Here is a 288,358-nt window from a genome sequence, read left to right as displayed (position 1 = left end):
GGAAGTGGTACAGGGACTGAGCACAGGGTCATGCAGTGCAGACTACCTGATACGGTCTCTTCTCATCACTCTTCTTGTAGTCAGTCACTTAACAGTTAGGGAAGGCCTGCTGTGGACCGAGGGTTGGCTGTATTCCAAGAATTCACAATACTAGCCAGGGCTGTGTTTTCAGAAGGGGGAGGATGACAGATAGACAAGCTAGGGCATCCAGATAAAGGCCTAGGAAAACGAGGCTCAGTGATGGTAGAGTTCTCAGCGGCTGCCCGCTCCCAGCTTAACAATACTTCCTAGTCTCCTGTGGTCTGACTTCGGTTTTCCAAGGAGGCTTTGCTTCTAGAAAGATTACTACGGTAAATAATTAAACCAGTATGTTGTGTATTTCCAGGGAGCCTTGCCTCAGCAGGGATAGTTAAACCTAGTTTTCCCCAGGACCCAATCAATCTTGATAATTGGTACTTGAGGGCCACAGACTCAAGACGTCACAAATCTAATGTTTTAAGAAAGTCTCAGACCTTTTCCTGACCATCGTGTCCATGTAACTAGACCTTCCCCTTCCTTCATTTCCCCTCTTCCCAATGCATATGCACGCTCTTTATAAAGATAGCGCTGTACAATATGTACACTTTAAAACAGGCCCGCCCCTTCTGGTGGGTTCTAAACTGAAACTCTCTTTGCATGCACCTTTTCAGGCAGCTGGGAAGTACATCCCGGCAGCTGCCAAGCATAGCAGAGCCTGTGTGGATGGGGGGTGGGGGTGGGGACTGGAGACTGGCACATCACTTTCAGGGGTGCTGGTATGTAAGCCTTTGGTGTTCTTTGGTGCCAAAGGGATGCCAGCCAAGAAGAAGAAGCGAACATTGTATTAAAAGCAGCTGCAGAAGCCAGTGGCTTGAAAAGGCAGATTTCCCAGTGTGCCCTGTGGTCTTCCCGAATTTGACACATTTACTCACTGTGGTTTTGTTTTAGTTTTCTGTGATAACTTTCAAAGACACAGGAAAATGGAAAATCCAGTTTTAGGGTTATTAGTGAAAGCCCCTCTGCCCGGTTCCTTTGGATTGCCTGTTAGAATTTGTCCTCTGAGGGACAACTGTCATCAGAGGTGACTAATTAGGGCTTCAGCTCTAAGAGTTTTTTTTAACTCTGACTGAGAGAAGCGCTAATAAAAATTGTAACATTGTTTCTTTAGCATTTTACAGATTACAAGGTACTTTTCACATTCCTTTGAAAATTGTAAATTGAGAACTGAATGCTAATTTAGTTATCACTTTCCGAGATTCATGATATCTACTCCAGGTTGATTGAGCCCAGGGATCTTGCAGACCCATCCTTTCCTCAATCATCCAGGGAAACTTAGGTATTGGACACCATCCAGGTTCTACAGATTTTGTTAGAAATAAAGCAGGAAACCAGACAGACTTGTTTGCTACCCTTATAGACCTCCAAGGGGAAGACAGACATTAAACAAATAATTACATACAAGAAGCATGTTTTTAAAAGGCACGGTAGGGGCAGTCAAGGGCATGACACCCTGGGAGGTAACCTGGGGCTCGGGCAGGGGCAGGAAAGGCCTCTGGTTGGAGGTAGGAAGTGATGTTTAAACTGAGGTCTAGGGGATTAGAATTAATTTCTCAGAGGTTGAGAAGAACATGCATTAAATACTAGTATCTGAAAGACAGCATGGGAAAGGCTGTGGATGCTGAATGAGGGTGAGTGTCCAGAAAGACACAGAGAACACTGCTTGAGCCAGACTTTTCAGATAAATAGGTGGAGGAGACTGCATAGGGGTCAGATATTGTTTATTCTTCTCTCTCTTCCCAAGGAAGCAGCCTTCACCTGCTGTTTTTTTTTTTTTTTTTTTTTTTTTTTTTTTTTTTTTTTTTTTTTGAGACAGGGTTTCTCTGTGTAGCTTTGTGCCTTTCCTGGAACTCGCTTTGGAGACCAGGCTGGCCTCGAACTCACAGAGATCCGCCTGCCTCTGCCTCCCGAGTGCTGGGATTAAAGGCGTGAGCCACCACCGCCCGGCCTCACCTGCTGTTTAAAAAAAGAAGAAAAACAAACTTTATCTGTTAATTACTACAGGTTGGAATTTGCACAGATAAGTATTGTTTTTTTCAGTGGGTAGGAGAGGAAAAGGACTTGAGGGAACTAGCTCAGGTTTACCGTCAAGTAGCCAGCGGAGCTAACCTCTGAATACACACTAGGCAGCCCACAACTCCTCATTGTCAAGGCCAGTCCAAGCCTTGTTTTTAACAGCAATATTATACAGCTTGGGGAATTGGCAAAGGAGCTTTGAGGAATTCGAAATACTACCTTGGGCAGAAAGTGCTCTAGGTGAATGGACACCACCAGGCAGAAGGCTGCTGGGTGGCTTCAGAGGGTCCTAGAGGCATGTGCTTTGGGGAGGTTCCCTGAGCTAACTAACCACCATCCGGCCCAGCCGGTTAATCATTTCCTGACCTTTGTTTTTCCTGCCTGAAGGATTGCCACATCGTCTTCCCTCTCCCTTGCTTGCCTTCCGCCACGAGGCTCCTTTCACCAGGTAAAACAAAACAAAACAAACAAAAAACAACCCCAACTTTAGAGGCTAGGTTTGTGAGAGCCCCAGACATTCTCAAGGCCCAGACAGGGAGGTCACAGGCTTTCTCCCTCTAGAAATTTGTCCTCTCCTCTCTACCTCTTTCTAAAGACAGATCTGGAGCTGGGGTCCAATCTTCGCAAAGCAGATTATGCTCTGTTTCACTGGCAGTAAAAAGAGGTACCGTGGCAGCAGCGTAGGAGGGTGTTTTAAGGCTTAAACAAGGTATGGTATGCAAAATGCCTGGCTGGGAGACAGTGGTGGGGGTCTAACACACGCTGCCTCCTTTTATATCACCTGGTAACCCGGACCTTGTACAGCAAACTAGATTGTTATTTCATTCAACTTGGAGAGGTATAGATATGAAATAGGTACGAGATAATAGTGAGTCATAATGGCAGGGCTTACACCCAGGTACCCCGGCTGTCCTGCGGGCCCAGCCATGCAGCATCCAGGTGACGCGCTCAGGCCAGAGTTCAGAACTCAGAATGGTTCCGGACCGCACCTGCTACAGGGAGAACTTGAAAAGTCAGGACTGTTCTGGGGCCCCTGCAGCCGGCTGGGCCACCGAAGGCCACTCCCACAAAGTCCCCTAGCCTGTTTCTTCCTGTGTAAAATGCGGCTTCAACGCTTGTCCGTCCGTACGACTGTTTTTCATTTTCCGCACACTTTGCAATGTGGCCACATACTCTCTTTCCAAGCCTCGCTGCAGTAGTCAGATTCACTGCAGTAGACACAGCAGTCCCGACCGGTCTGCCCAGACTGAGTACCCACGTTTGCTGGGGTCCCAAGAAGCTGCCGCCGCTGCTCAGGGCAGTCTGAGTTGAGAAAGTCACTTCACAACAGCCGGGTGGGACTCTACTCCAGCAGAACGTAAGAACCAAGGCCCCGCCCAACGCGGGGCGGGGCCATATCTGGGGGGCGTAACCAGTAGGGTGGGCGGGGCCAGCTAGAGAAGGCGGAAGCTTACTGTCCCCGGGCGGCGGCAGAACCAGGAGTCCAGATTTCCTCGTTCTCCGGAGCGGGGCGCCGGGAGACGGCGTGTGGCAAAACCCGGCGCCCGGAAGCCCTTGCTTTCTTTGACGCAAAGGCTCGGGACGAAGCAGCCGCCGTCTGCCCAGCGCCGGGCTAGGAGCGACCCCAGACGGAGCCTCCGAAGTCCCTCCGCCCCACAGCCTCGGCCGTCCCCGCCGCCGTCCTCGTGGCCATGGAGTGTCCGCACCTCAGCTCCAGCGTCTGCATCGCCCCGGACTCAGCCAAGTTCCCCAACGGCTCCCCGTCGTCCTGGTGCTGCAGCGGTGAGTGCGGCCCCGGGGCTGGCCGGCCGCGCACCCGAGGTCCCGGCTCTGGCCCGGGCCTTGCCGTCGAAGGGCCGCGGGCGGGTGGCGCGCGGCCCCGGGGGAGGCTGCGGGGAGCGGGCCGGTCGCGCGGGGCGAAGGGACGCGGGGCGGCGGGCGCGGCGGCGGCTCCTTTGTTTCGTGCGGCCCGACGGCCGGGCCGGCTGAGGAGAGGCCCGCGGGGGCCTGAGGCGAGCGCGCAGCGGTGGGATGACGCGGCGGCCCGCACCCCACGGCTCCGCGAACAGAAGGGCTGGCCCCGCGTGTGGCGGGTCCGAGCTCGCTGTCCCCCGTGGGCCGGACAGGAAAAGCGCCGCTCTGCGGTCGCAGCTTTGTCTGGACTGCCGGGCGCGCGGGCCCCTTCGGGCTGCGCTTCCTCCCCGTTCCCACAGGCTCCTGCTCCCCCCACCCCCCGCCCCCGTGGTCCCCGAGCCGACTGCGCTGGGGGCGGTTGATCTCGGAGTCTTGCCTCAGCCTGGGAGGGTGAAGTTTGAACACAGGCTGCGGGCTCCGAAAGCTCGGGAGAAGGCAGCCAACAGCTGCTTTGGAGGGGCGGCTCGAGTTTTTTTTTTTTGCCTTTCGAAGATTGTTCCGAGACGGTCTTTCGGTTTGGTTCAGGATTGCTTTGGGAACAAGCACACGCGAGTGCGTGTGTGTAAGACACTTCTTAGATTTATGTTATGCTTATGGTTTGCTTAAGCGTTAACTCCTTCTGCCCCCTCGGAAGCCCGGTGCCCTCTCATTGTCTGCCGGGACTTAAGGTCGGACCGGCCACCCCGCTTTGATTACTTCCTGGTAGGGCCCTGGTGCCGACGCTGGTCTTTGTTTATGAGCTTTAAGATCACTGGCAGCTTGGGCTGTAGTGTAAAATGTGACTAGTGTACAAGAAATCAAGTTCATTTGCAATGCTGGAAGACGGTGGTACGGTCCAGCAGAGTGGTTTCTTCTCCTGGGTTGGCTTGGAGCTGGGAAGGTAGTTTAGAGAGTGCTTTGATACTTTTGACAGGTTACTTCTTCAAAGGTGATTATGTTCTTGAAGCAAAACATACGGAGTGGCACAAAGAAAGCCCGTCCTCCAGGATAAGAAATAGAAGTAACTGCAGTTTTCCGGAGCTCCAAGACTGGTACCTTGCTTACCTTTGTAAAGTCAGGTGTCTTTTTCTGCATGAAGACTTTAAAAATTAACCAGTTAATTGGTTTCACCGAGCAGTATTGCAATTCCTTTGGTTTGCGAGACTGGGTCTCTGTTATTGCCCAGGGTGACCTAGAATACGTAATTTTTCTGCCACAGCCCTTGGAGTGCTGGGATTATAAACATGTGCTGCCATGCTTGGTTAGTATTGCAGTTCTTTGTGGGAATGCAGGAACTTGTGTAAATGGGCCCTTACCTGTAAGTATGTCTTTAACAGAGAGTCTTGAGCATGGAACATCACAAAGGTGTATCACACATGGACTGGTGGTCTGTTAGCTAATTAGCTATAGCTGTGGGGCTGTAGCAGAATTTTTCTCAAGAGAGATTTCACACACACGCACACGCACACATGACCACTAAGAAAAGCATACACTTCACAAGGAGTGGGGCACTTCCTCTTGTTCATCTGTGGTCAGTACAGGGAATCAGAGGTGGGTGCATCAGCACAACCTGTATCTTTCTTTTCTTTTCTTTTTTTCTGTGTAAAATCACATCAAACTTAGAAATGGCTTCATTGTGCACATACATCTAAAAAAAGACAAGAATTATGCAAGTTGCAGATATCCTGTTGTGAGTCAGTCTTGCCTCGTCAGTCAGGGAGTCCACTTGACTCGGGGAAAGAGATACAGCAAATGAAGCTTCTCCCGAGGAATTCAGCGCATTAAAATAGAGCATAACCGAGAGGTTTGTGCTGACAACCGGAACGAATTAGTAATGGTGATTTCTGTCCCGGGCAGAGGGTAGCATCTTTACAACGAGCAGCAAATGGTTGCCTCTGACCCTGCTTTGGAAGGGTGGGTCTAATCACCTGCATTTGTAGGACCAATAAAGCTAGTTTCACAACTCTGTGGGTGTTTTCTTCTGTCCAACCCCGTTTCATGTGGGCCTCCCATTTTAACCTTTTGGCATCCCGTCATTGGTATAGTCGAGTGTTACTGTATTAAGCTTGATCTTGTTCTTGCCTGCCTGTAGTTTCAATAATTAAATGATTGGTAAATCTGTAATCCCTTAACTAACTCTTCATCTTGGAGTGCTATGTATTCTGAATTTTTTTTCTTCAACACTCCAGAATTTGTTTGTTTTTGATAGGAGATTAGAAGGATAGCCAGTGTGTTGAAGTAATGCTCGGGCTGGTACTGAGTCTGATTATACTCTTCCTGGGGAGGGAGAAAATGCCTGTTTTGGCACTTGGACAGTAAAAGTAATGCCCCTGTCTTATTTTCATTGGGAACTTGCAGTTATACCCCAGTGATAAAGCCAAGCAGATTGCAAAAGACCAAGGGCCCAGACTCTAGCGAGCAGCACCTGCTTGGACCAGCACTTCCATTTCCTTATGTCTTCTGGAAAAAGAGCAGTGCTTTGCATTTGCTTCACAAGTCTCTGTTAGGAGGAGCGCGCTCGCGCACCCTCATGTATGTGGAAAGTTTGAGAAACTGATGTTTTATGGTGTCTAATTTATGGTATCACTGACTCTAACATTTTTATAAATAGGACTCTGAAAATGAAATGTCTAAAGCCCACTAAATGGAGCCCAGACAGATTGGCTTTATGATGAATTGTTTTACAAGGAGATACAGAACTCAGCAAGATTAGGGGGTAAGGAGTAATGATACTTCAGAACTAACCTGAGCTTCTTAGCCATGGAAGGCACTGTGTTATGTAATTGTATGTTACAATACTTCATACAACTTTTTGTTTGCAAGACCCCGTTATAGTCTCAACATTTTTTAGAACCCAGATTATTTGTGTGGCTTTTGTCTATTAATATCACCATATTAGAAATTAAAATTAAAACTGTAAATATTTATTTACTTATTTAACAATAAGAGGCCTAATACTTTTTATCAGAAATGACAGTCTTTTAAAATTTTTATTTATTTATTTATTTGTTTTTTTTGAGACAGGGTTTCTCTGTGTAGCTTTGCGCCTTTCCTGGAACTCGCTTTGTAGACCAGGCTAGCCTCGAACTCACAGAGATTCGCCTGCCTCTGCTTCCGGGAGTGCTGGGATTAAAGGCGTGCGCCACCACTGCCAGGCCTCAGAAATGACAGTTTATGCAAAAAAATCATAACAAAATTGAACGGGAAGAGTATTTTTCTTTTTCTCTTTTTTTGGTTTTTTGAGACAGCGGTTCTCTGTATAGCTTTGGAGCCTGTCCTGGATCTCACTCTGTAGACCAGGCTGGCCTCGAATTCATAGAGATCCACCTGCCTCTGCCTCCGGGAGTGCTGGGATTAAAGGCATGCGCCACTACTGCCCGGCCAAAGAGTAGTTTCTTAAGTTTTTATGTTTTTGTGATTTTATCTTACTGGAAGACAGCCGGATTCTCACATCTGCTTCTGCATGCAGTCTCTTGAGATATCACACTTCCCGTACTATCTAGAAAACTTCACGTTGTGCTCTTGAGAGATCGAAAGGAAACATTCAAAGTGATAGAGTAATATTTCTTCCTTCCCTTTTATCTATCATCTATCTATCTATCTATCTATCTATCTATCTATCTATCTATCTTAATGTCATCCATGAAAATACTTTTGACCTTTTGGATCCATTGAAAAGGAATCCCTGAAGTCTTAAGGTTCAAGATCCTACTTTGAGATCTCATAGGTAAAATGGTTAGGGACACCTGCTCTTATCAAACTCAACATTACAAAATTAGAGAATTTCATGAGGCTGGCAAATAGGTATCTATTTGTACAGACTTGGAGTTTAAAATACATGGAGTCTAGTGGTCCCCTGCATTCAAAGAGGTTAGTCTAATCTAGTTGGAAAGTCAGGAAGCTCTTTGATTAAAAGATAAATCCATGTAGTGGTTTAAGTTAAATGTTGAAAATAGCAATCTCCTAATAAGGTAAAAACTGACTTATGCCTAATTGTGGCTAAGAGCATTCTAGTTGTAAATTACGAAAGTTTAAATGAAAACTGGGCCAGTCTCTTAAGCCTTGTGTTATGTGCCCATACCAGATGTTATTTTCAGAAGCTAGAGGCTTGCAAATTCCTTATTTTTGTAGGTGGAAAGTTTAACCAGTGACAAAAGACAGGGAAAAAACATGAAGTACTTGCCATGCGGTGGTGGTAGATCTCTATGAGTTTGAGGCCAGCTTGATCTACAGAGCAAGTTCCAGGATAGCCAGGACTACACAGAGAAATTCTGTCTCAAAAAACCAAAACCAAACCAACCAACCAACCCCAACAACAAAAACATGAAGTGCTTTAAAAAAAATTAAAAAGAAAAGAAAAGAAAGAAAGGTACTCTAAACACAACTGTTTTAATATGAGGAAAGTCAAGTACCTGGGTTTTAGGTTTTTAAAGTACTGTTGATTTGGAGCTGTTCTTGTAAAAGTCATGAGAATTCTCCCTGATTAATTCTTCAAAGAGTTGAGAGAGCTCTAAATTTCCAGCACACCCCACCCCTATATCACACTATTAAAAAAAAAAAGGAGTGATTGGTTTGATCTGCAGTTTGTGTTTGGAGGGGTTATTGGAGATAACCTTTCTATTTTAGTTTTCTAAAGGTCCTTTTAGTAGGCTCAGGTGCTGACTGGTCCTTTGTCCATAGTAATACATTTGTAGTGGATTGATCAGTTTGTGATAAAGGTATGAAGTCACCCTGATGGATTGATGGGTTATTTTGTATCCTATTTCTCTCAGCCTACTTTAAAGAAGACTAGATCGTACCTTGAACCGAATTTTCTAAAAAAGATCAGTAATTTAGTTCATGAGGTTGAATACATTCACTACTTTTAAGTAGCATTCTGTGTTGTGTTTACTAAATATCTACTGCCGTGGTCTACTCAGTAAATACTTGCTTGATGAAGTTTTCTCATGTAGATTATGAAGTGATCTCTAGCTTCATGTTGAGAATAAATGTAGATGAAGTGAGTTTATTCCCCGGAAGGCTTTCCATAGCCTTCTCCTCCCAGTATGTTAGCCGGTAAGCTGAGCTAGATTGTAACCAATTGGCCGTTTATGACCTTGTTAACACAAGAATTTGTAGTCTTCTGACAACATGGACATATAGATGGGTAGATGGAAATGCTAGTTGTAATGAATAGGGTCATTTAAATTAGTGGGTAGGTGATAGATATTCTTTATACTGATTTTGAAGATTAGTATTTGAACTTTGTGTACTTTTGTGTTTTCTGAAGAATTAAACTATCTTTTAGTACTATTTGTAAAGCCCAAGTTAAATGGAGTTGTCTTAGTTGTAGATGTAACCAACAGGAAAACTTAAGCTACACTTAGTAGTCATGTTGGCAGTGTTCTTCCCCACTCCAACCCCAGAACCTTAAGCAGCCCCAGCCTGTTCCCACAACCTCTAAGTGATTGATGTAGATGTCAAAGCCCTGGACCTGACCATGTGCTCCGTGTGTTTGACCAGGCTGAAGCTAAAGGGTATGAGCCAGGCCTGTTTCTGTTGTGATCAGAGGGTATCTAAGCACTATACTGAGTGTATAAAGAACATTCTGCATGGCCTAAGCAGAGGGAAAGGATGGGCTGAGGGGGGAATTAGAACTTTTTGTTTTTCTGGAATTCATTTACCCTCAAGATAATTATAATTCTTTACATTGATACCATTAACAGTAAGATTTTATAACATTCTACTTTTTCCTCATTGAAATTTATTTATGTGCGTGTACGTGTGTGTGTGTGTGTGTGTGTGTGTGTGTGTGTGTGTGTGTTTGAAGCACTGGAGATTAGAAGATAACTTTCAAGAGTTGTTCCTCTCCGCAACGATCTAAGGTCATCAGGCTCAGTAGCATGTGCCTTTACCGGCTGAACCGATTGCAGGCCTTCTCATTGGAATTTATGCAGTTTTCTGCTGTACTGGAATATGAAGATTTGTTTGTGCTCTTTCAAACTAGATTTAGAGATGCTAACAACTTTATAGTATTTGGAGCAAAAAATGAGTAGTTAATAGCTAAGTGAGGAATTTAAATTCCTGTTTTAAAATTTGAGTCCTCTTCTATCAGGGAATCATTTACATGTGGATTTTTCCTTAATGTATTTTTTTTTTCCTTTTTGAGGTCTACCTTCTTGTTCAATATATATTTCCGTTGGAAAAAAACAGTCTTTGATTAAACTGTAGTTTCAAACTTCTATAAATGTTTTTGTTCAGCCTGGGCTTGAGAAGGGATTTAGTAGGCAGCTTTGCAGCAGAGAATATGTGCTGTACAGTCAGTCTGTCAGTGTTTGGTTTATTCATATCCTTTTCAGATAGGAGAGCAAATGCTGGAGGTGTTTTCATAGCACTTTCCTGGACAGATGGCTGAGGAGGAAGTGCTTTGACAGAGTCTCAGTGGGGGCTGGTACTGGGAGGGTATGCTTGGGATGGATCTTACTGTGATTGACAGTTGAGAATGCTGAGAATAGTATCAACCACGGTAACAGCTTGCTCATCTTACCTGGATTTGTCTTGTGCCAAGACCTCTCAAGATGCTCTGAGATTTTTATATAACAGTCTGTTTTGGGAATGTAGGTAAGAATAGATACCATTGGGGCTCAAAAGGTATTGACCAAAAAGCTGTTCATTGCAGTCTTCTCTTGAAATCTATGGCAATTGTTGAATGTACTTTGGCTTAGAAACTTGTAAATATAAACCATCTTTTTAACTACTATGAGTCTGTAGATGTTATTATCTATAGTAATTCCACATGTTTTCTCATCTATTAGTTTTACTAAGTAGGAGGAGAACTGAGAATAACATAAAGTAACTTCAAAGCAGCTTGCTAGCATTTAATCCTGACTAATTTAATTAGCTACTCATCCTTGTAGTTTTTCCTGATTTATAGATTGTGAAACTGAGACAAAGGTTAGGAGTTGCTTAAGATGCTCTGGGGTATTAAAGATAGCTCAAAACTTAAACTCAACCACTCAGACTTTTAACTTGTCCTTGTGAGAGTGAAGTCTTTATTTTGTCATTTAGAAACTTAATGCTTAGTAATTTAAGGGACTTAAAAGGCTTGGAAACATGCTTGGAAGGTTTTTGATATGAGAATGTTTTAAATTCCACATCTTAAAAATCACTCATTTTAAAATTTGGCTATTTGACTTCCATGATCCAATTAATTGATTAAAGTGCTAGCAAATAGGCACGAAGAATTGGCGAGAAAATGACCTCAAAAATCAGCCTCATTATGCCCAGCTCTTTTTTTGGGGGGGGGGCTGAAATTCACTACGCAGACATAACAGCCCCCTCAATATAGGTGCATAAAAAATTGTAGTAAGCTTCTGGGTGTTTAAAAAAATGTGTTTCAGTTCAATCCCCTTCCTCTCGCTGGTTTCATTTTATTTCTAGTACAGGAGGTTTGGGGGAGGGGGAAGGGGTTGTGCCCTTTAGAACAGGGAGAGATTTCTGAAGCTATGGAATTTTGCTTTTGCCTCTGGGAATTCAGAGGTTTTCACAAATCTGATAATAGGCAACCTGTTGATTATATATTTAGTTATAGTTTAAGATTTTCCAGGTGTATTTCCTATAAAAGTTAATTACAGTCTTTAGATTGCAGGTCTTAAGACACATTTCCCTCATGTGAGATACACTGAGAACTAACTCACTCCCCTCTCTCTCTCTCTCTCTCTCTTTTTCTTTCTCTGTGTGTGTGTGTGTGTGTGTGTGTGTGTGTGTGTGTGTGTGTTTAGAAATGCATAAAACCCAGGTAAGCTCAGGAGAGCAGTTTCAGATTTTGAAAACTACTGTTGAAATTTAACGTGGACATTACAAAATTGAATTTGCTCTTGTCCTAAGTGGTTGTGTTAGCTGGATACTTCACAATAAATAAGTAGCTAACTTATTTTGTAAGGTTCATTGAGAAGGGACTTGGGTGTTTGTTTTTAAGATAAACCAGTGCATATCTTGTAAAAGGATAGTATGGCCAACTGCATTTTATCTACTTTAGGACTGAGTAGCTTGGTCAGTGATGTGGTTTCCATTCTTGAGTAGATACTGTATCTTGTTTTTTCTTTGTTGCAGCTGGGTTGAAGATAGCCTTCCCAGTAGAAATCTGCTTCCCTGTTTATCTTTGACCTGCCCTCCAGACTGACTTGGGAATGTTCTTACTGTCTAATCCTCAAGAGGAGGCTGCTGTATTCCTGTAGACTTCATAGAGCTAGTTGTAAGATAGTACACCGGTGAGCTTCTTTTAAGTCTTTGTTCTTGATGACTAACCTGAAGATTCCTTTGTGACTTCTTTGCTGATTTTTGAGATAATATCTCAGTCTGGCCTTGATCTGTGACGGTTCTCCTACCTCAGCCTCCCTAGTAGCTAGAATTATATGTGTGAGCCATCACGCCTGGCTGGAATTTTAATACTTTGGTAAGTTTTGAAGAGCAAAGTAAATTTTCTAGGAAACAAATTTCTATGATGAAATGTTTCATGTAGTCATAGACATGTTACAAAAATGTTTTAATATACTAGGTGTTTATAAAAGAACTATATGGGGGGGGGGTTGGGGATTTAGCTCAGTGGTAGAGCGCTTGCTAGAAGCGCAAGGCCCTGGGTTTGGTCCTCAGCTCCGGCCAAAAAAAAAAAAAAAAGAACTATATAGGAAGCTGGAGAAATGGCTCTGTGGTTGAGAGTATTGGCTGCTCTTCCAGGGGATCTGGGTTTGATTCCAGCACCCACATGGCAGCTCACAACTGTCTGTTAACTCCTTCCAGGGAATGTGACCCCCTTTTCTGACCTCTCCAGGCACCAGGCATGCACATGATGCACAGACATACATACAGGCAAAACACCTATACACATGAAATGAAAATAGATTAAAAAAAAAAACTATTATGTGGAGACCATAGATCAACATTATTGTTGATAAAAGAATTTTAAATTTTACTTTGAGGTAGTAAAATTTCAATTTAGTTGAAATTTGATTTAATTCAAATTAAGTCTTCATGTGGGTTATTCTGGCTGCTAACAGTGAGCTATATTAATATTTTCTTATTTTACTTTATTTTATTTTTTTCAGAGCTGAGGACTGAACCCAGGGCCTTGTGCCTGCTAGGCAAGCAAGCGCTCTAACACTGAGCTAAATCCCCAACCCCTCAATATTTTTTTAAAAAGGAAATTGTAATATAACTAACAGATCAAGCCTCACCTGATGTGTGTACAGTAGCTACCCAAGTTTGATATTTGTTATGAGAAATTAGTCCTAAGGGCTTAAATTCATGATTTTCATTTATTGATTTTTAGTATTTTTGTTTGGTTGTTTTAGAGCCTCATTTAAAAATAGTTTTTCGGTCTTAAAAGTATTTAATAGGTATATATATTTGGGAGATGGTCAGATTTGAAATTGTATCTTTCATTATAAAAAAAAAAATCCAACTTTTGGCTGGGCTGTGGTTAATCCCAGCATGTTGGGGGACTGGAGAGGTGGCTCAAAGGACCAATCTGTTCTCAGACCACACTACAGGACTCAAACAGCCTGCAACTCCAGCTCCAGGGATCTGATGCCCTCTTCTGGACTCTGAGGACATCTGACTTCCCAAGGGCACATAATTAAAAACACAAATCTTTACATAAATTGGAATATTGTGAATTTCATTCAGGATCATTTAAATAAGTATATGCCCAATTGGTATTTTTTCTATTTCTTTATAGATGGTCCCATTAGTTCTAAAAGAATAAAATTTCCCAGCTTAGCAGTAAATGTAAGTATGGGAAATTTTCCCACTTTGTGCTTTAGCAATAACCTTTATTACAAAACCAAAAGAAACTAGTAAGAAATGTAAAATGCAAGTGTTAAACATGTTCTCTGAAGAAAGTCTGATACTAAGAGGTCTGTAAATCTCGGGGGCTAGATAGATGGACCAGAGGCTGAGAGCACTCGCTGTTCTTCCAGAGGACTGAGTTCCATTCCTAAAACCCATATGTGGCTCACAACCATCATACAGTTCCAAGGGATCCAATACTTTTTGGCCTTTGAGCACACTTCATGCATGCGGTACACAGACATACATGCAGGCAAAACACCTACACATAAAAAGTAATATTTTTAAAATGAGGTCTGTAAATACCATAATTATTTTGTATACTTTTAGGAGGGAGTGCTTCCTTAATATATAAGAATTTTTTCTTACAATCTGTGTATTTTCTGTTGTTTTGAAATAATAATTGTACAGTGCTTAACACTGACTTGATTCATTTCTTTTAAAGTGTTGTTACTATTTAACTGTGTATTTTCTTGCTTAGATTTTTGTTAGAGGCATAGAATTTTTACATCAGATCTTGCTATATTAAATCCATGGAAATATATATTTATGTTAGATTTTTCTTAAGTGATTCATGGCTTTTGTTTTCTTTCTATATAATCTCTATATAAACTTCTAATGGGAAGTTATTTTTGAAACAGTATTAAACTCTTAGTAATTTTTATGTAGCTATTTGTGTCTGGTTTTCCAGACTCTGATTTAGTAATCTGCTGTGGCTTTAATGGTTTCAATCCCCACTCTCCCATTACTGGTTCCTACTTAGGTAGAGACATAGTGCAGGATTTAAGCTGAAGCCTAGCAGAATAGACACAACCTTATAGATGTTCTTTTCCAGAATAGGTCTGAACAGGTCTGAATTTATTATAGAAGGAATGATAACAGGTTTGTTTAACATGTTACAGTTTTGAGAATGTGGTTTCATACATATTGTTTTATTCTGTATGATGTTGAAAACTGAATTTAGAAGTCCTTTTAAAAAAGATAGAGTAAAATACTTGAGCCATTTGGCAATGGGCCTTCTGGATCAGTTTGCCTCGATGTAGAAGTCAGCAGGACCAGATGCCCTCTCTTTCCTAGCTCTGTAGGTATCTGGGTTTGTTAGCATATAGATGACGAATATTGGCCAGTTTTGAAATTATATTTGCTATAGTAGAGAAGGACAAATTAGCACAAAAGTAATAGGAACTGAGTAGGTGGCTTGGTCCCAAATGGTAAACTGCTATTTGAAATTTTATGCTTTGTAATAGATTTAAGCCTTCTCCCCCATCCCCTCCTTACAGTGCTTGGGATCTGACCCAGGCTCTTGTACACACTGGCCAAGCATTCTACCCTGTCCTGACAATTTTTTTAAATTAAAATGTGATTTGGGCAAGTTCATGAATTGATATGACTCTTATACCCTTTAAAAATTAATTCATTTTTCAGAAAAATAATGCACATACACGTATGTAGTTGTTGATTAATAAAACCGAAGGGCTTTGAATAGGAAAGGCCTGCTGTCTCCAGCTGTCTTCCAGCTCTGCTTAGTGTGCGTGTTCTCTCCGAGTTACCCAAGTCCTGTGGGAACACACAGTTAGTTATCAGTTTGATGCTTTATTCCTGGCCCACTGTCTATAGTAAATGAGGACGTTAGTGTTCACCCTGCTGTTGTTGCCTAACTTCACGTCTTTTTTTTTTTTGTTTTTTGTTTTTTGTTTTTCGAGACAGGGTTTCTCTGTGTAGCTTTGCGCCTTTCCTGGAACTCACTTGGTAGCCCAGGCTGGCCTCGAACTCACAGAGATCCGCCTGGCTCTGCCTCCCGAGTGCTGGGATTAAAGGCGTGCGCCACCACCGCCCAGCTTCACTTCTTAACATGATAACAAATTTTGGTTAATGTAGTGACTAATTTTTCTTTCTCTTTCAACACTTTATTTTTCTTTAGTTATTGTCTGTTTTAAAATTGTTTAACTTTAGACATAATTTCTCTCAAATGTTCTTATAACTCAGCCAAGCGTGGTGGATGATACTGTGTTCCCGCCTCTGTAGCAGGCTAGATAATCTCCCTTTTCCTGAGACCTATCCAGAACCCTGTCCTGTGCTCCCATTGGGGATAATTGGATTCTAGGCTCACTGGGCAGCTTTGTTGTGGTTCCCTTTGTTCTCTTATGTTAGGTCTCCCATTGCCAAGATGCCACAGCGTTTTCCTTTCATGATTTATTCCATTTTTTTTTTTGGTGCAGTATATTACTTAGGTTCCTTGCCATGGAAGGGTAATTTTTGACCATTTGCAAGTCTGGCATTTTCGTACTATCTTTAAAGTGAAAGCTTTGCTGAATGTGGATTATTAGAGAAGAATTCTCCCAGCTGAAAGGCATTGTTTCTATAAGTTCACTGTGTTGCTGTTAGACATCAGATACCTTTCTAGTTACCTCTTTCATATACATCCTTTTATTTTTTTGCCTAGGTGTTCTTAAAGTTCAAAATGTTACGTCTTCAGATGCATACTTTTCTTTGATTTCTGATAAATGCTGAAGAGACTTTAAAATTTTTTGTTATTACTGTGTGTGCATGTGATATGTGGGAGGTACCTGTGTGTGTGGAGGTGAGAGGACACCTTTGTGGAGTCTGTGTCCTCTTCCATCTTTATGTAGGTTTCAGGGGTGGAACTCAGGTTGCCAGGCTTGTGCAGCAAGTGCCTTCACCCTTTGAACCACCTTAAATCTCACACCCTTCAGTTAAAAGTGTGTGTGTGTGTGTGTGTGTGTGTGTGTGTGTGTGTGTGTGTGTTAAATGTGATCCATTTCTTTACTGAAACTTAGTCCTGTTCTTTTTTTCTTTCTGGAACCCTGTTAACTGAATGTTACGTAAATTAGATAGAATTTCTAATTTCCTCTTGTCTTTTTTTTTTTTGGAGTATGGTTTGGTTGTTTTTTGCTTTTTGGGTCTAATATCTATTTTTTTTCTACTGTTTCTGTTGAGTTTTGATTATATTTTTTAATTTTCAAGAGCCCTTTCTTAATCTCTGACCATTCCTTTTACAGAATCCTGTTTCCATTTTATAGTGTCTGTATCCTTCTAGGGCTTAGTTTGTTTTGATGTTTTTCTGTGTTCCCTAAATCATTTTATTTTGGGGGGTTCCCTTTTTCTTTTTCACCTGGTGTTGGAGATCAAACTTGTGCATACTAGGCACCCTGCTCTCGGCTTGTACTTAGTGTGCAGTGTGCCTGGTGCCCTTGGGTGTCAGAAAGGGCATCAGATAACCTAGATATACCTGGAGTTCTAGACAGTTAAGAGCTGCTCTGTGGGTGCTGGGAAATGAACACAGGCCTCTGTAAGAACAACAGCTGTTCTTACCCGCTGAGCCATCTCTCCAGCTCCATCCTTCTTTTTCTTTTTGAAAATGATGGCCAGTGAGATGGCTCAGTAGTTAAAAGCAGCTGGCTGTGCAAGCCTGATGACCTGAGTATGATCCCTGGAACCTACGGAACAACCTCTAAGAGTTTTCCTTTGACCCTCACACCTGAACTGTGACACATGCCTTTTACATACATGTCACACTCCATTAATCATAACATGATTCTCTTGGACTGGAGTTTTTCTTTAAAGATGTGTTTTACTCTTGTCTTTTTGTGTAAGAGTAGCACTGCACAGCTCCGACAATGGATGGGGCCATCGACATGAGCTTCCCTGAGAGGCAAGAAGCAAGCCACCTTCTTTACTGCCAGCAGACACTTGGAATTCTGTATGGAGGACCATTCTTCTAGTGTTTCGACCTTGGCATACAGGATGTCGCTGCTGACTCAGCTGTTCTCACCATTCATGGACTCCTTGTTTTTAGCCCTAACCTTGTCCTCTCTGTCCATGCAATCCCAGTGTGCTGAGCCTGTTCCCATCTGCACTCTCTTGGCACAAAACTTTAGCAGCCTCCTTGGGATTTGCTGTGGGATGTTCTGTATGGCAAATGTGTTGCTCTGATTGGTCAATAAATAAAACACTGATTGGCCATTGGCTAGGCAGGAAGTATAGGTGGGACAAGGAGGAGACTAAAGCTGGGAAGTGGAAGGCTGAGAGAGACACTGCCAGCCTCCACGATGACAAACAGCATGTGAAGATGCCGGTAAGCCACGAGCCACGTGGCAAGGTATAGATTTATAGAAATGGATTAATTTAAGCTGTAAGAACAGTTAGCAAGAAGCCTGCCACGGCCATACAGTTTGTAACCAATGTAAGTCTCTGTGTTTACTTGGTCGGGTCTGAGTGGCTGTGGGACTGGCAGGTGAGAGAGATTTGCCCTGACTGTGGGCCAGGCAGAAAAACTCTAGCTACAGGGATTAGTAGGATCTTTCTGCTCTTCAGATTTCTTCTTGACTTACAGACTCTTTTGTCTATTTTGGTGGCTTCATGAATTCTCTTTATCCTGAAGGTTGTGTTTGTTTTCAGTTGAGGAGGGTTTTAGGGGAGAAGGCAAGAGGTTGGTCTGCTACTTTTAGTTTGGCACCCTTTTAGTCATTTGTTTTTTTGGGTTTTTGAGACAGGGTTTCTCTGTGTGTCCCTGGCTGTCCTGGAACTCACTCTGTAGCCCAGGCTGGCCTCAACTCACAGAGATTCTCCTGTCTCTGTCTCCCAAGTGCTGGGATTAAAGGTGTGCACCACTACTGCCCAGCTCTCTCTCTCTTTTTTAATCTGTCCTTTGGGCCTTTGGGGGCTTTTCTTTCTGACATTACAAGGTGCTCCTCGCACAACTTGTATCCAGCCTACCTCCCCCTTGGGATCAGTCATTTCTCCAAGTAGCCCTCATTTGTTTTGGTTGGGAATAATGTTGTAAACTAAGAGATCCCAGCAGAAAGATCTAATACCTATGAGTGAATAGGTACATCTGCCACTGTTGGTGTGCATGTTTTTGTTTGTCTGACCATGAGTTCCCATTGACAGCCGTGATTCTTTTCAACACCATGAGCTGACTGACCCCTGTCTCTTCCATATTTGCTGGATATGCTCAATGTGCAGAGGCTGGTTCCTATCACCTGTAGCATGTCTACTCACTTGCTTAATTTTATAATCAGAGAAAGTAAGTTCCAGAATTGCTAGCCCATACTATTGCAAAAGGTACTCAGGTAATTAGAGTTCAACAGTTGCACACTTGGTTTTGTCTGTACATGAACAATATATAAAGCAGTGTGTTCAAAGTTAGAACTAGTCATCCCTCCCCTTCCATACACTTATTGAAATACAGCTTCACTCATTCCTGTGTATTTGATTTTCATTTTAGATTTTTCCACTTGATTCTTGCTGCTTTTAGGCCAAACTTAAAGTAAATAGACCATTATCATTGTTTCAAAGGTTAAAATTTCATAAAAAGCTATTCTAAGAATTGTCACTACATACCCACTCTCCCTTACCTTCTGGGTATCAGTTTAATTTCTAATTTATCCTTTCTGTTGTTTTTTAAAATCAAATATGCAGGTACATAGGAATTCTTACCTTCTCCCACAAGAGCCAGCACACTATGTATGCTTTCTGTTCTTTGCTTTTTGTAATTTAACATTGTATCTTGTTTGTAGGAGTAGTTTTTTTTCTTTGGTTTTCTTTGTGTGATATGCATGTGTGTATGTGGAGGCCAGAAGTCAATGTCAGGTGTTTTCTTCTAACATTTCCTACCTTAGTTTTTAAGTAATTAATTTATATTATTGTTTGTATAGGCCACAGAATAACTTTTGGGGGTCAGTTTTCTCCTTCCACTGTGGGTTCCAGGGATTGAACTTAGTTCACAGATTTGCCAAGCAAGTGCTTTTACCTGCTCAACAACTTATTTTTTGAGACATGATCCTTCACTGAACGTGGAGCTCAGTGATTTGATTGGACTGGCTGGCCGGTGAGCTCCAGGGACCAGGGACCCTCCTGTTCCTGCCTCCACCTCCCCAGTGCTGAGATTACAGGCAAAATCCTCTTCCCTCTCCCCCCCCTCCACCTCCTCTTCCTTCTTTTTTTGGAGACAGGATTTCTCTGTGTAGCCCTGGCTGTCCTGGAACTCGCTCTGTAGACCAGGCTGGTCTTGAACTCACAGAGATCCACCTGTCTCTGCCTTCCCAGTGCTGGGATTAAAGGCATGTGCCACCACCACCTGGCCATGCTCAGCTTTTTAAAATGTGGGTTCTGGAACTAAGACTCAAATCCTCATGCTTTCAAAGAAAGCACTTTATGGACTGAGCCATTTCCTGGGCTTCATTCCCTACCTTTTTCTCTTCACTCCATTCTTCTCTCATTTATCCATCCATCTATCCATCCACCTGTCTATTGATTTATTGTTTTCTAGTGTATTCATTTGTGGGTGTGTCACCATGAAATGCAGTTCGTCTTCCATGTGTGAGAATGTAGGTTGTTTAGAGTATTTTGCAGTTAACAATGATGCTTCAACTAAGAGCTTTGTACACATAGGTTAATAATAATAATAGTAATAATAATAATAATAATTACTATTATTGGGCTCCTTGGAGGATGAATAAACATTTAACATTTTGATTATGTGAACAGTAATGTGTAAGTGATTTTATAATAATATATGAATGTTTGCCTGCATTGTTATTCCCAGATCCTGTGGTTTTACTAAAATAGTGAAGGCTGTTGAAGTGAAATACTTCATTGAAATTATTTTTCTGACTGGAAAACCTTGAAATCAGTTGGAAGTTGCCTTGGGAACTTTCTTAGTCAGGAAATAGCTACTCATATAGTTTGGGTCCAGGTTCATATTGAGCAGTGGGCTGTTGTTAATGCATGTTCTTATCAGTGCTGTTGCCCCCAGACCACTGAGAGCCAGCTCTTTCTGAGACTTTTTGCTTTTAATTTACTTTAGGTTGCTCTGTATTGACTGTTAACCTGGTGCTTCTTCAGGATTACAGAGTGACTGGAGGACAAGACAGTTCTGCGTAGGCTAGAAAAAAAGATTTCACCCAGTCCTCTGAGGTGATTGATGACTTCTAATTTTGTTCTGACTCATACACAGTGAAATACAAGGGAAGCCTGCTGCTTTGCTAGTACCCATGTGAAAGATTGGTAGCATAGCTCCCCACCAAAGCTGACTTGAGTGGGTTACGTATATGCTGAGGTGAATGATCTCAGCATTGGGCTGACTGGAGCTCCCACACCAGATCACCTCTGCCTCTAAGAAATCTCCAGTTTCTGTGTAGAAACTTACAGTCTTAACAGTTTTCTGTGTATGCCCTGACATGGAAAAGGCTGGAAGGAGACTCAGATGATAAGGTGGCTAAGGAAGAAGTGAACTATCTAGGGTAGAAGTTAAAGCCTGTCAGCCCAGAAAAGTTAACCATATCTTAACTCTGTGTGACTTGAAATCACTCTCTCTCACTTCTTTGCTAAAATAAAAGTTAGAAATTAAAAACATTTGGAAATGACTTGACCTGTAGCCATTAATAGTGTTGAAATACAGGACAGATCATATTAAGAAGTTAAGAAGTATGGTAACACATGCTTCCAGTTTCAGCACTTATGGAGGCTGATGCAAGAGGACTGAGTTAAGAGGCTCACTGGGAGACTGTCTCAAACAAGAAGAAAAAACACACTTTATCATTTTTTTGTCTGAACTTTGACATTTTCATTTGTTGCTATACGGACAATGTGTACTGACAGTGAATTAAGAAGAGATACCAGGGTGGAGAAATGGCCCAGTAGGTAAGGTGCCTGTCACACAATCATGAGGCTGAGTTCAGCACCCACATAAAAGTCAGGTGTGGAAATGCTAATCTGTAGTCTCAGTATTGGGGGCCTTGGGGGCCTGAGACAAAACAAGTCCATGGTGCTCACTGGCCAACCACCTTAACCAGATTGGTGAGCTCCAGATTCAGTGGAGATTCTCTATAAAAACAAGCTGGAGGGACTAGTAAAGTGGCTCCGTGCTGAGGAGTGCTTGCTGCTTCCGAAGAACTGGAATTGGTTCTTGGCACTAATGTTAGGGAGTACACAACCGCCTGTAACTTCAGTTACTTCAGCTCTAGGCTATATGGAACCTCTTCTGGCCACTGTGGGCTCCTTCACATATGTGAGTGCACACCCACATCCATACCCCCACAAATAGTTTTTTTTTTTGGTTTTTCGAGACAGGGTTTCTCTGTGTAGCTTTGCGCCTTTCCTGGAATTTGCTTTGGAGACCAGGCTGGCCTCGAACTCACAGAGATCCGCCTGGCTCTGCCTCCCGAGTGCTGGGATTAAAGGCGTGCGCCACCACCGCCCGGCAGCACAAATAGATCTTTAAAAACAATCAGACACCCACATACTGCACACACACAACCCCCCTCCCACACACCATACCATACACAAAACAGAATAGGTAGCAAGGTACATTTCAGTGGATTAGATTGGAGAACCAAGATCTAGTGTTGGTTCCAATGCCTCTGAGTTTGCTGTGTTTCAGTGGTTTTGGTATTTTATTTACTCCAATCCTTTAAATGTTCTTACAGTTTTTTCTTTTAAGTTTATTTATATGTATGAATGTTTTGCCTGTATGTATGTGCACCACATGCATGTCTGGTGCCCATGAAGGTCAGAAGAGGGTATTGGATCCCTTGGAACTGGAGAATATGAATGGTTATGAACATGGTGATGTGGGTGTGGGAACCAAACCTGGTCCTCTGCAAGAGCAGCAAGTGCTTTTACCAGCAGAGCCATCTCTCCAGCCCAGTACTGAAATGTTTGAGCTGACTAGCATCTAAGGTGTTTGAACTTCTTTATGTTGTCTCTCAGGATGTGCTTCTAGATGTATTTGATTCCTAAATATTACACTCGGCATGTCTGATTTTAATTATTCTAACACTAAGGTAGTTGTAATAATTTTGAAATAAACTTATTAAAGTCAGATTTTATTTCGTTTAATGTAGCTTTGAATATAATTTAATTTAAGTCAGGCATAGAGATATCTGAGAGACTTTTGCTGGCTAATGCTATCTATGTATTAAGAGATTTCCTCTGTGAAAATATGTCAGATGCATTTTCTTTTTTTTTTTTTTTCTTTTTTCTTTTTGAGACAGGGTTTCTCTGTGTAGCTCTAGCTGTCCTGGTGGAACTTACTTTGTAGACCAGACTGGCCTTGAACTCACAGAGATCTGCCTACCTCTGCCTCCCGAGTGCTGGGATTTTCTTCATATTTTTATGAAGTCCTTACCATAGCCATGTGGAGGTAGCCATGTCCCATCTGGTGGTGAAGAAGCAGGTTCCGGGACCAACTGTTGTTAGGTTAAAGCAACAGGATTAAAAAATGGTGGATTGTGGGCTTTAAAATCCATGCTTGGGTCATTAAACACAGGACTCTAGCATGTTTGTTTGCAGTCTACAGAGAAATAGTTAATTTCCTGTAAAGGCAACCAGTTCTGTTCCATATACTTTTGTATGAAGATGGAAGGGTTCTTTTGTTAGGGTTGGGGGGTCACTCACTGATCAAGGCTTTTGCCTAATTCAAACAATGCAACAGAAGTTCTGATTGTTGTGTTTCCTGGTAAGAACTTTAAGAGAAAATCCAATACTTCCTCAGAAATCTTGGGGTTCTGATTACACAGATGTGGGCTCCTAATACTGGGGAGACCTGGTGTCAGGCTTTGTTGAGTGTGGTGGGAATCAAGTGACAGTATCAGAGCTCTTGGGGTGAAGTCAGAATTAGAAATAGATGGTGTAGGTATCTTCAACTCTTAAAACTATTCAGTTTTCCAAGTTTAACTGTTAGTACAATCTGAGGTTTCTCAGAATGGTTATTAAATAATATAATCCAGAGAGGCAAAAGGATTGAAGGATAGGCTTTGTAACTTTTCATGAGGAGGAAAAGGAGTCCTGTAATTGCCTAGAGTGCTTTTTAAGAATCTTCACCTAGAACAGAGGTATTTTAGAGGAAGGGTGCTTTGGAACTTTTGAAGATTTTGATCTATTTGTTAACTGAGTTGTAGGTGGAGTTTTCCTGTCCTGGCACCCACAGCCACCTTGAAACTTAATATTAACTGTATGCTTGGCCTATAGCTCAGACTTGTTACTACTTAACTCTTACATTGAAATTAACCCATATTTCTTATCTGCCCTCTGCCACCTGGCTTGGTACCTTTTTTCTCAGCATGGCATGTCCACATTGCTTCTCCCTGCTTCTTCTGCTAGCTACTCCTCGGGCCCTGCCCTTCTGCCAGCATTCTCAGTTTGGCTCTCCTGCTTAACCTTATCCTGTTCAGCTGTTGTCCAGGCAGCTTCTTCATTAACCAATGAGAGTAATACATACTCACATTGTACAGAAAGATTATTCCATAGCGCTGAACTTTTTTTTAAAAATGTAATATAGGGAAACATTAGGAGTGATGTTTATACTTACTGAAGAATTAATCAGTCTTAGGGCTGGGAACACACATGACTTTGAGCTTTGGAGTCTCTGTTATAATGTTCAGTACCGGAAGGTTCCCAGTGTAAAGCAGGTTAGTTCAAGATAGACTTCAATGCCTTAACCTTCACTGCCTTATTGTGCCTATGGACAGCTTCAATTCCTGTTGGTGGAATTCCTTAAAGCTCCCTTGCTCACTTAACTAATAGTGCTGGGAATGCTGATGAGCCGTTTGGCAGATGGGAAGTATGTTCTATGCTGGGTGGTTATCTATCACCGCATCCTAGTAATTCTAAATAACTGTGTGCTTTGCTTACAATTTTGTGGGTCAGAAAAAAACTTGTCTAGGATTTCATCAGGCAGAGTATCTGTAATTAGGACATCTTAACTCACATGTCTCCATGTAAATGATTACTTCTCTGTGCCCCCATGATGTCATTTCCTCTGATCACTTCAGTTTAGGTTACAGTACTTCGGTTTCAGTAGTCAGACCACCAGGTCAACCTCCCTTTGAGCAAGCATTCCAAACAACAGCAAGGGGAAGAAGCATGGATTTGCATGGGATCACTTTGTCATATCCAGCTGTCCCGGGCGGTCACAGAATCAGGAAATGAGAAGGGAGAACTCTTAGTGGGAACAACCACAGAGCAATTAACAGAAAGGGAAAACTGTTATGACAAATGCTTAACTGACTTTACTAATGGATGATTTACTCGTCTAATGGTTTAAGAGAGACTAGAAGAAGGAAAGGACAAGGATAAAAAGAGAAGAGTGGAAACGGTTTTCAAGGAAAGGACTGCGCTGTGCTTCCTAACTGTCTTCCTGGCCTGGGCCCTGAACTCTTGGTTCTGCAATCTGCCCTTGAGTCTTTGCCTGGCACGAGCTTGGGCTTTGGCGTTCATGTTTGCTCTTCTCCGTTTCCATCTCCACTTAGCCCCTACAGTCCTCCCGGGCTCACCCTCTGGCCCCGGCTGCCTCTTGTTGTTCTGTTCCATGTTGTCTTGTTACTTGGAAACATGATAGCTATAGAACATTACATGCCTTGCTCTTAATTTCAGGGAAAATGGGCTAGTCTGCATCATATTTCTACTTACATTTATGGATCTTTTATGATGAATGATGCCACCTTATCCTTAAATTTTAAGAGGACAGTGCTTTTACTGTTGGATCTTATGTGGAATGTGTGCATATACTTCAATATTAAATTAAAACACTTTGATTATATTTTTACAAATCCATAGTTATAATATTCAGGTTTTTATTTAATTTATCACTAATGTTTAAAAATTATAAATCTGCTAGTGTAAATTTATAGTAGCAATAGCTTTAAATTTGGAACATTAAATTTGTTATTACAAGAAAAGTAATGTAGTTTTGTAACACTTCAGACAGTGTAATTGAAAGTGAGAGCAGGTTCCTATGTCTCTATTCCCTACACTGTTCTGTTTTGGGGAACAGAGGCTTGTTTTTTGAGACAGGGTTTCTATGTATAGCTTTGGCTGTCCTGGGATGTGCTCTGTAGACCAGGCTGGCCTCAAGCTCAGAGATCCATCTGCCTCTGCTTCCCCAGTGCTGGGATTAAAGGCATGCCACCACCGCCCAGCTTACATAACTGTTTTCAACAGTTACTGTGTATCTGTCCAGACTTTGAAAACAATTTTTTTTGCAGGTGTAGACACAGAAGCATATAGTTAAGGTGTCTTTTAAAGACAGAAGTGAAGCCAAATGATGTGGTGCATTGGCACATGTTATACATGCCTGTAGTCCCGGCTACTCGGGAGGCTGAGGCAGGAGAATAAAGCCCAGGGAGAGGTTCCAGACTAATTTGGACAGCACCATGAGACTCTCTACAAACACAAAACAAGGGCCAGCAAACAAAAAATGGCCTTCCTACTATGGTGACTGAAGCCTTTTAAGTCAGGTACTTTGGAGGATGAGTCAAGAGGATTGAGAATTTGTGGCCAGCATGGGCTAACTAAGTAGCAAGACCTGGAAAAGTAGCATGTTTTAGACCTACTGCTTGGTACCAGTCTGTTCCTTTAGACACTGTATGAACAAGTTCCAGCTGTCTCTCAGCAGATTAGCAAAATACATAACTTCCTCATCCCTCTTTTCTGAATATAGTTCATGCCTCCTGGGATTGTAAAGTATTAAATGAGGTGATAGTCACAAAAGTTATAATAGTTCCTGGCATCATAATAACACTGGGTGCTATAGAAATATTAGCTCACTATAAATGAACTTTATGTTAAAGGAGGGTAGTGTTTGTGTTGCTAAAATATTTAGAATGTTGCAGGTTTAAGATTGTGTGTTTGGGTAAGGCTCTGTGTTTCCCTGTTGCATCAGTGTTTGTCTGTGGTAGTTTGAATAGTGATTTTAAGTACTTCTCACCTCCCTCCACAGCCCTCCTGTAGTGAGATGCTGTTACTGACAGGCAGTGTGGTAGAATGCTTGCCTGTGGGGTGATGGAAGTTGTGTTATTTATTTGTTGGTGTTATTTACATGTTGAGAAAACATGAGAGACAACGAACCCACTATAAGAATTTTTATTAGGAAGGGAAAGGGTGGAGATGGATAGGCCTACCGAAAAGAAAGGTACGAGCTACCTCTGGTGATGGTGAGAGGGACAGCAGGGAGCGGGAAGAGCCTGCGTTTATAGGTCACCTTATGCATGTGTATATGGGCTTGAGTGTGCATAAATTATGTGACCACACTTGGCACGGATTACAGATTACGTATGACGATGTAAGGCCCTGGAGTGACTTAAGCATTTTGCCTGACTGCTGACAGCACTTGCGCGGTCATGTGACTGCAGAAGTGGCTAGGAATAACAACAAGATGGGAAAAACAAAACATCTGAAAACCATCAGGCTTAGAAATTGATACTATATTACATATACATATACATATATATTTATTCTTTGGTTAAGCCTCTTGTTTGTTTTAGATTAACAATAATCTCTCTTTTAAAAAAAAGGTTGGCAAACCCATGAAACAAATACAGCTATTGCTTTATGAAATTTTGTGTTTTCAAGCTGTATAAAATACATGTGAATTGTTTTAATAAATAATAAAATCATCGGAAAAATGGATTATTTATGTTTATTTAATGTGTTTGCCTGCATGCTACGCACCGTGTGTGCCTGTTGCTCTTGGAAGCCAGAAGAGTATTGGATCCCCTAGAACTGGAGTTGCCATGTGGGTGGGTGGGTGGGAGAACCGGGTCGTCTTCAAGAGCAGCAGGTACACTTACTGCTGGGCCATCTCTCTAGTACTTGTTTAAGCCTTTTAAGAAAATTAGGTAGAAAGTAGAATTGGAAGAACTATATATATGAGGAGGAGTTGTGAGTGCCTTTCCTCCTTAGTTCTAGCCTGCTTTTAAAATGTTAAGATTTTAGAGGGTATGTTAGTCACTACCTGCTCTCCATTTTACAGTGACGACACAGAAAGGGGTCATGACATTCTCACTCTTGTCTCTAGTAACGATGGTAGAGCCAATACTAGAATCTGGGCTTCCAGTTCTCACCTTTCTGAATTCTTGTTGTTTGTTTTTGGGTTTTCCTAGACAGGGTTTCTCTGTGTAGCCCTGGCTGTCCTGGAACTTGCTCTGTAGACCAGGCTGGCTTTGAACTCAGAGATTCTCCTGCCTCTGCCTCCAAGTGCTGGGATTAAAGGCGTGCGCCACCACTGCCCAGCTCATAAGATCTTAACATGAAGTAAACTTTCATGTTATGACCTGTTCTATTCTTAAAATGACTGAGTTAAATTAATATGATTACATATTGGACTTGAGTGAGGTAATTGAATGAGGAAATGAAAAACATTTCTTTGAAATGAGTTGCTGGGAATCAAACACAGGGACTCCAACATGTTAGGCAAATGTCCATCACTGAGTCACAACAGCCCAACAAAAATTGTAATCCACACTTTAAAAGTTTCTATACCCTCTCCTGCCTGGCTCTGCTGTAACACTTAAATGAAAATAATTGTCTCACACCATCATCAAGAATTATGTGCATTTCATTTTTCATGTTTTCAGTAAAATACTTTTAGAAAACTAGGATTAGTCTTAACTGTGACTTAAGGTTATACCTCTAACTAAATCAAGGAAGAGTTGCTATTTATAGTTGTATATGACCTAAATGGAAAAGATGTGATTAAAAGAGACTTAAAAAGAAGAAGAAAAAAAATCCATCAAATGCTTTTAATGGGAAACCAGCCTATTAACCTATTGGGAGACTGCAAAAGACACTAAGTAATAAAGGGAACATGTGCATGTGCGTGTTGAATTTGTGGGGAGGCTGTTTGACTTGAGGCAGGTCCAAGGCACAACATGGTGGGCTTGCGTTTTCTTTTTGATCTGGCTTTCGGTAGACATCGTCTGTGTAAACTCTCTCCTAAAGTGTGATTCCTCAGGACACCTGCAAGTTCGAGGGATTTATAATCACAGGATACCATTAGAGATTGGGGAACAACGGGAAATAACACAATCCAAATGCTATGTTGTATTTTTCTTTTATTAGTGTGCAGGTCCAACAAAAGCCCCTGGGTCTGTTTGACTTGTTCAAGTGTCCACTGTGGAAGGTACGTGATATATTTATTATTCATTACCCTACTTGCTTAAAAAATTTGCCTGAAAGCTTTGTATTAAAGTGTATTTAATACTTTCGTTAATCAGAGCATGTAGTGCTCTCAGGTTGAATACTTTGTTGTCTGATACTGCAAGGGAAAATCTAGGGGGGAATCCCTTTATGCTGCTATGCAGAATTAAAATTTGGTGATTAAGATAACCTACTAGTAATATTTGCTTGGGAAAATGAAACAAGGAAACTTTTAAATCTTGAAACAAAAGTTTAGCAAATGATTGTTTTTTTAAAAATTTTTTGAGTAGGGTAAGATTTAAACCCACTTCAAAGTAGTGTACTTGATCCCATGTTTTCATTACTTCACCATAATCAGCGTGGAGCTGGTCTTGTTTCACTTGTTAATCTGCCCTGTCTACTTCCTTTACTGACGTGAATCAAATCCCAGATAGATTTTTCTGGGGGAAGAAAATCCTGAAAAGAATGAAATATTACAGATAATGGAATTAACTTTGAAAGTGACCTCTCTGTGTAGTTACTTATTCCTGCCAGAGATTTCAGTTAAAATATTTTGCCTTCTGAGTCTCGAGATGTGGCTCAGTTGGTAGAGCACTTTGCTGGCATGCATGAAGCCTTGGGTTCTGTTCTCAGCACTGCACAGGACTTAGTGTGGTAGTTATTCCTGTGTTCCCAACTCTCACGAGGTAGAGGCAGGAGGATCAGAAGTTTAAGATTATCCTTGGTTATGATCAGCCTGGGTTATATAGGCCGTCCTTGGTTACGTGAGACCTTGTCTCAAAACCAAACCAAACTGAAACAACAAACATTTTGCTTTCATTTAGATTTAGTAGCTCCCATTTCAGTCTTGAGCATTTCTTTCCAATTGTTGGCTTTAAAATGCCATTATTTAGATACTTCAATAACTGCTTCTAACTGTAGAATAAGGATATTTCTACTTCTTCCATTTCACTTTAGAAATCATCTCGTCTGAAAGCTGAGTATGGTAGTTCATGCCTGTAATTCTAACATGTGGGAGGAGGATTGCTGTGAGTTTGAGGCCAGCCTGTGGGAGTTCTAGGACAGTCTAACTTAAAGAATGAGATCTTGGAGCCAGGTGGTGGTGGCGCACGCCTTTAATCCAGCACTTGGGAGGCAAAGGCAGGCAGATCTCTTGTGAGTTCTAGGGCAGCCTGGTCTACAGAGCTAGTTCCAGGACAACCAGGGCTACACAGAGAAACGCTGTCTTGAAAAACAAAAACAAAACAAAAAGAAGACAAATAAACAAAACAAAACAAAAGAATGAAATCTTCTTTCAAAAAAATAAAGCAAACAAAACCCAACCTACCATCCCCCTCCCCCAAAAAAGAAAGGAAAAGGTATGTTGGGGCGGGGGGAGATGATCTACTTTGAATCTCTTCTAGCAGTCACATAACAGCTAAATCACAAGGATTTGAGTCTATGCTGTATTTACTGGGAATATTTTTTCATTGTTACTTTAAATCCTCATTGCACGAAGAATGCATTTTTTTTTTTTTTTTCGAGATAGGGTTTCTCTGTGTAGCTTTGCGCCTCTCCTGGAACTCACTTGGTAGCCCAGGCTGGCCTCGAACTCACAGAGATCCGCCTGGCTCTGCCTCCCGAGTGCTGGGATTAAAGGCGTGCGCCACCACCGCCCGGCTTAAGAATGCATTTTTTTGTTGTTCAAATATCTTGATATTTCACATTGAGTGCTGGAATTGAGTATCCTTCCCATGAACACTTAAGAGTACCTTTGGGAAATGTTGTGTATCTTCATTGTGGTTGCTGTGGTTTCAAAATCTCCAGGATCTGGGGAGCCTGAAAATACTTTGTTCAGATAATTTTTTAAAAAGACAAGTAGAAGCACTTAAATTCTCCACTGAAGAGTTACCTCCTCTGGTAGCTCTGAGAGGTGAGGCTGACAGTGCAGTAAGGGTCATGTGGCTCCTTCAGAGTGTGCCGTATCTAAATGCTGAAGGTCATACGCCAGTGGAAAGACTAGGACATTTCTGAGGAAAAAAAAAAAAAAACGGGAAAGATTAATGTTCTTGACAAATAGGAAGCAACAAACAGTTCTCTGGGCTTTGGAAAAGTAAGTTGAAGTTTTCTAGACTCTTCAGGTGGATTCTTTGTAATCAAAGGCAAATTCAAGTTTAGATTTTTTTTTTTTTTTTTAAAGACAAGGTTTCTCTGTGTAGCCCTGGCTGTTCTGGAACACTCTCTGTAGACCAGGCTGACCTCAAACTCATAGAGATCCACTTGCCTCTGCCTCCCCAGTGCTAGTCTCAAAGGCATGCACCACCACCACCTGTCAAGTTTAGAAATTGAACTTATTTTCAGAGAAGTATGATTAGTTGATTAAGTAGATAATGGAGAGCAGCCTGCTTTTGATCTTGGCATCTCTTATGTAATTTTAGTTGTTGTTGCCAGATATACCGATTTTTAAGTAACTTCAGACTATCTGCCTACAGGGAAGTCTTAAATGAATATCCTTTCAGTTTAATGTTTCAGAAAATATGGTGTCTCAGCAGATCTGAGGTAAACATTCTACTGTTCTTTACAACACCATCCTGCTTAGTTTCGAAATTCTGGACATTGTTATTGGGATCTGTGACATCCATGGTAAACTTTGCTTCTTGGGCAATAGACCATGCGTCTTAAAGAAGTTAAAATCTCAAACTGTGAGGGAAATACTTACTTTTATATAAGCCAGCTTTATACTGTTAACTTCTGACTAGTGTATTTGGGTATTGGCCAAAGCATTGCTAATTTTAATGTCATCCATCAATAATTACACTTTTATCACTGGCCTTTAGAGGGACATTTAATACTACTTCTTTTATCAAAATTTCTAGTTAGTGTAGTGGGTTTCACCATGCCATCCTCATACACAGATGTCAGTATCCTTTGTTCTTAATCACACTGGAACAATTTAAATATAGAGGACATTTGGAAACTGCAGCATTGTAGGTAAAGATCTTCTCTGTGTGTACTATGTAAAGACGATCAGTTTCCAAAGCCCTCAAGTGCTTATGCCATTCATTATTGCTGTTGTGAAGGCATTCTTCATTCCCATTCTCCATGGTTATGTGCTAAAAAGACAGACCATGAAGGAGGTTACTGAGCTTATACAGATAGAGTTTAGCTTTTCAGTTAAACAGCAAGCACTTCTAGTGTGCAGCAACACATTGTATCAGTAGTGCTTCATGGGCCCACTCTCCAAACAATTAGTTTGTTATTTACAGTAGTTAAATATATATGGGGAAATGCTAATGAAGTGAGCACACACACACTCATTTTGAGTCATGGATTATTTAATTTAATTGCCCAATGATCCATGTGATACACGTTCTGTAACCTCCATTCACAGGTGAGAAAACAAGTACAGAAAGGTTAGTAACTCATTGTGCTCCTATGGCCAACGTGTGAAAGGCCTGACTTTGAAAGGCCAGACTTTGAAAGGCCAGCTTCTAAGCATGTACCCTTAATTGTTATTTTATTTTAAAACTCGGTTTACTTTGGGAGGCCGAGGATCTATGGTTTTAAAGTCCAGGGTTAAAAAGTATTAAAAAAAAAGATTGAATTCTGAGTTGAGGGTAAGTGTATAAGTTTTCTTGGAATGTAGAGGCTGGACTTGAGCCGAGTACACACTACCACTCTCCTTCCCCAACTTATGTGCAGCTCCTGATTAACTATACTAGTGCTGAAACTGCTAAGTCTGTGTATTTTGGTGCCAGTGAACCAGCATTTGTTTTCACCACTTGAGGTTTTAAGTAATTCCTGCCTTCTGCAGACTGGCTGTTTTCAAGGAACTGGGATGTTGGTGTCCTAAGGGTTTTCTAGTGGAGGTCAGGGACAGCGTTCCACAGCCCTTTAGGAAAAGTGTAGATGGATTTGGGTGCAGACTGTGTGCTTATGGATGCTTACTTTGGTTTCAGTTTCCTTGCTGTAATAAAATGATTTATTAGGGTTGGTGAGATGGCTTAGTTGGTAAAGGCACTTGCCACCAAGACTGATCCCCCTGGATGGACCTACTTGGTAGCAAGGGAACCTACTCCCATGGATCATCTTCTAGCTTCTGCTTGTGCACCATGACATGGACCCCCTCCCCAAATAAATAGATGGAATAAAACATGGTTTATTAAACTTGAGTTGGTCAGGTGATAGTGGCACACACCTTTAATCCCAGCACTCGGGAGGCAGAGACATATGGATCTCTGTGAGTTTGAGGCCAGCCTGGTCTACAGAGGGAATTTTAGGACAGCCAGGGCTACAGAAACAACAACAAAACCCCCACAAAAACAGAAACAAACAAAAACTTGAGTTGGGAAGCTACAAAACTGGTAGGAATATAACCAACTGTTGGCTGTGTTTGTCCACATGGAGAAACTGCAGTTTTCCTAAACTTAAGATGATTGTGTTTTGTTTGGGTTGTTGTAAACAAATGCATTTCCATGAGGGTTGCTGAGGAGGCATTCAGAGAAAAGGTCTGAAGCCATATCCAGGAGGATACAGATTGCCCTACTTACTGTCTGACCTTCACATTGTAGGTGCAACTCCAACATATGCCCTGTGAAAAGAGGTCGATTAAGTTTGTGTGCAGAGTTTATTTACTTACTTATTTTTTTTAAATAATAACTCAAGCTGGGTGTTAGCAATTTTGAGAAAACTTTAACAAGGAAAAAAAAACTATAGGGAAAGTCTGAACATAGAAGTTAATAGTGATACTGTAAATAGCACTGAAATATATCACCAGATGATTCATTTTTTCAAGAGTTCTCATTCTAATTTGTTTAACAATTTCATTACTTTTACTACTTTCCAAAGCAATATTTAAATTAAAATAAAAATTTCCCTTGGCTTTGTAAGGTATGTGAACGGCCATGCAAAAAAACATTATGAAGATGCACAGATCCCCTTACCCAACCATAAGAGATCCGAAAAGCAAGAGAAAGCGCAGCATACAGTGTGTATGGATTGCAGTAGCTACAGCACATACTGGTAAGTTAATATCTTCTGGAAATGGTATCGGTTTAACAAATGTGTTCTTACAAGTTAAGCTTCTTTGTTTGAAAGATTGTTTTGATAATCTTCCTTATCTCATTGTGGTTCTATTTTCCTCTACTTCCTGAGAGGTAAATGTCAAGAATTCAGTGTTACCAACTCAGCATTTCAGGCTTTCTTCCCTGTAAAGTATCTTACACTTTAAGGGGAGGTTGTAGCTAGCCATGCCAGGTGGTGTATGCCCATATTCCTAGCATTCTGCAGGCTGAGCAAGATTCTGAGTTAGAGGTCATCCTGGGCTACAAAGCTAGATCCTGTGTCCAAAAAAGTGTAGGTTGGAAGCTTTGCTGTCTCCTCGTAATAATAATGTACATGTCCACTTCCTGTAAATGGTAGTAGTCATGTCTGTTTTTGTGACTACTTAGGAGTGAGTTATTCAGGCTGCAGGTGATGTTTAACAATTTGTTACCCATGTGGTATATGCAGAGAAGTTGGAATTTGCAGTTTCAACTTCTATGTGAAGCAATTTTTTTTGCCCTGATCATAAATTATGATGAACAATTTTTTAGTTGTTTTACTTTCAATTTTAAGGGTTGCTGACATTGGGGGAGCATTTAGAAGACCCTTTTAGAGTTATTTATTATGTATTTGCTAAATAGTCCTTGAATGTTACATGAAGGCAGTACTGAGCAGAAATGGGTATTTAAAGTCCAAATATCCATGTTTGTTGACTTGCTTTTGGTGAGGGGTTTGAGACAGGATTTTGCTATGTGGCCCAGGCTGGCTCGTACCTCAGCCTCCTGAGTGCTCGGCTTCTATCACCACACCCTTTTCCAGGTGTCCCCCAGACCCACACTTTGTGTTGAAGATTTTCCACACTGTCTGTAGCTAACTGTAGGAGATGTCCAGGAAAGAAAATGAGACCGGTGCTTTTTCAGGTCTCTTAATATTTTACAGGGTTAGCATAGTTAAAATTTGACTATTGAACACATCTGTTAAAAGTTTAAGTCATTCAGACAAGTATTCTTTGGTACTTGGAAGAGTGAGAGGTGCGAGAGAAGCTTAGAGATGGGTGAAGATCTCAGTAGAAGTTAGTGTTTTCTGAGATTTTCACACTAGGGCAGTGCTCACTCACTGTTGCTGCTGTTGTTGAACACTCCTCTCTACCACAGCTAAGCATCAGCCAGGTTGCTGCTGCTACTTGAGCCGGGGCCTTACAGAAGACTCCACCCCCAGCCTCGTCCTAGCCCTCCACAAAATCCCTGCCCCTTTTATATACCAGAATGGCACAGCTTCTTGGTCTGTAGAATCATGTGTTCGTGTTTATAACCATTTCTGCTTTAGAGAGAGCAGAAATTCAGGTCATCCTTGAATGTCTTTATTTCCCCACCATAGTCATAGGTCATATCAACCTGTGTGGTGCAGGTGCTGACAGCATTCATTCCTGATTTCAGTTAGCAGTGTGCATGGGATATTCGAAGGGAGCTTTGTAAACACAGTTGAATCTGTATGCTGTAAAAAGCTTGCTGGTGCTTTTCTTGCTATTGGTAAAATTCTGAGGAAATGGAAAATCTTTGAGGAAATTTAAGGATCAGCTTAATGGATTGAAATTATTTTCATAGATCTCTATAAGAACATCTATTATATATTTTAGTGGCTTTGCATTTTTGTTAACTTGACATTGGAATTTGATTTTTTTTACATTGCTGTAGTATACAAAGGTAGTAGGCATCATTTCATGGCTGAATTGAATTAGAAAATCTTGAACCTTGGTGGAGAATGCACTCGGGAGTGGCAGAAGCTTCCTGGCCAATTGCCAGTCTTTTGTGTGCGGTTGAACAGAGCTGTAAGTGTGTGGATACCCAGAGCTTCTGAATGCAGGAAGGAAGCTGCAGCTGGAGGGGTCACATTAGTGCTGCATTTGTGGGCTGGAGAACAGAATGCCAGGGAACCACACTGCAAAATTAGACTGACATAGAAATGCCCCAAAGGAACTGGTGATTGTTGTGAGCTCATGAGGCTTTGGGTGAAATTAGTGTTTCCCCATACCTTAATTGTTACAGAGAAACAGAGTTCTCTAAGTAGGAGTATTGTATCATTTCTCAATGCAGTTTAGGAAGTTCCTTGTACATCAGTTTCCGATGGCTAGACTGAATGGTAAGGTTCAAAGGTAAAAATAATTGAATATTTGATTATTAAGCATTTTGACTTCAGCTCTTTCTCCACTTCCTCTAGTAGTAATGATTGAACCCAGCTCCTTGGACATGCTCAGCAAACACTACTGAATTGTATCCAAGTTTCTTATTATTTTTTTAATTTGAGACTAGATTTTGCTAAAATATTCAGACTAGCCTTGAGTTTGCTCTATTGGAGCCCAGGGGTTACCCATTCAAATGCTGGGATTACAGGTGTGAGCCACCACACCCAACTACGAAACCCTCCTGAGGGAGACCTGCTCCCTCTTTTCCCCCAGGGTACTCTTGTGGAGGGAGAAGTGAGAAATATGTAAATAGAAATATAGAGGAGAGAGACAGTTAGAAACACAGGATAGCCTCGGGAGGGCCTGGGTCAAAACCCACCAGCCCCTTCTGTCCCTGCTAAAGGGCTGTTAAAGGAATGTCAAGGGGTGGAGCAAAGAGCTCCCCCAGCACAGCCAAGTGTAGACCATCCCAGACACCTGGTGATCATGCACGTGGTCCAGCCATCCCCTAATGCAGCCCTGCTGTGTCAAGCAAGCTCAGATCTCACTAGGAAACGTTTGTGGGCTCCCACACCCTCCCCACCCCTTTATGGTTGGTGTTACAAGATATTCTGAGGCTAACAGTTGTTACTGCCAGTGTGTGTCTGTGTGTGCACATGCGTGTAGAGATCATAGTTGTTCGGATGTCATTGCTTGGGTGACATCACCTTGTTGTTTGGAGACAGGATCTCTGGGATTTAGTTTAGACAAGGCTGTCTGCCCAGAGAGTTCAAGGGATCCCCAGGGCTGGGGTTACAGATACAACAGCTTTTTACATGGGTATTGGAGATCACACAGGTCCTTAGGGTATGTACTCCACCAAATGCACCATTTCTCCAGCCCCTGCTTACAGTTTTTGTCTTTATTTTCTTTTTCCAAGAGTCTTGCTCTGCCCTTTCCTTGTACATGAAGATATCACTGAAAATTTCTTTTCTCTGTCTAACTCTAGTTACAGAGGATAATCTCTATTGAGCTTGTACCCCCTGGACACTAGTCATTTCCTGCTACATGTCAGTAGTTTATAAACCTCCTTGGAGACTGCAGGAACCTTCTCTAGATGGTTCTGTTTTCCTCCTTGTCTTATGCAGACTAAGCAGTATATGTTTGAATGATGAAGGGCTGGGGCAGGAGCTCAGTCCTAAAGTGCTTGCCAAGTATGTGGAAGGCCTTGTTCAACCTCTAGTACCGGGTGGAAAAGCTTCTGTTAGCTAGCTTTAAAAGAGGGGAAAGGTGTACCAAATCTGTAATAGTCTGTCCTTTGGTCATCAGAGAGGACTGAAGCCACATGACAGAAGGCTACATTCCCTTCCCTCTGCAGATGGGCATCTCTGCAGGGAGCTCCTTTTAATTCTGATAGACACAGAGCCTCCAAAGAGAAAGCATAATTTTCAGTTTATTCTTTGTTAAGTAATGTTTCTCCCTTCCCATCCTGTTCCCTTCCCTACCTAATATAAATGGAATTACATGTGGTATATATTACTGTAGTTGAAAAGAAGCACAAATTAAAATCAGTTTTATGTAAATAGACATATGAAGGCAATAGATTAAAAATACCAAATAATTAATTGATATCTGACTTAGTCAACTTTAATCCTTATGAACAGTAGCTGAATGAGAATGAAGAATTATGAAAAGAATATTAAAATTACTAGAATGTCTTTTTCCCAAAAGTATCTTTTCAAACTGTTGTGAAATATGAACTAATTCATGCCTAAAAACTGCTTGTATTTCAGATTGTTTTTTTATTTTTTATTATACCTGGTCTGCTTTATCATTTTAACAGGATTAAAAAAATTAAAAAATTATTGTCACATAAACTCTTTAAATATAGATTTGATTCACACTCCCCCTTGTCTTTTGTTTCTTTGTGGGGGCGGATTTCTCTGTGTAGCCTTGGCTGTTCTCGATCTCACTCTGTAGGCTGGCCTCACAGAGATCCACCTGCCTCTGCCTCCCTCCCAAGTGCTGGCATTAAAGTCTTGTGTCATTACTGCCCAGGTTTCTTTCTCCCATTCCCTCTTTTATGTTCTCCCCCTCTTTAAGGTGGGGTCTATCTCTGTGGTCAAGGCTGGCCCCAAACTCATGCTTCGCTTCTGAGTGTTGGGATTGCTTCTCCCCTCCTTCAGATTTCTCTCCTTTCCTTTGTGAGGGATGGGGGGAAGGGTGGCAGGAGGAATCCTCACTGTGTTGCCAAAGCTGGCCTGGACTCCTGGGCTTAGGCAGTCCTGAGTGAAGGGGACCACAGGCTTAGACACAAACTGTCAGTATTTTCAAGAATGGAAAGCAGGAGAGATTTACTTAAAAAATTGTGTTTTGAAGTTTAAAAAGAAACTTCGTAATAGAAGCGACCTCAAATCCTGAAAGACTTCTGCTTATCTGATTTTAACGGGGGGGAGGGGGGGGATATTTTATCTGAGTGTACTCTTTCATTTCCATAATTGGGTATTGGAGGCCAAGACATTAGAATTTAATAAAAGAATTTAAATATACACTTGATTTCTAAAGACTTTCTTTTGGATTTTAACTTGAATAAGTTTGAAACATGAAATCATCAGAATGTCAGTTTGTTTTTTCTTCAGTATCTGTCATTTATAATAAGGTGGTTGGTTATATTTGTAAACATCAAAATGCTATGCATTTGAATGAAAATTAATTAAAAACTTAAATCTACTGTCCCCATTGTGAAGGAACTTTCTGCATTCTAGATGCTTTCTTTTGTGGTATTAAACATGCTTATTATATGAAGTGTTCGCTCCTTCACTCTTGCTCAACAAAGTTGCTTCATTTGCATAATGATTCTTTGTGTTTCAGATGAATGGAGAATAATTTTATTAGGTATATTTTCTTAGTTCATCAAGAATTTGATGTGAAACCTTATGTAATTAGTAACTTCCATAATACCATTAACAGCAGTAAAAAAAAAAAAAAACAATGTTTGGTACATAGAATGTTAAAGTTAAGAAAGAGGTGGAGATTTTTCTCTCTTTTTGGGCATGATATATGTTATTAAGTATAGTAGCAATTGAGAAGTTCAGTGTCAAGAGTGTAATTGAGAAATTCAATATTTTGTTTTAATTTATTTCATTAAGAAGAATTTAAGTAGCCCCATGTAGCTAGTATTGGATAATTTAGCCTCAGCATATCAGAACATAACACTGTGACTAAATTAATTCTATGAAACTCCAAAAACTTTAAGAAATCTCATAGAAACTCCAGAAAGAAGTCAATTTCAAAATAATTTTTGTTAATTAAAATAATTGCAAATAACTGTACCTTAAAAATGAACTCATTAAGATGTTTTAACAGTTAGATATTTAGTAAGTAGAGTTAATTTCATTTCTAGTCAGCCAACATTCATTATCAAAAGAAGTCCCAGATTATTTTATCCTAAAAGCAAAAAATGCATTTTATAAGTATTGTAAACCAATCCTCATTTTTAATAAAAGTACTGTTACCAAATATGCTAATTTTTAAAAGTTTTATTTTTAATTCATATACATATGTAGTGTGTCTGAGTGTATGCCACATGTGTGTGCAGATGCCTGTGGAGGCCAGAAGAGGGCATTGGATTCCCCTGGCGCTGGAGTTAGAGGTGCTTTGTGAGCCCATCCATCGTGGGTACTGGGAACTGAACTTTCGTCCTCAGGAAAAGCTGTCTTTCCAACTCCCCAAATATGCTTTGTAAATGTTATTTTTTTATTTTGATGTTCAATTTACCTCATTTTTCTTGTTTTGCTTTTGTTGTTGTTTCTTTTCCTCCTTTCTACTAAATAAATGAGCCTTTCTCCTTCCCTAAAACGTAGTCTGTTATAAGTAGAGCTCATATTTACCTGAAGATGTGTTGAAATCAAGAAGTAGGAGGCTGGAGAGGAGAAGGGAAAGAAAACCAACGTCGCCAGGCGGTGGTGGTGCACGCCTTTAATCCCAGTGCTCAGGAGGCAGAGGCAGGTGATCTCTGAGTTTGAGGCCAGCCTGGTCTACAGAATGAGTTCTAGGATAGCCAGGGCTACACAGAAAAACCCTGTCTTAAAAAACTGAAAGGAAAAAAAAAGTAAAGAAAACCAACATTTATTGATGCTCTATTCCCCTTCAGTGTAGTGTGGTAAAATCAAATATTATAAAAATTACATTTTAATAAGTAAGTGTTCTTATTAGTGACATAAGAGTGCTTAGACACAGGGCAGTTGTGAATACTTAAAAAAATTGTGTGTGTGTGTGTGTGTGTTTTGCCCACATGTATGTCTGTGCACTGCATGTGTGTCTGGTGCCCTTGAAGGCCAGAAGAGGGCACTGGATTCCCTGGGACTGGAGTTAAAGACTATTGTGCACTGCCATGTAGGTGATGGGATTTGAACCTGGGTCCCCTGGAAGAGCAGCCATCTTTCCAGCCCAGTGTGGAGACTTTAAAAAAAAAAAAAGGTTTTATCATGGAAAGAAGTAAAAAGTAGTTCTTTTTAAAAAAATTAAGCCTTTTACAAACATTTATTTATGCTGGGTTTGGTGGCATACACCCTTAAGCCCAGCACTAGGGAGGCAGAGGCAGGCAGAGCTCTGAGTTGGAGGCCAGCCTGGTCTATAGAGAGAGTTCCAGGACGACCAGGCCTACACAGAGAAACCCTGTCTCAGAAAAAAAAAAATACTTACTTACGATTGTGTGTAAGTATAAGTGGGTGTTTCCAAGCCATGGCACATGTGGAGGTCAGGAGACAACTTGCAGGAATTAGTTCTTTGCTTTCATAATGGAAGTTTCAGGGATCAAATTCAGGTCATCAGGCTTGATGGCAAACACCCTAACCACTGATTCCTCTTGCCTGTCCAAATTTATTCTTTATAGTTGAGTAAAATTGTATTAGTTAATGGTATAATATTAAATAATTTTAGAACAGGTAGTATCTTAGATGCCCTAAATTTTCAATGCTCATAACAGAGAAATCATGAAGCCCTCCTATATACAAAAGGCAAATGGCCTGGAGGAAGAAATCAGGGAAACAATACCTTTCATAATAGCCTCAAATAATATAAAAATGTCTTGGGGTAACTAACCAAGCAAGTAAAAGTCTTGTATGATAAAAACCTTAAGACACTGAAGAAAGAAATTGGAGAAGATATCAGATGGAAAGATCTCCCATGCTAATGGATCAGTAATATTAATATAGTAAAAATTGTCATCCCACCAAAACCAATATACAGATTCAGTACAATCCCCATTAAAATTCCAACACAGTTCTTCACAGATCTTGAAAGGACAATCTTCAGGTTTATATGGAAACACAAAGAACCAGGATAGCTAAAATAATCCTGAATAATAGAAGAAGTGCTGGAGGTATCACCATTTCTGATTTCAAGTTGTACTGTTGATCTATAGCAATAAAAATAGCATGGTATTGGCACAAAAAAAGACATGTTGATCAGTGGAATCCAATTGATGACCCAGACATAAATGCACATACCTATGGACACCTGATTTTTTTTTTTTTAATTTATTTTAATTTATTTTGCAATACAATTCAGTTCTACATATCAGTCACGGATTCCCTTGTTCTCCCCCCTCCCGTCCCCCTCACCTTCCCCCCAACGCCCCCCCCCCCCATTCCCATCTCCTCCAGGGTAAAGCCTTCCCCACAGACTGAGGTCAACCTGGTAGACTCAGTCCAGGTAGGTCTAGTACCCTCCTCCCAGGCCAAGCCAAACAATCCTGCATAGGCCCCAGGTTTCAAACAGCCAACTCATGCAATGAGCACAAGATCTGGTCCCACTGCCTGGATGCCTCCCAAACAGATCAAGCCAATCAACTGTCTCACCCATTCGGAGGGCCTGATCCAGGGACACCTGATTTTTATAAAGAAGTCAGAAGTCCATACTGGGGAAAAAAAAGACAGCATCTTCAACAAATGATGCTGCACAAACTGGATGGCTGCATGTAGAATAATGCAAATAAATACGTATTTATTACCTTGCACAAAACTCAAGTCCAATGGATCAAAGACCTCAACATAAAACTGCCCCGCCTGCAGGGCTTCAACGGGTTCTCGACCACCCTAAGGACGGAATGATAGAGATAGGAGATACAAGGAAACACACCAAGTCTAGATTCTGATCAAGGTGCAACTTTATTTTTCTCCAAGAGGGTTTATATAGTTTCTGCAGGGTGGGGGGAGCAAGAAGCTGTCATCTGCATAAGGTGGGGCAAGCTATCAGGATGTTTGTATAGGATGTTTACAGGGTGAAAGGGTCAAGGGCTCTGCCTCAATGTCCTGTTGCTAGGCAACCTGACTGTAAGATGATCTAGTTCCCTGTCTTATGGGGGTCTGTACTTTTCCACTAACTAGAGATTCTATCCTTGTCCCTGACATAAAACTAGATACACTGAGCCTGATAGAGGAGAAAGAAGGGAATAGTCTTGAACACATTGGAAGACTTTCTGAATAGAACACCATTAGCACAGGCACTAAGATCAACAAGATCAACCATTAACAGAAGGGACCTCATGACACTGAGATGCTTCTCCATGGCAAAGGACACCATCGTTCAGACAAAGCAGCAGGCTACAGAATAGGAAAAGAATTTTTCCCAACTACACATCTGATAGGGGGCTAATATAAAAAATATATTAACTCAAAAACTAGATATCAAGAAAACATAACCCAATTTAAAAATGGGGTATAGATCTAAACAGAGAATTCTCAAAAGAGGAAACTCAAGACAGCTGAGAAATACTTAAAGAAATGTTCAACACCCTTAGTCATCAGGGAAATGCAAATCAAAAGTACTTGGAGATCATACTTTACACCTGTCAGAATGGCTAAGATCACTAACAAAAGTGACAGCTCATGCTGGTGAATATAAGGAGCATAGGGAACACTCCTCCATTGCTGGTAGGAGTGCAAACTTACACAGTTACTGTGGAAATCAGTGTGGCAGTTCCTCAAGAAGATGAGAATCTATCTACCTCAAGATCCAGCTGTATCCATTTTGGGGCATATATATTCAAAAGTCATTTCCTCTGGTAATACAGAGACACTTGTTCAGCCTTGTTCATTGCAGCTCCATTTATAATAGTCAGAAATTGGAAACACCTTAGATGCCCCTCAACAGAAGAATGGATAAAGAAAATGTGATACACCTACACAACGAAGTATTACTCAGCTGTTAAACAAATCATGAAATTCACAGGCATATAGATGGAACTAGAAAAAAATGATCCTCAATGAGGTAATACAGCCCCAGAGAGACAAATGTGGTATGAATTTGCTTGTATGTGGATATTAGCTGTTAAGTCAATGATAACCTCTGTCCATAGAACCACAGAGGTGAGGTACAGAGTAAGGGACTAGGAAGGACAGATAGCTCTCCTGTTGTGGAATACTAGCTTAAGACATGTTACATTCATTATGCTGTGGAGTATTTGTTTAATGATGCAAAGATGTGTTGCATTCTTTTATGTTGCATTTGTTTAACTCTGTGAAGCTGTGTTACTTTGCCTGTCTAAAACACCTGATTGGTCTAATAAAGAGCTGAATGGCCAATAGCAAGGCAGGAGAAGGATAGGCGGGGCTGGCAGGCAGAGAGAATATATAGAGGCAAAATCTAGGCAAGAGAGGTAGGAGTGAGAAAAGGAGAAAGAGGAGGACACCAGGGGCCAGCCACACAACCAGTCACAGAGTAAAAAGGAAAGAAAGATATGTAGAATAGAGAAAGGTTAAAAAACCCAGAGGCAAAATGTAGTTGAAGAGATACAGGATAATTTAAATTAGAAAAGCTGGCAAGAAACAAGCCAAGCTAAGGCTGGACATTTATAAGTGAGAATAAGTCTCTGTGTATAAATTTGGGAGCTGGGTGGTGGGTGGGCCCCCAAAGAGTTTAAAAACAAAACCAACTACACTCTTCCTAAGAAAGGGAAATAGAATAGATAGTTATGGATGGAGGGGGTGGGGTGGCTTGTAAATGAAAATTTAGTTTCCTCCAGTGGAGTCCCACTGGAGAAACGAATTACTCTTAACGGTAGGCTGCATGCCCAGCAGTAGATGCCAACAGAAAAAAAATTCAGCAGCATCTTTGGAGGTTCCTTTTCTCAGTGTTGTGTCGGAGGTTTTTGTTTTCTTTTAATAAAAAAATTATCTTTTTATTGTATTTACACGTATATATCTCTTTTTTACCCTACAGGTGCCTTTGTGTATAAATTAATGGGTTCCACTTTAGTGTTTTTTTTATTTTTTATTTTTTATTTTTTTCGGTTTTTTGAGACAGGGTTTCTCTGTGTAGCTTTGCGCCTTTCCTGGAACTCACTTGGTAGTCCAGGCTGGCCTCGAACTCACAGAGATCCGCCTGGCTCTGCCTCCCAAGTGCTGGGATTAAAGGCGTGCGCCACCACCGCCCGGCCCACTTTAGTGTTTTTAATGTGATTCCTGAGTGTGCAAACGAGGGTCTCTGATTTTTGTGCATTCTCTTGGGCTCTTTTCCTTCTATTTGTTCTGTTCAGTTCCAATGTGTTAGTTTTTGCATTAATACATTTTATTTTATTATTACCCTTCAGAAATCTGTTTGTTTTTTAGTGAGAGACAGAAAGGGAGTGGATCTGATGGGAGGGGTGGTGGGCAGGAACTGGGAGGAGTAGAGGGAGGGGAAGCCTAATCAGAATATATTTTGTGAGATGAAAATCTATTTTCAATAAAGGGGGGAAGCAGATTCAGAGCCAGCAGGACGGCTCAGTGGGTAAGGGTGCTTACCACCAAGCCTGACACCCGAGTTCAATCCCTAGGACTCACATGGTGGGAAGACAGAGCCTACGTTTGCCAGTTTTTCTTCTCCTACAAGGGTGTGGCACACATGCATACAGACAGAAACACAAGAAATGAAAAAGTGAGAGTCAAATCAAAGAATTAAACTTGTCAAGTGATGCTATTTCATATATTATTAAAAGTCCTCCAATAAATGGGGTACCAAGTTTTTTTTCTCTTAATTGCATTTCTATTGATAAGAAAAGTGACTCATCAGAGCAGTTGATTTGATTTTTTATGAATTACAAATACATCTGTTCAAGTAATCCATGAACTCTTGTAATAACCCATATTATCTCATGAAATTCAAATGGGTGCTATGCAAACTAAAACTCTCTGAGTTTGTCTGCATGAACATAAAAGCATTCTTCACATTTTACTCAAGTTCTGCAAATTCACATAATGCTGATACAGTTAAAGTCTATACTTTATTATTATTATTTGAGACTGGGTCTTGATGTGTAGCTTGGGCTGGCCTCCAACTCGGGTTCTTCCTGCTTCAGCCTCTTGACTGCTGGCATTAGGTGTGGGTGCCTTGCCTAATCAGGGTAAACCTTGGTATACTCTTCCACAACTCAAGCAGCCAATGTTGGCAGAAAATATGTGGTCATTAAACTCATTATCTTCTATTTATTTCAATAATTGTGTAAATTGTGATGAGTTACATTTGTGACTTTATCCGAAACACTTTTAATCACTGCTACCATAATATATAGGTGATTTCAGATCACATATATTTGCAATAAATACATCATGGTGGAACAAATTAAAAAGGGAAAAACAATTGTAAGAAATTCAGATCTCTGATGGAGCATTATCTTAATAGAAAATTTTCATATCTATCTGAAAGTGACACATATAAAAACCAATCTTAAAATGTTTGTAGCATGACTTTGATTTCACTTTGCAGTGCTGGGGTCACATAAAGAAGCACTGCACTGGTAAGCTAGAGCTGTCACCTAGGGTCAGGTTTTTGTTAAGGTTGCAAATAAATGAAGGCATTTCTTTATAAAATTATGCATTGTTTGAGACACAGCACCCAAAGTATCAGTTGGGTAGAACCTCTTACCTTATCTACTTATCTACCTACCTATCTCCCTGTCTCTCTCTGTAACCCTGGCTGGGCTGACCTGGAACTCACACTCTAGATTAGACTGGTCTCAAACTCACAGAGATCCAATCTGCCTGCTTCTGCCTCCTGAGTGCTGGGATTAAAACAACTATGCCCAGCCTCAGTACCTCTTACTGGTTTTTAAATAATAACTTTATTTTTTGAAATTACACTCCTGTCATTTCTCCCATTTCTCTTTCCTCCCTCCAGCCCTTCCCATGCTGACCCTTTGTTCCCTCTCAAATTCATGGCCTCTTTTTCTTTAATTGTTACATATATACATATGTGCATATGTGTGTGTATTCCTAAATACATGGATACAACTTGCTCAGTATGTATGTGACCTCAGGCTAATCACTTGGTGTTGGAGGACCAATTGGTGCTCTAAGCCCTCTGAAAATCACCTATTTTTCTGATGTTATTGGTTGTGACTAATTTCTTCAGTTATTTATTATTTTTACCAAAAGGCAGATTTTTATGTTAAAATGCATTTCATTTCCTGAAAAATTCTTTTTTGTGTGATTTATTATCTCAAAAATATTTTTACACAGCATTTTAATTTTTTTGCCATAGCAAGTTGTAATTACTGTTCTTTAGTTTGTGATATAACTCTTTTAAGGTATTTATTTTTTTCTTCTACTCTCTACTTGATTTCTGTCTCAAAAGTATATCTTTATCTGAATATTAAGATTTCTCCCCATTCTGAAAAAAAAATTAAGTAGGCCTGGCATGATGGCACACACCTTTAATCCAGCACTTGGGAGGCAGAGGCAGGCAGATCTCTTAGTTCAAGACCAGCCTGGTCTACAAAGCCAGTACCAGGACAGACACAGAGAACCCTGTTTTGAAAAAAACATTTTCTCCCCCTTCTTTTTGTGTGTATAGTGTGTGCATGTATGCACACAGCTGTGGTTGAACTCGCCTGTGTGTGCATCTAGAGGCCAGTGGTCAGTGTTAGGATCTTCCTCTGTTGCTCTTCATCTTAGTTTTTTGAACCTGGAGCTTGCTTATACCTAGGCTGGCAACTAGAAACCCCTCAGTATTCTCTCATCATCTCCGTGCCCACCCCTCACACTCCTCAGTACTGGCTGGGATCATAGTCTCATGCATCCATGCCATTTTTATGTGGATGCTGGGTATAAACTTAGAGTCTCATAGTTGTACAGCAAGTCTCCACAGCCCCTCCATTCTTAATTTTCATTTTGAAAATGATTATAATTGATACTTCAGTTTGCTTATCGATCATAATTAACTTGGGTGTTCCTGTCACTGGTGCTATTTGCACAATATGCTGATGTAAACATACTACATTTCTCCATTGTTTCCTAGGAATGCCATTAGACTCTGTTAACATGATTGGTGATGTTCTGTGTAACACTAGAATTGATGCAAACACCTGGCCTGTACACTGCCACATCTCACATTCTAAGGATGAAAGCAAAATACAGTCCAATAGACTGAAGCTGTGGCTAATAGGGAAAGGTTTGACTTGCATCAGTTGTTGATTAAACACATTAATGAAACTTTGTAAAAGTCAGTTCAGTTCTGTTGGTGTTTAGCCACATTAGCACAGCTCTACAATTTAGTAATGAAAGCAGAGTGGTTCATTTAGAGAAAGGAGGCAACTTGACCTACTTGAGCCAGACTGGCTAAGAACAGGGCAAGGTTATAAATAATTCTATATATTTCAATGTATAAAAACGTTATTTTAACCAATGTAATTTTATATCCTAGTCTGAGCCCATGTCATACCAAAGATCGTACTTTGAGAAGCAAACCAGTTACTTATTTGAAACTGTTTGTTTCTTTAAATAAAGCAACCACCTTCAGGAAGCAGTTAGAGGTTTACTTCTCAATTACATATGGTGTCATCTTGTGAGCTGAAGTTGCTCTTAGACCGAATCTCCTTGTGAATGTTGGCAGTTGGAGTGGTTTTATCTAACTGTTTTATCTAAATGATAGGCACTAATTTATGGAAAATAAAAACACAATTCATTCTTCAGGGAATGCTTAACATTCACCGAGGTACCAAGTGCCTGAAGCCAAGATTTCCAAAGATAAGGTCACCTTACTCCTTAATACATACGCTGAGCAGCAGGATAATTAATCCTTCTCTTCTTTTTTTTTTTTTTTTTAAAGATTCATTTATTTATTATGTATACAGTATTCTGCCTACATGTGTCCTTGCAGGCCAGAAGAGGGCACCAGATCTCATTATAGGTGGTTGTGAGCCACCATGTGGTTGCTGGGAATTGAACTCAGGACCTTTGGAAGAGCAGTCAGTGCTCTTAACCTCTGAGCCATCTCTCCAGCCCCCTTCTCTTCTTTTAGGCACCTGATTCTAGAAAGAATGATAGTCCCTGGGGTGTTAAAGTTTGTTCTGGATGTTTGTGGGAATGCTAGGAGTTGACCCTGAGAACTTGAAGACTGTCTTAGAGAAATCCTGATTGACAAGTGTGAGGGTGTGTGTTTAGTAATCTTAGATATTCTCAAGTCTTTAAACACATTCACTTAAGTTCTTACTGCTTTGAATAAATGTCATGCCATATGTTTGTGTGTAACTGTTTTCTTAAATCATTTCCCCCTGTCCCTTCCATTTTTTATCAACTAATTTCATACATAAGAGACACATTTTTGGATTCTGTTACAGATAACCTACGTTTTACTAATTGCTGTGCTTTCAAAATTTTGTTTGCTCAGAATGCTATTTTCATTATTTTTTGGTGCTTAATAAACAAGTGGTTTTATATAAAGCTGCATATTGAAAACAAAACAAAAAATAAAAAAACCCTTAGTCCTAATCTATAAGTAGTTTTTGTTAAAACTGACCTATTCCAGGAAAAAACTAAATGCTAATGTACAAATCCATGTTTATTTTGTGTAATTCCTTGTACTGTTTACTTACTGACTTGCTACCATATAAACTATCAATTTTTAAAAATACTGTAAACATTTTTTTTTCTCAAAGCCTTATCACTGTACTAAAAGGTGCAGCCTCGGACTGGAAGATCTTTCCAACTCACCAGAATTCTCCTTCTATTAATTAAATGTTGAATATGAATTTTCAGCTTTTCTCTGCAGGTAGTGCCACAGGTTAATTAGCTTTTCTCCACTTTCCACTTTAGTTTCTCCTTCCTGAACCCCCAGTAACTTGGGTAGAGAATTATCACTAGAAGGTGTGAGGCTTAATGCCTCCAGGAAAAAAATGGGCACTTTTGTTTCCCTTTCTGTATGGCTCCACTAACAAAAATGGAGCCATGAAGCAGCTTATTTCAGAAGAAGTGCTGAAGAGGTTTTTAAAGAAAACCGTGAAAAGATGCTAGTGTTCATCGCCTCCGTGCCTTTAAGAAAAGGCTTTTAAAAACGTTCCAGTGTTGGAGTCCAAATCCTCTGTCAGCTTAGCTCTGCACAGTGGCCTGCAGAGCCTGTGACTGCTGGCAGCAGCCAGGCATCTCAGTGCCCACTGGTGTGCTTTTCTCAAGCTCTTTACACACATTGATGAGTACTTTCTTTGCAGTTATCGTTGTGACGATTTTGTGGTCAATGACACCAAGCTGGGCCTGGTGCAGAAAGTGCGAGAACACTTACAGAACTTGGAAAAGTGAGTAGTGGGTCCTGGAACGAACGGGGAGGGAGGGCCACTCAGTCACAGAGGAGGGTTTGGAGAGCATTGTAACCAGCACGATACAAATGCAGTGGAAATGTTGATAAACAAAGCCTTGGGTTTAGATATCTGAAACTCTGCCCATACTTCATTCAATACTTTCCATAAACCATATCCAAGGTCCAAGAGCCTGTATTTAAATTACTACCCACAAAGTTACAAGCTATTCAGTTCACACTCATAAGGAAGAATTTGGTGGTTGCAAGGAAGCATCATAAAAGGACATTAAGATAATTGTAGAAGTATTTGGCATTAAAAAGTTTATGCTGAATGTATTGAAGATCTGCTTTGAAAGACAGATTTCTGTATTATTAAGAGAAGTTAGGTTCAAGCGTCTGACTTTGGCACTTTGCCAATAAACCACAGCATAGGACCTCAGTTTCTTCTTCTTTTTCTTGGTAGAAAAGTACATAGAACTTGAAATTACAAAGAGCTTTGTGACCCTAAAAAACTAAAGAATTTATGTGAAGACTTGTCTTGCTGTAGCCAAATTGCTTATTCAGATAAAACTCCAGATAAATAGAAACCCACAGAGCAATGCCTTTGAAGCTGCATGTCATGTAATGACAGCTGCCTCAAGTGAAATCTGTGTAGCTCATCACAGATCACCCACATTGTCAGGTCCATCTGATTTGTTTTGGCAATTGGTGTATTGAAAGTATTGTGAAAATACGCCATCTAGAATGTCTCTTGATGTTATAATTGTAAACTAGTAGAATATTTCAAAATAAACGGAGAGGAAAAAATACATTCTGTTCCAACACTATATGATGTCTTTGTTGACTAAAGTTTTTTATGTATGTCTCACTGCCTGAATAGATTATAAAGCTGAAAGGGAAGAATCAAAATAGTTAACATGTTGGGTCCAGGTACTTTGTGTCATTTTTTGACTACTTCCTTTTTCAAAGTGCTTTTAGTTCTCACTGGAGGTGAGCAGCATGGGGCTATATGTATGACTAGAGACAGAGGCCCTGAAAATCCTCCAAGTCACTGAGAAACTGATTTGTCAATTTTAATTAAGTTTAAATAGCTACATATAGTAAGGAGTGATCATTGTGTTGGATAGTGTAGGTCTAGAGTAGTGGTTCTTAACCTTCCTAATGCTGTGACCCTTTAATATACTTCCCCATGCTGCGGTGACCCCGAACCATATTTTCATTGCTACTTCATAACTGTAATTTTGCTACTGTTATGAGTTATAATGTAAATATCTAATATATGACCCTGTTAAAGAGTCATTTAGCCCCCAAAGGGATTGTGACCCACAGGTTGAGAACCACTTATCTAGAGGCGTCTACTATTTTGAGAATTACAGTATAAAATATAACTTGTATTTTAAAAAGCCAGATGCTTTATTTAGGTAGTTTAAACCCAAAAGGTATTGGTCATGTTTACTAAATAGCATGGACATTTGTTCGTGTGACTTTATTTCCAGAACTGGTAAAAAGAATAGTTTAATGCTGGAATTAGTCAGTGCAATTTGCCACCAGAGGTCACAAGTGGCTTGAAGGAAATGATATTAGACCTATGTTCCAAAGACTGTAGTTCATACGGAAGTTATGGAAAGAGAAAAAAGTATGTCTTTGTTCATTTCAAATTGTAGAAGAGTTGGCAGACTGAAAGCCTGTACTGTTGTTAATGGTAATTTTTATTTTCTTCAGGTTAGTTCTCCTGATAGTAACTTTAAGGAGATATTTTTAGGATGGGAATAACTCTGATGAATTTTAAGCAAAGATTTTTCTAATATAGTAAGGGTTTATTTTCAAATGTCCTTTGCAGTATAACTAAATCAGATGAGTGAGTTTATACATGTCTATGCCCTTGTACTAGCTCATTCCTCACAGACTGAAGTGAGTCCACTAAGGCAAGCAAGTGAAATTTGACACCTTTTCTAGATTAAGAAAGAAACAGCATATTATTTGAGACTAGCCGTTAAGTTTCCTGTCAATCATGTAAGGCCAGGGTTTTCCTGTGGCCATGAGGAACAGGTCTTCGGAATTTTGAAGCTTCACAATCTATTGGTTAGATAGAGTGGTGGTGGGGCAGGCATATCTCACAGACCACAACTCCTGACCAGCTTTGTTGGGAGTAGCGTCCACTCTCCCCTGCGGTGGAAGAGCAGTGGGGACTTCCAGGGAAGTGAAAAGTGTCAGCTCCCCTCGGATACTGTGGGCCTAACAGGTCACTTGATGGCCTCACAAAGCAGCCAGACAGGATTCTTTCTGCCTTAGACACTGAGGGCAGCTTGGGGTTGTCCTTTGGCCTGCTGTGTAGCATGTATTCATTAATGTCTTTTAAACTGTTTATATTTTAATAGCTCAGCTTTTACAGCTGACAGGCATAGAAAAAGAAAATTATTGGAAAACTCATCACTGAACAGCAAGTTATTAAAAGTAAATGTAAGTAATTAAATTTTATTCCTATGTAAGAGTTAAGATCTAATCACTGTTACAGCTCTAACAAGGGCTCTTACCTGATATAAACTTACTAATGTGTCTTGATTTGAAGTGTTTTGCAGAAATGTTTGCCACTTATAAATACCCCTCTGCCCCCTCTGGAGGTGGTCTATGTAGCCCTGGTTATCCTAGAATTCTCTGTGTAGACAAGGCTGGCCTCAAACTGAGAGCTCTGCCTGCCTCTGCCTCCCCAGTGTTAGGATTAATACCACCCTGCAAGCAATTCACTGTTTGTGGTTTTTTGTTTGTTTGTTTTATTGTTGTTTGAGACAGGGTCTCACTGTGTAGTCCTGGCTAGCCTGAAACTTTCCATGTAGACCAGGCTGGCCTTGAACTAAAGAATCAGCTTGCCTCTGCCTCTTGAGTACTGGGATTAAAGGTGTGGCTCTGCACACCCTGCACACCCTGTGCAAGCAGTTCACTCCTAGTGCTTACTTAGGCACCTTCTGTGGTGCTCTCCGAGAGCCTGCTTCCTTCTGGTAAAGTTCCTGTCTGAGGCTTTCTGTTCCTGTGATGAAACATTAGGACCAAAGCAACTCCAGGAGGAAAGCGTTTATGTGGTTTACACTTCTACATCACTGTTCATCATTGAAGGAAGTCAGGACAGGAACTCAAACAGGGCAGGAACCTGGAGGCAGGAGCTGATGCAGAGGCCATGGAGGGGAGCTGCTTACTGGATTGCTTCCCATGGCTTGCTCAGCCTGCTTTCTTATAGGACTCGGGACCACCAGCCCTCGGCCTTCCCCATCAATTACCAATTAAGAAGATGCCCTACAGGCTTGCCTACAGCCTGGTCTTAGGAGGGCTAAGTTTCTTGAGGTTCCCTCCTCTCTGATGACTCCAGTTTGTGTCACATTGACAAACTATCAAGTGCAATTCCCTAGATTCTGTTGGTGTGAGCTTTTGGTAGGGTGTGTTTTGTTTTGTTTTGTGTTTGCTTCAGGGCTTTTCATTAATATAACACCATGGAAGTATTCATATTCATTTTGGAAACCACTTATAAATTAATAGTTTTAAAGTTACTACATATATTTAAATGACCCAAGCAGCATTTTTGCCTTGCATTTAATCCTTTGCTGTCACCGGACCACCTTTGCCTAAAGTTTTAAAGAAATAGCTAAGGTGCTGTTTGAGCCATCTGAATTACAGGCAGAGATAGATGGGTTGGACTGGAGGATTTACCTCATGGTGTAGTATTCAGATACTTTGGGGGCATTTGTAGAATTTCAGAAAACCAATCCTCCATCTTTAAGAGTTCAGGTAGTGTTTTATGGTTCATGCCCATTGCTGGGAAAACGTCTGTCACTTGAGTATGCTTTTCAGTTAAAAGTTGGGGTTTACATGTTTGTGATTTTCAATTTATATTTTTAGTAGAGTCTTGTAAATATATTAACTTAAAATGTATTTCCCTGTTTTGCATCTGGGGTACTTGTTGATACTTATTTTCTCAGAAACAGATGCTAAAATAGTGTAGAGAGTTTGTATGAAATATTCACTGGGCAGAAAAGGGAAAGGAATACTTGCAGATAGGCATGGTGTTGGAGTTTGAAACAGAGCTTGGCTTAGCATTGGTGTTTGAAACAGACATCTTGGCAATGCTGATGGTCTCTTCTTCCATGTCACAGGGAAGTACGACTGCCATCTGTGCCACAGGCCTTCGGAATTTGGGCAACACGTGTTTCATGAATGCTATCCTTCAGTCGCTCAGGTAAGGAATGCTCCAGTCAGAGGTTTACATATTGGACACTACAGACCAAGAGCAAGGCTCAGTGTTTTCCGAGACTGTTTCTGACTCTGCTCTAGTTCCTGTACTTTTTCCTCATCAGTAAAGTTCAGGGAATGGTTCCTACTTCATACAGTGGGAGGAAAGATTAAATAATGTAACTGTCTAAACTCCTTCAAGCACTTTTGTTAGAAAATCACGGTTAGCTCTTAGTCCTCTTTGTTTCTTGAATGGCTACAGGAGGGATCGGGAAACCTCTGTTTGAAAGGTGGGTGGGATAGTAACTATTTTAGGCCGTGTACATGTTTCTCTCCCATTTTATCCCTTTCAACTATTTCTTAGCTTTTTTTTAAAAAAATAGCTTTTATGTAAAACTCAAGGCAGATAGATGCATATCATCTCAGCTACTCAGGAAGCTTAGGCAGGGAGATTGCCAGCTCACGCCTGGACAACATAGCCAAACCCCAGTTAGAGAAGGAAAAGACAAGTTAAAAACAAACAAACAAAAAACTTCGTTGAAAACATAAAAGTTCCCTGGCTGAGGGCTATATCTGGCTTTTAGGCTTTAGTCTGTAGACTCCTAGGCTACAGGGAACCTGGTTCAGAGCTTATTTCAGCCACTGGTTAAGTCTCCATCATGGTCATGAGACTATCACAGAGAGAGTGATAAAAAGAAAGCGGCCGATACAGCTGACCGCTTTCAGTAGAAGAAACTACTCTGAAAGTTGTATACTTTTCGACTTTAATGAGGTGTCAAAGGCTGGAGTCAGTTATTTTCCCAGTCACACTCCAGTCAAAGAGTAGAGCCACACTGACTCTGCCTTAGAGGCTTTGTCTTCCCACTCACCCATTCTTCCCCAGAGAGATCTAGTTACCTCTAATTGGTCCTTGTGAGTCTCTGTAGCACATGTAAATAATGTGATTGGTTTCATGGTTTGTTTTATTTGAGGGGATTATTTTATTCAATACCTGGAAACAAGCACCCTAAAAGAGAAGTGGAAGATAAGGTGTAGCTCAGGCCGTGGCGGGATCCCCAGCACACATGCCGGGTGTGCTGGTGTAAGGCAGGGCGATTAGAAGTCTGAGGTCATTGTTGGCCACCACATAGGAAGTTCAAGGCAAGAGAAGGGGAGATGTGGAGGGAAGGAGGAAGGGACAGAATAACCTGTGATGAAGGGAAATGGAATTTTTGAAGAGAGGTTTACTGTTAGTCACTTGTTGATCCCCACAAAGTTGAGGGAATAGCAGTGAACTCGAGGAAACAGGACTGCATTGAGTACTGCCTGATGAGAAAGGAAACGATGACATCTTGAAAATTCTTGTCTAGATTGTGTAGAATCTTTAAAACTGTCCTTTAAATTCTTTTCTTTAAAAAATAATTTTCTTCACTTCCTTTTCAAATAGTAACATTGAGCAGTTTTGCTGTTACTTCAAAGAACTGCCTGCAGTGGAGTTGAGGAACGGAAAAACAGCAGGAAGGCGGACATACCACACCAGGAGCCAAGGGGACAGCAACGTGTGAGTTGTTGGAAATGGCCTTTCTGGCTCTGAATGCACACAAAGGAGTTCCTCGGTGACTTTTAGATTATTTGAGCTAATAAGTAGATTTTATAAAGCTCTTCTAACACTGGGTTAATCTAGCTCATGATCTTAATAATTGTGTTTTTATTTCTGTTTATTATAATGGGAAGGATAGCTAGTGCTGCACTTGAGTCTTTGCAGACATCTGTGTATGCACAGACTTCAGGTATGGACGTCACTAAGTGCTGCTAGTTCATCTTAATCTGTTGATCTGTTATTGATAGTGTTAGGTAAGCCAGTTTGGGATAATAAAATTAATAGCCAATTTGAGTTAATATGGAGGGGTGAAAAACAGAAGTGGTCATCAAGGATCATTTTACATTCAGATTCACTGCAGCTTCGCCCATCTGGAGCTCAGAAGATCTGCTCTGTTAGACTAATAGAAAATAGCGCATCTTTTCCATACCTTTATTGAAGCAGAGATACGGATTACCTGTATGCATGGAATGTTTTTCCTACCTGCCTGCCTATTTCACTCCCACACATACCCCTTTCCCACTAATTTTGAAAGGCCATTTTCCTTGCGTCAATGAGAGGGGGGGGGGGGGGAGGGGGGAGAGAAGAGAGAGAGAGAGAGGGGAGAGAGAGAGAGGAGAGAAAATATGTTAGAATATTGGGTAATGTAGATAGAGCCCCAACATGGAGAAGGGATCATGTGTTGTGTGAAGGGAATTTCCTTTGGTGGCAGCTTATAGGATGAATAGGAAAGTGCCTAATTTAAGGGGCTTCCATTGTGTCAAAGTAAACAGCAGGGAAATAAAGGGGAGAACACATGTGTGCAGAAGTTAAGAGAGGCACCATCAGTCTTCAGTGTAGTGGTATTATTTAGAGTTTGGTTCAGACTACAGAAATTGTAGAGAGAGTTTACTGAAGAACTGTTGGTGAGTCTGCATCACTGGATAGGTTGAAAATCAGGTCCAGAGCTAGCACCACAGCCACAGTCATGCACAGAACTGCTGGAGACAATGCAGCCGCTGCTCATGCCCATGGCCTTGGGGTGGTACTTGTTACCTCTGCCACCTCCAAAGAGGATCTGGTGCTGTCTCTGCTTTTTGTCACCTAACCCTGCTTCAAGTGTGCAGAACCCAGACCATGTACTTTGCTCCATCTGCAAGGAAGGCTAAAAGAGGGCACCTTACGGCTGTTCGTTTCAGTGTCTGTTGGGAGGTTGGCCAGTGTACACGGTTTGCTGTCAGAGAGAACCTTCCATCAGGTATCCAAGAGTGCTTAGTTATATTGCTAGATCCAGTAACTGAATTCCAAGTGTATCAGTTTAGCTACATGCACAGAAGAATCAAAACTAACTGTAACTTCAATGAAATATCCATGGTTTTATTTCTCATATGAATTTAAGAGATTATCTGTTGAGAACTATTTTGCAAAGTCATAAGGCTCCTTCTTGCTCAGGGGAGCAGCTTTTGTCCACATAGTCCCAGATAGTGGGGAGCTCCCTTACTAACATGTCCTAGCAATGGGAAAAAGAAGGGGTTGCTAAGGACTACCTTTGTTCTGAGGAAATTCCCCAGGAAGTGGCACACTCCCAAGTTTTTATTCTAGGAGTTCATCTGCTTGATTAAAAAAAAAAATGGGGGTCTGTCCCTGTGAAAGAAGTGAAGACTAGCTGTTGGGGGAAGAGCTGGAGAGCACAGAGCAGTGCACATAGTGACTGTGAAGTGACCAAGGAGATGCCCAGTAGGAAGTTCCTGTCAAGAATGGGAAAAACCTAAATAAAAGCAGTCATGAAGGCAGACATGGTGGGCACACCTTTAATCCCAGCAGAAGCAGAGGAGTGGAGTCTGAGGCCAGCCTTGACTACATAGCAAGTCTAAGATAGCCAGAGAACATAGTGAGATCCTGACACAAACACCAAACACCACTCAACGAAAGTTCCTTCTAGATTTGGGTTTATGGGTCCATGTGTGGAGTTAAGCCCCGAAGCCTTGTGACCATGTGCACTGTCTGAGGCAGAGATGAATAGGGACAACCTGGAAGGGCCCTGCTAGGGAAGAAGGAGACAGGCGGGAGATGGGGACATTCATTGCTTATTGACATTTTTTTAAGTGAGCATGTTTAAGTAATTTGCTTGTAAATTATCCACTGCTTTATTGTTTTGTATGTTTCCTTTAAATTTAGTTAACAAAATGATAGTACTGTGACACATTCAAAGATAACTATATAGTTAAAATTAGTTTTGTCAACGATACTGCTATTCATATGGTTGTTTTTTTTTTTTTTTTTTTTTGGTTTTTCGAGACAGGGTTTCTCTGTGTAGCTTTGCGCCTCTCCTGGGACTCACTTGGTAGCCCAGGCTGGCCTTGAACTCACAGAGATCCACCTGGCTCTGCCTCCCGAGTGCTGGGATTAAAGGCGTGCGCCACCACTGCCCGGCTCATATGGGGTTTTTAATGCTCTTACATAGCTATCAGGCTGAGTTCAGAAGACTAAGCCCTTGACATTTTTTCATTTTTTACTGTCTTTTAGACAGTTGAGCCACATGTGTTGAAATGAAATAATGGTCTTTCGTGGATGCTGAAGCTATCATCTTCCCTCTGTTCCAGGTCTCTGGTAGAAGAGTTTAGGAAGACACTGTGTGCTTTATGGCAAGGCAGCCAGACTGCATTCAGTCCCGAGTCGTTGTTTTACGTTGTCTGGAAGATCATGCCTAACTTCAGGTAAGTATTGAAGGGTGCTTAGGACATCTGTGCTCTTCCTGCTGTTTCTTAGCTTCCTACAAGACTGATGTTACTACAGACGCTCTAAGCAGCGCTTTCTTAGATGAGCAGCCGGCACTGAGTAAACACTGGTTTATTTAAAGACCCCTATAAGTAGTCCATGTGTGCTAGGAAAATGTAATGGACGACGAATGTTCCTGGATTGTTCTAAGGCTTTTTTTTTTTAAAGTTTTATTTTTATGTTCATTGTTTTGCCTGCATGTATGTCTGTGTGAAGGTGTCAGAAGCCCTGGAAATGGAGTTACAGACAGTTGTGAGCTGCCATGTGGGTGCTGGGAATTGAACCTGGGTCCTGTGGAAGAGCAGCCAGTGCTCTCACTGCGCCTTATCTCCAGCCCTGGTTCTTTCAAGTTTTACAGAGAAATAATTGTCATCATGTACTATCTTATTATTCCAACTGAAAGAATGAAGTGAGGGCTGGGGCTCAGTCAGTCGGACCACTAGCCTGGTGATGTGGGAGGGAGGGAGGCAGGGAGGCAGGGAGGCCAGCCACAGGTTCAGTCTGTAATACTGCCACACACAAAGAAAGAAAAGGAAACCAGTGGAAACCCAGTGTCAGGCACTGTGCTGGCCAGCTTCTAAAGCTCTGAAACAGTTAATCCAGGTTGACCGGGAGTCACACTTGGGGAGATAGTAGGGCCAGTCCTGCTTAGACCTGTCCTTTCTCTCTGGTAGCTTGTCCTGCCTCTCTTGGTTACCTATCCCTGTGATAATTTGGGTCATTATAGATGTATGGTATGCCAGTGTTTGCTACATTTGGCTGACTTTATTCTTTTATTGAAGCAAGTTATAGCTCTTAGAAGTCATGATTTGGCACCTTGCATATATCCTTTGTTTAAAAATCATATGTTGTGCCGGGCGGTGGTGGCGCACGCCTTTAATCCCAGCACTCGGGAGGCAGAGCCAGGCGGATCTCTATGAGTTCGAGGCCAGCCTGGACTACCAAGTGAGTTCCAGGAAAGGCGCAAAGCTACACAGAGAAACCCTGTCTCGAAAAACCAAAAAAAAAAAAAAAAAAAAAAAAAAATCATATGTTGTAGTGAAACTTAACAGTATATCTTGTACCTTTTAGTACAGAGAAATGTTTAAAAGGTAAAAAATCAAAATCTTGTAGTTTACTGCTTACCAAGTGAGTTGAGCCTCTGAGTGTCTGACTGAACTGCCGTTAACCCTGGGTTTGTAAGTTTCATCTCAGAGACTCCTAAGAAATTTACAATCACCTGAATCTAAGCAGGAAAAGTAGAAATGACAGTTAAGATGCCACTCATCAGTCTTTAAATTAAAAACCAAGCAACATCTGGGTGGTGGTGGCACATGCCTTTAATCCCAGCACTTGGGAGGCAGAGCCAGGTGGATGTGAGTTCGAGGCCAACCTGGTCTACAGAGCAAGATCCAGGACAGGCACCAAGACTATACAGAGAAACCCTGTCTCGAAAAACAAACAAACAAACAAACGAAAGAACCAAGCAACAAAGCATTTTGGCCAAGGCAGGACATGTTACCGCTAAGTTTAGAGAAGTCAAAACAGAGAAGCAGCTTGCTCAGTCTTACACATCTACTTGGTGGTCTGACCAAAGTTAGAACCCAAAGTCTTTAGGAGTTGGTTCATAGCAGATGTGGCTTGGGTTTCCTTGGTCCTTCCATCCCAAATGTATTTGACACACCCCATATTTTGACACAGTGCAGTCTGCTTTTCTCCAAACATCACCTCATCACTGTCCTTTCTGGTTTCTATAGTCCAACTGTGAGCATGGTTTAGTTTAACTGCTGAGTTTACTGATTTTAGTATTTCTACTAATAAATGAAAGAACTTCAGAAGAGATAACCAGGTTGAGAAATTTACCCAGTCTCTCAGGTGATTTCTGACACACATGAATTCTGATGTCTCCTTACTTACTGTTGAGCATCAGCTGGTCTTTCTTCTGGTCCTGCAGTGATTGTTCTCCATTTTTTGTGTACTCAAAGAATTTCCCTTTGTTGAAAGACGCAGGTCTTGAGATTGTCACCACACAGCACCGAGTTACAAGCCCAGAGGTGGGCTTTCTTTGCTGTGAGTTCTGTGAGGACGCTGATGGCAGGTTCACTGAGCTCTGTGGGTAGGACTTTCTTCTCAAGGCTCTTACAGATAGGTGTGGTTCTTAAACCATGGTCATGCAGAAGCACAGTGAGTCTTGAATTATGCTTCCATTGTATTTATTTATAACCCTGACCATTTTCCTATTTGTAAATCCTGTTTTCCTTGATTAAGACAGGGCAAGGTCTGGGGAAACTGACTCCTGGAATGAACTTAGAGGGTTCTGAAAAACATGCATGTAGATAGATGTAGGAGCATCTTTTATCTACAAAGTGAGCATGGCAAAAACCATGAATGCAGCCAGCAGCTTTTGTGTACACGTCAAGGCTACTTTCCCCCACTGGAACCAAAAGCCAGTTACCTAGCAGGGAAAGTTAGTTCTTCACATTCTAGTGTGCATATCCACTTACTATACCTATGGCTTCCTAGTATGCCCAGCCTTGTCCATCTTTTTTTTTTTTTTTTTTTTTTTTAGAAAAATATATTCAGCCTTATTTTAGTAGGCCAAATATGCATGGTTCAAAATTTAAAAGATTAAGATTAGAATAGGCACTGAGTGTTTTTTTTCTCTCAGTCCCTCATTATCCTCCTGTTCTCTGAAGCACCCAGTTACCTGATCTCCATGTGTGCTTTCAGTGGTAATCTTTGTACATGTTCAAGTGTATTTAATTTAAAAATACGTGATTCTATGAATAGCCTCTTTACTGTAGCTTTGTAGATTTGCTTGTAGGTATGTGCATGTGTGTTGCTTAGATGGACAGCCTGTGCACATATGTATGGTTATGTGAATGCAGACTTGCTGGGTCGAAGTGTTTGTGCTCTGGTAACAGATGGTCTTTTATGGTAGCCTCTGGTACTACTGCTTCCATCAGCATGCGTTTGCCCTGTGGTCTGGCTGTCTATTTGCCCTGTGGTCCCATACTCTTTCTTTAGGATCCAGCATATTCACTCCATGGAAGCCTCTTCAGAAATTCAATCAGCTCATGTGGTACTCACTTGCATTTCACATTTACTTGCCATTTCTGCTTCCATGTACAACCTGATTGCCTCAACTTCCTAAAACATAACTTCTTTTAAAAAATTCAGTTCTTGTTATAATTCACGTAAGGCATGGGAGAATGATTTCACCTTACGTTAGTGATTCTTGGCTTTCTAGACAACATAAAAGATCTTTTGAGATTTTCAATCTTTTGAGATATTTGTGAAAGAGGACTTTAAGATACTGTGCGCTTCTTTATTTAAACAGCATTTGTTCTGGTAGGAGGTGTGCTGTTGCATGCTTATGCATTGTTGGTAAACACATTCATTTCTGTCATTTTCAGGTTTTATATGACAGTGCCAAACACTGGGCAAAAAATAGCTCAATATATTTTAGTTTTGTAAGTGTTCTGGCCAAAAGAGTAACTTACAATGCTTTTATGAATGTTGAAATATTTTAAATATGAATAGAACTTAAAATTCTACCAGGTATGCAAACAGCATAATAATAAATCATTTAGTCAAGAGCCATTAATGAGATAGGTGTGATGACACACATTTGCAATCCTTGCTCTCCGGACTGAGTCAGGTGGATTGCAGGGTTGAAGTGGGCTACACACACTGTAAGACTTTGTTCCATCTTCCATTCCCAAAGAAAAAGAAAACTCTAATATGTTTTAGATATTTTAGAGGCTGTTTATCCTAGACTGATAGGCTTTATGGACGCACGTCTTACTCTTTTTTTCTTTGTTGTTTTTTTGGGACAGGGTTTCTCTGTATAGCCCTGGTTGTCCTGGAACTCACTCTGTAGGCCAGGCTGGCCTCAAACTCAGATCTCCCTGCTTCTGCCTCCTCTGAGTGCTGGGATTAAAGGCGTGCATCACCACAACTGTTTTGGGGGTTTTTACTCTTTTTCTCTTTGAGGGGCCCGCCACTCAGCTCCCAAATAAATCACACACAGAGGCTTATCCTTAATTATGAATGTCTGGCCTTAGCTTGCCATGTTTCTTGCCAGCTTTCCTTAAGTTATCCCATCTACCTTTTGCCTCTGGGCTTTTCCCATTCTCTTACTTCCGTAAATCTTACTCCTACTCTGTGGCTGGCTGTGTAGCCGAGTGGCTGGTCCCTGGAGTCCTCCTCCTTCCTCTTTCGTTCTTTGATCTTTCTTGCCCAGATTTTTCCTTCTATTAATTCTTTCTGCCTGCCAGTCCCACCCATCCTTTCTCCTGCCTTGCCATTGGCCATTCACTTCTTTATTAGACCAATCAAGTGTTTTAGACAAACACAGTAACACAGCTTCACAGAGTTAAACAAAAGAAACATAAAAGAATGCAACACAGCTTTACATGATTAAACAAATGTTCCACAGCATAAACAAATGTAACACATCTTAAAATAATACTCTACAACATCTGTTTCCTCATCTAATATGGCAGCTCTACTTCAGTGTAGTCTCCCGAGTAGCAGGGGAGAATACAGACCCCACTTGTGTATAATGATTTTAGACCATCAGGTGTTTTAGACAGGCACAGTAACACAGCTTCACAGAATTAAACAAATGCAACATAAACAAAAGTAACACACCTTAAAATAATATTCCCCAGCACACCTGCTATTTTACTCCTGTTTTTATGTGTGGTATTAGAAATTGGACTTAGAGCCTTGCACATAGTAGGTAAGTGCTCTACAACTGAGCTATCCTCAGCTTTTTTTTGTTTGAGACAAAGTCTCATTAGGTTGTCCAGGCTGACCTAAACTTAGGATCCTCCTGCCTCATTCTCCTGAGTAGCTGGGGAGAATACAGACCCCACTTGTGTAAAATTATTTTGGTTTTTTTTTCTGTTGAGATGAGGTCATTACTCGGTTGTCTAGGCGGGGTCTGGACTTGGTGATCCTCCTGACTCAGGATTACAGGCGTCCTCTGCCACATCAAACCTAGCTGCTCTTGGCTCTGACCCCCCATTGGTCTTAGCCATCTTGTAGATTATTCTGTTTAGGCAGGACCAATACATAATAACATACATTATTCAGTGTGTTGCTTTCCAACCTGACCAGGCGCCTCACTGATGACAGTTAGTCTGGTTATTCTTTATCAAAATAGTCATTTGTCTTCAAAATGTGTGTCTTAATATGCCACAAGTTGTTGTGAAGAGACCCTTACCCCTTGTCCCTCTACTGTGCTTCATCAGTGTGTCCTTTCTTGGCCTTCTTCCATTTAGAAAGGACACTTCAGGTCTGTTAGGCATCCTGTATGTGCAGTGTGATTTCTCACATCACTTTGAGAGATTTTCTGATAGTCTTTTTGTAGGCATCAAAGAAGAGGATAATCTTAGGTCTAACAATTTGACTGTAAAGAACCTTCGTTATTTCCTTTAGTCTTTTCTCTTCATTCTGGTCTGTCATGGAGACTGCATTTGGGTCTTCATAACCCATTTCTTCATTAGTTCACAAGCAGTTACTGGTGACACCTGACACGTACAATGTGCATGCCATTTATCTCAATTACAAAGCAAGAGAAATCTAAGGTAGCTTAAGAGGATTCTGAACCTGGATTATGTAACTGGGAGACAACTGAAAAAATAAGATACTAAATAATACTTAAACAGACTCATTGACTAATCTGAAAGTCTTTAAAATAAAATCAATTAATTATAGAGTGCTGGAAAGATGGCTCATTGGTTAAGAACACCTGTTCTTGCAGAGGATATGGCTTTGATTCCCAACACCTACGTGATGCTCATATGGCTGGTAAATTCCGTTCCAGGGGATCCATCAACTACTTCTGGCTTCCGTGGGCACCAGACTTGCATGTGACTGTTCATATACACAAAATAAAATAAGTCACTTACTTTTACTTCTCTGAGACAGGGTCCTGGAACTCACTCTGTAGACCAGGCTGGCCTCAAACTCAGGGATCTGCCTGCCTCTGCCTCCTGAGTGATGGGATTAAAGGTGTGCACAACCACTCCCCAGTCATATTTCTTTTTTTATTTTTCCTTTCTTTTTTTGGTTTATTTGAGACAGGGTATCACTATATGGCCATTGGCTGTCCTGGAGCTCACTATATAGAACAGGCTGCCTTTGAGCTTGAGGTCTCCCTGCCTTGGCCTCCCAGGTGCTCGGATTTATCTATGTATTTCTTAAAGGATATAGTGTAAATGCATTTTTAAATTCAGAATCAGAAAAAAAAGACATTAGTTTTGCTAAATTTCAGGGGTTTTTTTTGAGCTGAGGATCGAACCCAGGGCCTTGTGCTTGCTAGGCAAGTGCTCTACCACTGAGCTAAATCCCCAACCCCAAATTTCAAATTTTTAAACAGAAACTTGTGAGCTCATGAAAGTTGAGAATGTTTATGGTATTAGAGAATCATAGGGTAATTGGGAAATTCTTTAACATACATTAAGCAGCTTGTTTTTTAAAGGGATAAGTATGATGAAATTGTTGCAAGGTGTTGACTTGCATGGTATATTTTAGAAAAAATATGGCTTAGATTATTTGGGGTAGAGTGAAATTTTTGTAGACTTGCAGATAATCCTGCTCTTACCTTGAGTCATGAAAACAGGTGGATGCTGTGCTGAACTGGTGTAAAGCCTTCCTTTGTATGTAGATATCCAACTGTAAGCTTTGGGTATCTTTGGACTATACATTTGAGAGTTGTTTTGTGTTTTGATTTTTGTTTTCGAAACAGGGTTTCTGTATAGCTCTGACTGTCCTGGAACTGTAGACCAGGCTAGCCTCTAACTTACAGAGACCCTCCTGCTTATGCCTCCTGAGTGCTGGGATCAAAAGCGTGCACTGCTACTGCCTAGCTGAACTTTTGACAGTTTTATTTATAGTAACTTGAGAAGTATTTGAACATATATTGATAGTTGCTAATTTTATACTTTAAGGCAAGCTATAGTGAATAAAGTAACTTCTGATTTTTAAGTTCCATTAATTAGGAGACTGCCCATAATTTGTAAGTTGTAGGAAAGGGAAAATATATATGTATTAAGGGAAACTATATGACTGAAAGAGAATTTGTCTGAAAGAGTGAATCTTAAAGGTCCCCAGAACAATTTACCATTTAAGGAGATCCTTAATTGTGAAAGGTGTATAGGACACTTTTCTGTCATAGTTTTAGAATACATTTGATATATCATCGTTTCTTTTATTTGGATCTCTTTATTGTTGTTCACTAGTCATTGATCTGGGTTAGTGTAAGAATCCTATGAAGTCTCCTCTCCCAAATATAATGTAATAAGTAATATGAGAGTATGTTGTTATGTGCATTTAAATTTAGGGTGATGCATAATTGTGTATGAGTCAATGCATTTTTAAAAGAACATGCTCTCGCCGGGCGGTGGTGGCGCACGCCTTTAATCCCAGCACTCGGGAGGCAGAGGCAGGCGGATCTCTGTGAGTTCGAGGCCAGCCTGGTCTCCAAAGCGAGTTCCAGGAAAGGTGCAAAGCTACACAGAGAAACCCTGTCTCGAAAAACAAAAAAAAAAACAAAAAAAAACAAAACAAAAAAAAAAAAAAAACAAAAGAACATGCTCTCTAGCTCAAAAGACGGAAGTACAGAATATTAGATATCTCTAACTCATTGTGTGTGTGTGTACACACTTACGGAGATCAAGGGTTGACATCTGGTCTTTTTGGTTTGAGATAGGGTTTCTCTGTAGCTCTGGAAGTCCTGGAACTCGCTCTGTAGACCAGGCTGGCCTTGAACTCAGAGATCTGCCTTAACCTCTGCTTCCTGAGTGCTGGGTTTAAAGGCATGTGCCACCATCACCCAGCTTGGTATTTCTTTTTTTTTTTTTTTTTTTTGGTTTTTCGAGACAGGGTTTCTCTGTGTAGCTTTGCGCCTTTCCTGGAACTCACTTGGTAGCCCAGGCTGGCCTCGAACTCACAGAGATCCGCCTGGCTCTGCCTCCCGAGTGCTGGGATTAAAGGCGTGCGCCACCACTGCCCGGCGGTATTTCTTTTTTAAATCAATTTTTTTTTTATTTTTTTTTATTTTTTTTTTTTTTGGTTTTTCGAGACAGGGTTTCTCTGTGTAGCTTTGCGCCTCTCCTGGAACTCACTTGGTAGCCCAGACTGGCCTCGAACTCACAGAGATCCGCCTGGCTCTGCCTCCCGAGTGCTGGGATTAAAGGCGTGCGCCACCACCGCCCGGCTCTTAAATCAATTTTTTAAATTAGTTAAAAAATTTAAACTGTTTTTTAAAATTAACTTCTCTCCTTTCTTTACTTTTCTGTTTGAGATGAGGTGGCTCCCTGAATTAGGAGCTTGCTGATTGAGCTAGGCTGGTTGACCTGGCCGGGGAGCCCTAGGGGGTTCTTGTGGGGCTTCTTGCCTCACCAGTGCTGGAATGACGGGCACTTGTGTGATGCTGTTTCACTTGGGTTCTGGGGACTGCATTCAGGTCCTCATGCTTGCAAAGACTGACTGACCTATCTCCCTACCAGGCCCAGTAACTAATTCTTAGGTCGAAGAATGAGTTCTTAAACATATATGTGTTCTAAATTTCTTACTTCTTTTAGTGAAACTTAGACATGGTTTTCAGGTTAGGTTAAGTTAAAGATTTGTGTCCTTTTAGAGAGGACCCATGGGAGGGTGGGAAATTTCAGGGTCCATTTAAGAGGTACAGATTTGTGTGCTGTCTCTAGGACTCTCTTGTAGGACTTTAGATAAGTCATATGCCACCCCTCCCCTAATTTGTCCCTTAATTTATTTCTGAAGTGGAGAGGTCAGTGAAAATCACTGCAAATCCAATTAGCTTTAATATTCCATAGTTTTTGAAATGAAGAGAAATATGTGTCACGTGTAGAACTGGTGAGACAGAGGGTGGGAATCGGAGGCATGCTTGTGAGCATGGGGCTGCAGTCCTTCGTGATGTTTGATGGGCAGGGAGAGCCTTCCCACATACTGTTTTTGTTTACTTCAAGGGGTTATCAGCAGCAAGATGCCCACGAATTCATGCGCTACCTTTTGGATCACCTACACTTGGAACTTCAGGGTGGCTTCAATGGTGTTTCCAGATCAGCAATTCTACAGGAGAATTCTACTCTGTCTGCAAATAACAAATGCTGCATGTAAGACTTAGCTTACTTTTGCTCTACTCAGAAATGTCTGCTGGTGTGTGTGTGTTGTGTATGTGTGTGCGCGCGCGCACGCTTGCCATGTGCTTTTGCATTTACATTTACATCTTGATGTTGTTCTCATTATTTTTGGTGAGATTTAATTAGCATTTAAAAGGTTTTCTACCAGATATACTGAATAATGTAATACTACTGAGAGCAGGGACCCGATCTGTAATCTCAGAACATTGGATTGTGAGTCCAATTCCAGACTGAGCTAGTAGTGTCTCTTGCACACACAGTAGTAATGTTTGCTAAAAGCATTTCTTTCTTTTTGAGTAAAACTGAGAAATTAGTAAGTTTTCTGAATTTTTTCTTGTCCCTTACTGTGAACAAAACCTTTTGTCTTGTTTCCTTTATATTAACAGCCTGAGACATACTCTGATATCAGAACAGCTATTTTGCTGAGAAGGAAAGTCTTTTTTATTTCAGTATGGATTCTAGTCATTTACAATTTTTAAAGACAGAGCTTTACTCTGTAGCCCTGGCTAGCCTGGGACTTCCAGAGTGTGCCTGCTTCCTGAGTCTGCACCGTGCTCGGCCCTTTTTTTTTCAGTTGTCAGTATTCTTTATAGAGGATTCTTTATGTAGGAGAGGGACTTAGAAGACACTGGTACTTTCTGGTCGTTGGCACTCACCCTCCAATCCTGCAGTGTCACTGAAGAGCGACTGGTGTGAATTACCAGCTTCCTCCAGGACCCTGAAGTTCCAGTCAGAGCACAGGGTAGAAAAGGAAGTCCTAAAATCCAGTCAAGCTGTTTGTTGTCCTAGCACCAACTTAAAAATAGTGTTAAATAAGAATTTGTATATTATAGCATATTCATATATAAAAATACTGATCTGTGCTCTGTCAAAGATAACCTGTATGAAATGAGAGCGTATGTGTCCTTAGTATCTTATGAGCCCGGGGCATTCCAGTGGAATTGCACTGTATAATCTTCATGGGATATAATTTTAGTATTAGTCTATTTAAAGACTAGCAATTGCAAGTTAGAAGAAAAAATATATCAAATACTAAAGCTTTCCCTTTATTTGCTTCATTTCATGGGAGGATGTTTCAAGATCTAGAGATATTTGTTAAAAGCACTTCTGGAAGCTAGGAGTGGGGTGGTAATGAGATGGAAATGCCCAGACAGTTGTTAGTACTAATACAACAGAACAGTAAGCACTTTGGAAATTATTAATCTTTTTTTTTTTTTTTTTTTTTTTTGGTTTTTCGAGACAGGGTTTCTCTGTGCAGCTTTGCGCCTTTCCTGGGACTCACTTGGTAGCCCAGGCTGGCCTCGAACTCACAGAGATCCGCCTGGCTCTGCCTCCCGAGTGCTGGGATTAAAGGCGTGCGCCACCACCGCCCGGCTATTTTTTTTTTTTTTTTTTTTTGGGAAATTATTAATCTTAATGCCATGCCCACCAGATGGCTGAAACTTGATTTCTCCCAGGAAATGATTATGAGGAATGAGTTTTAATGCACAGCTTTTTAATGAAGCAGTTTCCATTTCAATTAAAGGCAACTTTGCATATGTACATTAGCATGCAAGGGTCAATTGTAGCTCCTCATTTTCATAGAACTTGTATGTTCTTTGGTTATGACACAGGTATAAATGGAAAACCTGAAATGGTTGTTATGTCTTGTAGTTCCTAATGTCCCTTCAGCCTTTTAAAATCCATTTCTTTTGCATGTAGTGAAGTTGCTTGGATAGTTTTTTGTCTACCATCATGGCAGTAGGTTTAACGTGGTGTGGTGCAGAAATCTCTGCTCAGTGTAAGAGAAACTGGTTGCTGCAGGCAAAATGGTATTTTCTGGTTCAAGTAATTGTACAAGGCTCACAAACAAGTATTTGTTGTAATATTATTACAGACAGGATCTCTGTACAGCTATGTAGATCAGGTTGGTTTTGAACTCTTGGAGATCTGCCTGCCTCTGCCTCCTGAGTGCTGGGTTAAAAGTGTACACACTGACCCTTGGCCATTATAGTACTATTACTGAGAGCAGACACTGAACCACCTCAATATCCATTGGTAGTGTCTTGGTTAAATAAAGGGCTTAATGTGGAGAGCAGCTGCATGACCTAAGCTGGGTCCTAACCCTCTGTCTCAGCGTCGTGGTCTGCAAAGCAGAAACAGCAGTATATATACACAGCTCTGAGCGCTCACTTCACAAACAGGGGTGCTCAGAATGGAACCCACATACAGGACACTTGCTACTCCAGGTACCCTTTCTTCTTCCTGAGCCTGTGGTAGGTCTGGAACCTAGACACAAACTTATGGGGAAAAAATACCAGCAAGCGAAGGTGTTGCCTGACTTTTTGCTGATAAAATAATGGTGAACACCCGAAGTGCTGTTTGGAGTGAGGATTTCATGTCTAGCAAGTCTTGGAGTCAGGTGCTCTTCCTGTCGCTCTCCGTGCTCATGCAGCTGGAGCAGAGGAATAACCATGTTAGAGCATTCAGGTGCTGAATTTCTCGTTGCTTGGTAAGGTGGTGTCTTTTTATTTACACTGTTTTTATGAAATTTTAGTGCTTCTGACAAGGGCGCACTAGTACATAGCACCTTTTCTTACCTGTAGTGGTTGTTAACTCAAGCTGTAGTAAATGTCTTTATTTCCTCAGGTTGAGGATATGACATCAAGTAGTTTGGAACATTCTGTATACTCAGCAAGGCCTTACAGTGAAAGAGTAAGACGCAAGGCCACACTTACGTTCTGATGGGTGTGTTCTGATGGTGAAGCTGACACCTATCACATGTGCAGTCACTCACGAGATCTGTTTTCCCAGGGTTAATGTTTTAAGAACTAAAAGAGCGATTTTTATGAGCTGTTTCCCATGTGGTGTTTCTTTAGAAATGGAGCATCAACTGTTGTCACAGCAATATTTGGAGGAATTCTCCAGAATGAGGTCAACTGCCTCATCTGTGGGACAGAGTCAAGGAAGTTTGATCCATTCCTAGGTAAGGGGATGTGCTGCTGGGTTTTGTTGTTGTTTTGTTTTTTGGTAAATCTGTAGTGAAGTCAAGTGCCTTTAATAACTCTGGTTCTTTCCTTTTAAGATCTCTCTTTAGATATTCCAAGTCAGTTCAGAAGCAAGCGCTCTAAGAACCAGGAAAGCGGGCCAGTTTGCTCATTACGAGGTATGGGAATTTTAATGTTGCTTTCCTGTTAGAGCTCATAGTCTGGGCAGCTTTTTATCTGTGTGTGGTTCACACTGTGTTGTACTTACTACTCCCAGATCCTGTAGGAAGAACACCTCCACATGGTATGTCAACGAAGGGTAAATACTTAGGTTTCTTCTCTTTTTACCTTTTTGTTGTTGTTTTTCAAGTCAGAGACCCTGACTGTTCTGGAACTCACTCTGTAGACCAGGTTGGCCTCAAACTCACAGCGATCTGCCTGGCTCTGCCCTCCTGAGTCCTGGGATTAAAGGCATGTGCCACCACTGCCTGGTGAAAAAGTATATTTTGAGGACTGGTGTTTTTTTTTTTTTTTGGTTTTTCGAGACAGGGTTTCTCTGTGTAGCTTTGTGCCTTTCCTGGATCTCACGCTGTAGACCAGGCTGGCCTCGAACTCACAGAGATCCGCCTGCCTCTGCCTCCCGAGTGCTGGGATTAAAGGCGTGCGCCACCACCGCCCGGCGAGGACTGGTGTTTTAAGGGAGCAGGAGAACTCTAGAAATCATACTAAGGAATGGATAGGCTCAGAAGCTATACCTCACATGGACCCACCCAATATTATTATTTTTAAAGGGAGAATATACTCCAATATAATAATACCTGGGAATTTCAATACTTCACCTTCCTTAGTGGACAGACAGACAGAAAATCTGAGTTGAGCCATACTACGAAGCAAATGAACATTTACAGAATATTTATTGCAGCTGCAGAGTACACGTTCTTTTCAGTACATGCAGTATTCTTTAGGAAAGATCAGATGCTAGGTCAAACATGGAAGTCTCAGTGTGGTGGTCCATGCCTGTAATCCCAGCACTAGGGAAGCCAGGAAAATTTCACATTTGAGGCCAGCCTGGGCTATGTGGTGAGATCCTGTCTCAAAACAAAGAAGTCACAACAGAGTAAAACTGTAAATCAAGGAGGATATACAAGGGAAACAACTTGCTCTTAAATGACCTTGAAGACAGAAGGAAATAAAACATCTAGAAACATGATAATGACAACATATTAGAAGTAATATTGATAGAGGCGATGCAACAAATATATACATAAAGATGGACAGAATAAAGGTCAAATTGGAAATACAATTGAAACTACTAGGAAAATGGAAAAGCTTTTTGAAAAGATAAAAAACCCGAGAGGATGGATACCATAAAAATACAAAGAAATTATGAACAACTATACAAGACATGGGTAAATACCTGAACACATACAACCTACCAAAATTTAGCCAAGAAACACAAAGTATAAACAGATGAGTAATGGGCTTGAAACAGTAATTGAAGGCCCACACCTTCCTTGATGTTCCTGTCTCTGGACACCATTACACTGGCCTGGTAGATCTGTCTTTTACAGGGAAATGGGTGGAACCAGAGGATGTCATGGTAAGTGAATAAGCTAGACACAGATATGGATCACATGTTCCTACTCACACTTGAAAATGAAGACACACCAACAACTTAAAAGTAGAAATGATGGGCATGATGGGCATCACCACAGTGAACCATTGATCTGTACAATTAGTATGTGTTAGCTACAACAAATGGAGATGGAAGGAATTCTGCCCAGCTGTCTTCATAAAGCATCACTCAGTATCTTCCTGTGGTGATATAAAGGAGCTGGCATACCAATGTTTCTGTAAAATAGAAAATGTAGTACACAAATAAAATGTAAAAAAGCCACAACATAACCAAGTGGGAGTCATCCTAGGGATGCAAGGATGGTTCAACATACTCAAACCAATAAACATGATACAGAATAGCAACAAAATGAAGGACAGAATCCTTGCAGTTATTGTAATATATGTGATAGAAAAAAGGTTTGATGAATTCTAAACACATTAGAAATAGTCATAATACCAAAGGCTGTATAGTAATAAAGTATGTGACTGACATTGAAAGAACCTAGAAATTAGTCCATGTTGATACAGCCAACTACTTTTTGATGAAGATGCAAAAAACATACAGAAGATAAAGGAAAGCCTTTTGATAACAAAATTGTATCCACATATACAGAAGAATGGAACTAAAGTCTCCTCACTGAATAAAAATATGAACTCAAAATGATCATCTCCCCCTTTTAAACCACTTTCAGGGGCATGTTGAATTTATTATGTAGAGATGGAAATGTGTGATCACCTGTAAGTCTTGTACATGTGTCAAGTCTCCTGCAGAGCTGGACCTGGACATTTCCCTAGGTTGTCCTATTTGTGTGTTACTAGAGACTCTAACCTTGTACTATTCAAGCCCTCTCCTTTCCAATGAATTTGTATGTTATGCCCTGGAGGCTTCTGTCAGTGACGTCTTCCCTCAAGGACCCTACTGTCGTATTACAAATCCTATTGTCCCAACATAAAGTGCAAACATTTAAATTGTATTACATTTGTGTGTATGTGGAGGTCAGAGGACAACTTGGAGAAATCTGTTCCCTCCTTTACCGGGTGGGTCCTAGCAATCATACTCAGGTTGTCCGACTTGGCAGCAAGTGCCTTTACTCACTCGCCGAGCCAGCTCACTGGCTCATTACTATGAGATTTGTCTTAATGGCATTAATCTTTTTAACAACAGTCTCTTTGTTCAGGCCACTTCATTCAGAGTTTCAAATCTGCTCACATACCCCCTTCATCAACTGCATATGTTCTTAATGTTTGCTCTTCCTTTCTGTAAATCTGGCCAAAAGCAGTGAGCCACAGCTATACTACAACCTGTATACTACACTGTTTTAAAATTTCCTCCACCAAATAAATCAGCTAGTCCACAGCATAGTTCAGCTTTACTCAGGGTAGCAGGACACAGGCAGATGTTACAGATTGTAGCCTGAATGCCCAATCCAATAAAGTCCTTGAACCTTCATTAGCCTGTTTTACTGTCTGCATTTCTGTTGGTGTTCTGATCTTCCACACTCCTGCCAGAGTGGCCATTATGCTGCTGACAGAATTCTAGGGCTTCTCTACCTAGCTGCTCCAAACTTGTATATTCTTTCTACAAACCAGTTCTAAAGGCCCACAAATCAAAAAAGGTCAGACTTACCACAACAAAGACAACATTTCTTGGTAACACTTTTCTCTGTGTTACTTTTCTCATTGCTGTGGTAGCAGCACAGAGGAGAAGGGGTTTATTTTGACTCATGGTGTAAGAGGTTACAGTCCATCCTGGTGGGAAGGGCACAGAAGCAGCTTGTGGTATAACTTAATATCTCATGGGCTAGGAAGCACAGAGCTCACGGCAAATCCTACAAGGCCATCCAGTGCCCTCTTCTGGCTTCTTGGGGGTACTGCAAACACATGGTACACATTACATGAAGAGAAAAACCTATACACACAAAATAAAAAAGATAGAGGAAAAAATCATTTTGAATACAGCAAAAGACTCCCTATCATAGTAGCAGCAAAAACTCAAGAAGTATTCAACAATAAACAAAAATAAGCAGGACCACTGGGTATGGCAGAGAATCCTGATAATCTCATTACTTGTAGCCAGAGTGATAGGATTTTGAGTTTGAGGGTAGCCTGGGCTACATAAAAGTAACAAATGACCTAGAGGAAGAAGAAAAAAAGAGCCTCAACCATGCTACGCATGTGAAGACCCAGCATGGTAACAGCAGTTTTTTCAGAATTACTCCCTAAATTTGTTCAAAAGTTTCTCTGTAGGCAGACATTCCTTACGAGAAGCTAAAGAAATCAAGTAGAGGCAAGATAGAAATTGGGTAGGAATGTCCTAAAAGTACTAAACAGCAGCTGTTGATACAAAAATGTGAGCAGGACCAGATCAGACAGACAATGGGCAGTTCTCAAAGCGGCATCATTCCAAAGCACAGCCCTGGCTCTGGCCTGGGAATCGCCTGGCTCTGGAACTTGCTAGAGCAGTTCCTTCACATCCATGGTGTGATTCCCACAGGACCCATCAGGTAACAGTGCCAACCTCAAGCAGCAGGTGGGAAGCAGCTCTTGAGAACATCTGCCCAGTCTGTCTTGGTGGGTGTTCGGCCAGAGCTCTTTGGTTAAAGCACTGCTGGTTGTCAGCTCGGTGGTGTCATGTGGTGAATACCAAGCTAACATTAATAGTTGGACCGAAGGAACAGGCACAGAATGTTGTAAAAATGGCTTATGAGATTATATGTGAATGTAGAATGATGAAATTTATGTGATAAAAAAAAATGTGTGAGACTAGAGGTTATACCCAGGTACTTACACATAGTTAGGGAAGCATACCACCGAGCTCTGTGCAGACCTTTTAGTATGTTTTATATTGGAACATAAAGTTAGCCACTTACTCACAGTGAGTGAGCCCAAGCAGGCCTTCAATTTCTAATCCTCTTGCCTTGGTCTCCTAAGCAGTCCCATCACAGCCTGCACCATTAGGTATGGTTCATGTGCATTGAAATTCTTTAGTGTTTCCAATAGGAAGTTTGATCCAAGAAGAAATGGAACTGCAATTTTCCTCCCTAATTCTCCCACCCCTACCCCCCCTTCCGAGACAGGGTTTCTCTGTGTAGTTTTGGTGCCTGTCCTGGATCTCGCTCTGTAGACCGGGCTGGTCTCGAACTCACAGAGATCCACCTGCCTCTGCCTCCCAAGTGCTAAGATTAAAGGCTTGTGTCACCACCGCCTGGCTATAATTACATAATTTTTAAAGGCAGTAAAATGTGTACCCTATATACTTTTCATTTACTGGTTTGCTAAATTAGCTTTGCAGAGTACATAAAAGATAATCTAATGACTAAAACAAACCAGTTTTACTTCCTTCTCTCCATGGAGATGCTATTTGAACAATTTCATATGGAAAACTGCCAGTTGAGAAACAGGCCCTCAAACATGAGAATCCTGAGATTCAAAAAGTGTAGATTTCCCCCTAGAAAGCAGTAAAGTACTGTCAGCACCTTACTCATCCTTAACAGTAGTTGAGCAGACATGGAAGCTCTACCAAGATGTGGGTGCTGTCTATGGATGGATGCTCATTGGCCATGCAGTCTGCTTCCCATATGGGCTCCTACGGACTACCACACTAGTACTTTAGGCCCACTCAGTGATAGCAAAAGATAGGTTGTCTCTGGGTATGCTGTCTCTTAAACAGTGTCTGTGTGTATTTATTTTAAGATGTCCTTCCTTCGTGTAGAAAAGCATGTTCTGAGCTAGCACAATGGTTTAGCTGACAGCCACAAGGCTGTAAAGGACTTGCTTTGCAGGTAGGCCCAGAACCCTGTAAAGATGCCAGGCATGCTTGTAATCGCAGCACTGTGTGTGTGGGGGAAGACAAGGGGGGTCCCTAGAACTTGGTGGCCAGTCAGTCAGTGACCCTTTCTCAAAGGAGGTGGGCGACATTTCTGAGAATGACATCTCAGGTGGTCCTTCCTGCCTCCATATTCAGGAGTGCATGCATGCACAGGTAGACAAACACACTTTTTTTAAAAAAGAAACATGAAAACTGACCAAACGACAATAAAACCCCAGAAGAACAGAGACATCCTTTAGCCAGTCACCCTGATTTACCATGGTTAAAGATTTGGGCATTACATGGTCTACATGTAGCAGTACTGTTTGTCCCAAACTCCATCCTTCCTGCCTTTGCTCTTTGTCAAGTACGAACTGCTTGTGGGGGCTGTTCCTGGTCTCCCTATCCTGTTGACTGTCTTGGACCAGTTCCATCTTGTTGACTAGTTCCAGGGGTTCTGGGCAGCTGGGTGAGGTCAGCTCTCCTCCTTGTGCTGATGTGCTGGATGCTGTGGGCCGTCAGTGTGGTTACTCACAAACCCCTTGCTGGGGTCTGTTGGACCTGCATTGACTGGGAGATTTGGAAGGAAGTGACATCCTGCCAGTGTCTTTCTGCCCGTGCGCCTTAACTTCTTGGACTTTGTACATGTAAGACCATCCTATTTGCAGATTTTAATTTTCCCTTTCCATTTGAGATTGTCTTATTTATTTTTCTTGCTCATTGCTCTGGCTGAAACTTTCAGGGCCACGTTGAACAGATGTGGCAAACATGGACGGGGTCCTTGGCTTATTTCGGTTTTGTACTGGGGTGGGATTTCACCCTGAAGTTTTTCATACGGGCTCTTATCACACTGAGCTCTCTTCTAGTCTGGGTGTTAGACAGTGATTCTGAATAAAGGAAACCGCTTTTCTTTCCTCATTCTATGTCCTTTCTCCCATGTCCCCCAAACCCTACCACAGCCAGCTTTTTACATGATGCAGTACACACTGGTTGATAAAAACACCCACGGTTAGCTTCAAAACTCTAAGAGCATCATAGGACCAGTCTAAAGGGAGTCACAGTGCCAGCCAGTCTGCATTGTAGCCAGTGATCTCTAGAGCTATAGAGATACGGCACTTGGGAGGCCCCTGAAGAGACAGAACCCTGTGTTTACAAATTCAGGTCTAGTAGCAGAGGCTTGCTCTAGGAAGGGTAAGGCTGAAACAGTATGTCTTCTCTGGGGACCACTGGGATAATGGGATCTATCAGGATCAAGCTGAGGAAGGAAATGCAGCCTGAGGAAGGTTTAAAGGAAGGAGTGGAAATTGCGCTGAGATATGCCTAGAAGGTATTAGAATCATGAGCAAAATCTGCCGTAGATGCGTGGGCCTCACGACTCTTGGGGGCCCATCAAGTACAGGCCACACTAAGCTCTGCTAGACTTTGCACTGTCTGATTTCCCAAAGGGACACTTTTTGGCACTGCATCAGGGAGGCCAAGGCTGACTCTGACCTGAAACTCTTGAGAACAGTGACATCATTGCCTTTCCTTGCCTATCTAGGTTCTGCGTGCGACTCATCTTACCAAGTTAATTCACTGTTTTACAGTCTATAATACAAAGACAAGCAAAGAAATGAACACCACAGCCAAGGGTCACAATCAGGGAGAGGCCGAAGAAGTGTCTGACCTAGTACTGGCCCACAGCTGCATAGGTATCCACCCCATGGCTCTAGCAGATGCTGTGTGCACAGACTCTGGCTTCTCAGGTGCTAGACAGAGTCAGTCTCTTGCCCTGAGAGTTGGGTACACAGGCATTTGTATTTTTCCACGCAGTAACATGTATCTTCAACAGATTTCCAAGCTACTAACTGCAGCAGGAGTCCAGAAAGATTTCCTGTACAGGCCCAGTGAGCACAGAGGCCTTCCCATCTCTGCTCTTGCAGCATAAAAGCAGCCAGACCACGTGCAAACAGAGCCAGGTCGCTCGATGATCTGGCTTAGGACCACAGTTTACCAACTCCAGATTAAACAATTAAAACCTTTTAAAAGAGTATAACGTAGCCATGCCTTATCTAGGGGGCTCTGGACAGGGATTTAGATTAGCTCTAAGACTGGAATGTTTGAGCTAAATCTGACTTTATGTGCTTGGGTCTCTATTAGAGTGTTGATTTCACCAGGAATCCATCTTTATTAGCATTTACAGATGAACTCATGAAAAGTGTGAAGTAGCTAGGTATTTTAAGCCTGGTCTTTCTTCCCAGCAAACATCTCCTGTTTCTAGCTTGATCCTGGGGATGGTTCACTTTTTTTCAAGTTCTAGAACTTGGAACCTGGGTCGTTTTGCTTCAAGTTAGTCTTCCCCCAAGTGCACTGCCTCTAGAAGAGCCAGCTCATCTTAATGCTGTCAAAACCACTTACTGCAGATTGTCTCCGAAGCTTCACCGACCTGGAGGAACTTGACGAGACAGAGCTGTATATGTGCCACAAGTGCAAAAAGAAACAGAAGTCCACCAAAAAGTTTTGGATTCAGAAACTTCCCAAGGTCAGTGATGTGTTTCAGTTAGGGTCTTTTCATGAAGATGCCCGGGGAGAGTTCGATGAACTGTAAACTCTGTGAACAGTTCCGCCTGGTCTGGAAGGTTTGCAGTCAGAGTATCAAGTCAGAAGAAAACTGGGCGTGCTGGACTGAGCCAGCAGAGCTGGGCAGTACCGAAAGGCGAGTCAGCTGGGGTTGTTCTCAGTCTTTGTCCTGATCTGTCACCAGGTGCTGTGCTTGCACTTGAAAAGGTTTCACTGGACAGCGTATTTAAGAAACAAAGTTGACACGTACGTAGAATTCCCGCTGAGAGGCCTGGACATGAAGTGCTACCTACTAGAGGTAAGGCAGCTGGGAGAGGAAGTCTTGGCAGGGAGGCAGGCCCTGGGCTGTCATTGACCACTGCTCCTAACTCAGCTCTCCGGTACCTCTCCTGTGTTCTGTAGCCAGAGAACAGTGGCCCAGAGAGTTGCCTGTACGACCTTGCTGCTGTGGTGGTGCACCATGGCTCTGGGTAAGTGGCCAGCTTCTTGGAGTTGGGAGTACTTGGTAGCCACAGAAGATGGCTGCAATTTCTAGTCACTCACTGATTTTCCCTGTACTCCCTAAAAATGGGTGCAGAGTCATTAAAGGGTACAGAGTGCTCCTTTGTGGAACACTCCTGAGAAGACTGGCTGTGAAGCATGAAAGCCCTACAAAAGCAGAACTGGGAGGAGCAGTCCATCCTCTACTCCACACCACTACAGACTGGCAGCCTTTGCCATAACTTACCAGGTCGTCTACTTTAAAGATTGACTTTTAGTTTTGTGGAGTAAGTCTGGTTTTTGGGTTTGTCCTGGAGGCTTGGTTTGTACTTGGGGTTTACCTTTCTGATTTCTGGTCTGATAGAGAATAATGACTTTTTTATCACAGATCCTTTCCCTCTCTCTGTGTGGATACTGTTCCACTGACTGTCACAGTGGGGAGGCTGAGCCCACTGGTTTTTATAAGCACCCCGTTGCTTTTCTTAAACATAAACAGGGACACTTGTCGGGTCTTTACTAATGGAAGTATTGTATATTCAGCCTCATTCTCTTTTCCCTCCTGGAATCTGTTTGGTCCTTCCTGCCCCGAACACTGTGCTGCCAGTGCACCGTCAGAGTTTTGTAGCCGGCAATTGTCCTTTTCTAACATCCAACTCCTGTTTTATGCTTGCAACGTCTTCCTGTCAGTGTTGGCATGGAGAGTTCTGGCTTCTCTCTGGCCTTCTGCTGCGTGGGATCCCCGTGACTGTCTCACGTCTCCCTTTTTGCACTCTTCTAAAGCTGGATCTTCCCCTAGTGCGTGGGAAAGCAGGACTGCTCAGGCCCTTGGGGCAGCCATGGCGGTCTGTACCTGCTCTGCTCACCGGGTCCGTGCTGACAGGGCAGTCACAGGAGGCTTTCTTACTGCTGAGCTGGGGTGTTGCCCCCTCTTTCTGACAAGAACTCTGTCATCAGTTTTGCATGTTTTCCAGAGGTTTCCACATATACTTACGAGGCTCTCTACAGCTCTCTAGTTTCTGCGTTGCCTCTGGGCCATCTGCTGTGTGTTCTAGAAACTCATTTTGTGGTCAGTTGGTGTATTAGTTTCCCACTGTCAATATATTCCTTGTCTGTGGGTTTAGAGGAAGGTAAACACAGGAGCTCAACTAACCATCTCAAACTAGAGGTTTCCAGTATTTATTCTTTAATTACTCTACTTATTAATACCTTTAGCACTGCACAGCTGCAAAGATCCTTTTGTGACTTCTGTAGTTTTTTGAATCATCATTTGAGACTGGGTCTCACTGTGTTACCCTAGAACTTGCTGTGTAGACCAGGCTGGCCCCAAACTCAGAGATCCCAAGTGCTGGAATTGAAGGTGTGCACCACCACCCAGACCTTTTCCTATTTACTCGTTCATTTTACTTCTAGTCTTTTAACTTTTGCCCTTTCTTTACAGGGTCGGTTCTGGACATTACACAGCATATGCAGCTCACGAAGGCCGCTGGTTCCACTTCAACGACAGTACTGTAACAGTGACTGATGAGGAGACCGTTGGGAAGGCAAAGGCCTACATTCTGTTCTATGTGGAGCGTCAGGCCAGAGCTGGATCAGATAAACTTTAATACCTCCTCTGACCACAATTCAACTATACCGGACAAACATTTCCAACTTTCCATAAATACTTGATCCAAGAGTTAATTTCGTTATGCACTTTTCAATTTCCAGTTTGGGGTTTAGTTTGGTTGATGGTAGTGACTTACTCAGTATGGGCACCAACTAATTTTTGTTGTTGTTCCACCAGAAAACCTCGGCAGGCATTTGGATTGGCTGCTTTAGTTGTAATAACTCAGTTTTATATGTAGTTTCCAGGACTTAGTTCTGTTTGACTTTTTATATTAATGTTTTCAGTTGTCACCAAGGCACATGCTGAGAGCCACCCTACCTGCTGCCTTTCATAGCTACTGGCCAGGTCAGGGACTCCAATGAGGATTGTGTGCGCAGGACCTGTGGCCCACTGGTCTCACAGTGACTGCTCAGGAATTCCTCTGACTGTAGGTGGTAGCTGAAGGTCAGTAGACCAGGCCATTGCCACTGCCTGTGTCTCTGGGCTTCTGTTTCTCAGCGTTAAATAAATCTGTCAGTTCTGTCGCATCTGTGCTCAAGTTCCAGAATTGCTGTTTGTTTCTGTTCTACTGTATGTCCTTGGAGCAGACAGGCCAGGAGCACTGAGAGTGTTTGAAAAGCCCTGTGATTTAGCTGCATGGTAGAGGTATGTCCCGTGAGGTGGACTGTTTGCCCATCAGAGGTGAGGTGTTACCCTCCAGAGTTGATAGTCACCCGACTTCAGGTGTTGCTGTGGCACCCCTTCCAGACAGAAGTGGAGTCATCTTTAGTCTGGTTTTTAACTCGCTCCCTGCCTGAGAGCAGAGCCAGGGGAAGTATTTTTGTCTCTAAACAGGAATAGTTTCTATTCTTGAATTCAGTAGCTTAAAAAAAATTGTTCACAAAAGTAGGTAGAAGCACTGTTTGGATTCAGCCCAAACTGAAATTTGGCCCATTTAAAGAAGGCGACTCATGGCAAGTACTGGAGGCCAGTGACTGACCGTGGGGTGGAGGGAGTGGAACCTGCAAGTCAGGGTTCAGAACTCCAGCACGGCTTGTTCTGTGTTCACCTCCAAAAGGGACAAGATGTGCTTCATGCAGACTTTGTAGCAATCTTATTTTTTCTATTTAAGGAAAAGTTTGGTAGCTTTTCTTGGTTAGTGTGAAGTTGATGGAGCAGACATGGCCCAGTTCCACTTTAATATCAGCTGGATAAATTCTGCATTCCTTTCCAGCAGAAATGACACACTGGATCAGCACTTGAACACAAACCTAACTTGAACCTGTCAGGACAATGGCCACATGTGGTTACGTTGAAAATACATTCCTCAGTCACAGTAGTCATGGTCCCAGTGCTGGACTCAGTGCTGGATTGTACAGGACAGTGCAGTCTGGTGCACTTCCACAAGGCATGGGTTCTCTTGCACAACACTGGTCTAAATTGTCATGCAGACAAAGCAAGCTGTGGCATCGTGTTTTAAGCATTCGGGAAGACATGAAGGAACTGAGTTAGGAGGTAGAGGCATATGCAGTTCTATTATTCTACTGGTTTGATCCGCAGACTGAGAGTCACATGATTGGCTCTAATGTAGTAGAACCTTGATTAACACAACAAAGCCTGACTGTCTTATCTGACCTTGAACAAGCTCCTGCAAATCCAGGCTCCTCTGCTTAGAAGGGAGACTCTTTGACAGCGGCACTTAGGTCTTGGCCTCTCCATGGGCAACGTAATGACGTACACAGTAGACTCGGGAGCGGACACTGTCACATCGGGGAAACAGCGGCACTGCTGGGTGGACTGTGTGACTGCTATGTTGGGGAGAGCAATTTTTAAGGCAGGCAATGCTGTTGGCATACAAGGGAGTGCATCATCTCTGGGAATTTTTGTAGTGGTTTGATTGCTTGATTTTACTTTACAATGTGTGAGTGGCACCATGAGGACTTTTTGAGAAAGTGACCACACCCATTTGCATTGTGCGTCTGAACATCACGATGTAAACGTGCCTATTTCTGCTGCACCTCTTACAAGCTTGCCTTTCTGTGTTAAGGCTTTCTCCACATCACACATTCTAGCCTGCATGCAGCTTTTTGCTCAGAGCTCATACTCAGGCAGGGCCTCATGCATCCCCTGTCCCATCAGCCCCTGGGAACAGGAAACTCCAAGTCCTCCCACACAGGTGGGGACAAACAGTTTGTGGCAACACAAGTCTCTCTCCATGGTGGAGAAACCTATGCTTATCCACTGTATTCTACTCAGTGTGTAGTGATGACAGATAATGCAATTAAACCAGTCACGTGTGCTGGCCCTGATTTGAGTGTCATGTGTCTCAGCTGTGGAACCTACTCAGCGATTCCTTAGAGCCAGACTTTCCCTCCTTTGGTTTAATGTAGGTATCTTTTACCCACTGTAACCTCCTCACGTCCCTAAACTCTCTCACGACCCTTCTACTGCTGAAGTCAGCTCTTGCTCAAGCTCTGGAAAGGCTCAGGTAAGAGCTGGTATCACAGCCAGAACATAAATCCCCTGTGGCCAGGGGCAGCCCTGAGAAGATGCCACAGTACAGGAGGAAGGGGACACATGTGACTGACTGGCACCACTGGGCAGTAGCCGCCAGATGAAGGGTGGTTGTGCCAAGCTTATCTGCCATTAAGACTAGTAGTCCATCCAATGCCAAGGACATCACTTTGCTCAGGACCCCTCTTCTGCTGTGATCATATCCTAGTCCTGCTTCAGCAGCTGAACTGTTAGGTGCACAGTGTATTAAGGGTCTCTCCTCTTTCCTGTTACTCCTGGGTTGTTCCAGTAGAGCTAAGAAACGGCAGAAGAGCAGGTAGCAGGGTGGTCCTGTAGCCTACATCGGCAGGAGGAAAGGTGGGTGGCCATTACGAGGTTCTGTAAAAGTCCTTTCAGGGGAAGCTGCTGCTGTCCTGTGTTTCTCATGGTGTTGCATTAAGTGCAGCTTCATTAGTTCCAGATCTGCAGTACAGCAGTGCCTGCCCTCATCTATGCACTACACTAACACTGCCACCCTACCCAGCAGGGCAGCTGGGAGGGGCATGCATCTAAACCCACCAGACTTGCAGTTTACTCCAAGTCATTTACACTTCTCTTGCATTCAAAAATAGAAACTGAAAAAGAGCTGCCTCTGCCCATCCTCACATTTTGGGAAATACTGAGACAGATAATGAAACCATGCAAATTTACACACACATACCCCACACTGGCCTGCTCGTGTACAAAACACTTCTGCTGAATCTTCTATGAAACAGTTAAGGGTAAAAATGGTGCCATCTGGGCCAAGAAATCCTTTGCCCAGTAAGGACATTGGGATTTGAAGATAGCTCAGCCTTGACTGGAAGCCATCAATCTCCTGAGATAAAGTAACAGAAAAGAAGTGTGACCCTTGGATTCCACTCACAGCTCGGAATGTGTCACCTCCCTTAGCTCAGTGGATAGAACTCGCCTCTTCCTAGCAAGGGCAAGCAAAGGAGCCACACGGACACACTGAGATCTAACAGTTAACATTCACTACTGCCTTGCCAGGGAGAGAGACTGGCAGGCCAGGAGGGCTGTTGTGGCCAATCACCTCCAGTGAAAACACCTTGAAAAGCCAAGAGCCCTGTGCGCAACACTACTGTCAGCTCAGAGGGAAAAAGAAAAAAACCTTTTAAGGAAACTTTAACTTCAGTGGGCTGCTCTTCTGCCAGGCCTTTCAGGCCCTCTGAACATAAGCCGAACCACAGATGTCTGCGTTGTAAGTCTGGATGCTGAAACCCGCCCTCCCTACCCGGACGGCTTCAGCACCAGTTGTTAGCCAAAAATAAACACCATTCCTCAACCATATATGTCCACCAGTCGTGATCTGGGGAGGGAGCAGGAGGCAGGTCAGACCCTTGCCGGCCACACTCCGTGAGGCCGCCACTCACCATGCACATAACGCAGCTCAATCGGGAGTGCCTGCTGCACCTCTTCTCCTTCCTGGACAAGGACAGCAGGAAGAGCCTCTCCAGGACCTGCGCCCAGCTCCGAGAGGTGTTTGAGGACCCCACCCTCTGGCCCCTGCTGCACTTCCATTCCCTCGCAGAGCTCAAGAAGGACAACTTCCAGCTGGGCCCTGCATTGCGCAGCCTGTCCATCTGCTGGCATTCCAGCCGTGTGCAGGTGTGCAGCATCGAGGACTGGCTCAAGAGTGCCTTCCAGAGGAGCGTCTGCAGCCAGCATGAGAACCTGGTTAATGATTTCCTTCTGCAGGTGTGTGACAGGTAGGCCACCTTGCCCCTGAGCAGTGTGGCCTTGCTGGCCTTGGCTCCAGGGGGTCAGGAAAGCACACTTCCAAGAGCAATATGGCTCAGACTCAGTCTAAGGCAGACAACCAGTGCCCAAGAGTTGGGTAAAATCAGCTCACTCTCAGTCTCTCAGCTCTGGAATCTGCCTCTGTGGCAAAGGAGCAGAGAGGTTCAGCTGGCCCTGTTCTTGGAGCAGCTGTCTTCACTGGCAGCCGTGAAAGGTTGGTTAGGTCCAGCTGAGCCTGAATTTTCAAGGTCAGGCCCTGGGAAAAGACTTCAGAGACATCAGTGGGCCCAGGCCTCTAATTTGGCCCAAGCAGCCCCCCAAGGCCTGAGAATTGCTGATGAGGAAGGAGAGCCAAGTGCTCAGGTGAGCTGAGCCAAAGCCTATTGCAGAGTAGCAGTGAGTGAGTGTGAGGAACACTACTTACCTTGCATAGTACCCGGGGGAGTATTGCAACTGTCAGAGGAGTGTGATGTGCCCAGTATGGGGCCACCAGATTCTTAGCAGATAAGAGACATACCAACCAGTTAAATTTGAATTTGAGATAAAGCAACTCATGCCCTGCAAACAACCCCTATTTGATCTTTTGACTCCTCCCACAGGCTGACCCACTAAATGGGTTGGCCACACCTTCCTGCATTGGGCAGCTCTGGCCAACATGGCTCTGCCAGCAGTTGAAGAGAGAGCTCGGTGCTCGGTGCTCGCTAACAAGCTTGAATGGTTGCCAGCTGCTGTCACTCAAAGTTAATAGCCACTGTTGGCCGGCTCACCACAGGAGAAGAGGAAATAATTACAGTGGCCTGCCTCTCACCTCTTTTCCCCAAGTTGGATTGTTGTAGTGGCTCTGACTAGATCAGGCCAGGCCATTTTGATAGGTTTCACTAGGTTCAAAATCCCAGACTGCAAGGTCTGGATGGAAGGGGGAGTGTCACAACCCCAAGTTGCTGGAAGATAGCTAGGTTTAATCCCCCAAATCAGCAAGATTTGATGTCAGGTTACAGGGTCTGCCCAGCACGGGTCCCCAGTGTCAGAGAAAGTGCCAAGGGAGTTGAGTTCCCAGCTCTGAAGTTGTACAACTGACCCCAGACCAACTGTTCAAACTTGAACTCACCGCATACCTTTTTTCTGCAAACAGAAAATTGTCTTGTGTCACAGGGTGAGAGGATGAAGTGACACGGTAATACCCAGTACACGGGAGAGGGGTCAACTCAGTCGGGCCGGGAGAGAGTCACCTGTTCTGCCTTAGACATTCTCAATCTAAAACTCCAGGGCCACGTCAGGCGATATGCTGAGGGCTTAGACGCACCTTCCTGACGGTCATGAGTTGCAGTATCTGGCCTACGAAGTATCTACCAGTGAAGTCACCTGAGCCACCCGGAGCCAGTCTCTTCATTTACAAAACTGGGGTAGCACGCGGTGGGGTGATGAGTGCCAGTGTGCCCAAGGCCCATGGACTTGAGGGAGGAGGCATGGGCTCGGTGTGGGAAATGGTGCCACGCCCGTTATATTTTAAGTTACTTTCATCGGCCGGGGCACAAGGGGGAAGAGCTGACAAGGTGCTAAGGGACGGTCGTATGGAAAGGAACCTGCTCCTGCAATCCAGACTCGGCTCCTTGACCGCAGGGCCCAGGCTGCCCTCCTGGTCTCCAGGAAAGTGGGTTATGTCTGCCTGCAGGGGTGCCCTGCTCACTCAGACCTCAGTCCTCACAAGCGCATGGGTACACACTGCCACACCCCCCTACCACCCAGAAGTAAACTTTGGCTCAGCCATGCCAGCCACACTACAGAGAAGTCTCGGCAGCGTCCCAGAGTGTACCAACTTCAGGGCCCGCCTCCAGCTGCCTTGGGTTCCAGGCTGCAGACCCTGGGGATGGAGTGGCTTCAGGTAATGGAGCTGAAAGCTAGATGCAACACTATGGCATTTAGTCATCAGCCATTACCCCAGGAGACTTCCGTCCCCAGAGTCCCCGCCACGCACGGCTCCCAACCCCGGGGAGGATCTAAGACACAGCTGTCCCTCCCAGAGACTCGAGATAACGGCTCCAGCAGACGCAGGGGACGGGGCCCTGGCTGCGGTCCTAGCCTTTCGGACTCCAGGGGAGGACTCGAGTCCTGCCGCACCTCGGCCCCGTGTCACCGCGCTCTCCCTGCAGGTGCCCCAACCTGGCGTCCGTCACGCTTTCGGGCTGCGGCCACGTCACCGACGACTGTCTGGCGCGCCTGTTGCTCAGCTGCCCGCGCCTGCGCACGCTGCGCCTCGAGAACTGCGCGCGCGTCACCAACCGCACTCTGGCGGCCGTGGCCGCGCACGGGCGCGCGCTGCAGACGCTGCACGTGGACTTCTGCCGCAACGTGAGCGCCGCTGGCCTGCTTCGCCTGCGCGCCGCCTGCCCGAGCCTGACCCTGAGCGCGGAGCACAGTGCGGCCATGATCCCCGACCAGCCGCCGCGCGCTCGCGCCTGCGCGGCCTCGGTGTTCCCGGCTGCCGCGGGGGGACTGTGCCTACCTCACCCCACGAGTTCCTGCGGAGGACGCGCACGCGATTAAACGAGCGGAGGCTTGGGAAACACTTGGTGGTTCTTTCTAAACGTCCGCCCCGACCCCGCGTTTCCAGCCCCCGCGCGCTCACGCGCCCTAGCGGCCCGGCCGCGCACTAGGCTGGCGAGGAGCCCCTGAACGGCGGAAGAACTCGAGGCTGGGGCCTCCCTAGCCGCTCATGCCCACACCGAAGCAGGATGCACTAACCGTTCTAGAAAAGTCGCTCCCGTCCCCGCATGACTTATAGTTACCAATATATATCCTGCGGTTCTCACATGGGAAAAATGCATAACTTTATAAAAAGCCAGTATTTAAAGATAAAAGTAGTAGCCCTAGTTAAGTGCTTGGATATGGAACCATTATTAGCTGATGAAAAAAACGAGACTTTAATTTCCTAGATTTGCCGGCTGTGGCCCTGGACTTCAGCCATGACCGGGGCCTAGGCCGGGACGGGGCAATCAGGGTCAATGGGCACAGCCGGGAGACGCGCAGGCTCAGCGGGGCTCCTCCCACCGCCCACTCTAATCAAGGCTCGGTCGGTCGTCGTTTATCTGCGGCCAGGTTTTCCAGTTTTCTGTGAAATGGGTCCCCGATTCCGACCCACAAGTTCCTTAATTTGTTTCCAAATGAGAAACAGCAAGAAAAAGACAAATTCTGTTCTCACGGAACCTCTATTCTAGCAGAGGCAGTGATTAATTGGTCTAGAAGGCGGCTTGGGGGTAGGGTGAGGATGACTCTGGGATTGGTGGCAACCCTGGGGGTGGGGAGGCACTCAGAAGGGGCTGACCAACTAAATCTCATGGAGAAGGTGACACTTGCGCCATGAAGCAAGCCAGGGACCCAGCAGGCCATATGGAAAGTGTTATAGGCCAGGAAACTGTAGGGTGCCCGACTCGGAGCAGGGTTAGGGTGTTAGCAAGAGCAGTGAGGTCAGCTTGGCTGGAGCAGGGAGAAGAGGCTTTGAGGACACGAGGAGGGAGCTGTGATGAGGGGGCTGTGAAGGACAGGTTATGGGGAGGACTACACAGGTCCCCTCGTGCCAGCAGGAACCAGCACACCAAGCACGGGGAAAGCCTGTGAAATTCACTGAACATCGTTCAGGCTAAATCCCTCCCTAGGGACTGCTGAGGGGCTTTCCTGCTGCTGCCACGTTCTGAGCAGTGGCAGTGCCTAGCTCCGAATCAGCAGGCACACACACTAGCCCTGGTCCGGCATAATGCCTTTTAACTATGGGAAAGCCTGTGGCTCAGCCACGGGAGTGTCCCAACTGTAATGATGATCCCATTAGCAGGCAGATCTCAGCAAGTACATGGCACCTTCAGGGAAGGTGGGTAAGCCAGGGCAGACGGGGCTGCCAGAACCCCTGGAAACGGCCTTGGGAGCCATCTGCGCCTTCACAGGCTTTATCAGACCACATTTTCCAGCAGCCTCTGGAATGCCTGTCTTCTCAATCACATACCAGGAGGCTGAGGTGAGTGCACGGCCTCTGCACGAGGCAGACCACCCTTCTGGCTGGAAACTGCCCCAAGACCACATCAAGCTGGGGCCTGGGGTCAGTGAAGACCAGGGCCAGAGTGCTTAGGTGGTGGGCCCCAGAGTCCCTGGGAAGTCTGAGGTGGTGCTCTGGGATTTGTTTTACAGGGGCACAGGTCGGTTACTGCACTAGCTGAGTCTCCTGGATTCTACTGTGGCAGTGCTGGCCTGTGACCCAGTGCTTTTCCCAAGAATGTAAAGGGAGACCACCTGACCCGGAGAGACCCTCCTGCCAGCTCGTCCAATCAGTGTCCAACACATGCTTCATCTAGTAAAGGTCACAACCTGGGAGAAGTGGAACAAACCCACGTGTGCATGGACAGCTAGGAAAAGCTTGATTTAAAGGGTCTGTTTTCTTGAGATTGATAAAGGACATAAATCTGCAAGTATTTGTTAATGAAATGAGGACAGCAATTAAGAAACTATACAAATCTCTACAGGGGGTGAATGTGACCCAGGTAAACCAAATCTCTTTCCCCAGACCCAACTGCTGCTCCATAGATAAGAAACTAGTCTTGCAGAATCAAGAGAAGGAAAAAACAAAGCAAGCATGTTTCCAGCCAAGAGACGGCATCCTGCATCTGCGCACTCTTCCCCAGGGCCGGACCTGAGACAAGTGCATTAGGTTTGGGCACCACCCTGCGGCCATGCTCCTACTCTCTCCAGGCAGAGCAAATCTGCCCTTAAAGGCCTCAGCCACAGGGTTAGGCATTATTTTCAATTGAGATAAACTGAAGCCTGCAGACTGCACACCCTTAGCTCAGCAAGAGGGAAAGCCTTCCTGTCACTAGGAGGAAACCCAGAGAAGTCAAAGGGGCCTTAACCCCATTAGCACAGAGCCTTACTTAGTGAAGTCTCCCGGTCCAGAGGCCCACACAGTGCCTTCCCACCTAAGCTCAGAATGAAGGGCTTGTCTTCAGAAGTCCCTGGTGCCCCCCAGAAACGTTAATCTTTCTCTAAGGCCCAACTTCATATGAAAACTTTAACAAAATGATGCCACAATTCTCAGCTTTATCAGGGTTTCCTCTCAGATTCATGCACTACTTATCATGGCTGGCAGAACCTCGTTTTTCTCTCCTGTTCTCTGAACACAAACACTTGCCTTTCCATTTCTCTGCTTGGTACCTTATCTGAGCAGGCGGTCAGCACTGAGCTCTCTCTTGGGTCCATGGGAAGCAGCCTGTGACACAGACTTGGTGGGAGTAAAGAGACAAGCTGCCCAAAGACCTCCCACTCTTGCTGGAATATGCAGAAGCCTCACAGTCACCTAGAGGTGGCCCCTCTCTCCCAACGCATTCAGATGACACTCTAGCACAGATGGGCACTTATCAATGGCCCACAGGGGCTGGGTTCAAGCACCAAGCGGGGCTCTTTCTCAGCCCCCGCCCCCAATTCCCCACCACCCACACACTAGTCCTCCTATGAAGTCAGTTACCCGCTCATCCACACTACTTATTTATGCACACCCAGTCCCAGCAGGCGCAGCTTTCCCGACCACCGTGCCCTCTCACGTCCTTTGGTACTACTGCTGGCTCCTTCTGTCTCCTCTCGTTCTTCACCACGTGGCATTGGCACAGAGATGCTGTCTCACACCGGATGTGCTGAGGCTTTGCAGGGGGAGGCGGTGCTGAAAAGCTCTGCTCTAGGGTGAGGGAACAAAACGAGAGACCCAGGATGCCAGCAGAACAAAGGGAAGGAGACAGTCTAGCCCGGCTTCTCCCACCACTGTGCTCCTCAGGAATGTCTTTTTCAGATGGACCCTGCCCCCAGCTTCAGAATGGTCAAAGCGCATCAAAGTGACACTGGCTGGCACCTGGGCTCATGTCTGCCTCAACTCCTAGCCCAGAGCTTCCCTGGATCAACAGCAGCAGCCCCCACTCTGATTCCTGAATCTGCTTTATTTCTCTGCATAAGGAACCCTGCACAGGCGAATCAAACTAAAACAAAATAAATATATGAATATTCATGTAAAACTGTCCTTTCTAATGAACAATTATACACAATGTACAATTTCATGTTCACTGGGTGGGCTTACAAAAATGTATCATTCCCAACTAAAAATGCACCAAAACGGTTCCATGCAAACTTATCCAAAGTGACCATAAATGCAGAGGGAAACCTGACTGAGCAGTTACTGCTTTTGTTTTTGTACAATCACAGAAAAATAAAAACATCTAGTTTCTTTGATTCATTTGAAGTAACTAAATGTGGCCACTGTTTATGTCGGCTTATGTTCCTAAAACATCTATGCAGTCCCCACGACAGTGTATCACCATCAAATCGGAAGTGAGCATTATGGAGAAAGGGCGACAGCACCCTTAGCCGTCAGTAGTCAGTGTCAGAGCCCTCGGCGTTGTCCACGTTTCTCGAGAGCATGTAGTTGTCCATGTCAATTGAACGGCAGTTGTTGATGGCATAGCGCAGGCGCTCAGCCATGACCAGCTGGCTGGAATAGGGGGGCAGCCGCAGCTGGAAGAAGCAGGTCTGTGAGGTAGGCAGACTGTCATAAGGCTGTGGAGAGACAGACCCAGAGCTGTTACCAAGTGCACCACAATACCAGAGAGCACAGAGCTACTCACTACCAGCCCCAAGACAGGAAAGGGCTTCTCCCTGACTTCAAGACAGATTCTTAGGCTGTGTCCATCTGGCTCATTTGCATGGAAGCAGAGATTAGGTCCTGGCAGAGGCACATGGGATCCACTGTCCTGGAGGCAAGTTACTTCCTCCAATGGCCCTGTAATGTCAAGTGACAAGCCCTGACTAGGTAGGACTGCTTCAGAACACTGCACAGAACCTGTCAGAGTAAGAGGCGAGAGTCCCCTCCTGCCTACCAAGGGGCACAGATTTGAGGTCATGGTGGGGATCTCCCAACAAAGAAAGTGAAGTGGAGGGGGCCAGGGTGCTGTCCCTTCCCGGCTGCACTGCGGTCTGAGCACCTCACTGCTGGCCACAGCCAGTGAGGAAAAGCAGTCAAGCCAGGGACTGCACTTAACCCACAGGGATGCCCACACTGAAAACGGTCATTACCAAGACTGTGTTTGGAAAGCTGGTTTTCGTTGGTGGTGGTGCTTTGTTTGGTTTTGTTTCAGACAAGGTTTCTCTGTATAGCCTCGGCTACCCTGGAACTTGTTCTGTAGACCAAGTTGGCCTCAAACTCACCAAGATCTGCCTGCCTCTGCCTCCTGAGTGCTGGGATTAAAGGAGTGTGCCACTACACTCAGTTTTTAAAGAGGAATTTTAAAAGTGTACAATTGAAAATGGCTTCTGCTAGAAAGCATGTTATATATCTTCTCTGGCCCTCCCTGCTAACAACCATTTTCCAAACTATTTGCAAGGACAGTGATGATCTTATGTTACTTATTTTTTAGACAAGGTCTGTTATACAGCTCAGGCTGGCCCTAAATTAAACTCCCCCTTTAGTACTGGGATTACAGTGTGCATTACAGCTGGCTATACAGTATTTATTTACTTACTTATTTTTAAGATTTATTTATTATGTACACAGTGTTCCACCTGCAAGTATCCCTGCAGGCCAGAAGAGGGCACCAGATCTCATTATAGATGGCTGTGAGCCACCAAGGGGTTGCTGGGAATTGAATTCAGAACCTCTGGAAGAGCAGCCTATGTTCTTAACCTCTGAGTAATGCATCTCTTCAGCTCCGCTACACAGTATTTAATAGTAAATGTTTCTCTCCTTGCAGTGCTGGGTTGTGAGTGTCAGGGCAGGACTCCCTACTGGTTACCTTATCCCCCCCTCCCCCCACCAGCCTTCTCTTCCTTTGTGGTGATATATTGTGTACCCTAATAAAATTTGACTGAAGATCAGAGATCAGAACAAGCCACTAGATTAAACACAGAGGTCAGGCAGTGGTGGCACACACCTTTAATCCTAGCACTCGGGAGGCAGAGATCCGTCTGGATCTCTGTGAGTTCAAAGCCACCCTGGACTACAGGAGATTGATTCGGACTAGGAGAGAAACAGAGCCCGGCAGTGGTGGCGCACATGTTTAGTCCCAATACTGGGAAGCACACACCTTTAATAACAAGAAAGGTGTAGAAGGGGGAGGAGACAGAAGTAAAGGCTTTTCAGGCTGAGGAGTCCTAGAGGTAAGAGGTTGCTTAGTCCTTTGTCTCTCTGATCTTTCAGCGCGTGTGCGTGCTTGAGAGAGAGAGAGAGAGAGAGAGAGAGAGAGAGAGAGAGAGAGAGACTGATGACAGGGATATGGGTAGAAAAGCTGAGGACAGTGAGGAAGGGAAAGGCCACCAGATGGCTTTGATGACCTAAATGTGGACACTAGAGAAGTGATCTAAAAGCCACAAAGGAAACATCCCCAGTGGTCAGTTTTCTGAGGCAGGAGATTAGTGACAGATTAACTCCTGGGGTGGCTAGGCAGCCTGGGGCACATTCAAGGCAAGGATCATTTCTAGAACTGAATAGAAGGAGCTATTACCTCCTTCCCACCTCACTGTGCAACAACACAACTGACTGACAGCTCATCGTTTCTGGCCAGTCACGCAGAAAATGTATGGAAAGGCTCTTTTCATAGCCTCCCCCAGCAGCAGTCCCAGCGAGCCGAGGCCCTGGCCAGGAGCAGAGCTCCAGCTGGCGGCTACAGGAGCAGAGCTCCGTCTACAGCAGGAGTCCCCAACCCCCACGGGGTCACATATCAAATGTTTACATTACCATTCCTAACAGTAGCAAAATGACAAGTTATGAAGTAACAACAAACTAACTTTCCGGTTGGGGGTCAGCACACATGAGGAACTTCGTATTAAAGGGTTGCAGCATTAGGAAGGTCGAGAACCACTGACTGGTTCAACCTCAGGAGCAGGGAGCAGCTGAAGAACCCAGGGCAGACACTGAAACTGAGGGAAGTGCCGGGGAAGCATCTGATTTTCTTTCCCAAGCACCACGCACCTGCAGAGAACTGCCACGCACAGGGGAAGGGCAGGGTATGGCTGAGGAAAGAGGAGGACAGAGATACTCTAAAGGCTGTGCCCGAGTGTCGAGGCCAAGAGAAGGTCAAGCAGAAAGCATGGGAAAGGATCCCGGAGGACGACATTCTAGAAGAGAGAACACTGGCACTGTCCTTAAAGAGCAGTGCTTGCTAGGTGCAGCTGGAAGGGCATGGAGGAAAACCACTGTGTAAGGACTCCAAAGCAAAAAGAGCATGGTGCACTGGAGGGAGAGACAGACAGAAGCCCATTATGAGCAGAACACAGGGGTGGGGGCAGGGGCTGGACTGTGGAGAAGGCAAGTGGCATTTATCCCGGGGTCCCTAAAAGGTCTACAAGGAAAGAGCCACAGCCGGTAGCAGACTTAGAAAGATGGCTCTGGACCCCAACGTGTGCTTCAGATTCTGAGCTGCTTATTCCTAAACCACCTTCAAAATGCGACTAGGCTGGGGATCTGCAGCTGGAGCCTCTATGGTGGCACAGCTGGCTAGCACTGCGGCCTAGATCTCCAGGTTCCTGCACACCAGGTGTGCACCAAACAAGACTGGACCCTGGCACACAAGTTACACACAGAAAAGGCACAGGGCCTTAGAGGCAGAAGCATAAGGATCCCTTGCCCACTCAGGCGGGGTAGGGAAGGTGCTGGCAGCAGCAGGCTTTCCACATTCACTCAGGCCATTTCTCACCACAGCTAACTAAAGTTCAAGTTTATACCTGAGGTTTTTAGACCATTTGGATGTTCCAAGAGCTAAAGCCTGAATGCGTAGGCCTTCTGGGGGGGTTCAACTTTGGTTTCCCCAGCAGGCAAGCAACAGAAAAGGAAACAGAGGGCAAATTTTAACCAAGGAAGGAAAACTGCATACTTACCCTATCGACCTTCATGATTTGAAACCTCTGAGAAATGTCAGCGGTGTTGGCTGGCAGGCGGGAGCGCCCAGACACAAAGCGCATGAAGAGCACCCGCTCCTCATTGGAGAACTCTTCGAGCGTGCGCCAGAGCCACTGCACCAGCTGGTGCTGTTCGTCCACCTCACGGTAGCGCACAACCTTCTTCAGGACTTCCACACAGATCTCAGGCATCCCACACACCATCTGCTCCAGCTGCTTGGCCGTGAGGAGGGACAGCAGTGGCACAGGGACAATCCAGGACATCCCTTCCCGAACTGCAGCCACCTGTCCCAGGAAAGGTTATTCGTTAACACACACGTGTGCATGGAGACATCATGAGCACAAGCTGTCCACTCCAGGCCTGAGGGTTGTGGCCAGGGCTGTCCTGAGTTCCGCCCTGCTCTGGAACTCTTACACTCTTTTCAGTCTTAATTCCAACTCCATGTAGTCCGCCTTCTCTCCCCACAAAATTTTAGTGACTGGGGCCCCATTCAGTAGCCACCCACTCATGTTTCTAGTCACACGCAGCTATGTCCCGTTGCGTGCTGTGTGACTGGTCCATCTCCTCTTCCACAGAAGCCACTCTTGAAGACTGGTATGATACAGATGACTATTCTCGTAAAAACTGTGTCCATTGGAAAACAATTTTTGAAAAGCACGAAGAATATAATAGAATCTCAATAAAGGCAAAGAATTTAGTCAAGACACTGCATTCTAAGTCTGGGATCCAACACTTACTATCATTTAACTGTTCTCAAATGGAAAAGGAGGTAACTAGTGTTCACCATGAGTGATGACGAGATGATCTGGACAGCTGAGAACCAAGGAGGAGGCGCCAGTCCTCTGCTCAGAAGCCCCCTGTGGCACAGGAGGCAACCTTACTTACCTCAAAAGCTTCTCTCTGACACGGACGGAAAAGGAAAACCGCACCTTGGAAAGGCCCTGCTGCTATAGTTACTGGGCCTGGGCTCAGAGACTGCTGATAGCATCCCCGAGGCACTAAGGGGTATATCACACTACAGACTGTCCAAATCAACCCTCCAAGGCCAGCAAAAGAGAAAACAAAGACTGTGTGGAAAAAAACTGAGGTGTGAGGCTGGCTGCTTGGAGGCGGCAAGGAGATGACTGAGGACAGTCACAGGAGGAACAGTCAATCTACAAGATGAGGCAGAAGTGAAAACGGAAGCATCCAGTTCACGGAGAGAGGAACAAGGCAGAGAGAGTGGGCCGGGAGACGCAGCCTGCAGGGAAGCCTGGGCTCTGGATCTGCAGCGGCCACACTCTTATTCCCTAGACTCTGTGCTTCTGTGAAGTGCTGACAATAACCCTCACTTCCCGAAGTGCCCCATGGAGAAAAGTGCACACGCTGGGGTCCAGCACCAGGCAGGACCAGTACACATTTAATCAATCACTGAACTTTTCATCAGGACTGGAGATGTAGCTCTGCAGTGTAACACTTGCCTCGTACAGGCAAGACCCTGATCTTAATTCTCAACAACACATACATAGACACCACCCCCCCCCACACACACACTCCTTTCCATCATGAACTGGAGACAAACCCTGAACCCTGGGCCCTGCAAACTCTGTCACTGACTAAACCTACCTCTGCTAAACTAAGGAAAACAGTTTAATGACTGAACTGGCCCCAAAGCCAAACTCAAAGAAGGAACCAAGAATGAAGGGTATGGAACTTCAAATAACTGAATTTAGTTATTCTCAGAGCCTGAATCCAGAGCTAAAAAGGCCCACCAACATAACCTAAAAATGAAACACTGAAATTATTAATGATCTTTTTAAAAGAATCAACTGTGGAGAGAGTATCAACTCCTATGGTCACGTACTCCTACCCTAACATGAACTCAATGCTTACCCGTGTTTCAGCACAGACCAGAGAACACCAATGACAAAGAAGTGCACTCCTCACTTGCAGCCTTTCAAGCAGACTGAAGGAACAAGACTCAAACGTTCTTAGGCCACTATATCCACACAAATATGACACAAGCTGAGTTTATTTCAGAGTAAGGGAAGAAGTCTCTCCCAGTTAGGAGAAGCAGGTCTGTGAAGGAGGTGCACTCCTAGCTAGGCCAAAGGAAGGTCTGTGTCAGAAGGGAAGAGGCTCTTGTGAGGCTGACTGACCTAGCTGGAGTGGGGCACTGGATGGCGAAGTAGTAAGAACTGTGGGCCAGACATGTGAGGAGTGGTAAGGAAGGGTCTCAGTGCGAGGTGACTTAAGGACATGGGCAGTGACACGTGGCCTAAGAAGTCTCTGGGTAAGGTCTAAAATACTGATACAAGTCAATCTATACATCAATGGAAATAACGGCCAGATCTGGCAGTAACTGGTGAGCTCTTGTCTGGATAAACTAAAGCATTCCAGGCACCTCCTCCTGCACCATGATGTTTCATCTCACCTGACGGTCCATCTCATGCAGTCGATACTCAATGGCCCTTTCCACATACTCCTTCCTGTTGGAAAATGTGAGTGTGATACTATTTCCACCAGGGATTATGGGAACCATCTCACCTGACGGTCCATCTCATGCAGTCGATACTCAATGGCCCTTTCCACATACTCCCTCCTGGTGGAAAATGTGAGTGGGATGCTATTTCCACCAGGGATTATGGGGACCATTTTGCCATCAGCACTCTGGCCAACAAAAGAATCAAGAGGAATCATCTAAGGAAAGAAAAATAAGAAATTTGATTACATGGCAGAGAGGATAACAAAACCATGTCTCTCTCACACACACACAACAGTGAGAAAGACAAGGCTTTAGTACTAAAAACAAGGCAGTCCAGGCAGCTATGACTGCTCAAGACCATGCTGACCCATCTGATACAGGGAAAAAGAGGTACATCTTTGCTGTGTTCCGACCGCCTAGGAACATGGGTCTCTTTCCAGTTGGCACCCCTGGTTGTCCACTCTGATGGGCAGAGAAGTCGTTGAAGTAGAAGAAACAGGAGCTGGGGACAAGCGCCAGCTCTACACATGAGCAGCTACTGGGACCACTAAGACTGAGCCGCCAGGGGCAACTTGGCCCAGGGTCAGGCTCACAGAAAGAGGAGGACAGCATCCGACTCTACACAGAAAACTTCCCATCTGCACACACAGGACGTCCATAGAGAAGCCTCCATGTGCCGGGGTTTACCTCATGGAAACTCTCCTCAGTAATACCACTGTCTTCAATGTGAAGGATGCTGTTAAGGGTCTGCACGTAGAGCAGATCCACCTCCTCCAGGTCCTCCAGGGTGAGTGGAACACAGCACAGCTGCTTCCACACCAGAGGGGCCAGGTGAAGGTCCAGAGGCTTTTTGGTCCGAATGGCAACCCCCATTAAAATTCCCAAGAACTTAAACTGCATTAAGTGTTCATCAAGGCAGGCAGAGGGGTTAAAAAGGAACCTGAAGAAGAAAAGCAAATCTTTCAGCAAAGATTCCTCCCATCAGAAATGAGTTCCCCAACAGCTAGAACATTAGATTAGACCTGTGCCTTTGAATCCAGCAGTCCTTAACTATATGCAGCTACTGAATTCCAGTCTAAACATCCCCACTGCCCCTCTTTTGATCTCATGTGCTGGAATTGTAAGCATGGGCCATCACACCAGGCTCAACTTCAGATCTTTAGTTATCCTAACCACATTTGAGTGTTCACCAAACTACACAGGAATATTGTTTTGGACAGCATAGGGACAACATTCTGAATTAATATCTCTCTGTGTATGTATAAGAAAGAGATTGAGAACATGTGTGTGAGACAGGATATGCATGTGTGTATGTGTGCTTGTGCATGTCGTGGGTTCATGAGTGTGTGAAGGCCAGAGGAGGATGTTGAGTATATTCCTCTATAGCTCTCCACCTTATTTTTTTTGAGACAGAGTCTGGCTGACCTGAATCTCACTATGTAAACAAGACTGGCTTCAGACTCATAGAGATCAGCCTGCCTCTGCCTCCTGAGAGCTAGGATTAAAGGAGTGTGTCCCTATCTGACTTCCACCTTATTTTCTGAGACTGGATCTTGAGATTGGACCTCTCACCCAATGTGAAGCTTACCTGGTTTTGCCTAGGTTGGCCAGCCAGTGAATCGGCCTGTCTCTAGCTCCCAGCACCAGAGTTCCAGGCACAAGTAACCATAGCCAGGTTTTATGTCCTGGGGATCTGAACTCAGGTCCTCTTGTTTTCAAGTGCTCTTACTCACTAAGCCATCTCTGAAGTTCCTATTTTGTTTCTATTTTTTAAGATAGAGTTTTGCTACAAAGCTCAGGCTACCGTCAAAGTCATGATCCTCTTACCTTCACTTCCCAGGTGCTGGGGTTATGGGCATGCCTCACCAAACCCAACTATACTTAGAAAAAAAGTAAAAGAGCTAGAAAATGGCCTAGTAGCTTCCTGCTCCAGAATGTCCCACATTCTGCAATCATTTCACTTATAACTTCTAAGTCTTTAGAGCAAGATGAAAAAATTTAAAAATTACAAATACAAGGACACTAGTGGATTGTGAACAACCAGCTCTATGACATGGCATTAGCAGACTCTAAATGAAGCATGCATGGTGAAGAAACATATGGCAGCCAGGGTTCCTAAGTGACTTCGAGTTTCCTCTTCCCTCTGTATTACCATCAATCCGTTCCTCAGTACTGAGTGAGGATGGCAGTGTCTGTTTCTCACCAGGGCAGGGGCATGATGGGTGCACTGCTTCAGGGTTACAGTGAGGACTCAGTGGGAAACACATGTGAAGGACTGGAAACAGTGCCTGGTGCGCAGGAAGCACTCAGTAGGTGACTGTCATTATTAAGACATTTGAGAAGCATGCCTATCTTACCTGTCTCTATTGTAACCGACTTCTGCAGTAGCATTAGGAGATGGGATGAGAAGGTCAACGACACCAGTTTCAAGTTCCTGCAGGAGAAGAAAGTGTTTTGTTGAGAAATGATAATCAAATGCATCAAGACAAAATGACAATCAATGCATAAACCAACTACATTAAAGATAATACTGGAAAGGGGATATTTTAAGGAATTTAAATGCTATGCTTTAGCAATCTCTATTTTAAGGAATTTAAATGCTATGCTTTAGCAATCTCTATAGTCTAGTTATTTTTGTGACTCCAAACTTAGAGAGAAATTATGAAGTCCTTATGTGAGAAATCACCTGTGAATGAAGAAGTGGCATGAGCAAGACCACCAGTGAGCAGCTGTACAGCTCTGAGTAGAGTGTGGTGAAATTCCAAACTGACTCAACAGTGACAGCTGAGTGTCACTCAAGTCACAGGGTTTATCAGGCAAAGTGGAAGGAACAGTACTAATCCAGAAGCAGTCTGCCAGTGCGACTTACAAAATCAGAGCTGGTCCAAACTCTAAAAATTACTGTTTCAACTTCAAAAACTGTGTTTACTTGTATGGGGTGTTTCGTCTGTGCATCGAATACAAGCAGTATCCTCAGAGACCAGAAGAGGGCGCTGAACTCTCCGGAGCTGAGAGTGAGCACTGAGAACCTAACCTGCATACTCCGGAAGAGCACTAAGTGCTTGAAATCACTGCAATATCTCTCCGGTCCCAGTTTAAACTCTTTAACACTCATTTTTCTATTCTTCTGGAGCCTGGTGGATCCACTTTGTTGTAGAAGCACCAAAATAAATCACACAGTGGTCCTAGATCTGTCTCCTAAAAAGTATGCATGTGTCACTACTGTATCTTCTACTACAGCATAACAGATGGTGGGTGGGTAGGTGAGTGAGTGATCTTGATGTGCTAAGGGATCTCCACAAAACATTTCCCAAACTCACTGTAATTCACTATACAGCACTAGCAGTGTAACTGAAGACTCACAGACGCACCCATGCTATACTGGCAATAGTCAAAGACCACTAACAGACCTCAGTAGGGACACTAATGAATGTACCTGGCACATCTCTGTGATGGTGTCATCAAATACTCCTCCAGCATCATCAGCCCCTTCTCCAACCAGCTTAACCTTCCATGCTCGGGAGGGTAGACGGAGGTCTGATGCATTTAGCTTTACCACTTGTCTTGCTATTTGAACAAAGATGGGCTTACACTTGCGTCCTCTAAAAAGAAAAAAGAAATAATAAAACAGCAAAAGAGTAATATAACATAACTCTTCGTCTCCACAGATCACCACAAAGATCCTTGGTGGTGTCTTTCCACCAGTGAACAGACACGGGGACTGGAGTAAGCACCATCACTGCCCTTTGTAAGTGATAAAGAAGCTAGGGCACACAGATGAGCTGGCAGTAACATTCTAAACAATTCTAGTTGGTTGGAGGAACACACATGACCTACCTGGTTGATATTCTCTTTACAGTAATCTGAGGCCCATAATTTTTGCCTTGAACCATGGTTTTCCCTATGGAGCGTACCATGGGGAGTGTGTAGACTCTTGGAGCTAACAGAGGTCGCAGTTGGCCCTGTACAATGCCCCATGTTCCAGCATTGTAATGAGATGTGCTGTTCTGTAGACAACATAAGGAGATCAGAGATGGCATAATATCAGACTTAAAAGAATAGTACTTTTAAATATCATTTCTTTCTGAAATGTCCTTTAAAAGCATAGATCTGAGTCTCAGTTGAAATTAGTAACTTTAAAAAATACTGATAAAATATGACTACCATTTTTAAAGCCTTAGAAAATACAGAAAAGTAGAAATCCAGACATGGTATAAAATCATCCATCATTCATCCACACAAAGATAACCCCACTGACACCTTGCATTGCCTTTCAGTCTGCGTGTGCACACATAAATTCTCAACAATGTGAAAAATGTACTATTCAGATATTTCTCAGCTACTTTTCTCACATGGCTTCTTATCAGACACTCCTCACTTAACCAGAACCAGCTCGCTGGCACTCTAGGGCAACAGACCATCCTCCTGCCTGGCTGTTGCCCACTTGTAAAAAGATATCCAATCTTTTCCTTTCTCTCATGACTGGTGATCCAAAGGATTCTGACTGAGAGTTTTATTTTGGCAGACATGCTTACTTATTAACTAACCTAGTTATTTCTTAATTTGTGGGTCTATTCTATAAAGACAGACAAATCAGCCAAACTGACTTCATTTTCCCTAACTTCCCTTTACTAGATTGAGAATGCTCCTTTATGAGGAGAAAGAAGTCTCCTAAACTTCTCAGCTGACTTGATTCTTTAACACTGTATACTATGGTCCTAGCAGCACTATGTACTTAGATGTTTTTCCCCTTTCTTTTTCCAGGGCTAGGATGGAACCCAGGTGTCTCGTGTAGGCTAGGAAAATACCCTGCCATTTGGCCACACACCAGCCACTTAACATCGTGTATTAGACTTGGCAGGAGCTATGACATGCTCAGTCACTCATGCTTCCTCCAGTTCTAGACAAATCAAAACACTTTCTGTTCAGCCACTTGTCTCCACGTCAGCAATAAAATGGAATTCCAACTGCTGACTTCCCCGTCCTTCTTGAGTCACAGAGCTAACACATTAGCCATGAGAGAACTGTGCAAAGGCAGAAAGGCCCGGGACCTTGAAATACACCCTGGGTACCACTTCCCACTCCAGCACTTTACCTGGTTGTTGGGGCTGAGATTGAGCAGCCTCCACGATGAGTACATGAGGTCAGAGAAGTGGTAGAGCAGCCGGAGCCTGGCCCGCACGGTGTGGATGCTCACCTCTCTCAGTGCCCCATACTGCGGGGGCACTGTGTCAGGCAGGCCCAGCTGGAGAGGCACTGACACACCTGCCCAAGCACAGAAGCTCTTGTGAAGGAAAATGCATTGCTTCCATCTGAAGTATTTTGAAAACTTTCAAACACAAGATAATCCCTCAATGGACACACAATCTCGCTACCTACATTCTATACTTAATATTTTGCTGTATTTCCTGTTCTACACAGATATCTATTCCTCTACCCATTAACTCATTAATTTTTTGGATGCTTTAGTACTTGTGGTGGTTTGAATGAGAATACTTGGGCACCAAGGAGTGATACTATTTGAAACGATTAGTAGGTGTGGCCTTGTTGGAGAAGTATGGCACTGGAAGTGGGCTCTAAGGTTTCAAAAAGCACATGCCAAGCCCAGAGTCTCTCTCCTTTTGTTGCCTGTAGAACTCTCAGCTACTTCTCTAATACCAAGTCTGCCTGCACACTACCATGAGAATGGACTAAACCTCGGAAACTGTAAGCCAGCCCCAACTCAGTGTTCTCTTATAAGACATGCCATGGTCTTGGTGTCTCTTTAAGCAAGAGAACACTGACTAGGACAGTATTGATCCTTAAAACTTCAAATATCATAAGCCAAGCATGGTAGGATAGGCCTATAATTCCAACACAAGTTCAAGGTCATCCTCAGCAGTATGGCAAGTTCAAGACCAGCCTGGGTTACACGAGACCATCTCAAAAATCCAAAACAATGAAACAAAACAAATACACACAAAATTAAAATAAAACAAAAAGCCCCAAACAAACAATCAAAAAAATAGAGGAAACCTGTTTTTTTTTCTCCTTTAACTATTTCTGTTTGAATAAAGGGACTAAAACAGTTGGGGGGGGGGTGGATTCTTCCTTTCCCATTCAATAGTTGTCAATCTCATATTAATGCATGGTGCAAATGAGGACCAGGTATTCCCCTTCTGCTTGTTGGGGATCTATGTGACTGCTACTCCTTAAGAAAACACATCTCTCTTGAGGAGTTTTCCCCAAAGACTTGCTGGGGAAGTAGGGAGGTGAACAAAAATAGAAGGGACTCTAAGCACCCAGTCACACATGGCTTCAGAAATTATAATACCTCAGACACCAGAAGCCAGTAAGAAGAAGTGCTTTAGGGCTTGGATGAACAGTATCACAAATATGGGAACTATAGAAGAATGCCACAATTAAAGTAATGCTACATTGAGGGAAATGGAAGATCCAGCCTATCGGAGGGTCCTTACTAAAGGAGACAATTATGCATATGTGTTAGTGTGTGTATGTATGCATAAATCAGGGGTCATTCCTCAGGATGACCATCCGCCTTGTTTTTGGAGACAGGGTCTTCTTCCATTGGCCTGGAGCTTGCTGATCAGGCCAGGCTAGGGGCCAGTGAGCCCCACCAGGGTTTGCCTGTCTTTGCCTCAGCAGTACTGAGATTACAAGCCTGGGCCAACATGCCTGGCTTCTTCCTGTGGCTGTTTGGGCTCACACACTAGTCCTTATGATTGTGTGGTAAGACTTACTGAATAAGCTGTCTCCCAAGCCCTGCCTTATATTTTCAAGTCTTTTTTTTTTATAAATGCCTATAATGATTTTGTAGTATTTAAAAAAATTTAAAAGCAAGAAGCAGCTACTATTCATACTCCACACTGCAGGAACAACTGGACTTAGACGGAGCCACTGACCAGACACTTTGTATCAAATGGCTACTGAAGTGAGAGCTTTTCACCTTTGTAACAGTAAGCCTTACAAAGCAACTGTCACCTTTTTGTGGTCGTTGTTTTGCAACAGGTTTTCCCTACCAGCCCTGGCTATCCTGGAACTTGCTATGTGTGTAGATCAGGCTGGCCTGGAATTCAAACAGATCCTCCTGCCTCTGTCTAAGTGCTGGGATTAAAGCTGGGTCTTCATGGCCCATTTTATTTGTTATCTTTTTATCTATATAAAAATATACTTTTAGATGCTCTAACCTAATTAATTTTTGCTTGCCTAAAACACATGCTGATTTCTTTTGGGACTGGAGAGAGACAAGAGAGCACAGGAGTCTTTGCTAGACACTGAAGTCTGCAGAGGAAATGATTCATATGAAATATTTATGTGCTTGTAGCACAGAGAATACTCCAGAAGCCTTGACAGTTTCAGACAGATGCTGGGTGCCCTCAGAACTACAAAAACTGCAGACAGTACATGAGGCACTGCTGGAAGAGCAGCTGGAGGAGTGCAAATGGTGTGCCTCTCACCTGGTGCTCTTGGTGGGACAGGTGGTGCTGTCCATGCGGCACTGTGACAACGGCCAGCTGAGATCTGACGGATGTTTTTCCCTTGCAGAACTGTTATCAGAGTTGGTTCTCGAACATGGTTGGTGTGGCTGAGGCCAAGCTAAGAATAAAAAACAAATGCACAGAGATTGAAGAGACAGAAGTCAAGCAGATATAATCTGTTAACGTCTGTGTCATACACCAACATCAATAATGAAATAAATTCTGATTTGTTTCTCTATCACAGAGTTCTAAAGCTTAGACTGTCTCCTAAAAACAAGAGGCAACAGAGCTAGTCCAAACTTACAGATTAGTTTTAACAACTGGTCACTCTTGGATTCCACTTCTGGAAAGGGTAGGAGTTCTTCTTGGAAAGTGAGAACAGAAGGATCTATAGAGCTCTTACTTAAAACACACTGGCTTCTGTGTTACAGTACAGATATAAAATATACATGGGCTCCAGGCCTCTTTTTTTTCTTTTCTTTTTTTATTTGTTTTGAACAACCATTTTTATTCAAGCATGTGATCAGAAATTAACGATGGAGAGCTATGGAAACAAACACTTCCACATAGGGGCTGGAGTGATAGCTGAGTGTGAAGAAATAAAATAAATTTTTTTTTTTTTTTTGAGACAGGGTTTCTTGGTGTAGTTTTGGTGCCTGTCCTGGAACTCGCTTTGTAGACCAGGTTGGCCTCGAACTCACAGAGATCCACCTGCCTCTGCTTCCCGAGTGCTGGGATTAAAGGCGTGCGCCACCCCCACCTCCCCACAGGCCTGTTTTTAGCAGCAGCAGCTAAGTGTTCAACATCAGTGGGGAAGATCTTGTCAACGCCTAGTGAGGGAATTCCCAAAAGTCTCTTCACCACTAATTCTCCTCTCATCAAGACCACAGCAACCACAAAGATGAGCAACTTCCTGGTCTGCTAATGTAGTTATGAGAATACAAATGCTCACTAAGGTTACTGTGACAAACAGACCTTGCACATCGGGGTCTCTGATTCTATGGGCAATCAGATCTGAGATTTATGGGAGGAGGCAAAGATGGCTCTGCACGTGGGCTGAAAACCTCGGCAGAAGCATCTATCTCAGACATCTCCTAGCAAAGCCTTCCTCCACACACAGACACACAGAGGGACCAAGCCCATAAACCTGCAGACTCTTCATATTCTCTTCATTTCTATTCCTGCATTTACTTCTGTGACTACTGGGGATGGCAAGACTTCCTGCACAAGCAAAGGATTCTCTGGACACAATTATTATAAACTATAAAGGTATTCTTGCAAATAAGCAACAGTGTCAGACTTCTAAGGCACAAAAGAGTAGCAAACTTGGCATTTACCTGCCCTTCTGAATTGCTCCCCCAGGCATAAACGTCTCCAGTTGAGGCCAAAGCAAGTGTGTGTTCAGCTCCTACTGCCACGTCTTCAATGACCACTCCAGCTAGGACAGGGATTTGCTGGGGTCGATTGTGATTACGGGCACGCCCCTCAGGTAAGCCTATCAAGCGGTCTGAAAGATAGCAAGAGGAAGTTTATGATGGTACCCTGAAGTCTGCATTTTTTAACAGGTCATTAACTCTTTGTGTTAGAATGTAAATGATGTATATTACTCATTGGAGCAAAACATGCTATGCCAGCAAAATATACCACTTTAAGTAAAAAGGTTGAGGTATTCCTGTATGAAATGTTAGTCTTTTTATTTATAAAGAAAATTAAAACTACAGTCAGTATTTCAAGCCAAGAGACTTTTCAATACTCTGATATTAAAAGGACTGGCACATGTTCAACAAGGCCTTCCAGTTTCTTGTGTTCTTAAAAAAGATGCCATTAGACGAGTTTTAGCCTCAAATTTCTACCCCCCAACCCCTGCTGCTCACCATCCCGTAGGCCCATTAGGATGGCATCTGCCATCCGACTTCCGCTCACACAGCTGCCCTAAAACTGTCCCTCTAAACCCTAAGTTGGCTCCTGCCTGCTTGCGGCAGTGGTCTCTCAGACTCTGGCCCATGGGAATGACACATAACTATCTGATATTATGGCCTGAGTTCCCCTGTTTCCCAGAGACTCTTCACCATACTCACCAATTTGCTATTCAAAACCAACTGCCCCAACATTCCCTAGAATTCTACTCTAGACTTCACTCTACACCTCCTCCCGGGCTTCTTAAATCCTATGACTAAAGTTGTACCTACTACCCTATGTAATCAATGTCCTAACCTAGATCTGTATATCCAATCTCTCTGGAGTTCCAGATACAAATTCCCAATAGCCTGTTGGATATCTTCACACATATATCTAGAAGAGAACGTCCCATATGGCGGTTATGATTTGAATATAAAGTGGTCCCAAAGGTTGATGTGTGCTGAAGCGCTGGTCTCATACCAATAGTGCTATTGAGAGGATGCTAACTTCATCAATGATTCTTCCATAGCTGAATGATTACCAAGAGGTGGGACCTGGTTTGGAAGAAGTGGTAATAGGAGGCATATCTTTCTTCTTCTTTTAACATTTATTTATTCAAGTAAAATATTTATTTTTATTTTATGTATATGTGTGAGTGCCTGCATGCATGCCTAGTGCCCATGGAGACTAGAGGGTGTTGAATCCCCTGGACTTAGAGTTAAGATGCTTGTGACCCAATGATGTGCTGCATCCTTGGAACCAAAGTCAGGCCTTTTACAACAGCAGCAAGCACTATGAGCTGTTGAGCCATCTTTTCAGCCCCTTATCTGCTGCTGCTGCTGCGTCTCTCTTCCTCCTCCTCCTCCTGTGTGCACACACACATGCCATACTATGTATGTAAAGGTCAGAGGACAATTATTTCTCTTTTTCAGCAAAAAGAGAAATGCCTTTACACATGCAGCTAGCTATCTTGCCAGCCTGGAGGAATGTGTTTGAAAGATGTATCTTGCCCCCCCAGCTCTTTCCCCCTCCTCTCTCTCTCTGCCTCATACTACCTTGAGGTGAACAGCTTTGTTCCACCATTCTCTTTTCCCAAGAGAACCACAGAACTACAGACAGAAACTCTGAAACCAGGAAACAGAACCATCTTTCTGTTTGTGATGATGTACCATCCTGATGACACAGTGAGCTAACACAAGGACTAAGTTAAGTTCCTTCCCCAAGAGAGCTCGAGCCTTACAGAGGACTCAGTGTTCTCCCAAGACTAGAAACAGTCCTGGTTTACTTCTCCCTCTCTCCCCATCCTCACACACCGTCAGTCTCTCTAGACTGACAGCAGCAGAAAGGAGGAGGGAGAGCTCTCGGCGGGGATTCCTCTAGCCAGAGTGAAGGCTCTCACATGAGCTTCAATGGAGGGAGTTTGTCCTTGAAACAAAATTCATCAAATAGGAGCAGAAAGTACCAAAAGAACAAGGGTCACATGGTAAATACCACCCAGAACACTACAAACCTAGAAGGCAAATGTTTCTGTAACATACATGTATAGAAGACAACGTAGGCTAGAAGATACCTTACCTTGACCAAAAGTATACACATGACCATCCTTGGTCAAAGCCACAGAGAACTGAGTTCCACAAGCAACCTTTTTAATTCCAATTCCGCAAAGGATATCAACTTTCTGTGAAATAAAAATATAAGGCATGTGCTCAGAAGGAAGAACAAAACAAAACAAAAACTCATGGGTTTTCCTACTGGCATTTATAACATCAAGTAGTGTCTCCAATAAAAAGGCCAATTGTCATTGATTTGTTTTACCTGAGTCATATTCCTAAAGATTATTTTCTGCTACTGCTCTAGGTGATAACTGAGTGTGTGGGAGAAAGTGTGCAGAAGTTGGGAAGTATGGCTACCATTCTCAGGGACTCATGTAAAGTTGAAGCATTCCACTGAGGAACAGAAACCAAAGAAAACCACGACCTTTTAAAGAACACTGCAAGATCCTGAGAGACCACACACAGCTACCTGTCAGTTTGCTTTCTTTTTACTTTTCCCAGATGATAAAAGCTGCCTCTACAGTCCCCAGAAAGGAAGTTTTCTGCTTCTCTGCATCCCTATTTGAACATTCTTCAAAGCAACTATTAACATGTCACAGGCTATATATGATAGCAAACTGAACTTGAAAACAAAGTTGGAAATCATGTCATGATGCTTTATTAAATATGTAAGGAAAGCCCACATAACAAAGCTGCACAGGTCTGCAGAACCAAGAAACCTAATGAGAATAACTGTTCCTAGTTTATTTTCTATGCACTCATTTCTTGTGTGTGTGTGTGTGTGTGTGTGTGTGTGTGTGTGTGTGTGTGTATATACACATACATACATACATATATGTTTTTTTTGAAAGATGCACAATTCAATGGTAAAAAGCTGATACAGTAGCTGCAGGCAGAGCTGTAAAATTTGCCCATGGACCTCTCCCTAAGGACCCTGGCAGTCTGGTTTCCCCTTTATATGGGACAGAGTCACTCAGCACTCAGCCTGTCTGCAGAGACAGAGGCTTATCCTTGCAGAATGTTTACATCCATTCTACTTTAGTAATGGCTTATTTAAAAGCCAAGATCTAGAATGTTGGACATTTGAGAATAAGCAACTGAAGGCCTTAAACACTCATTACAAATTACAAAATCTTCAAGCTAAAGCACTTCCAATTTAAAAGAGGTGCTGATAAAAGTGAAATCTAGTTACTATTGTATTCAAACTGAGGTTCAAGGCAGTAACTGACCTGAGGGGAGGATTTTGCAGTGGAATTTCCTAAGCCCAGTTTTCCATAGTCTCCATCTCCAAATGCCCACACCATGGAGCCATCGGCTGACACTGCCAAGGTGTGGTTCAGCCCACAGGCCACCTGGAGAAACAGCAGAGTATTCAGTGAGCAGATCATCTCGCCTGAACACAAACTCTGCTTCCAGAACTTTTTCTTCTTGACTGAAAATTTCATATGTTGTTTTCCAAGATTCTTACTAGTTTTGGTAACTGATCCAAATGTTAAGCCAAACACATTAACTAGAATTCCCAAGATACTTAAAGAATGCTTTTCTTCAAAGTAAAATCCTTCAATCATCTGTAGCTAACTAAGAACATAAAAGTACAAAAGGCAGGGGAAAAGTACATATAACCGAGCAGTGGCGCACGCCTTTAATTCCAGCACTTGGGAGGCAAAGGCAGGTGGATTTCTGTGAGTTTGAGGACAGCCTGGGCTACAGAGTGAGTTCCAGGACAGCCAGGACTGTTACACAGAGAAACCCTGTCTCAAAAACAAAAAAAAGGTACATGTAACTCAGAAATATTCCCTGACTCCAGAGGCTGTCTCAGCAATGACAAAGGAAAAGTCAAGACATCTGACCCACGATCAAGAGACACTTGCAATGTGTTTATGCACAGAGGGAAAAATTCAGCCATCCAACTCAATGCTGCCACACAGGAGCAGCAACCAAGCTGCACTGTGTAAAGGCAGTTTTGTTGTTGTTGCTGCTGCTGCTGCTGCTGTTGTTTGCTTGTTTGTTTGAGATGAGTTATAACACATAGCCTCAGTTTTGCTTGAACTCTTCATCCTGTTTTGGCCTTTCAAATGCTAGCATCACAGGTGTGTGTCACCACACCCAGCTTTTTAAAAGACTTTATAGCGAGTTGTAGTAGTACTTTATGGGCAGCGTTTTTTAAGCAGTCACATCCAAAAATTAGGAGCCAAAAACTGTGAATTTTTCACATTGAGAAAAAAATCATAAAAAAATTACAAAATATGTCACACAAAATGTATAGACCTTAAATGCACCTAGGGATTCTGGTCTTTCTGGTAGAAAATATCTAAGTGCAAACAGAAGAGGTAAGACAATTACTATCACTAGAGCATTGTATTGACTTAGGCCATGCCTGTCCAATCTGATATCCCTCCAGCGCAGTCACTCTCTCTGGAAGTTTTTTGTTAGAGGTGTTTCCAAGACCCAGACGACCATAGTCACCATTCCCAAAGGTGAAGAGTTTGCCATCTGATGTTACTACTGCTGAATGCTTGAAGCCACAAGACATCTAGGACAGAACCAAGGAGGAAAAGGTTTGTAAGAAGAGAGTCTAGGAAAGAAGCCGGTCAGTTTCAGTTATGAATGCAGCAGTACATTTGGCCTACAAGTGAAGATCAGGCAGTCTACCTGCCTACACAGCCCTTCTGGTCTGCCTTGGCAGGTTCAGGAAAACCAAGCAGTCCCTGGAATAACTGTCAATACTTGTGGCTGTGTACACTGACCTAGTCTAACGGAGATAACGAGTGGAAAAGTTTATAGTAAACCCCGGGGTGCTAAGTCATTTTTCAACATTATCTTATATCACCAGCTGATATAAGATGACAGACATGCGCATCCCTTTTGCAACAAAAAGGATGGGGTTAAATAAGGCTCCCCTCTACCTACCAAGAACTGTAAGGTAGGACCTAATCCTGTGGTGTGTTTTCCAAGACTCTTGCAGCATTGTATCCTGGACCAAGTCAGATGGCTTGGAAAAGTTAAGTACATTCTAACATTAAAATCTATTTAATTCCTGAAAAGCTCAATAATGAGCCTGCATAACCAAAAACAGTGGATCTCTTATACCTCTCACAGAATCTGTTTTTATACTTATTTCTCCTAGCTAAATTTCAGAATGCTATTTTAATAACTCCGTCTCTACATTCAAAGGCAAACGTATCCACGCCAGGCCTGACCTGTACCACTTCTTCTCCTTGTAAGGCCTCGATCTGCCTTGGCCGCCGTTGCCTGTCACTGTTCCCATGGCCAAGTTTGCCGTAGTCTCCATCTCCCCAGCTAAAGACTTCACCACTTTCTGTCAGGGCCATTGAGTGCCCATCAGAGCCACAGGAAGTCACCAGCTGAGTCACCACAAAGCCTAGAAGATAACAGAAACACAAGAGGTGTGAAATGGTAAAACATTATTCTTGCAGCTGCTATAGAATGCCCTAAGATTTGAAAAGCCCCCAAATGGTACTGTGGAATAACAAACTTTTTAAATCTTTAAATCAAATTTACAGACACAACCTGGCAAAATTGGGAGCAGTCACGCAAACTGATGAAGATGAGGGAGGATAAGAACAGCTGTTACAGCCACTAAGGGTGATGGTATTCTAGCCACTCCTATAAACACTTTCAAAGGATTGTCTCATTTCTCCCTTCACACAGATCTAGGGGGCAGACACCAACATGCCCATTTTCTATAGTTGCAAAGTAGTGTAGTGGTTCTGTAGAGCCAGGGACTAGAAAGAACGGGTAGGAACCCAGCCTGTGTTCCTATCTACACTGCAGCACTCTACTATCCAGGTCTGCAGGAAGTTCCTGTGAACTCACTGGTATGTCTTAAGTAGAAGCATTTCCTTAGATTCCTCTGTGTACTCCATGGAACAGACAAGCTCACCCTACAGCCTGTGGGCCAAATACATCCTAAGATGGCTATGGATAAAGCCTAACACATTTGCAGATGACATCATGTCACATGTTCAAAGGTTGGATATCCCTTATTGTAAGCTTTGGGATCCATGAGACCCTGTAGCTGTTTCTCTTGAGGCATTCTTTCTCAAGTCACACAGAGCTTTGCCAGAAATGCCCTTTAAACTCTCTAGCACAGCTGGAGATCTTCATGTGGACTGGTTTTTATGTTAATGAAACACACACATGACTCCCTAGTTAGAGTTTAACAATTTTAAAGAATTTGTTTGCAATTTTAAAACAATTCATTTTCCCTGGGTCTCAAATACATACATGTTGCTGGATTCTAGCACTCCTACTTGTGAAACAGCTTTAGATGTGGAAATTTAGGCTGTATGCATTCCCTAACTAGAATCCAAACATAAGCAAACCCCATGGGTTCACCAAGTTGACAAGAGTTCCAGTAGATGCACATAGTCAGGTCACGGTTTCTAACCACATTAAAGTCAAGGCAGCCTCACCTTGCAGGGCTGAGACAACAGTCAGTACATGAAGGTCGTCTGAATTTCCTTGCCCTAATCTGCCATAGCTTCCTTCCCCACAAGCCAACACTGTGCCATTGGCCTGGATGACAAAGGTACAGTTCTGACCACATATAACCTAGTATAAAACACAGGATAAAATATCTTTATTTGGGTCGAATATGATCAAGATATACAGTGTACATGCATGAAATTATCTAAGAATAAACCTTACCTCCCCATTACCCTCACTGTTAATCTCTAGCTTCAGACATTTTAGGTGATCCATGTACCCGAGGATATCTCTACCAGTTCTTTTCTCCTTTGCACCAAAACTGGCTTACCTGTGGTTTCCCTAAAACCTTTGATTATTATAATTCTGATAACAATCAAGGCACATATGAGGCCCACCTGAGATAATTTATGAGATTTCAGCTAACTAAACTAAACTATGTTGCACAGCTAAACAACATAGGTAAGAGAAGAAAGAGGAAAGGTGATAGAGAACTACTGAAGCCTGGTGTAGAGAGAGGCAGAAATTGGAGAGGACTAAAACAGGGAAGAACCGTGAATTCTACGGCAGCGTAGGTAGGAGAGCTGAAGTGAAATGAACGGCCTCAAGGACAGTTTGGGAACATAGTACCCTGACTAGTACATGGAGAGAGGAATATCAATAAAGTCTGGCTAAAGGTTCTAGGGAGTTCAAGGTTCCCAAAGAGAACACTGATTAAGACTAGCTCAGCTTCCACAAATATACACTGCACTGGCCTAATACATTGTGATATTAATTAACTATACTTGGAGGCAAGAACAATTTAGAAACTTCTTAATAAAATGTCTTGAGTACAATAAAACCTTGGCAAGTTTTCATTTGGAGGCCACAGATAAAACGAGGTTCTTTAATGATTCACCACAATGGACTATGAAACTGACAAGCTTCAACCCAAAGTAAGTTCCAGACAGCAATTGGCATTCCCACATTTCTTCCCTAGTCTTTACTCTGCTAGTTACCTGTTGGGCTTGTGAGAATGAAGGAGCAGTGGCTGGTACCATTACATTTCTTCCAGCTTCGGCCAGCTGTCCATGCCTGCCAGCACCCCATAAGTAGACATCACATTTACCTCCCAGGTGCCAGTCCTAGAAAACCCACAGGCACCTAAAGTTAGGATCATCCAGTTGCTCAAACAAATACATACTGAGCACAAGCATGTGCCAACCACTACAGGAAACAGAAGGACACAGAAACATGTGCACTTACAATCAAAAGACTGACTGAAACCCACCACACAGTAATCTTATCTTTACTGACCTCAGGCCTGGAAGTTGCCCAAGACATAATTTGTTCATCCAAGCCATTGATCCACTTGCTGTTATCCTGCAAGACAGAGCACACATCACAAGCAGCGATGCCGCGTCAGGATTTAATCTGCTCCTGACTACAGATGAAGCTTCCTTTCATCAATCAAGTAGGACAGTAGGACAAGTCAAGAAGAGGTGCTCTCATTCTGTTTTTAAGAAAACAGGGTCCTGCTATGTTGCTCAGGTCAGCTGGCTTCAAACTCTTGGTCTCAAAATTCTCTTGCTTCTTCCTCCTAAGAAATTGGGGCTATAGGCATATGCCACCCCATCCGGCAACTCCAATGTCACAGTAGTTTCAAACTTGCACTTTGCCTTCTCATATTCACTTTTATTATACATGTTTTCACTATCACTGTAGCCTTGATTCAATGCTAACCATTTGTGGTTGGAGAGGTGGCTCAGGGGTTAAGAGTACTGGCTGCTCTTCCAGAGGACCTGGGTTCAGTTCCTAGTACCCATATGGCAGCTCACAACTGTGGTAATATATTGTGTACCCTAATAAAATGTCTGAAGATCAGAGAACAGAACAAGCCACTAGATTAAACATAGAGGACAAACAGTGGTGGCACACATCTTTAATTCTAGCATTTGGGAGGCAGAGATCCATCTGGATCTCTGTGAGTTCAAAGCCACCCTGGCCTACAGGAGATTGACTCAGTCTAGGAGAGAAACAGAGCCCGGCAGTGGTGGTACACACCTTTAAGCACAGTAGTTGGGAAGCACACACTTTTTTAATGGCTGGACAGAGAAAGGTATATAAGGCATGAAGAGGCAGGAACTAGAAGCTTTTTGGCTCAGGAACCCCTTTCTGCTAGAGGCCTATCGGCTGAGGCTTTTTTAAGCTGAGGAGTTGGTAAGGTAAGAGGTGGCTGTGACTTGTTCCTTTGTCTCTCTGATCTTTCAGCATTTACCCCAATATCTGGTCCCGGGGTGTTTTGGGGTTTTTTTTTTTTTGTTTTTTTTTAATTAAAAAACCATTTTAACAATTTGTGTTACACACAACTGTCTGGAACTCCAATTGCAGGGGACCCGATATCCATGGCAAAACACGAATACACGTAAAATAAAATAAAATAAAATAAAAAAGATCTGTTTAAGAAAAAGAAAAAAAAAGGTGCTCATGTTTACTGAGCACCTATGAGAGCAAAGCCATGAACAAAACCTACTGCCTCCCTAGATTCTTTGTCTGGTTTAGTGGGTAAGTCTCGTCATTGTTTTGGGTTATAGTTTCCATATCTATAAGATGATGTTAGGGCCAAATGGTGTTCACAAACACCTGTTATACTCTGTTCTATTCTATTCTATTTCACTCCTCTCTAGTCTATGATCTGTATGTATGTGGTGCTGGTGCTGGGGACTGAACTCAGGGCCCTGTACATGTCAGGCAGGTGCACTGAGTATAATATCCACAACAGTATGGAAGACATTTCTTGATTAAAAAATGATATATTCAGATAATTTTCCTCAATTCAGTTATTTGTTGTTGTATTTACATTTTTATGTTCAAATATTTGCATACATAAACCTTAATTAAGGTTAAGTCAGGTGCTGGCTTGCACCTCCTATATTGGCATTTTACCTTTATCACCATTTCTAACGGCTAGACACTATCAAATACAGTCAAAAAGAAAGAACACTGAACACTCTTCTGTATTCTCACTTGCATGTTTAAAGTGTTGAGTAAATCAGAATCTCTATGTGGCATAAATTTCAGAGTGACCAGAAGAAAACTAAAAATGTGTACGATTAAGGCACTTGACAGAAAAGTATGGAACTATATAAGGAGTCAGCAGATTCAGAAGGGCTCTGTTACCAGAGACTTGAATAGGTATCCAACAGAAAAGTATATTCCATTTAACATAAGGGCATGTCACTAGCTAGTCAAGCCAGTAAAGTAACTGTGGCATACCAAGCAGCCATGGTGCAATCTCCACTACAAATAACAGCAGCTCATGCCTCACTTACCATGAGGAGTACTAGTTCATCCTCGGGAACAGGTTCTAGATCTGGAACAGTAAATGACTCTGGAAACTGTGCTCCGTTGGTCAGGGCTTCTGCAGCCTTGATTGTGGTTGAGAAGCATTCTAACCAGGCCCACTCATTAGGATTCCAGGATGCAGGGTCAGGGAGGCAGTTCTGATGGTGTGGTGGCACTGGAGGGCTACACAACAGCTGATCCAGATGAAGCCCCACAGCAAGGGAGGCCAGACATTGCATGTAGGGGCTGTGAACAAGCTGGTCGCCACAAACCACATGAGGCTAAGAAAAAAACAAAAAACAAAAAGAATGACATGTTAAGGAGCCTATGTCAGATATTCTGAGTAAACTTATGTTATGAAAGCTTATAGAGCTAATAAAGAGAATTCTACACATTCTTCACTCAATTTTCTCTAATATGTATAAAATAACTTACATAATCATACAACATTCATCAAAACTAAGAAACTTATGCTGGCACAATATTAGCCAAACGAGAACTTCATTTGGTTTTGCCACTCATATCCCTTTGTGTGTGTGTGTGTGTGTGTGTGTGTGTGTGTGTGTGTGTGTGTGTGTGTTTTCCTGATTATAAACAAGATATATAACACCTAAATCACAAAGACCTGGTTCTTCTCACATTTCTTTCATTACCAAGAAAACCTTGGTAGTCATCAAAGACAAATTCTCTTTTATGGCAGTCTTTAATCATGACAGAGCAAATCTATCACAGAGACCATGAAAATTAAATCCAGGCAGATTCTTCAGTGAAATTAACTGAGTATGGAGTGAACAAATCATCTGAAAAAGAATGTATTAACACTACAAATCTGAGGGTTATAGTTTCATTTTACTCAGGTGAAAATAAACAAAGAATGGGCTTAAGATTACTGAACAACTGCGTAGGTACAAGTGACTTCATTTCTGTCCCAATAAGCTGCAATTATTTCCCTCAAATGTCCTGTCCCTGTGGGAGGGATGAGTGGGGTGGAATCCAAATTCCAGAATACCAAGTACTACGGGAATTAGGGTGATGAGTTACCTTTTCATAAGCATATTGCTCTTGAAGCATCATGGGTAGCCGCTCCAGAAATGCTCTCATGCAGGGAGCCATGTTTAATCCCAGAACACCCTGTTGTTTCAGGGCTGTCCTACAGGTTGCTAAAACATGATTGGCAGAAGCCCATTCTGCTGTACAGTTCACAACCAAAACATCCTGGTAGAAAAATAAATTATGCCATATGATTCATTTGTTTAAATAAAAGATTAAAACATCATGCCATCATCAATCAACCTGAAAAATTCTCTCCAGTAATTGGATTAAATACTTTTCCTTTTTATGTATAAAAAAGTCTATGAAACTTTAAAACATCCTAATTTTAAGTAAAACAAGTGAATAAAACAAAACAAAAAACCACCTTAACAAATTTTCCTTAAAAACAATGTCAATTATCTGCTAGTTCACAGGACTTGTGAGACTAGGCATTCAGTACACTTCACAAATCTGACATGACTACAGGGACAATAGAAATAAAAATAGTTGTTTCCTCAGGAACACAATGCAAAAGCCCCAGAACTGCCCTATTCTATGCAGTAGACTCCATGGTTGTTTGTACTGCTTAGGGTGCTACGTACTATATTGCTAATCTTAAAAACATCCTAGGTTTGGTTAGCTTTTATTTTTATTTTTAGTAGGACCATTCACATAGGATTATAGCTTCTTTTAACACTATTTAAGCACATAAAATGTAAATCAAACAGCACACTGGTTTTAATCTTTGAGAGTATGAAGACCGCTATAGGGGTAATACCATACATCAGAACGTTTTCACAGCAGGTGGCTAGCACTTTTACTAGACTCTTAAATTTCAAAGCCATGATATATTTTGGATACTTAAATGTTTCTGAGATTTTTTTGCCCACAGAATATTCTTTTGAGATATTTAGTGCTGTCAAAATTCATGTGAGAAAATCAGAATCTACTTATGTCTTCCAATGGAACAAATTAAAAAAAAAAATCAAATCAAGCATTTTCGGCAAAGTCCAGGTACATCAGAAAGAAACTAGGATAAGAAATGAGCATCCTCAGGTTCTAACTCCTTTCTTTTTTTTTTTTTTTTGTTTTGTTTTTCGAGACAGGGTTTCTCTGTGTAGCTTTGTGCCTCTCCTGGAACTCACTTGGTAGCCCAGGCTGGCCTCGAACTCACAGAGATCCGCCTGGCTCTGCCTCCCGAGTGCTGGGATTAAAGGCGTGCGCCACCACCGCCTGGCTCTAACTCCTTTCTACTACTCAGTAGTTGCATTCTCTTGGGCAAGCAATAATCTTTCAGGTAGCAGTTGTCCCTCTGTGCAGTGAGGGGCTTAGACTGTAACTTCTAACACTTCTCTAGGCTAATACTCAGTGACTTGTTGTGACTGGAAGGTTACCTTTGATCTATTTGAACAGGCAGCTACCCCAACTTCTGGAATCCATACTGTGGTCTGAATAGCTCCAGAGCCTATCACAACAGTTTGTAAGACAGAGCCATCCTAAAATGAGATATATTTATCAGTGCTCATTTCCTGACTTTAAGCATTGTTGATACAACATCTATTATTTTATATTCACAAAATATACATTAAAAAATTATAACTGAGCTGAATTCAACAACATTGACTTTTAACCTACTTTTCACTTTATACCCACTTTTCATTTTAAAAATACTTATCAGTAAGAAAAACCAAAGGACAGAATATTGGTTCTATAGATGATTCATCTATCTTATAGAAAGAGTCATCTCTACAGGAGCTTCTTCATTACCTAAGACACTGTTACATGAAATATTCTTAAGATGAGTTAATTTTAATTATATATGATCCAAGATAATATAAAATGTTTCTTAACATTAAAAAAAAAAAGTGTTCTTACCCTTAAAGACCAAATGTTCATAAGCCCTCCAAGTCCACCAGACACCAAGGCCAACCCATCAGAACTGAAGGCCACAGTCCGAACAGGAGTGATGTGTCCCCGCAGCTGATAAACACACTTGGTTCCTGCTGATTTCCTATAGCCATCCTACAATTAATTGTTTTGAATATATATTAGTTTAAAAATAATGTACAGGTTCAAGATTCTGAGACTGGAAAGTTTACATTTCAGTAGTAGGAAACTGGGGATTGAGTTTCCTTTCTTTCTCCCATAGTTACTTAACTTGATGAGCAACAATAAAGCAGCAACCTAGTTTTGTTTCTATATATTTTTTTTTTTAGTTTTAAAAATTATATTTATTTTGTGGGGGTGGGGAGAGATGTGAGGGGTGGGACATGTGTGAGGTCAGGAATAGGTTCTTTCCTTCTGTCACAATGGTCTCAGGGCTCAAATTCAGGAGGTCAGACTGAGTAGCAAGCTCCTTTGGCCACTAAGCCATCTCACCAGCCCCAAACAGGTCTTTTATTTATGCTTCAGGATTCTCACTGCATGCTTATTTCATCTTGTCTTCCTGGATTGGATTTCATTTTTTCATTCATCCTCCTCCGAGGACTCCTCTACTGTTGAAGTATTTCCCAGACACAAGGGTTCATAAAGAAAGCCAAGCAAATGACCCAGGATTGCCCAGCACTTAATGGGTCAGCACAAGTGATCCAGCAGGCTTTCCTTTCCCCTAAAGCAGATATCACAGATGGGGCAACAGTAGATATTTTGCTTCCTGTGGGTGTTCCGGTGGGAGCCTATCATCACAGACGACTGGGAGGACTCCTTGCAACTTAAGTATTGGTTGGGCTGATTTTTGAAGTGGAACTTGAGGTGGGTTAAGAAATAGGTCTTCCTGGTTAAACGTACTGAACAATAGGGGCAGCGGATCTTTCTTCTAGAGCATCTCACTGGAATAGGGTTGGATCTGACATCCAAGGATGAGGCTCTGCTGTTCCTTGTCTTAGTCCTGGCCACTGGTCCCTGGATCACTTTTGAGTGCCTGAGGATGGGAGCCTGGGATCTAGGTGATGTACGTGGAGCCTTCACCTTACGCTCCTGGCTGCTAGCCACTGGCTTCCTGTTTTGGTGTACCTTCATGTGGCGTTTGACCTCAGACTGATCCCGGAAGCGTTTTCCACACACAGAGCATGAACTGGGCCTATAACCTAAATGAGTACGTCGGTGACGGCTCAGTCCAGAGGCATCACGGTAATTCTTGTCACAGAGCTCACAAGCGAAAGGTCTCCCTCTACGATTCTGGGGCTTGGAGCCGAGGGCTTTGTGGCCAGTAGTCTGCTGGGCCTTCAAAGGAAACTGGTGATTAAAGACGTCGGTGTACTTTTTGTAACATTTGCCACAGGTCAGACAGAAATAGAGAGGTCCACCTTTGAATATCCCTGTGCAAGCTCGAGAGGTCTTCTCTTCATCATCTCTCTCCTCATCTTCCAGGTTTGAGCTAGGTTTTTGAGATTTTTCTCTTGCGTCCTGCTCTTTGGGGGATGGAAACCTGATCTCCTCCGTCCTTTTCCATTTTGCATGGTGTTCTGATCTACAAATGTCAGGTTCTTAAAGGTTTCTGACAACACATTCTGGTAAACAGCCTTCTGCTTCTCAGTCAGACATTCCCACTCTTCCTGGGTGAAATCCACTGCCACGTCCTCGTAAGTGATTGGTATCTGGAGTGGCTGTTTCTTAGCTCCCATTGTTTGGTAATGCCAGGCTGGTGCTGGGTGTTTGAAGGTTATTCCAGACTGCTTCTAGTCACTGCTTGTTGGTGCCCACTTCTAGAAATCACCGCGTTGCCGGGAGGGGAGGCTTCCCCCAGCTGGTGTGGGTCCCCTCGTGGCTCCACCAGGGCTCTCACAGAGGCCGCAGCCCGACAGTCCCGCGGCCGGCCTACAGTCTTCCCCAGCGCGGGTCCTCCGGGCGGCTGCCCCGGACTGCGCACTCTATATATTTTTTTAAAGATTTATTTATTTATTATGTATATAGAAGAGGGTGCCAGATCTCATTGCAGATGGTTGTGAGCCACCATGTGGGTGGCTTTTTTTTTTTTAATTAATTTATTTTATTTCATGTGCATTTGGTGTTTTGCCTGCACTGGAGTTACAGACAGTTGTGAGCTGCTATGTGGGTGCTGGGAATTGAACCCAGGTCCTCTGGAAGAACAATCAGGATTGAACCCGGGTCCTCTGGAAGAACAATCAGTGCTCTTAACCACTGAGCCATCTCTCCAGCCCATTGTTTCTATACTTTTTAAAACTAATTTTCTGTTCTTTTTTGTTTTGTTTTATTTTGCTTTTTTTTTTTTTTTTTTTTTTTTTTTTTTTTGGTTTTTCGAGACAGGGTTTCTCTGTGTAGCTTTGCGCCTCTCCTGGAACTCACTTGGTAGCCCAGGCTGGCCTCGAACTCACAGAGATCCGCCTGCCTCTGCCTCCCGAGTGCTGGGATTAAAGGCGAGCGCCACCACCGCCCGGCTTTATTTTGCTTTTTAAGATAGGGTTTCCCTCTGTAGCCCTGGCTGTCTTGGAACTCACTCTGTAGACCAGGCTGGCCTCAAACTCAGACGCAGACCTGCCTGCGTCTGCCTCCCGAGTGCTGGAATTAAAGGTGTGCACCATCCCCACCTGGCTAATTTTCTGTTCTTTAAACAAGCAGAAATAACTATATTTCAAAGTTCCAGTATCTGTGGGACAGAAAATTTTGACTTTTGCTTGTGACCAATAGCTTGACTTCATGTAATTTTTATTTTCTCACCTGGCACTTGTGAACTACATGTAATCCTTCTATATAAACAGGTTTCCCCACTGTCAGCTGATGCTTCTGTCTGTAACACTATGTTTTGGGTGATACTTCCCTTCTATCATTTAGCTGGATACTCCTTCCCTTCTCCCTGCACTTTGCTTCCTCTTTATTCTAGTTGAGGACAGTACCAGAGGCACCCATCTACCCAAAGGCCACTAAGGGGAGTTTCTTTCCTCAAAGGGTGTTTGTATCACAGACAGAAAGGAGCTGCAAACTGGTAGTTCAGAGATTCAGTTTAATCAGGCACTCAGTATTTAAAGAAACGTAAAATGGCGATATTAGTATCTTATTATTTGGAGTTTTTACTTAAAATAGTAGGGGTTTGGCTTCTATGTTAAAAATTAGATACTTGGTTAACAACAAGCTCTTAATTCTACAGAAGTGGCAATCAGCTGGGCATTTGATATCAACATTTACTAAACAGGGTCAGAGCCCACCTAGTAACTGAATGCCAAGGCTCTGAAACATTTGGAAACAGCAAAAGGTTTCTGAATATATCATGACCAAAAAATTAATACAAAACCAAACACATACGGATCCCAGGTGTCTCCCACAGTGATTGCCTTTGCATTGCATGACCCTGCTATAGGTGTGGTTCCGAGTACATGTGTCCCCCTGCACTGTGCATGCTGTCCACTGTGCAACTTGACACACCAGTGAAGGTTTCATGAAACATCCTGGTTAAAATTTGAGATTATATGCTATGAATTGTAGGGATTTTTTTTTTACATACAAAGTTTTCTGTTCTTACAGAAATGTAATCATTTAATTACAGAAAACAAAGTCTTTCTGTATTTTCCGATTACCAATCATTAGCAAGCATCAAACCAGTATATCTTTGGGTTGTACTGAATTTGAGTATTTGATTTTAAAACTTGCTGTTTAAGCCACTGACCAATTTAATTTTTCAAAAAAATCTTTTGGCTCGGGATTAGGACAGAATTTCCAACAATTTTGAAATGATTCTATTTATATACCTGCCATTCTGTACTATGCACTGATGCAAAACCGTGTTCTCAGTACTGACAATTATGAAACAAAAAACTGGTCAACTCTGAAGGACACTGGAGATGCTCTAGGTCTTTCACTATCAAACACTCAGCCAAGACTTAATTCTTTAATGTAAAAATAAACATGCACATGTATCCCATAAGTATGTAAATTTGCTTTCCTCTTTAATAAATGGTAAAATCAGATATATAGCAAAGAATTGATCTAAAATAAATTTCATTATGATTTATTATTGGTGAATGTTTGCTGTGCTCACCTACTTTATATACCCACACAGGGTTGTGTAAGAGTTTCTTAGGTGAAGAGGTTGAGAGTATAAAAAGTCTAGGAAGTCTACTCTGAGATGACGCATGCGTGCCTCCTCATTTTGTTTGTGCTTTCTCTTCTCCATAACTCCCAACTCCCAGATTCATGAGTTTATGTGACTTGTCTAGATGTCTTTATAAGTATCTAAGCTTGTAACTCTTCTTTCAGCAGGTGGGATTCTTTTTTTTTTTTTTTTTTTTTGGTTTTTTGAGACAGGGTTTCTCTGTGCAGTTTTGTGCCTTCCCTGGAACTCACTTTGTAGCCCAGGCTGGCCTCGAACTCACAGAGATCCCCCTGCCTCTGCCTCCCGAGTGCTGGGATTAAAGGCATGCGCTACCACCGCCCAGTTCAGCAGGTGGGATTCTGACATTGGTAGGAGATGCCCTGGATGGCAACTCCTACAGTGTCACCCCACTGTACCCAACTTCACTCAGGACTAGTATATCCGTAACACCCATTTTATTTATCACCAACATGATCACCACTCAATACACAGTAAACACCTCACAGCAACCAGTAATGATAGTGTTCTTGACTTATAAAAATTACATGAACTTGACAGAGCATACAAATTACAACAGTTATTATATTTCCCTGATGGCTCATGCCCTTCAGGTATAGCAGTAAATGCCTTACTGAGGAGGAGTTATTGCACTATAGTTTCAGATAAAGTCTTAAACAGCCACACATTACCTGACAATTTGATTCCTGGTCCCACCATCCTTCTGAGCTATTCATACTGATCTGTGTGGTATCTTGTGGAATACGCCAAACACACACTAAGCCATTCTGACAGCCACTTAATAAAAAAATCACAAAGGAAAACATACCAAATGAAAATCTGCTTTGTATCTTTTAGGCAATCTCTAAAAAATTTATTTGTTTGTTTGTTTTTATGTGCATTGGTGTTTTGCCTGCATGTATGTCTGTGTGAGAGTGTTAGATCTCCTGGAACTGGAGTAACAGACAGTTGTGAGCTGTCATGTGGGTGCTGGGGATTGAACCCAGGTCCTCTGGAAGAGCAAGTGCTCTTAACCACTGAGTCATCTCTCCAGCTCCCTCTTAGGTAATTTTATGGTGTTACACATTATAAAAATAGTAACAGACACTAAATCGAGATTACTGGGAAGTCATACTATTGCAAGTAACCGTCTACACTACCATAAAAATCAACACACACACAGATTTATAACATACGTGGCCATCAGTAACTGCAGCTTGGCTCCTTTCCCTGGAAGGCTGCACCAGGCGATACCATTTACAGTGGATGGATGACAGAGTGAATGCAGACAGCGCCAGCATCCTGAAACAGGCCCCCAGAGTTTCACATTTTCTTCTTTGGCACATGTCATAAGAATATGGCCTGTTGGGTCCCATTTCATACTAACAAGAGTCTCCTTAAAATGGTAGGGAAAAAAAATCAGAATAATACTCGCTTCACAATAAGTATTTTATATTATTTGTGGATGATACTTCTATAACACAATTATTTTTATATGAATCTGTTATTTCCACATAATTCCTAATCTTAATCAACTTGCCTTTTAATACAGTCTACATTATGTATCTATTACAGTCAAAGCTGAATAAATGTCAAGTTAAATAAATTATGAAAACCTGGCTCTGAAGACATACAGTACTTTTCCTTTGCATGTGTACATACTGAATCATTTTACTGACTGCTAATCATTACAATGTGAAAAAGACAGAACCAAAAACAGAAAGAAAAAAAAATCCCTCACCCCAAATTAGTGAAAATGCTTATGTGAGTCTAGGGCATGTTTTGTGTCTATATATGTCTTGACCACTGTGCTTTTCTGTTTTTCATTTTTTTATAATTTTATTTTATGCATGGGTATTTTGCCTGCATGCATGTCTGTGCTCTATGTGCATGATTGGTGCCTGTAGAGGCCAGAGAGGGCAAAGGAATCCCTGGAACTGAGTTACAGATGGCTGTGAGCTGCCATGTTAAATGCTGGTGATTGAACCTGGGTCCTCGGGAAGAGTAGCCAGTGCTCTTAAACTCTGAACCATCTTTCTAGCCCTCTGTGTTTTTGTTATAACCCTCCTTCCACACATCACAACTCCTGGTTTCTTGCTTTTACATCACCTGACTGGGTGGCCCTGTAAACATCGGACTAGAAACCTCTGAGGCTTCATTAGTGGAAAGTCTGGTATTAATGGAGACACCCTGGGCAGGGGATATTCCTGGGGCACTCTATTTCACTCTTTTGTTTCATTTCTTTTGTAGCTTGATTTTTTTTTTAAAACACAGATTCTTCCATGTGAACACATGGCACAAAGACTTTGTGTAAAAACAGATTATTAAACCACAGTAACCAATGCAAAATACTGTTGAAGATACTACCACCAAACAAAACTACAATAAAAGAATCAAGAAAAGCAACCATCGAGAAGATGGTCTTTACCTTATGTGCATCAATAAGAACAATGCCTCCTTTCTCAAGTGGTTCTTTTGTTCCCATTAACAATTTTCCATCAAAATATCCTACTGCAAACGGTCTGTCTTCACTGAACCAGGCAATGCAAGTGACAGATACTACCATGAAAAAGATATAAGGATGGATTTGTCATTATCTAGACACATAACTAGGCACTTTGAAAGAGATCTGTGCTACTACCATCACAGCAAGAAAACTTCCACATAGCTCACAAGTTAGAACCTACAGCCTAGAGCCCATACAACCCATTTTAAAGAATGTCATTTATGACTGAAAGAAATGACCTCATTGTTAACATTTCATTCTTTTCAAGGTTTTGTTAAAAAGAAAAAAAAAGAAAAAAAAAAGACAGTAACAATTTGGTTGGTATTAAGGCACTGTACCAGTTCTTTTGGGGAAGAATCTACTATAAAAACAGAAGAAAAGTAGCATAAACCATAGAAAACCATCTGTTCGCTTCCTTCTGATGCCCTAATTGGTATTCTCAGGCTTTAAAGACTGTCTATCCCAGCCTCTGATCACCATTGCTTTTCTGTACGCTGTGAGCTGCGAAGTAGGAAATAGTACCTAGAGGAAGTGATGGGGAGGGGCTGAGCAGATGAGAAGATTTTCCTTCTAAGCCTTTCAAAACTTTCTAACTTTTGAAGCCTGTGAAGTTATCAAAATTTTAAAAGTGGATTTTAAAAAGCCTAAACCCAGCCGGGCGGTGGTGGCGCACACCTTTAATCCCAGCACTCGGGAGGCAGAGGCAGGCGGATCTCTGTGAGTTCGAGGCCAGCCTGGACTACCAAGTGAGTTCCAGGAAAGGCGCAAAGCTACACAGAGAAACCCTGTCTTGAAAAACCAAAAAAAAAAAAAGCCTAAACCCAAACATAACAAACAACTCTCCTGCCAAACAGAATACTATACAAATAGGCACTGTGACCTCTGAATTACTTGACTTTACCCAAATAACTACTAAAAACTGCTAATAAGACATGCACTTACTCAAAGGTACTCAGTAAGAAAAAACAGGCTGTGGTGATATTTTATTTGTACTGAAATGTGATTTTATTTGCATGTTAATAAATAAAGTTGCCTGGGGGCCAGAGCTAATAGCAAGCCATAGTAGAGCTGGGCGGTGGTGGCGCACGCCTTTAATCCTAGATCTTGGGAGGCAGAGCTAGGCGGATCTCTGTTGTTCAAGGATACAGCCAGCATTGGAGACACACGCCTTTAATCTCAATACCAACCATAGAAGACCTGGAGGTCTGTACAGACAGGCAGTGACGAGGCAGTCATGTGGTTGGGTTTACAACCAATGAGAAGGCAGAACAGAAAGTCTATATAAAGACAAACACACAGGAAGTAGGTCTCTTGGCTGAAGAGGATAGCTGCAGCAGTGATGGGTAAGGCTCTTAGCTCTGACCTCTTGGGCTTTCATCTCTGCATTGGCTCTGTGTTTCTTATTTAGTAAGATGGTTACTTCTACAACAGGCAAAATTTGTTTCTTCTGCTGAGTCCAGGAACCTTCCTCCTCCATCTTCCCCTATTTCCTTAATTTTACTCAGTGGTTAACAACTTGTTTTTAACTAATGATTTTTCTCCCCTTTGACAGCTCTAACTTTTAAGTTATATTTGGATCCTGCTATAAATGTTAAATCATTCACACAAAGGATGAGTCACTAAATGGAGAAACAAAGTGAAGTCTCCCTTTGTCAGAGAGATACAGTAAGGGGCGGGAGAGAAATAGATTTCAATTACTAATTAAAATCAAATACCTGGAAATTTTAGAGAACAAAGCCAAAAGTAACATTCACTCATCATTTATACTCAACCAAAACCCTTTTTGTCAATTTGTCTAATTTCTTGACTAGTGTAACTTCTTACCATCCTTTCGATAGCAGTGTTCCAGTTCTCGGCGGCGCATAGTGGACACGTCAACAACTTCAATCAGTCCTAGAGACCCATCCATCCGTCCCACCAGCAATAACTCTGGAGACTCTCCAGACCAGGCTGTAGCTGGACCTTCTTCTGGCCAAGCCAGGGCAGACACCCAGTGAGGCTGAATATCTACTAATCCTTTTCCTCCTACAGAAAGAGAAATGTTAATTTACCCTATTTAACTCTTTATTTTTTATTTATTTATTTTTGCTTTATGTGCATTGGTGTTTTGCCATGAGTGTCAGGTCCTCTGGAACTGGAGTTACAGACAGTTGTGAGCTGTCATGTGGGTGCTGGGAATTGAATCTGGGTCCTCTGGAAGAGCAATCAGTGCTCTTAACCATTAAGCCATCTCTCCAGCCCCCTATTTAAGTCTTAAAAAAAGAACAAGTGCCAGGTGTGGTGGCATACATCTCTAATCCCAGCAATGAAGAGGTATATATGTATATGTATATGAGAGATCCCTCTCTCTATATAGATCTCTCTCTCTATATATATATATGTTAAATAACTATATATATATATATATATATATATATATATATATATATATATATATATATAAATGTAGAGAGCAAGAACCTTTCCCCAAAAATAAATACAAACTTAAAAAAAAATACTTATTAGTTAACATACCCATGCAGTCTCCAATTTACAAAAGCCTATGAATCTAAAAGTCTGTGAACACAAGATTTTTTTACTCATGTCTTATATATCATTCAAGCCAAGTATTTTGCATAACTACTTATAGAACAAAGTACTTCTACAGAAGACAGAATAAAGGAACAGATGTAGTAGTAAATGGCAAGCACTTAAGTGCTTTTCTCTTGCTAGCAAAGTGGCACATGTTCCTTTCCAAGGACAGTAGGAGAAGGCTGAAGCAGCATCATAAGACACTTCTGCTTCTGGTTTATTTGTTTTTGACATAGGCCTCATCATGTAGGCCAGACTGACCCCCAATTCTCAGCAATCCTCCTGCCTCTGCCTCCCAAGTACTGAAATTCCATGGGCCATAATGCTCAGTGACTCCTGATAATTACTGAAAACCCAATTAATATGAATAATTTACCTACAGCTAAGACTAGCTAGCTATTCCTCAACTATGTGAATGACAACAGCCATTTCTTAAACACGTAAAAATAAACAAATACTACTAGTAAGTCTATAATTACAATAGTATTTTTTGATTTCCCAGAGAGACACAATAAAAACTAACAGGGAGACTGAGATAGCTTAATGGGAAAAGGCACTTGCTGTTAAGCCTAATGACCTAAATCCAATCCCTGGGATCCACATGGTAAGAGAAAACTTCTTCAAGTTGTCCATACATGCACCATGACATATGTGTAAACCCACATACATAAATGTAAAAAAGCCTAATAAAAATGTTTATCTCTGCCCAGTATGGTGTGCATGCCTTTAAAACCAGCACTGGGAGGCAGAGGCAGGCAGATCTCTGAGTTTGAGGCCAGCCTGGTCTACAAAGCGAGTTGCAGGACAGCCAGGACTGTTACACAGAGAAAACCTGTCTTGAAAACAAAACAAAAACAAAAATTTACCTCTGAAAGAAACATAAATGAGCTATTTCAAGTGACTGAAAATTATATAGCTTAGAACCTAGCAACTACTACCTCTCCTCAAAGCCTGCCTACTGCTGTATTAAAAGAAGCTTTGGTTTATTACAGTAGGTATCTGAAACTTCCAGGAAGTGCAGCCTCTGCAGGATTCTCATAGTGGTTGAACAGCTCATGGATTTCCAGGTAAAGAGAAGCCAAGCCACTGCTTGACCTCTAAGACTCAGTGAGAGGAAAGCTGAGCTGCATCCACTGCAGTATTCTCAGGACTCTTACCATTTACTTGCCAGATGTTCACCATCTTTTCCAAAGCCCCAGCAAGGTATTTGCCACTGATACTCCAGGAAACAGGTGAGAAGCTTGGGTCGCTGGGTGATCCAAGGCTTTCCTCAGCATCCCCTTCCCTAAAATGAAACAGATGAGTGTGCAATTTCCATCCCCATTTTTAAATTTAGTAAGCTAGATTTCAAACCTTAAAGCAAGGGGTACATACAGGCTAGTTATCATAGGATATTCTTTTTTTTTTTTTTTTAAAGATTTATTTATTTATTATGTATACAGTATTCTGCCTGCATGTGTCCCTGCAGGCCAGAAGAGGGCACCAGATTTCATTACAAGTGGTTGTGAGCCACCATGTGGTTGCTGGGAATTGAACTCAGGACCTCTGGAAGAGCAGTTGGTGCTCTTAACCACTGAGCCATCTCTCCAGCCCTCATAGGATATTTTTTTTTTTTTTTTTTTTTTTTGGTTTTTCGAGACAGGGTTTCTCTGTGTAGCTTTGCGCCTTTCCTGGAACTCACTTGGTAGTCCAGGCTGGCCTCGAACTCACAGAGATCCGCCTGCCTCTGCCTCCCGAGTGCTGGGATTAAAGGCATGCGCCACCACCGCCCGGCCACATAGGATATTCTTAATCAGCAGTGTTTGTCATCACAGAAAAGAGGTCAATTATGAAAGAATGATGCTTCAACTACTCATAATTACGACAGAATTTGCTAGTAAAGATATTCAAAATTGTTATGGGTTGCAGACAGGTACTATTCAGAGTACACTGATTTCTGTATGCCTAATTTATACAGAAAGTTTCAGGAAAGGAATCCCATGGAGAGAAAGGAACTTCACCAAATTCACTGTTGGTTGTGATGCCAATTCATACAGCCATTGTGAAAACTAGTTTGGAGAGTTCTCAAAAATTAAAAACAGAACTACCGTATGGTCCAGCTACTTCACTCCTGGGCATATATACTGAGAACTCCATACTCTATCACTGGAATATCTCTACTCACATATTTATTGATGTGGTTTTTGTTTGTTTTTACTGTAACATAATTGGAAGTAATCTAGTTGTGTATCAACAGATGAATGGATAATGAAAATCTGGTGTCTATAAAAAATGGAATAATATTCAGTTCTAGATAAAAATTTAATCACAAAATTTTTAAGAAAATGAATGGACTTAGAATGTATAATATCAAGTGAGATCACACAATCTCAGAAAGAAAAAAAAACACAAGACCTTTTTTATATGTGGGAATCTAGCCAATATAATACATGCAAACCAATGTACATGTGGGTATAGTATAATCTGTAGAAAAGAGAACAAAAGGGCTAAACATTAGGAGATGAGGAAGGATTAAGTGTAGGTAATGGACATGAGTTATAAAGGAGTATATAAAGCCAAATGTGTTTTAGTTCGAACTCTGTCGTGGAGTTTCCATTTATTGTGGTAGATAAGCACATAAAAATATATTAAATAGTGCCAGTAAAATCCAGTGCAATGCTTCACAGCTGCTGTTCTAAGTGGCTGTTCTGACTGTACGAAAGTTCAGTGTGATACACAGACTTGGGGCTTGGTTAATTTCAATGTGCGATTTTTTTTTTAATTTGAAAACTTTTAAATCAATTTAAAAACATAAAAGAAATAACTACAGCTAGTTACAGTACTATAAGAATGCAACATGCTGATACAAAACAATTCCTCTAATTCCCAAATAACCACTGAAGACTGATGAAAATTAATATACTGTACTATCTAACTAAACATGTATTTGCTAGTAGGCCCTGTTCTAATTTTTAATAAGCCTAAACATATACTCTGGAGATTTAGAAATACTATTCTAAAAGAAAAACCTTTCAAGTTTTAATGAGAATGGACTATGCTAACATAACCAAGGTGAGGCATGCTAAAGACTGACTTAGCTTTACGCCAGCAGAACAAGCACTTACAGTCTATTGAATACACAGGTCTGTTGCAGTGAGTACTGCTTCTTGGTGACATTCCACACCCGGATAGTGCCATCGTTGCCACTTGTAGCCAGCAGGCCCTTTTTATTACACCAAACACATGTCATTACCTAGAAAAGTTAAGAAAGAAAGCCAAGTCAAGAATCGATTTAAAGGACTTTATCATTTGAAGTTCTAAAAAAAAGCTATCTACCACGAAACTGTAAAAATATCCATGGTGTATTCCAATATATATGGTTTCATTTTTTAAATGCCTTGTAAAATACTTATTTGAAGTACAGCTTTAAAGTACTCCTTCAAATTATTTGAGACCTACTGAGATCTTTTTTATATACTTTTATTAATTACCACGTCTATATGTGTGAATGCGGGGAGAACACATATGCCCAGTGAACATGTAGCAGTCACATTTTGGGGAGTCAGTTCTCTCCTATAGTGTGGGTTTCCCTTGGGTCATCAGGCTTGGATGGTAAACATTACCCAATGAGCCACCTTAAAGGCTCCCTCTTAAAATCCTAACTAAGCCGGGCGGTGGTGGCGCACGCCTTTAATCCCAGCACTCGGGAGGCAGAGCCAGGCGGATCTCTGTGAGTTCGAGGCCAGCCTGGGCTACCAAGTGAGTTCCAGGAAAGGCGCAAAGCTACACAGAGAAACCCTGTCTCAAAAAACAAAAAAACCAACAACAAAAAAAATCCTAACTAAATGTTTAATTCAATAAAGATAAACATTATAACATGCTGAGAAGGAATGACTTCAAGAAGCAGAGCAAGCTGCCACACAGATTTCTCATATCCTTTCCAGATGGCACTGATGTCAGTGTGGACTTCCTATGGGACTGAAGATGTTTCAGTGGCTACAGGCCTGTGCCGCTTTCACAGAGGACCCAAGTTTGGTTCCCAGTACCCACACTGGGCAATTCACAACCACCTGCAACTCCAGGTCCAGGGGCAGTCAATGACTCTGGTCTCTATGGGTACATGCACTCACATGCACATACCCCCTCTACTCTTCTACATACCACATTTAAAAAAAAAAAAAAACCTTTAAAAAATTTTAAATATACATTCTAAAAGTAACACAGACTATATAGTGATTTTTAAATCAATTAATACATTTCAGTACTTGCTTCTTAAAAATTTAGAGGCCCACTAGATTAGTCAGCTACAATAAAATAGCAATGTTCCTTGTTGCATAGAAAAGTCTTCAATTTTTAGGAAGTGATTTCTTTCTGTCAACCCACACACAAAGAAACTAGAACTGGCAACTACTTAGCCAAATCTTGGCAATCCTGTATATGTGTGTGAGAAAAGGAGACACAAAAAAGAGACACTGAGACTTACACTCTGAGCAGTTATACAGGTAATTAACACACCTTATATTCAAAATACATACTCTGTTTTGATGAGCCTCCAACTTGATAAAAGAGCATTTTCTGAGATCTCCTCCCATATCAGCGAGTGTTTGTGGAGCAGTTTGGTTGTCACGGTCATGTGCAGCAAGAGTGCGCACAAGTTGTTGAGCAGCCCATTGCCTATGCTGTGAGGACAGCCTAGAGGAGAGGCAGCAGGCTGCCAGGGCATTAGCCAGCTCCAGAGGGCCTACAGCAGAAGGATCATAGGAAGGATGGGCATACAATTGGGCAATAAAACCTGCTTAAACAAAACAATGAAATGATGCCCAGGTGAGAGTTGGTGGTGAGGAACAAACAAAAATGGGTTAACCCATTTCTTTATAAATTAACTCTTTTTAAGTAATTATTTTACTAAGGAATGCATATAAGATATAACATATTTATCTCACACCAAATTCTATAATAAATCTGATTCACTTCAAATGAATATTTCATTATACACCAATAAATAGTGCTTGCTCTAAAAACTTAGACTGGAAATACACCAGAAATCATTTTCTAGCCTATGCAAAGGCAATGGGCCCTTGAGACCAACAACCTAGTGCCTGTGCTTACAGAGCACCTTAGCAGGGACATAACCAGGGTTATAACTCAGTGATGGAACACATGATCAGAAAGCACAAGGCTCTGGGTTCTAATACTCAGCACCAAATACATGAATCATTTTTTAAAATGGATCTTAACAGCTAGTCAAGGAACTAGATCAGTGGATCCCAAAATTCACCAATCTCAGGTAAATGTTCCTGACTGAAGCAAAGGTTAAATAGCAATTTAAGTAGTCCTTTCAAAGTGTTATCTTCAACACTGTCTTTATTGAAATTATATTAAAGAACACTACCATTTATGTTGATTCAAGCCATTACCTATAACCACACGAACTGGTCCATTTTTCTAACACTCATTTCTTGGTCTGAGTAAGCCTGTAAATCCCAGCATCCAAGAGGCCCAGGTAAGAAGACTGCAGATATGAGGCCAACTTGGGACTACACAGTTAGACCTTGTCTCAAATACCAAAGCTATCTCTGAAATTCTTTTATGTTCTAAACTTAAATGTCCTTTATCACAGATGACAATTGCAAAACTACTTCTCTTAAAACATGAATCACATCAATTAGAAGACTGTACTCAAACAATATGAAACCCACCTTTCTTTTCTACTTCTGACTTATCATAGTTAGGTCTCAGTTTGGCCCCTTTGTCTGCCAATAACGCCACAAGGGCTTGAGTGACAACAAAGTTTGGGGAAGTTACAAGCTTGTTTTCTTCGGCAATTCCACGGAGAAAGCTGGGTAGAAACTTCCGCTGAATTGGATCATCCACTGTGGTGAGATTGACACCTGTTGCAGCAGAAATCAAGTTCTGAAGAGGCAATTGGGACAAACAATTTAATTTTTACATATTCTTGGAATAAAAAGATTTAATTTCAGTGTTAAGACTCCCTGGGAAAAACAGGGCAGGGATGCCCAAAGCTGCCTTACCTGTGTACACAGCTGCACCAGCAGCTTGGCAGCACTTGGAGTGTTTGATGCCAGGCAGCCCACTGCTGTGCTCAGGTAGGCCAGGCAAGAAATGGGCTTGCTGGCCTTGCTGTGCCCACCTCGTGAACGTTCTGAGGTACTTGCTATGGCAGAAGGGCTGGTGGAAAGGCCAGCTCTCCCTGCTGCAGCTAAGCACATTAACCGAACCAGCGTACGGATATCTGTTAACCCCAAAGACTCAAGACCGGCAGCCAGGCTACAACTGGAACCACTGCCAGGAAAAGAAAGCACTTCAGATAAACAAAGAAAATAGATTTCTTAAGGGACAGTTTTGCACCCCACATACATATACCATCCTCATCATCAAAAACAAAAATCAAACAAAAGCTATGCCATCATTAGTCACAAAAAGGTCCTTATTTCAAAACATGATATAAAACTGAAATGGTCCTCTAAACTTTTTCTTTATAATGAATATTGTATGCATTGGCATTGAGAGTTATCACTAAACTAGAATATGACATTAGGAATGTTCACAGAGCCTGATCTTTCAGTCTGGAAATGCCCATGTAGCCACCTTCTAGGTCAAGAGACAGAACTCTAGCAGCACATCAGAAGCTTGCTAGGGGCTCCTTGAAGCCACTGTGCCTTAAAGTAACCACTGCCTAAGGTCTATACATTAGATGTCTATTTTTAATCTTTATATAGTATAGTTCTGGAGAAACACACGTTCACTCTTTAATTTTTACCTAGTATCAACTGGAACAGCTTAGTTTCCAATTTCCGGAAGAGCAACAAAAAAGATAAGCAACTGACTCTAGTACTAAATTGGTATTCTTTCAACCTAAGAGGAGCCAAGCATCAACTGAATAAATAACAATAATGACTAAGTCTAACCTATGTTCATTCAACAACATATTTTCAAGTTTTGAAAACTCTCTCCTATCCCCCACCATACTCCTGGGTGTGAAGTACCTCAGAAGCTAACTTCATCACTTGACACAACACTTACCTGACTGAGAGAAGAGACAGTGCTCGCATGACCATGGTTCTGGCCAGAAGGACTTGAGCTGCAGCGGTCACTCTCTTTAAAGCCACCACCCGGTCGTGAGGGTTTGCGAGGGCTGCTGCCTGCTCTCCTAGTGTTACTCTTCCAGAGGAACTCTTTTCCACAGAGCCATGGCAACCTGAAAGCAGGACTGTGTTCAGTTCTCTACAAAGTAAGATAAAGCACCTAGACTACTGAATTCTTCTACCTTGTTTTACATAGGTTCTAGTCTGCAAAGAAATATAGCAAGACAATGTGTTTTGCTCACCTAGATAGAACTAGCAGAAATTCTCTAAGATATTAAATGTAGAGATTTCTGAATTAATTGAAGAAAATTTCCATTAAATACATGTTTGTTTTTCTTCATTCTTTTTATGTGTCACTTCTGATATGAACAGATATGGGAAAGGCATAGTTTTTTTTTAAACTATTTTATTTGTTTTTATTTTATGTGTATAAGTATTTTGACTTCATGTATGTATGTGCACTGTGTGTGTGCAGTGCCCAAGGAAGCCAGAAGAAGGCATCAAATCTCCTGGAACTGAAGTTACAGACATTTGTGAGCAGCCATGGGGAAGCTGGGAGCAGAACTCAGGTCATCTTACAAGAGCAGCAAATGCTCTTAACCACGATCCATCTCTCCAGCCCAAGAAAGATATAAATAAGATACACTTTGAGTACACATGAAGAGCTAAGTCATCAATAGTGACAATTTTAAAATTTTGGTGTGTGTGTAGGGGGTGTACACACATGTGAATTTGGCCAGTCTAGTCAAATCAAAGAGCTCCAATCAGGTGCAGTAAAAGACCCTATTGGTGGAAAACAATAGAGGAAAAAAAACTCACGTCAAACCTCTGGCCTTTACCTAGTATCCCTCTCCCAACTAATTGCTAAAGAGACTTGGTGATGTGAAATGGGTTAAATCATTATTTTTACTATTTACCTAAGAAAAATATTAAAATAGACAACATAATCGATGACAATCAGCCTTTCAGCTCACCAATTTGCATCAGAGTCTCTTCCATACTGTTGGTAGCTGTGACCATTGCTACTGATGCTCCCAGTGGATCACTGTCAGGGAACTGAACTGGTTCTGGCACAATGCGCCGGTCATTTAAACCAAGTGGTCCAGCAAGCAATTCAAATTCTTCTTCACCTGTTAATTTTTCATCTTCATCAATATCTAACATGTCCCAATCTTCTGGAATTTAAATAAATATATGGCATGTGAATATAAACATGGCATAGTTCTGCTAAGAGTAGTTGTTTTAAGATACATCTAAAATCATCTAAAATGTTCCAGTCAAAATCCAAGGCCTACAAAATGAACTATGGCACCATCTCCTGGAGATCTGAGCAAACTGCATTCCTGAGGCATGTGAGACTACTAGAAAAGGAAGTGGAAACAAATCCATGGAAAGCAACAGCAAATGTTGAACTGATCATAGATGGTTCAGTTAATAAACATTCAAACAAATGAGTGCTCCAAAAACACAAACAGCACTCATCTCTATGTTTTTTTCCACAATTAGGATGGAAAAACTTTAAAATGTTACATTTTTTTCCTATTCTGGAAAAAAAAAAAAATCAAACTGCAAACAAATTACCACCCTATAGTAAAGCTGACATTTGAGTTTGGGTTCTCTCTCCTGTGTGACTCTCAAGTGTGGAATGTTGTTATCAAGCAACCTCAAATACTCTTAGGGAAAGCTCTAGTTAATATGTACACAAACACAAACACACATGATGGTAAAGTTTAGTAGTAGATGTTAAACAAGGACTATACATAAAAATACATGTAAAATAAGGAAGCTCTCAAAACAAACAACTACCTTCATACACACTGTCCTGCTTGCCAATTAGATCTGGAGCTTGTCCCTTGTACCTGCACCAAACATGAAGAACATTGTGTTTTTATATAAAAGTTAGTACCCAAATGCAAATTAAGTCATTAGAATATTGTAAGAGTTCATTAATAAAGCAGCAAAAAGTAAAAGTGTCTTGTGTTATGGAACAAATAAAGTAAAAACTGCTGTATGTACACACATGCTTACAGATCAATGGCTGCTTTATAAAAAAAAACAAAAACTGGGGACATTTCTGGTCACCTTCAATAACTCTTTTAATCAAACTGTCCTAGGAAGTGTCAGGTTTAAAAGCTGCAGAACTAGAGGTTATGTATATAAAGTATATGAGTCTTTTTTTTTCATGGAAGTTCATTTAAACAGAGCAGTATATTTTTATATCAAAAAAAATCTTAGTTAAGATGTCAGAAATATGCTGGAAAATGTCAATTTGAAATCTTGACCCTACACTTTGGAGGGTTAAGATGAGGACCCTGATCGCACCCTGCCAAGACGCTAATGGTTAACACAGTCCAACGGCCATGAAAGGCCGCTGCTATGCCACTATGCCTGCAGTCCAAGGAGACCAAAACAGCTCCCAGATCTGCTAGGAACGGAATTCCTTGACCGCCATAAGCTCTGCCTCCAATTCAGTCAAAACTAATTCTTTACAATGAAGGGGGAAAAAAAACCAAAAACAGTTCCTGTGTCTTAACAGAATGAAATGTTCTCATTCAAGAGGCTGGTATCTACAACACAATTTCAAGGTACCTTTCAGAATTTGTAGTCTTGGTTTTGGTCTTCAGAGCTAAGTACTTCTCCCTGCAGCTGCCACATAGCAGGTAGTATGGATTTCCACTCCCACATTCACCACCAAACCAGCCATCCACATAGGAGCCATTGCTTCTGTACCCTTGGCGGTTTGCACTGCGCCCACAGCCAGGGTGGTTTCTCTTCATGTGCTGATTGAAGCTGACGACGTTGCATTCACACAGTTCACACACCACCACTTCTTCCCTGTCTTCAGACTCACAAACATGCTGCACAAAATGATTTTATAGCAAATTATAGTCAATTTAGCATTAGAGGTAGAGTATTTGTGATATTAAACTAGCTACTTTTAAATATCCTATAATAGTGCAAAGATATTCATTAATGCTACATAATTTTCTTTCAATAAGAATTCAGATCACACAATCTGAAGGTGTTCTTTACTCTTTTTATTTGCTTAAGCTATAACATTAAGATTATTCTTATATTCTACTGAAAATAAGAATTCAATAATTTTAAATCTACCTCAAACCATTAAAAACAATAAAACTCTCTAGTGAAAATACTTTTTACCTGGCCATAAAATAAGACCTATTTTCTGAATTTCTAAGATATTCTATTGTGATTAATTTGTTATTAACCTAATCAAGCAGATAAGAGCCTACATCTATGAGCTTTTTAGTCTCCCTACTATAAAAATGTAATGCTAAACAATGTATATACATAAACCCACATGAATCTTGTCCCTGACTGAAGGGTATTATAAGATGTGGGGCAGGTACTGTTCCCCAAATAAGGTCTTACACTGATCAAACAGAATCTATGAAGAAGAAGAGCATGCACAGATAGGAATGTGATTAAAGCAACAATGTTAGGTAACTCAACAGTATGTACTAGGGCCTAATGTCAAATTTTGAAGTTACAATGAAACATTACCACAGTATGGCTCTAGTCATCTAGCCTGGGGAGAGAAGCAATAAATCACACAGAGAAAGCAACGAGAGACTTTCTTATCAGTTTGTAGGTATCAAAGCAATGCTCAAGCATTAAATCCCAAACCTCAGGATGAGATGTAAGGCTTTTTCAACTCTATGCAAGGCCGCTGTTAGTAAGCTGTATGAACAGGAGGGCAGGAAAATAAGTCAGAGCAGCCCCCGCTGCAGTCACACACACCCAGGTAGGCCAATCCAGTACCTCTGGGATCCACATTCCCAGAATATCATTGTCACTGGTCAGGTCTTGTCCAAACATAGCTTCCATTGCTTCATCATCAAGATCAATTTCCAATTCCTCATCTAAATTAAAGTCATACAACGCCCCTGGGTCTTGCTGCAAAGATATTCCTTCTCTCCGACTTTGATTCCTGTGAGCCTGCACAGAGCGGTATAACCCCGCTCAGAACAAAACAAAAGAAGCATTTTATTTGCATGAATAAATTAATCTTGAATATTTTGCCAGTTCTTAATTGCCACACATGTAGGAGAGAAACTACCTCAGCTACTTCTTTGGATTCCAGGCCATATACCTCACATTACAACTATCACATGCTTCCTCATCTATAAAATATTCTCTCTCTCAAGACTACTTACTGGTAAGTTTAAATAAGATACTACAGACAAAAAATTTTAAGATGTTATATTGTTATTTATGTTATAAATATTATTTATTTATGTTATAAATGTCAGCTGTTATTACTCTTGTAGGTTCACTTATTAAAATTCAGCTTCTCTTCATTTTACGGTAAATGAATAGCTTATATTTTCTTGGCAAGTCTCAAATTTCTTTCTCATGGTTCTCATAAACTACTAAATCATCACTTACGTTTTAATATTTTAATAATTCTTTTTTTAACAATGAATAATGTGGTTTCTAGTTTGGAAAGTATATTTCCTTCTGGCTAGGGATATAGCTTAGTGGTAGAGTATTTGCCTAGCATTCATAAGGCCCTGGGTGTGGTCCCCAGCACTGTGATGGTGATGGTGGTGATGATGGTGATGATGGTGATGGTGGTGATGATGATAAAATAATAAAATAGCAATATAGCTCAGTGGTGGAGTATTTACCCAGAATGTGTGAGGCTTAATCACCAGTATCATAAAAAACACAAAACAAAAAGAAAATACATTCCCATGTCCCCAAAACAATTCTAGAATTTAAGAGTGTACTGAGAGAACTTATACTCGCTTATCTGGGGCCATAGTGGTGATGCTCTAAAGTCCAGAGTACAGCAGCAAAACCAGTGCCTACTTGTGAGTGGCACAGTGCCCCTCCCAGGAACTTTTGACCACTGATGTTAACCATTAAATATGTACCATCACCTCAAATTGTAACTGACTAAAGGCAGAGGAACAGTTACAAAATCTTTTGAAATCTACAAGTGACCACAATAGCCTTCTATCTCTAGAGACAGCTTAAAGATAAACTTGTGAATACATGCTGTGATTGTAGGTGAAATTATACAGTGTACAAAATTATATGCAAAGAGCTGGTCCACTTAGTAGTAGCAATGAGTTCACTTATTCTTTAGTTTGTATCTTCTTTACTGCTGCTTCTATAACAATTTTTAAATGAGATCTTTCACCAAGAGAGGGATGCGGAAAATAATTACCTGCTCTTGCGAGCAATGTGCGAGCTGCTAAGTCAAACTTGTGCCTTCTTGTTACTGTTGATCGGCCTCTAGCTGGTGGTCCACTTCCAGAAGCTGCATTCTCTGTATGATCCAGATTATCAGGGCTACAAAAACAAGTTTGAAGGGAATGCAATTTTTTTAAAGCTCTCATTAAAAGAAAGCAAAAATACAAGCTTCTTTGTGGCATTACCTTTTTCTCTAAATATCACTGAGAATAAAATAGTTTGTGTGTGTGTGTGTGTGTGTGTGTGTGTGTGTGTGTGTGTGTGTGTGTGCGCATGTATGTGCAGGTACAAATGAATGTCTGTGAGAATGTGTGTGGAGGCCAGAGGACAACCTGAGGTTGTTTCTTAGGTACTATCTTTATTTTTCCCCACTGAGACAGGGTCTCTTACTGCCCTGTAACTATCCAAGGAGACTAGGCTGGCTGACTGGCTAGAGAGTCCTGTGGATCCACTCATTTCTACCTATCTAGATGATGGTGGTGGTGGTGGTGGTGGGTGTGGGTGTGGGTGTTTTGAGACAGGGTCTCACTATGTACTCTGCTAGCCTGGAAATTGCTATGTAGACCAAGCTGGCCTTGAATTCAGAAATCCACCTCCTTCTGCAGGGATTATAAGCATGTACTACCTACCACAATTGGACATACCTGGGTTTTTTTTTAAGGGGTTCTGAGAATCAAACTCAGGTTGCAGGTACTTACCAACTGAGTTAACAACTCTTAAACTGTTTTTTTTTAAAGATTTATTTATTTATTATATATACAGAAGAGGGTGCCAGATCTCATTACAGATGGTTGTGAGCCACCATGTGGTTGCTGGGAATTGAACTCAAGACCTCTGGAAGAGGAGTCAGCGCTCCTAACCTCTGAGCCATCTCTCCAGCCCCCTTAAACTGGTTTTTTATGGAATAAATTTTTTAATTAAAATTAAGATATACCATCATAATAGAATATCATAAAATAAAATATCATAATATATTTATAATTTTTGCTTGTTTGCTTTGTCATTCTCAATGTCTTTGGCTATAAAAACATCCTGTTAATTTTTTAATACTGACAGTATCAAATGAGGAAATGGACATGATTAGCATAAAGTGTTTTTGGTGGAGGAGAGTTGCTGGGGATTGAACCCAGGGTCTCCTGCACATTAAGCATCTACCACTGAGCTATCCCCTCAGCCTACGACAAAACTCTGAAACATCTTTGGACTTTTGTGAACTCTTTAGTTTTAGGTTTGTCACATACTGCTTCTTGGACATTCATTTTATCTGATTTTTGGATTCTGCCAACAATAAAATGATGCTTAATTCATGTCCAAAATCAAACAGGATCAGAAATGGATATGTGGCTAGTAGGAGAGCTTTGCCAAGAGTGTGAAGCCTGGAGTGTCATTCCAAACCCCACAGCACAAGAGAAAATAACTTCAAACTAAATGCTAAATGATTAAATACTTAACATCTGAAATGACTGAGAATCTGTGTCTAGGGGAAATATACTTCAAATTAAATGATGAAGATATTCATGGAACTTATTAGAAAAAGTTTTCAGTTTACATAAGACATAAGCCTTGATACAGATCCTGATAGTTAAATGTTTAAAAAAAATTAAAAATAATAAAAAATTAAGAAGGGGTACTGGAGAACTAGCTCAGTGATTAAGAGCAGTGGCTGCTCTTCCAAAGGACACAGGTTCGAGCCTCAGAACCCAAATTCGCAGCTCATGAATGTCTGTAATTCCAGTTCCAGGGGATCTGCTACCCACTTCTAGCTTCTATAGGCAACAGGCACGAATGTGGTGCACAGACACATATGCAGGCAAAGTATTTATAAACATAAAAAATATAAAAATAAAAAATATAGTCATAAGAAATGTAAAAGGAAAGTGACTGTGAGAGAAACTTTAGAATATTTTATTATATCTCATTATAGGGTATGTATATTCCAGAAATCTTTTCACAGCTTAAAAAAAGAAAGAAAGAAACATAAAATACTACATAGTAAAAACTACAGGAATTGGGAATATATCTATATATCTCAGTGTTAGAATATTTGTCTACCATGTATATAACTTTGGATTCAATCCCCAACACTGAAGAAAACTTTAGAATAAATGGAAATATGAATTCAATTAAAATGAGACAGAAAAGTCTATTTTTATCTAATTCATTAATTAAATCAGTTGGTATTTTGGCAGTGCTAAGAACAGAACTCAGGACCCTGTACATACTATGAAAGCACTCTAGCACTGAAGTACTTTTTAGCCAATTAAATAATTTATAATGTTAAAAAAAATTCATTAGCTTATAAGTAACATGCCAATCTTTCCATATTCTTATTAAATTTATATAGCAGTAGAAGCATTTATGAAGGGATAGAAATGGGGCTTTAGAGGAACTACTTAGGATACAAGAGACAGAAATAAAAAAAACTAGGATTTTACCTTTCACTAAAGCCTTCCTCCATTTCAGCAGCATCAGCTGATGGTATGTCTCCTGGTGACTGCAAATAACAGGGATCATTTGACTTCCCACCACTTCCAAGAACTGTTGTTCCATGTCTGGAGTCTGCTGTGCTGCTTGGCTGGGGCTCCTCTTCATCCTCATGCCCAGGGTGCTCAATCATCCACATAGCAAGAACAGTGATATTCTGGGCATCAGCCTCTCCTCGAGCACCTATACAGGCAGAAGCAATGTCTGATACTGAATATGGATAAAGCAATCAATGACTTACATTATTAGTTTAAGAGTGTTTGTTCTGATGATTTTATAATAGATCTGCTATTTAAAATCTTAAGAAGAGGGGCTAGAGAAATGACTCAGCACTTAAGAGTACTTGCTGCTCTTCCAGAGGATCCAAGTTCCATTCCCAATACCCATGTCATGTATCTCACAACCAACTGTACTCCAGGTCCAGGGGATCCAAAACCCTTTTCTGGCCTCAGTAGGCACCTGCATTCACATATGTACACACACACTCACACATAAAAATGTCTTTTAAAAAAATCTTAACATTTACGACCTCTTAAAAAATGCTTCCTTCAAAAACATTTAAGACTTATCGTATCTACCGATATTGAACTATAAAACATATCTTACCTGTAGCTTCCATGGCTTTGGCAATCTGTCGGAGAGAGAAGCCCATTTCCAGCAAGGGACTGCAATTGCTGGGGGAGGAGGAGAGGTGGAGAGTCTGCTGCTTGGGTCTGACAAGGCTGAAGCAAAGGAAAGAGCAAAGTGGGCTTGACTACTCCACACCATAAGCAAAGTGCACACACAGCGACATGGGACTTCAATTTCCCAGACTTATTCAAACTCGACACAATCTTACTATTAAAACATGGTAAACACAACTGGGTATCGAGTTACATGCCAGTAATCCTAGCACTCAAGGGGCTGAGGCACAAGGATCATGATTTTGAGGCAAGCCCAATAGAGGGGTTTTGTGTTTTGTTTTTTTTTATTGATTGTTTGCTTGTCTATTTAAAAATACAAATACAGCTAAATTTCTCATCGAAATATAGGGCTGTTGCACAGATAAGTAAATCTGCTAGTAATAAAAATTAAAATATACAAAACTTTGCAAGAAGAGCACAAAGGAATCTTTCTCTCCTGAACTACTACAGAATGAACAGTGAAGCAGCTATTCTATCTCCTCTGAATGTTAACAGGTAAGTCCTACAACTACGGACAGAGTTTGGTGATTAGGAGTGTCATCATTTAATCCAGCTCCCACTCTAGTTTCACTACATATGCTGATAATGTTCTTTATAGCAAAGGATCCACGATCATCTGTGCATTTTATCTGGTTGTCAAGTTCCTTTGGTCTCCTTAATCTCCTAAGTTTTCCTCTGTTAGTACTGGAGATCAAACTCAGGGCCTTAAACATGCTAGGCAAGCACTCTCCCACTCTGTTTTTACTTTTTATTCTGAGACAAGGCCTCATTGAGTAGTTCAGGCTGATTTTGAACTTGTGATCCTTCTGACTCAGTGTCCTGAGTTGCTGGTCAACCACTGTGATCCATGAAAAATTATGGCCTAGTCATTTTGTATAAAGCCTCTTAATTTGGATTTCTCTGATGCTTCTTTGTGATATATTACAATTGTGTGGGTTGTAGATGAAGTTATGATTAAAAAGACATTTAGTTGAACATTGGTTCATAAGGAAAGAAGAAAGGGCATATATGATTGATATGCATGTTACTTCTATCCAAAAAATCATAATTCAATCTACAATTCAAAACATAGAAGGCACTCAGTTTGAAAGTATAGTTTTTGTTCATTAAATCACTTTTTAATCTTCAATTAAGAAAAACCACGATGATTATATAACTAAGTCCATATAGCTAGAATGCAAAGAGGTTTGGGTACTGCAGTACATGACAGCAAGTTCACCTGTGCGGTTAGCTGGCCTTGTAGACTGGGAATCAGGAGAAGTTAAACTTTGCCTCCTTCCTACTTCATCTGAAGGAGAGGTTGGTAATGATGATATTGGAGGAGTCTGTGCACGACGTGTAGGAAGTACAGTGGTGGTTGGATAACTAGAGAACATTTGCCTTTAATAAAATAACAATGATTAGAAAAAAAAATCTTACTGGAAAAGAACAGACATGTCATAAGTCTTCTTACAGAAGAAATTATAACCTGGAAAATGCACAAGTTAGCTATAATTTAATACAGGGTGATGAAAGAAAGATTCTTCAGTATTAAAAGTAATTATGTCATAGGGTACTCTTAATATTATAATTAATATATTATCATTTTCCTAGAAAAAGAGCAGCAACATATTGGGGAGTGATACAGCAATTACAAAAAGAAATGAACAGTCCTTGCCTTTATGGCGTTTTTCTTCTATTGTAATATCAAGGCGACAAGGGTATTAATACAGTACTAAAGAAGAATTTTAAGGACAGAAAACTGGGACTAGAGATGTGGCTCAGATGGTAGAGTATTTGCCTAGCATGCACAAAACCCTGGGTTCAATCTCCAGCCCTGTATAAAAGTTGGTGTGGTAGCATATACTATAATGCCAGCAATCAGGAGGTAGAGAGAGGAGTTCAAGGCCATCCTTGGCCTTTTAGGGAGTTCAAAGGTAGCCTAGGATACATAAGACCCCTGTCACAAAAACAAAAACAGAGGAAACTTGATGTTACTTTAAATATAAATCCATTAGTTATAAAATTAACACACTGATCTTAGGTATTAACATATAGAAAGAAAAAGTGTCCAGGTACCCAACACAATTGAAAAATAGTGTGTATGTATGATATACTAGAGGAACTTAGCATGTATGACATGGGATAAACAGTGTATGAATGACATGCACAGAAATGATAGGCATTCCCTCTCATACTGATCAAAGAATTAAGTTCAGATCTGTCCTTTTTCTTTTCTGTAGTGCTGGGAATTGACTACAGAGCCACTTGCGTATGCTAGGCAAGTGCTCTACCACCAAGCTTTAGTCTCAGCAATCAAACAGGTATCTTCCTTCAGAGGGAACAGGAGCTCACTGAGTTTTGTGGAGATAACTGTAGTTCCAATCAAGTCTAAGCCAGTAGTAGAGAGACAAAGACTAAGAAGAAAGAAGATTCTAGGGGTGTACCTTTAAGTTCAATTTCTACTACTACAGAAAGAAATAGAGGAAGTCATCTGGTGGGCACCTATGGCAATGAAGGGGCATGATTCTACCCTTTAACCCTATGCCTATTGTAGTCAGGGCCTCAAAGGAGACAAGAGGTCACAGATTCTTTGTGAACACTTTTAAATTCTGAAATTGCCAGAAGCACTAAAAACCACAAGAATGTTCCATTAGCATCTCCTAGAATTATGACTCAAATGAGAGAGCTAAAAAACAGGTGATCATCAGTGCTCCTCCACACAAATACACAATGGCAATTTTCAAAATGTGAGCTGAAGAGCAGCGTGCACGCGCACACACACACACACACACACACACACACACACACACACACACAGAACTAGGAAAATGCCATGAAAACACAAACTATGGGCTCCATACACCTACTAAATCTGACATGGTGGTGATATAATCCCAGAACTTTCAAAGAGCTCTTAGGTGAGAAAACTGTACACACCAAAACCTGAGAATCACTAAGGGCAGAGATGAACTACTGTCTAGTTCAGTGAGAATAAAGACAATCTACCTGTGAGGAATAGCAGAGAAAACAGGGAAAAGGCTAGTTTGCTTTCCTTACTTCACTTAAGCCAGTCCGTCCATGAAGGTCTCTCTAAAGCCTCCCTGGTATGTATACAGTTGCAAACTAAGCAAAAAGGAATTGAAATAGTAAGCATTGTATAGCTTTATTACATACAAATGGCCGAAGAAGCACCTCCAAACATGTTCTTTTCACTTGAAAAGAGTATTGTTGATCAGAGAGTAAAAATGAAAGCATAGAGCTACTGAGATGATGACTCAGCGGGTGAATGAGCTTCCCATGAAGGCATGATGAGCTAAATTCAATCCCTGCAACCTATACAAAGGTGGAGAGAACAACTCCCCAAGCTGTCTTCTGACTCCACACGTGTACTGTGGTATGTGTGCTCTCATGCCACAGAAGTGTTGAAATAAATGTTAAAAAAAAAAGAAAAAGAAAAAGAATTATGCTCAAAAGAGAAAGAATCCAAGAAGAAAAAGTTGTTTTATGCAGATGATTTTTTTTTTCTTTAGACTCTACTACTCAAAATTCAAGTATTGAGCGAGAGATATGGCTCAACAGTTGTGTAACATGTAAGGGTCCTGAGTTTGATCCTCAGTAGCAGCATCAACCCTTCTGGCCCCAACACAACCAGCCCCCCCCAAAAAAAAAACTCTAGGAAGAAGCAACTAATTGGCTTTCTGAAGAAAAAAAACTTTAAAAGCCTAGCCAAGCCAAGTATGATGGTGCACACTTATACCCCCTATTCAGAAGCAGGAGTATCACCTGAGCCTGGGAAGACAGACTGACCTTGTCCCTACAAAAATCATTCAACCCAGGCCCACCACTAACGGGCTTTGAGACTTCAGGACAAGTAATAAAACTTCAGAGGGGTGTTTCCACTTTCACTAGGATATGTTTTCACTACAGGATCCCAGGTTCTTTCCAGCTCTGGAATACCTGGATTTAACTTGGCACACTCTGTGTAAGAGAAATAATGTGCTTTGAGAAGCAAAAGCATCAGTGTGACAGACATAAAGGCCAACTCTCTACCTGAGAAGACTAAGTGGCATCACTCCTGGAGACTCAGATGCAGGCACCGTTTCTGTGTCAGTGACAGGAGTGGTGGCAGTTGTGGTGTCCTCAAGGGAGCTGCTCATAAAGGAAGTCGTGCTGGACGCTGATGGGCTAGTGGTAACTGGTGTCTGTGCTTGCTGGGCTTGGTCACTTTCTTCAGCTTGGTGATCAATCTCTGTAAACCAAAGGTTAAGAAAATAGTAAGGATTTGTCTTTTTCAAAAGCAATAGTCAAAAATGGAAAACTTTAATTTTAAATGTTCCTAGAGGTAGGTTTGGTCATGTACATCTATAATCCTAGCACTTGGGAGGCTGAAGCAAGAAGATTATCTTGAGTGCAAGGACACACTGGGCTATGTAGCAAGCCAGCCAAGACTACATAGTGAAACCTTGCTTCAAAATAACAAAGTTCCTATACATATTTTCTGAAGGAACGTCAAAAGAAGTTCTTACACACACACACACAGTTCTTCTTTTACTACTGCATTCATTATTCCAGATTTTGTAGGCCCTTGCAATTAGTTCTGATTTTAGAGAATTCTCTTACAAATACATTAAAAGTGGGGGATACGGTGACACATTCCTTTAATCCAAGCACTCAGGGAGCTGAGGCAAGAGGACTGCAAGTCAAAGGCTAGCCTGACCTACTTACCAGACCCTGTCTCAAAAGAGGCGGGGTGATGTCTAAAATTTGAGGTTATCTTAATATATCCAAACACTAAAACTATTTGTCTAGCATTTTGATTTTGATACTTGTTGCTCAGATTCTAACGGATTCCTCAGGGAGGGGGTGAGAAGGAGCAGCATCAAAAGCACAGACACCAGGAGTCAGTTGAAGGCAAACAACAAACTCCTCCATTTAATAATGGGGAAGGCCTTATATACCCTCCTCCCAGCACCTAGTCTGTGTCGCAATCTGGTGGCATTGTGTGGTTGTCCCTATTGGCTGGGCATGATCAGGAACTCTGACAGAGATCAGGAACTCTGACAGCGCCTGTTGCGAGGCCCTCAGGCAGACTTCAGGTTGGCTCATAAGAAAGTATGTTATGTGCATGCCTTGGCAACTGGTCTGAGCCAATTTCCTGAACCCTATGGGCCTGTCCTACTACAGACACTTATCTCCAGTGTTGGCAAAGGCATATAAATGCAAGAATAAAAACCTTGACAGAAATTTCATGCTGACTATGACTTGAAGGGTATGTGTGTATCAAAAATATATAGCGTATTTATAATTTTCCTTCTCCAATAAGGGAACCACAAATAAAGTAGCAGTTACTACAAAAACAACTAATTCTAGGGCTGGAGAGATGGCTCAGTGGTTAAGGGCACTGGCTACTCTTCCAGACAACTGAATTTCAATTCTCAGCACTCACAAGGCAGCTCACAACCATCTGTAACTCTAGTTCCAGGGGATCCAGTACTGTCTTCTGGCCTCTGCAGGTACCAGGCACACAAGTGATGCGCAGACACACATGGAGCAAAACACCCATACACATAAAATAAAAGAAAAATATTTTTAAAAACATAACTAATTCTTAGGTTTACTAAATGGCTACATCTCTTCATAATCAACTTAGAACATGTCTACTCATACATACCACGTACCTCTCTCTATGTACTATGTAAACTAAACTTAGAACATGCTTACTTGTACGTACCACGTACCTCTCTCTATGTACTATCTACACTAAGATGGAACAAGAATGAGAGCAAAGGAAAGGGATGAGAAGCAGAAAGAATAAAGATCTAACACTCTTCATTTTTTCCTTTTCTCTTCTACTTGTCCCTTTAGGTAAGGTCTCATGTAGTTCAGCCAGGCCTCCAAATTGATTTGTTGCCAAGACTGTCCTTGAACTTCTGCTTTCCAAATGCTGGTGTTCCAGGCCTGTGTTGCCTCTCTTAGTAGAGTACAAGCTTCTTGAAGGCAAGGGACACTGTTTTAGGTAGCACTGGGCATTCAACAAGCATCTTCTGAATGGATCTCATTTTTATTTAAAAATTTGTACTATTTCCCAAAGTGAAGATAAAGATAAGCAAAGCCACGGTCTTTTCACATAATACATTGTCTATGAAATAGCACATATTAAAAATATCTCTGAGAAGTTTTAAGAATATATTTCAAATCAGATCAGTAAGTAATTGGATACCTTTTGAAAAGTGAATTAAATGTCAGCTGTTTTTGTCTGTTTCTTTTTGGTTTTTTTGAAGACAAGGTCTCACTATATAGCCTTGGCAGTCTTTGGAATTCACTATGTAGACCAGGCTGACCTTGAAACCACAGAGATCTCTCTGCCTCTATCTCTTGAGTGCTGGGATTAAAAGTGTGCACCACTAGATCTGGTAATTTCAGCTTTCCAAAATTTAGTGACAATTAGGAAATTCTAGTGTTTATGTAGATCTAAAATAGAAAATTGCAGGTACACAATAATTACTAAAGTAAAAGTAACAAAAAAAGATCGTTTATCTTACAAAGGAAAAACAATTGTGCAAATTTCTTTGGCCAAAAAAAATATACGTTCACAAATCATTTATAGAATTATATTATTTTGACAGTTATGAGTATAATTTCATCAGATAACATACCTTGCTTAATTTTGCCCCCAAACTGGTCTTCCAAAAGCCCATGGACCACTAGTTTGTAAATCATAGCTTGAGCCCGTTCCAGATCAGCTAACCCCAACGCTCGCTTTATGGGTGACCGCATGACTGCTCGCTTCACCATGTGCCGCATCAGGAACTGTAGAGCAGCACGCATCTCCACATCCTCATGAACAACTGGAGAGCTCGCACAGTCTGAGTTGTGGCCATTTTCAGCTAGAACTTTTGGAATCAGCAAGAGCTCAGCATATTTACTACAGCCAAGGAGAGCACTGAGTGACTTCATAGCACCGAGGTAGAGATAGGAAAGCTGGACTGCTCTGATTTCTGACTGAGCTATGTCATGAGTTTTAGATATATGTTCATGATTTTTTCTCTTTCCTTCTGTTACTTGATGTTGGGATTCCACACCTGGCAGTGTTGGTTCTAAAGAAAATGAAGCTATTTCATTTTCTGATTTGGAGCTTGTGGTACCCTGATTTTTGACATCATCAGACATCAACCCTGTTCGTACATCTAAAATGGATTCACTCTCAGGTTTCTGCTCAGTGTCCCCCTTTTCCTCAGACTCATGACGGTGTTTCTTTTCATGTCGTTTGATGCTCTGTTTCCCCACATCTTCATGAATGCCTGTCAGATATGTTAGGTCCAGCAGCACAGAAGCTGTCAGGCCTCGGAATCGCGCCACATCAAACAGCAGTGGTTCACAGGGTTCCAGGTTATACAATGGAGTATCACTAGGCGACCAAAAAGTTGGGAAGCTTTAATAAAGATCAGAATGACACAGGAAAAAGCAAGTGAGGGAAAGACAGGAGGAAGGTACAGAAAATAACATAGACAAAACAAGACACGTCATGTACACAATGCAGATAATATTTTACACAAACTGACATTACAGAATGAAAAACTGATATCATGAGAAAATAGAGATGTAATGCTAAATGCAACATCAATGAAATGCACATGTGCTTTCAAATGAGAATATTTACCACTAAACAATGTAAAGCAGAGTGAGCAAACTTCCCAGGTCTAAGGATCTTAGAGCTTTGGGGACATGTAGATACTTGCTATCACTCAACCCTGCCATGATGGTACCAAAGCAACCACTGATACACAAAGTAAAAGAATTCGGCTATGTAACTTTACTTACAAATTAGGGAGGTAAGGCAGATGTAGTTTGATGTAAGCTAGTTGGGGAATTTAATAAATCTAATTTGCTAAGTATGTAGTAGATCTTTGTAACCGCCTTCATTGGAGACTTAGTCTCATTAAACATTTTACTTTGTAGTCTTCAACTGATACTCATAATTGTAGTTTAAGTAAGAATATGATTGCATATCCATGATATATGGCATAAAATTCCTGAAGTTTAAGAGTCACATTAATTATAGAAAAGCCCAGCAAGTATCTGAAGTTTTGCTGTAATTGCCTACTTCTTGGTTGTCTTATCTTCCTAATCTCATTTCCCTTTTGCCACATTTTCTTTTTTCATGTATTAATTTACGTATTTTACTACACTGCATACATATTAATAAGATACTGAATCTTCTCTGACAAAGCAAGAGTGAAAGAAAAGGAAGACACTGTATGTGATTTGTAAAGCTTCGCTGGGTTTCTTAAGTTATTGTGAAGTGAAGGGTGTACAATAAAGTCCATTATAGCCAGACATTATATATAAACTTTACATATATGTGTTTTTCAACTAAGAGTCTATCATGTTTATTTAGTTGTAAAGTATTACTTTCATTAAATACTAAGAATCACTCTTTTAAGACAATGTTGTTATATTAATATACAACTATAAGAATCACATTAGGTAATATAATCAAGTTACATAATATTATCAATAAATCCTGATTTCCAAATGATAAAATTATATACTCAGATAAGTGAAATCCTTTATGTATAGAAATATTTAACATTGAATATATGAAGTTTATATTTTAAACTATATACATACAAATACACTTAAATGCTTTTAAGCATCTTGCTTGTGTCAAATGAATGTAATTCTCGTAACTATTAAAATGATGTACATTGAGGGAATAGAAATACTTATTTTAAAAAGGTAAGGCTGGGGGTAATGGCATACATCTGGACTCCCAGCATTTGAGAGGCTAACATAAGGGGATCATGAGTTTGAGGTCTGTTTGAGTTACAGAGTGAGCTACAGGCCAGTTTAAGCTACAACATTCTGTCACAAAAAGTGAGGGGAGAGTTCATCATGGGACTAGAGGAATGGCTCAGTGGTTAAGAGCACTAGCTGCTTTTGCAGGGAACCAGGTTCAGTTCCCAACACTCACATGGTAGCTCACAACTATCTGTAACCCCAGTTCCAGGGGATACAATGTACTCTTCTGGCCTCTGTACGCACACAGGGGGTGCACAGACATACATGCAGGTGAAATACCCACATGTATAAAAAATAAAATTTTAATTTAAAACAGACAGATCTCACTTAGATGTTCCTACCATAGGCCTCTTGAACATAAAATCTGGTCAATAAGTTAGCCAGCTGGCTTTTTACTGTCCAATGTATAATGGAAATGATCAAAAGGCAGGAAACAGGTAGGGCATAGCTCAGTGAGAGATCACTTGTCTAGCATGCATAAGACCAAGTGTGATCTCTGGCACACATACCTCCCAGCAACAAGAAGCAGGAATCCAAATAAAAACTAGTTAAGCATAGTGAACTTATCAGTTCTTCACCAACAAAATTTAAAAACTTATTTTACAAATCACCTGTATTTTACTAAATCAAAATAATAATATCTAGCAATATGAAAATCACTTTTAAAAGTTAACCAGCAGTTTATTTACAATACATTATTACTCACTGTCTGTTGGCAATTGCCCATTTCACCATCAAATACTTATCTGCTATAAGCATAACTCAACACATCATACCTGATGGTAATTTCTGCTTCATCCCACTGGACCTTGGCAGATGTGCTGCCTTCTTTGACCACTCCCAGCAGCGTGGCATGGCGCCCAGTTTGCTTGTGAACACACCGACCTCCAACTCTAAGACCAGCATCAACTCCTCCTATCACTGCCAGCACAGGCCACACCTCTATGCAAAGAGTCCTCAGCTGCGGTTCTGAGAGGTCAGCAAGACCATGCCTATTATGTTTACCTTTTTCTTCTTCTTTGTTCTCTTTCTCCTCTCTCATTTCATTTTCCTCTCGGCTCTGAACCGAGCGGCTTTTCTTTAGCTTCTGACCTGACTCTTTAATACATATCTTAATTTTATGTAGCCTTTCCATCATCTTTTTGTTAATGCAGTAAGTCCAACGGTCTGTTCGGTGAAGGATACGAATAAGCTGAATAGTGGCCTCAGCTAGCACTGCTGCTACTGGACTACAAACAGGGTCTCCTGGAAGTAAATCCCGTGGTGTGCCACGCATCTGCATATCACAAATTTTCACCTACATAAAAGAAGAGAAGGTAGGATGTGTGTGCTCTCAATAGGTTTCCTTAACTGTTTGTCAACATAGGTTCTAGCAAATGGAATCAAATGTTGAACTAGCATTAGTATATTGTAATATATCAAGTGATCCCACCCCAACAATGGGCAGGAAATGGAATCAAATGTTGAACTAGTATTAGTATATTGTAATATATCAAGTGATCCCACCCCAACAATGGGCAGGAAATGGAATCAAATGTTGAACTAGTATTAGTATATTGTAATATATCAAGTGATCCCACCCCAAACAATGGGCAGGAAATGGTAAAGACTCACTGAAGTAATCAGCAATATGGGCCCTTTAGAATGTCCTATCATTTGAACCTTGTGTAGCCCACAAGTTCCAAAGTAGTTAAAACCACTCAAAGGATGGATATGAGGAAGTTAAATGTGGCTGACTCAATTTAGTCCAAAAATAGTGTCTAGAAGAAACAGTCACTATCATCCTTAAAACTCCAGGATAATATTGAGTCTTGGTACTATCTTATATTGTTTCAAGGGCACAAATGTAAAATTCTAAAGCCACACAACTAGGACAGTCCCAGTATAAACACACACTCCAAGTAGGACACAGAGAGGAAGCTGGTGTGGTGGCACATGTTTGCAGTCCCAGCACCTGGAAGACCTTGAGTCCTAAGGCATTCTTTGCCCTGGTGATATACTTGAACCCTGGTAATATTCTTGTAGTCCAAAGTAGGCTTGGTACTTTCTAACATCTGTAAACCCTGAAGAATTCATCCAGCCTTAGGATTCTAACCATAAATATACTTATTCTGTCTGAGGGACTTTTCTGATAAACTTCAGAATCTCTATGAGTTCAAGACAAGTCTGGGCTAGAAAGACCTTGTCTCCTCTCCCTCACTCCCGAAAGATGTTAAAAGAGGAGAGAGAATTGGGTTTAAATCATAATTGTCCACAATCTTGGCAAGCAATTTAAGTCTTAGCTTTTTCATCTGAAAAAAGACACTAATAATAGTACCCATCCCTTATACTTATTTTAAAAATAAAGTTATATAGACAAAGCACTTACTAGTATAATACTAGGTTCACTGTGAATAGTTAATGTTAACTATTTTTTTTCCTCAAGAATATTACCAGGGCACAAGAACACAACCAGGGCAAAGGATGCTATCAGGCACTCAGTAGCCTCTATTTTACCTGCAGTTTATTAGCTATGTGTTCAAGAAGTTCTCTGTCTTGTGAATGGCTAATCTTAGATTATGATTCCTTGAAACTTTATATATATGTGTATGTATATATTTATATCTAATATGTGTGTACATATATAAATATACACATGTATATTTTCATGATTAATATCTACTAAGTCTAACACTTTTTTTTTTATAGATTTATTTATTTTGTATACAGTGTTCTGCCTGCAGGCCAGAAGAGGGCACAGTTCTCATTACAGATGGTTGGGAGCGACCACGTGGGTGCTGGGAATTGAACTCAGGACCTCTGTAAAAACAGCCAGTGCTCTTAACCCCTGAGCCGTCTCTCCAGTCCCCTAACACTTTCATTATAAGAAAATTATAGATGATTTAACCTGAAAATTTTTTAGTATAAAATTCTACTAGAAATTTTCGACAAGAGATCTAAGTTACACTATACCCTCCAGTAAAAATGTGGGAAAGGGAAAAACATTACCACTACCCACAAAGAAAAGCTTGTTTCTGCGTTTGTTTTACATAAAGAGTACAAAAACAGTCTCAGTGAGACTGTACACCCTTAATACTGTTCTCATCACATTCAAATCTGTAACATCTTACAAGGTCTGAAAACTTTCCCACCATAACTTAAACTTCCGTTATTCAGCTAATGTTATCTTATTACATTTGAGTATTTCTTCTCATATCCATAACTACCAATGAACCATATTACCCCAAATATAGTTCCTGTAACTCTCACAGTGTCACTGTTTGCAAGCTGGTTTGCTATACAACTACAGTTGCTTAATATGGAGTAAAGACAATTCCTAAAATTATCTACCCTTCTGTTTTTTGTTTTGTTTTTTTTTAGAGCTGAGGATCGAACCCAGGGCCTTGAGCTTGCTAGGCAAGTGCTCTACCACTGAGCTAAATCCCCAACCCCTATCTACCCTTCTAGAAGAAGGACTTCCACAGGCCAGGGACTTTTAATGGTAGCCACACCTTTCTATTTTATAACCTCTGTATCATACTAACATAACACTAATTTAAAATAACCGGTATCCCTTATGCATAAGTACAGGTTGGGATTCTGTTACCTTCTCACCAGGGTTGCTGCTATAGAACATTACACATGGGTACAACTCTGCTGCATCCACATCTTCAAAAGCTAATTTGGGTTCCTAGAGTGTAACAGAGAAGCAAAGGAAATTAAAGTTGCTTTTAAAATTGATACTATGTAATTACATTAAAATTCAAAGGTTATAAGATAGAACAAAAGTTACTAGAGCCATATATCAACTGCCCTCCCATCCAAGGCAATGCTACATACAACATGTGATCCTAAACTGTTTGCTAGTTTCAAAAATCTGACTTGATCTTTACCACCTTTTTGTTAGTTTGACACGGGTAATTTTAAAAATCAGAAAATATCAAAGACCAAAAAAAAAAAAAAAAGGAAGAGCAAAGTAAATAATCTATACACTAAATAACCAGTACTTGATGAGTGGAATTTAATTTTGAAAAAGGAAAAAAAAAGTACAAGCAGGGTTTGTGAACAAGTTTCAGTACCTCTCCATTTTTCCCAAAGGAAATGGTCCTGGCTTCCATGTCTAACACACAGGTAATGAAATCTCCTTGAGTAAAGCTGGAAAGTGTCAGAGTCTGTTCTCCATTGTGATAGAGGTTACCACTGTAAGCCCTATAGAGCCACATGTCTGAGGTAGTGCGGTGATTAAAATCATGTACTGGCCAGCGAGAAACTCCAACACATGTGCCTTCATTACCTCTATTTTCCTTCACAATATAAAACTATAAAAAGAAAAAGAAAAAACAACTCATAATGTTCATTAGTACTGAAAAAAACTTTGTGCTATTAATACATTAATTGAGACTTGGAAATATATTTGTAAACAATATTTACGCATTTATGGAAACATATTAACTTTCTTTTCAGTGTAAGAAGAAATAACATAAAAATGAAATAATTTCATCAGTTTATAAGGCAAATTTATTCTTCACCTTCTAAATACAAAGAATAACCATTGGTACCTATAACATTTAAAGTAAATGATTTTAGCTTACAATTTAATTATGATGCTAAGGGAGTATTCTAGAAAATTATTTGTAGAAAGCTTCAACTTCCTTACACATAGATCTTTCGCTTACTCTATATACACTTGATTCAGAAAGGATAGGAAACTACAGGGACTAGCATCCTCCCTCCACTCTTTAAGGGACTGACTCATCCCCTGCTAGTGATGCTCACATCTGACTTACTGTGCTCATTCAGCTTTCTGGTTTAGGTACGAGTAGTTTGGTTCTATAATCCTCGACACTCTCCTGACACACAGGACATCTCCATAAAGCAATGTATTTGTTTAAGCTGGCCCCAGAAAGAGATTGGTATTTTCAAGGCTCTTTATTGCATATACAATCAGGATAAAAGAGGTATACTTTATAGTATATGAGTGTATGGCCTGTGTATATCTCTCCATCATGTGCATGCAGGAGCCTACAGAGGTCAGCAGAGGAATCAGAGTCCCCAGAACTGGAGGTACACATGGTCATGAGTTTCCATATTGGTGCTGGGAATTGAACCAGGTCCTCTGAAAGAACAGCCAGTGCTCTTAACCACTGAGCCATTTCTCTATCCCCAACAGGTAGGTTTTTTGTTTTGTTTTGTTTTTTTAAACAGGTAGGTCTTTTAATCTTATTTTGGAAAAAAAGTTAGAATTTTTATCCTGACAAACCCCTAACCTTTCTGCTTAATTCTTTACAAAAAAAGTTTTTGTGTGGTAATTTTTTTGTCTGTCCATCTTGCACTCAACTCATCTGAACAAAAGGTCTACATGAAAATTAAAAAATGATCAAGATAGAAAAAAATTCAAGTTATAATTACTAACTGGGCACACCACGTTTCTTACAACACAGAGAAAACCAAAGTCCAAGGTCTAGGAGGGTGTGGAGAGGGCGTGAAGCATTAAAACTGTTCCAGACTGTTCTCCCTCTGCAAGGGGAAGATTGGCACTGCCCTGAAGGCTACTGTGATCACTTGAAACTCAAACTGATTGCTGAACCTTCCTCAAGTCTGACAGACTACAAGACAGCAAGAGTAAGCTCCTACTTCTGAATTTCTCACCAAAAATCTTCAAATGTCGTCAACACAGACAAAATAAAGTCAAAGATAACAAAATTGTTCAAGCTGACTGCTTGAGACAGTCCCTCTGAAACAAAGAACTCAACTAAACCATTCAAAATGAAATAGAAACATGGGAGAGTGGAAGGCTCCCTAACGGCAGGCTACACTGAGATGGTAGTAGCCTTACAACCTGACGATAGGTGTCTTAGTAGAGGTGCTCTCACAATTATAGATAGTTGGCTTGCAGTATATTAACATACACTCCATGGGACTGTATTTTGTGTGTGTGCATTCTGTAACAACAGCAGTTCAACCCTAGACTGATCAGAATTGTGTTATATTAAACTAATACCTAAACCAGGATTTAAAAGTTAATACAAGTTGAGTCTGGAGGCACATATCCATCATGGGAGTGTTTTTGAAAGACTAAGATGGGAATCCTGAGCTAAAAACCAGTTTGGACTATACAGCAAGACACCATCTCAAGAAACAAACATGAACAGCAAAATATTAATACAAAAAACTTATTATTAATGGTACCAGGTGTGGTGGCACACCTTTAATCCCAGCACTTGAGAGGCATAGGTAGGTGGATATCTGAGTTCAGGCCAGCCTGATCTACAGAGTGAGTTTCAGGACAGCTAGGGTTACACAGTGAGACCCTGTCTCAAAACAAAATAAAAAACGAACAAAAAACTTAAGAATGAAGCCACATGAAATGTAACTAGCTAATTCTAAGACACCTAAATGGTACAAGTCAGTATTACAATTTGGTCTCACCAGTTGCATGGGGTCCTGTTAACAGTTTTACTATAATACATGACACACAAGAATCAAAGAAGTAGACTGAGTACAAAAAGGGAGTTAATATAGCAGAGAAAGTCCTGCTTGCAAGCTGCCTTTCGGCTGGCATTGGGAAACTTGACCAATAAACTATCCCTTCCATTGACTGGAAAATAAACAAACAACAACAGTAACAACAAACCCAATAATAAAAACAACCACCTTCCTTAACTGATAGGCTGGCTTGCTGTGCCCACAGTGGTTTTCTAAGTAATAAGACTGAGGTCACTTACCATCCTTCCTTCTGGGAACCTAAAGAGAGAACACATGCCATGCAAAAGGTAATAATAAGGCTGCACCTAGTAAAAAGCCTTTGGTGATGTATCTCTAACAGCTTTCACAGGCAAAAACAGGACATATCTGATGGCATATTCCCACTAATAGGGAAATTGTGAGCTCTGTGTGACCCCTTCCACATGATTTTAACGTTTTGTTTTAAATGTAAGGCACAGTTCATGTATCTCCTTTACTCAGCTTCCACTTACAATACCATGACAGGTATTGTCACAAAACATCTTTCCAAGGTTTCATTTTCTTAAAGAACCCAAAGAAATGGGACCAAAATTCTTTTTTAAATATTTTTTTTGAGATTGTATTATAATTACATCATTTCTCCCTTCCTTTTCCTCCCTCCAAACCACCTGATACCCTTTCTTGTTCTCTTTCAAATTCATGGCCTCTTTTTCTTTCATTGTTGTTGATGTTGTTGTTGTTGGTGGTGGTGGTGGTGGTGGTGGTTGTGGTGGTGGTTGTGGTAGTGGTGTGTGTGTATGTGTGTGTTCCTAAACACATACAATCTATTCAGTCTGTATAATGTAACTTCTATTTAAGTTTCAAGGCTGACCATTTGATATTGGATGGCCAACTGGTATGCTCTTCCCTGGGGAAGACTATTTCTCCTGATCTCAACATTCCTTAGCTGCCTGTAGTTCTTTGTCTAGGGTTGAGGCCTCCTGAGCTTTCCCCCATAAGCATGTTTTTTAAAAGACTAAAAGTACAAAACAACAACAATAAAACAACTACTAAGAATTCTCCTCACCTTCCACTGATAGCACCCAGAAGTTACCCCAGTTGACGCCAATCCATATCCTTTTCCTCCACTGCCATGAGTTAAAATCTGTCCATTTTCCACAATGCAACACTGAGCTTTCTCTGGATCAAAGGAGACTTCTTGTATGGGGAGATTTTCATCTTCTTCCTCCAGCTCTCCTTGCTTCTACCAGAAAGGTGGCTGGGTTAGTTTGGGGGCATAAAAAGATCTCTAGTACATTCCTCAGTTTTATCCCACAGATATTACATACCTATCAGCTTTCAGATACTGTGCAAAGCAGTAGGAATACAGTGCCTATAGAGAGCTTGTTGTTCATTTAGGGTACACAGAGACTAATCAAGTCAATTTGGGGGTGGGGAGTGGGGTGGTTAGGACTAGGTCACATGATAACACTTAAATAGAGAAAGAAAAACCTAGAAGAATGAAAAGCCATTTTCTAAGGTGGAAGGAAAACTGTGAACTCTGGAAAATTAAGCTAAAACTTTACATGTATGAAGTAGAACTTATTTAGAAGGTGGAGCCTCATGGCTACAAGGATGGGTACACAGGAGACCCAAGTAAGATATGAACAAAAAGACAAACAGTGGGCCCTCTATATCCCAGGTTCTACATCACAGATTCAACCAACCACACACTGGAAATAGATCTGTACTCTTCTCATCACATAGGATATATGGGGCACAACTCTGTACACTGTATTAATTATTAGAGAACCTAGGAATGATTCAAAGCTTACGGGAGAATTGCATTCGTCATATATAAATACCATACCACTTTATATATGGGACTTGAACATCAAATGATCTGGACAAGCTTGGATGGTCCTAGAACCAATTCCCTACAGATAGTGGAAAACAACTATAAATACAATGTTAACACTTTATGGAATTTGGCATCTTGATGGGTGATAAGTAATTAAGACTCTGAAGAGAAAGTGAGAAGTAAGAAGTGGCTGACATGTGTAGTTTACTCCTTTGAGAATCTCAGTAAGAAAAAGGCTTCATAGAAAAAATATGATTTGAGAAGTGAGGATGGCTGGATGGTGGTGGCGCACGCCTTTAATCCCAGCACTTGGAAGGCAGAGGCAGGCGGATCTCTGTGAGTTCGATGCCAGCCTGGTCTACAAAGCCAGTTCCAGAAAAGGCGCAGAGCTACACAGAGAAACCCTGTCTCGAAAAAACCAAAAAAAAAAAAAAAAAAAAAAAAAAAAAAAAAAAAAAAAAAAAAGATGAGAAAAAGCAAGAAGCCTGGAAGACTGAGATGAGAAGTAGTCAGTGGAGAAGACAACAAAACACACAAAGAGGATGTGGAGTAAACTCTACAGCAAGGCCCCTCATAGTAGGACTTTATACCCAGCGACAGAGATGGGCACTAGTGTATCTACATATGAGGCTTAACAACACCTTTCAGGGGGAAGAACTGATTACCTGTAGTTTTATTTCTTGTTCTTTTTCCTTTATTTGAATAGCATGTTTGGCCTGAGCAATGGGAGTCTCCCACATACAATCAGACAGAAGGGAAAATAAGCGTTCAACAACCTGGTGTATTGAAAGGAAAGAAAGATAAAATTTATAAAGAGAAATGTTACATATTTTATGAGCTATCATATACTGTAATATTCAATGGCACATGAAGATTGATTATACTAATATCCAACAGCTACTTCTGATGGTTCTATCTGGAATACTTCTAATTTTACAAGATCATCAGCTCACTACAAAATGGCTTGTTTTTAATGTTTCCTTTCTAGATACAGACATCTGTTTTGATTTTATTGTCTCACACACTTCTCTCTTTAGAGGCCCAATCTACTAAGAAATTCTAGATTGTCCTTTCCTTTTGACTTTACATGTGTTTTGTACTCCTCTGTTTCTTACACCCCACAATGTTTTCTTCCCCTTCCTTAAGAACGAAGGCTAAAGAAAGCAATCTTAGAAGCAGAGACTACACTTCTATGTATAGTCTCTACGTAAGTCTCTATGTAAAGACACATTTACAACTAAAGAGACTGTGGTGACACTCAGTTTTGGGTGAATCACGCTGCAGATTGAAAAGCATTTTCCACCAATTTAAAAATATACAAACCTGGGCCATTTGGTCATCTTCTACTCCCGATTCACAAGCTGGTAGCACAGCCTCAAGGACATGAAGTGCAAGGAGCCTCGTTCTTAAGTTACCAACGAGAGGAATGCCTGGGGGAGGGCAGCAGACCAGTCAGTCTTCTTGTTATCAAAGTAACTGGCACCCAGAGTTAAAATCAACTTCACATAAAAAATTTTTTCCTAAGGCTACAAAGCAGTGTATAAATGGAACAGACCTGCATTTTAACCTATTATCACATTAATTCTGGACCCAATCTATGCCTGTTATTATATTTATGTCTTTATTGGACAAGCACTACAACCACATGTGTCAGAGGTAGAGTATGTAATTCGTATACATTAATCCTAAATTCAGTGTCTGAATTATAACTCAGTTTAATGAGGAAACAGAGGCTCAGAGAGTTCAATAATTTAACCAAAATTCCATACTTCAGTAGAAGTGGAATTTTTAAAAGGTCTGTGAGCATCTAAAGCCTAAGCATATGCTCTCATCCCCTTGCTCTAATCCATTTCCATTTTCAGAGCTTGGTATGGGTTTTTGTTTGTTTTGTTGTTGTTGTTGTTTTGGGGGGGAGGTGGTTTTGAAACAGGGTTTCTCAGTGTAACAGCCCTAGCTGTCCTAGACCTTGCTCTGTAGAGCAGGTTGGCCTCAAACTCACAGAGATCCGCCTGCCTCTGCCTCCCGAGTGCTGGGATTAAAGGCGTGCGCCACCACTGCCTGGTGACTGTTTTTGGCTTTTAAAATTTCATATATGTACATATTATATGTTGATCAGTTACCCTTCAATGCACAGTAAATAGTTTGTACTTTTCTAAAGTTAGAAAAGATACAGACAAAATTTTGGTGCATAAATATGTACTCTTCTTATAGACATTACTAATAGTATCAGGTGAAAATAATTGAGTATCTTTTACTTTATGCTTTAAAAACATGATATAAACTTCACTTCATTAAAGGAAGCTCTAAGTTATACTAGTTGATAAACATTGCTGAAGTATACTGAGATTGTAAACATATATAATAATCCATAACATGGAATACTATATTATGATTCTGCATGTTTCAAACACATTAAGGAGGGATAATGAAAAAAGGTCTAGAAATGGGTGGAAATGCTTAATGCATTGAACTGTATACTTAAATGATCAAATTTTAATTTCTGTTATATATACTTTATCAAAAATATGAGGAAAAACCAAACTAGCAAATGGCTATCAGTAACAGGTATAAGATTACCAGACTTCTAGGCTGGAACTAGGAATTAATCTTATACAGAACTGTCAGGACACCACAAAAACAGAAGTCACAATCAAAGCAACTGAAATCACATTATGATAGAGGGGACAGATAAATTCAGCTCTGCTCTGACAATCTAAAATGAGGTCAAACTTGTAGCAAATTATATACTATATACATCTCTATTTTTAGTACATTTTATAATATGAATAAATAGGGCCAAGTTCTCTAGATTAAATCTTAATTTCTCCAGCACCATTTAGCATTACTAATTCTTTACCAATTGTTATCCCCGAAATTGATATTTCCTATCATTCAAATAAATAATCAAAAGTCAAAGAAGAAAAGTCTTGAAATCACAATCAGGTGTCCAGTGTTGTTAAAATTCTAGCATTATCTTAATAAAGGCAACAAACATACCTGATGAGCACTTCTGAGATGCTATGTTTAGAAGTACCTCTGTCCATTTGGGGGAAGCCATTTTTGACTGAATTGCTTTTGAAGACACAACTCTTCGAAGAAAAACTAAAAAGTCCCCTAGATGGAGTTCAGCTGCATGTTGTTTCCTAAGAGCAGCTGAAAAGTGAAGAGATAAATTTATATTTTAACTGAAAGGCAACAAGATACAGTTTACCTTACCCAGCTTACACTTCGATTACATTAAGCACAAATCTAATTCACAGTCTAGGTTTTCAATAAACTGCCAATTTTTGAAAACTAGAGAATGGAGAAAGGTAAAAATTGAAATGTACCCTGATGAAATGTCTTTTATATGTGTGTAGGAGAATAGTAAGCATACTAGAATGTGTATGTGACAGTTACTCTTCATTATCAACTTGACAGGTTTTAGAATCACCTAGGAGATGCACCTCAGGTGTTTCCAGAAGTTTAACTGAGGAAAGAAGACCCACCCTGAATGTGGGCAGCAACCATCCCAGAAGCTGAGCCTCGATCCCACCGCCCCCCTTGCTTCCTGTATTTGTAATAATGTGACTTTCACATTCCTGCTTTCTCACACTCCTGCTGCCATAACTTTTCACTCTCAAACCAGAACTCAAAATAAATCTTTCCTACCTGAAAAGTTGCTTCTTATTGGGTATTTGGACACTAATACCTAGTACTTATTTTACCAATACAAGTACTTATTTATCCAAATTTTTTTAAGAATTGCTAGTATATAGTGTAGTGTAGAATTCCAGTATATAGTGTTTTGGGGAAGATGGTCTGTAAACCACTAAAAGTGTATCAAGAAGTGTATATTTACATGTGTTTGACTAGGAAGAAAGTTCGTAACTTTTATTACACTTTCAAAAACAGAAAAACTATGATTCTTGCTCTCCTGCCCAATATCTAAGTATCACATTTCTAATAGATCTTATGGTGAGTTGGCTCAGTGAGTAGGAGCATTTGTTTGTTTGTTCCCAGGGACCCTCCTAATAGCAGGACCTTAGTTTGTTCCCAGGGACCCTCACGGTAGAAGGAGAGAACTGACTCCCCCAAGTTGTCCTGACCTCTACACTCATGGAAGCTCTCCCCTTACCTGCCAGCAAAATGAATAAATAAATTTAAAATTTAAAAAAAAACACACATTATGTTCTCAGATCCTAAAACAAAACAAAACAAACCACATTCTAGAACTGAGTCTGGTTTACTGGAAGGCAACTCCATGTATATGCCCTTCCACACAATCTGGCCCTAACCAGTAGTCTCAGTTTCCAGACCAGCATCAGCATCAGCCTTTCTCTTAGGATAACTCTCAATGTTTTTCTCTACTCTATCCACTTTGAGACCCAAGAATGAATCAAAAAGAAAAACAATGTAAGCAGAGACCCAGAATTAATCTCTCTCTGCTTCCTGACTTTGAAGTCACACAGAACTACCCACTACCCCTATAGCACATACACGCACATCCTTTGTTACAATTGCCTTTCACATTTGCTTATCCTGGCATTGTCCCATGCAGAGGAGGACTAGACTTGCCAGTAAGGCAAAAGCACAGCATGCCAGTTCTCATGAACACCTGTAACAATCTGGAGACAATTATCTACAGTGCTGCTTTCAGAGAGATTCTGGAATGCTCCATTAAAGAATACAAAGAGAAGTCTCCTGTTAAAGAGAGGAGACTTCTGCAAAGGGACATGCTACACTGACAAGACCATCACAGGAAGGAACACCCAGCACAGAAGACTTCTGTTGTGCTGAGATGGAAAAACAAGACTATGACAGAACTAAACTGCTGGGCACAACTGGAGAGGAAACTAAGAATTACTTCTTTACATTTCCTCCAAACAGTACCTTGTCTCTTTACTTAAATACAAAACAATTTTTTATAATATTAATTCAAAGAACACAGACATATCAGTCTGTCCTGTGTACTTCTGTCTTTCACGCTAAGCTTTCCCCTGTACATCTCTTCAAGAGTCAGTTCAGAGGTTAACTCTTCTAGGAAGCCTTCTTTTATCCTTTTATAACGGGTGTACTCTATCTCCCACCTTGAGCAAGGATTTCTAGAATAAAACATTAAATTAGAGCCATGTGTAGTGGTGCACACCTGTAATCCAAGCACTCAGGAGAAAAAGGGTGAGGCAGGAGGATCATAGATTCAAGGCCAGTTTGGGCCTGGAGACCTCAAATATAAAGCTGGTTGATAACACCCTGATGATACACTCCTAAATTGAAATAAAGGATACACCTTCCTTTTAATTATGTATTTTAGAAATATTGGATGTTCTTCATACCTAAGCAGCCTGATTCTGAAGGACTGACCATTGATGACTAGAGTTAATCTCCTTCCCAGCCATTTTCAAAACTGAGCCCTCTCTCTAGGATACCTAGAGGGGAACTGACATGGCTTTATCTATTGTTATACACAGCAAAACTCAGTCTTGGAAAAACTGTGTCTTTACTGGATGGATACTGAAGGATCCCAATTTTTGTTGTTTTCTTAGATAGGGCACTGCTATGCAACCCAAATTGGGCTGGAATTGATGTTCGGCTTTATAGGCTAAAAAGTAACTCTGTAACTTTTCTTAGATATTTCTTCTGAGCTTCTTGCACTGTACAGTATCTGCTTACAGGTTTGATTCTATCACGACTCTATCAATGACAACAGAGACAACACTTTATCATTTTGCATCTGTCTGGTTTTTTTTCTTTATTCCCCCCCACACTTAAGTCAGCAATATTAATATGATCTAAATACCATTTCATTTCCAATATTATCTATTAAACTACTAAATATTAACAACCACTAAAGCTTCATTATGTGCCATATAATGTTCTGTGCTTACACATAGCAAGTTCTTGGGTCCTCACCACAATCTTCCCAAGGCTGGCTCTGTAATCACCCCTATTTAACAGATGACAGGACTGGAGAAAGGATGCTGAAGAGCTGGCTCTCCTCTGTCTGTCCACCTACCCCAAGGGACTTTTTTTTTTTTTTTTTAAGAGATATTTTTTTTTTAATTTATTTTGCAATACAATTCAGTTCTACATATCAGCCACGGATTCCCTTGTTCTCCCCCTTCCCGTCCCCCTCACCTTCCCCCCAAAAACCCCCCCCCATTCCCATCTCCTCCAGGGCAAAGCCTTCCCCACAGACTGAGGTCAACCTGGTAGACTCAGTCCAGGTAGGTCTAGTCCCCTCCTCCCAGGCCGAGCCAAACAATCCTGCATAGGCCCCAGGTTTCAAACAGCCAACTCATGCAATGAGCACAAGATCTGGTCCCACTGCCTGGATGCCTCCCAAACAGATCAAGCCAATCAACTGTCTCACCCATTCAGAGGGCCTGATCCAGTGGGGACCCCTCAGCCATTGGTTCATAGTTCATGTGTTTCCATTCATTTGGCTATTTGTCCCTGTGCTTTATCCAACCTTGGTCTCAACAATTCTCGCTCATATAAACCCTCCCCAAGGGACTTTTATAGGCTCCTGGAGCTACTCTAAGAATGACACATAGTAACTCACAATCTTTTCAGAATAATGACCAATTTTAGACCTTTACTCCTGGATTAAAGAGGGCAGTAGTTCTACTGCTTCAGGCATAACTTCTACTGGAAATAACTACCTTAGCTGCATATTCCATGAAAAAAAGAAATGAAAGCCACTGCTCTCTGTTCCTGAAGTTCCTGTTGCTATAGCTTCTATGATATCATGGACTTAATATGGAACTGTGAGCCAAATAAAACCTTTCTCCCCTAAGTTGCTTTTGCCAAGATATTTTACAACTGGAAAGAAACTAAAAACCATGTCCACTATAAAACAAATGTTGTATCAGCAACCAAAATTTATACTGGCCAAGTATAAGAAAGTATGTGGTTAGTTTAGTTCTGGTTATAATCCAGTTGTCAACTTATCAAAGCCCCTACTCTCAGGGAACTATTCACGTCAGGACTGTGGTTAGAGGAGATTTGTTAGAATTAAATAACTCAGAAAGCATCTTAGCCTTTCCCCAGGTAGCCTGGAGAAGTCGGTCACCTAAAATCTACACCCCTAGAGCGAAGCTGAGCAGTCGTGTCAAGAAGTAGCAGAGTGAACACAGCAGAGGAGGCTCAATCAGAAGTTCATCTAAATCACATGTATGTGCAGAGAAAGGGTTGCAAACAAGTAAAAATCCTTCCTATCTTAACAGAAAGAAGCCCATCTTCTTATCATATGCACACTATGGAGACTCAACAAGTATCTGTATGTAATAAGAAAGGAAAAAAGCTTATACTACCTCTGAAATCTTTCTTTTCAGTTTCTTCACTGGAGTCAACTTTTTTTTCTTCTTCTTCACTTTCTTCTTCTCCAAAGGAGGCCATAAATAGTACACCAGTTTGGGACAACAAATTCTTCAACTGACTACAGAGTAGATCCAACAAGGACTGAACCACTTTGGGACTCAGTTTATCAGCATAGGTTCTATGTATGTGAAATGAAAGGAAAAATTAAGTAACAAGAATATAAAAAGGGATAAATACTGTAGAAAAAAACAGGCCTTGTGTAGTTCTTCTAAGACCTTGTAATACTTACCCTGTAGTGATGGCTAGAATCTGGAGCAACCTTGTACTAGCCACTTTCAAAGCTGTGCTAAGCTGGGAAACACCAGTCTTTGGCAACAATTGCAGGGGCTGTCCTAACATGGTGTCTGTGCCACATAACTGTGACAATACATTCAGCAGACCAGTAGAGATTGCCAATGAAACATCCACTGGCTGATAATGAACGCTGAGGGCAAAAACTGTAACCAAAAGAAGACGTTGCTGGGCTTCTAAAAAAAAAAAAAATAGAAAGACAGTTGAGAATCTCTTTGAAATAAATAAACTTCTTTGAAACTAAAATAAGCTTCTCCAAACCATAAATAATAATATAAAGAACTATTCAATTTTCAATTATTTTGCTCTTGTTTGTCAGTTGGTCTACTAGTGTTAAACATAAAATAGAGTCAATTCTCTGCCATAACCTCAAGCCAAAATGGACATCCTTCATCTTTGTTTGCAGAAAGTTACTCACCAATATGATGTTTATTTGCTTGAAGGGCCCTCTCTAGAGTAGCAGACAACTGTTGATAAATCTTGTGGACAGCCACCTGGATTTCAATCTGAATATTTCTTTTAGCTGCTCTGATCCCATCCTAAATTACACAGTTACTTTTAAAATCAGTAATGATAATACCATTTTGGAAAAAAAAAAAAAGTAACAACATTTTAGCCCTTAGTCTATGCTAGGGTCCTCTGGTAATAATCATTCACTAAATTACAGTATATGAAAGGTTTATAACAAAACTAGTTTAAAATGATTGGTAGTTGACTCTGTGTAGTACTCCTTCCTTCCAAAGCAACTTTGCCTATCTAAATAAAGACAATAACAGTTTACAAGTGCCAGGTAAGGTGGCGCACACATTTGATCCCAGCACTTGGGAGACAGAGGCATGCAGATCTATGTGAGTTTGAGGCCAGCCTGGTACACAGTGAGTTTCAGGACAGCTAGGGCTATGTAGAGGGATCCTGTCGCAAAAAAAAAAAAAAAAAAAAAAAAAAACAGAACAAAGCAAAAAGTTTATAAAATGAAAAAAAGAAACAGGAAGAATAACCAAGTCTAAGATATAAAGTATTAAAATCCGTATTCCCAAATTCCAACTCCTATCTAGCTCTAGATAGATTATATCTGGTTATAGGTTAATAAAGCTGAGTCAACAAAGAATCCAAAAGCACAATACTATGATTGCTTACCTAATCCTAACTGTATAACTTACAAACCTATTGAGACAATGACAGATCTTAAGTAATTTAAAAGCTTTTAGAATTTTAACCTTGGTCATACACATCACCAAGTGCCACATCATCCAGCTGGCTATGTAAAAAGATAAAGAACTGAACACAGAACAAGGTGTTACTCACACATGTCACTTACTTGATAGTGATGCAATCGGCCACTCTCTCCTTTGGCTCCTGTATGTCCAACAGTGCCTAAACCAAAACACCCTGCTAGAAACTGCAGCCTCACAGACGTGAGCAGAGTGGATGACTGAAAGCCTGAACTTGACCTGCTTCCTGTCAGCAAGATGCTACCCTTCTCCTCCATGCCAGACAACAGAGTGAGGATCTGGTGAAGTGCCTCCAAACGAAGCTTGAAAGGAAAACATTTGAGAGTCTGTCACTAAACTTAAACATAGAGAACTCTGTATAGCACAGGTAATATGTCATCTAGGACAAAGAAAGTCTGACATCTTCTAGGAATCTGTTAAGATAAACATTTTGTTATTATTGTTTATTAAATCAAGAGACATCTAAAGCCTCTTTAAGATATTTTAATATAAAAGAAGTCACACATATAATAGAAAGAGTAGGTTTAGGTAGGTTGGTACTGAGGACTGAACTCAAGATTTAAAGTGCTCCAATGCTAAATCATATACCACAGTTTTTAAAGTAGTAAATGTAGAATTTGGAGCCAAGGTATCGAAACAATACTCTTCTGCACTGTGTGTGTTCTTAGGAAAGTCAATGAACTTCACAAGTCACAGTTTCTTCAAGTGCAAAATGAAACTCAACAGTTCAGTATCTAACCTACTCAAAGAGCTACTATGAAGTGCACAAGATAGAAGAGGTCAAAACTACTTAGTTTTATAAGTACACGTAGTAAGATTATGTAGAATGAATACTCTTTAGCTTCAGAATCAGAAGTACTTCTCCATGGTTTGTCCAAGGCTCACTTGAGTTTCTGATTCTACCTTCTTTACACACTATTGAACTACCCATCGCTCAGCCTACCCTTCTTTGAAAAATAAAACATGAGTTACTACTTTAAAGTGGTTTTAGATTTACAGAAAGTTATAAAGACAGTGTTTACATGAAGCAGTGATCTCAGCAGTAATGATCATGATCATAAAAATCAAAGTACTGATGATCAACTCTGAAAAAGGCTGAAGATGCTTTATATCCAGCAACATCAACTCCTCAGTCAAGATTAATTCTTTGTTTAACTGAGTTTTAAGACTTATTCTACTTTATGTGTATGTGTGTTTGCCCATGTGTATGTATGTATACCTTGTGCATGCTGGTGCCCATACAGTCCATAAGAGGTTATCAGATCCCTTGAACTGGAGTTACAGGCAGTTTTAGAAACACCTGAGTTGAGTATTAGAAACAGAACTTGAGTCTCTGCAGCATGTGCTCTTTCTTAATCACTAAGCCATCTCTGCAGCATGTGCTCTTTCTTAATCACTAAGCCATCTCTCTAGTTCCCAATTAGATCAGGCCAGCCAGAGCTATATGGAGAGACTCTATCTCTAGAATAAGTAAGGGAGGAGTGAAGAGGGAGAGAAATGAACAACAAAAGACTAGATCTCAATTTTAGATTCGATTCTCATAGTAATGACTACTACAGTAAAGATGAGCAAAATTTGGACTAAAAAAAATCAACCTCAGGACCAGGAAAATGGTCCAGTGGGCAAGACTGTTTGCTCTGCAAGAATAATGAACTGAGTTTTAGTCCCCTAGCACTCATACAAAAAGCAGGGTCTGTGGGTCTGTAACCCCAACATTGGAGGTCAGAAACAGGTGACTCCTAAGAGCTCACTGGCCAGCTAGTCTAGCCAAAACAGAGGTTCAGTGAGAGCAATAAAGCAGAGAGTAGTTGTGGTGGCTTGAATAAAAATGGCCTCTCCAGGCTCTTAGGGAGTGGTACCATTAGGAGGTGTCGCCTTCTTGGAGTAGACATGGCCTCGTAAGAGGAAGTGTGTCACAGTCTTCCTGTTGCCCTCCTATTCGGATGTAGAACTTTTAGCAACTTCTCCAGCACCATGTCTGCCTGCATGCTGCCATGCTTCCTGCCATGAAGATAACGGACTACACCTCCAAACTATAAGCCAGCCCCAATTAAGTGTTTTCCTTATAACAGTTGCCATGGTCATAGTGTCTCTTCAGAGCAATAAAACCCTAAGATATCAATAGAAGACATTTTTTTGTTTGTTTGTTTTTGTTTTTTGAGACAGGGTTTCTTTGTATAGCTTTACGCCTTTCCTGGAACTCACACTGTAGCCCAGGCGGGCCTCAAACTCACAGAGATCCGCCTGCCTCTGCCTCCTGAGTGAGGGGATTAAAGACGTGTGCCACCACTGTCCGGCAATATCTGACTTCTTGTTCTGGCCTATACATATGCATGCTGGGATCATACACTCACACACAAATCCATCTCATTAGTGTACAAATTTTCTTTCCTCTTTGATAATTGATACCAAAAATTGTTTTTAAAATAAATTTCTTTAGGATTTCTCAGTATATGTTTGATTTGCATATCTATTTTATATACCTACAGTCAGGATTGAGTAAAAGTTTCTCAGGTTAAAAAAAAAGAGGGGGCGAATCATGAATGGTAATTGTTCAAGAAGCCCTGAACTAAGATTGCATTAATCTGAAATAGTATACAGTCTTCATTTTTCACGACCATGACAATTTGGAAGTACTCTTTGTATACCTTATTGGATGTTCCTAAATTTGGATTTGCCCCCTGTGCCCCCAACACACACTTCTCATCATTAGACTAGAACTAGGGATTTGGGGAAGACAGCCAGAGAGTTCAGTAATCTCATATTATAGTAAGAATACATCATGTCCACATGACTTATGACTAATAATATTAATCATGATTGCTTTAAAGTTCTATATGCCAGATTTCTAATATCACTCTTCTTTTCTCCTTCCCATACCCTCTTAGAAGCAAGTCACTAAGTCTAGCCCACTAACAAGGGGAAAGGATTTAATTTCTTTTGGAGGGAGGAATATCAAAGAATCTGTGGACATGTTACAACAATCATTAATAAACCTTTGAGGGTTACTCTGTGACTATGCAAAATCCTGGGTGTCCTAGTTTTCTCATGAATGTTTCTATTCATCAGTGGGTATGTGGTAGTTTGAATGTAATTGGCTCCCATAATCTCATAGGGAATGGCCCTATTTGGAGGCGTGGCCTTGTTGGAGTAGGTGTTATATTGTAGAAAGTGTGTCACTGTGAAGGTGGACTTTCAGGTCTCATATATGCATAAGCCATGCCCAGTGAGACAAACCACTTCCTGTTGTCTGTAAGTCAAGATGTAGGACACTCAGTCCTTCTCCAGCACCATGTCTGCCTGCATGCCACCATGGCGCACCATGACGATAATGGACTAAACCTCTGAAAATGTAAGCCACCCCAATGAAATGTTTTTCCTTTATAAGAGTTGCCGTGGTCACAGTGTCTCTTCACAGCAACAGAAACCCTAACTAAGACAAGGTCCTTACTGAAGCAATCATTATTGTGGAGATTTAATCACTAGTTATTTGTTCTTGCTTTCTTTTCTTTTCCTTTTTTTTTTCCTTTACTTTTGTGATAGGGTTTCTCCTATGCAGCTCTAGCCAACCTGGTACTAATTATATAGCCTAGACCAGCCTCAAATTCACAGTAATCATGGTGCCACCCCCTAGTGCAGGGATAAATGGTACAGAACAGAGGCTCGGAGAGACAGTCAATTCAACCTCGCTTCTAGGAGAGGGAGGACTTACAATTATTTTGTTCTGAGGTAAAAACTTTAAAATGAATGGGAGACGGGGCTAAGGGGGAAGACTGGGGGCGGGAGAAGGGAGGAGAGGGGGATCTATGGTTGGTATATAAAATGAATAGAAAATTTCTTAATAAAAAAGGAAAAAAACTTTAAAATGTTCTTTTTACCTGATTCAAATAATGTCATGCTGCTTTCATTAAAAAAAAGGATGTCAAATTTCTTAAGTGTACATAGTGCATGTGGTTATTACTCTTTGTATGCACCCTATTCTACCTCCCTCTCACTCATATTAACTCAATCTCCTCTACACCTGTCCCTTTCCCATATTTGTTACTTTTAGTTTTGTTTTGTGACCTATTTAGTTAACCAGGGGCATCTGTGTGAACATGGTATTGGGACGGATGATTGGAGCCTGGGTATGAAGACCAGTGAGCACACAACTGAAGCAATGACTCCTCTTTCCCACGAATCAGCCAGTAGGAGACTGTTCAGTGGGGAGCGGTAGGGTCCCCTGAGCCCCTCCTCCATCCACGCACGCTTATTAATGGGCCAAGTCTTGTGTAGAACCAGTGTGATCATTGCAGTTGTTGAGATTCACGACGGCAATGGCTACTCATTGGCCAGAAATGGCATTGTGCAGCCACTCTCCCTGACTTCCAGTTCTTACATTCTTTCTAAGCCCTCTTCTGAAACACTCCCTGAGCCTTGGAGAGGATGGTATAAATGTCTTCTATAGGGCTGAGCACCTGACTGTCATTGATTGATTGATTGATTTTGATTTCTTGAGACAGGGTTTCTCTATGAAACAGTCCTGGCTGTCCTGGACCTCACTCTGCAGACCAGGCTGGCCTCAAACTCAGAGATCCACCTGCCTCTGCCTCTTGAGTGCTGGGATTAAAGGCATGCACCAACACTGCCTGGCAATTTATTCTTAAAACCTTTGATAGCAATGAATCTCTGTTGTTACTGGAATTTTGGTATCCCTTTCTGGTTGCTGAATGATACTGGGGAAACTGGGTCTCCTCTTTAAGTTCTGAATCTCACTAATAAGAGAATTTAAGAATAAACTCAAATGGAAGCTCAAAAAAGAAAAAAGAAAAGGATGTTAAAAGCTCAAGTGGGGGCTAAGGAGACAGTTCAGAGGGTAAACAGCTTACTACACAAGCACAAAGACCTGAGTTTGGACCCCCCCACAGCACCCATATAAAAGCTAGGCCTGATGGCATATGTCTGTAATCCCAGTGTTGGGGGTGGAAGTGAGGCACAGAGTCTAGCCAAAACAGTAAGCTCCAGATTCAGAAGGGACCTTGTCTCAAAAAAATAATAACAAAATTGGACCAGCAAGATGGCTCAGCAGATAAAGATGCTTGCTGCCAAGACTGGGAGCCAGAGTTCAAGCCCCAGAACTCACATGGGAGGAGAGAACTGACTACAGCAAGGTGTCCTAGGAGCCCTGTGGCACATGTAACATAGAGGAGGACACCCAATTTGACCTCTAGATTGCACACATCTACATGCATCGCATCGCATCATACACACACACACACACACACACACACACACACACACACACACACACACACACACACACACGGCGGGGGGAGAGGAGGCAAATATGAAAGAGAAGAAAGGGCAAAGGTTTTCCACAGAAGTACATTTTCAGTGGTTCACTTTGGCTTCCTGAGTCTCTTACGAGGAGTAACTATCAACAACTTACTTCTGCCCTTAGTTGTTGCTGCTCCATTGCAATGACGGAGGCCTGGGGACTTGTAGACATACTTTCTTCGGGCTCCTTAAAACCTGGGGCATTCCCCACGTCTCCACTCACAAAACTTACAACATTCTCAATCAATGTGTGCACTCCCAAAGACTTGGTGAGGTCAAAGTCAGACTCAAAGGAGTAAGAGGAGTTGTACAACCAATCTCTGGTATGTTTCAGGCGAGTCCAAGAGTCACTCAGAGATTCCAACTGACTATGCATAGGACCTACATGAAAATGGGGGAAAAATCATACATCAGCAGCAATCAAGTAGAGAAGAGAACACATTTTCAAACTAGATGAGGGCTGAGTGCTACCATCATACCAAGTGGTGAGAAATGGGTACTCATGTTTGAACACATGCATGCATTAAATGAATCTGGGCAAATGCTTTGGTAAAAAAATAATATAAAATAAAAACAAAAAAAATAGAGCAATGTAAGAAAATAAAGAGAAAGCCTCATTGATGTATCAGTGTCTATGTAAGCGCTTTAGCAACACGCTACCAGAAGAAAATAAATGCATAAGCTGCTCTCAAAAATGCTTAACCCAAAAGGCTCTGCAGTATTACACCACATTATTACTCATGAGCAACAACAAATGCGCCACTTAGACTCTACTGGTAAATCCCACTGAAAAAAGGATTTCATCTAACTTAACATCAGCCTACATATCTGCAGTGACCCATTAGCAAAAGTGAATGTACTTATAAAAAGGAGACGTAAACATCACTTGGGGGTTTCCCTAACATAAGGAGCTCTCTCACTACCTATCATGTGCATATTTACTTCAGGCTGTAAAGCTCCTATAGAAAGTAAGCAAAGTTTCACAAACAAGAACACGTGGTATCTACTGTAAAATAGTAACTATACAAAATTATCAGTGGTACTGCATAGCTAAGGATTATTAGCTGCTGGTAAGTATTTTTAAGTTAAACCTTTAAACATCAAACTCTAAAATGTTAGAGAACCTAAATCAAACCAAATTTATCTTTAAATAAAATATATTCATGTCCTACTCATATACTTTGTCTTTAAACATTCTCAGGGAGCTAATTACAATTTTTGTTTCACAATAAACATTCTTGTCATTGTTCTATGCAAGGCCTGCTTTTGTATTTATATATTTATAATATTTTTAAAATTAATATAAAACTGACAAAAACTGGTATCAATTTGTTTTTCCAACCCATCTTTTCCTATCTCCTTCTATCTAAATTTTTATTAGTCTGAAGTCTAGGCTTCTTATTCTCTTCTCTTACTGTTACTGAATTTTGTCTTACATGCACTCTAGTCATGGATAATGTTTAACTGCAGTAATTACTTTGCATGTGTATGTTGCTGGATGTTCATGAATATCAAAGCCCAAAGTTGAGTGAGGGTGTCTTCCTGGATTATTCTCCATGTTGTGGCAGAGTCTTACATTAAACCTACCACTCAATGTTTTGGCTAGTTAGCTATTCAGCTTCCTCTAAAAATTCCCCTCTCTCTGCCTTTCTCACACTGTTATAGGTAGGCTGCCAAACCTAGCTTGCCCTCAGGTGGGTCCTGGTGATTCAAACTCCAGTACTTAAACTTGCACTGCAAGCACTCTACTGATTTGTCCACATGGCCCCAATTTTAGCCAATTTTTACTTTCTAAAAGAAGTATTATTTATGTAATCATTTTAGATATATTCTTTTCATGCAATATAATACTGCTGACATTAATCCAAATTACTATATGTAGCCATGACTCATTTGTTTGGCTGTTATATGATATCCTATCATATAAGCATACCAACTTTGTATATTAGGAATTCATTTAAGGTACACAACAAAACACATATAAAAAACTGTACTTGTTAAATTATACCAGACAGAAAAGTTTGGAAAGATTACTACTTACACACTAATGGCCACAGAAGAACATACTCTAATATAATACTTAGCATATAGTCTTTTTTTTTTTGTTGTTGTTGTTGTTTTTTATTTATTAAACATACAGTGTTCTGTCTACATGCCAGAAGAGGGCACCAGATCTCATTATAGATGGCTGTGAGCCACCATGTGGTTGCTGGGGATTGAACTCGGGACCTCTGGAAGAACAGCCAGTGCTCTTAACCTCTGAGCCACCTCTCCAGCCCCTAGTCTTGTTTTTTTACTATTACATTGATGCCAGTTAAATCTCAGGGCTTTAAGATCAGACATGGAAATTCATAATAGGGAACTAATATTATGAACTATTAAATATCCTAGTAAAAATAATTCATACAGCAAAGAGTATATGGTTTAAGTACCTTTTATATTTTCATCAAATATTCTTTTTCCAATAGCTTCTATGTGTGTGGGGGGCAGGGTATGCGATATACATGGAGGAGTGAGTGGAGGCTAGCACATATCATGGCCCATAAATGGAGGTCGGAGGGCAACCTTGGATGTCTGTCCTTGCCTTCAACTTTGTTTTGAGATAGGATATCTTGTTGTTTGCTACTATGTATGCCAGATTAGATGGCCCACGAGCTTCAAGGTATTGGCCTATCTTCTCTTCCTTTTTGCCATAAAGTGCTGGGATTATAAGCACACAGGTACTTCAACTTTATGTGGGTTCCAGGGATCTGGTCTCGGTTCTTCACAAGCACTTTATCCATGAGCCATTTCCATAGCCCAAGAATTCTTTATAATAAAAAGGCTCCAGGGACTGGAGATGAAGCTCCACAGCGTAAAGCTTGCCTAGCATGACAGTAAAATCTTGGGCTCCATCTCCAATACGGAGGGGGAAATCTTTTTTTTCAGTTTTATGGAGATGAAAAATAACAATATGAAAAAATTTCCAAGTTGTATATATAGCTTTCATATAATATAGAAAAAAGTAAAATTCATGGGTATATAATGTATTATATAAAAAATATTTTTTTTAAATAAAGCAGAAACTTAAAGACACCCGTTTCTCATTTTCTTAAGCAGTTTTAACTGAGGGGCTGTATATGGCAGCTGCAGCAGGCTTGTTTTACTTAATAGCAAAATTTCAAAATAAAGGAGTCTTTGTCTCTTAGCACATGTAAGCTACTTTTCAGAACAAGTCCCTAATGTCCACTGTCCAGTGTCAGAACCACAGAACTGAAAGACACTTGAAGGACTATCTAGTTCAGTTTCCTCACTGAGGAATCAAGAGGCTCAGAGAGATGGATCTGCCAATTATTCACAGTGATTCCTTAATTCTGTGTGAAGTAGCTTTATAAATTCCTGTTATTTAATGACTCAAAATCCACAGATCCATAGAAATTTCAATTGCTTGGTTAAATATATAAAGGCTCAACCACTAATCTAGCAACAGTGAACTGCCTTTATATACAGAAGAACATTCCATGGAATTACTGGCCATGCCCAAATTAAATCCTTTTGGAAAGCAGGAGTCTGCAAACTTTTCCTATTATGTGTCCTACAGTAAACAGTCCAATGGTCCATAAGGTCTCTGCCACAACTGCTCAATTCTGCTACTATAATCAGAAAACAGTCCATAAACAAATAAGTATGGCTGGGTTCCAATTTTCAAAAATGGTGAAAGGTCAGACTTGGCCTACTAGTTACAGTTTGAAAAATCTTAAAGGACAAAATTATTGGGTACTTGATTCAAATAAACACCTTATGAATAAAACATATGAACAGGAAAGATACCATACCAAAGCACTGCAGGGGCATGGTGCACACCTTTAATTCCAGTACTCAGGAGGAAGAGACAGGAGGATCTCTGTGAGTTCAAGGCCAGCCTGGGCTACATAACGTGTTCCAGTTCCAGTGAGACTCTGCTTCAAAGAACAAACAACACAACAAGAAAACAATAACTGGGATAAATAAAATAATTACCACAGAAATAGTCTGACATAAAAAATACTTCAGAGCCCAAAAATTTAAACATATAAAAATGAGAGACAGAATTTTACTTTGTTAAACTATTAAGTTTGGGTTGTTCGGTATTGTCTGATTTCAAATAGTAAATCCCATATCTGAAGAACATATCAAAGGCTTCTACACTGTAATTGAGATGAAGCCTAATGCTTACTACTAACTCAGAGGTGACAACTAAAGAAACAGTTCAGCAAGACATTGAGACTGTTTACTTGTCCTTAAAACTCTGGTTCTTAAATGGAATTTTCAAAATGAACATGGCAGAGCTGCAATACATACTTTATAAACCATAAAATATGTAGGCAAGCTAAAGGGGGAAAAAATTTAAACATGCCATCATGTACTTGCTTGAAGCTCTTCTTTTTTCTGGGGCTCAACTGGCCAAAAAGGAGTAAATACGCTACCACATGAGAATCAGAAGACAAAAGAAAAAATTTGATACAGGAGATAACATTTACATTCTTTATGTAACTTGAAATGCACAGATAAAACAGCATTTCACCCACATATGCTACACCATGAAACATACATTGATCAATGTTTCCAGCATTACTTTAGCAATAAAATGCTAACAACATATTGAAAGGCCTGAGAGAAGGGAACTAAACTGTACTTTAACCAATAGAGTTGAACTAATAAGGCTTCTGACAGTGCTTCTTTAATTGTTTTGAGATCCTACCACTTTCACTCTAACAGCCTCAGCTTACATAGGAAATTTCTATCAAGCATTGGCAAAAGGTATTATCTTCCTTGGCTCAATCTGCACAATTATGGCAAATCTTTTAAGTATTTGTCAAAATACAAAAATTGTCAACATAATTTGGTAAGTTCTGTTGCGAATTTGATAAACTTATGAATAAATAAGTTCATATTTGTGAAGGGCTTAAAGTAATGTCTGGTGATAGTGAGCAGTTTATAAGCTTCTGAATATAAATTTCACTTTGCCCCCGAGGAAACAACTTCCTTCATCTGCTTCTTTTTAACAAAATGTATAGGTTATATTTAAGTTTAGAATTGAGCTTTTTTTGTTGTTCTCCAGCTGAGTCTTGCTATGGTACCCATGCTGTCTGCCACTGTCCTGGCCTAAAACTTCACATGGCTATCTCTAAGAAGATGAACAAGGCGCTCTGGCTGAAAGTTGTATGCCCCCATCGCTTTGCACCTTCCACATTTGCTTTCTTAGATCACAGTGAAACTTTAGCCAGAATTAAGGGTTTTAAAAAGAACAATCATGTTTCATTACCATGAAACAATATCTCTTATGCCAAATACTAATAGAAAAACAAATGATAAACCCTTTCAAGGAGCTATTTTTAGAGACATTGAGCATATATTGACCACTTCATTTATATACACATTTAATGTTAATCAACAAGGTTGATTATTATTATTATTATTATTATTATTATTATTACTATTTCTCCCCTGCTCCTCTTACCTGACTTTCAGAAAGTCAGGACCACTGAGACCAATAAATGGAAAAGCTATTCAAGAGAAAATTTTTTTATTTCCTCCTCAAATACTGGAAATGAATAAATATGCATATAAAAGAATCCTCTTTGGCTACACATGTGTTTGTTCACCATAGTACAAGTAACAGTTTCACAACAAACGGTTTGGTCCAAACAGTTCTCATACTTGGCAAGTTCAACTGACCAAGAGAAGATATGCATATTAAAGTTATGGCATCTGGTTCATGCTAACAGTAAGAAATACAGTGGTTTACTGTACCAACATTTAAAGGCAAAACGAAATATACACTTCCTCCAGTGTGATCCAAGGGAAATCACCTAAATAGCTAAGATTTGTAAAAATTTAGTAACAAGTATTAAATGTATTTTTTAATTGAAGATTTATTTGATTTCAAATTATATGTCTATGGGGGGGTGGTCTGTGCACACGAATACCAATGACTATTTTTTCTTTTTGGTTTTTTTGAGATGAAGCTTGTCTACATAGCTTCACTCCTGACACTAGTGATCTTGAAAGCAGGAGGGCATGTGATCCCCTGGAATCAGAGTTACAGGTTGTCAACAACCTGATATGGGTAATAACTGAACTCCGGACCTCTCCAAGAGCAGTATGTGCTCTAAACCACTGAGCTATCTCTCCAGACCCTCTTAAATGTACTTTCAGTATGTCTGAAGAAAGGCAACTATTACAGTAAATAAAATAAAATTTACAAAGTATGCATTTTGATTGTGTATTAAATCTAGGATACTGAGACTGAAAAGTAACTATTTTGGACTACATTCCTAAAACAGTAACTGTTGTACTTTCTAGTCACTCGTCCCTAGGAATAAAATCAAAAGCAAAATTGTTCCCTGGGAACATTAAAACAGAGAAATTAACACAATAAATTGGTACCACATTAAGTGATATAAAATTTTAAATAACCACTTTGCCTCCCTATTATAATTTCCCAAATGAGTAGTTATAAAAAATTTCCATGAGGGTCTCTATGTGATTTCCTTATTTAAAAAAAAAAAAGTTAAATTCCAACAAGTCAATAAGGAAGTGCTAGTATTACCTTGAGATTTTTAAGGAAGATAGTTTGTCCATAAATGAAATTAAGATTAACGACTTAATTTATATCTATTTAGAGCTAAAGCTATAGGAAAGCTACATGTACTTTCAATAGGCAACAATTCTACATTTTAAGATGTTGATTCCCAATTAAAATATGGGCTACTCTGAATTCGAAGGTAAAAATGGTACTTTGCTTTATTTAAAAGATACTGCTTTGTTTCGCCCTGGTATGATTAGGAGAGATTAAATATCACATGTGTATCTCCAAGAGCATTAAAAAATTTTGTAAGAAAATAACTACAGCCAATGAACTACTGCTTACAAATACAGCTACGATAAAATATTAGCAAGCTCTCAAACTCTAGGTTAGCTTTCCTCTGCTCCTCAGCAAGTCTGCAGGTGTTCACTCTCTTGCAGCAGTAAGTACTTAATGCTTTAGCATTCTTGCCACCTCTCCAGAATGCTGAGATTAGAGGCATGTGTCGCCATGCTCAGATTTAACATGTAACATCAAACTAGTCATCTGAGCTAAACAAGCTAGAAAAGTAAGTTATACTCCAAAAGCTTGATTGTTAAAGCAAGTGAACCATCAATTTCCAAAGTATTTTAAAATAGAATGTATATTGCACATTATATTAATATCATATAGTTTCTTTTATATCACAAATAACTTGTAATTTTTTTTAAAGAAACCTAGAACCTTTGATACATAATTTCAAGATCTTTCAATAAAGGAAGTATCAGACCTGGGCCTTAATAGTCCTAATACTGTAGCAAATTTTAGTCTATATGAGTAAAAATGTTTCTTCTTCCAAGTATATATACAAAATTGTTTTTAATCATATGACCTATGGTGTTTCATTTCCATGTTCCTTATCTTCTCTTGTTTGTGGGGATTTTGTTTGGTTTTGGTTCTTTTTACATATGGACAGAAGCCTAAAACACCAAGAAAGGGTTTCACTATGAAGAATAGAAGACTGAATATCACAAAAACAAATTTTTTTCATAAGCTTTTAGAAAACAGCCACCAGTAGAAATTCTTAACATTTTATATTTTTATAAAACTATCATATACATGGTTTTAAATGAAAGTGTTAGTTAATAAGAGAAGACTAATATTTAAGAGTGTTTTCAGTTGCCCTTGGACTTATACTACCTAAAGCCACTGCTCTTTTCCTCCATTTGCAAATGTGTTAACTGACATCCACTTTCATGCGTGTTAACATTCATTCATTAAGATAGAGATACTCAGAAAAGACTCCTGGTAATATATGAAGTTGCTCCTCAAAGAAAAATTGTTTATTACATGCCATATAATAAAAGAACAAAAGGGGAAAGCAACCTAGAAACTTTCTATTTGAAGATGTATGCATGTGTATCTGGTAATTCCGTTAGAGAGTCAGAGCACAGAAAACTATATATACATATATCTCCTCCCAAAAGAGACAGGCAATGTTTCTGGAATTCTATAATATTTTTTAAAAATGCTTTCTTTAACAAAGCACATGAAAAAATCATACAGAACTAATTATTACCTCATGCTTTACCATATTTTAAATGTATGTGTATTTTGGAGAAAATTATCTTCCTTTTAATTTTTCTCATAAAATACTTCTGAATTGCTTTTGACAATGATATCCCAGTAACAATCAGAAATAAATATATTAGACAGAAAAACAGCTACTTAATTTAATCTGGTATTTAGTATTTTCTTAAGATTTACCTCTTTTCCTATGAGATGATGCCAAATCCAAATCAACATTTCGTCGGCCACTCTATTACCAAAAAATAGAAAAAAAGAAAAAACAAGGTTAGCTATGAAAAGTTTCTTCTACTAACATTAAAGCGTTAAGATAAAAGGTAACAGTTACAGCACTGTCCTATTATTTTTCACCAATAGTCAGACCAGTAACAACACACCACTGAAAAGAACTATAGGAGTGCACAAGCACATAACTTCACAGACACTAACTCAAGCAAAAAGCATGTGCAGTAATTATAACAGAAGAGCAGTTTTCTTTGCTGCTACCTTTGTCTCATCCTTACTTTCATTTTCTAGTTACGGCATGACCATAATATTTTAAATGCCTAAAACCACTGCGATAGTGTCCTGTTTCCCCAAATTACTACTCTTTCCTCTGTCTTTGTTTTCCTTTCTTTTCCAACTCTGCACTAGCCTTGACTGACAGGTATACTAACAAAAAGTTATGCAGTTCTTAGCATCTACTGGCTAAAATACTTGTTTTTAAGTTGTTGTTTTTTTAATCTGTTAAAATAGAGAAATCTCAAATGGAACTGCAGACAGCTTAAAGGGGCAATAAATGCTTTCAGGAAAAATAGAAGTCTACTCTGTGTGTATCAGGTAGTGGAGGGTATAAACTCTCTACTCCCAACTGTCCATATGTACAAGCAATCACACATAAACCATACATAACTTAAGTTCATGCATTTAACATTGTGACAATTTCAATTGTGCTTTGAGGTGTTTTACACAAACAAAAGAATGAGTGTCAGATAAGACTATGGAAGAAACTAATGAATGGGCTATTTGGTAAATACTGTAGAAAGCCTTCACCTATTTCACATATAAACACCTACGAATGCTCCACGTGTAGGTAAACATATTTTGTCTTATCTGTCCATACATACACATTAACAGAAAGTGATTCGGTCTCAGGTCATTTCATGCTGGATAAACCAAGCTCATCCAACCAGGCTCATAAAGACATTACTATGCTATGAAATATTTTCATGCATATGCCATTGCTCAAAGAAGAAATAGCTATTTCTCTTTAACTGAGTTGTTTTAATCTTTTAGACATTCTGAGTTGTATAATACTTCTTCCTGTTTGGTGACTCCTCTCTACTCAGAATATTCCTAGTGATGCATAAATCTTACTCAGGGCCTTTATCTTACTGTCTAGTCTCTTTTTCAGTGTTTGTTCATTCATGTAGATTATTCTTTTGAAAAGTATTTGCTTTTTTTGTGTGTGTGTTTGTTTTTGAGACAGGGTTTCTCTGTGTTGCCCTGGCCATCCTGGAACTCACTCCATAGACCACGTTGGCCTTGAACTCAGAGACTTGTGCTGCCACCAATGCCAGCAAGTATTTGCTTTTTATATGCTAAATCCTTTTAGTTCTGAAGGAGCTAGGTAATAGTTTTAAGAGTATAATACAAAATGTTGATGAGAATTACAGTCTGCATTCAAATGATTCAATGAATGTCAATCAAATGTCAATAGATTTTGGTATTTTTTTGTTCACTAAGACAGAGTAGATAATTCACTATAAAATATATCTTACAAAAGAAGGCTCAAACCTAGTTACCTTTATTTGAAAGAAAATTTATATTTCATTCACTAACAATCCAGAGGCACTGCTGGACATCAAATATAAGAATAATGGGTTACCACCTACTAAGACAGAGTACAAGAGAAGAAGGTTAGGAGATGAATCCATTGTTGCATAGGCTAAGACTGAGGCAGACTACCTCATCCAGTGAACTATGCAAGGTCAAACCTATGAATCAGCACCTTAGGAAGAAGGCAGGGCTGAAGATCAAAATAATTAGCAGACAGGAGGTAAATATTTATATAAATATAGCTATATTACTTCTATTACAAATCTTTCAAGTTTGTATATGCCTAAATCAAATATAAATTACTCTAACCAAAGTCTCATATATCATAGCTTGAAAGCAAACTTCCTTCTTTAGATATACTTACCAGTGCATAACCCTCTTCATCTGATTCAGGCTGAGACAAATCAGATTCACTCCTGGATTTGATCAGTCTGTAACTTGGACTTGCGTGAACTAGCCGGCTCTCAGCAGTGAGACTTTCACTCCTATCTCACATGCACAAAGAAAAAGTTTTTGATTGGGGACTGTTAGTGAACATAAAACTGAATGGAACTAGCAGCACAGAGCTAATGTACAGTGAGATGTCATTACTTCTGCCCACAGAAAGTCTGGCTTACATAAAGCATAAAACCCTCTAGAATTACATCAAGTGTTTTTACAGCACTTAATTAAATTACAGAGAAATACAAGCAGTTTTTGGATGTTTGTTAATTGTGGTTGTTTATATATATGGAAAACTTGGTTCCTCATGGAACCAGAAATTCACATTGCAGGCTGAACCAGCACTACTTATTTTAAATTCACCCTAGTCAACTTGTATTTCTTCTGCTGTCTTTGACATTTCAGAACAGAAACTCATTGCAGGAAATACCTAAGGAAAGAGAACAACATTTTCAGTTTCCAGTCAGGCCCACCTGGTCATAAGTCCACTGCTTTCAGAGGCACTCACAGAAGGCTGCTGCGACTGCCCTTCTTCCCTTCGCTTCTGAAGCTCATCAATCACAGGACTTACTCCTAATATCAGGAGCGCACAGCGGTGGATCACAGAGTTGCAGGCAGCAGTGTACACATCCTGCCCCTCGGGAAGGTCTGTGCTGACCCTTCGCTCCTGCTGAGACTGGGGAGGTGGGTCATCAGCTCGGGCCCCAGACCCTGCCCCACTGCTCATTCTATCTCGGTCTCGACTACGAGCTACTTCTCGGGCTGAGAGGAAACACTGAAAGATTTCTGTAACGTGCAACACAAAAACAAGGTCTTAACACATGGGGAGAGAAGAGCAAAAAAAAAAATAACAATGAAAACAGTCAAAAAGTTTGAACCAAAACTTACTGAAATGGGGAAAAAAAATCAGTTTTTAGACAATAAATACAGTTTGTAACAAAGTTATATCACAATGTCATACTTCTCATAAAAATTGCAATAAAAAATATTTCTATACGTTAGAATTTGGATTTGGCTTGTTCTACCTTGAAAGAGTTAGGGTTGTGACATCTTAAAACATGTCAAATTGGTATACTGACTGTTTAGGTGTGACTTTGGAAAGGGCTATTTGGCCTGTCTTTTCCTCTATGAAGCAAGTCCAGTAGACTCTTTTGGGAGAGACATCTTCACAGATCAAGAGCAGAAAACAGCCTCAATCACCAAAGACTGGCAATCAGACTGCCAGATCAGACCAAGCAAACTCTCTGAAGGAACCTCAGCTCCCTCACCTCCCCTGCTTCCTGTAGTTCTTTATACCATCTGTGGAGAGTTTCCCTACTCTAGCTATCCACTTGTCACTTCTTAAATTAATTGTTCTTTATCAACAAAATATAAAAGTATCAAGTTTTAGTCATTTCTTTTGGAATTCATTTTTTTGTGAGAATTCCTATTGATACATAAAACTAATGAAAATTATATGCATTTGTTAATTAGCTCTTGTATTAATGTGATTCCTAGATAGTCAAAAAGGTCACATAAGAACCAAAGAATGACAGAGTGGGTCCCCCTCTTCAGGATTTCAAATCTTACTAGTGGGTTAGGACAGTTTTCAAAGTGTAGTCCCAGAATAGCAGCTACAGTATTTGTGCAACTGTTAAAAATGCAAGTATTAGGTCCATGCAAATTTTCTGAGTCAGAAACTCTAGGAATAGAACCCAGAAATGTAACAAAATGTAACAAGTCCTCCAGCTGGTTCTAAAGACCAATATAAAGCTCCAGGCCAGTGGTTCTCAACCTTCCTAATGTTGCAACTCTTTTAAATAGTTTCTCATGTTGCGGTGACCTCCCAACCATAAAATTATTTTTGTTGCTACTTCATAACTGCAATTTTGCTACAGTCATGAATCATAATGTAAGTATCTGATATGCAGCCCCTGTGAAAGAGTCATTTGACCCACCCCCTCAAAGGGATCGTGACCCACAGGTTGAGAACCACTACTCTAGGTTAAGTTTCAAATAACAAGAAATTTGCTTATTTCTGAAATGTTCATTACCTTTGTATGAAAAAAATGTCAAGTTATAAGGAAAATAGCAGATTTCAGCTTATGTGTAATGAAAAGCCTCTTCCTACCTTCCCAAGTTTATGTAATTTCTAACAACTACAGTTGGCTGTATCTTACACATTAAAAAGCAGCCACCAAAAATCTTTGCTGAAACAGAATCTGTTTATGATGTGCAAGATTGTCTCCACAGTCATATACCATTATCTGAAGGTCCATTTAACACAGCCCATGTTGTTCATAAGTATAAAATGCTATTGAGTCAGCAAGATTCTGGGGCTGCTATCACAATAGTAGATTTTCTGCAATAGCTAAAGAATTTTTTGCTCAAATTTGGAGCTAAGGAAGTTCAATGGGAACTTCAGGCAAAAAGGTTGGTAAAACATTAGATTCACCTGGAAGTTACTATTTAAAAGTTTGTACAACTTTATTTAGTTACATTTATTTTATTTGTTTGTTGGGGAGGCACACATATGTGAAGGTCAGAAGCCTCTGGCAGGGGTTGGTTCGTTCCTTCCATTGTGTGTGGATTCTAGAGATCAAACTCATGCCATCAGAGTTGGCAGAATGGCCTTTATCCACTGAGCCATGTTGTCCTCTAAACTCACAATTCTAAAATTGGACCTTCACATTTAGAGAATTAATGGTATTTTTCATTATGCTGTAAAATGTTCCTTACTTTAGTAAAATCAAAGCAACAAACTCTCAGTGTTCAGAGCTGGGAAGTAGTTAAAGCCATATAACAGATAATGAATTTTCAGCAGACCTGGTTCTAATCTGAGCTATTATTAACTGTGGCTTTAGGAACATAATTCTGCCTCGTTAAGCCTCAACTCACCTATCTTTACAACGGCACATTATTAGAACTTTAAGACTATTGTGAGAATTATGAATTACTCTATTTCAAACCCCTGGCCCAGTGCCAAGAGCATCATAGGTGTTCACAGCTTATGGCTAGTTTATACCTTACTATTCCCCAAAGGACTACTATGCTTTCTTTTACTGTAATGGAAAGTTACACTTGGTTAGTATGCTGTCCTCTCTGACCTCTTTTCCAGGAATTTCTGAACTAATTTTTAAATTTAACTATGGAAGTTCTCTCAGTTTAGCTATCAAAATTCTACTAGCCACTCTCCCTATCTGAGAATTCCTTTATTCCACCTTATCTTTTCTTTTTGGTTTAAATTGTTTTTAGTTTTCTTTTGAGAGATCTGAAAATAATTTTCAGAAGAACACAGAATATAAATAAAACAATAATAAAACTAGGGGATACAGGTCAATGGTACAGTGCTTGCCTAATGTGTGAGAGCCTAAGTTCAACCCCTAGTGTCACCTCCTTATAAGCTGAATACATATACAAATAATGTCAAAAACAAAAGTAGAGCTGGTCATGAGGCTGCAGGCTACAAACTGAATATGCATGTTAATGTAACATAGCCAAATCACTTAAGATATTAGTAATTCTCTTTAATATAAATAACTATATAACTATAACATATAAATAACTATCTTTTAAGAATTATCTGGAGGCTTGGAATATAAAGTATAAAAAGTTCCATTCATCCACCCAAGTTATTCCCATATTACTGTTCTATACAGCTCTTATCTCTTGTACCTACTAAAATAAAGTATAATTGAAAATTGCAATTTTAAAAGCTTTACACATGGAATATAATTTGAACCTCCTAATTGGAATATAAGGGGCTCGTTCCCTCACCACATAGAGGTCTCACAGCTCGATGAACAACATGGTAACCTCCAGAGGACTATTTTGAATAACTTTATTTAAAGCCTCTTAGATGTCATTTTATTCATAGAACTGAGTAGAACAGAAACTGAGACGATTTCTTTGAGGCATTTCCAACCCAGAACAAAAGGATTGGAGTGGCACTATCCTAATTTCAAAAGTCCCCTGTAATGTTGGCTAATGCAGACTTAGATCCCTTGTACAGTGTCAGATGCTTTTAGAAGCACTACAGACACTGTCTTTCTCACTTGTCCTATGAAAAAGCATGTCATGATGTTCACTTCTCAAGTAAGAAAGATGTACTTACTGCCAGCTGTCATTACTTCATGTTCCCGTTCTTCCTCCTCATCTTCTGGCTCTGGATGCCCATCCTCCCTGTCTCTCTCAGCCTGCTCTTCCATTTCAGCTTCTTCATCAATGGTTCGGGTAAAGGAATGCTCTTGAGGATCAATATCTGCAGAGTCTTGGTTGTCTGAGATCTTAAAGAAATAAAAGGAAACCACACTGAATATATTTTTCCAAATATATTTTCCAAGCTTTAAAAACTTTTCATAAAACTTTTTTTTTTTTTTGGTTTTTCGAGACAGGGTTTCTCTGCGTAGCTTTGCACCTTTCCTGGAACTCATTCTGTAGACCAGGCTGGCCTTGAACTCACAAAGATCCACCTGCCTCTGCCTACCAAGTGCTGGGTTTAAAGGCATGCGCTACCACTGCCCGGCTCATAAAACCTTTTTATTCCTCCCCAAGACAGGGTTTCTCTGTAGCTCTGGCTGTCCTGGAACTCGCTCTGTTGACAAGGCTGGCCTTGAACTCACAGAGATCCGCCTGCCTCTGCCTCTCAAGTGCTGGGATTAAAGGCATGCGCCACCACCGCCTGGCAAAATCTTTTATATCTTAGAAAATACTGCTGGTATAATAATAACCCATAAACTTTACAAATGGCACTGGTAAATTTCAAAGATTACACAGACTATATGCACACAAATATATACACAGATAGGTATATGCTCTTTCTTTCTTGGTATTTTCATTTAAATGCCATGCTTTAAATCATTCATTCTGCTGTCTGGCTACAAACTACAGAGCTGCAATGTAAGTTACAACATGACACAAGCACAAAAGGTGACTTTTCTTACTTGGTTTTGAGGTTTTTATTATTGTTTGTTTTTTTTGTTTTTGTTTGTTTGAGACAGGTCTCTCTGTTTAACCCTGGCTGTCCCAGAACTCACTAGATATGCCAGGCTGGTTTTTAACTCAGAGAACCACTTGCCCCTGCCTTCCAAGTGCTGGGATTAAAGATGTGTGCCATTATGTCCAGCAAAAGGTAATTATTTGATTCTACTGCTCCCTTCAAGTTCTCTATGCTATTACTCTGTAAAAAATAATGCCTGGGGGAGCAGTGCTAGGAGTCAAATCCAAAGCCTTACACGTTTGATAATCACTCTACCGTATAACTATAATCCCAGTTTACCAATAATTCTAAATTTAAGATAACATTCTTTTACACTTTAACTTTGCCCTCCCCCAAAAAAAAGAACCCCAAAGTTCAAAATCTAGGAAGAACAATGTTAACTTGGTTTCCCATGGTGGTCATGCTATCCAACAGTTATCTAGGCAGAAAGAAGAGTCCTGACAACAGATACTTGGAGAGTCACAAATATCCTAACTAAATAATTCATGTCATAAATTTCAATACAAAGTACAAATGAAAACTTTCAACTAGAATCATAATAAATATTTGTGATTCATGACCAGAAAATTACTTAGAAATTTCACAATCTAGGGATACTTAGCAGTGAGGCCCATATATCACATATTTACTTTCACAATATATGAGTTTCAAGTTGGAGCCTCAAAAAATGACAAATTAATATTTCTAATAGACTTGTAAGGTCACTCTCAAATATTCATATCCACAAATACTAAGCCAGTGCATGCTGAAGTTTTCTCTGTTTATGCTTAACATCACAAAGAGCAAAGGATCTGATATGCCTTAAAGTAAGCACTGTGAAGAGGATGCTCTCAGGCTTGTTCTTGTAACTACAGGGTTGTGTTACCAGAATACCAGGCCCTTTCAAAATCATCTCCTATTTGTTGTCAGAATTATTTCTGGATGATCCTCAATCAATGGTCTCAATCTTCACTTTCAGAACGCACAATTCTAATTACAGGAAGACTGATTTTTTTTATCTTTTAATTTTGTCCCTTTTTTACCTTTTTCTACACTGAGTATTTTTTAATATTCTCCTATTCTTTTAAAACTTCCCAGTTCTTTTTTTGTTTTGTTTTGTTTTTGTTTTTCAAGACAGGGTTTCTCTGTGTAGCCCTGGCTGTCCTAGATCTTGCTCTGTAGACCACGCTGGCCTTAAACTCACAGAGATCTGCCTGCCTCTGCCTCCCAAGTGCTGGGATTAAAGGCATGTGCCACCACTACCTGGCCCTTTCCAGTTCTTGTATGATTCTTGCATTTATTTTTAATCAATCTGAGGTATCTGTTAACATCCCTGATAATTTCTGGCATCCTATGTTAATAAACAAGATAATTCCAGTGTAGCTTAATTAAAAAAAAGAAGACTGCCTATGATATGGACAAGCCAGTTTGTCACTAACATCTATGCAGACAAAGCTATTACTTAGCCTATCACATTTGATAAAAATGAGGTAAACAAACCCCACTCTTCATTCTTCCATCATTTTTCACTAGAAAACATGCTAGCATGATTTGAACATCTGTACCCGTGTGGGGCTACCTCTAACAAGCTTGCAGGAAAACACAGAAATTAATTGATTTCCAACTTTACCCATCTGTCTCGTGATGATGACCTGGTTTGAATAAGTTCAAGGTTCTTGCAAGCAAGTAAACGACTTCGAACTTTGTATACACAACGGTACACTTCTGATAAGCTTTTACCAGGTTGGTATCTAAATAAAGAACCAAAATAGAAAAGTTACCTAATTTCTAACATCATGAGAGCAAATATTTGTCTGAGGATAGTTTTTAAGTTACTTGCCGGCTTTCTCCACATGCTTGACTGAGTAAGTTTGTGTGTTTGAGAAGTGCTGCAAGAACAAATCTAGACACAGTGTCCAAGAGGGACTCATTACTTAAAGTTGCACTGTCCCAATCTGAAAGTAAAAATGATACAAACATTTAAAAGGACCCAGAAACAGTTCCAAGGTAATATTAGTAACTTTAGTTCCCCAACACCTGAATTTTAACAACTTTTTGAACAACTACTTGACAAATACACATACTGTTTCAGGTGCTGTGGGTACAGTTTTGAACAAACCACAACTCTGATCTCATGGAATCTGAATCTTGGTGTAGCGCATGGAGATAAAAAGACAGTAAGTGAATCTGACAGGCAAGGGCTAAGGAGAGAAACAAAGCAAGGCAAGAACTGGGGCACTGTGCTGTGTAATTACTATTTCATACAGGGTGCTCTGAACAGCTTTCTGATTTGAGCAGAGATCTAAGTGAAGCAAGGGAAGAAACCTCATGGACACAGTAAAAGATTAGGATAACCATGTGCTAAGAACATAGCTTGAGAGTTCAGGAGGTCAGAACTGCTGCTGGAGCAAATGGTACATGCACAAGAGTGGAAGGAGAAGCCGTTAGAGAGCTGGTGGGAATTCGATGATGACACTGGTCTTGCAAACCAGTACAAATCCTCTGGGTCTGACTTACAGGAAAATGAGAAGCAGCATTAGAGGGCTTTGAACAGAGAAATGATAAAATCTGACCTATATTTTAAAAGATCCACCTCTTGGGTGGAGAACTGACTATACAGACAGAATAAACAGAAGTCATTACTGCAGTAAGCAATGATGGCAACATCAGGGCAAGAGCAATGTAAGTCTTGAGAAGTTTTCAGAGGCCACACGAATTCTGAAAGTGTTGCCAAGATTTGAAGCCAAGTTGAATTTATTAGCTGGAGTATGCTGAGAATGGAAGACCACAGAAATTTTGTGGGAAGGGAGCTGGAATCAAAGGTCTGGATTTGAACACTTTCCATTAAGCAGCCCCAAATTGAATAAACTATTCACTCGTGCATAAACACATATAAAACTATGTATATGATCATTTTAAACCATAAACGTAGATCCTGTTAGAGTACAAGTACATCTGGGTAATTTAAAACATCTGGACAGAAATGAATATATTTAATTGAAAACTCAAATCACAGTATTAAATAAAGAAAACTTGCCAGGTGTTTTTTCTCCCATTCTTTAATTCTATGTTGGCAGAGCATAGAGTATATTATACTAGATAGAGTATATACTCTTAAAATAGAGAATATTTAGCAGATCAAAAAAAAACATGGAAAAAACAGAGACTACAGACACGACTCAACAACATGGATGACTGTGTTCATTGGGGTTCTTATTTTGAGACATAACCCAGATTATCCTCAAACTCACTACATAGTGGATGCTGACTTTAAACTGATCCTCCTGCTTCGTTCGCATCCAGAGTGCAGGGCTTACAGGTATGCATAGCATGCCCAGCTCTAATATGAGTCATTACTAAACATGGAAGCTAAGAATGAATCAAGGACATGGTTTGAAATTTACACATAAAATTAATTCTACTGATTAAAAACATATTAGAAATGGAAATGTCACCATATATTTGCATACTACTTACTACTACATTTAATAGTATATCTCAAATGGGTATTATTAGCCCTCTGAATATACAAAAAAAATTTATAGATAAATACTCAGTAAGCCCAGACATCTAAATATATATTCTCTGATTTAATGTTTCATAGAATACTTTTGTAAAATGATTATTGACACAAAGTCCAACTTTAATACAATCAAGTTTCTTTAAATGAGATATATGTGGGTACAACAAATAATCTGGTGTATTTTCCACAAAGAGAAAAACAAATATTTTAAAATGTTACTTACACATGAACTAGTTAGCACTGCAAATTAGCTAGACATTTACCTTTCCTTCTCTTTCTCTTACCTTTACTAACAGCGTAATCCTGCATGCTGATCCAAAGGCTTCTGGCAGGCTCTTTAGAACAACCCAATGCCAAGTCTACATAGACAGCAATTTCAGGCCGCAATTTGTAATCAAAAGGCTTCTGCTCTTCATTTCCTGAAAGAGCTACTTCTAGTAGGCAGCTCATACATTTATCTATTAAAAAGAATTTTAATAATTCTATTTATTCATTTCTCTTTCTCCCTCCCTCCCTCCGTCCCTCTCTGTGCCACAGCATATATGACAGTAGGAAGACAACTTGCAAGAGTCACTTCTCCTTCCACCATGGAGGTCCTGGGGATGAACTCCAGCTGGCAGCCCTGGCAGCAAACACTTCACACCCTGAGCCATCAATTCTCGAGTTCCTTTTTTTTTTTTTTGAGGGGGAGGGTTTGAGACAGGGTTTCTCTGTGCAGAGATGGCTGTCTTGGAACTCACTCTGTTAGACCAGGCTGGCCTCAAACTCAAGAGATTCCAATGCCTCTGCCTCCTGGGTGCTAGGGTTAAATTTAGCCACCACCACCTGGCTTAGTTCCCAATTTTAAACTTTATAAATTTTGTAACTGCAAATAAAATCTTACTTACTCAATACATATGATATTGTGTACTTGGAGCTAATTTAAAGTAGACACTACTAATGTGAAGCCTCTAGTTTTTTCAGCTGGGGGCAGTAGCACCTCTCTAATTCCTTCTAGAAAAAAATAGACATTTGGCAAACAGAGGCCAGGAATGCAAAACATCCTACATTTGAAGCACAACCTTGAAGACTGTCATATCCAATAATATACAGAATCATCTTTGAGAAAAGTGTGAGCACAGGGAAAGGAATAGAACTTTTCTTTTTAAGAGCCTTAAAGGAAAGCAATCAGTTAAGAGTGACTAAAAAAGGATCAGAGATACCATGACCAATTTTCCAATCAATAATCACATTCACACAGGTAATCCCCAATTCTTCAGTAGGAGCTTTAGCATTCAGAATCATTATTAGTCTTTTGTAAACAAGAGTGTTGCTATACTGTCTGGGCTAGCCCTGGAATCAGGATCCTCTTACCTTTGTTTCCCAAGTACAGTAATTTCAAGAATGTACACACCCACAGCTGGCTCACTTCACTTTTTTTTTTTTTTTTTTTTTTTTTGGTTTTTCAAGACAAGGTTTCTCTGTGTAGCTTTGCGCCTCTCCTGGAACTCACTTGGTAGCCCAGGCTGGCCTCGAACTCACAGAGATCCGCCTGGCTCTGCCTCCCGAGTGCTGGGATTAAAGGCGTGCGCCACCACCGCCCGGCCACTTTTTTTTTTTTTTTAATCAATGTTCTAAATGATGGTCAGAGTTTCAAAAAGTACTAAAAGTCAATTTAATCCATAATAGAAATATTACATATTTACAATTTTATATAAGCAAATACCTTTTCTTGATACAAATTATACAATTTTAATTCTTTAAAAACTAAAAAATAATATTAAAACTGAAGTTTATTTTATTCATACTTAAGTCCCATTAAAAGGGACATATGGATCAACAGACACCTTTTTCACTCAGGAGATTACTGGGGACTGCCTCAGGCATGAGTGCTAGAAGCAATGGAACCTTATCCTGCTAAATATCCCTGGAGACCTCCACAATTTAACTTTCTTTACTTTATATGTATCAGTATAGCTTTCATTAGCCATAGTCAAAATCACTTTCTAATTCAGAAGTAAAATGAGGGGTACATGTGTTTATTTGAAAAAGAAACTACTTTCTTTACTCCTACTATCCACATTTCCATGCCCAAAGCAAAACTTTCCTTTTTGGCCTTGGTTTCTTCTTTCCACCTTCCCTTTCTCCCTGACTATCCCACCCCCTTCTCTACCTTGTGGGCTCCCTCCCTCCCTCCCATTTCCTCTCTTCCTCTCTCTATGACTTTACCTTGTATATATCTGAGTCTCTTTTTCTTACTAGAAAAATAATAAAAATTAGGTTTAATATAGGCTAGCTAATTCTATTCAATATTTCGTAGAATCAAAATAGAGGCCCAGAGATTAAAATATCAATCCTAGATAAAACTATTAGACCATATATTGGGACACTGAATAAACCCTTATTTTTGGTCTAAGAGTCAACAAAGTAGAGAAATGAAGACATATGGAAGGAGTGGGAAATCCCAAAGACACTCCAAAGGGAGGACTAAAACCTGCCATTCACACCTATGGCTGTGCTGGTTAGTTTATGTCAACTTGAAACAAACTATAGTCATCTGAGAAGAGGGAACCTCAACTGAGAAAATGGCTTCATAAGACTGGGCTATAGGCAAGCCTGTGGGGTATTTTCTTAATTAGTGATTGATATGGTAGGGCCCAGTCTACTGTGGGTGGGTCGATCCCTGAGTTAGTGGTCCTGGTTTCTATAAGAAAGCAGGCTGAGCAAGCCATGGGGAGCAAGCCAGTAAGCAGCATTTTTCCTGCCTCCAGGTTCCTGCTCTCTTTGAGTTCCTGTTCTTTGATGATGAACAGTGTGATGTGGAAGTATAAGACAAATAAACCCTTTCCTATCCAAGTTGCTTTTAGTCATGGTGTTTCATCACACCCATAGTAACCCTGACTAACATAGTGTCTGAAAATCAGACACTACTCTGTCTTGATAGGTACTCTACCAGTGCATTCCATTTGGGGAAGCAGTTTTGTAACCCCAAGCTTCAGAACATAATCAAGTATTTTTTCCGTAACTTGATCAAAATGAATGAAAAGTACAACAGAATGGGACAAGGTCTGCATCTTTGGCTTTTTTTGAGATACAGGGCTCCCATTGTAGCTCAACCCAGCCTGAAGTTATCGTGTAGCTTAGATTAGATCATGCAGCCTCTCAAGTGCAGGGATTATAGGAGTAAGCCACCATAGTTGGCTCTAGACCAGTGGCTCTCAACCTGTGGGTCACAACCCCTTGGGGTTGCATGTCAATTTTTACATTACAATTCATAACATGAGGAACTGTAATTAAAGAGTCGCAGCATTTGGGGAGGTTGAGAACCACTGCTCTAGACCCACATTTTCCTATATCAGTGGTTCCTCATGGTGTGGTGACACCCAACAAAAAAATATTTTTGTTGCTACTTCATAACTGTAATTTTGCTACTGTTATGAATCGTGATGTAAATATCTGTGTTTTCTGATGGTTTAAGGAGACCCTGTGAAAAGATCATTCGACCTCTAATGAGGTCACAATTCACAGGTTGAGATCCACTGCCCTACACCATGCTGCAGAATTTGACTTTTTCTGAGAACTGTACAAGTTTAAATCCTCTTTATTACTAATGTGGAAAATGCCTGAGTTCTGTATTCAACACTTAGGTAAGAGATCTCAAAGGAAGCACAAAGAAGTACATGTTTCACATGCTTCAGAGAAGCGTATTACCCAACTGAGGAGTGTCCATTTCCACACCGTCACTGAAAAGTGGTGTTTTCATCCAATATGCAGTATCCTGTTCCTCTGGAGATACAGGGGAGCCCTGAAGCATGCCACCAAGACACCGCCCAATGAGAAGAGCAATAGTTCTTTCCAGATCCACAAGCCACACCCAAGACTGAGCTGGCTGAGGTAACGGCACACCAGCAGGGTCAATTACTTCTGGTCCTCCTGGAGAGAAAATCAGTAGAAATTGTGTCTTTATCTGTTACTTTTAAATTTTAAAAGCTTTCTCATGGTCTCTAACCTATTATACTATAATAAGATATTGAAGAAAATAACTTTTCAAGGAAAATATATATAGCGTTTTTAAAATACAAATTACCTGGTATATTAGACTAATTTAAATTTTACTCAGACATGTTAATCTAGCAAATAATTTTTCATTTATAAAGTTACTAATTTTAAGATAAATACTAAATCAGCACATGCAAACTTATCTCATTGGGTTCTATTATACCATCTAGATCAAATTTTACCATCTTTAGGTAGTCTTTGGGACTTTTTCTCCAAAACCAAACAAGAATTCACCAATTAAAGTGACAGTATCATTTAATGATCTTCTTCTGGCCTGAACTCAGAATTGTCTTATACTAAGATCCAGACTTGGGCTTTCTTAGTGTATGTTTGTTTCTGAAAATTCTTCATATGTGTGCGCGCGCGCACGCGCACACACACACACACACACACACACACACACACAATTAAATAAGGAAAAACAGATTCCGTAAATTTTAAAAATAGAAATAAAAAAGATATGTAGCAATGCATGCATAGGACATTTTTTCAACCCATAAATGAACACAATTTTACATCAAAAATTTGAAAGCCAATAAAAATAACATTTTCTGGAAAAATAACAATTTCTAAAATGGATTAGAAAAAAACCAAAAATTTCCACAATCCATGCACATACACAATAAAATAAATAAATGAATAAAAATATAAACCACAAGGGCCAGATACTTGTTTTGTTTCTTTGTTTGTTTTTTTTTCAGACAGAGTTTCTCTGTGTAGTTTTTGGTGCCTGTCCTGAATCTCACTCTGTAGACCAGGCTGGCCTCGAACTCACAGAGATCCACCTGGCTCTGCCTCTTGAGTGCTGGGATTAAAGATGTGTGCCACCACTGCCCGGCCCGGATAGTTTTAGAGATAAATTCCTCTGCACTTCAAGAAAATTTTTGTCCTTCAGAAATTACTTCAGAAAACAGGAAAAAACACGAAGAATCCAACTTCATGCTATATGGTTAAAATAAGTTTTGCAAATGAGGCAAGAACAGCATGAGAAAGGGAAACTTTTAAAAAATAATTAGTTGTGCACCCAAAGAAATCCAAACAGAAGGACTCTCAACTCACCTGACACAAGAAAGTTCTAAGACACTTTAGGAAAGCAAGAATAATGACCATGAAACTGTCTACACCAAGCTGAGTCACTATTCTGATACGGTCATGAATTTGGTACTTTGACCATTTCAATTCAGTGGTCAACAGAATTGACCACTGCTACAGCAAGAAGGGTTTCAATGTTCTCCTGTCAAAGTCCAGAAAAAAAACCAAGACTCTAAGCATTGACAAGTGGCTCTCTCAAGGTTACACAAGAAGTTACTAGCAGAGACTAAAAGCCAGAGCTTTACATGCTCAGTCCATGACTCTTTCCAATGTAAGGGGTAAGGGGATGACAATTCACTACCTTGAAATGTCTTTAAGTTCTAGTGGTGAAGTTTCTTTGACAGCCTTAAAACAGACTCCAATAGGTAGCAATGATACTCTTGCAAACACAAGCTATTATCAACTATCTAGAATTACCAGCATTGTATAATTCAAGAGTGAATTAGAATACCATGTCTAAAATCAAATGCACTAAAAAGATATTTTCTCAATTTCTATTTTAAAATTCAGCCAGTTGCCTATATAACCAACCAAAATAAGAAATCTGCTATCAAATAAATATGTAACATTAAAATCTCTCACATTTATGACATAAAATGCTTAAATCAAATATAATGATTCACTGATTATAAATGTATCATTTTAAATACCTCAAAGGAAGAAAGTAATGCTGGCTAAATTATGACACAGTTTTGCTATCTATTGTTAAGACACATCTTAATTTCAATCATGTCAAACTTTGTAGTACAAAAAGCTTGAGAACCACTGACCATGAAGACACTTTTTGTGATGCCCATAAGCAACTTTCTTAGCTAGTGCAACATCAGTTGTCCATTTCCGACCCTTTACTCCTGGAAGATAATCGTATTGTTTTGATCACATGAAATGCCCACATAGGCATGACTTTATTTGCGATATGCAAGAAGAATAACCTTTCTCGTGAGCACTAATTAACTTTTTACATACTTACCATGCAGAGGCCACTGTAATTCTTGGTCTTCTAAAAGAGCAGCTGCCGGCAGGAGTCTATTAAGGCAATCAAGAGGTGGCAAGAGATCGAGAAGGTGGCTCAGCAAAGGACGAGCCACTGGCACGGGGAGTAACAGGAGGGAGTTAACAATCTGGCAGAGCATACTGCCCGCAGCTGACACATAAATCACATCTGCGAAGGGGAAATGCAGTGCAAATCAGTGACCTCAAATAAACTTCAAAACATAAAAACCGAAATACTTCTTCAGTTTGGAAGGAGAGGAGACTAATTCAATAACTCTTTGTTCAATACCTATCTCATAGCTGATGTCACATTAGTATTTACTATAAAAAAATACCAGCCGGGCGGTGGCGGCGAACGCCTTTAATCCCAGCACTCGGGAGGCAGAGCCAGGCGGATCTCTGTGAGTTCGAGGCCAGCCTGGTCTCCAAAGCGAGTTCCAGGAAAGGCGCAAAGCTACACAGAGAAACCCTGTCTCGAAAAAACCAAAAAAAAAAAAAAAAAAAAAAACACCAACAGACTCTTTGTGAACTTATCTTGCATGCTAACAAACTCGAAACACAGAAACTGCTTTCTTAAGATACATTATAATCCCACATCCATTAATTGATCCTCACTTTTAAATTTATTCAAACATTTAGAGTATCCACAACAGACTAGGTACTATTCTAGGTGGAGACACAGCCATAACCAAAGCAGGCAAAAGTTCCCACTTTCCTGTGATATTAACATTCTAGTAAGCAAAGTTTTTATATTTTTCTAATCTAAAATGATTTTTAAAATTAAGATCATCATAAAATAGCTGACTTTTCATAATGAGCATCACTTTTCAGTCAAATCTATTCTAATATTTCCCTGCACTCAGGGCCAGGAGGAACATTCACAAGTGAGCCCAGTCTTCGTGAACAGTAACTTTACATTTCATACAGAACAGCCAAACCACAGTGACTAATAACAGTCTTGGGTTCTCAGCTGATTTCTTTCTTAGGAGAAAAACTTCAGAGATCAACAACCTAGAAAATACTCAGTAGGCAACTATGCTCTGGTGCTCAGGAAAGTCCTCAGCTAGGTGCAGACATAGGAACACCTGCATAGTTATTAAAGATACTTGGTCTAGATGAGGCTATTCAGAAAGAGAAGAGGATTAAAAGCAAAATTTAGAGGATCCCAACATGGAAGGGCATATCTGAAGGAAGAGGGGGCAAATTCTTTATGAAGTCCCAGAAAAACATTGATCAAAGATGGAGGAGAAAAAATAAGAATGTGCTACACAGAGAAAAGACCATGGAAGAAAGCACTTCAAGAAGGAATACACAGCTGGGTGGAGGTGGCGCACGCCTTTAATCCCAGCACTCGGGAGGCAGAGGCAGGAGGATCTCTGTGAGTTCGAGGCCAGCCTGGGCTACCAAGTGAGTTCTAGACAGCCAGGAGTACACAGAGAAATCCTGTCCTGAAAAATCAAGAAGAAAGAAAAGAAAAAGAAGGAAATTGGCTAGGGTGTGGTGGTAACCCCAGCCTTTGGAAGGTTGAGACAGAAAGTAGGATCTCTTGAATTTGAGAATAGCATATTTTAAAGCATTAGCCACTGTCTTGAAAAGAAGGAAGGGAGAGAGGGGGAAGATGAGGGATACTGCCAAAAGATGCAGGGGATAAAAACCATACTTCACATCATAAATGAACTGTTTGAGTTTGTATCATCCAATGCCTTTAAACTAGATCTGTTGAGACAGTTAGAATCCTTTAGGATCAGTGTTACAGCACCCCTAAACCAGGATGAAAGGAAACAAAAGCAATACAAAGGAAACTCAGGTCATTTCTCTTCTACTCAGAGGTGTTAAACACTCTTGAGGTTTTGGAAAAGTTCAATGACTCTTGCTTAATAACCACTGTTTAAATGTGAAATTCAACACCAAACTCACCTCTTAACTTTTCTCCAACACTGCCATTCCAAGGACTTTCTTTAAGTAAATTTGCAGAACGTGAATAAATATCTGTAGCATGAGGCAGCAAGAGCTGAAGATGTTTATGAAGCAATGCCACACTGCTTGAGTTCTGAGGAGAAAAAAAATCACTAAATTACCACTCTGAAAGATCCAAAGTACAAAAATAATATGGCATCCCCAAATATCTGAGCTGTAGGTTCCTAGCCAAGTACCATGACAAGTAAAGAACTGCATACCTCAGTAATGTTATTAATGTGGCAAAAGGCCAGCAGTTGTTTCTGCAGTGAACACAGCAGTTCATGGAGATGAGCAGGCTGACTGTTCTCTGACGGTGATGTTCCAAGAAGGTATTTATCACTGTTCTTTTCTAGCTCTCCAAATGCTTGATCCTAAAATGACACATAATGAAGACTGTATTTCCAATATGTTTTAGAAAACTATTTTTATTTGTTTATTCTTTATTACATGAGAAACACCTGATAAAATTCTAACATAAGTCTTTTTGTAATTTTAAGTTACATGTGACTTGGCCACCACAATATTTCAGATCTGATATGTTTCTCTTGTTGGCGAAGGGACTCTAAAATTTAATTTACATTGTTTAAATGTTAAAATACTTTTACCTAAAAAGATCCTTACCCCTTTATTCTTTTCTTAATATAGTGAAAAAGCAAGGTACCGTATAAAACCCTAAATTTCTTAAGAGGGTCTTCATTAAAATTTCAGCCAGGTGAGTGTCTGGATGGCAAGTCTGAGGACCATAAGGCTGATCTGACAGGTTTCCATAGCCCATGCACACAGTCGAAAGGTCAGCAGCATCGGAAGGTGAGCTATAGCCAAGAAGGGAGGCTACGTGGGTATGATCTTGCAAACTTGTCAGAATTATATCCAGTTGCATTCTCTAAACAACAATGAAAAAGAAACATATAATTAGCATAACATGCATTATGAAAGAGAAAATGAAGGATGCAAGGAAAAAAACTATACTAACAATGCTAATCCACTTACTAGCTTGCTAAACAACCTTCAAGAAGTACATAATTATAGGAAAAACTATTCAATTAATATCATTTGGGAAAATGTAACTTACAGGTTTCTAATCTCATCCTTTATGATAAACAGCTAAAATTCCAAGCTAAAATAGAATAATGTACATAATAATTTAAGCACTGTAAGTAGATAGAAATAAGAAATGCCAGCAGATAAATTATATTCATGTTATTCAACAAAATTACTGATGACAACTGCTTATTCTAATGTTTAAAAGAAATCACTTGCAATCTAAACTAATGCAAAATATTTACTGGAAAGCATCTGTGGACATTATATTGCCAGTAAGTACCATGTGTCCCCTCAAATCTATAGCTCTACAACTGACTCTTTTACTTAGCTCAGCAAAGCATTTATTTCCATGTACTTAAAATAATAAAAATTAAAAATAAGCATAATCATAACTCAAATGCTTTTTGCCAATGATGACCTTTTCCTTTTCAGATAAGAAACTCTAAGCATGGGACTAACAGCAATAACACTAGATTGATTTCAACTCAGCACTTAGAATAAACCAAGGGTATCTGGTTTAAAACCATAATCAACACCAGAAAAATGAATTATGACTCTAAGAACTGACCCCAAGTAATTTAGTAAATCATCATAAGCATCATTTCAGGCTAGTAGACATCTAATAATTCTTCCAACATACAACATCAAATAATCAGGATACACCAGAACTATCAAGCACTGCTTTGTGAACATAACAGTTCATTTGCTTTATCTTCCTATCAGTCCAATTTCCTGTGATATGACTGGTTTATCTATATGCAAAGGCTTTACCTGTCCTTTGGATAAGCTTTCCCATCTATCAGGTCCTTGGGGTAAAAGAGAATGAAGTAATTCCATCCGTTCTCGTAATGGAGGTAACAGCATGGTTGCTCCTACTGAGAGTGTTTCAATTACCACCTAATAATCAAAAAAGAAAAAAAAAAAAAGAAAGAAGGAAGGAAAGAAAAAGTGCATTCATCAGCCCAGATCTTCTCTTTTTAATAGCAACAAACAAAAAGTGAATGCACTAACTGTTGGGATTATACAAGTCTAAAAGTGTCATGTGAAAACTAAAAATATGTAAGTCTTTCTTTAGTTTAGAGGGTTTAAGAACATCTGCTGGGTGTGATGGCCATTAATCCCAGAACTCAGAAGGCCAAGGGAGGCAATTCTCTGTGAGTTCAAGGCCAGCCTGGTCTACAGAGTGGGTTCCAGAACAGCCAGAGCTACAGAGGGAAACCCTGCAATTGAAGATATCTAGTACAGCTGAATCTTATCATCTAGCTAAGGTTTCAGGCCACAGATTCTATTCTCTTACCTCTTGGATTTCATCTGGAACAGTAGAGTCCATCAGCCTGAAGAGTAAGTTTCGAAGTGGACCTGCCTGTCTCCCAAGAATACTGGTAGCTACCCCTCCTGCAAGGGCCAGAGCTAGGTGATTTGAAAGCAACTTCAGGCACAGCTTAAGAAAATTATGGTGTTCCCTGAAACAAAACAAGCTGTTGTGAATTCTAAAGCACAAAAGTAAATGTAATATCCAGTTTGGGTAACATTTTTTGTCAAGTGATGCCCAATGGTAATTTTTAAAACATCATTTATGAAACTAAGAAGTTATTAATAAAAGTTTAGCTCTTTTCTACCTTATAAAGACTCATGTAATTTCAAGAAAAACAAAAAAGAATTAAAGTCAAATTTAAAAAGAGTAAATAATACATATGCACGCTACATATCTACAACATACCTTGATGAAGGGAAAGGCAGTGGAGGAATCTCACTGTTTATTTTATCACAGTATCTCTCAAGAAAGGAACGAAGATGTGAGAAGGTACTCTCCTCAAGATCTACACAATAAGGCCGGTGCCATGCAACAACTTGTCTAGAAGGAAGCATAAGAAAAGCATCCAACAGTCTTATAATGAAACTTCCATACATGATCAAAAACAAAAAACAAGACATGAGGAGTGAGGAGGAGAATAGCTTTCTTGATTTAAAAGTATAGCCACTGGGTTTGGGTGTTTTGTTTTTTATTTCTTTTTGTTATTTTGGAGTATTTTGTTTTACAAATAAAACCAACCAGACATAGAGCAATGAAATTAAACAAATGTTTTAAACCAATAAAGCCTAGTTTTGATCTTAGTTAATTTCCTCTAGATATGGAGACATTTAACTGTGTGTGTGTGTGATATACTTATTTCGTGTGTGCGTGTGTGTGTGTGTGCGCGCGCACGCGCGCGCGAGGATATGGGTTTACATGTGTGTGGAGGGCACAGGTCAATGTCCAGTAGCTTCCTCAGTCACTCTCCACTTTGTTTTTCAAGACAAGGTCTTTCACTGAACCCAGAGCTCAATAATTTGGCTAAATAGGCCAGACAGTGAACTCTAGAGATCCATCTATGCACGCTACCACAACCTAAGCACCAAGATTAAAGACATATACTGTAGCACCTGGCTTTTACATTGGAGCTGGGGATCTGAACTCAGGTCCTCATGCTTGCAAGGCAAACATTTTACTGACTCAGCCATCTCCTCAGTTTGACACTTAACTTTTAAATCATTCTCTAAAGACACAGAATTCAAAAATCAGAAAACAATTAAATTAAGAAAAGTATCTTAAGTACAGCTTCTTACTTTTGAAATATATGTAACCTCAATATGCACACAAAAAGGGATCTAAATGTCATTTCTATGACAAGAGTCAATACTAGAAATTATATATGCTTTAAATAGTGTGTGTATGTATGTATGTATATATATATATATATATATGTTAATCTTAAAAATCACATTAAATTTATTTCTAAATTTATTAACACTACTGTTATACTCTTGTAGGGTTGCATATAAAATGTTCTGACCAAAGACTCATATGTTGAAGGCTTGGTCCAAGCTAGTGAATCCAATATTGAAAGAAGGTGGCTATTCTGCTATACCATAATGTTCTGACTAACTTCAGGCCCAAGGCAATGAAGCCAAAAGAGCATGGACTGATATATGTAAACCAAAGCAAATCCTTCACCCTTTTAAGGTATTAGTATAATTTGTTATTATAGACAAAGATATTAACACAATTACCTACATAAATAATAATACTTGTTTGATAATGTAATATATTGATGGTTCCTATATGATGATACAAATCTAAATGACTTTAACATATGAGTTTACACAAAATGTCAATGAAGAGCTACAAATGGCCTGTTTAGTTTTCACATATAAAACTGTACAAAAGAAAGGCATTTTAGGATAAACCAAATATTACTTCCCAATGCCACCTGGACCCCCCACATGGTATGTTATCATAAATAAACAGCAGTTGAGTGGTATGCATCTTATTCTTATTATAGAGATCTGCATGTATTATTCTGTTAAACATGAGATCAAATATACCTACTATATCAAAATCTGTACTACTTAGAAATTAATTTTAATATACTATCATCATTATTACTACTATTAAATTTAACTATTCAGCTTCTGAAGTACATTGTGTAATGTTGACTCAATGAACATTCGTAGTCTTAAAATTAATATAGGAAAGTATTTTTTTTAGAACCTCACAAGAATGTTTAAACATAGCACTTACCTATCCCTAGGGAGAGCAGTCCATGCTAGACTATGTGATGTTCCAGCTGAGATCTGCTGAATAGCTATGCCGTCTAAGCCATTCACTTTCTTTGGTTTAGTAATAGGACCTGTGGAATTTCCCTGGCCACACTGCCCCATGGAGTTATTGCCCCAGGCATAAACTTCATTATCTAAAAATAGGACAAAGGTATACAAGGTAAATTTAAATGTAACACATTTATTGATAACACTTCTTTGAAAACAAATGACTCAGAACACTTATATTCCCTGCACTAAGGAGGCTAAGGCAAGAGGACTTAAAGTTGGTGCTTTAAAGTTAGGCTATAAAGATGCTACCTAAAATACTAAAACAAACAAACAAACAGGACTTTACCATGAGAAAGAGACAAACAATGACTATCTCCAATAGAAATATCAACTATTCTTGTGGCAGCCAATTCTTCAATGAGCTTGGGTCTCAAAGCAGTAGCTTCTGAAGATCCACAACCTAGACAAGCCCCACAACCCCAAGCGTAGACCTGAAAAGACAGAAATACAGAACACATCAATTCCAAAGATAAGTAGACTATAATTAACTAAAATTATCAAGGAGTATGATAACTTACTGATATTAAAGTAATATAAAATATTAAAATAATAGTTAAGTGTTTTGGTCACTTTGAAGATGGTCATGGTACCCTCAGGAAATGGATCAACAAAGACTGCTGAGAAGCAAACATAATCCGCCGTTAGCTGCCTCACCTGATCATCCCTACTCTCCAAACAATTCTCTCTAAAATACACACATCCAAAAGTAGAAATAGTAAACCATTAGCACACCTAAGAAAATTACCAGTAATTTTTTCTTAGCAAATATCTGTACCTTGTTTGTTTCATTAGAAAAAAATAGCCAGGCTGTGGTGGCGGACGCCTTTAATCCCAGCACTCAGGAAGCAGAGGGATGTGGATCTCGGAGTTCAAGGCCAGCCTGCTCTACAGAGTGAGTTCCAGACCCTGTCATGGAAAACCAAAAAGAAAAAAGAAAAAAAAAATGGGGGAGAGGGAGTGAGAGAAAGTCCTATCCAAAATAAGAAGGAAAAAAGTCATTGTCAGTTATTGTGCTGTCTTCAAACACCCAGTATATAAACAGATGAGCAGCTGCGTGGTGAAAATAAACTGGCCACAGGTAAAATGAAAGAAAGACAGGAGATCCTCTGCTAAAGTTACCACTAACTGGCTTGCACTTGGCTAATACTGTCCAACTAAGCAGTTATGGAAATACTATCTTAAAATTTCTACTTATTGCTGGGCTGTCATAGAAACTCTATCTTGAAAAACCAAAACCAAACCAAAAACAAAAACAAACATTAAAAAAACCACTTCTGCTTGCATGTTTCTTACTAAGAAATGATAAATTGATAATGTAACCACAAAACTGATTTTAACTATCACTCACAAAGAATATGTGAGTCAGCAGTCAGATAGCTCCCTGAGTACCTTCTTGTTATTACTTAATAACAAAATGAGTAGTGGCTGACTTCGGCTGTCCAGGAAAGAACACGTGAAGAGAGGAGGAAGATGAAAGGAGGAGTGACTGCCGATTTGACAGTCAGCAAACGGAACAACTTCTTCTTGCAACTGGCTTCTGATTATATTCACTCCCATCTTTATACCATAAAGGCTTTTTCTGTTATGGTTGTTATTTTTGTTGTGCCTTCAAATTATTTTAGGAAAGACAGGTGAAGACAGATTAGATGTCTTCATCAAAACAGAAGATCATATATTTATACCAATTACCAGAAAACATACTTAAGACAAGTATAGGTATAAGAGAACTCCAGCACAACAAAGGCCTATTCAAAGACTAGGAACTAAACACCAGGAGGGAAACATTACTGAGACTAAATGACTCAAAGTCCAATACAGTACTAGTGTTCAGTAAGGCCCTCTCAGTTTTCTTTTGACTATTCTTTTAGCTGAGCACTAGATTAAGAATATTTGTAGCTCAGCTGGTACAATACTTATTTAGCATGCAAAATGTTCTGGGTCTGACCTCTAAAACTACAACACACAAAAAGCATACTTGTCTTGCATTTTAGGCATTATATCATGCTGAAAAAAAATTACCTGCATTAAAACCTATGAGTTACATTTGGTAGAGATTTAGCACTGAGTAGGCCTGAGGGAACTGAGAGACAGATGGAGTGAAAAACTCTACAGGTGTACTAGTAACAGAATTGCTCAAAGTATCTCCTTCCACTTCATTTTTTGTAAACATCCACACTAGGCTTTACATAACCTAATATGTTCATGATCCGATTATTCTATATAGCAAGTAATTTGCAAATTCCTTTGGAATATAATGTAACAGATTTACTGTTTATTGTTTACCACCAACAGTTAAACATAAGAACTTAATATTCAAATAATTATCTTACACAACCATCTGGTACAAAAAGCAGAAATGGGTCGGGCGGTGGTGGCGCACGCCTTTAATCCCAGCACTCGGGAGGCAGAGCCAGGCGGATCTCTGTGAGTTCGAGGCCAGCCTGGGCTACCAAGTGAGTTCCAGGAGAGGCGCAAAGCTACACAGAGAAACCCTGTCTCGAAAAACCAAAAAAAAAAAAAAAAAGAAAAAAAAAAAGCAGAAATGATTTCCTCTCTCATAAAAAGGAAGCATATGACACTGAAGGGAGGTCTGAGATTGCCTGTGGATATAAATCAAGTAAGTGAGCACTTGTTGATTTTCGTTCATGGATTTTTTACTACAAAGCCCACTGTGAGGAACACATGAAAGACCATATATTTATACCAGTTTTTAAGTATGTATCTGACTCTATAATAAAATAAAATAGTTTGTATTAGATTTTCAGCATTCGAAACACTCATCTCTCAAAGAGTAACAAAATTAAATGTGAATGTCAGTTTTGCTGGTCATCTTCTTTGTCCTGGCATACAATGGGCTCCTACGTTCAAGGCCAAAGTGGCTGATGAACACCAGGAGGGAAACGCGGTCACTATTCCTCACTGTGCCTGGTCCTCATTGGTACCACCACACTTTCCATCTGGAGGTGTTCCCTTTACCCTCTTTTTTGATTATCTTACTTTTGTAGTTCATACCATGGTCCCCTTAAGTTTCTGTTTTGTGTTCCCCCACTATTCTATAATAGGAAGGAGCCTTTGAGGTGCCTCAATGATTTGGGCGAGAGGGTTAAAGGGTTCTAAGCACTAAATGAATTTATCAAATCAACTTACTTCAAAGAAAAGAGGAATGAAAGAAAATGTATTCAGGTCACACAAGCAGGTAAGAAAACCTGGCTCCTTTTCATCTACTACACTTGCAACAAAATAGTACTTTTATCTTAATATGTTGCCTTAAAATGCTTTTCTCTTAATTCTAAATTTCAAATGATCACTTTTTAGTTACTTAGTCCATTGAAATACTCTCTTTCATGCTCATTCCTCAGTCCTACCTGCCCCGTTGATGTCAAAGCAAGTGAAGACTGGCTCCCAGCACAAACTTTTCGAATAAACATTCCCTGTAAAGCTTCAATAACTTTGGGTTTATATACTCTGTTGGTATCACCATGGCCAAGTTTGCCTACACACATAAAAAAGAAAACCATATTCAAGTTAGACAAATTTGTTTAAGCCTGTTCTTTTTTAAGCACTAAAGTTAATAAGTACTTTTATTCTTATAGCAAAAACTAGACAGATGTAGAAACTCATTCCTGATAGCAGAGGGCATTAACAAATGAGCATGTCTGTTTCAAGAAAGTCAACAACTAATAGCCTTTTTGTGTTTTTCTCTCAATCAATAAAAACTACTTTAAAGAGACAGGAAGTATTTTTTATTTCTTTGTCCCACTTTAAGTCATATGGCTAACTTTTTCCTTTTTTAGAATTAAAAAAATTTTTTAAAGATTTATTTTATTTTTAATTGTGTGTGAGAGTGGTGTAGCGGGGAGGAGAGAGAGAGAGAACGAACAGAGGTATTGGCTCCCCTGGAACTGGAGTTACAACTGGTTGTGAGCCACCTGATGTGGGTGCTGGGAATCAAACTCGAGTCCCCAGAACAGCAGTTCTAGGGAGCATTTTAGCCACTGAGCTATCTTTCCAGCCCTTACTTTATTTTTATGTATGTTTGAATATGTACATGTGGATTCCCAGGGAGGCCAGAGAGAGTGTAGGATCACTTGGAGCCACAGTGACAGGTGGTTGCAAGTTGCTTGATGTGGGTGCTAGGAACCAAACTTCTCTGAAAGAGCAGCAAGTGCCCTAACCACTGAGCCATTTCACCAGTGCCTGTATTTCTAACTTTAAACGTGTTGACAGACTAACTAGGCATTGTAACACAGGCTTGTAATTCTACTGCTCAAAAAGCAGAGGCAGAAGAATAGCTGCAAGTCTAATGTCACACAGCCAGACCCTGTCTTTAAAAAAAGAATGACAGACAGAAAGCCAGGTACTATAATTCCAGCACTTGGGAAGCAGAGGCAGGCGGATCTCTTTGAGTTCAAGACCATTTTGGTCTACATAGAGAGACCCTGTCTCAAAAAAATACATACATAAAAATAAAAAAGATTTTGAGGCCAGCCTGGTCTACACAGTAAACTTCAGGCCAGAAAGGGATACATACACCTTGTTTCAAAAAAGAAAAAAGTGCTTGCAGTTTATAAAGAAGATTCCATATTTCATAAAATAGAAAACTTAGAAAATGATTGAAAGGAGGAAAATGATTAACATATAAATGTAACCTTGTACAAGTTTGCATTCCCACCAACAGTGGAGGAGTGTTCCCTTTGCTCCGCATCCTCTCCAACATTGACTGTTATTAGTGTTTTTGATCATAGCCATTCTGACAGGTGTAAGGTGGTATCTCAGAGTCGTTTTGATTTGCATTTCTCTGATGATTAAGGATGTTGAGCATTTCTTTAAATGTCTTTCAGCCATTTGTGATTCTTCTTTTGAGAATTCTCTGTTTAGCTCTTCAGCCCATTTTTTAATTGGATTGTTCAGTATTTTGATGTCTAGTTTCTTGAGTTCTTTATATACTTTGGAGATCAGTCCTCTGTCAGATGTTGGTGGGAATGCAAACTTGTACAACCACTGGGGAAATCAGTATGGTGGTTTCTCAGAAAATTGGGAATCGATCTACCTCAAGACCCAGCCATACCACTCTTGGGCATATACCCAAGGAATGCTCAATCATACCACAAAGATACATGCTCAACTATGTTCAAAGCAGCACTATTTGTAATAGCCAGAACCTAGAAACAACCTAGATGCCCGTCAACTGAAGAATGGATTAAGAAAATGTGGTACATATGCACAATGGAGTACTACTCAGCAGAGAAAAACAATGACAGCATGAAATTTGCAGGCAAATGGATGGAACTAGAAAATATCATCCTGAGTGAGGTAACCCAAACCCAGAAGAACAAACATGGTATGTACTCACTCATAAGTGGATTCTAGATATAAAGCAAAGAACAATCAGACTGCAACCCACAGAACCAGGGAGACTATATAGCAGGGGGGATCCTAGGATGACTGTGGCTTATAATAAGTTTTGGTTTTACTCAATTACTGGGCAAGCCTCAATAAAACATTTCACTATTAGGATAAGAATTTATACTGTATCAAGCTGATAATAGAAAAATAAATTAAAAAAGTGAAAAAAATAAAAAAATAAATGTAACCTTACTAGAAATCAATAAAATATAAATTAAATTATATTTTTTTACCTTAAATTATTTTTTTAAGTTACCAATTTTTTGTTTGGTTTAGTTTTTGTTTTTTGAGACAAGGCCTTGCTAGCTTCTAACTTTCAACCCCCTTGCCTCAGCCTTGTGAATCCTAGAAGAGCAGCAGGAGAGAGCCACCACACCCGGCTACAATGATCTCTTCATACTTAGTACAGCTGGCCTATGTGTACAAGCATTCACACAGAGTAACTAAGTGGACATAAATCTGCTCACTCAGTGCAGAGGTTTCTTTTGTTTTGTCTGTCTTCCTGACAGACTTTCTTGTTTCCCCATGTGGTGGGGCAAAGAAATAAAGAGCACTGATTTTAACACTGGAAAAAAAAAAATTGGGAGACATCTTGCACTCAACAATGAGAAACTTATTTTATAAATTGTCCTACAGATAAATGTAATAGTACTTTAGGCTTTTTTAAAAATTAGTATAGTGACATGCTTATTGATATCCATAAAATACTGCTACATTAGAGCCAACAAATTATAAAATAACATATATGAACTATCAAGGCCTACTTTGGCTTTCAAAACAGACATTTACAAATGTACATATATTTAGCAATCTGTCTACCAATGTGTTAACAATGGTTAAAATAACAATTTATTTGGAAGAAAAAATTTTTTGTTTTTATGTCTGTTCATCTACATTTTAGTTTTTTTATACAAAACATACATACTTGAAAAAGATTTTCTTCTCAATTTTTAAGAAAAAAAAAAGCCCAAAGTTACCAAGTTGTTTTTACATACCATTGTCTCCTCCTCCAAAAGACCACACAGTTCTTCCATCTTTGGACAAAGCAATTGTGTGTGAACTTCCACAAGAAACCTCTCCTACATTGCTAATGTCTTTTACTAATGTTGGAATGTTACGGCTGTTACTGTCTCCATGACCTTAGATAAAACACAGAAATAATGTTAACTCCTTTTCTCCAGTTTCACAAGAGTAATATGCTAGTGGTTACTTTTAAATGCAATTAAATAAAAAAAAGAGAATCATCTCTATCTGCTCTCCCAGGCTCCTAGGTTGCTCCCCACATGGGGGAGACAGGCACATTAACAAGTCATTAGGGCATTCTAAGTTTCTGTCACAGTTTACCTTAATCTGTCTAATAACACACCCATGTTAACTTGTTTTCACTGACCAGTACACTATAAACTTCAGGGTCATGATGTTATGTTTCTTATTTCTGAAACTATAACGCCTGGTTACAATGCTTAGAGATTTCATTACATCTTAGATAACAGCACCAGAATCTAGGCAAAATTATCTATAGAAATACAACTAACTTTGAGTTTAAAACTAATAAAATAAATGGCCCATGAACTCTATGCTCACTGGTTCGAGCAACTGATCATTTCGGCTCTGGGTGAATAATTCCAAATTTTAAAAACTCTTACCTAATCTTCCGAAGTCTCCTTCACCCCATGTATATAATTCACCATCCTCTGTGACAGCAGCACTATGTCTGTATCCAGCTGATACACAAACAACTACCTGGATTGCACATAAATAAATATGATAAGCATAGAACTGCTAAAACACATACACACAGGGACATCAAAGGCATTATTACTCACAACTCATGTAGGAGTAGTCATAAGGACCAAGGCTACTGACTAAGCAATTACTTAAGTCCATGTTCTGCTTGTTGAGCCCTGAACTCCGGCTTTGACCCAAAGAGGAGAATAACTTTTCTCAATCCAAAAAAGAGACATTGTAATTTCTAGCAAAGACATCAGTCTGATCACTAGCAGGAATGCTATAACATCAATCAAGTCTTTACTGAAGGAGCTGAAGAGAATGCAACAAGAAACAATGGCAACTTTTTAAATCTAAGATAAACACAAAACCTGTAGTTTTTACTGACCAAGGAAAACATATTACATAAAAAGGAACTCAAAAACTACTTGCTATTAACAATATAATTAGAATATAAGCTCACATTAAACTTCTCACAGCCCTTTTTGTCATCGAGAAATTATCTTTGATTAGTATAGTGGTTCTCAACCTTCCTAATGCTGCAATCCTTTAATACAGTTCTTTATGTTGTGGTGACCCTCAACCATAAAATTATTTAGTTGTTACTTCATAACTGTCATTTTGCTACAACTATTAATCATAATGTAAATATCTGTGTTTTCCAATGGTTTTAGGCAACACCTGTAAAAAAAGGTCATTCAACTCCCCAAATGGGTCACGACCCACACACAGGTTAAGAACCACTGGATTAGTAGAATCAAGGCAGTAAGGACATATAACAATATACCCTGGGGATCACTTATACCTTCTAACATTGATCAATATCATCAGCTACTAAAAAAACCATACAGAAACAGTCAGTACCAATAACTCCCTGCCTTTTTAACATGCAAAAATAAGAATTCACAAAGAAACTTAAATATAAAAATTTTTTAAATGTGAACACCTAATATATTCTAAGCACTGATAAATTCTAAGATTTTTCATTTGTACATTAACTTAAAATATTGTTACTTTTCCATCATGACATTTAAACTATACTGTTATAGAAAGTGGGTATTTAAAAGAATGTAAGTAGAGCAATGGAATTAAGAAAGAAGATATTAAGAGAACTGGAAAATCACAACTGTCTAGAGTAGTTAAGTAGCAGAAGCACCTTAAAGGTCCATATTCAGTATCTTTTCAGTCATTATGCTCACTACCCTCAAACTGGCAATTCTAACTGTCTCTATCCAGAATTACAGATGTGTTGCCACACCCAGCACACTCTGTACCTTATCAAGTATTTGCTGTTTACAAAGCTGCTTATCAAGTTTACCAAGTGGGATGTTACAAGATCCATTGCCTTTTGATGAGTGAGTTGAAATAGTACAAGTCACAGCTGTGTGGTATTTATTTTATAGCCATTTGAGAATGTCTCATAATGGGAAAAAATTTATTATATGTATTCTGTTATAAAATTTAAAATCTTAAAACAGAAAAACCACATAAGTCTGTAAAGAAAAGACAAAAAAAAAAACCCAAAAAGTTCTGGAACCAATTATTTCAATGAGACTCTTGACAGTCTCTTAACCACTCTGTAGGCCTCATCACTCAAGGGCTAGAGAGGTGGCTCACTCCAGAAAGTGTTGGTCATGAAAACATATGAACCCAAGTCCAGTCACCGGAACTCGTGTAAAAAGCCAGAAGTGGTGGCACAAGTTTGTAATCCCAGGGCTGGAACTGAGGAGAGAAGAGGACCCCTGGGCTCAATGGCCAGCCAGCTTAGCTTAACTGCTGAGATCCTGTCTCAAAAAACAAGGTAGAAGAACTGGAGAGATGGTTGAGCTACAAAGAGTTTGCTGCTCTTGCAGAGAACCTTGATTTGGTTTCTGCCACCTGCAGAGCTCCAAAAAATCTGACATTCTCTTCTGGCCTCCTTAGGCATCAGGGGGTGTGTGTGTGTGTGTGTGTGTGTGTGTGTGTGTGTGTGTGTGTGTGTGTGTGTGTGTGTGTGTGTGTGTGTGTGTGTGTGTGTGTGTGTGTGTATACACAGTGTGTGTATACTGTGTGTGTGTGTGTACACACACACACACACACAGTATACACACATACGTGCAGGCAAAACACCCACATGCATAAATCTTTTTTGTTTGTTTTTTGAGACAAGGTTAATCTGTGTAGTCCTGGCTGTTATGGAACTCACTCTGTAGACCAGGCTGGCCCCAAACTCACAGAGATCCGCCTGCCTCTGCCTCCCGAATGTTGGGATTAAAGGCGTGTGCCACCACCGCCTAGCAAAATAAATCTTTTTTAAAAGATAAATATTTGTTATTTTTTTATTATGGCGGGAGGGCAAGTACATGTGGGTACAAGTACCTATGGAGGCCAGAGACACTGCTCCCCCTTGGAGTTGGTGTTACAGGATAGTTGTGAGCCGCCTGATTGGGTACTAGGAATAAGAACATGGGTCTTCTGAAGAGCAACATGCATGCTTAGCCACTGAGCCATCTCTCCAGCCTCCCAAAAAAAATAAATCTTAAAAAGTGGAATGCGCCGGGCGGTGGTGGTGCACGCCTTTAATCCCAGCACTCGGGAGGCAGAGCCAGGCGGATCTCTGTGAGTTCGAGGCCAGCCTGGGCTACCAAGTGAGTTCCAGGAAAGGCGCAAAGCTACACAGAGAAACCCTGTCTCAAAAAACCAAAAAAAAAAAAAAAAAAAAAGTGGAATGCTGTCCTAGAAACAACACCCAAGGTTGATCTCACATGCCCCCCACACACGTAAAGAACTAAAGTTGAAATTAAAAAGAACTAAAATTGAATGACACTTGTAAATGCATTCTATAACCTATAAAACAGATGCACAAAAAGATAAGACAGAGTGGTAGACAAAAGGTGACTCAGAAAAAAATGCATCAAAACTCAACCAATATTGTCAATTACTACACCATTGAATCTGGTTCTTTTTAAACCCACAAGAGAGCACATACCTTTCCCTGCAGTGGGCCCTGGATAAGCTTGGGGTATTTCTGGGTTGAACTATTTCCATGTCCCAGTTTCCCATAATCACCATCTCCCCAGCTGAAGACTTCACCTTCTGTAGTAAAAGCTAAAGTGTGACCATCGGAGCCTTTAGATGATGAAACTTTTTTAATGGACCGGTGGGGCTCAAAAGTTAACTTTTTTAAAGTAGACTGATTATTGGAATCTCCAAGGCCCAGTCTCCCATAGCTGCCTTTCCCACAAGCTCTGACAGAGCCATCTGTAGAAATGACAAAAGTGCAATACTGTCCAGCTTCAATCTACAAAAGAACAACAGAATCTTAAGTTGGAAAATGTTTTGAGAGAGACAAGTATGCAAAACATCCACACACATAAAATTAAGTAAATCAAATCTCAAAAAACAAAATCTAAAAGATGAAAAAACAAAGTAAAAATTATATCCTCCTCTTATAATTGGAGAAGGGAAAAAAATTCCTACAAATTCCGTAAGAGTCTATTAAAGCAAGAATCATTCACATAAAAATGTATGTTCACATATTCTATACTCATAAGGAAAAAATACAATTTAATGAAAATAAAACATAAAGCTTTACACTGGACTACAAATATAAAGGGGGAAAAAAGTGATCATAAGACTATGAAATGCCAATCTGAAAAAAGGAAAAATCCAGTTCTTATTAAGTATTACTTGTGTTGAATATAATAATAAAACCTATGCCGGGCGGTGGTGGCACACGCCTTTAATTCCAGCACTCGGGAGGCAGAGCCAAGCGGATCTCTGTGAGTTCGAGACCAGCCTGGGCTACCAAGTGAGTTCCAGGAAAAGGCGCAAAACTACATACACAGAGAAACCCTGTCTCGAAAAACCAAAAAAAAAATAATAATAATAGTAATAATAATGAAACCTGATGCCATTCATTAGCTTCTTATTTATTTATTTATTTATTTATTGTTATTTTATTTTATTTATTTTTAGGATTTGGTTATTTTGAAACAAGGTCTCACTTGGTAGTGCTAGTTGGCCTGGAATTCATTATGTGACTCTGTCTCCTGAGTAAGTAGCATTTACCACCAAACCCTGCCTCACTAGACTTTTTCAAAATCTAGGTCTCAATTTAATATTTTGAATGTAGAAATGGTGTCAAAGATATGAAAAAATGTATTTTTCTGTTAAAATCAAGAACTGATGTGATATAGAAATAACATAGATAAATGCTCAATCAAGCTTTTTTTTTTTGGTTTTTGGTTTTTAAAGACAAGATTTCTCTGTGTAACAGCGTTGGCTGTCCTGGAATTCACTTTGTGGACTAGGCTGGCCTCAAACTCACAGAGATCTGCCAGGCTCTGCCTCCCAAGTGCTGGGACTAAAAGCATGCACCATCACGCCCAGCTTCAATCAAGAATTTTTACTCATTGAAAAATATACTCAACATTACTTATAACACAGAAGTATACACATACACATACACACACATCCCATTATCTATCAGTTCACAAGGAATACAGAGAACTTACGGTCTGAGCATCAGAGAAACTGGGAGCCAGTTTCGGTTGTAGTATTTTCTCCTGTGTGCCTTCTACCAACTGATGGCTGCTATTGCTGCCCCAAACATATACTTCACAGGTTTCAGAGACAATGGGAGCATCACCAGTCTGAATGCTGTCTGGGCTAGCACATGTTCTTGAGTAGTCAGAAGCCATTCTACAAACCTATTAAAAATTTAAATATACAAAACAACCAGTATGTTATTACTCTAGTTTTACATATTCTCTGAAATTATTGTCTTAACTTCTAATACTCTAAGCTACTCACATCTAACATCATATCCAGCTTTAAATACAGATAGCTAGAATATTTAATAGCACAGAATAAATCACTAAAATGGGAAGAGGAAAATACACAATCAAGCCTTCTTAAATAAAAGTGTTATCACATACACTTTACAGAAAAATCAAAGTTCATAAAGACAAAGTAGGAGAAAAAAAATGCCACTGATAAATCACCTTGACACAATGTTACCTTTTTCATATGCACATTCTTTAACACAGTCATTACAGTAAATACAGAAGTGACAAATGACTCGAGACATTCATGCAAAACTTTCTGCCTACTCTTCATGTTTGAATAGACAATAATCCATCTAATATTAAAATCACAATTGACCACTTGCCTCTAATGGTCATTTAAATCCTTTATCTTTATTATGTAGACCATTTTTAAGAATCTGTAACTGGGCCAGGCATGGTGATGGACACCTTTAATACCAGCATCTTTAATCGGGAGGCAATATCAGGCAGATCTCTATGAGTTTAAGGCCAGCCTGGTCTACATGGTGAGTTCCAGGATAGCCAGAGCTACAAAATGAGACCTTGGAGACCTTGTCTCAAAAGAGTATATAACTGTATTTTGTTAACTTCCTTAATAGGGAATCTCAGAAATGGGATTATATACACAAAAAAGACTATCTTATGGTTCTTGGAACATTCTATACCAACTTGCCTTCTAAAATGGTTCCACAGTATTTGGTCACCAGTAGTGCATAAATGGAGGACTGTCCTGAAAACAGTGATAGCCTACAACAACGTGATACACAAATGTATATAAAATCTAAGTCACAGCTTATTTGCAAGCTCCTCAACCAAAGCATAGGACCCAAGGTAACCTTCTGACTGCCCCAACCAAGGAATATATCAGAGTATCAGTCTCACTACAAACATGGTAATACTATATATTAAGGTTTAAAGTATCTTGCAAATTGATGCTGCAGGAAAGAGAAATGCCATTATTTTAACTTCACATCTTCTATCAGTAGAGCTAAATTTAACCCCTCTATTTGCTTTCTATATTTTCTGATATCAACTAACTTTTGCCCAATTGATTTTTTTACTAATGCACATAGACTCAATACAATAAGCATATCATCTATCCTTGGTTCATAAGCTGGCTTTCCGGAGCCCATTACCTATGGTGGGATGCCTTGCTCAGCCTTGATGCAGGGAGGAGGGGCTTGGTTCTGCCTCAACTGAATGTACCAGGCTTTGTTGACTCCCCATGGGAGGCCTTACCCTTTTGGAGGAGGGGATGGAAGGGTGGATTGGGTGGGCGGGCGGGGGGTGGGGAGCAGTTGGGGGGGGAGGCTAGGATGGAGTGGGAGGAGGGTTGAGAGAGGGATCTGTGGTTGGTATGTAAAATGAATTAAAAATTTTCTTAAATAAATGAAAAAACAAACATTAGAACTATGACTGTAATTATTGTCAATTTATTTGTTTAAGGGTTTTTAAATAAATAAAACAAAGAAAAATCTTAAAGAGCTAATATGTGTTTATCAGCATATTAAATGGGAAAGGAGAGAAGAGTTTCCCTCAGAACCTTTAAATATAATGCAAAGTAATAGAGTAAGTATGTTTCACAAGGCTTTCCTAGTGAACAAGGGGACAGTTCTGAGGACATATAATTGCCAGTTTCTAATAGAGCACCTAGAATTTCACTGAAGACAAAAGGAGGAAGCAAAAGAGTAGAACTGGTCATTTATAAATCTACCACTGTGATGAAGTTCTTCCTCATTTTCTCCAAAAAAGGGGGTGGGGTGGAGGGTGGGGGTAAAAAGAAAACTGGGGAAAATATTCATGAGGTTTAAAAACACATTTTTAAAGTAAAGCTAGAAGGCGGTTGATAAGCAGGATTCTGTAAAAACTAGATAACAGAACAAGCAGCAACCTGATTCTCTAAACACTTCCAAATCTGCAGAGAAAAACTGAAGCCCCTATTTAACATTCATTATAAATTATGTGTGACTCCAAGAACCATGAACTAAAAGTAGGTGATTACAAAGCACCACCAAATATGCACACAGTATTACCATCCATACAGGAGGAAGTGATAGCGGGCCTGGTAGTCAGCAGAACAAGAAGCCTACAATGGTCAGTTGGGTACATTAGGAAGAGCAATAGGCCAATCTAGGAAAACGTTATACCTTGGAAATGTCCTGCCCTTTACAAAGCAAACAAGACCAAGGGCTGCAGAAAACTAAGTTTTAAATGTCCTGGGTTCATCTAGCTCTTGTAATAAAAAATAAATAAATAAAATAATTAACCAGCCAGGACTCCCTCCCAGGACAGAGCCCAGTGCCGAGGGGAAACTACTGAGTAGACTGAAAGTGCATGTGATAGGAACAACAGAGAAAAGATGGAGAAAGAAGATGAAAGTGAAAGAGAAGACTGGGAAAACACCACTGTTTTAAACATTATACAAGAATAGGGAAAAGAAAAAAACTGCTACCTTGAATCCCAATCCATTCTAAAGTTCAGGAAAACTAATTTCACATGAAGGTAAATAAGAAGAAAGTACTGATAAACTTGATCAGTGTGATCATAGTGATGCTTGGCTGTAATCCCAAAGCCCAAGAGACTAAGACAGGAGGATAATGAGTTTGGAGTCAGCCTGGGTCATAGACCCTGTCTCAAAAAACAAAAAGACACAGGGTGAGAGGACCCAATGGAGGAGAAGGAAGGTAGACAGGGGGGAGGGGAAGGAAAAGGGAACAAAGAGAGGATAGAGGAAGGGAGGAAGAGATGGAATACCATCCCCATAATAAAAACATGACCAAAAAAGACACCCCCAACAGAAAATTGTGACCTACTCCAAGCCAAAAGGGATTAAGAAAAATCAAACAATGAGTGAAAGAAAAACACAAATCTGAATTAAAAATGCTCATGTGAAAACAGTAAGAAACCGAGGTGCTTGGCTCTAAATAGGACTGACATATCACACCTCTCCAGCCAAGGTTCAGAGTCTTCACTGAAGGGAAGATAGGAAGATTGTTGAAGAACCAGAGGTGCTGAGTAACTTCAAGGAAAAGTGTTTTCTGAACAAAACAGGACAGTTACACATATGAACTCACAGGGACTGTGACAGCATGCATAAGATTTGCCCAACACAAATCAAAAATCCTTGCATGAAGAGGGACAGGTGGGCATGAAATCCGACCTCTAGCTGAGGAACTAATGGACATTTGATAACTTCTGGGAGAGGGAGTCAGTTCCCTTTAATGATGTCAACTATTAAATAGGTCAATCAAACTCCAAAGCAAGCCTCACTTTAAAGAGTAGTTGGGCAACATAAACTGGGCTTTGTGGATTAGAAAAAAAAGGTAAAACTCAAAATTGGGTGGGTAGGAAAGTGAGGGTAAGTGGGTAGATCTAGAAGGAGTTGGGGAGGGGGAAATATGATCAAAGCACCCCTTATGATATTCTCAAAGAATAAAAAATATTATTTTAAAATGTTTAAAAGAATGAAGTAAAAATGTTTAACATTAGAAATGAAGACGAAAACGGTTGCGGTAGCTGTGGTGGTGGCGCACACCTTTAATCTCAGCACTCAGGAGGCAGAGGCAGGTGGATCTCTGTGAGTTTGAGGCCAGCCTGGGTTACAGATTAAGTTCCAGGAAAGGCACCCAAGCTACAGAGACACCCTGTCTCAAACCCCCCCCCAAAAGAAAATACAATAGTAAATAAAAATAGTATGGGGCAGAGAGATGCTCAGCAGTTAAGAGCACTTTCTGATCCTCTAGAGTTTCCAGTACCCACACTGGACAATAACTTCAGCTCCAGGGGATCCAATGCCCTCCTCTGGTCTCTATAGGCACCCACACCACATGGTATACATTCACATGACAAACACATACGCAGATAAATGAAAATAAGTCTTTTTAAAATTAGCAGACAATGCCTTATGAGTAATGAAAAGATAAAAACATTTTAGAAATGAAAAATAAACTAAGAAAGTTTTGTTGTTTTCAATAAAAGGTGACAAAGCTAGGCAAAAGACTAACATAAAATAGGAATTCCTCCCAAAAAAGAACCAAGTAAAAGGAGTAAAGATAATATGAAAAACTATAATTTAGGGATACTTTTTCTGAAATAAAGAGATCTGAAACTATATACTGAATTATCATATTTCTAAGATTATTATCCTAGAATAAATAACATCACCATGTATTCTAGTAAAACTAGTGATCTTTAAAGGAAAAAACCCTTACTTTCAATTGCTTCTTATCAAAATAAGCGAATGACTCACAAGGAAAAAAAAAATCTTCAGACTTTGACATCTATGCCAGAAGAAAATAGGGCAACATATTTAAGATCTACTAGAAAAGATAATGTGGACCAATGATTCTATCAAAAGCAGTTTTAAAGAGTAAAGTACACAGCAGTTATCAGCATGTAAGAGAGAAGCCAATCTTCTTATTCCTTTGCACCGTTATTGAGAGTCTAAACAACAGACTTCAAAGTCACAAAGAATAGAGAGGCTGGTGGGACTAACACTGAATGAGGGTCAAAAGACAGAGACTTTGGGATGGCTCTATGTTCTACACTATAAACATGGGTGAAGCACAAAAAAAAAATTGGTTTTTAGTAACCACATGGCAGTCGTTATTTGTGTGTGCTCACACGTGTGTAACGTGTAACATGGTTTTAAAAAAGGATATTCTATTTCTGTGATCCCTATATTCTTGAGAATCAATAATCTCCATTTGAAGGAAAAAAGACATAACTGTAATATAGGAAAGACTAAGTAAGCATCAGTAGCTCTGAATCTCAATGTATCAGTATGAACTCAGAAGGCATTCTGGCTTTAAATCAATATATTAATCCATCCCCCCCCCAACTCATTCTCATTCTCCCTCCCCACTCTTCTCTCTCTGTGTAGCTAGGTCCACTACAAAATAGCCTAGAAAGATCAAATCAATAGTGAGTAAGCATCTCTAACACCCTGATTGTGGCTGTAAAAATCAGCTTTCTCAATAGAAGAAGCCAGCAAATTTGAGGGGAGATGGCTAGCCAACTGCCTTGTAAAAGAAGTATATGTACATAAGCCAGAAACGACATAATGTGTATAAGACAGCAAGAAAGCTATCAAAGATTAGCAGCCTCATGTCAGAAGAACCCAGGAGCAATCTCAAAGAGACTACCATCTTGAAGAGACTATTAGCCAAAATGAAGCAATATGCTATATAATAACTGCACAGACAAAACTCAGAGATTCAAACCTAAGAGTTTATATGGATAATTTTAAATGAAGTTAACTGGTCAAGTTTGGAGGATGATAGGGATAGCAATTCATTCAACTGAAAACTAGTTAATAAAAAGTGAATGGAGAGTTGGGTGGCATACACCTTGGAGGAAGAGGCAGGTAGATTTCTATGAGTTTGAGACAGCCTAGTTTACAAGGTGAGTGCCAAGACAGCCAGGGCTGTTACACAGAGAATTCCTATCTTGAAATCCCATCTCCCAAAAAAGTGAATGGGAGAATCGAGCATTTATTCTGCTTTTTCTATATAAACTAGCAGAACAATCAGTTGATAAAGGAAGCAAGTCTCTAAAAAGTATTCCAACTAATAACTGGAGAAGAAAAAAAACAGAATTAGTATATCACACAACCACCAGTACCCCAAAAAAGGGGGATATGAACACATAGATTAAGAGATTTTAAAGACAAATTTAAGTGGGAAAAATTGAACTAGAGTCCATGCACACACATGTGGCAACACAACTACAAAAAACTACAAGGAAGTTAGTTTAAAAGTCAACATAGTGTTCCGTTGTGGAGGAGAAAACAAGTTAATGACCAGAATGTGAAAGGACTTGTGCATTTTTAGTGCGCACGTGCATGCATGTTGGCATGCGTTATGACACTCATGTAGAGGCCAAAGAACAACTTGAGGGGATCTGTTTCTTACTTCTACCATGTGGTACCTGGAGATTACACTCAAGTAGCCAGGTTCGGCAGTAAGTGACTTTAGCCTCTGAGTAATCTCAGCAGTTTAAAATCCTATTTTTTCTTTTTTTTAAGCCTGGGTACTGATTAGAAGGGTATTTATTTTAGAACAATTCATTCAGGCACAGAATTGTTTATATGTCTTTCTGAATCTGTTTTACTCAATAATTCTTTTTCAACACAAAAGTTACCAGTACATGATCCAAAACTTAAATGAAGGTGATACACTGAAAAGTATCTCTTTCAACTAAACACTGAGTTCCACTCTCCAGAGGAACCACTGGCACCATTTTTCCTTTAGCGCTTTTTCTAGAGATTACTATAACATTTTATTTTATTTTATTTTATTTTATTTAGATTTATTTATTTATTATGTATACAGTGTTCTGTCTGCACATATCCCTGCAGGCCAGAAGAGGGCGCCAGATCTCATTACAGATGGTTGTGAGCTACCATGTAGTTGCTGGGAATTGAACTCAGGACCTTTGGAAGAGCAAGCGGTGCTCTTAACCTCTGAGCCATATCTCCAGCCCTACTATAACATTTTATAACGAAGTCATTTTTAATGCAAAGCTATGAAGATTACATACCTCTTCAAAAAGACATAATGCTGCCTCATAGAGTGAACATAAGCCTTCAGATGTTCTAGTTGGTTCTCTCCACTGGCTCCGATCAGCAGACGAACCCTGTAATTAAACATTGAAGGGTACAATATGGAAAGGAAGCAGACATATATGTTAAAAAGCAATACTCTACAAAAATCTATTTGAAAAATGGTTTATAAGTTTACGTGTATTGTTACCAAATCCTAATATTAGGCCATGAAACCAACTAAAAGTGTTACCAAAACTATTGAGGCAAATGATCAATTAAGTACCAATCCCTAACTGCCTCATTAAATAGTGAGAAAGCTATATAAATAAAACACAGGATTCGTCTTCAGGACAAATGCAGAATCTTGAAGATAGCAGTCTACTTTTCAGTGGTATCCTTGATTAAGAAGGATATTTGACAGGGTATGCGGCCTTGGGGAGAAGGAGGAGTGATTTCTGACTAGGTACACCTGCTATTTGTCCAGGAATGACAGGACAAGTAGACAAAAATTAGAAAGCCAACAATAAAGTTAATCTGTTACATTTTACAGCTACTGTAAGGGAGTCATTTGTGGGAAAAGTTTAACAATTTAACAGATGCGGGTTAAAAAGTATATAATGCAGTCAGAAAAAAATATGGGTTTCAAAGATAGACTCAAAGGTATAGGAATTGCTTAACACAGTACGTGGCTCAGGAGGCTGTGTTATATTACCATGCTCAATAGATGTATAAATCCAGGCTAACACAGTTGCTTTACGCCTTCAAGATTAAGGTAAATAATATCTTACTTCACAGATTAACATGACAATTGAAAAAGAATATGCAAAGCACCTGATAGAAAACAGGCACTAAAATTAGTTCACTTCCTCCTTACTCCAAGTAGTGAGGAGCAGTGAATCAAAGAAGCTGAAAGGCATGGAGTAAAATATTATTAAATAAAGAACAAAAGAATAAAACACATTATATACAAAGTCATATATATATAAATATAAATATATATATATATTTACTATAAGGATTCCTTGAGCTTATAGAGCCAATTTAAGTATCAAATCAGTTTGTGAATATATAAGCAAACTTATGCTCAACACGTATTAGATCCTGCAATAATCCCAAGTACAGGGTGCAGGGGTAAGATGAGGCAATGAAACTCAACAATGTTCTTAGATCACAGATCTTCTAGCTGCCTCTCTTCCCCCATACATTAAGCCAAGCTCTCCTGCAGTTCCAGGTCCCTGGCAGTTCTATGCCTCCAATTTGCAGCTTTAAGCAAGACTAACTAACCCCCTACACATATATACACACCTATATATGCAAGATAAATTTATGGTACCACACAGTACCTGACCTTACAGACTAAGCCAGACTAAATCATGTGGTGTAGAACACTCCTTACCAATTAGAAACCCATGTTGTGTGGTTTCAAAGCATATTCTCATTCTCATTTTCTCTCACTTTCATATTCTCTCTCTTCTCTCTCTCTCTCTCTCTCTCTCTCTCTCTCTCTCTCTCTCTCTCTCTCTATCCTCTATTCCCCCTCCCAATTCTGAAGGATAATTTTGTGTCAGCTTCCTTCCTGAACCTGCTCTATCTGATGTGCATTTCTATTATAACAAATAGACATTGTGGAGAACAGTCTAAAGTCTTAGGGTACTCCTTTCCTTCTAAGGAAAAGGTGAAGAGGTCTCTTACTAATTTTGTTCTAGAAGGAAATACACCATGGCAAGTATATAATTATATAGTCATGGTGTCTAATAATATCTTTTTCCCCTCTTTGATAACAAAAGCAATACAAAATGCATAGCTTATAAGAGGAAATGAGTGACTTTTCATAGGAATATTAAGATGAGCAGATGAACAGTATTTCAGATTTGAAAGGAGCAAACTCTTAAAGGATGAAAAAAGAAAAATACAATGAGAAAAAGAGATTTCCAAGAGGTGTAATAATGACTAAGAAAACACATAGAGCTTAAGTGCTTCCCACAGCTGTTACCTGAAGACTTTTGTATTTAGATTACAACCTAAAGCTCTAGGTTTTAACCACAATTTAAGATTATAGATCTATGTCAACACTCTGTATCCCAAAACAAAGCACTACATGTTTTTATTTTTTATTTAGCATTATGAGGTTCAAATTTTCATAGATTCTGTCATCTAAAATCTTTAAGTACTTATCTGTAACATTACTTTTTAAATGAAAAAAATTTTTAAAAAGAAAATTAATGATAAAGTGATACAATATTTACACTTCAGTTTACAAATACAAAACATACAGTAGATGAAAAGTTAAATGCTTCTGATTTGAATGTCACTATTTTAATGAAATATTTTATTAATCAAAAGCTTTGCATTTTACTTGGTGGGAGGAAAGGTTTGGAATATGTAAATATAACAAGTAGCATTTTTAGTGAATTTTAAATAAATTCGTTAGGTTATATTGGGCAATAAAGGAAACATGAACCTCCCTCTCTGTCTGTCTGTCTCTCTCCATCCCCTTCCCCCTCCTTCCCTCTCTCTCTCTCTCTCTCTCTCTCTCTCACACACACACACACACACACACACACACACACACACACACACACACACAAAAAAAAAAAAAAAAGCCTGTATATCACTGTGAATTCAAGGCCAGCCTGGTCTATACAGAGAATTCCAGGACAGCCAGAGATATACAGTGAGACCATTTCAAACACAAACACACACACCAAAAAGCAAAAACAAACAACAAAAACCTGATCAACTTAACCTAACTGTAGTTATACCTAACTAAGTCAGTTTATAAGCATTTGAGCCTTAACACTTTAAAATTCAAATTTTATTCTTGGATTTCAAAGTTATTACATTCAGTCTTGCATATTCTTAAAATTTATCACATGTTTATTCTTTAATATGATATCCAAGGTTACGGTGGTGAAGGGATTCACTTCTATGGACAACAAACTCTTCACACTTTGACTTAGCTCATTACTTCTCTTCATTCAGGTCTCTGCTCAGAGGTCACAACTCAAAGAGTCCCTCCCTGACCACATTAACTACAACAGCATACCTTTTCACTCTCAACCTACCATTCTCTCTTTTCCTCTTAAAATGTCTCACCTGAAATTACGAATTTTTTCATGACTTACTTATTTTTATTTTATGTGTACAGGTATTTTGCCTGCAAGTATGTCTGTGCACCATGTGCATGCAGTGCCCACAGAGACCAGTGCTGGATCTCATGGAACTGAAGTTACAGATGGTTGTTAGCCACTATGTGGGTGCTGGGACCTGAACCTAGGTCCTCTGCAAGAGCAACAAACTCCTAACTGCTGGTTCATCTCTCCAGCCCCTTAATTTATGTGTTTCTTTCCTGATCAGCCTAGCAAGACATGAACTCTGTAGGAGCAGAAACTATCTCTGAGGCTGTACACTCTGGTCCTAGAATAGTATTTGACACATAGTACATAATTTTTAAAAACTGGAAAAGGCCTGGAATGGTGGTGCACACTTATAATTGCAGTACTTGGGAGACAGAGGCAGAAGGATCAGGAATTCAGGGACAGTCACAGTCACAGCAAGTTCAAGGCCAGACTGCAAAAAAAATGTAAAGGATGAAATTGGAGATGCTTTCAAAAAATTGCCATACTCACTAGCCAAGGCCTCTCATTTTACACATGAATTTACTAAACAAAATGAAGTTAGGTAAATTCTCCAAATCCACTAAAATCAGCTAACATTTAAACTATAAACTTGGCTTCTGACCCAGGGGCCTTCACTGTACTAACTGTCCTATCCCTATAGATCAATATGTGCAAGTTTCTCCCCACAGAGCACAAAAAAATATTTAACCAACTTAACATAGCAAAAGAATGCCTAAATCATTTACAAGAGCCACAAACTCAATAAAAGCAGGGTTGACTAGCCAGCAATTTGTCAAAGTTGATACTTGGGGTACATACCAATGAACGCCTCATCTGCATTAATATAGCCATAAAGCAGTCAAAGCTGATCATTCCTTCCTGGCTTGATAGTAGTTTGTTTTTCTCCATAGTATGTACAACTGCTGAAGCCCCCAAAGCCATTTCTATCCACTCAAGAAGATATCTCAAAGAGCCTCTCTGAGCTGCTAAGCCAAGCAGCAACTCAGAAGCTAATCTACGACCTAAAGTATCTGCCCCAGAATTGGGAATAGTTACTCCTTTAAGAAATGTTGTGACTTGTGATAAGCAGTCCAAGCCCATAGGAGGAATCTTGCTTTCGTTTGCTAAAGACAGTGGAGGCAAAGAGCTCACAACTTCAATTGCAGTATGAATAACGTCATTGCAGAGACTGAGACCAGGTCCCGACACAGGCATCATCCAACTCTGTCTCAGAAGTGCAAATAATAAACTTAGACCGGTTCGGACACCCATTTCTATAAGTGCATCAGTGCTCGACCGGGGCCGTTCGCTGACAGAATGGACGTCTGCTGAACCAGAGCTGCTCTCAGGAGAATGCTGCTGCTGCTTCACTTTGCCTTTGTCATGGTACTTGTTAGAAAGTGCGTAGAAGACACGCTGCAGTACAAGCAATCGCTTCCGTAGCGCCCCAGCAAATGGAGAATCTGAACAGACCATCTTTGCTAGAGCCAGCTGGCTGCTAAGAAGGGCATCCAAATAATGGTCCTGCTCATCACTTGAAAGGGACTCACGTTCAAAGTCGGGCAACTGTGGTCCTTTGAGGCATAAAACCTGTTGAGGCAAAGGTACTACTTCCTTATTGCTGACCAGTTTAGAATACAAAACAGTAACTCCTTCTCTTGTAGCAATAGATTCACTGTCCTCTGTGATCCAGGAGCTATTGAGATGTTCAAGCCATTTCAGTTTCACTGGTGGAACCATAGTCGCCATGTTGATTTAGTCTTCAGCCATTAGTTCTACAGAAGGAAAGGAGACAGTTAAAAACTAGCAAAGATGATGCTTAAAATGTTTCTGAAATTCCATTTTATATTACATTTAATGACTTCAAAATTGGTGAAATGTAAATGAAGCCTGTGGTGGTTTCAAAGAAAATGGCCCTTAAAGGAGTGGAACTACTAGGAGGTGTGGCCTTGTTGGATTAGGTATGGTTTTGGTGGAGGAAGTATGTCACTGCGGAGGCAAACTTTGAGGTCTCATATATGCTAAAGCCACACCCAGTGTTTCAGTTCACTTCCAAGTCAAGATGTAAGAATTCTCAGCACCTTCTCCAGCACGTCTGCCTGCACACTACTATACTCCCTGCCATGATGATAACAGACTGTGAAACTGTAAGCTGCCACCTCAATTAAACATTTTCCTTATAAGAGTTGCCATGGTCATGGTGTCTCTTCATAACCATAGAAACCCTAACTAAGCCTAAGTTTAGCTCATAGCCTATGCCAATGTTGTATCTTACCTTTGATAAATGCACCATGGTTTCATAAGACATTAAATTAGATGGAAATGGATAAAGGTCTGTGGAACTTAAAATTGCAAAACTTTAAAAAGTTAGTTTAGAAAATGGTATTTCATTCTTTCATTTTAAAAATAGAGCTGAGGGGTATGTTCAGTGACAGAATGCTTGTCTACTATAATGTGAAGCCCCACATTTGAGCCTAAGTTTAGAAGAAAAAAAAGGGTATCTTTTTTTAAAAAGAAAAAGATTTACTTATTATGTATACAGAAGAGGGTGCCAGATCTCATTACAGATGGTTGTGAGCCACCATGTGGGTGCTAGGAATTGAACTCAGGACCTCTGGAAGAGCACTCAGTGCTCTTAACCTCTGAGCCATCTCTCCAGCCCCAAAAAAGGGTTTCATAAACATAACAAAATTTTATATGATGATAAACCAGACCAGTGGTGGCACACGCCTTTAATCCCAGTGCTCAAAAAGCAAAGGTAGGAGATCTCTGTGTTTGAGACCAGCTTGGTCTACAGAGCAAGTTCCAGGACAGCTGAGTGAGTTCCAGGTCAGCCAGGGCTACACAGTGAAATCCTGTGTTTAAAAAAAAATATATATCAGATAGATAGATAGATAAAGTAGAATATTATTTTAAGGTGTGTTACTTTTATTTATGATGCATTTGTTTAACCCTGTGAAGCTTTGTTACTGTGCCTGTCTAAAACACCTGATGGTCTAATAAAGAACTGAACAGCCAATGGCAAGGCAGGAGAAAGGATAGGTGGAGCTGACAGGAAAGAATATACAGAAGAAATCTGAGAGAAGGGAGAACTAGCCAGAGAAGGAGGAGGACATCAGGGGCCAGCCACCCATACACAGCAAGCCATGGACTAAGAGTAAGATTTATATAAGTAAGAGAACGGAAAAAGCCCAGAGGCAAAAGGTAGTCAAGATAATTTAAGTTAAGGAAAGCCAGAAAGAAACCAAGCCAAGCTAAGGCTGGGCATTCATAATTAAGAATAAGCCTCCGTGTGTGATTTATTTGGGAGCTGGGTGGCGGGACCCCCAAAAAAGAGCAGACATAAACAACTACAATAGACACAGACAGATAGATGGTGACAAAAAGAAACACATGAAGAATTTTCTTATGTTATATACCTCTTTTCATTCTTAAATTTGTTTCAAGAAAAGGAAAAGCAATTTCAAAAACTAAGTAGGACATCACACGAAAGTGAGAGAAGTTGGGTGTGACAGTGCATCCTTCAGTACCAGCACTTAGGAGACAGAGAAAGGTGGGTCTCTGTGACTTTGAGCACAGACTATCTATATAGCAATTTCAGGCTAGCCAGAGCTACACAGTCAGACCCTGTCTTAGGGGGGAAAAAAGTGAGAGGATTTGAATATATCTTCAAGTTCTAAAACCCAGTACTACTTCACTGCCCCATATCCCTCCCTGGAAAAATTAATTCTAAATGCAGTCTATACATGTCCCCACTCTACCAAAGCATTTTTTTTTTTTAGAGAAGTGTGCCAGCACCTGCCACTGCTTCCTCCTCTAGAACCCTCACTTTAAGGTGATGATCCCTCTTTGCTGCCCATTAGAACAGTTTACCTACTAAACTCCCAGGTAACAGGTTCTCCTCCAATTCATTCTCCAACTCAGTACAAACCCAAACCTGTGTTTATATGCTGAAAGCCTCAAAGGACTAATCTGATGTTCAACAACTAACTCCTTACAATCAGAAATTAAAGATCCGCACGCCTTTAATCCCAGCACTCAAGAGGCAGAGGTAGGTAGATCTGCAGCCTGGTCTACTGAGTGAGTTCCAGGACAACTGGGGCTACACAGAGAAACTCTGTCTAAAAAAATAAGGTTAAATTAAATAAAAAAATAAAAAAGGGTATCTGAATGAGTTGGTCGATAAAATCTATGTGACAGAGAATTTTAAAAAAACTCAGAAGCTGGACTCTCTCAAGAAGCTTGCACCCATCTTGACTTTATGCTAGCCTTTCATTGGCATCTCCCCCCACCTTAATGCCGTGCTTCTTAACAAATTCTAAGTTTATTTCAGAAAGAATAAAATGATTAGAAGTTTTTCAACAACTTACTACAGAAAACAAAATCCTATGGAAAAAGCAGCCAAGACCTGATCTCTTCCCCTGGCTCTCCTTTCATGGCTACAGCTGTGATTTTTGACTCCTGGAAAGAGTCCCTTTGTATTTAATTTTCATATGCTGTTCCCTTTACTTAAGAACCTGCCTTCACCAAGTCAATATCTAGTGCAGGATCTCAGTTTAAACAGCCCACTACCAGAAACTTATTACTCTGTACTAAGTAAGCCAACTTAATCATAAGTTAACTATCACTTCCTCAGGGAAACTCTCATTGACCGTACCCACATGAGATCAAGTCCATCTTTTAAAATACACAGCAGCCACTACTTTACCTCTGTAACACCTTTCAAAGTTTGTGATTGCATACTATTTGTGTGGTTACCTGTTTAATGTGTATTTACAACAAAGTGAGAAGTATACTGTTTAGTTTTTATCCCTGGTTCCTGACAGTTTCTAGAAATTTCATAAGTGATAGGGGTGTATTTTTTGATATTTACAATCAAGCCTCTTTCTAACATATCTGAACTTATGTTCAGTTGACTGGGATAATAACTCTTAGGTGAGCTCCATTCTGAAGGAAATGGGCCTCAGAGAAACCAAACAAGTGATTGAAGGATTAGAGCTTTCATGCCTACCTCCAGACCTTTGGGGAGTGAAAGGGAGACTGCTACCGAGTAGACACTGGTCTCCAAGCACAGAAGGAAAGCCATTGCCAAAGTTCTGCAGTTTACATCTGAGCACAAGTAAGCTGCAGTGCCACCACTCATCCCACTCCAGCCCCAGGCACCTGCTGATTGGCATTAAATCCTAGAAACTGTTAAACAAAACTGTAGAACAGGAGATAGATTTGTATTGAACATCTGCATAAGTTTTACAGACCAAACCATATTGGAGGACCCATGCTAAAGTTTTCCATCAACAAGCTAAAACTAACATTATCTCATCTACTAAGAAAGCAGGGGAGACAAACAGCCCAATCTCCAAAGAGCCAGTCTTGGGCACATGACAGAAACCCTTTGCTTTATTCTACACATACAAAGCAGATTTAAAGAACCAATCTACTTTGTTCTTTATTTCTGCTTGCTTCAGCCCTTTTCTGTCCATAAAGCTAATCTCCTCTGCTCAGTTCACTGGAACACTCATTCTAGTACAGAATGAGATGTCGCCTGATTCAGGAATCACATATAAAAGCCAATTAAATCTATAACTTAGTTTGCTCTAAATTTTGTCTTTTGACAGAATTATTGATGTTTAAATGCACAAAATCAACACTTAACATTTGCAATTACCACCATTTAAAAGGAAATGCACAGAAAGGGAAAAGACTCGATGCATTTGCTGCAAATTGTTTTGCTACAACATCAGTAAGAACTACTCAACAAAGCAAGAAGCCAATGTGCTTATTCAGCACATAAAGAACTATAGACAACTATAGACAAAAGAAAATCAAACCAATGGGGTTTTATTCTAGAACCACTAATTCACAATCCTGATGAACCAGCTAAATCCTGGAAAACTGCTGTTATTTTTTTATATAGTCATGATTTATCCTACTAAAAGTCTATTTCTCTTTTTTTCCCTTTCTGATCCAATACACAGATCCAAATATAATTATTTAAGTTATCAAATCCACCAACAAAAAGTAGAATTGGAGAAACCACCAAAAGACTAGAGGTTAAAAAAAAAAAAACAAATAGTACTATCAATATTTTCCTGAAACCAAAATAAACGAAAAAGGGGGGAGGCTAAAAGACTTGAGCAGAGGATTCCTACAAGTGAGTTTTTAAAATGGTTCTTCCAGGTGAATTTGCCCAATTCTGAAGCTTTCTCACACTCTCTAGGTGAAAAAGCAATGACAGATGTTAACATTTATTGAGCACTTTCTACATGGCAGGGACTACTACTGGATCATGAAGACAACTCTATAAAAAACAGGTGCCCAGAATACCCCTATTGCCAGTAAAGCACACAGAAGCACAGAGGGGCTAAACAGTCTGCCACAGTCACATGTCAACAACTAACAGGCTGAGTAAGAATCAAAGACAGCAGCCTGACCTCTGACCTCTCAAGCACTAAGTCACACTGCTTCTTATCATCATAGTGGTAGTAGTGGTAGTTTCACAGGTTCTATATCATTCTAAATTTTTTAATCAAAAACCTCAAATGTCAATTCAGCTCATTCTAAAAGGTCTATTGCTACAATTTAATACAATTTACTACATCAAATGACTCACAACTTACTGTAACTCCAAATCCAAGAAATGTGATTTTAGCCCCTGAAACCACTAACACTCATGAGCACAAACCCACATACATAATTACAAATTATAGAAATAAATCTTTAAAAATAAATAAAACTTTTAAAAAAAGAAATGGGTGTAAGTTGCAGTATATGCATACAGTGGCACACTACTCAATAACTTCTAAAAAATGAGTTGGTAAAGGCCAGGTGGTGGTAGTGCACGCCTTTAATCCCAGCATTCAGGAGGTAGAGGCAGGTGGATCTCTATAAGTTTGAGGCCCGACTGGTCTACAAAGCGAGTTCCAGGACAACCAGAAAAACCCTGTCTCAAAAAAAACACAAAAAAGATAAGAGTTGATAAAAAAAAACAACATGGTAACAGCATTATGCTGAGTGAAGTAAACAGGACATCAAAGATAAACTTTGGGAAGCAGAGCCAGGAACATCACAAAGTTGAGGCCAACCTGGGCTAAATAACAAAATGTCTCAAAAAAGAGAAAAGACAACATAATTAACTTTCTATTTATATATGTGTGTATTGTATATTATATATGTTATGTTATATATTATACATAATTATATGCCTAATATATATTAATATGTTATATATATATATTAAATTCTAGACAATGTAAAACCAATGTGATAAAAAGTAGACCACTGCCGGGTGGTGGTGGCACACGCCTTTAATCCCAGCACTGGGGAGGCAGAGGCAGGCGGATCTCTGTGAGTTCGAGGCCAGCCTGGTCTACAGAGTGAGTTCCAGGAAAGGCGCAAAGCAACACAGAGAAACCCTGTCTCGAAAAACCAAAAAAAAAAAAAAAAAAAAAAAAGTAGACCACTGCTTACCACTGCCTAGGGAACAGGTAAAGAAAGTTAATAGCAAAGGGTACGGTGAAATTTTTGAGGAATAAAATGGGCAGAGAGTTAAATTACTTTAAATACTTGTCAAATCTTACCAAATAAATGGTAAATTTTACTATATGTTGTTTACTTTAAAAGTAACGAAAAAACAAAGGAAAAAACCCAATGACTTACAGGCCCTTGCCTCTTGTCTGTCTGAGGCTGCTAGTCCCAAAGTTCCCTCCCTGGCCAGCATCTCTGCAGAACAGCAGTCTCACAATTCAAAATGCCTAGTAACATTGCCAAGTCACTGTTTCTTATCTCCATTTCACTATATTCAAAATTAGCCCCACCACCTCTTCAAACTTCTCCACCTCCCAACACTTCCCTACACTCCTTTCCTACATTGTTATAAAAACAGATCCTGCCGGGCGGTGGTGGCGCACACCTTTAATCCCAGCACTCGGGAGGCAGAGGCAGGTGGATCTTTGTGAATTCGAGGCCAGCCTGGTCTACAGAGCAAGATCCAGGAAAGGCGCAAGCTACACAGAGAAACCCTGTCTCAAAAAACAAAAAAACAAAACAAAAAACAAAACAAAAAACAAAAAACAGATCCTTTGGACACACCACTCTAGAGTAACCCAGGGTCAAAACTAGAGTCTTCTTTAACTTCTTTCCTTTTTATATGGCTTGGCAACCTCTTACACATACTCACTGGTCCAGCCATGCATCACCTTTTGTAACCTGCTCTGGAAAGTACAAGTCCTAATATAGTCTATCTATTTCTGCCAGATTAATCTAAAGCTCATTTCTAACAATCAACTATATCACTGCCTAGCTATTAAAGACAAAGTGAAAGCTCACTTTCCTACCAAGCCATTATTAAGTCTATTCAGAAACAGGCTAGTTTCCATAACTTCAGTTCAATTAACTGTCCCCCTAATCTATTCTTTTCTTTATTTAATTTTGTATGTATGAGTGTTTTGACTGCATGGCCTGGTGCATGGAGGTCAGAAGAGAATGTCAGATCACCTGGAACTGAATTTAGAGGATTCCGAGTCACCACGTAGGTGCTAGAAAACAAACCCAGGTCCTCTGCAAGACCAACAAGTGCTCCTAACTACTAAGCCATCTCTCCAGCCCTTTGCCCTAATCTTTAACAAATCAAATGCTCCATTTCTGTACCTTTGTTCATACTACTCTTTATGATTAAGGGTCCTCACTTACTTAATCTTTTCCTGTCAAAATTCATACTTCTTCAAAGGCCTATTCAGAAAGGTCTATCTCTAAAGCCTTCTACACTGTAATTACCCCATGTCCACCAGTACAGACTGGATCATTTCTTCCTCTCTCATGTTACATTTGTTCACACAGACAAGAGATTTATCCTATTCTGCCTGTCTTTGCTATTATTTATATGCTTGTTTTTATTACTCTGGCCCTGACTATTCCACAACCAGACATGATTTTCAAGACTGGTACTCTGTCCTGTTCTTTTGTCCTTTCAGCCACCGGCACCTACTTCCCTCAGGAACTCTGTGGGGGATGAATTAATTCTTGTCTCATAATGAATCTACAATGAAATAATAAAATTAGCCATATTGAGGCTATAATAGACTGCCTTCATCCTTTTTGTTGTAAGTTGGAATAGTGTATCAGATGTTGTGTGTTGTGTTTTTGTTTCTATGAAGATTCAAATTCCATTAAAACAAGTCCTTCCAAGAACATCTTCAATATACCAATCCTCTGCCTTTCTTAATTTTTATTACATTAGACCAAAGAAGGGCACAGGCAAGGTGAGAGGATGAGATAAAAAAGAAATTAGGGTCATTATTTCTCTGACATCCTTCAACCTCACAGAATTTTTTCCTCTAAAGCCACAGTCTTAACCAATATACTGGCTTCCACTTCTCCAGCTCCCATCAGGCCCAAGGTCTTCCTGCTTCCTCAAGTTTACAGGTACTGACAGCTTCTCAACAGCGCTGTCTTAGGAACATCACAATTCTGTTGCTTTCCTTAAGCCTACCAAAACATCTACAACTTATTTATTTCCTGCCAGGACTGCAACTGATCAAGCTCCATGGGAAAACCCCTCATTTTATTTAGGGATCACAAAAACTACCTTCAAGTCCTTCCAAGAGCATCTTCATTATACCAATCCTCTGCCTTTCTTAATTCTTATTACATGAGACCAAAGAAGGGCACAGGCAAGGTGAGAGGATGAGATAAAAAAGAAATTAGAGTCATACCAAATCTACTTCTGCCATCCCATGTACTTCTGCCACCTCCGCTCTAGTCAGTCAGTCATTCCTTCCAATCCCTATTATCACCTAATTGAGATGTGTTCACTGTCACCTCTGCACAATTGCTCATCTGCTTGCCTCTTGAAATATCCAACCCTTTTGACCTAATAACTCCTGTACTTCCTTCAGGTCTAATAATTCAGACCCTATCTGCCCCTCCCTCAAGTAAATCTTTTCTCATCTTGTAATTCCCATCTTTTACATGGAACCATTTTGAAACTACGAAAATAAATACTGGGTGTTGCTTTGTTCCCTATTTGTTAACCATATAGCTAGTAAAGAGAAGTAACAAGAGCTATTTTAAATTCCTTTTGCATTCTTTCACATGGGAAAATCCGTAACCAAGTGGCCCTCCTGGTGAAGTAGGCAGCCAGTTACTCTCATAATCTGAAATACTGTATCTTTTTATTATTATTTTATTTAATAATAAATCATGTATTTATTTTAAAACTATCCTGTTATACTTATAACCTTATCATTTATTAAAGACAAAAGCAACACAGTAACAAGATGGATGTTCTTATTTTTAAATAATGAATTTTAATCTTGGTTGAATATTTGATACAGCAGGACATAGAGCATGTTCAATGTTTCTCAGATTTGATTAGTATGGGGATTTTTTTATCATTTTTTAAAATCTGTGTGTATCTTATGTGTCTGTGTGGGTGCCCAAGTATATGCATATGCAATGTGTGACCTGATGCTCATGGAGGTCAGAAGAGGGCATCAACTCTCCTGGAACTGTCGATACAGATGGCTGTGAGCTATCATATGGGTGCTGGGACATGAACCTAGGTCCACTCCAAGAGCAGCAGTAAGTGCTATTAACTGTTTAGCATTACTTTTAATTTAACCATGGCAAAGAAGAAAGCAGAAGTAGAATACTCTAAATTAAATATGGATTTAAACTAGACATATGAAATTAAATTAACTCATTGACAAAAAGTCAAAGCAAAAAATATGGAATTACAATGTTCTAGTACAAAGTTTATGACATAGAGCTATTTTTCTTTTTTTTTCTTTTTAAGATTTATTTATCTTATGTATGAATGATCTATCTGCATGTACAACTTTATGCCAGAAGAGGGCATCAGATCCCACTATAGATGGTTGTGAGCCACCATGCGGTTGCTGAGAATTGAACTCAGGACCTCTGGAAAAACAGCCAGTGCTCTTAACCGCTGAGCCATCTCTCCAGCCCATAAATTGAGCTATTTTTAAACCTTCTGTTTCGGGATGGAAGATGGTTCAGTGTGTTAAGGCATTTGCCACCAACCCTGATGACCTGAGTTCAATCCCCAAGACCCATGATATGATAGAAGGAGAAAGCTGACTCCTACAAGTTGTCCTCTGACTTCCATATACATGCCATGGTACAAGTACTTCCCCCAAACACACATACATGGGATAAATGTAATTTAAATTTTTCAAATAAATAATAAAATATTACTATTTTTTAATAAATGTTTTCAATGTAATGATCCCAAACAATGGCTGCAGTTTTCTAGACTATCAACACACATTTTGGAGGGTTTTGGTGGATTTTTTTGTTTTGTTTTACTTCGTTTTGTTTTGCCTTGTGAAAGGCATCATTTTGTTCATTTTTGAGTTGAATGAACAGATTCTAGGAGCCAGCCCCAATTGCTGGGCTACAAAATAGTAACTGTCAATATACTTCTAATGAAAAAAAACCTTTGAAAACAAAAGAGTAAATTACACATGTCAAGTTAAAACAATCTGTTACTCTAACAGGTGCAATTAATCCAGAATGCAAACTAACTGTCAACACCTGCAGTTCACCTTAATTTGCAGTTGAGCTTTGGCTAGCACCCACAGGCTAGACTACAACAAAAGTAGATTTTCTAGAACTGTGGGTCTGAACCCAATGGGTTCACACAACTGAATATGCAGGTTTCTGGGTGAACAACTACCAACATTTAATTCAAAATCAAATAAATAATGAATCCAAGGTATCTCTGGCAGTACTCACCCATATTGCATCACATGACCTCACTACAGCCTGGTTCTGAACACACACTGTGTGAGCTTTACAATGTGGACAGCCATGCCACAGTGTCAACCAAGACTGCCTGAAATTCCAGACTAAGTTACAACTGCAATGTTATTTACTGAACATACAAAGTTTTCTGCTCTTTGAAAATATAATGGTTTAATTATAGAAAACAAAGGATTTTAAAAGTCCCCTAAATGTCCTTTCTCAGCATATAAGTATAAAATTACTGTATCCTGGTATTATACTATATTAGAATAGTTCATTTTTTAAATTGCTGTTTTCAGTTGCTGACTTGAGTTTCACAAATAAATGATGAATTAATTTTGGCTTAAGATTAGGACAGTATTTCCCACAAAATCTGAAATAGCTTTAAAGATATTTCTGCCATTTTTGAACATGTTGATGTAATGATAAATGTTGAAGATAATTCATACCTCCGGTAGTAATTATTCAACCAAGTTTTGTATCTACCTCACAGTACACAAATTTGCTTTCATCTTTAATAGTAAGACTTATGTATACCAAAGAATTGTTTTATAACTCATTTATGATTTATTATCAGTAGATGACTTGCATGTTTTTATATAGCTATATATCTGGGGTCATGTAAAAACTCCTCAGGAGGGCTAGTTAGATGACGCAACAGGAAAAGGCCTGACGACCTGTTCAATCTCCAGAGCTCACATGTGGAAGGAGAGAACAACTCCACAAGCTGTCCTATGACCTCCACACAGAGTACCATGGCACGCATGCACACACATGACATAAAAAGAAATAAATGCATAAAAACTAAATTAATTTAAAAAGAAAAAAATATCCCAGAGAAACTGCAAGTCACAAAGCTCAAGAAGCCCTGTCCTGGAAAAGTAAAGAAGTAGTCCTCATCACATTTGTTTGTTAACAAAAACAAACAAAATATAAAACCTGGTTACTGTGATAATATTAAGAGTTTGCTATAAGGCTAGGGATGGTGGTACACACCTTTAATCCCAGCACTCTGAAGGCAAAGGCAGGTGAATCTCTGGGAGTTCAAGATCAGCCTTGTCTACATAGTGAGTTCCAGGCCAGTCAGAGCTATATTGTGAGACCCTGTCTCAAAAAACAGAATTTGCTATAAGGCTGGGAAGGTAGGCCAAAGGTACAGTATTTGCAAGGCCTTTGGTTCAATCTTCAGCAGCACAAAGTAAAAATTAGCTATAAATGTTTTTGGCATGATGATATACTATAGCTGTAACAATGGATGTAAGAGAGACTTTTTAGGAACCAATATTAAAAAAAATCTCAAATGTACAAATTACATGTGTATATATGTATATTTATATATATACATATATGTATGTATATATCCCTGCACGTGTGTGTGTGTGTGTGTGTGTGTGTGTGTGTGTGTGTGTGTAATTTGAATTAAACAATCTAATCCAGGAATTGGGATCAAGGAATTAAGTGGATAGAAATACAGCTGAAACAAGACATCTTTGAGTTCCTTTGGACTGCTACAGCTTTTATTTATTATTTTGGTGAAGAGGTGCATAACAGGCATGTCAAAGTCAGAGGACAACTTCCAAGAGTCTGTTCTCTTGTTCTAACATGTGGATTGTCAATACTGAACTTGGGTCCTCAGGTTTGGTAGCAAGTGCCTTTACCCAACAAGCCATCTCACTAGATTTAAAAAAAAAAAAAAAAAAGGATACAGGCTTTCATGTACCTCAAGCTGGCCTCAAAGATGCTTATATGGCTAAGGATGACATTGAACTCCTGATCCTCCTGATTCTGTCTCCCGAATGCTAGTCATCACATCTGGCCTGAGTTGATAATTCTTGAAGCTCAAAGCTTGGTGCATGAAGAGTTCTTTATTCTATTCTCTAAACTGTTAAATCAACATATGTTTAAAATAGTCTACTTTTAAAGATTTGTTTATTTTCATTTTATGTATACTTGTGAGTGGTTTCATGCATGTGTATGCCCTATGTATGCATGTCTATGGCCTGTAAAGGCCAGAAGAGAGCATCAGATCCCCCTGGAACTGGAGTTACAGGTGGTTGTTAAGTCACTACGTGGGTGCTGGGAACCAAACCAGGTCCTCTGGAAAAGCAGCAAATGATCTTTAACTGCTGAGCCATCTCTCCAGCCCTCAAATATTAATATTAATATTATTATTATTAATATTTTTTGGCTTCTCAAGACAGGTTTCTCTGTGTTGTTTAAATCCAGGAGGTTTCTTTGCTGCCCAGGAAGTCACTCTGTAGACTAGACTGGCCTGGAACTCAGAAATCTACCTGCTTTTGCCTCCCGAGTGCTAGAATTAAAGGCATGCACCACCACTACCCAGCAGCTACTGCTGCTGCTGCTGCTGCTGCTGCTTTTTTTTTTTTTTTTTTTTTTAAGATAGAATGCTATCTGGGAATTGAATTATCTGCCTAGGATTGAATGAATATAATCTCTACATATTTCCAAAAGAGATAAATACATAGTCAGACACAAGTGATCACCTGATATGATAGTTAAAATATTATTTTTTTTAAAAAAATCATTTGAGGAGGGAGGAGGAGGTAGAACACTTGCCTAATAAGTCCAAAGTCCTTGGTTTTATCTAAAGTTTAAAAAAAAACCATTTGACAAGACTCTCACTAGCAGTCCACTTGCTAAACTTGCCTATATAATTCCTATTACTTACAAGTCCTTTAACAGCATGCTGATCAAAAGCTTTCTGTGGAAAAGGTTTAAATGTTTTTTTTTAATTACTTAATAAAACATTCACAGAGAAGACAGTGTAGATTTGCAAACAATATTGCAGTCACTGCTACTTTCTAGTACTATGGGCCATTAGTACTTCTGGAATTTATCATCAGCAGGTTTCCTATGTAAGCACTCTAGTGCACTGACCTCCTAAGCAAGACTAGTTTTATCTTGTGTACAAAAAGCAAGTCCTGCCTGCTCACTCTGAAATAAGGAACGAACCCAAAAGATAACAGGCAAGAGAGAGATGGTGATTATAAAGTAGTAAGAGAAAGCATTATAAAAAAATAAAATAGCTTTGAAAGAACAGAAAGGCATCTTAAGTAACAGTTTAAGAATGCAAAATACTCAGCAATTAAAATTTTGGAAAACAAAGTCACATCTTGTTGGTAACCAACTACTTTAAAGCTAAGTGATTCTGTGAAATTCATATCTCACTTTATTCTTCTATTTTGCATACCTTCTTACTATCTCAGAATAATTTTAATGTAGCCAAAACAATTGAAGCTGTTTTCAAAATGAGTAAGGGAAAACAGCACACCATTATTTATGCCACCTCACTACTACCTTACATCTGCCCACTAAGAAGCTACTAAACTGTCTTTTCCAAACTTCCAGAAACAGAAAGCTCCCAGCCACTATACTAATCCACAACATAATCAAACCACTTTAGTATTACCACAGCCTACTAGAAACGGTAGTTAAAACACTGTGGGCCAGGCACGGTGGTGCAGGAGCAAGCGGCTCTCTGAAAGTTAAGGTTGTAAAATGAGTTCCAGGTCAGTCCAGCTACACGATGAGAGCCTGTCTCAAAATAATAATAATTTTTAAAAATAAAACATTGGTTTTAAAAATACTACAACAGTTTAGCTGTCATTATTCAGTTTTATGTCTAAATTATAACTTGTGTCTTAAAAACACCTAGGCTTGGAGCTGGAGATGTAGCTCAGTGGTAGAGCACTTGCCTAGCAAGAAAAAAGCCCTGAGTTCATCCTCAACACTGGGGAAAACAAACAAACAAAACCTAGACTTTACAATAACCTTTTTTTTTTTTTTTTTTTTTTGGTTTTTCAAGATAGGGTTTCTCTGTGTAGTTTTGGTGGCGGTAGACCAGACTGGCCTCAAACTCACAGAGACCCGCCTGGCTCCACCTCCCAAGTGCTGGGATTAAAGGTATGCACCACCACCACCCGGCTAGTTTATAGATTTAAAGGAGTCTTAAATAACACGCGGAAAAATGTTTAAAAAGTACATATTAGTTAAATGACTACAAAAAGTAACAAATACGTAATAACTAGCTAGATTTAATCATTCTACAATAAATTTACACTTCAAATGTATGCGATTTTGTCACTCTAAAAATAGTAAATGAAATTGCTTAAACTATTGCCTACATAATAAGTGCTCAATAACCAGCATTATAGTTTACATATGCAGCTGTCTACTCTCTTCCATATTATTGTTAAGTTGTGTACATCTTTCCCTCATTCTCCCTTACTCATTCTTTCCAAAAGAATGACAAACTGTAAGAAAGGAGAACTATGATTACCATTCAGACTCACTTCTAGCCTTCAATCAACACTTTTAAGTCAAGAATTTAGAGCGTGGTCATCCTCAGCTGCAAAGTAGAGTCCAACTTGGACTACATAGGACACTATCTCAAAAGAAAAAATAAAATAGTAAGTGTTGAGGAGGATATAGAGAAAAGGGAACACCCACTGGCTAAAATGTAACTTGAAATGTTCATTATGGAAAACAGTATGGAATTCCTCAAAAAAAAATTTTTTAATTCTCTTCTGGGTATACACTCAACAGAGGTGAAGTCAGCACCTCCCAGAGATATCTAGACTCATGTGCACTGTGGTATTATCACAGAGGTCAAGACATGGAAGCAACCTAAATGTCTGTGGTCCCCATAGGCTCATATACTTGAATGCTTGGTCTCCAGATGGTAGAACTGTTTGAGAAGGATTAGGAGGTGTGGCCTTGTTAAAGAAGGTGTGCCACTGGGGGTAAGCTTTGAGATTTTAGAAGTCCATGCCATTCTCAGTTAGTGCTCTCTGCTTCATGCCTGTGGACCAGAATGTAAGCTCTCAGCTACTGCTCCAGCATCATGCCTGCTTGCCTACCTGCTGCCATGTTCACTACCAGGATGATCATGGACTCTCACCCTCTGGAACCATGAGCCTCAATAAGCTCTTTCTTGTATAAGTTACCTTGGTCACGTTGTCTCTTCATAACAACAGAAAAGTAACTAAGATAATATCTATCAACAGATGATTGGATTAAAAAAAATGAGATACATACAATGGCTTATTTTATTCTGCTGTAAGAAAGGAGATTCTTATAATCCTGGTAGTAAAGAAACTGAGGCAGGAGGATCACAAGTTTAAAGCTAGCCTCCTAGTTACACAGGAGATTGTCTCAAAATGATGAACCAAGGAGATGGCTCAGTGAGTACAAGTGCATACAGAACATACTTGACAATATGAGCTCCAATACTTGTAACCATGTTTTAAAAAAAAAAAAAAAAAAGCCCAATGCCATGGTACACATCTCTAACCCCAGCACTCCTATGAGAGATGGAGACCAGAGAATCACCAGGAAGTTCCCAGGCCAGCTAGCCTGAAGTATATAATGCAACTGTAGAAAGAGAGACCATGACTCAAAACAAAGCAAATGGGAAGAAGCAACTCCCAAAAGCTGTCCTCTGACCTACACACAACACACACAAACACACACACCATACATATATGCATGTGTGAGATGGGTATTTTAAATTGTTCACCTAAAATCATCATTTCACTAGAAAGCATATAGTATACTTCAAATTCACACAATAAATAAGCCTGAAATGAAGAGGGGGAAAAAATTAAAACTGGGGATGGAGTTCCATGGTATTGTGTCTACCTAGCACAAACAAGACCTGGGATTCAACCCACAGCAGAGAGAGAGACAGAGAGACAGAGACAGAGAGACAGAGAGACAGAGAGAGAGAGACAGAAAGAGAGACAGAAAGAGAGAGAAACAGAGAGAAAAGATTGGTGAACACCACTAATCACCAGAAATCAAGTGTTATCTGAGGTTTGTATCAGCAAAGACATTTTAAGACTCCACCAGACTACTACTGGTTCTAGTCACAAACAAACACCTAGCATCTGTTTTCTTATGAACCATCAATTAATCATAAAACCACTAAAATATAGGCTCCTTAAGTGCAAAAATGCACCGGCTTGTTTGTCAGTGCTTGGGGATCACACCCATCACCTAGCATATGCTAGGCAAGAGCTACATCCTCAAGCCTGACTTTCAATTAATGTGTTCCGAGCACCTGGAGCAGTGTCCTTTCTGGCAAAGCACCTAAAGTTCCAGCCTTACTTGCTACCCTGTGATGGAGATTTTAGTCGTTCTAGTTCCACGCATCAGTAAAGTCTGACGGGACCATCTGAATCTAGAATTTTAAACTCTCAGTTTCATTTTAATATTGGTCTTCTTGGGAGGCTGGGAGTGGTTCACACTAATCTTGCAGAGGACAACAGTTGAGTTTCCAGAAACCATAACAAGAGGCTCACATCTACCTCTAATTCCATCTCTAGGAAAATTTGGTGTCTCTAGCTATCTCAGGCATCTGCACTCATGCACATATACCCACACACTCACATACACATATTTTTAAGTAACAAAAACAAATCTTAAAAAAAAAAAAAGATTAAGGCCGGGCGGTGGTGGCGCACGCCTTTAATCCCAGCACTCGGGAGGCAGAGCCAGGCGGATCTCTGTGAGTTCGAGGCCAGCCTGGGCTACCAAGTGAGTTCCAGGAAAGGCGCAAAGTTACACAGAGAAACCCTGTCTTGAAAAACCAAAAAAAAAAAAAAAAAAAAAAAAATTGGTCTTCTTGCTTACAGGAACAGATTACAAATACTACTATTACTGGTAAAAATAAGTCTTGACACCATAGATATCAATATGTACTTCATGTGTTGTTCAAAATATCTTAACTATCATGAAATGTGAACCAATAACTATTATTTTAACAAATCCCAGAAGAAGAAAGCTCTTCCTTCCAAATTCAGACATCGTTTGTGAACCACTATAAGAATTTTAGCATATAGGCATTATGAATCAACCCTATACCTCCATTAAATGAGAAAGGGCTCAAATAAGAAATCATGACTAGGCTAGAAATTATATTCTAATCAATTTCACCTACATATAACAATTTGTACATATCAGAACAATAGTTAGGGATAATATATTTTTCAATCTGTAACAATCCACTAAACCACAAGTCTTTCTACAATAATTACAAAGCATTTTAAAGGACTAATCTCTGGAAAAAATTAAAAAGCAAGACAATACATTCTGTTGGTGAGTCTATAGGGAAAAAACTGCTTTCATATATTTCTGATGGTACATACATAAAGAAAAATGAAAATACTTAGCAAAACTACATAGGCATTTAACTTTTGACCCATCAATCCTACTTATAGAAATTTACTAGGAAGATATACCATATATCTCTACTGACACAAAATGGATATGTATAAGGTCATTTATAGAAATACTGTTTGTAACTGCAAAATACAGAAAATAAGCAAATGTCATACATAGGTGTAGCTGCATCTACACAGCTGATTTAAAAAAAAAAAAAGTGAAGATACTCTGGAGGAAAGGGTAGGCTGAACTCTGTGGCTCAAGGCCAGCCTAGTCTGTTCTACACAGTAAGTTCCAGGCCAGCCTACATATTAAGACCTTATCTTTAAAAAAAAAAAAAAAAGAGTCAAGAGTATGAAAATAATATATCTTCAAAAGAATGAACCAATCTGCAACATTTCCAGGATACATTACTGTTACGTGAAAAAAAATGCAAAAGATTATGATAAACTTCATGTAGAAAGGAACAGAAGAGTTAGAGATACAACTCAGTGAAAGAATGTTCCTCTAGTGAACACGGGCCCTGACCTCATTCTATAGCAACACACACACACACACACACACACACACACACACACACACACACACACACACACAAAATGTACATGAATGGTCATAGAACATTATTCCCAGTAGCCAAGAGGTTAAAAAAAAAAATGCCCATCAACTGATACATAGAATAAAATGTTACATAGATATCATTTAGCCAGGAAAAAAACACTGAAGTACTCATACATGCTACAGCATAAATGAACTTTGAACAAATTACACTAACTTAAAGAAACCAGGAACAAAAGACCACATATTATACAATTTCACCTACACAAAATACCCAGAATAGAATCAGCAAATCCACATAGAAAGCAGAACAGAATACAGACCTTGGAAGTGACTGCTAATGATCACAAGGTTTCTTTGGGGGATAATAAAATGTTCTAGAATTAGACAGTGGTGATAAGTGGCACAACCTTGTGAATGTGCTTTTTTTTAACTACATAACTGCAAAGTCCTGTAACCCAATAATTAGAAGATCTATGAGGACCTCAAGTCTGTGGCAAGGGAAACCTGTCTGAAGAAGGAAGGAAGGAAGCAAGCAAGCATGCATGCATGTATGCAAACCTGGCTTGTACACTTTACAAGGGTATGGCATATGCCTGTTACTAGCTACTCAGGAGATGGACGCAGCTGAATCACCTGAGGCCAGGAATCTGAAGCCAGCCTGGGCAACATATTAAGATTCTATCTCAAAAAATCATTTATTAATAATTAAATTAAATGATGCATTTTATGATATGTGGTTTATATGTCAATTAAAAATTATATGAGAAAAAAGGAGCAAAAGAAAATGTAGGGGCCAATAAGATGGCTCACTAGGTAAAGGTGCTTGCCACTAAGCCTGATACCTAAGTTTGATCCCCGAGACCCACATCATGTAAGCAAAGAACCAATTCCAAGTTGTCCTCTGACCTCCATATGTATACTATGGGATGTAAACACACACATTTAATCCTTTAAAATGCACATAATCTGCTCATTTGGGTAAAATAACTGAGGAAGAGATAAGTCAGAAACTAAATTTCAACTCTGGATACCTTAATGGACATGGAAAAGGAGAAACAAAGATAGGGACATAAGAATGAGATGGTAAGAAGGAGGATAGAGAGATACTTTTGAGTAATCGTTTTAAGTAGTAGAGTTTAACAGCATCGGCATTTAGTAATTGTTTCACAAACCAAATCAAACAATAACACTCATGTATGATGGATGATACATGCCTATAACCCTAGCACTCAGAAGGCTGAGGCAGGAGAATACCAAGTTTGAGCCCAGGGTGAGATACTTGAGAGTTGTCCTCTGAAATCACCGTCATCCTTAATAATAATTAGTTAGCATCAACCAGGACTGAGAGCAATCAAAATAGAAAACAAAAGAGTCACAAAGGAACTGAACTGCACTGCACAAAAGTAACACAGCCACACTAAAGAAAGCAGGGAATCAACAGATAACCTAAATAACTAAGGCTAAAGATAAAAACTGCACACAAATAATCAATTTAGTGAATGCTTTTCATAAGTTAGCAAACTACCTACCTGATGGATACTCCAAAAGTTAACAAATGTATGTTACTATACTGAGATCCAGGCTTCTGTTACAGAAAGAAGATACAAATAAGGAATGAAGAAAGGTCAGAACCACCTCGTAGTTTTGGAAGAAAGGGTATCGATATAAATGCATGTTCTTTAATGCATAGAGAAATAAATATAGTTGTCCTTTAGTATTTTCAAGGGATAGGTTCCAGAGTCGCCACTCCCCCACTAGCAAATAACAAAATCTATTATTCTCTGGTCCCTTACAGTCAGTTTCTTAAACTGTGAGTAGTAATTCCATAATGTAACTAAATTCAGGGGTGGCCAAAAATTTAGCTACAATAAAAGGTTTCTGGACATAAGAATAAATCTAATACTTCTCTAGCAGCACTCACCCATGCTGTTACTCCACTGAAGCCTTGGTTCTGAACATAAAATGTGTACGCTCTGTATTGTGCATGCCATGGCACCATGCAATGACAAGGAGAAATGCCAAAAATATCATGGCTCAGATTGAGACTACTGTAAATTATGGATTGCAGTATTTTTACTATGCAAATAAAGTGCTCCACTTTTGAAATACAATAGCTGAAATACAGAAATCAAGATTTCTAATATTTTTATCCTCATTTCTCAGCACATAAGTATCAAATTAATATATCTCTGGATTGTTTTGTGTTAGGACATTTGATTTTTAAAGTTGCTGGCTTAACTTTCACATAAAAATCATTAAATAAATTTTGATTTGGAAACAGGACAGACTTTCCCACATTTCTGAAATGGCTCTAAATATACTTCTGCAATTTTGTACTATGAATTAATGAGAAGCAGCAATCTCAACATTGTTGATTATAAATGCAAAATACTGATCAACTCTAAAAAATGTTGGAAGATGCTCTATGTCCTGTAGTATCAAATATTCAGTCAAGATTTAATTTCTTATATAAAAATAAATAAGCCAGGCAGTGGTGGCGCATGCCTTTAATCCCAGCACTCAGGAGGCAGAGCCAGGTGGATCTCTGTGAGTTCGAGGCCAGCCTGGTCTACAGAGTGAGATTCAGGACAGGCACCAAAACTAGACAGAGAAACCCTGCCTCAAAAAAAAACAAAATAAATAAATAAGCACACCTCTCAGTATTCAAATTTGAGTACTTAGTAAATAGTAAATCCATATGCATACAAAATAGCTGTTTTAAAATAGGTTTTTTAAAATAAGATTATCAGTGAAGCTTTCATTTGTATACTTACTTTATATAACTACATATTCAGGGTCACATAAAAACTTGACAAAAGGGTATCATGAGTGAAAAAGGGCTTAAGAAACCCGGCATCATATTTGTCTACAACCTACCCATCACTTAACACATCATGTCTAATACTTAATGCAAACAGTTGTTTTACTTAGGTGGTGAGATGGCTCAGTAGCTAACAGTGCTTGTCCCCAAGGCTTGCAACCTGCATTTAGCCCCCTAGATCCACATAGTGGAAGAGAACTGACTCTCACAAGTTGCCCTTTAATCACTATACACACAAACACACAAACACAAATACACACATACGCACAAACAGATAAATGTAATTTTTTTTCCAAATATTTTCAATCATATCGATTGAATCCATGGATGTGCAACCCTTATGTAAGGAGGGCCAGTTTTTTACATATACTTCCTAATTTATTCAAAGGCCTAGGAATAAGTACCCACAGCTCAACTTTAAGTACTATTCTCCAATAAAAGGTACCAGAACTTCCAGGAGAAGTGGTTGATCCCAGGACTGGAGTAGAAAAACAGGCTGAATATTACTAGCCTGTGGAAGCAGATTAGAAAAAAATTATATTATTAGTAATCTTTCAGTTTAGCATACAAAGTAATAGGAATCATTATGACACCTTCATATACATGACATACTTGGTTTTTATTTGTTCCTCTCTCCTACAGGATTTTCCTGAAACAGGAAAAAGTGGAACTAGAAAAACTCCCAGTGGCCAAAGCTGGAACAATGTGTGCAGAATAATACTATCATATTGGATAACAGTCAGTGGAATCAAATGAATACCCACACCACCATACTAATACAAATAACTGAATTAATAAATTAGAGAGAAAGAACATTACTCCTTTACAGAATTCATAAATGTAAGAATGAGGGAAATACAAATAACTCCTCAATGTATGCTACAAACAAGAAGAGAAAGTTTGAGGGAAACCACCTATCTGTAGTACCGAAGTATCTCCTACAAGATATATATTAATACATCAAAGAGAATACAAAGGGACAAACAGTAACCTCACCTAGAATAACCCAGCAGAAGCCAACAGAACAAAGTGATCAAGGTTAAAATATCATTAGTAACCAGATACATCAACACCATGAGTCTCCTAGTAAAATGCACTGACACAGTATCATTGTTATATTAAAACGTGTAACTTCAATCTAATCACAAGAAAACTATCAAATAAGCCAAAAATGAGAGAATTTCTACAAAATCAATGACCAATACTCAAAAAAGTCATGAGAAACTTAGCAGTTGACCAGGAGTGATACCTCCTGGCACCTGGACCCAGAGGCAGTCATATCTACATAGTAAGATCCTGCCTCAAAAAAAACCAAACAAACAAACAAAAGAAGCCAGGCACTGTATTACATGCCAGTACTCTCCTATCCTCAGTACTTGGAAGGTGGGAGCAGTAGGATCACGAGCTCAAGGGCAGACTCAGCCATAGTTAGAGGCAGTCTAAGCTGCATAAGCTCCTGTCTCAAAAAGAAAAAAGTAAAAGTAAAACCTAACCATCATCTGTTGCAACCATCACATTTACTTGCTGATAGATCTCCTCTGGAATTTAATATTCCCATTAATTTACAGGGCCAGAAGGAAAAATAAAATAATAATCAAGAGCATCTATTAAGTACCTATTCCCTGCTCCTTTTAGTTTAAAAAATATATATTAGTTGAAATGACTTTGCTAACTTTACAATCTCCTTTTTAAATGACTTAGCCAATATTTTCTGTTCAAGACCTTGACAAAATCTAGAAGGTATCCATAACAAACTGTTTTGTGGGTGCATTAAGGCAAAGTTTTGTATACAACTAAAAAAAATTCTGTTCAGTTGTTTGTTCTTTTATGGTTGTCTACCTACAAAATTTCAAGGGCTTGTTCATTGTTTTCTGAAACAGTATCTCCCATGTAGCCAAGACTGGCCTAGAAATCTTGATCATTCTGCCTCTACCTATAGTAACACAATCTTCTACTTTATCCCAAAGTACATCATCAACATTATCATTTTCATTCTAAAACCTCAAACTGTCCGCCAGGCGGTGGAGGCGAATGCCTTTAATCCAGCACTCGGGAGACAGAGGCAGGTGGATACAGAGCTGCAAGACAGCCATGACTACAGAGAAACCCTGTCTCAAAAAACCAAAAAAAAAAAAAAAAAAATCAGCTGTCCATTGCACTCAGTCATTTTTCTTAATATACTAAGACTTTTCACTATTTGTTACATGCATCTTCTACTAACCAGTCCAGCCCAATCAACAACACATTCTCTGAAATCCATTTAAATAAAATGTTTACATTAATGAGCAGATTAAGTAATGCACTTACATTTGCTTTCCCCTCCATACACCACCATCATGTCTGCACAGAGAAAATACATGATCAATGGATCAGTGTCACATGTAAATGGCAAGACTGGAAATTTAAGAAGCCAAGTGATAAGAACCTTAGGGGAAGCAAAATTTATAAAAGTTGTCAATTACAGGAGGCCTTAACAGGCCATCCATTTCAACGACAACTCACAATCTACCCTATTTTTGAAAGATGCCAAGTTTCCAACCTCCCTAGATAACTTTCTGCCACAAAATCCTGCCATGTGATTTGGGGACTGTTCTTTGTCCTACCTAATGCTGCTTCTTTCTCAAATAATATGACAAAACATTTTAGTTTCTTTCTTTCTTTCTTTCTTTCTTTTTAAAGACATGGTTTCTCTGTGCAATTTTGGCTGTCCTGGAACTCACTTTGCAGACCAAACTGGCCTCGAACTTTGAGATCTGCCTGCCTCTGCCTCCTGAGTGCTAGGATTAAAGGGGTTTATTTCTAAGATCTACAAATGTGTGTACAGGTACAGAAGACAAACATGCATAACATCTGTGTGCATTTACAAATAACACAGGCACACAGGACATGCACTTTTGCTTGTATAAACACACAGGTGTGGAATCATATAATCAAAGGTACATCACCATCAATTTTTAAAAACTTTGAAACTTAGTTTTCTTCTCATCGTAATTTTTTTTTTTTTTGCTGTACATAAACACTAGCCCAATTTAGGGGACTCATCACAAACAGAACTATAAAAATATTCAGTTATTAAATTCGAAAAGAAAACTGTTAACATTTGACTTTTAAAGCTACTTGAGCAAAAATCATTTTGGAAGAAGGCACAATGAAAGACAGTGATGGCAGGGTACTGCCGGTGATAATGAACAAGTAATCGGGTTTAATCAAGTGGGCCAAAGGAATGACTCAAATAAAACAAATCATTTTGGGAACACACAGAAAATGAGGAAGTACCATTCAAGGACGAGCCAAGTACTATTAAAAAAAAACAAAACGTAAAGGGTCTGTTAGATATATACCAAAATATTAACCATGAAATGCTATCTTTGGAGATGGGCTGTTAATTCGTTGAAATCTACCACTCTTGTCATTTGATTACCTATATATACCTTCAAAGTATTACAGACATTTCTGAAACTAACGCAAACGCAGATTCTGTCCCTGCACTCCACAGCTAACATACATATACATACATACACATTTCTCACACGCACACACATATACACACATATATAGCGCGTCTTTACATAACCTCCTGAGAGAGGTAAGAACCAAGCTTCTGTCCTGTGTCTCCCGGGAACCTGTCACCCATCACTGGTCCCTGGGATAGCTCCTGTCATCACCACCATCCACCTCTCACCCTGGAGACTACACAATTGCCGCCCCGTCTCCGCTCCAGGTAGCCAGGGCTTTAGAAACTGTTATTTTATCGGGTGAGAGATTTGGAGAAAGGTTTACCGAAAGGATGAGCAGCCCCCACCCAAAGGCACAGACGACAAGAAAGACACATCGTCTCAACCTCCACCCCTCCGAAGTCGGCCGGCGACCGGGAGCATCGGAGTCGCGACTCCCCAAGATGAAGAGCGCGGAGAGCCGCTCCCCGGTGCCAGTCCCGGCTAAGGGAGCAGCGCTCGTTAGCGGATAAAGGGGAGAAGGTCACAGACGCAACCCCTGAGGAGCCAAGGGACGCGGGCAGTCAGCCTATTCAGGGGCGGGTCCCTCGGCCCTCCCGCGGGGAGCTCGGCTTCTAAGAGGCTTCCAAGGGGCCGGGGCTTCCTCAGGCCTCCGCCTGCCGTCCACCGGGAGCCGGCAGCCAGCAGCCGGCAGCCCTACTCGGCGGGCGGCCCGGGAACGGCCCCGAGCGGCCGGGCTGGGCCAGCCGAGCACACACACGGGAGGTCCAGATGGTGAAAGAGGAAGCGTTACCGTACGCGGGTCGGGAGCTGGCGGCGGTGGGGTGCGGCTCCAGCGCCCGGCACCTGGCTGCCCAGCGGCTGCGCTAGCCGCGTCCTTTATATTTTTGCTGCAGCGGCGGCGACTTGTCAAAGGGAAAGACGTAAGAAGGCGGCGGCAGCCGCGGCGGGCGAGTCTCGCGGGACTTGTTGGGAACTCTCGCGAGATCTGGGGCGCTGGTCCAGCCTCCTCCGGGCCTCGCGCGGGAGGAGGAAGGCAGCGCGGGAGGAGGAAGGCAACCCGAGAGGAGAAGTGGGGAGGGGGCGCCGCTTTAGGGACTAAGGAGAAAGCGGTGACAACTTTGGGGGCCGGGAGACCCCTGTGTGGGTTCTGGGGGACACTCTACCGCCACATGTCTTACCTTTGAGTCTCCGCGGAGTCACTTCTGCCCGTAGGGAACTGACGACTGGGGACTCTTCACAAAGGGCGCTGACGGATCTAGCGAGCGCAAACGGGACAGTCCACCGGAGGATCCGACTGTCCCGAGTCCCAGTGCTGCCGGGCCATTGGGGCTGCCGAGGACCTCGAGGAAAAGCTGGGGCCGGGCCGAGTCGCCACACCCCTTTATCTCAACTGTGCGCAGGGAGCTCTGCGCTCTTTATCTCCCATCACAGTCGGCCCTTCACCTGGCTGGTGAAGTTCAAGCCCTAGAAAGTGTTTAACTTGACCTACTTCTGCCTTTGTTAGTTGAGGATCACGAGATGATTGACCTTTGGCTCGTGGGTCATGACCCTGACCTATAACAATGATGCACTTAGACTCCTCTAAGTGTCCTCCGACACTGACTGGCTTGGTCATCTATCCCCAACACCTAGCATAGATGTAGGTGCTCAATTAAATTGTTGAGTGCCTCTATCGTTAGAACTCCCAACCTCACCTTTGTAGCTACCTTCATCAAAAAGTTTTTCTGAGGAGCTGGAGAGAGAGCTCTGAGGTTAAGAGGGCTTACCGCTCTGACAGAGGACTTGAGTTCACTTCTCAGCACCCAAGTCAGGATGTCCACAACTACCTGTAACTTCAGCACCTTCTTTTGAACTCGGAGGGAACCTGCACTCATGTGCCCATACCCATACATACACGTAATTTTTTTTTTTAAAGATTTATTATGTATACAGCATGTGTGCCTGCAGGCACCAATTTATATGTAACTAACAGAGGATATAGTGAGGGGTGTGGAGCTGGTATCTGACCAGGAAGCACAGGAGAAATGATAACATATACAAGCCATATGTGTCCATATGAATGTGTGTGTGTGTGTGTGTGTGTGTGTGTGTGTGTGTGTGTGTGTGTGTTATAAGCAGCTGGTGTGATGTCACATGCCTTTAATCCCAGCACTTGAGAGACAGATCTCTGATTTGAGGTTCCTTTGGTCCACATACCGAATTCCAGGCTAGCCAGGACAGCATAGTGATACTCTGTCTCAAAAAACGAAAACTACACAGGGATACACGCATCTATATGGCAGACAGGAGACAGCGTGTATCCCTTTGTTCAACTGGAGACGTGTTTGTCGTATCAATTTAACCCAAGACAAAAGCGGCAATTCTAGACTCCCAACTTAGTCTGTGACTTTGAACTTCTGTGACTTCCCTGAACCTCACTTCCTAACCTGTCCATTTAGAATATTAGTTATTATAACAGGGTTCCTCTGAGGTGTAAAATATATGCAAAGTTTCAGCTACATATGAGATAATCAAGAAATGGGACTTCTGATGGTGTGTATAAGTTTCTGTGTATGAAATGTGTATTCTAGCGAACTAGATATGAGGAGCAGACAAGCATGGAGTGATGTCATTGTTGCTAGTGCTGTTTATGATTTCAGTGTGTAAAGTTGACTCAGGTCCAACAAACCTGTCATCTTATTTTTCACCTACGGTTGGAGATTGAACCCAAGGCTCATGAGCTCTAAGTCCTGGCTCTACCACTGAGCCATGACTCGTGTCCCAAGCCCCTTGTCCTTATTTTGATTTCCTGATGATATATCTATAGATGATATCTATGTCACTCACAAACATTCACAACATTCATTTTTCCTTGAGTTTATACAATTGTACTGCTTTTGCTCATTCTGTCAAGAAAGGGATTCCACTTGCCAGGCTGTAGAGGCATGCACCTGAAATCCCAGCATAGGGGAGGCTGAGGCAGAGGACTTCAAATTCTAGGCAACATAGAAAGGGCTGGGCACTAGGCAGTGGTGGCACATGCCTTTAATCTCAGCACTCAAGAGGCAGGCAGATTTCTGTGAGTTCGAGGCCAGCCTGGTCTACAAAGTGAGTTCCAGGACAGCCAGGACTGTTACACAGAGAAACTTTGTCTCAAAAAAAAAAAACCAACAAAAAAAGGGTGGGGGAAGGGAGCAAGACTACACAGAAAGACTTCTTTTGGGAAAAAGGAAGAAGCTGTATTACAAGTCAAGTGCTCTACCAGCCATTTAAGGGTTAGGGAGATGGTTCATGTGGTGGTAAAGTGTTTGCCATAGCCAGCCAATATACAGAATCTGTGAGGTATAGGCTTGACAAGAGACTCTGTCTTGAAAACAAGGTAGATAGGCCCAGGTTTAGGGGAGGGAGAGGAAGGTGAATTGCTGTGATTTTTAAACTAGAGTGGTCTACTTAGAGAGTTTCAGGCTAGCCAGGGCACAATAGTAAGACCCTATCTCAAAAAGAAAGAAAAAGGAAGGAAGGAAGACAGAGAGAGAGAGAGAGAGAGAGAGAGAGAGAGAAAGGAAAGAATGAAAGAAGAAAAAAAAAGGTGGAGAGCAATTGAGGAAAATACCTAATGTTGATAATGTTGGTCTCAGGCCTAAACACACACACACACACACAGAGCCAATTAAGAGATTATATGGTGATATTTTATTTGTGCTGAAATGTGATTTTATTTGTATGTTAATAAATAAAGTTTGCCTGGAAATCAGAGGTCACAGCGAGCCATTAAGCACAAGTCCGGCAGTGGTGGCACACGCCCTTAATCCGATCCCATGGCAGGCAGAGTCTCTGTGTGGTCAAGGACACAGCCAATCGTGGTGACACTTTTAATCCTAGTACCAACCATAAAGACCTGGAGGTCTGTATAGACAGGCAGTGATGAGGAAGTCATGTTGTTGGGTTTAGAACCAATGAGAAGGCAGAACAGAAAGGCAATAAAAAGACAAGTCAGACAGGAAGAAACTCCCTCTGGGGAAGCTCCTGCTGGTGGTAAGCTAAGGCTAGGTGGCTCTTCCTCTGATCTCTTTGGCTTTAACTCTGTATTTGGCTCTGTGTTTCTTATTTAATAAGACTGCTTAGAAATCCGTCTACAAGATTACTTACCTCTGGGGATGGAGAAAAAGCTCAGCAGTTAAGAGCACTCACTGCCTCGCAGAGGTCCTGAGTTCAGTTCCCAGCATCCATGTCAGGTGGCTCACAACTGCCTGAAACTCCAGCTCCAGAGAGATCTGGCACGTCTGGCCTTAGCAGACACCTGCAGTCACATGTGCATACCCACTCCAGACAGGCACACAAAGATATAATTAAAAACAAATAATAGATTGTTTTTAAAAAAGAAACCTCCTCCTTTGCCCTCTGTTTAGCTTCCTCCCTAAGGGACATATGCAAAGAACTAAATACAATTGAGTTCAACTGCATACAATTATTTTTTCATTTTTATTTATTTATTTATTTGTGTGTGTGTGTGTGTGTGTGTGTGTGTGTGTGTGTGTGTGTGTGTGTGTAGTGTTTGGCCTATATATACCGATGTATGTGCCACCTGCATGCAGTGCCCACAGAGGCCAGAAGAGGGCACTGGGTCCCCTGGGAACTGGCATTACAGGCCACTGTGTGGGCCACCATGTGGGTGCTGGGAATTGAACCTGGGTCCTCTAAAAGAACAGTCTTAACAGCTGAGCCATTTCTCCACCCCACATACAATTATTAATTAACGTCACCAAGGAAATTCTAACTACTTTTCACCATTATGTTGGCTACATTGTCTTCCCTAAACATTCATACTCAAATCAACATTTGCTAAAGCCTGATCGGGCATCCTCCCAGCTGTACCTTTTCATTTCATATAGATCTCCCCTAGAGAAAAACACTGGCCGGGCAGTGGTGGCGCACGCCTTTAATCCCAGTACTCGGGAGGCAGAGCCAGGTGGATCTCTGTGAGTTCGAGGCCAGCCTGGGCTTCCAAGTGAGTTCCAGGAAAGGTGCAAAGCTACACAGAGAAACCCTGTCTCAAAAAACCAAAAAAAAAAAAAAAAAAAAAAAAAGAAAAAAAAAGAAAAACACTGTACTCAGGAAAAGTGGAGAAGGGCTTACACGGCCAAGACTCAGGATCACAGGACCTTGTCCTGATAGCTCTGTGAACAGTGCACACTGGCCACACCAGGAGGCAGATCTTCCTCCTCTCACACGTGATCATCACCATATCATGGCACATTCTGCACTCTCATACCCCAGACAGGAACAGGAAAACCAGAAGAACATGTAATTTTCATCTCGTATCTGCCTATAAGATATGTTTAGCTCTCAAATGAAAAGTACAGCTAAATTGAGAGTAAAATCGGAGGAGCAAGAATCCATAGACAAGAGTTCCTATTGTCTCCTGAACTTGCCACCTATCTGCCCCCAGCTTCCACAGCCTGTGAATAAATGGGCTTTCTGCTTACTCAAGAGTATAAGAGTCAAAAAGCCAGGTGTAGTGATGCACACTGTTAGTCCCAGCACTTGAGAGGCAGAGGCGGAGGCAGGCATATCTCTGTGAGTTCAAGCCCAGCATGGTCGACATAGAGAGTTCCAGGCCAGCCAGAGGAACAGTAAGACTCTGTCTAAAAAAAAAAAGTCATGAGAGTTAAATAATGTAGGAAACTGTGAGACATTTTCACTCATTCACTTAATACCTTTACTGAATGACTTTTAGCCAGACACTGTAAAAGGCTCTAAACAGACTTTTGAACAAGCTTTAATACAGACCCTCAAGGAGCATCTGGTCCATGGAGGAAATGGGGAGGATAGATCATTATAACACCACACGATGGTAGAACAAATATAAACGTCATCGTAGGGGAGGAAGCCAGTGGATGGAAAGGCAAAGGGAGCTGAAAGACTGATTGATGGGCGGCATTTCATCAAGGATGATCCGTAAATGAGCTCCAGAATGACTTCAGCGAAGTGCTCTGTGGTGGGTTGTGAATTCTGCTTTGTTCTAATAAAACACACATCTCCTAAACCACTAGAAAGGAATCTTCAATGTGGAGTCATTACATACACCTATTAGCATTGAAGAAAGATAGGATTCATGGAAGAAAGAATCAGTATTGCAATTATAAACATTCGGTTCATACAACTTGTGTTTAAACACCAGAAAGAGAGAACACATTCCATTTCACATGCTTGGTTCCTTTGGCCAGTCTCCCTAATCAGATAATATTGCAGCCCAAAGCCCAAGAGATGTTTCCAAAACATGACAGCAGTACCTACATTTTTTAGCTTATGGTTTATTTATACTTATTTACAGATTTCTTTGGTTCTTGGTGTTTGTTTTTTTCAAACAGAATTTCTGATAAGACAAAAAGGTCAATTTTTGAATCTACTTTTAAAAAGGAACTACTTGTTTTAAATAGGATAAGTAATGAAATTTTTTTGTCTGAGTTTATCAAATGTTACTGGACTGGACATTGTTATATATTAATGGAGTTTTTTTTGTCTGAATCTGTCAAATGTTAATGGGCATCATTAATGTAATCTTGACTGTGTATATTGTATATACTTATTGGATATAATTTTTCTTGTATTAGTTATAAGCTTTTTTAAATTTTAGACAAAAAGGGGGTGTGGTGGTATTGTGTTCCTCAAAATATTGTGTACCCTAATAAACTTATCTGGGGTCAGAGACAGAACAGCCACAATATTAAACATAGAGGATAGGCAGTGGTAGCACACGCCTTTAATCCTAGCATTCCAGAGGCAGAAATCTGTGAGTTCAAGGATACAACCAAGCATGGTGATTCACGCCTTTAATTCCAGAAAGTGAGCCTTTAATCCCAGGGAGTGATGGTAGAAAGCAGAAACGTATATAAGGCATGAGGACCAGAAACTAGAAGCATTTGGCTGGTTAAGCTTCAGACTTTCAAGCAGCACAGTTCAGCTGAGATTCATTCTGTATGAGGACTCAGAAGCTTCCAGTCTGAGGAAACAGGATCAGCTGAGGAACTGGCTTATGTGAGGTAGCTGTGGCTTGTTCTGCTTCTCTGATCTTCCAGCATTCACCCCAATAATTGGCCTCAGGTTTGATTTTATTAATAAGAACTGTTAAGATTCCTGCTACAGATTTCACCCTGGATCCCAGACTAGCCCCAAACTTGAAATCCTCCTGCCTCAGATTCCTAGGTGCTGAGATTACAAGTGTGTGCCCACATCCAGCTGTTTTACTTTGTTGTTTGCAGTATCTGTGACCTGACTCAGAGTTCTTGACCCTGCTCAGCAAGGCTATGGAGGAGGAAACCTAAAAGGTCTGTCTTATTGTACTGATTTACTTATTTTTGCAGAGGGTGGAATCCCAGGGCCTCATGCACATGAAGCAAGCACTCTGTAACTGAGCTATACTCCCAACCCAAGATAGCTATTAACACTTGATTTGTCATAATATTTCCACTTGAAAAAGAAAAGCCTCTAAAAGTATATCAATCATTTATTGCATATACTTTTACTATCTATAAAACAGTTTCTGGTTTTTTTTTTTATTTTTTTTAGGTTTTTCGAGACAGGGTTTCTCTGTGCAGCTTTGCGCCTTTCCTGGATCTCGCTCATCTAGACCAGGCTGGCCTTGAACTCACAAAGATCCGCCTGCCTCTGCCTCCCAAGTGCTGGGATTAAAGGCGTGCGCCACCACCGCCCGGCTATAAAACAGTTTCTATCTGTAATACAGAATGCTAGAACTTAAGGGGTTCAAAGTATGTACGTGAAAACAAAGCTAAGCAGTCAAGAATTGTGTCCCTTATCCCTATAGTGGAGTCCATCCCTCTATGTGTGTTATTAGTTGTTACTAAAGAGGCAGAGGCAGAGGCAGGAGAAGGAGGATCTGCTGCAGGTTTGAGGCCAGCCTGGTCTACATAATTCCAGGCCAGTTGGGGCTATAGTAAGATCCTGTCTTTAAAAAGACAGACAGACAGACACACACACACACACACACACACACACACACACACACAGAGAGAGAGACAGACAGACAGACAGACAGAGACGGAGACAGAGACAGAGAGACAGAGCTGAATTGTAAGGTTAGGTGCTCAATTTCTGAAACTTGTTGATACTACATTACTGCCCCTCCAGGGAAGAAGGATGTCAGGAAGGGTGGGATGTTTATTGTACCTTGATATTTATAGACTTTTAATAGCTAATTTAGCAGGCCCTCTTGAATGTGCTCATCACTATGGTCTCTGGGGAGAAGGAAAACTTGGAACCGACTAACCCTACAGGCCAATTAAAATTAATTTTAAGAAAGCACAGTGTAGTGGAGCATGCCCATGATCTTAGCACTTGCAATGTGGAGGCAGGAGGATCAAGCATTCAGAGTCATCCTTAGCTACATATCAATGTCAGGGCTGTATCAACCTGATATGTATTTTTAGGAGACAAAGACCTGCCTGGTAAATAGCCAGCATGACAAAGCAACATAACACAAACTAAAAGACAGTAAAGACTGAACAATATTCACAGAACAGAGAAAGGAGATATGCTGAACGCAGAGAACTTTATCGAGGTGGTAGAGTTACAGTAGTGAGTTCATGGCTAAATATAAAAGTTACACATTCTCATAATAATGTGTTCTCAAAAAAAAACCACTCCAAGCCAAAAGGTTTCCTAGAATTTTTGTTAAATATGTCTACATATGAGAGTACACTCATTACCTCTTTTTTTTTTTCACTAACAAACAGGTAATTGATCTGCCAAAAAGGTTTGAAAGGAAGCAGAGACTCAAAAATAGGACCCAAGATTGGCAAGCACTTCTTTTAGAAATGAGATTCCTTCTTGTTGCATACAAAGCGTACAGAGTTCCTAACTGGACTCTATTCTCAGTGAAATAACACTCCCATCAGGACAACCCTCTAAATAATAGTAAAAACTTCCTTTACATTGCCTAAGCCTGGAATACAATAATCATTTTACTTTTGGTTAAAAAATGATTTTGCTATTTCTTTTGGGTTTTGAAGGAGGGCGGGGTTTCATGAAGCCTGGGCTACCCTTGAACTTGCTATGTAGCTGAGGCTGGGCTTGAACTCCTGATCTTCTTTCCCCTACTTCCAAGTACTGGGGTTGCCGGTAGGTGCTTGGTTTAAGGGCGTAATTGGTTTTGTTTTGTTTTGTTTGTTAACAGTTCTTACTTAGTTTTTATTCATTATCATAAACTTAACTCTGCAATCCAGCTGGACTTGGAGGGGAATGAGGAGGATATGGAACCCAGAGAACTTCAGTGAGAGCAGAGATTACAGGGTACTACGAGCAGATGGGGTGGGGTGCTCTCCTGAGCTACAGAAGGAATGGTCTGGTGGGTAAGAAGCCCACAAGTCAAAAGAATTAGAGTTGTCCACAGTCAGAAATGGTGATCTTCTTGCTAGTCTTGCCATTCCTGGACTCAAAACGTTCCATGGTTTCCACAATGTTTGTGTCTTCTTTCACCTTCCCGAAGACCACGTGTTTGCCATCCAGCCACTCAGTCTTGGCGGTTCAGATAAAAAACTGGGAACCATTTGTGTTCGGCCCAGCATTTGCCGTGGACCTGCATGCTTCAGGATGAAGTTCTCATCCTCAAATTTCTCTCCGTAGATGGATCTGCCGCCAGTGCCATTATGGCATGTGAAGTCACTCACCCCGGCACATGAATCCTGGAATAATTCTGGAAAGGAGGAACCCTTCTATCTAAATCCTTTCTCTCCAGTGTTCAAAGCGTGGAAGTTTTCTGCTGTCTTTGGAACTTCGTCTGCAAATAATTCGAAGGAGATGCGGCCCAAGGGCTCGCCATCAGCCGAGATGTTGAACACTGTGGGGTTGACCATGGCTGCAGCAAGTAGCGACAGGGGACAGCGGGTGTCTGCAAAGCCTAAGGGCGTAATTGTTTTTAAGCTAGGGTATTCTTAGGCTGTTCTAACTGGCCTAAACTCATACTAGCCCATACTAGCCTCAAACTCCCAATCCTCCTACCCTAGCCTCCTGAGTGCTAAGATTACAACATGATAACATGATAATCATACTTGACAATAATAGCTTTTATTATTTTTAATTAAGTGTATATATGTGTCTATGTGCGTGCGTGCACGTGTGTGTGTGTGTGTGTGTGTGTGTGTGTGTGTGTGTGTGTGTGTGTGTGTGTAGGAAGCGAGTGAAATCTTAAGAGAATATGTATTGTTGACACATGTCACAGATCCCAAGGTCTCAGCCCCATAAGAGTGGCAAAGTCTTCCCCAGGTCTAGCAAAGCCTTCCTTGGGTCTGAGTGTGAACGTTAACAGTATGTACAGAAAATGTCCATGGTAACTTTCCTACTACCTGAAGATTACTCCCCTGCAGAGACTGCTCCTACCAAGATTAGCTAAACCTGTTTCCCTGTTCCACTGTTTGCAATAATCCCACCCCCTGTTCAGCTATGTTTGACTGAATCCCACCCCCTGTTCAGCTATGTTCGACTGTATTTAATAAACATTGTGAGCTGCCAGTGCTGTGGCTTCTCCATTTGAGAGCCCAGGTCACCCAACCCCAGTTTTTCTGAGTGTGTCTTTGCCCTTTCTTCATTCTCTCATCACCCCTAGTCAGAGTTCCAGGACTGTTCAAGGATCCTGCATACATGCATATGAATACAGGTGTCCATGGAAGCCAGAGAGAGGCCTCTGGGGCTAGAGTTACAGTTTCAAGCTATCTGATGTGGATCCTAGGAACTAAACTCTGGTCCTCTGGAAGAGCCGCAAGTGCTCTTAACTGCTGAACCATCTCTCTGGTCTCTAATAATCATTTTTTTTATTAATTTTTTACAACAGGTTATTAGTATTGCTTCAACAAAACACAAATAGTAAGCCAGGCTTGACAGCACAGCCCTGTAGCCCCAGCACTTGGACCTTGAGACAAGAGGATCATGTTTGTTTTAGCCTAGCCTGAGCAAGACTTTGTCAAGAAACAAAAACCAAGGAGTTGGGGATTTAGCTCAGTGGTAGAATGTTTGCTTTATGAGTACCAGTCCCCAGCACCAGAAGGAAGGAAGGAAGAGAAAAAAAGAAAACACACACACACACACACACACACACACAGAGAGAGAGAGAGAGAGAGAGAGAGAGAGAGAGAGAGAGAGAGAGAGAGAGAAGCTAGGGGTAGACACAGGTGATTGGTTTCTCACTCCATAGCAGGAAATGGAAAAATCAATGCCAAGTAAGGACAATAAGAAAGTGCAGGGGGAAATGTGGTGCCACATGTAGCGTGAATCTTAGGTCTTATAAATAAAACCAAACCTGGAGCCAGGTGTTGGGGTGAATGCTGGAAGATCAGAGAAGCAGAACAAGCCACAGCCACCTCACCTTGCCAATTCCTCAGCTGATCCTGTTTACTTAGACTGGAAGCTTCTGTGTCCTTATCCAGAATGAATCTCAGCCGAACTGCTGCTCAAAGCCTAAAGCTTAACCAGCTAAAAGCTTCTAGTTTCTGGTCTTCACACCTTATATACCTTTCTGCTATCTGCCATCACTCCCTGGGATTAAAGGTGTGAGTCACCATGCTTGGCTGTATCCTTGAACACACAGAGATCCAGGTAGATCTCTGCCTCTGGAATGCTAGGATTAAAGGCGTGAGTGCCACCATTTTCTAGCCTCTGTATCTAGTGGCTGTTCTGTTCTCTGACTCCAGATAAGTTTATAAGGGTGCACAATACTTTGGGGAACACAATACCACCACAGCCACAGGGACAAGGGGAGAGGATTTATAGAGTTCTCCATGACTGAGTAGATAAACAAGGCAAGTCCTTGTTCTAGAGGCTAAACACACGAATAATCATAGCACACATCAGGAAACTCTGGGCACACAAAGAAAGCCATCCCCTTTCCTCCCTTTAGAGAAATAGAAGGCTTAAGAGTGGTAGCTGAATGCTAGCAGGTAGGATCAGAGACCTTTAATGAGAGGTGGAGTTTTGAAATTGAGCAGTCACTCTGGACATGTGAGAACAGAGAACATTCAAGGCACAAGGAACAGCATAAACCAAAGTGTGCTCAGAATCAACTGATAGTCGAGTTTAGTTGTAGCCCTCTGGTGCCTACATTATCCAGATCCAGGACTCTCGGCAGCAAGGAACAGAAACTCAACAGCGCTTGCTTAGGTAAAACTGAAGGAGATTTAGCGCCAGGGATCCAGACAAAGAGAACTGTTGAGTGAGTGGAGCGGTGACCCACCACTTCGAGAGCTTCAGAACAACCAGAACTCACGTCTATGCTTCCTTTGCTATGCTGTTGGCTTTGATTTCTCTCAGCCCAGACTAGCTTCCTTCCTATAGGTGGATGGCAGCTGTAGAGGGTGGCAGCCCCCGAGTTTTACCCCTCACCATTTCCATCCTTAGAAAGGACCTAAACCCCAAGGACACAGTGCTGACTGCTCAGGATTGGATCAGTGTCTGTGGTGATATATCATGTCCCCCAATATATTGTGTATCCTAATAAAACTTAACTGGGGTCAGAGAACAGAATAGCCACTAGATTAGACATAGAAGCCAGACAGTGGTGGCACACACCCTTAATCCTAGCATTCCAGAAGCAGAGATTCATCCGGATCTCTGTGAGTTCAAGGCTACACTAGAAACAGAGCCAGGCCTGGTGGAACACACCTTTAATCCCAGGACTTGAGATCTCATGTCTTGCTTGGGAAAGACACACACCTTTAATCCCAGAAAGTAATGGCAGGAAGCAGAAAGGTATGAAAGGCGTGAGGACCGGGAACTAGAGGCTTTTAAGCTTTTAGGCTTTTAGCAGCAGTTCAGCTGAGATCTCTTTGGGTGAGGACTCAGAAGCTTTCAGTCTGAGGAAACAAGATCAGCTGAGGAGTTGGTGAGATGAGGTTGGCTGTGGCTTGTTCTGTTTCTCTGATCTTTCAGTTTTCACCTCAATATCTGGCTCCGGTTTTTTTTTTTTTATTAATAAGACCTTCTAAAATTTGTGTTACAAGTGTCCATCCTTATCTCCATCTCAGAGAGGGTACCTCATCTCCATAAAACTATGGTGTGTGACAAAGTGCGGTGGATGGGTCTGGAAAGTAGTCAAGTCTTGTGAAGTTGCTTAGGGGATGCATACAAACTGAAATATGTTCAGGAAGCATATCTGTGGGGCGGGGAAACGTGCTATTTCAAAACTGGGGTTGCATTTGTTGGATGATCAGGTTACCATGGGGTTTACATTTTCATGACAGAATTCTAATTGATTAGCATGTTAATCAATTAATGATTGTCAATTCAGTCAAGATTTTGTGGGACACAGTGGAGCTCTAACACAGGCTAAAGAATGTTTACCCCAGATCCTGCATCAACATTCTAGCCCCATGACTTCAAATGAGTAATTCAACCAATCTTCCCCTCTGCTTCTCCTGTCTTTTATGAAAAATAATAGCAGCAATGACAGCTGATATGTTTTATTGATGTTCCAAGCCTCCCCCCATTTCTTCTGCCTCTTCTCCCTCCCTCCTCTTCCTCCTCATTTTTCTTGGTACGGGGAATTGAACCTGTGGCCTCTTGTACATCTGAGCTGTAAAACCCCTTGAAACATTTTTTCCAAACATTTTATTTAAAAACCAAAATGAGCATATACAACTCCATAAATCTGAGGTAATCCCTACTTACAGGGTTATTGTAAAGATTAAAGAATCCATGTAAGATTCCTAACCTCATTGCTTGGCTCACAGCCAACACTCAGTAGATCATTATTTTTAATTACCAGTTGTCTGAAAAAGGAAACGCCTTTCATTTCAGGATTGCCTTTGGCACCAGAAGCTTTGAGAAAGCCAAAGCAACAAGGAAGGGAAGGGAAGGCCCCGCCCTGCCAACCTGTCTGTCTGACGTAGAAGGCGTCGTTGGGGGATAATTTAGAAGTTACTGAAGTAAGTTCTGAGAGAAACAATGCAGAAGAAGTGCAAAGCAGGAAGAGTCGAGGTGAGAAGCTCTGCTCCACAAGCCTTCTGCGGAGATCTCCGCCTTACCGTGGTTCAGGTCCAACAGGGAGAGCTAACCATAGACAAGATCTCTGAGCTGTGAGCCAGAGTCAGAACTTCCTCAGCAGAGATCTCCGCCTTACCGTGGAGCCAGAATCAGTCCTTCCTCACTCCACTTGTTTCTGTTGGCTATTTCCTCTCAGGAATTAAAGCTAACACCCTTGGCCAGGTCTGGACCTACCACAGCGTCTACCTGTGAAATTCTCTGTTCAAGTCAAGCTGAGGTTTCTCTTCTCTTTGACTTGAATGACTTGAACGTTTGAAACCACTGAGATTATCCAGCAACGTGCTGGGCTCTGTGCTGAGCCATTCATATGCATTGACATCTTTTATCCCCACTACAGGCTGCAAGGTGAACCTTCTCTGGAGCTATAATTTAGAACTTACTAAAATAAACCAGTAAGAAAAATAATGCAAAAGAAGTGGGAAGTGGGAAATTGAGAAATGTAAGTATGGAATGGTGAATGAAATACGAGTCTTATGATTTTAATATGAAATGTCCCCTTAAAAGGCACATGTGTGTATGTCTATACAAACATATATACATATGCACATATGTATACACATTTCCATATGTGTGTGTGTGTATATATGTGTGTGTGTGTGTATGTATATATATGTGTATACACACACACACACACACACACATATATATATATATATAGAAAGTGAGCCTGGATTTGGAAGTAACTCGGTGAGAGTCACCAACTAATAAACAGCAAGGCTGGGGTTTAAGAACAACTCTGCCACTCTTGGAGGCCTAGAATACAAACCAAGTCCTGCTTTCTTATCAGTGCGAGCTAATGAAAATACACAGAAAGCCAAGCTCTAAGAAAACTGTTAAAATAATAGACACTGTCAACTTCTCTGTCCCCTACCCTTCCTCCATGTTCAGTCAGTTCTTGGATCTTAGACACCACCTCTTCGATCCCCAGGGCTACCGTCTCCCCATTGCCCCCTTTAAAAAAAAAAGGAAAAACACCCAAAACCCCCAAACAAAGAAAAACTTCTTATCAAGATGTATCTGCCCTGCCCTGTCCTTCTCCATAGTGATGCTTCTTTCCAGAGGACTGAGTGCCCCTCCTAGTTACTACATTTTTTATATTCTGACTTGGGCTTACTGAGCTGCTGAGCCAACCAGGACAGATCTGTAGTCTTAACACTCAGGAGGCAGAGGCAGGAGGATTGCACCTTCAAGATCAATCTGAGTTACACGAGTTCTAGGCCAGTTTGGGCTACAGGGAAATAGTGTCTGATCAACTAGGATTAAAAGGGGGGCTTTCTGAAGTATGGGACAATATTAAGAAATATTTCAAACGATGAAAATTTCAGAATCTGGAAGAGAGGAATAGATCAAAGAAGCAGGCCTGTGAGAGTTCCCAGGCCTTACCACACCCACCTCCCCTCCCACTTCTCCCTCTCCCTGCCCCACCACCCCCACTCTTTCTCCCATACACCAGCCCCAATTCCATACTGTAGTTCAGCATACTATAATAAGTTCAATATCTGGCCTTTCTTTGAGCATCATGTAATATAAATAAAAATTTTCTCCTGGCTGTGTGGATCTCTGAGTTCAAGGCCAACCTGGTCTACAGAGCAAGTTCCTGGACAGCAGTTTTCTCCTGTTAATCTGTCTTACCTCAATTTAACTTTAAGACCAACTAAAGAACCTAGAAAGTATTGTGGGGCTGGAGAGATGGCTCAGCGGTTAAGAGCACTGGCTGTTCTTCCAGAGGTCCTGAGTTCAATTTCCAGCAACCACATGGTGGCTCACAACTATCTGTAATGAGCTCTGGTACCCTCTCCTGGCCTGTAGGGATACATGCAGACAGAACACTATATACATAATAAATAAATAAATGTTTAAAAAAGAAAGTATTGTGAAATGAAATTCCAAAAAACAACCATGAAGCGCCAACCCCAGGCTCCACAGCCCGGGAGCTTGGCCAGAAGCCACCCAAGCACCCACCCCAGCACATGAGGAGGCCACTATGATGAGCAAATATGTGATGGAGAGATGGAAGAGAAAGTGAATTGGTGTAGTTAGTGCCCTGTGGAGAGAGGTGGAACTAGAGACTCTACAGAGGTGAGGAACAGGCAGATATGAGGAGCCTGAGCAACCACATGAGGCCATGGTGATATCTGGGTCCAGGATACCACTGAGGGCCATGTCTAGGTCCATGGACCTATAGCAGCTGGGGTTTGTGTTGATGTCCGTGGCTGGTGTTACCACCAAAAGCCATTTGGATGTCCATGGTCTGGACTGCTGCCTGAGACCTTGTTGATATTCCAGAGGCTGTGCTGCCGCTGGGGGCCAAATTGATCTGATTGTCCTGTGCTGCCACCTGAGGCCACAGTCCTGGCCTAGGCTACCACTATGTCTGGGTCTGTGGTCCTATCAAAGCAGCCGGGGTCTGTATTGATGTCTGAAGCTGCGTTTCCACCAAACACCATGCGGATATCTGTGGTCTGGGTTGCCACCTGAGGCCGTGTTGATGTCCAAATACCATGCTGAGCTGGCCCCGCCCCTCGTGGCATAGGCCTGAAAGAGCTGGCCCTGCCTCTTGCCCAATACAGGAGAACTGGCCTAGGCCCTCACTGGCTGCTGCATGGGGGAAGAAGGGAAGGCACAGAGGAGATCAGGCTGACAACTCAGCTACCGCTCAGATCCAGGGCGCTGAGTTGGTCCATCCCAACTCCTACCCCATCTATGAGCTGCTAGCACATGCAGGAGCTGGTCCTGCAGAACCATAGCCGCAGGATCTCTATGACTCTGGACAACAGCAGGATAACTGAGAGGATTCTCTGTGATGGCCCAGTATCAAGGGTGCAGCAGAGAGGCCCTGAACCAGACCAACAACTCGTTGGAATGATAGCTGGTTGACACACCACAGCACCCAGTACCACTACAACAAAGGAGTATGTGGTGGAGGGGCGGGAAAGACGGAGTAAATGGAGTGTTACCAGTATAGTGACAGCGACAGCGGTGACTGAGCTGAGTGAGACAAGGCTGGGATTGATAGAGGAGCGGGTTGATGCCCAGAGAGCTCGGTGAGATGTGCTTTTTTTTAAAAAAAAAAAAAAAAAATCTTATGTGGGGGCCCCCAGAGGCTCCCTAGTAAGGCCTTACTCAAGGTCAGAAAGTCTGGGCTTGCTTTGCCCAGCAGGGCTGCATAATGGGATGATTTGGCCAAAGGCATGGGTACCAGTGTTTTGAAGGGTCAACTACACTTGTTGATAATTTATACCTTGATCTTCAAAGGGGGATGTCTTTTGTCCCTCCCCTTGCTAAGGTATAAAAAGCCCATCATGAATAAAGTCGAGGCAGCTGGGTATTGACCCAGGGCCCTTCCAAAGCTATCCTGTGTCTCTGTCTTTCTTGTAGTCTCTGTCTATATTTCTATCTAATACTTTCTCATTCCTCACTCCTCCCCTCAAGAACCCTTTGACAGGCTGAAGCAGGACTCCTACAATCTTACCTTTTATTTTTTTTTGGGGGGGGGGAATTACAAGGGTGGACAAGGGTGGAGGGCAGACATGGAAGGGCTGGGAAATGAGTGGGATTGGGGTGCATGATGTGAAATTCCCAAAGAATCAATAAAAAAATATGTTTTAAAAAAGACAACCATAGCTGGGCAGTGGAAGCAGAGGCAGGTAGATTTCTGTGAGTTTGAGGCCTTCCTGATCTACAGATCGAGTTCCAGAGTAGGTTCCAAATCTACACAGAGAAACCTTGTTTTGGAAAAAAAAAAAAAAAAAAAAAAAGACAACCATACCTCTATTAAACATTTTACAAGGCTGTTTGACAGATTAAAATTTCAGTGATTCTAGATATCGAATGTCGCAGGTCTAGAGCCTAATTGTCTTGCACTGTCTTATGATCTTTAGGAGCCATTTACTTCCATTCTCTGTATCTTACCTGTGGTGATATTTTATTTGTGATGAAATGTGATATTTTATTTGTATGTTAATAAATAAAGTTACCTAGAGATCAGAGGTCAAATAGCCATTAAGCAGAAGTCCAGCAGTGGTAGCACACACCCTTAATCCGATCACATGGCAGGCAGAGTCTCTGTGTGGTCAAGGACACCGCCAAGCGTGGTGACATGAACCTTTAATCCCAGTACCAACCATGGAGACCTGGAGGTCTGTATAGACAAGCAGTGAAGAGGAAGTCATGTGGCTGGGCTTAGAGCCAATGAGAAGGCAGAACAGAAAGGCAATAAAAACACAAGTGAGGCAGGAAAAAACTCCCTCTGGGGAAGCTACTGCTGGTGGTAAGCTAAAGCTAGTCGTGGCTCTTGTTCTGATCTCTTTGGCTATTTCCTCTGTATTTGGCCCTGTGTTTCTTATTTACGAAGACTGTTTAGAATTTCGTCTACATTTACCTAATATTATGGCTATCAGATAAAACTTAGTGTACCCCTTAGCCTCCCCAAACCTTAAAGTTAAGGATGCCATAGGAAAGAAACATCAGGGAGCTGGGGCTGTACCCCAGTGTGTACAGTACTAGCTTGGCTTTTGTAAAACGCTAGCTGCGAACTTCAGCACTGAAAAAGAAATCTGAAGCTTGTAGCTAAAGTTTCCCAGCCCTGCTGTACCTAACACCCACATCAATGTATTGAGTAATAATGTTGATTTATGACCCACTTTGTGCTTTAAGGAAATATAATAGTTTATTCTGAGCCAAATACATATAATCAGAGGCCAGGAATAAGCACAATTTTTAGTCTTCTGAAAGATGAGACTAAATCAAGTCCTGCTCATTTGGAACTCAAGAAATTTATGAGGAAGGAGTAAATGGCATCTGAAACTCACAGCTGCCCATTCATTCTTCCCTACACCCCAGACAAATCCACTGACTAAGATTTTTATCAGTTTCTAGCAAAATGCGAAACACCCCTTGTTATTCCCATGCTCCGTGAACTCTGCTGAATCCTACAATGAAGTCCAAAAAAGACAAGTCTCAATGAGCAACCGTGAACACACACACACACACACACACACACACACACACACACACACACACACACAGAGAGAGAGAGAGAGAGAGAGAGAGAGAGAGAGAGAGAGAATTGACTACATTTAAAACAATAGCGACAACAAAGAATCAAATAGATATTCTCTAGTATTTATTGGGGTCAAAATTTCCAGATGAACAAGTCAAGGAGGTTGTAGACAATCCTTCACTTATATGCTATTGGCTAACAGTTATATGGTTACACCTAGTCATAAGGGAGACTGGGCTATATGGTCACTAACTGGGTGATCATAGATTTTTTTAGTAATAGGACCTACCACTAGAAAGATGAAAATTAAAATGACTTCTGGAGGTCAGCTTGCTCATCTACCATCCATTACAAATGTTTCTCTATTTAAGGTAAGTATTGGCATGTCCTAGAGATAAGCCCAAAGATATAAGAGACCTATAACCTGAAAAAAAAAAAAGAGGAACTGACACCATCAGGAAACAATTTTAATATCTTCTTCCTCTTTTTTTTTTTTTCAAGACAAGGTTTCTTTGTGAAACAGTCCTGGCTGTCCTAAAACGCGCTTTGTAGACCAGGCTGGCCTCAAACTCACAGAGTTCCACCTGCTTCTGGCTCCTGAGTACTGGGATTAAAGGCATGCACCACCACCTCCCAGCTACATTTTTTGTTTTTTGAGACAGAGTTCTTCTACATAGCCCTGGCTGTCCTGGAACTCTCTTTGTAGACCAGGCTGGCCTTGAATTCAGAGATCTGCCTGTTTCTGCCTCTTCTGGGTTTAAAGGAATTCAGCACCTCACCTGGCTTTGATATTGTCTTCTTTTCATAGGATAGATTCACAAAAATGGGATTGCCAGATCTGTTTGTGATCTTTTGATGACATTCTGACAATAAAATTTGCTTTGAGTCAGAGGGTGGAGCTAGCCACTAGCTGACCAAAATTAACCATAGAGGTTTTGGAGGACTAAGGACAAATAAGAGACAGGAAGTAGTAAGAGGATCTCAGTCCTTTTGGATGGTGGAATGCAAGAGACGGGAGGTCATTGGTGGCTTCTCCATCACTTCTCTGACCATTCAGGTTCTTATCTGACTCCTGATTTTTTTATTGATAAAGAATAGTTAGATAAATGCTTCACAGATCAAAGGTTATGTATACTTTAATTTTTAAATCATATGACCAGATTATATTTCTATAAGGTTGTAGCAATTCCCATTCCTATCAGCTGAGTTTAAGAGTATCTGTTTTATCACCTTAGCATTAACAAGCACTGTGTGTTAGGTGGAGGGTATTGTTGTTTTATTTTTATTTTAGACAAGGTCTCATTGTATAGCAGAGGCTGGCCTTGAATGTATGATCCTACTCCTCAGTCTCCTGAGTGCTAGGATTACAGACTTTGCCCCCCAAGCCTGGGTAGTATTTTATTTTTATCAACCTGAAGGGTGAAAAGCATTATCTCACTGTTCTAGCATACATTTTCCTAACCAGAAGCATTTGCATTTTACTTGTGCATGTATGTTTCTTGTTTGGGTTTTGGGGTGGGGGGAGGTCACATTTTGAGACAGGGTCTCACTGTACAATCCTGACTAACCTAGAATTTTCCACGTAACCTAGGATGACCTCAAAGTTGCAAGAACTCTGCTTCCTGGCTGCTGGGATGACAGGGTGTGCCTTATCAGTTTTTATATTTCTTTGTGCTTTGGTCGTGGCTGTAGGGCATGCCGATTTGTAATAGCCTTCAAGCGGTCTCATTTTGCAAGTCCTGACAGTACAATTTCCCTCTCCTCCTGGCAGCTACCCTGCTCCCAGCGCACTAGCAGAGTCCTTCTAAAAATGATTTGCCAGAATGAATCATCGTTCCCGCCTCTAACCCAGTAAACTCTCTTCTGGAAATCTATTTACAGAAATAATCTGAACCATAGAGAAAACTAAACATAAAGGGGCAAAGGGAAATTTTTACTTTTCTTCCAAAGGTTTATTGGAATGAACAACAGACATTTCAATTGTTTGGTTGATTTTGTTGTCTTTTTCCTTTTAGTTCAGTTTATTGGTTTGCTAAGACGAGGCAGGTCGCTGGGCGGTGGTGGCGCATGCCTTTAATCCCAGCACTCAGGAGGCAGAGGCAGGAGGATCTCTGTGAGTTCGAGGCCAGCCTGGTCTACAGAGCAAGATCCAGGACAGGCACCAAAACTACACAGAGAGACCCTGTCTTGAAAAAACAAAAACAAAAACCAAAACAAAAGGTAGGTCTCCTGTAGCTCAGGCTGGCCTTGAACTCACTATGTACCAGAGAATGACCTTGAATTTCTGATCTTCTGCTATTTCCTAAATACTGGGATTCTATTATAAGATGCAATCCTGAAGCCATTAAAATGGTAATTATGAAGAGTGGAGAAAATACAAATTATTCACTATATAAACTAGATATATGAGATAATGCACGTATTAACTTAGCTATTCAACAACACATTTCATAATATACTGTACAAGATAAATATATATTATTTTCACATCTTTTTTCTAGAGTCCACTATGTCAAAATAATGGTTTCATTGTGATATTTTCATACATGCATATGATTTTATATCCAAAATGATCATTTTTGAAAAAAAAATAAAATATGAATAGATGCTGGTTCCTATTTTCGAATGATCAACACCCACTTTAAAGGCACTGAGACTTCTCTGGTTGTCATCCGTCATACTATCCCTTCCCAATCTCTGCCTTCAGGAGTATGCATGTGACATGAGCCTAGACAATAATGCTACCTTTATCTCCAACTCAATACCTATTTACCTCAGGGTGGCCATGTGACCCATAGATGTCCAAGGACAATGTATACAAGATGTTTGACATCAGTTGCTTTGTCTGTTTCCGGTATTGAGAATTACAAGGACCACAGGAGTCTCACCAAACTGTTGGCCATTCTTCCTATCATGTGGACAGATCAAATAATGAAACTATGTAGAGGAAAGGACAAGGAAAGAACCAAGGCATGGAAAGACATATGGCCTTAGCAATATTTTGAATATATCATTTGAATCTAGGCATTCCAAAAGCTAGTGTATTTCCTAGCCACTAAACTAATCCATTCTTTAAATTATGCTACTTTGAGGTGGATTTTGGCTACTCACAATGAAGAATCCTGATCAACAAAATATGTATTTTTTTAAAAGCTCATAGTATGTAGTACTGTCTATGATCCCAGAACATGGAAAGCTATGATCTAGAGTTTGAGACTAGCCTGGACTACATAGCAAGACTATCTCAGAAAAAAAGAGACACACACAAAAAGAAAGGGAAGTAAAGGGAAGGGGAAAAAGGGAAGGGAGAAAAAGGCCCAGGTATGGTGATAACAAACATGTAACCCCAGCACTTGGGTGGCAGAGGCAAAGAGGATCAGTTTCCGTTCCACAAGGCCATCCTTAACAACACAGCAAGATCAAGCGCCTGGGCTACATAAGACTTGTCTTAAAACAAAGCAAGCAAACAGAAAAATGGAAGGCAATATACAAAAGAATGATTACTTTAAGGTAAAGAAATTGAGGATATTTTTTCTTATTTTTTTTTTACTTTTGCTTATAATGTCACAGTTTTATAGTTTCAGAAAAAAAATGGATTTAAGGAAGAAAAATGATCCATACTGGAGGCAAAAATGACCCCATTTCTGGGTTTATATGCATGTAGATTTGGAGATTACAGATTTTATCAATAGCAAACAACAAGGTGCTGATCTGTCTCCTATAAACTCAGGGATACAAATCTTCTTCATCCGAAGGAGAAATGTCTTGATTCTAAGTGTAAATGAGATGCATAATCAATCTGTGGATTTTATCCTTAATCCATAGTAACAGGCTGTAGGGATCAGGCTGGGAGATCTTCAAGGGCTAGTAGTCTGCTAGGCATACAATTCATATTGAACCACACAATTTAAAACTCAGAACAAGGCCAGTGATGTGACTCAGCAGGAGGTTTGCGGCCAAGCCACAACCTGAGTTCCGTCCCTGTGACCCACATGGACTGACTTCTGCAGACTCTCTCCTGACCTCCACAGGTGCGTGATGGACCATGTATGCCCACACACATACACAAAAATAAACAAAAATGTAGTAAGACATGTTTAACTCAAAACATGTATAAAGAATTGCCCACAATTATGAATCACTCTAATACATTCATTAATACATCTTAATTTTAGTTCTTAATCTAACTATTAAATATTATTCTCTAAATTTTTTCCTACTTAGTTTTTCACATAGCTAAAATGATGCCATTCTGTATCTAATTGTTTACTTACTATTCAGAAAACTTTCCGTACATAACCCGTGTGTGGCTGTGTAATATTCCACTGAATAGATTTGTTGTTGTTTATTTAACCAGCTACCTATTAGATCTTTGGGTTGTCATTTAGAAAGTTCCACATTTATGCATAATTAAGCAATCAACAAACATAAATCAATAGCGCTTTCTAAATTCAGATTGTTTCTTTTTTTTTTTTTTTTTTTTTTTTTTTTGGTTTTTCGAGACAGGGTTTCTCTGTGTAACTTTGCGCCTTTCCTGGAACTCACTTGGTAGTCCAGGCTGGCCTCGAACTCACAGAGATCCGCCTGGCTCTGCCTCCCGAGTGCTGGGATTAAAGGCGTGCGCCACCACCGCCCGGCTCAGATTGTTTCTTTAGAATAGATTCTCAGAGGTGGGATTGCAGAGCTGAAGGAATTACACTGATGTGTCCAGCAAATTGCACTTGCAAAGGATACAGTGACTTGGGTATCACCTGTGGTGATGGAAGATGCTGATTGCCCTGCATCCATCAATTACTGTCACTGCAGGGGAGAACATTCAAAGACCTTGCCAAATGTCATCTGACTCATTCTTCATGTCTTGTTTCTTTCTGGGGAATCTTCTTGTTTTTTTTTTTTTAAAAAAACAATATGACCTAACCCAGAGCATTTTGTATCCTAAGCATGTGTCTACCACCAAATTTCACCTAGCACCCCCACCTCAAACTCTGAGAAATCTTCATTTAGTTGCCACATTTGAAATAACCCTGAACTGTCATGATTTCTCAGATGTATTTTGGTCAGTCATACCTGAATTGGCCAATTGACAAATTCAATGTTTTTGTTCAAAGATCATAAGTTAGAAGTCAACTTTCTAGCAATGACTTTTTTTTCCTTATTTTTAAGGTTTATTTATGTGTTTATTTACTTACATGTGTATGTGTGTGCCAGCATGATTTTATGTGCACCACAAGACATGCTGGTGCCATAGAGGCTAGAAGAGTGGGTCTGAAGAGTTCCAGGTGGTTCTGAACCACCTAATGTCTATGCTGGGGACCAAACCTGGGTCCTCTGCAAGAGCGGCAAATGCTGTTAACTACTGAGGCATCCTTCCAGCTACCCTTTTCCTTTTTATCAGGAAGAGTTGCATGCAACCCAGGCTGGCTTCCAACTCAGTCTGTAACTGAGTTAACAGCCTTAAACACCTGATCTCGCTGTCTCTGACTCCCAAGTGCTGGGAATGCAGGTGTACACCTCCATACCTAGTTTAATTTTAATTTATTATTTTTACAGCTTTGTGGGACAGACAGTCCCAATACTGTAACAACTATTGTGGAGTACTTCTGAAGCGTGTAAGAATGTCTTTGTCTATTGCAGCCATGCTTAGCTGAACCCACTAAGAAGAACTCAAGCTGTCTAGTGCCCTGACCTCTGAAGGGAAAGGAACCTGACTGCCCAGACCTTACCAAGTAAGCAGTCTGTGGCTGCTGTGACAATGAGGAGAGGCCAAGCCGAGCTGACATTAAGATGTGTGGCTGCCTTTGGTCCTGAGCAAATCTACGTTCTGAAAACGAGACCAGCATCACAATGATGCCATGGTTACCTTTGCATCTCTGCGATATAATAGCTGTGATATAACAACTGAAGATATGTTTGCCTTGGCTCACGGTTTCAGCAGTATCCTTCCATCAGGGTGGGGAGAGTGTAGCAAAGAAGAGATCACATCATGGTCTCCAGGAAGCAGAGTAAAAGGGAATATAGGAAGAGACCAGGGCAGGATACAGCCCCCAAAGACACATCTCTGTGGTCTTCTACCTTCTTCAGTTATGGCCCATCTCCTAAAGTATCTAGAAATTCCCCCAAAGAGCACCAGCAGCTGGAGCCCCAGGTTAAACACATGAGCCTGTTGGAGGGCATTTCATATTCAATCTGTAACAAACACTGACGACAATAATAACTAGCATTTACCAAGTAGTTGCTCAAGTTCAGGCAGTGAGCTGTGGGCTGCAGTGGATCATCTCCTTTCTCCTCACAGGAGCCGTGAGAGGCATCTGTTCATGCGCCACAGCACACCTGTAGAGGTCGGGGGACAACTTGTGGAAATCAGTTCTTTCATCCCACCATTTAGACCCCAGAGATTGAACTCAGGTCCTCAGTCTTGGCAGCAAGCATACTTATTTTTACTGAGTCACCTCTCTGACCCTGAAACCATTTTAAAATAAAGAAATTAAGCCAAACATGATGGTTTGTGTCTTTAATCTCAGCACTTGAGAGGCAAAGGCAGGTGAGTCTCTAGGAGTTCAAGGCCAGGCTTGTTTATGGAGCAAGTTCCAGGCCAGCGAGGGTCACATAGTGTTATCATGTCTTTTTTGTTTGTTTGTTTGCTTGCTTGGTTCATTTTTTGAGACAGGGTTTCCTCTGTGTAGCCTTGCCTGTCCTGGAAATCACTCTGTAAACCAGGCTGGCCTCGAACTCACAGAGATCTGCCTGCCTCTGCCTCCCAACTGCTGGGATAAACAGGGACTGAGATTCTGAGAAGGTAAGTACCTTACCTAAGGCCATGTAGCTAAAAGAAGCAATGTAACTAAAAGAACCAGAATGTGTATCCAGTGTGGTGACACAGGCCTGTGATGCCAGTACCTGGAGGGCTGAGACAGGATTGTCAGAGGCCAGCCTAAGCTCCACAGTAAGGCCCTGTCTGAAAACAAGCAAACAAGCAAGTAAGCTCCCATGTAATGTTAGATTCTCTTTGACTCCAGATGAGGGTTCTGTTGGGGATTCCCCTATCTCCTCCCAGTGCTAGGGATTGAACCCATGGCCTCAGAGGTTCGGTAAGATGGCTCAACAGGTAAAGGCCCCTACCATTGAACCTGAAGAGTCCCATACCAGGACTCATCTGGTAAAGGAGCAAATTATTGTCTGAACTCCACATGTGCACCATGGTATATATGTACACTTGCACCCCAACACCCGTGCATGTGTATGGACACACAGAGAGGATCAAAATAACCTTGTGAATGTTAGGAAGAATTTGTCTTAATTGCTGTGAAGAGACACCATGAACACAGCAACTTTTATAAAGGAAAACATTCAATTTGGGTGGCTTACAATTTCAGAGATTTATTCCATTATCATCATGGTGGGGAAATGGAGGCATGCAGGCAGATACAGTGCTGGAGAAGGAGCTGAGAGTTCTTGATCTGCAGGCAACAGGAAGCAAACTGTTACACTGGATATAGCTTGAGCATAGGAGACCTCAAAGCCCGCCTCCACAGTGACACACTTCCTCGAACACGGCCACACTTCCTAATAGTGCCACTCCCTTTGGGGGCCATTTTCTTTCAAACAACCACAGAATTCTACTGTTGAGCTATGTCACCATATCCCCAGTCTCTCTCTTTTTATTGTTATTATTTCTTTTAATCTTGAGACAGGATCTCACTAAGTTGCCCAACCTGACCTTGAAGTTGGGATTTTCCTGCTTCAGTCCCCTAGTAGCTGAGATGATAAGCCAGTGCCACCAGGCCTGGCTCAGAGGATGACTCATAACCACCATATTAAGTGGTATTGCATGCTAAAAATACCTACAACATATTGTCTTAGTGTGTTACTCATCAAAACTCAGTGTTTTAGGGAAAAGCAATCTGGTGCCTTTTTATACATTTGAAGAAAAAGAGGCTCCTAAACAATAGTGGTGCCTTGGGAGAGAATCACAGAAAGGAGGTGTTTGTACCTTGCCCACTCGTTCTTCTGCTCTGTGGTTTGCTTTCTCAAATGGAAAATGCCACAAGGAAATGGCTATAATTAGACTCTGGGTTCTGGTTTGTCTCCCAGAGCAGAGGACCAGCACCTTGAATTCTGGGCTCTGCCATGTCTCTGCATTCCCTTAGTAAAGCCCTAGCTGGAATCCAGGTCTGGCTCAATGGCACAGAGCCAGACAGAAGAAGCGCAGATGGAGGCCTTGACTGGGGATTTGGCATTAGCCTGTCAGCCAGAAGGCTACAACACAAGTCACAGGCAATCTAGCAGGGATTTCTGGCAGAAAGATGCAGATATCGATTTTCTCAGCCCTGGGGTCTTTAGGTTGAGAGATAAGACCCACCAGAACAGGGGGTAGGTGTTGTAACTGCTACTTTTGACTCTTTCTAATGCTATCCCCCCTTATTCCTGCTGCTGTTTCTGTCGATCCTTCCCGTGCTGTGTACTCAGCCCGTGATGCTGTGATGTTAGTGGTGACAGCCTCAGCAGCCAAAGTATCATCAGCATAAGAGTGGGCGTGGTGGTCAGAGCAAGAGTAGACGTGCAATAGCAATGAACAATAACTACGGTGACAATCTATTGAGCCCTTCCTAGTTTTCAGGCGCTATATCTGGGCTCTAGCCTGCTGGGTTTGCATTGTTTTCCTCGTTGAAGTGCTGGGGCTTGAACCATGGACTTGTACCACGGAGCCAAACCCGCAACCCTTACCTGCACTGCCTTAATCTTCACAAGCTCCCTGGGCAAGGTAGGTATAATACTTCCATATTTCCAGAGACAGGGACACGAAGCTCAGCTGGGATTCAGATCAAGCCTGTCTATCTCCAAGGCCCACATTCTTTCTAAAAATTACGTTTATTTATTTGTTTCCTGAATAGTGGGGGGGGGGACACACATGTGCATGTCACAGTGCACATGTGGAGATCAGAGACAGCTTATATGACTTGGTTCTCTCTTTCCACCATGTGGCTCCCTGGGATCAAACTCAGACCATCAGGTTCACCAGCAAGAGCCTTTAGCGGCTGCACCATCCCACCAGCACAAGGCCCATGCTCTTAACTGCCATGGTCACTTGGCAGAGTCTTCCTCCTTAGGAGACTTTTTTTTTCTTTTTCCAGGTTATTGGTTGTTTGGGGGATTGATTTTAAGTCTCTATATTTGTTTTCTAATTTGATAACAAATAATCGTGAATTGACTTGGCTTAAAATAACACCGATTTATCATATTCTTAGTCCTGGAGTCAGAATGGTGGAAATGGGTCTCAGAAGGCTGAAATCAAAGGGTCAGCCAAGCTGTATTCCTTTTGGAGACTCTGGGGAGAGAATGCGTTTCCTGGCCTTTGCCAGTTGCCCGTGGTTATCTCCACTCTCACTCACAGCCACCTCCCTCGTCACAAAGCACATCACTCTAACCTCGGTTTCTCTTACCTTCTCTTTCTCTGGCTCCCCTGACTTCTTCGGTGGACTTTGATGATCTCACTGGGCCCACCTGGAGAATCCAAGATCGTTTTCCCACCTCACTCTCCTAACTTATATCCACACAGTCCTTCTGCTAGGTCAGGCAAAGGGATTAGATGTGGGCATCTTGGGGGTGGGGCGGGGGGCATTATTCTGTCTGACTTACCTACCACGGGCCAGTTTCCACAATCTGAGCCAATGAACGTCTGGGTTGGTAAAGTGATGGGCAGTAAGAACAGACCAATTGAGTGGCATATGACTACCTGCTCTCCATGCTTCCTTGACAGGGTCATTGAAGTTGGGGTGTGATGTTTATCTGCAGAGGATGTATCAGGACTAGAAGGCCAGAATGAGAAGAGATGAGTGGAACTCACAGAACTCAGAAAGAGTTAGAGGCAGTGATGAAGGCATCTAGTCCAGCTTGCTACTGCAGGCTTCCCCGCCGTAACACTATTTTGTTGTTTTGTTTTGCTTTGTTTCGAGTCCCTGAGGTTGAACCCAGGTCCTTGTATAGGAGAGAGAGGATGGTTAATATTGTTCATTGGGCTGGTGAGGTGGCTGAGCAGGTTAAAGCGCCTGCCAAGCAAGGCTGACAACCGGAGCTTGATCCCCGGGACTCATAGCATAAAGGTAGAAAGAGAAACCTGACTTCCACAAAGTTGTCTTCTGACTTCTACATGTGCACGGTGATGCACACCCTGTCTCCCCTTAGTACCACATACATCTCTGTCTCATGAGCACACAATAAAAAAAATAATATTTAAAAAATGTGTCAACTTAGCTGGGAATGGTGCTACACGCCTTTAATCCTAGTACTTGGAGACAGAGGCAGGCAGATCTCTGAGTCCAAGGCCAGCCTGGACAATAGAGATAATTCTAGGACAGCCAGGGCTACACAGAGAAACCCTGTGTGGAAAAACCAAAACATACATACATATACATATATATATATATATGGTGTGTATGTGTGTATATGTATTAACTTACAATCATCTAGGAGACAACAGGGTGTGCATGTGAGGGATTATCTAGATTAGGTTAGCCTCCAGGCAAGTCTGTGAGAGATTATCTTGATTAAGTTAACTGAGATAAGAAGACCCACCCTAAATATAGGCGGTACAGTTCCATGGCCTGGGGTCCCAGTCTGAATATAAAGGCGAAAGCGAGCTGAGCACAAACATTCACCTCTTTCTTGGCTGCAGATACAACATGACCACGGCTTTACGCTCCTATTGCCGTGACTTTCCCAGCATACTAGACTGTACCCTTGAGCTGTGGGCCAGAATCAACCCTTCCTCCCTTCCCTGCTTGTCAGGTATTTGGTCACAGCAACAAGAAAAGTAACTAAAGCACTAGTCCAAGCTGGGTGGTAGTGGCACATGCCTTTAATCCCAGCACTCAGGAGGTAGAGCCAGGAGGATCTCTGTGAGTTCGAGGCCAGCCTGGTCTACAGAGTGAGTTCCAGGAAAGGCTCCAAGGCTACACAGAGAAACCCTGTCTCAAAAAACCAAAAAAAAAAAAAAAAAAAAAAAAAGTGCTAGTCCAGTCCTTTATCCCTGAGCTTTAAGCCTGCACTTCTCCACAACACTAGGGACGGTCTCTTGCTAGACTATCTTCAAAGCTCCATTGCTATTACAACTTCCGGTTTAAGTGTTCCTCTGAGAAATGCACCCATTGGTCCTAGCACTTCTGAAGTGGAACAAGCCCCTTTTTCTACCAGAGATGAGACCTTCAAGTGCAATGAAGATTCTGGAAGGTGTTTTTGCTTAATAAAAGACACCAGTTTCACCTGAAGTGTGTTATGCCACCTTCACCAGAACAGTAATGATGGATACTCTGGGTGCTGTGGAAGTCCTGTGTGCCTGTGGATGATATCACTTTGGTTTCTATCTCATTTACTTTTCTATTGCTGGGATAAAACACTATGACCAGGCAACTTATAAAAGGAAATGTTTGTGCTGGCTAGTTTTATGTCAGTTTGACATAAGCTAGAGTCATCTGATAAGAAGGAATCTTGATTGAGAAAAATAAGATCTAGTTATAGGGGGGTTGGGGATTTAGCTCAGTGGGAGAGTGATTGCTTAGCAAGTGCAAGGCTCTGGGTTTGGTCCTTAGTTCTGAGGGAAAAAAAAGATCCAGTTATAGGGCATTTTCTTAATCAATGGTCGATGGGGAGGGCCCAGCCCATTGTCTTATTTCTATAAGAAAGCAGGCTGAGCAAGCCATGGAGAGCAAGCCAGTAAACAGCACCTGTCCAACTGCTGACAATGATGGCCTCTTTGTCAGCTCCTGCCACCAGGTTCCTTGACCTGGTTGAGTTCCTGTCCTGAGTTCCTTCCAGTGATGTGGAAGCATAAGCCAAATAAACCCTTTCTGTCCTCCCCAAGCTGCTTTGGTTATGGTGTGTCATCACAGGAATAGTAACCCTAAGACAGCGTTTAATTTGGCTTGAGGTTTCAGAGGGTAAGAGTTCATGATGCAGAGTGAAGGAACAGCTGAGAGCTCACATCTTGATCCACAACCATGAGGCAGAGAGAGGCACACTGGAAATCACTGGAGCCCTTTGAAACCTCAAAGCCTGCCCCCATCTTCCCAACAAAGCCACACCTCCTAATCCTTCCCAAACAGTTCCACCAGCTAGGGCTCAAGTGTTCAAATACATGAGCCTACGGGAGCCATTCTCATTCAAACTTCGAACAACCAGTTTCCATCACAGGCCAAAGGCATCTTAAAGGCAGTGCCCTGGAGGAGTGTCAAATGGCAAAACTGGTCCAACCTTAAAACAGTAGGACAGAAAATATTTGGGATCCTAGCCAGAAGAAGTCCCAAGTTCTTCACTTCATAATAGCTGCTAGAATTCAGAGACTAAAACCAGTGACTTAAAAAAACGTACCTTGGAGCTTGATGTAATGATGCATAACTTTAATCCCAGCACTCAGGCGGTAGGAGGCGTCTGAGGCCTCCCTAGTATATATAGGGGGTTCCAGGACAGTCAGGGCTTCACAGTATGACCCTATCCTTAAAAAAAGAAAACCCCAGGCTGGTGAAATAGATCAGGGATAAAAGTAGTTGGCACCTAAGCTTAGAGCCCACATAAAAAAGCCAGATTCAGGGTTGGAAGGATGAGTCAGTGCTTAAAGCCATTGGCCTCTGAGCCCAGAACCCATGTGGTTGGAAGAGAACTGATTCCCAAATGCTGTCCTCTGACTTCCACGTGTGCACTGTGGCACAATAGTGAAACAAAAATCAGTCTTAAAAAATGCACATCATAGTACCCATGCCCTAACAACCTTTCCCTGACCCTCTGGCTAAAGATGAAAGCGGCCCTCCTGCAGCCAGTCTCTAGGCCTCACGCTCCTCAGTGGTGCCGTGTTGTGTCCGGGTCTCTGCTTTAAACACTCAAAGCAGCATCTCTTCTAGAGCAGACATTACCTATTGCCTTTTAGCTGTCATGTCATTCCCCGCATGCTGATCAAGCAGTCCTGTCCTTCCACATACTCAGCACTGGGTTTTTTCCATCCGAAAGGATTAGAGCACTTATTTACAAAATTCCCTTCCTTCCTTCCTTCCTTCCTTCCTTCCTTCCTTCCTTCCTTCCTTCCTTCCTTCCTTCCTTCTTTCCTTCCTCTTTGTCTCTCTTCCTCTTTTCCTAGTCCTAGCCCCTCATCTGCTTAGGACCTCTGAAAAGATATAGCTGTCTATGATCTTGACAAAGGTTAAGAATCAGGTCCATGCTGGTGGCTGTGGAGCCCCCATGGGACTGAACTAGGCCCTATGGATACGGAAGACGGTTGTTTGGCTCAAACTGTTTTGGGGGCACCCAGGCAGGGGGATCGGGATCTGTACCTGGTGCATGGACGGGATTCTGGAAATCCGGTGCCTGTGGTGTGATGCCTTGCACAGCCTTGGTGCAGTGGGAAGGGGCTTGGACCTGCCTAGGCTCAGTGTGCTGGGCTCTGATGACTCACCATGGGAGACCTTGATTTGGGGGATGTGGGGATGCAGGGACTTGCGAGAGAGAGCTGGGGGTTGGGAGGAGAGAGGAGGGGGGATCTGTGGGTGGTATGTGAAGTGAGTAGAAATTTTCTTAATCAAGAAAAATGAAAAAAAAAAAAAAAGAATCAGGTCCATGGCTGGTTCAGGAGGTAAAGGCGTTTACCACCAAACCTGATGACTCCATATAGTAAAAGGAGAGAACTGAGTCCCAAGGGCTGCCACCTGACCTACACACACACACACACACACACACACACACACACACACACACACACACACACACACACACACGCACGCACATAAATAAATGTAAAAATATTTTTAAGGGCCAGGTCAAGTTCTATTTAATTTAACAAGTATTTAGTTTCTAGCATTCATTCATTCATCAGAGAAACTACTGATTGAGCACTGCTGTTTTCCAGGTAGTGATGTAGGAGCAGGGATACAGCAGTGAACAAGCCTTTGCCTTCTCAGGGTTTGTGATCTAGGGTAAACAGGCAAGCAATGAATAAGTAAGAAAATACATCTATAGTAGGTCAGATCATGATTAGAGCTACAAAGAACATGCAGAGCTGGGTAGAGGGAGCGATGCTCTTGGAGTCATGGATTGTTTACCTTACAGTGGCAAGGACAGTCCCTAAGTTCAGGCAACATTAGAACAGGGACTGAGGGCACTGTGGACAGCTAGGAGGGAACATTCCAGAGGGGGAATAGAAAATAGAAGTGGGTTCTGAGGTGTAGTACTTGACATGTTTGAAAAGAGACAAGGGTGATCGCAGAGAGCATGGGAGTGAATACAGTAGGTGAGGCAGGAGTAGAGAGTGGAGAGAAAAGACATGACGCACTGGAGGTGAATGTCCAAGACTCTGAGATCAGCGGGACTGCTGGCTTTAAACACACGAACCTGAACTGGCTTGCAGTTCTGAAAGATCACGCTGGCTGCTGGATTGTCAATAGAGGGATTGAAGGTTTGCCTGAGCCACAGAGCATAGCATGGGTGAGAACTGAAGCAAGGATGCTAGAGGAATAACCCAAGGATGTCTGATGATGCCTAGGACCAGGGTGGACATGGTAGAGTGGTCATCAGAGGTTGGAGGCCAAATATATTTTACAGGAAGAATTAATAGGCTCTGATGATAAAAAAAAAAAAAGATAATTTAAGCTATTAAACTTGGAAGAATGTAATTGTCCTTTATTAAGTTAGGGAAGACCATAGAGAGTGAGTTTGAGAGGAAGATCAGAAGTCTGGTTTTGGGAACTGTGGAAATTAAAATGCTTGTCAGCCAACCATGTGGATGTGTCAAGCAGACAGACATGAGTTTTCTGGAACAGAAGGAGAGATCTTGGCTTAAGATATAAAGAGTTTTCAGAGAATAAGCAGCATCGAAGTCATTAGACTGGATGCGGTGACTAGGTAGCAAGTAGAAACAAGAGCCGAAAATGTCTGAGGGCTGTACCCTTGTGTTAAAGACCCAGAAAACGTGGAGTATCTAGGGGAGGGGCTAGAAAAAGCATGTGCTCTCTTTCCCTCCTCCCTTCCTCCCCCTCCTCTGTGTATACACTTGAGTGCATATGGAGGGTGAAGAGAAATTATGAGCGACCTTGTGAGTGATGACAGTCTGTGTCCCTGTCTATCTGTAGAGCCTATAACTCTGAGTGTAGCCCAGGGAAGCCATGTGGACTTTGAAGGGACAATCAAAGTTCTAGGCATGCAATAAGACTTCAGTGACATCCCCAAGAAGCTAGGCTGAGTTCATTGATTTCTGTGTGAAGCCTCTGTAACTTGAGTTCAGTATTGTCCTTACGAATATCCAGCTGGATCTGAGTTTAGCAGACTCCCTGGACATTTCCACAATCAGTAAAAACATCTCCCAGAAAGTCCTTTTGCCTGAATTCAATGAGTCGCTTAAAGCCCAAATTTAGTCTATTTCCCAAAAGGATCCCTCAGTTTTAGTTCAGTGACTTCCTCAGGATGTCACTGAAGCCGGGCTTTGAACATCTCTCAAGGGCCCTGCAACCTGAGTTCAAAGTGTTCCAGAAAAAAACTTCTTTCCAAATTCCCTTTATGTTCTCCTCAAGAGACTTCTGTACCCCATCTTCATCACTCCAGGCTCCAAGTGACCAAGATTTTCAAGTCCATTGAGGCAGCTGAAGCCAAGTCTTTTCCCTCCTTGGAAGCAGGTAGCTGAGTCTCTCTCCCTCACACTTCCCCTGAAGAAGTGCTCTGCCCCTTGCTAGAAGCCTAGGACATCCACTTAGGGAGCCATTAGGTGACAGTCAGTGGTGGCCACAGGTAGAGCATGCTGGGGACTCAGGGTGACAGGAAAGAGGGATATGGAGGAAGAAGAGGCCTGAAGTTCCTTG

The 288,358-nt window shown here is 40.7% G+C and overlaps 4 protein-coding genes, 1 long non-coding RNA gene and 1 pseudogene across 8 annotated transcripts; 2 read left to right on the top strand and 4 right to left on the bottom strand.

The window, feature by feature from the left end:
- Positions 1-3,043: 3,043 nt before the first annotated feature.
- On the top strand, positions 3,044-80,755 carry Usp3 (ubiquitin specific peptidase 3). 4 transcript variants are annotated; one of them, XM_052712901.1, is made up of 17 exons: positions 4,343-5,036; positions 6,596-6,700; positions 12,076-12,233; positions 28,672-28,732; positions 33,619-33,750; positions 49,398-49,481; positions 51,862-51,943; positions 53,626-53,708; positions 55,128-55,241; positions 57,863-57,976; positions 67,019-67,165; positions 70,051-70,157; positions 70,257-70,337; positions 77,986-78,104; positions 78,327-78,440; positions 78,545-78,612; positions 80,061-80,755. In XM_052712901.1, exons 5-17 carry the CDS (start codon positions 33,722-33,724, stop codon positions 80,224-80,226), a joined length of 1,308 nt encoding a protein of 435 aa, XP_052568861.1. In that variant the 5' UTR covers positions 4,343-5,036; positions 6,596-6,700; positions 12,076-12,233; positions 28,672-28,732; positions 33,619-33,721; the 3' UTR covers positions 80,227-80,755. The 4 variants fall into 4 exon arrangements, with proteins under 4 accessions (XP_052568842.1, XP_052568855.1, XP_052568861.1 ...); XM_052712895.1 differs by lacking the exons at positions 4,343-5,036; positions 6,596-6,700 and adding an exon at positions 3,759-3,873; XM_052712887.1 differs by having other exon boundaries at positions 4,343-6,700.
- LOC128094504 (uncharacterized) lies at positions 71,056-84,242 on the bottom strand. Its single transcript, XR_008212980.1, has 2 exons — positions 84,134-84,242; positions 71,056-73,684 (listed from the first exon to the last, which is right to left on the bottom strand). It is a non-coding gene; the product is annotated as an uncharacterized LOC128094504 (long non-coding RNA).
- Fbxl22 (F-box and leucine rich repeat protein 22) lies at positions 82,631-87,064 on the top strand. Its single transcript, XM_052712908.1, has 2 exons — positions 82,631-84,469; positions 86,651-87,064. Exons 1-2 carry the CDS (start codon positions 84,135-84,137, stop codon positions 87,042-87,044), a joined length of 729 nt encoding a protein of 242 aa, XP_052568868.1. The 5' UTR covers positions 82,631-84,134; the 3' UTR covers positions 87,045-87,064.
- A 3,382-nt stretch (positions 87,065-90,446) lies between these two features.
- Herc1 (HECT and RLD domain containing E3 ubiquitin protein ligase family member 1) lies at positions 90,447-254,430 on the bottom strand. Its single transcript, XM_052712869.1, is given in 79 exon segments — positions 90,447-91,079; positions 94,392-94,697; positions 96,940-97,092; positions 97,565-97,817; positions 99,235-99,311; positions 100,314-100,479; positions 100,715-100,884; positions 101,973-102,142; positions 104,335-104,473; positions 105,693-105,862; positions 107,830-107,932; positions 109,037-109,159; positions 110,185-110,340; positions 111,008-111,189; positions 112,244-112,382; positions 113,255-113,380; positions 113,553-113,618; positions 115,568-115,861; positions 116,622-116,795; positions 118,007-118,108; positions 118,488-118,634; positions 123,348-123,453; positions 123,852-124,051; positions 125,084-125,214; positions 126,986-127,186; positions 128,890-129,017; positions 130,837-130,964; positions 132,247-132,452; positions 133,411-133,624; positions 133,744-134,014; positions 134,756-134,930; positions 135,792-135,992; positions 136,624-136,676; positions 137,407-137,675; positions 138,580-138,800; positions 140,015-140,139; positions 142,476-142,707; positions 143,131-143,190; positions 143,193-143,246; positions 144,427-144,587; positions 147,240-147,438; positions 149,846-150,621; positions 152,768-153,288; positions 155,578-155,661; positions 156,050-156,289; positions 159,502-159,678; positions 160,941-161,051; positions 161,599-161,705; positions 163,273-163,428; positions 167,571-167,755; positions 167,867-168,104; positions 168,347-168,467; positions 169,247-169,462; positions 174,589-174,857; positions 182,770-182,821; positions 184,772-184,892; positions 185,322-185,634; positions 188,942-189,113; positions 191,436-191,556; positions 191,646-191,760; positions 193,613-193,786; positions 197,019-197,240; positions 199,429-199,620; positions 201,369-201,501; positions 201,629-201,781; positions 202,072-202,293; positions 203,226-203,351; positions 203,752-203,917; positions 204,175-204,309; positions 206,017-206,188; positions 206,392-206,536; positions 209,471-209,598; positions 212,507-212,650; positions 213,158-213,254; positions 216,208-216,519; positions 217,736-217,930; positions 224,588-224,683; positions 228,530-229,485; positions 254,289-254,430. Coding segments are annotated over 78 exon segments (14,574 nt in total). The 5' UTR covers positions 229,460-229,485; positions 254,289-254,430; the 3' UTR covers positions 90,447-90,893.
- Positions 118,678-123,130, bottom strand: LOC128102303 (zinc finger protein 57-like). The gene is given in 3 exon segments (XM_052725938.1): positions 118,678-120,097; positions 120,315-120,481; positions 123,075-123,130. Coding segments are annotated over 3 exon segments (1,242 nt in total). The 3' UTR covers positions 118,678-119,078.
- Positions 254,431-262,786: 8,356 nt separating the features above from the next.
- Positions 262,787-263,349, bottom strand: LOC128104380 (peptidyl-prolyl cis-trans isomerase A-like; annotated as a pseudogene).
- Positions 263,350-288,358: the final 25,009 nt, after the last annotated feature.

This window comes from Peromyscus californicus, unplaced genomic scaffold (assembly GCF_007827085.1).
Source record: "Peromyscus californicus insignis strain IS unplaced genomic scaffold, ASM782708v3 Scaffold_11__1_contigs__length_118956290, whole genome shotgun sequence".
Classification (NCBI taxonomy): Eukaryota; Metazoa; Chordata; class Mammalia; order Rodentia; family Cricetidae; genus Peromyscus; species Peromyscus californicus.
Note: the sequence above shows the minus strand (reverse complement) of the source record. Positions and strands in the feature narration are given on the sequence as shown.

What these genes read in the sequence shown, in the direction of transcription:
- Usp3 (XM_052712882.1), top strand. Translation starts at nt 3,783, where the DNA reads ATGGAGTGTCCGCACCTCAGCTCCAGCGTCTGCATCGCCCCGGACTCA. An exon ending in GCAAGTTATTAAAAGTAAAT is followed by an intron (nt 51,944 to 53,625) that starts GTAAGTAATTAA and finishes TCCATGTCACAG; the next exon opens with GGAAGTACGACTGCCATCTG. An exon ending in GAAGTTTGATCCATTCCTAG is followed by an intron (nt 70,158 to 70,256) that starts GTAAGGGGATGT and finishes TTTCCTTTTAAG; the next exon opens with ATCTCTCTTTAGATATTCCA.
- Fbxl22 (XM_052712908.1), top strand. Translation starts at nt 84,135, where the DNA reads ATGCACATAACGCAGCTCAATCGGGAGTGCCTGCTGCACCTCTTCTCC. An exon ending in CTTCTGCAGGTGTGTGACAG is followed by an intron (nt 84,470 to 86,650) that starts GTAGGCCACCTT and finishes CTCTCCCTGCAG; the next exon opens with GTGCCCCAACCTGGCGTCCG.